Consider the following 241,170-nt stretch of genomic DNA (forward strand, 5'->3'; position numbering starts at 1 on the left):
ACTGCAAAAAAAAAGTCTTTCCCCAGGAAAATTCCTTAAAACAAGATACATAAAAACACAAGAAGTTTATAATGTTATTTACATATACATGTCATATTAAAGAAATTTTAAAGAAATTAATACTTTTATTCAGCAAGGATGCATTATATTGATCAAAATATATATTTTTTCAAAGTTTTTGTAGCAATGTACATTTCTTTTCTATTTCAGTAAATGTTATTCTTTTGAACTTTTCTTCCTCAAAGAATCCTGAAAATGTATCAGTTTCCACAAAAGCATTAAGCAGCACATTTTTTTAACATTGATCATACTTACAAATGTTTCTTGAGCACCAAATCATGTGACATTTGTAGTAACTGTGTAAAGTAGTAAAGTATCCCATCTACGTTTGTCAGATAACCAGCACTGCCTTCACTCAAGAAGAAACGAAACAACCGTCATTCTGTCCAGTTTGGACCTCAGTGTGAGAGATGATTCTGCACTGCCATCACAGCAAACAAGAATTGAAACTCCCCATTCCCTAATAAGAGTCACTGATTCAAGCTTACATATCAATAGACTGAAGATCCCCCTGTGCCATGCATATTGGAAATAATCTTGGCAATCTTCACATCCTCTCCGTTGAATTTTTTCTTGTTCTCAGATATAGCAGTCTGTCCAACAGCTTTATGGAACAAATATGTCATGATGCTCCAAACGGAGGGGCCGTAGTTACATCCTCATCAACAATACCACTTTTGTCTTCAGGACCCACAACAGCCTAAAGTCAATGGACACAAGCATGTAAAGCAGCTATTTCTGTAGGGTGTGTGTGTGTTGGATTGAGCTGGGGTGTTAAAAACATGCTCTTCCCTCTCAGTAGCTCTTGAGTCCCACTTGTACGTTCTCTCAAAAACCCTCACCCGTCACACAATGGTTGTTTGTCTCCAAAGTTCCCGCTTGAATCTGGAGGGATGTCCAGCTTGAATTGGACACAGTCTGCACATCTTAACACTGTGCTGGGTCTGTGAGGGCACCACTTCAGTAAACCAAAAGACACTGTCCCAAGTTCTCCCGCTGGAGGTAATACTGCGGTAGAGTGGAGTCAGTCAGTGGCCTCCACCAGTTATATAGGAATTTACTTAAAGGTAGGGTAGGTAATTTTTTGGAGAGGCTAGCAATAGCGAGCTAGCTTTGAAAGCATAAGATCCCACCCTCCCTTCAGAGCGTCTGCAGAGCGTCACGAGAGACGGCGTTGTAAACCCGCGCTGGATCAGGCCAATGAGGGTCTTCTGATCAGCGGGTGAAGGGCTCTGCGTGTTACAAGTCTTTCCTTTTTCGCAACATTCAAAATTAAATAAAATATATTTTTTCATATGTATTGACTCGTTATTTCATCTGACTCCATAAATGAAAAGGGTTTTAATGATATCTGGGTATCATTAAAAGTGAGCGAATGTTTGATTATTCTTTTTAAACTCTTTAATTATGTTTTACCTGTTCAGATTAGGAAACTATGCCGCTCAGAGTTCCTCGCATCTTATGCGGGTCTCACGTTCACAATCTCGCCAGTTTTGTCACCAAACAGAGGTTTTTGACTAATATCTCAGATGGTAACACAATCAAAGATACTTCTCTTTTTAGTCCCCTTGAATTGCATACACTTGAACTTAATTAAATCGTTTTACTTTAGTAGAGGTTTTGGCCCTATTATAGGCATGAGTTGACCAACTATACTTCCCTTATAATAGTTTAGATTGGCCAAGCCAGTGATTTCTCACGTACACTTATCTAATGTAACATTAAATTAAGACAAAGGTACTGTAGAATAGACGCAGCCAAATTTAGGTTGGTCAAGCAACGCGTTAGCTGCCCTAAACGGAAAACCCCGTCTCTACAAAACAAGTACACTTGAACTAGTGCCAAAGTATTAGCCGTCGCCAATCTGACGCAAACTTGCGGGAGCATACGAATCCAGTTAATCTACTTGGGAGAACAAATTTAGAGTCAATCACAATAAAATCAAACGTTTACAATTTATTGACCACGCAATGAAGCTATAATTTAAAATCCAATTCATGAGAATAAAATCATCAGTTAATCATATCATAACAACCATTCAGAAATCGAGGAATTTGTAGAAAGTATTACCTGGGAACGAAAATTACACACAGCGGTTGTAGTCAACCTACAGACTCCAAGAAACTTTTTGCTCATTTTCCTTACAAACCCAGATAATTCGATTTGCTTACCAAATGGTGGTGTCTGTCATTATAATTAGATTTGGTCCCCTAGTGAGGGGCTCACAACTGTGAGATCAGAATGGAGGATCTGGGGGAGGGAACACCTTTGAGGGACACATCACTTTTCTCATATTTTGTAACTTCTTTTAGCTTTTCATCATGGTTGGGAGAATGAGACCATTTTACCAGGCGCACTGAGACACTTTAAATAATACCAAACATGTATAGTTACTTTTTTTTTTTACACACATTTAACATGTCATGGTTTTTCAGTGTGTTTTTTCAGTGAGTTTCGGTGAGGAGGAGAAGGGCATAGCATGAAACGCGCTAATGACGTGTGATGTCTGCGCGAGCAGAGTGCGCGGATGTATGAAAATACATACGCTGACAGGCAAGTATAGGAAATGCAATGATTGGCTGAATAATTGGATGAACATTTTATGGTCCTATGCCTTCCATAGACAATATATAGCCTATATATATATATATATATATATATATATATATATATATATACAAATAAATACATTTAGACCACTTAACTTTGATATTGCTATCAGGATGTGAAGACACTTTCAACCAGCATAACAAAAAATAATTCTGGAACAAATCACATACCCTGCCTTTAATGGCTCATGGTTCTAGATAGATTGCACTCACAAAGAACAATGGAGAAGAAAATATTTTTACATATTACATTAAGTATTTTTTTTTTCAAATATTCTGCTAACCATTGGATGCATTTTTTAGATCAAAAATACAGCAGAAACAGTAATACTGTGAAATTTCATTTAAATTTAAAATCTAATAGTCTAATACATTTTAAAATGTAATTTATTCCTTTAATAGGAAAGCTGAATTTTCATCATAATTACTCCAGTCATGATCCTTCAGAAATTATTCCAACATTCTTATTTGTTTCTCACAAAACATTTTTTATTTGCAATGTTGGAAAACAGTTGTGCTGCCGTATGTTTTTGCGAAAATGTTTTTTTTCCCCAGAATGCTCAAAATAATAGCATTTATTGAAATAGAAGTCTTAACATTATAAATGTCTTTAATTTTGATCAATTTGAATACGTCCTAATCTTACTGACCCCAAATTGTCCTAAATTTACTATAGGAACTTGTTTTTATCACAAAAATCCCAGTGTGATTATGCACTATGGGCTTAGGTACTTTCAGAAGGTTTCAGCTGGGGGCCAGGTGGCAGAGGATTTTACCATGGAAAAGTAACCGCAGGTTTACGCCAAAACAATTACCCTTAATTAATTGTGGGTGTTGTCTAAACGCACATGGTAACACATTCCACTACTGCTGTCATGACTGCTGATTGTCTTATGCTGAGCTGGTGTCAGTAATTATGTTTAATATGTTCTTCACACTAGGAGTTTCACCCCATAGAAGCCATTATGTATATCATGTAGATCTACGCAATGTATACCTACTATATCATTTATCCATTTTGTGTTAAATTCACATCAATTTACTAGTGCTGGGCGTTTCTGACGTTATGGAGATACATATGGATTACAAAGCTAAGAGCAGCCTTAAAACAGGAGTAGCAAAACAGTATCAGACTCAAATATAAAATAGTACGACAGAAATGGTAAAACAGTATCAGACTCAAATATAAAATAGTACGACAGAAATGGTAAAACAGTATCAGACTCAAATATAAAATAGTACGACAGAAATGGTAAAACAGTATCAGACTCAAATATAAAATAGTAAGACAGAGATGGCAGTATCAGACTCAGATAAAAATGGAAAACCAGTATCAGACTCAAAAAACAGTAAATCAGATGTGGCAGGACAGGATCAGACTCAAATATATAATGGAAAGAACCAGGAGTGGCAAAACAGAATCAGACTCAATGGAAAATAATAAAACCCAACCAACCTTAATTATAAGCCATGGAAAACAAGTGCGTTTTTAGAAGTGACTTGAGAGATCACGGAAGGGGCTATCCTAATTTCTAATGGCAAATTGTTCCACAACCGTGGCCGACCACAGAAAATGCTCGATCTGTGCGTTTGAGTCTGGAATGTGGGACTAATTACAGGTTCTTATCGCTTGATCGCAGACGTCTAAAAGCAGTATATGGTTGCAGCAGTTCAGATAGATAGCTGGGGATTTGGTTACGTAGAGATTTATAAACAAATAAAACGATTTTAAAATCAATTCTGAAATGAATGGACAGCCAATGAAGGGACCTCAGAATTGGGGTGATATGGGCGCTTTTACGGCTATTAAAAAGGAATCTTGCAGAAGCATTTTGCACCGATTGAAGACGAGCAATTTGAGACTTTGAGAATCCCGCAGGAAAGTGAATATAAACGTGATGTAATAAAAGCATGAACAGCCATCTCTACCACAGGTTAGATCCGCAACTGAAGAGAAAGAAATTGCCTAACTTGATTAGGAAATTCCGATCAGAGATAACATCTCTAACGTAACATTAGGCTAATGTTAGCCTAAAATTAGAAAAGGTTAACGTTAGCTTCTACCTGCGTTGTACATCATGTCACTTAGCTTCATTAATGTATCTGTAAATAACCGAGATAACAAATGTTAGCAGTGTTGTGCTGAATGATTCATGTAAATACTGTAGCACCAAACTAAGGGAGAGGTAACTTACTCTTGGTAAAAAGGCTTGTCCTGGAAACGTATGCAACTTAGACCTATACATATTTAATTTGATCATGAACCATTAATTACATATTAAAGCACAACATTTTAGACAACTTTATACCAAAACAACTGGGGAACTTTGTGTTTTTTTTAGCAAAACATGTAGCATTTTCCCTTCTCTTCAACATAACTAAATATAGCGCCTGTCACCAAATGTTGACTGTTTGTCCGAGTGAGTGGAGGGGGCGTGGCTTAGCCATAGGTCAATTAGCAGCTTCATATGAACGCATCTTCTCACCTCAACTGTGACATTTCTTATAATTGTGTTTTTTAATATAATAAAAAGGGTAATTTTTAGTCACTAGCCAATGAATTGTGGGCCTAGTTCTCCTCTATGATTCAGCGTGCTTTGCAGCAAAATGAACATTTAATGAATGCTGAAAGCACTGCAGTGTATGCTTGTCCTGCAGAGAGTGCTTCTGTGTGAACATGTCAGTCAGTGTGCGTGTTTCTGTGTGACTCGCTGCAGTTCATAGCTGAAGACATTCCATCACTCTATGCGTTCTCAACACTACCCCAGTCTCCCTCGTGCGGGTAAAAATAGCCCCTCTCTCACACAAACACTAGAGCTGTGTGTTTGGGAATCTGGAGATCTGGGGTTGTAAACCAACAGGAAGTAGCTTCGTCGCCAGGCACTAAATGAGGGTTCTTTTTTACTAATTGTCACCATTATTTGGGAGAGATTGGAGGAATTTTCTTTCTTTTTTTTTAAGTTGCTCAAAAAGGCCCTTATGCGAGTACCGCCACTGACTACCACTAAGCATCCTGGGACAGATATTAGTGCCACAGCGCAAAGCTATTAATTTTATTAATCTGGTCTGTGTTCCTAACATTAAAAGTGGCCATCTACTGCATCAAAGCCCTCTCTTTCTCTCCTCACAATAACTCCTTACTGGCAGGCGTCACCGTCAGAGCCAGGACAGACATCAATCGTGTGGGGTGACGGGAGAATGTGGCATCATAAAATAATGTTTTTAACAGTTTAAAGATGTCCAAATACCCCCAAAACCAACCACTGAATTCCTTTGGATAGGAATTACAATACCCAAAAGAGTTAAGGATGTATGTACTGTACAGTATAGAGTGACGTCAAAACCTGGAAGAATAATTCACCAATTTGAGTAAAATGAGGATACTTGGAAGTTTTGCTCTATAACCTAAATCACACGTGCCCATATCGAAAACACAAATTTTGATGCTGTTGTGTTTCTTTTATAAAATGTATGTTTCTAATAAATTACTAGATACGATAAGAACGTTTGAGTGCAGTTTACGTTGTAGAAAAAAACTTCAAAGTATCATCAAGTTATGTTTTCCACATTTACATAAATTGAAAAACGCTATTATAAAAACCCATAGGAAAACCTTGAGGGAACCACCGGTGATTCTCTTGGGTTTTGATGTCACAGCTACAGCAGCTCTATTGGTGGCTATTCTAAGATTCTCAAGAATGTAAATAGGGCTTTAAGATCTCTAAAACATTTTACAGCATTTCAATGAAAACTAATAGTCACTCATCATCACAACTTTCTAATCGACAGCAGAGTATTGATTTTACCCTGATCACATTCCCACACAGAGCATCACTGGCCCTAGGGCTGGGTACCGAGTTCGGTACTTTTTAGGTACCGACCGAATTGCCTCGATACTACCGAGTATCGAAACATGTCTTGTTTTTCGGTACCAAGTTTCGCTACCTAAGTGGTTAATCTCGTCAACGTCAGTGAAACAATAAACATGCAGCATGATTGGCTGTGGCGGAAAAACACTAGTTTACGCGGCTGCCCTGAGATGTGCCTCGTCGCACGTGAGGCTGTAGTGTGTGTGTAAGCGTCCAACCCAGATAGATAAAAAAATATGTGGAAATGATCAAAAGTGTACCTAGGCTATGTACCCGACTCAATGCCATAAGCACACGATGCAATATTTTCGACAAGATAATTGCTGCCAAGACCGGTAACACGGTAAATCTGCACTTAAAAGCGCACAGAATACACTCGAGAGTAGAAAGTTTATCAGCCTTCGACTACAAGAACTGGAGCGCGTCACATATAAACCAAAACTCAGCGTATAGGATACTTGCCTCACAGACATGAGAAATAGTTCTATATATGTTCAAAATATGTCTACTTTTAAACGAACCAATTAGAAATAAATAGTTTGATTACCTAATCCATATAGGCGCGGGCGCGCGCGTTCACTACTGCAGGGATGACGAGTCAGCATCGCAAATTCGCAATAATCATCTTTGCAGCCAACACGTTTAGTAAACACTTGTTCATTAATAAACAATTAAAATATCTCCTTGCTATCGTTTCCCGACACATCCATAATCATTAGGCTACTTTTGCCAGTGCTTTGCGCAAGCTTCATGTGTGCTGAGCGCGAGGCATATATCCCGCACCCCAGTAGCCTATATTTAATTCAATTCACATTTATTTGTATAGCATTTTACACAAAACATATCGTTTCAAAGGAGATTTACAGAAAATGCATGTGTCTAAATTACAATTTAGAGTGATCTGTTATCAGGGGTGACTGTGTGTAATGCATTTCAATTAATTTTCATTCAGTTTCATTGTTAAACAATGCATTAAGTTAAGGCAGAAACAATGAGCTCATTGAAGTAAAGAATACATGTTGTTAAATTATTAGGAAACATAGAAAACTTTAGCATTGGTGCTTTTTTACAGACTCAAAATATGAGTGTAAAAAAGTCAACAAACTGAAAAAATAAAAGTTTTTTTTTTAGGTAATGTTATATTGATAAAATTGGTATCGAAAAAAGTATCGTTCAGGAACCGGTATCGAAGTCAAGGTATCGGTATCGGTATCGAAAATTTTGTTACGATACCCAGCCCTAACTGGCCCTGACTGTGACCATGTTTGCATGGTTAAAATAAGCTAAAATAGAACAAGAAAGGATGAATGACAGATTGACCCACTTTTAACAACACCTTGGCATTGCTCAGAGCAGATACAGCTTATGCAGCATTTTATGAGCCAAGAATGCTATGCATTATTCATGAATGAAAAAAAAACAGGTCAGTGTGGATTATTGTATAGTTATTACATTTACAAATCGACGATTTGCCTTCTCTCTCATTTATATATTCTGCTGATTATTTTAAAAACTGAATTTGAACAAACCTCTAACCCTTAAGGAATAAACTTTGGGGCAAATCAAATCTCTACTCATAGGTGTAAGAATTTCAGGAATAACGAAGCCTCACTGCATGTTATTTCCACAAACTCACAACCCATAGATATAAATAAATTCCTTTTGGGGCTTCAAAATGTCTCTGAGCAGCACTGACGGGAAACAGACTGACAGTGATGCAAAAAGCGTTCTCAGAAGTCATAACAATATGTTTATGCAATGCATGCTGGGAAAAGTGAATACCAGGACTGCCTGGCATCTGATCACACTCACCAAACTGATAAACACTTTAAATGCCTTACAGTCTCCTGAAAAGCCTTATCTGTCCAACACAAACTACAATACATGCTCCCTTTTTAGTCTGACATGAAAAAAAGATGCACATTAGTAACCCAAAATGGACATGTTACACTACCGTTCAAATGTCTGGGGTCTGTAAGATTTTTAAAAGTAATATTGTGTAAAAGTATTAAAAATAAATATAAAATAACTTTAAAATAACTTTTCTATTTTAATATATTTTATTTCTGTGATGGCTAAGCTGAATTTTCAGCATCATTACTCCAGTCTTCAGTGTCACGTGATCCTTCAGAAATTTACATTTATTCATTTAGCAGACATTTACATTCATTTACATTTATTCATATTAGAAATCATTCTAAAATGCTGATTTGGTGCTCAAGAATCATTTTTTTATATTATTATTATTAAAGTTGTGCAGCTTTATATTTTTGTGAAAACCATACTAAATTTTTTTCAAAGATTTTTTCTACGAATAGAAAGTTCAAAAGAAAAGCTTATATTTTTGAATGGTATGTAGGCCTATAACTTTCTCCATGTTTTAGAACCTTCACAAGATAAATAAAAAAATCTCCATCTATCTAAAGTTGTTACTGCCATCTAGTGGCACAATTTTAGAATTGAAAAGCAAAAGAAAAAAATCACATTTTCAGATCTGGCTGGTGTATGGCAAGCCGTTTTAGCTTAAATTGTACCCAGCTTTACTCGTCGCAATTGCATTTTTACTAGTAAGAATTCAATTGGAGAGCTCTCTAATTCAATTCTTACTAGTACAATTACAATAACAGAGCTCTCCAATTCAATTCTTACTAGTAAAAAAACTGATTAAAGATATAATTGCAGAGCTCTGCAATTGAATTAGAGAGCTCTGCAATTGCATTCTTACCAGTAACAACTGAATTAGAGAGCTCTCTAATTGTAATTGTTATTAGTCATAATTGGATTGTAGAGCTCTCTAATTGGAATTGTTAATAATAAGAATTGAATTAGAGAGCTCTGAAATTGTAATTAGTAATTATTTAATTAGAGAGCTCTCTAATTGTATTTTTACTAGCGAGAATTGAATTGTAGAGCTCTCTAATTGGATTCTTACTAGTAAGAACTGAATTATAGAGCTCTCTTAATCAGTTTTTACTAGTAATAATTGCATTAAAGAGCTCTCTAATTGGAATTGCTACTAGTAAGAATTGAATTGTAAAGCTTTCTATTTGAATTCTTACCAGTAAAAATGCAGTTACGTTGAGTAGCCTAAGGCTGGGTACAATTTAAGCTAAAACGGCTTGCCATACTGGTGTCGCCTCATTCTTTGCCTCTGTGAAGCTGTGACTGATAGAGAATAACAAAGGTTTCATACTTGTTGATGGGTGCTTCTGTGTGTCACTCAACCATCTTCTCTTAAGCTGGCCACGGCTTTGTAAACCAATGAATTTTTGTTTAAAATGAGAAAACTCTTGAAGAAGTTTTTCTGAGCGATGTCATGCACGCCATTTTCAATGAGAGATGGAGTGTAGGCTACCTGCATGTAGATATACCATTTTCCTTCAGGTCAGTCCTATGTTCGTAATAAAACATCCAATCTGTAATATCTTGTCCCTTTAATAGTGAAGGGGTTTTCAAGTGCCCTGACTCTGGACAGCGCAAGTCAGCGCATTTATTAGTTTAGCATCTTGCTCTTCCGTGTTCACCATAGATATAAACACTATTTATGTCTATGTTTATATCTATGCGTGTTCACAACAAGTTTCAGTCATTTCAATATAAAAGTCTTCACTACTAACTGACTCACTCATAAAGACAGACTTTGCCGCCATCTAACGGCGTAATAATGTGACTTATGTTGCATCACGATCAGAGACATTTTTTTGGCTTTATTGTATTGTGTAGTAGGCCTAACTGTTTTATAAAAGCAATAATATACTCCAGGCTAGCTCTTTATGGTAAATAAGTCACGGCTGAAGAAGTTGCAGGCACGACGCAAAGCCGAAACTTATTCTCGATACAGCACAGCCTCTCAACGTAGGCAATACCCATTTCTTACTTTATTTATTTATTTCATTGCTTACTTTTAAACCACTACATCAACAGCTTTCATCATATATGGGGGTGAGGGAACGGAAACTGTAGCCGTACCTCATCAAATATTCATACACACTGTTATTTTCAAGCGTGGTCTAGTTTTAGCATATCAGAGAAAAATGAAAATATCAGTGACTATGACAACACTATCCATTTAGTGAAGAAATTGCTATCTAGTTGTTTTATTTTGTGTGTTTTAGGTGACTTGAAACATACTTTTCTACACTTCCCCAGACAAGTGATTGTGGAAATATGTATGGGTCCAATCTATTGACCTTATAAATATGCAAATTGGAAATAACCGGGTTTAACAAATGCACAATTTGAAACCGAGGATTAATGTACCAAGGTTAAAATAGAGGAAAACATGGATAAAGATAACACATAACTTTTAACCAGAATGACACTATATATTTATGCTTTGTGAAATTGTGACAAGGCCATTCATGCATGTGAAACATTGTCAAGACAGCAGAAACCATTTAAACAGACAGCTGAAATTCCTCAGTTGAAATGCATAAATAATTATGTGATTTAAAGAGCATTCCTGAGATACCACAACACAAGCAATATCATTTAACAGGAAAGACCAACGCTACTTTTGCGTCATCGAAGGGTAACGCCCCCTTTTGGGGGAAAACAAAGGGATTCCTCTAAGAACAGAACTCGCTCTAGATCTGCAAAGTTTCTTGATAGCAAAAATGGCTAACAATAACAAACATAGACACTCTCTTTGCCGGCCGAGGACCGTGAGCGGTATTTAAAGAAGCTACTGGATACAAGGTTACAGAGGTGTCCCTTTGAAATGGTCGAAAACTGGATTAATGACCCCACGCAGTGGCCAAATATGGTCTATTCCGACATCTACACACTCATATTCAGTCATTAACACACTCACAGTATGACAAACTAGACGATGAGGCCATGTCACTTGGATCATATTTAACTTGTTTTAAGCTATTGACATAGTTTTGTTGTCGACTAGCTATACTAGCTAGCTGCTAGCAGCTACGTGATTAGCTCTCACTAGGCACGCTATGGCATGCCGTTTTAGCTTAAATTGTACCCAGCCCTACTCGTCGTAATTGCATTTTTACTAGTAAGAATTCAATTGGAGAGCTCTCTAATTCAATTCTTACTAGTACAATTACAATGCCCAGCTTCACTACTTCCTGAACTTCAGCCAGCTCCTTTGTTTCCTGTCTACCATTAATGGACAAACTGATTAATCCAGGTGTGCCTGATTATTGTTACTGAGGCCAGGCACACCTGGATTAATCAGTTTGTCCATTAATGGCAGACAGGAAACAAAGGAGCTGGCTGAAGTTCAGGAAGTAGTGCAGCTGGGCATAAAGCCCATTGGAGAGCTCTCTAATTCAATTTTTACTAGTAAGAATGCAATTGCAGAGCTCTTTAATTCAATTTTTACTAGTAAGAATGCAATTGCAGAGCTCTTTAATTCAATTCGAGAGCTCTCTAATTGAATTGTTACTAGTAAGAATTGAATTGTAAAGCTCTCTGCTTGAATTCTAACCAGTAAAAATGCAATTACGATGAGTAAGGCTGGGTACAATTTAAGCTAAAACGGCTTGCCATATTAGAGAGTTCTACAATTGAATTCTTACTAGTAACAAATACAATTAGAGAGCTCTACAAATTAATTTTTACTAGTCATATGTCTCCATTGACTTCCATTCATTTTTAATTACGGAGCTCTCTAATTTAATTCTTACTAGTAAAAAAAAACGAATTAAAGATATGTATAATTGCAGAGCTCTGTAATTGAATTAGAGAGCATTGCATTCTTACTAGTAACAACTGAATTAGAGAGCTCTCTAATTGTAATTGTTACTAGTCATAATTGGATTGAAGAGCTCTCTAATTCAATTACAGAGCTCTGTCAATGGAGACATATAGTAAAAATTAATTTGTAGAGCTCTCTAATTAGAATTGTTACTAGTAAGAACTGAATTATAGAGCTCTCTAATTGTAATTGCTACTAGTAAGAATTGATTTGTAAAGCTCTCTATTTGAATTCTTACTAGTAAAAATGCAGTTACGATGAGTAAGGCTGGGTACAGTTTAAGCTAAAACGGCTTGCCATACGCTAACGCTACCTTGGCTGTTAACTGATTTTACTGTTGAAATAGTGGCAGGCTAGGACTAAAGTGGACTTGGCTGGTTTCTGCTTGTGTCTAGAGTGTACGGAGCCCCTAAAGGGACGTGGTGGTGAAAAAAATTAGCGTTCCCTCGCAAAACTTTTGCGTTCCCCCGAGAAACTTTGCGTTCCCTCGCAAAGATATTTGCGTTCCCACGCAAAACCTGTTGTGAGCTCGGACAGACACTTCCTGTTTAATGTCCCGCTGGCAGTGCTTCAGAGCTCCGTACGTTACTGGAGCGTTTCATAGTGTTTGAACTTGGACTCAAATATAAAGAAATGCGGTCCGTGCTTAACTCAAGGAACTTCCCGGATCAATATTCTTGAGCTAAACGTTATTAAAACACAAACGACACCTATTTACAATCACTGTAACCTACAACGAGCTACAACCCAATTTTCCTCAAAACGAGCTTTATAATATAGGCCAGGGGTTTTCAAACTTTTTGTGTGTGTGGACCATTTGTAATCAAGAATTTTCACGGACCACCTCATAATACACATAATAAAATATATCTACACACAGTCCTTCCTGAATTAATCCGCACCTCTAAATAGGCTTACTAACATTAAAACTATAACTGGTCATCACATCAGTACAACAGCTTGTTAAAAGAAAGTTTACTGCACACAACGGCTGCCACAGATTTAATTTATTTATTTACTCAAGCGCCCGAGGGCATAATCAGGTTCATTTCAGGGATGCAAACCCGTATGGTCAAAAAAGAGAGAGGTAATCGAAGCCCTCGCCCCGCGGCAAATATCCAGATACTTACATTGCCGCCAACCCCTGGCATCCCCTGCCACCCCTATAGGCACAGATAGTAAAATGAAATTCAAATAAAGTTTTAACAAAAAAGGTTTTATAAAAAGATAAACCTCACATATTTCAGCCTTTAAATCATTTTTCACAAAAATAGTTTTTATAAAAAGATAAACCTCACATTTTCCGCCTTTAAATCATTTTTATAAAAAGAATGAGTCAAAAAACATGACATTTATATCGATGCACTTAAGCTTATCTTTTATTATTAGCTAATAGTAAAATTCGGTCCGATTTTCCCGTGCCGTCTGTCGTTGCTATGCGCGCTCTCCACAACTTAGTTGTGCTTAGTATCTAATAGATTTTCACCACCGAAAAACGCTTGCTGTAGCTCTGCTACAAGATTAATTTACGGAGAAGAGAAAAACACCCGTAGTGTTTGGGTGCACGTGCATTCTTACATTCTTCATTGACTGAGCTTTCAATGTTTACGGAAAGGATGAAGCTGATTTGTTTGTTTTTGTCACATGAACTGCGGTGCGTTTGCGGCATTAATAAAAGTTGAGGTGTTTTCATCTCGCTGCGCGCCTACATGAAATAATGAACTTGAGAGCGCAAAAGACACGATATATGAACGGCCCCTTGACGAGCTACCTCCAATCGAGCGACGTGTTGGAGACCCCAGTACAAGATACGCAGCAAGAAGAAACACTAGCGTTTCACGCTTGCGCGCATACTGCTGTTTTGGCGTGCAGTATTCTGATTTGCTTATTTCCTATTTACTTGTTTGGTGGAGGCAATCCAGAATTACTGTTGGTGAAATTATAATCAGACAAATATTTTATATAATGGCAAAATATTTGTCTCTGCCGCTTTCCTCTTCAGAGAACCTGTTGCTATCCACCGATCCATGTTGTGGTTCTAACGGCACTGAACTTGAACGTCACGGCCGAGCACCACTAGCCTATTTTAGTAATCCCACAATAACCTGACAATTTAATTTAAATTTTATATCAATATAGGCCTACATATTCTTTTTACTTTTTATTTTTTTTATGGGGATTCCTGGTAAAATGAAAGTAAAATATATTATTTTACATTTTAATTTGCCTTTCCACGGACCACCTCCAGTACCCTCACGGACCACTAGTGGTCCACGGACCACAGTTTGGGAACCATATAGGCTAAATGGATCTTTATGTGCAGGCGGCTGAGAGACAAGTGAAGGGACCATCTGCAAAGTGCAATATAACCCAACAAACGACTACAGCATCAACTCATAGTCAAAAATACAAAAATAGTCATTAACTTCAATGTTACAAACTGTAGTGCCACCCAATTCAGCTTACACATCAATGGTGACCCACTGGTCATACTACACTGCTTTTGCACATTTTATATTATGAAAAATATTCAATAACTCCACTGTAACACACCAAATTTAGTTCACACATCACTGCTCTAAAATTGGTTATACAACACTTTGTCTTCCAAATGCATAACTGTAAATGTAACTCTTTTATCCAAAAAGGGAATCTTTTATTCCCTGGGAATCGAACCTATGACCTTGGTATTGCATGCACCAACGCTCTACTGTTTGAGTTACAGGAAAGCTAGTATGGGAAGTAATTGCACATAAAAAATAAGTAGGCCTATTATTTACACAAAATTATATTGGTACTGTGCGCAGCTAGTTACAATCATAGCTTATGCATTATATTTGCTTACTGAATTTCGATGGCATTACACATAACAGTGTGAAGTTATTGATTTTATTTCATAAAAAAATCATAACAACTATGCTTTTTTAAAATCAAACTAAGTATTGTAGTATAACCAGCGGGAGAGTGGTGATGTGTGAACTGAATTTGGCCACAATGTCATAGTGAAGCTATAGAATATGTTTAATAATATAAAATGTGAAGATGGGTTTGGGATTTGAACTTTGCAGACGGCCCCTTATTTGGACTTGTCTCTCAATCGGCTGTTTAGAGATAAATTTATATTATGAGGAGAATTAGCACGTTGTCTATGTTCCTGTGATTGTAAATAGGTGTCGTTTGTGTTTTAACAACGTTTAGCTCAAGAATATTGATTGTAAAAAACTAGTTGGACATTTAGGCTGATTCAGCTGTTGCTACTGGAACGGTGGGTCCATTAAAACTCATTCAGTCATCAGTTATTGCTCTCAGTTTATTGTACTCAACATGTAGGAGTAGACATTTCTTAGATGGTAATTGTTGGTTTCTAAACATAAACATAGAAACAATTAATAGATTACAAACACATCTGCAGATCTTAAACCATACATCTGATATCAACTTTAACAATTCAAATGAATATAACACCAAAGAGAAACTATACATAACTAGAATTCAATATATCATATCAAACACAATCCTTTAAACAAACAATCAGAAAGAAACTTACATTGTCAACAACGCAACAATTCCACACAGACCATGTATGAATGGGGGAGACGGCTTCTTATATACAAGCAAACTGAGACTGAAGCATGATTAGTTAGTGGCAACAGGTGATCTTATCAGGACTCAATCAGATCTCAGCAGGATTTTCTACAGCCGCCCCCAAATATGTTAACATATTTGTATCTACAGGAAATTCATACAATTGGATGATCCGTATCAGTCAATTCAGAAAGAACAATTAGACGGCTGACAGGACGAATTAAAGATTTCCCTTTGCTGAAGATCTCAGCAACTCTCACTCTTCCATCAGGACTTGGCAAAATCTTACTAACAGTCCCGATAGGCCAGTGTCCACGCGGAAGCTGAGGGTCCACAATCATGACAATGGCAGAAGGAGCAATAGGATTACCATCACGTTCCCACTTTTGACGAGTCTGAAGACTTGGAAGATAATCTCGGACAAAACTGACCCAGAATCGATCCGCAAGACCTTGACTGTGTCTCCACTTTCTACGAGTAAGTAGTTCTGAATCTGCATACATCACTTGTGGAAGAGAGGCATCTCGCCGCCCCATCAGTAGGATATTTGGGGTGATTGGATCAGGGTCTGAAAGATTTGAAGACACATAGCCAAGAGGTTTTGAGTTTAGCAACTCCTCAATTTCAACGAGCACTGTATACAGAACTTCCTCTGAAACTACTTGTATTCCCAAGACTGCTCGTAATGCCGTCTTAACAGACCGTACCTCTCTCTCCCAAGTACCTCCAAAATGGGGGGAATATGGCGGATTAAATGAGAATTTAATTTGCTGTTGGGCAAGTATCTCCTGAAAGGAGGGACTAAGCTGCGAAAATGCCTCCCGGAGTTCTCTTTCTCCTCCCATGAAATTAGTCCCTTGATCAGATAATATTTCATGGGGCCTACCTCTACGGGCTACAAATCTTCGAAGGGCCATAAGGAAACTGTCAGTATCCATACTAGAAAGTAGTTCCAAATGAAGACATCGGGTCGTCTGGCATTTAAATATAATGCCCCACCTCTTCTCATGTCGGCGACCTACTTTGATGGTTAAAGGCCCGAAACAATCCATACCTGTCGACCAAAATGGAGGCTTATACAAGCGAAGTCTGGAAACGGGTAAATCAGCCATTCTGGGAACTGAAGGCACACCTTTCCACTTCCTACACTCAAAGCATGATCTCTGGATTTTCTTGATTAACTGTCGCCCTCTCAGAACCCAGTATTTCCGGCGAAGCTGGGCGAATACTCTTTGTGGTCCGGGATGATACAGAGTTGTATCATAGTTAGCAACCAAAAGTTTGGTTACATGATTCTTAGGATCTAAGACAATTGGGTAAATAGCTTCAAGATCCAAATCCTCGCTTTGACGAAGACGTCCACCCACTCTTATTAGCTCTGTAACGGGATCATACTCTGGTGCCAGACCAACTAAACGGCTGTGCGAAGGAACTCCATGACCATCTTTAGGCAGCTTATATTCCTCAGGGAAATCTTCCATCTGGGCTTGACGCAGGATATATACAGGTCCTTCTAAAAAAATTAGCATATTGTGATAAAGTTAATTATTTTCAATAATGTAATGATAAAAATTAAACTTTCATATATTTTAGATTCATTGCACACCAACTGAAATATTTCAGGTCTTTTATTGTTTTAATACTGATGATTTTGGCATACAGCTCATGAAAACCCAAAATTCCTGTCTCAAAAAATTAGCATATCATGAAAAGGGTCTCTAAACAAGCTATTAACCTAATCATCTGAATCAACTAATTAACTCTAAACACCTGCAAAAGATTCCTGAGGCTTTTAAAAACTCCCAGCCTGTTTCATTACTCAAAACCGCAATCATGGTTAAGACTGCCGACCTGACTGCTGTCCAGAAGGCCATCATTGACACCCTCAAGCAAGAGGGTAAGACAGAAAGAAATTTCTGAACAAATAGGCTGTTCCCAGAGTGCTGTATCAAGGCACCTCAGTGGGAAGTCTGTGGGAAGGAAAAAGTGTGGCAAAAAACGCTCCACAACGAGAAGAGGTGACCGGACCCTGAGGAAGATTGTGGAGAAGGACCGATTCCAGACCTTGGGGGACCTGCGGAAGCAGTGGACTGAGTCTGGAGTAGAAACATCCAGAGCCACCGTGCATAGGCGTGTGCAGGAAATGGGCTACAGGTGCTGCATTCCCCAGGTCAAGCCACTTTTGAACCAGAAACAGCGGCAGAAGCGCCTGACCTGGGCTACAGAGAAGCAGCACTGGACTGTTGCTCAGTTTTGCATGTCATTCGGAAATCAAGGTGCCAGAGTCTGGAGGAAGACTGGGGAGAAGGAAATGCCAAAATGCCAGAAGTCCAGTGTCAAGTACCCACAGTCAGTGATGGTCTGCGGTGCCATGTCAGCTGCTGGTGTTGGTCCACTGTGTTTTATCAAGGGCAGGGTCAATGCAGCTAGCTATCAGGAGATTTTGGAGCACTTCATGCTTCCATCTGCTGAAAAGCTTTATGGAGATGAAGATTTCATTTTTCAGCACGACCTGGCACCTGCTCACAGTGCCAAAACCACTGGTGTATGGTTTACTGACCATGGTATTACTGTGCTCAATTGGCCTGCCAACTCTCCTGACCTGAACCCCATAGAGAATCTGTGGGATATTGTGAAGAGAAAGTTGAGAGACGCAAGACCCAACTCTCTGGATGAGCTTAAGGCCGCTATCGAAGCATCCTGGGCCTCCATAACACCTCAGCAGTGCCACAGGCTGATTGCCTCCATGCCACGCCGCATTGAAGCAGTCATTTCTGCAAAAGGATTCCCGAACAAGTATTGACTATTGTGTGCATAACTAAACATAATTATTTGAAGGTTGACTTTTTTTTTTTTTTTGTATTAAAAACACTTCTTTTATTGGTCGGATGAAATATGCTAATTTTTTGAGACAGGAATTTTGGGTTTTCATGAGCTGTATGCCAAAATCATCAGTATTAAAACAATAAAATACCTGAAATATTTCAGTTGGTGTGCAATGAATCTAAAATATATGAAAGTTTAATTTTTATCATTACATTATGGAAAATAATGAACTTTATCACAATATGCTAATTTTTTGAGAAGGACCTGTACTTCTGCTTCAGTTTGAGAAGGTTTGATCTCAGCTCCCAAGTCCAACGAGAGGTTTTCAACAGTTGCTGCAATCAGCTCTGACCAGGTTTTAAACTGAGACTCACTAGACTTTGGAGAGTTAACTGGTGCTTGATTAAGCCCACAAAACAAAGGTTTTCTCAGCTCTGTCCCAACCTCCTCTGTCATTAAGGCTGGAGATTTTGGCCATTGCTGATGGGGCAAATAGAGAAAGGTAGGTCCTTGAAACCAAGAACTATTTGCAGACAATTCAGCAAGTCTCTTGCCTCGAGTGATGTCATCTGCTGGATTACTGGCAGTGTCAACATATCTCCACTGATCCGGTCTAGTATAATCAAGAATCTCCGTAATGCGGTTTGCCACGAAGATCTTGTACCGACAGGATTCGGACTGGATCCAGGTCAACACAGTTGTAGAATCAGACCAAAGTGTCACTTTTTGAACAGCCAAGGTAAGTTCCTTTTGCAACAGGTTAGCTAGCTGTGCCCCAGTCAGAGCAGCACACAGTTCCAAACGAGGAATAGAAATGGTCTTCTTTGGTGCTACCCTTGAACGAGCCATGACCAGAGATATAGAAATCTCACCAATTCCATTTCTCATATGCAAGTAGGCAACTGAACCATATGCCTTTTCGGATGCGTCGCAGAATATGTGAAGCTCTCGGATGACTGGATCTTCCCTGTGGGTTTTTTGACCATACCATCGAGGTACTTGGATCTTCACCAAATCTGGCAACTCTCCTTCCCATGCCATCCAGGCGGTTTTAATCCCCTCTGGGATATCTGGATTATCCCATCCTCTATTAGGTTTCATCCACAATTGTTGCAGAAGAACTTTAGCACGTGTCGTAAATGGAATAATGAAACCCAGAGGGTCGTACTGACGAGCAAGTACCCGATATACAACCCGCAATGTTAGGACAGGATACTCCACTAGACGGTGCTTGTAGCTCAAAGTATCCTGCAAGCAATGCCAACTGAGCCCAAGAGTACCCTCGCACGGATCGGTGCAATTATGACTTAACCACAAGTCAGTGCTTACTGAACGAGCTTCTGTTGGTAAGTGGTCAATCACAGAAATATGGTTACTGGCCCACTGCCGAATCTCAAAACCGCCTTCAGCCAAGGAAGAACGTAAGTTCATCAGCATCTCCTTAGCCTCTTTAGTAGTTGGAAAACTTTGTAGGCAATTATCCACATAAAAGGAATGCATGACAGAAGATTGCACATCTTGAAACTCAACAGGAAGGCTCTGAACACATTTCTGGAGCACATAGGTCGCACAACACGGACTACATGTAGCACCAAAAGGCAAAACCTGCCACTCGTAGACATCGGCTGAATCATTTCTTCTCATATTTCGCCACAAGAAGCATAGCAAAGGAGAATCAGAAGACAAGAGGCGGACTTGATGAAACATGGATTTGATGTCTCCACTTATAGCAACTTGATGTTCTCTAAACCGAAGTAAAACTCCAATCAAGGAAGGGCCCAGTACCGGTCCAGGTAACAAATAGGCATTCAAACTCTCACCTCGATACTGATGGGAACAATTAAATACCACACGATGTTTGCCATTATGTTCCACAAGATGGTGAGGAATGTACCAAGATTCATCTCTGAGGTCAATCTCATTTGGTTTCAGTTTCTTAACACATCCAGCTTCAATGAGTTTCTGAATCTCATGCTCATAGATAGCTGCATGATCAGGATCCTTGGCTAGTTGTCTCTCCATTCTACGCAAAGCTGGCATCACTGCCTCCTGAGATGCTTTAAGGAGAGGTGCATTCTTGACACGAAGTAAAGGAGTCGCATATCTTTTGATACCATTGATTTCTTCACGCTTTGTTTTCTGGTCTAGACACTGGATAGCATCCTTATCTTGCTTAGAACGCAGAGCATGCCTAGGATTCTGAGAAAAAGGAAGTACGTCAACTTGCCATAACTTCTCCACATCGTTATGCAATTGGTCCATTGAGCGAGAAGCTTGGAAGAAACACTGAGTCGGGGAATTTGTCTTTTCACCCAAAGAAGTAGGTCCTTGTAATGCCCACCCCAGTCGAGTATGCAAAGCTGCTGGACTTCCAGGTGGTCCAAAACGTACTCGCTCTTTGGGGCTAAGAAGGTGAGGATGATCAGCTCCCACTAGTAGCAAAGGTTTAACTTTCTGAAACTCCTCCAGAGGGAGGCCTCTTAGATGTTGGTAGCGTCGCTGTAAGATTTGCACAGGATAAGTCTGTTCGGGTAAATCAATCATTTGAGCAGTAAAGGCACCTTGTATCTGGTATTTACTTTGCTTATGAGAAGCTGGAGATATGGAAAAGGAAACTGTTGCACCTTCAATTTTCTCTGTGTCTTGCCGAATGGTTCGAAGAACCAATGATTCTGCCGCCCCATGAAGACCTAAACTCTCTGCTGCAGAAGACATCAGCATGGATCTTTCTGAACCATCATCTAGGATGGCATATGTCTCCAGAGTATTTCCTTTGTGGCTCAGAACTACCTTCACAATTTTCAGAAGAACAGAGTTAAGGCCACTTGCTCGGCTCAAATAGAATATCCTAGAGTCTGGTTTGCGAGCATTTACTTCATGCAATACTCCTAAGTGACGATCCTGACACAACGGACATTTTCCTCTTAAGTCACACTTGGATGATCTATGGGCCCAACCACATCTCCAACAACGATTGTTGTCAACAATCCATTTCCGTTTGGCTACCATATCAAAGCTCTGAAATTCAGGACAATGACTGAGATGATGATCCTTACTGCCACAGTATGCACATGATGGTTTAAGGCCCTCCTTCTTGCCCTGTCGCTGATTAATTTCATGGTTCGCAGTTTCAGTGTTACTTTGAGTGGGATAAACTTCTTGACTCACACCATGAATGAAAGTAGCTGTGTGGTATTGGCTCTTGGTAGGCCTTCCTTCTCTTACCTGGAACTTCTTCATACCTTGGTGTTGTTCAAACACTTGGGTTGCTAGATTCTGACAATCTGATTCCTCTTCTAACCAAACTGAGAAATTCACTAAGTCATAGGACTGGTCTGGTCGGGTTGTTTTGGCAAATCTTGCAAAACTAGCAACCTGATGTGCTGGAAGTTTACTGAGTAACTGATGGACATGGGATGCACATGATAACTCCTTTGCTCCTTCATGATCCCAGGATTCCCACAAGAGCTTGAACTCGTACAGAAAATGCGCCAAATCCAGCAGAATCGCCTGAACGTACAGCGGGCAAGTTCTTAATAGTAGCAATCTCTCGGAGCACCAGCTGGGGTTGTTGACCATATCTCTTCTGTAGAGCCTTTAAGGCCATGGTATAAGGCTGCGAATGATGGGCATAAGCTAAGGCAAGAAGTCGAGCTGCATCCAACTTCAAATGATCCAGAAGAATATGGTACTTATATTGCTCAGTTTCCTCTAAGGGTAACAAATTCTTCAGAGCCATATTCAGCATTGCAAACTCTTGGGGGTCATCACTCTTCAAATTTGGAAATGAAAGTCGCTCAATACGGGCTGACCTGGAAGGAAGTAGAGCTGACATAGCTGGGTGGGGCACATTCACTGCTGAATGAATAGACGTATGCTGATCAGGTACCATCATCTGAATTCCATTTGGGGAGAATGCAGTTATTTGATTCACATCTCTTTGCTGGCCCTGAGATGCTGATGCCGTAGTAATAACTCTTGGTGTCAAATGATTCTGTGGCAACATAATGGAAGGGTTATCTTGCTGACGTACAGCTGTTCTAGCTGTCTGCTGTTCTAAGGAAGTTTGATGTAAATGTCCAAGAGAAGTATAAGGAAATCCAACTGATAAATCTCTTGGAGGCAACGTGGCAACTCTAGGAGGAACCCAATTAAGTGGAGCATTTTGACTATGAGATGGATATAATACTGGATAAGGGATATCAGGTAGGTACGGTGGGTTTAACAAGCCTCCACTTGGGAAGTAGGTTGGCCAACTTGGAGGCATCCATGGATGACCAGGCATACAAAATGCATTTCCCTGCATTTGACCAGATGGCAATAAGCTTTGATCCCTTCCTACTTGTTGATCACTTGGATAGAAACTGGGATTCATTTGATGACTGACTGAAGATAGCCATGGAGGACCATTACGTTGTGGCTGGATTAGGCTGTCACCCCTTACAATGGGATCCATTAAAGGTTGTGACCTGAGGTTTTCTGGTAAAGGAATTGATGGCCTATTAGGTAGACATGGATCAGAAAGCTGCTGGTGTTGTCTCTCTGATGGCTCTCTAGTGGTCGCTAATGGGATGGTAGGCTGCGCATACTGTGCGGGGGGCAAAGTATTTTGTCCCTGAATCTTTGGTGGTGTAGAAAGCACATTGTCCGGCCTGGTTTGATGTTGTCGCATACATTCACTCAACTCATCCACAATAGAATCTCTAACATTCATCTCTTCTTGCTGCTTTGCTTGCATTGGGATATGAACTGGGGATGCTTGAATAGAACTGCATTCAGAGCTAGTAGAAAATGAAGAATGTCTTTTCCTTTGCAGATCTTTCATCATTTGTCCCACATCCAACAACATTCCTTTCATTTGTTTAATCTCCTCAGATAAAGACTTCACTTCATTTTGAGTTGCGGTAATGGAAGCTCCTTGTGAGGCAACGAAATGGCTCAAATCCTCTGGCTGATTTGACAATTTTCCAATTGGATGAATTGATGGATTTGACTGAGCCATCATATAATCTTGGTGCCATCTTGGAGGTTTTACGATCCTAGATGAACGTTTAGGTCTCACACAGTCATCCTCAGTCTCCATTCCAGCAGCCTCTCCGGCTCGAAGGACCATGTAAAAAACTAGTTGGACATTTAGGCTGATTCAGCTGTTGCTACTGGAACGGTGGGTCCATTAAAACTCATTCAGTCATCAGTTATTGCTCTCAGTTTATTGTACTCAACATGTAGGAGTAGACATTTCTTAGATGGTAATTGTTGGTTTCTAAACATAAACATAGAAACAATTAATAGATTACAAACACATCTGCAGATCTTAAACCATACATCTGATATCAACTTTAACAATTCAAATGAATATAACACCAAAGAGAAACTATACATAACTAGAATTCAATATATCATATCAAACACAATCCTTTAAACAAACAATCAGAAAGAAACTTACATTGTCAACAACGCAACAATTCCACACAGACCATGTATGAATGGGGGAGACGGCTTCTTATATACAAGCAAACTGAGACTGAAGCATGATTAGTTAGTGGCAACAGGTGATCTTATCAGGACTCAATCAGCCAATCAGATCTCAGCAGGATTTTCTACATTGATCCGGGAATTTCGAATAGCCTATTTGAATATTGCCAGCATTTCTTTATATTTGAGTCCATGTTCAAACACTATGAAACGCTCCATTAACGTACGGAGCTCTGAAGCACTCCCAGCGGAACATTAAACAGGAAGTGTCTGTCCGAGCTCACAACTGGGTTTGCGTGGGAACGCAAATATCTTTGCGAGGGAACGCAAAACTTTTGCGTGGGAACGCAAATAACTTCGCGAGGGAACGCAAATAACTTTGCGAGGGAACGCAAAAGTTTTGCGATGGAACGCAAAGTTTCTCGGGGGAACGCAAAAGTGTTGCGAGGGAACGCAAAAGATTTAAAAAAAAAAATTCTCCCATCCTAAATTTTTTTCCACCACCACGTCCCTTTAGGGGCTCCGTAAGAGTGCGAGGACTCTGAAAGTTGTAAAAAGGTTTACATCGTACGGCAAAATATGTATGCGTTGGTCTATATGATCCTAACAAATTAACGTTAACGTTATATCTCTATTCTGCGTTCACTTGCAAAACTTTTGAATTGCCCGAGAAAGTTTTACTCGGTCATAAAATTTCTACGAAAAATTGCCCCAGAGAAACTTTGGAGAATGAAATAAAGAGCTGGGAGGAAATATAGTTATGCAAGTAAACGCAAAAAACTATTATAGCCTAAGCTTTCCTGGCATCTCATCTTTTCCCATCACTTTAGGTTTGGTTAACATCTTTAATAGGCTATATCATTTCACAAGCTATCTTGAACGAACAGAGGCATAGTCTGAGATAATAGTGTATTTACCGGTGTTGAATTCTCGGAAGATGAAGAAAATCATTTCTTCACCAAAATACAAACCGCCACTATGGAACATCCCTCATGGCCTCATCGTCTAGTTTGTCATACTGTGAGTGTGTTAATGACAAAATAAAGGCAACATTTTTGTGATTCCACGAGATAGTGGTAGATGTCTGAATAGTCCATATTTGGCCACTGCGTGGGGTCATTAATCCAGTTTTCGACCATTTCAAAGGGACACCTCTGTAACCCCGTTTGTTTTCCTCCAAAAAGGGGCGTTACCCTTCGATGACGCAAAAGTAGCGTTGGTCTATTCTACTTTGTCATTCTTACTCACATCTTCATATACTCATGAACAGTAAGTAAACAAAAGTAAGTGAACAAAAAATCATACAGAATGAGAGCTGATTACAAATTAGATGAGATTATGGTTTCCCTGTACAGACTTGTATATGATTTCACCAAATGCCATGCAAAATTGTATGTTTGAGATCAACATTGGTATGGACACATGGTAATCAGACTAAGCTGTTTTGGCAAATAAAAAAATGCAGCATATGACTTCAAGAATGTGATTTGTAGGACATGATGAAGGTGAAACTTGAGGAATAAACAAAACCTTGTTTCATATGGGTTGAATGCCAGAAACTGTAAGAAAGCATCTGCTAACATCAATGTACAGTAGCTGTTAGAGCAGTGTAGTTTACATTCAGGTCCATTTTATGAGGACGACATGTTTGGCAGATAGATCCTTTCATTTATTCAGAGGTTGTTTGTTAGCTGAACCACACAAGCATGGGAACAGACGGACCTAAAAGGAAGATCTGAACACAGATCTGAATGGCCGTACAACCCACCAACAGGACAGCTGGAATGGAAGTACAATCTGAAAATGACTGTCCTGTTCTTGATACAAAAGATTTAGAATTATTACCTACTATGGTGTGGGGTGTGCAACAGACTGATGAATCAATGAATGAAATATGAATGAAATATCTTCAACAAATTAGAAAATATTATTACTGAAAGGAGATGAAGCAGATTAACATGCTCTTCTTACCTGATTATAGTATAGGCCTAACATTTGTTCACATGGTGAAAAATGGATATGGTGATTTTTTGACAGTATTTTCTGATTTAAGGAGTGACAAAAACCTTTAACCTAAAGTTACAATATGTATTTTTTTCGCCGCTAGGGGTCGCTAACCTCTTCCAATAACAAAGGCGTAGATTGATCACGCATAAGCGGAATTATGGAACTTGTCACTTGTGTTGAAAAAAAACTATTTCAAATTGTAATGTCTTTAACTTGTGTACACTAAATGATATATAAGATGTCTTACCCTCATGATTATTTTTTTTCTTCTTCGTTTCTCTTTAGTTTTATTTGTCATATAGCTATGCACTGATAGTTTGTATGTTCAGATGACATTGTACATATTATTATATTTTGTATTGTCATTTTTGTAATTCTGATAAAAAATTGTATTCCATGTTTGTCATTTCTGTATTGTTTGCAAGCATAATAAATAAAATAAAAAAACTTGTGTTGAAAACAACAACAACAAAAGAGGTTAGGCAGAATCATTGACAACCTCACCATTCACTTTCATTGCACTACCGCCAGACAATGAAATTGTACTTTTATTGTGTTTATATTTTGACACGACCATATATCATTAGCTAACGTGCATCATCTGAAGATAATAAAGCATGGCATTATCATGTAATATTGTCAAAACAAACCAATATCTTACAAAAAATCCATACCAGTTTAATGTGAAATATAATTCTTGAAATTATGTTGTGAATTCATTAGTTCGAAACTGTAAAGAGCGCCGCAAAGTATTGGGATTTACGAAACGCGAAAGCACTTGTCCTTCCTCGCTCCCTGTAGTTGCCGCTCTGACAGTGCGCTAGCTGCGCGGGTTTATGTTTCGTTGGAGCAGGCGGCTCAAATTCTCACAATAACATATTATAGATTCTCATCATTCAGATAGAAAAATGAGTTTATGGGTGGATAAATACAGACCAACGTCCTTGGCTAAACTGGACTACCACAAGGAGCAAGCAAACCATCTGAAAAACCTGGTAAAAAAGCAGAAACTTATTAGGTGTTCTTGCTGTTTATGTCCGACTCAAGTCACGCCAAATAGCTAAACGTGAATTATATTTGACCAACATGTACATCATTACGGTCTCTAGCTGAAGACATTTTTTAAAAACTGTTTCTTTTTACAATTGCAGAAACAAAACTGGTGATATAAACGTGAATATGCCTGATTTTGTTTATTTATATAATATAATGGTCTCTCGCGGTTTAATTCTACAGGTCCAGTGTGGTGATTTTCCACACTTGTTGGTTTATGGACCGCCTGGTGCTGGGAAGAAAACTCGGATCATGTGTCTGCTCAGAGAGTTGTACGGACCCGGGGTCGAGAAACTCCGGATTGAACACCAGTCCATCACGGTAATAAAAACACCAGATACTTTCAACACCTACTAAGTAACGTTATATAGTTTACTACAGTATTAACTGCTACTGTTTGTTTCTTGTAGACTCCATCTAAAAAAAAGCTTGAAATCAACACTATTGCCAGTAACTATCATCTAGAGGTGAATCCAAGGTAATAAAAAAGATTTACTCTGTATGTTTGGAGTCTTCACTTGCAGTTCCCTCATATCTGATCTGTTTTCCTCAGTGATGCTGGGAACAGTGACCGTGTGGTCATTCAGGAGCTGATAAAAACTGTCGCCCAGTCTCAGCAGATTCAGTCCAGTGCTCAGAGGGAGTTCAAAGGTTCGGCTTTGTTCTTTCATTGGGTTAGATCATTCATCTGAATCAGTTGAATAGCTAAGAGCAGTGTTTGGATGTGATAACCTTTTATAAGTGATCCCGTACACTTCTTACAGTAGTGGCAGTAATGAATCTATTCACAGTGGTGCTGCTGACTGAGGTTGACCGTCTCACTAAAGATGCCCAGCATGCCTTGCGGCGTACGATGGAGAAGTACATGTCCACTTGTCGACTGATCCTTTGCTGTAACTCCACCTCTAAAGTGATCTCCCCCATCAGGAGCAGGTGTCTGGCTGTGAGAGTCCCCCTGCCAAGTGTGGAAGAGGTGAGGTTGAAAGAAATTAATTATTTTAAGTTGATCAAAAGTGATAAAGATGTTTACAATGTTACTAAAGATTTCATTTTTTCTATATAAATGCTGTTGTAACTTTCTATTTATCAAAGAATCCTGGAACAATGTTTTACAGTTTTCAACAAAAATATTAAGCAGCACAACTGTTTTCAGTGTTGATAATAATAAGAAATGTTACTTGAGCATCAAATCATCATATTAGAATGATTTCTGAAGGATCATGTGACACTGAAGACTGGAGTAATGATGCTAAACATTCAGCTTTGCCATCACAGAAATAAATTACATAAAATAGATTAAAATAGAAAACATTTCTTGTAAATTGTCTGCATTTTTGACTATATATTTTAAATGAATTGTGTTTTCCCTTACATCTGAAAACAACCCAACCTTCTTCATCTTCTCAGGTGTGCAGTGTTCTGTCAGGCGTTTGCAGGAAGGAGGGCCTGCTGCTTCCTCCTGAACTGGCCAGACAGATCGCTGAGAAATCTGGCCGTAACCTCCGTAAAGCCCTGCTTATGTGTGAAGCCTGCAGAGTTCAACAGTGAGAGCCTTCGCTTCAACCAGAATAAAGAGACTGTTCTATTTACCAGTGATAAATAAAAAATTAATGATTGTATCTAACTTCCGAATGAATAAACAGAACTCACCTGAAGTGCAAGCCAAACATACAATTTATGTTCTCTGTTCTCAGGTATCCATTCTCCCCAGACCAGGACATCCCTGTGACAGACTGGGAGGTGTACCTCAGAGAGACCGCTAATGCTATAGTCAGCCAGCAGAGCCCTCAAAGGTCACAACATGCATAATTACAAGCAAAAAAAAAAAAAAAAAAAATCACCAGCTGTCTGCCAATGCTAATAACAGGACCTAAAAAGCGATAGATGTTAATAAATATCAACTTCTTGAGCATGACTTGCCAATGTCCTTTTTAGGGTTAAGAAAAAAATCATTAACTTCTTTGCTTTGGTGATTCTAGTTAATGTGAAATTGATATTTTTATTACATCATGATAACTTTTATTAATTAACTTAGGTTTACGTAGCCAGTTTTTTTTTAAGCAATATAATTGAGATGTTTCCAAATGGCTAAAAACTTGTTTTAATTTTGCAGACTTTTAGAGGTTCGGGCACGATTGTATGAACTTCTAACTCACTGCATCCCACCAGATGTCATCATGAAGGTACAGCTGCTTATTTTCAGCTTATTAAAAATGTTAGATACTGGGAAATCAAAGCTTGATTTGGTGTACAATCACAGCATCAACACTGTTCGCATTGGTATTCCAGGGCCTGGTGACAGAGTTGCTGAGTAACTGTGATGGACACCTGAAGGCCGAGGTGGTTCAGATGGCGGCGTACTATGAGCACAGACTGCAGCTAGGCAACAAAGCTATTTACCACCTGGAGGCCTTTGTAGCTAAATTCATGGCCATCTACAAGAAGTTTATGGAAGATGGACTTGACAACTTTATGTTCTGAACTATTCTAGCCTAAAATTAATAAGATATGTTGGATAACTGTTTGTTTTTCATAATAAAAGCTATTTAAATTGTTTTTGGACTTTTGTTTTTGCTATTTCCTGTACCTCTTTAGAGAACATGGAAATGTATGAAATAAGCAGAAAATTGACAACATAAAGCAGAAAATTGCACATATGAATATTACAAAGCTCCAGAGATTTTTGGATTGTACATATGACATTAAAGGCTTAGATGTTACAGAAAATTATAAAAGTGCATATTGAATAAGTGCATTTAAAATATTATTACAGGTAATATAAAAAGAAAATTAAAGATATCGGACTTAATTCCTTTGAAAACATTTATTTAATATACCTAACAATGTGTATGACATAATTTACCTATACTAACCATAGTCAGTTTCTCTTTAACATGCCTGACTGAATCTGAAACACTTTCCCTTTTTTACAACCCCCTGTGAAATAAGATACTGGCCCAAATAAGGCAAATATTTTACTTTTTTACAAATAAATAGTGGTTTTACATGATAATGTTGAAATTAAATAATTGGTCAGGCTCTTGTCGAGTTCAAAGCAGTGTTATGTAGGCTGTCATAAACCAACCATTAAAAGAAAATAAATTAAAAGTATAAGAGTCCACTGGAACCATTTCCCTTCATTTTTTGGTGGTTAATTTGTGCCTCTTTACTGCGTAGTAGATAATAAGGCACACTGTGATCAGCATGCAAGAGCTCACCAGGGAGAGAAAGCCAACGACAGGCTGCTTGGTGAGGATATAACGGCCAGAGCTGTGCACTGGAGCATGGGCACACTGTTGCTGAGGTGTGCCTGTGGCAGGGAAGCCATTGTGGTGGATGATGTTTTTGTAATGGGCCAGTGAAGATTTCAGAATGACCTCCTCCTGCACGTGACCATACATGCCAAAGCCTGGGTCCCGCTTGTCGCTGAATGCATATGCAAAATAGCCCTTTAGATTGACTCCATCTAGCGTGTATGCTGAAAGAACAAATCAGAGGTTAGAATGCGAGTGAAGTGAACTCCTGAACCTATGACGTAACTATAAAGCGAGGCCTTGTCAGTGTTTTGAGAATAGTAAACAAATATTTTTCCAAAGGTCAGATGAAGAGCGGCTCGCTAGTTTTCCTAAGGTCAGCAAACTGTTTCCCTAGTTTTCTGTTTAATAATTAAGCTGCTGCGTGTGGATGTGTGTGTACAGCCTGAGATTTGTGCCTCTAAATAGAAACAGCATAGATTTGAGTCATCAGAACTTATCCAAGTGGGTTACAGTACTAGGAAACTTAAAAAAAAACAATCTTGAAAAATTAGATGTTGAAAAATTCACATCTACGACGCCCTACAGATTTAAAAAAAGTCTGAAATATATAATCTCTAAAACGTGATAAAATGACAATGGATACAAATAATGTTTGATTACACTTAAAATACGTTTAATTGTTAATATATAATTATACCTGTGGGTTACACTTAATATCAATATAATTGATCAATATAATTGAAATATCAATATAATCGATAATTTATATAATTTGTTATGATTAATATAATTAATATTAATGATTCACATAATTATAATTTAATTATATTTTTATTAAAATGTGTATGAAATTTATGATAAAAACAAAATAGATTAGGAATTGCTAATTATTAGTATGAATATGCATTATTATATATTCTTTTTCTGTGCTTGTTTCTTTGATCAGTTACTTAATGTACAGTATTTTACAACATCATTTTAATTCAGTTAACAGTGAGACGGAGCTCTTGACAAAGCCTAAGAAATAAAATTCTGTATGAGCCACCCTAGTGAAAGCCAACACATTATACATTGTACAGTTTCTTACCTTTCAAGGCCTCATTAATGTAGTTGTATAGGTAGTAGACGCGCAAGCTATCCTTAAACCTTGCGGTGTCCTCTTGAACACCATTGGCCATCACATAAATGGGAACCCCTTTGTATCGGGAGTTAACCCAGTTCAGTGCCTTGCGAAGACCCCAGGGGACCACAGGAGAGTTGCGTCTTGGAGACATGATCCAGGTCACGTCAGATATCAACTGAACCTGCAACTTGTCCTTGAAGGTGTATTTGTCTTCCACTCCATCATATACCATTGAGGTAGTAAAATGGCTGATGGCGAAGAAATCGTAGGTTCCTTTTACAAGCAGTTGATCCTCTTTGCTGAACGTCGGTAAGTGGTAATTGAAGAGATCGATATTGTTTCGCTGTTGGAGCCAGCTACGCATCACTGCTGGGTAATCACCTCTACCGAAGATGGGCTCAGCAAACCAGCCGACTCGAAAGTCCAGGACTCGGTTTGCAGGCGCCACATCCTCCCTGCTGAATGAAAACGCAGGTTCGACCCAGTCCATATGAAGAACCAGCGATACCTTTCCACCATGGGCTTTGCGAAACTCGCTGTCGTAGACGTGCCAAGCTAACGCGTGCGCACGAAGAAGCTGGTGGCCCACGGTGTATTCGAGATCTTCATCGTTAGGCTCATTCAGAGTGATCCACAGCTTGACATGAGTTCCCAGTCGTTGGAAACACAACCTGGCGTAGTCTGCAAATGCCTGGACAGTCTCCTCGCTCTGCCAGCCCCCACCAGCATCCCTGGATGCCGGGAGGCTGGATAGTTTCCCTGTGTGGTGCCAAAGGGTCACAACAGGGGTTACGTTAACCTTATGTAGCTCACTAACAAAGCAATGGTAGTATCTTAGCAGTGTTTCGTTAGCATCAGACACCCGGCCTGTTGGGATGATGGAGGACCAGTTGAGGGAGAAGTGGAAGTGTGAGACTTTGATCCGGTGCACATCAGACACCTGCTGGAGGATACTGCCGTAGTCGGCGCAGTGGCGCGGCCTGTGCATAGGGGGCGCCTGCACACCAGGGACCTTTTTCAACTCTCCGTTACCAGAGATGTTCCAGATATAAACGCTAGGGTCAGCAAACTGGGTTGGTGTAGTGTCAACCTTCAAAACAGGATCGGACGACATTCAGATGATTTTAGATATAACATTTCAAAAGTGAAAATTGAATAAAACTAGGTTTTGAATGTATGCAAAAATTGTTTATCAATATTTGAAGTTTGAACAAAGGTCAAAGATTAAAGCTAGATGCATCATCTGATCAACACAGAATCTAAGTTCTACAAAAATGACCTTTGAATGGGACAAACAAGTACAACCAAGTTAGATTGATTTGTTGGCCTGCACTTTACATAGTAAGGACATTTTCTACTGTTTGATGAAATGTGTGCAGTTAGATGTAATCTGATTTTCTTTTTAATGTGCATTAATCAACATTTAAATAAATGTAAATGAACCCTGTCAAATGTAAATGTATATATATATGTGTGTGTGTGTATGTGAATAAATAGAAACATATAATATGAAATATTACTATAAAATATAAATATTAGATTTATACAATTTGTTTTAGTAACATTTCATATATACAGTGTATATAAATACGCACACATACTGTATATATATATATATATATATATATATATATATATATTAGTGCTGTTAAATTGATTAATCGCAATTAATCGCATCTAACATAAAAGCTTTTGTTTACATAATGTGTACATATATATGTGTGTGTGTATATATGTATATATATACACGTGATACTGTATATATATATATATAGTATATATATACTGTATATATTATACAAACCACCTTTTATGTTAGATGCGATTAATCGATTTTACAGCACTAATATATAATATGTAATCTAATTTAAAATAAATATATTTATTATTATAAATAAAGTTCAAATATAAAATATATATCATATACAGTATCAATAATAAAAGTTGTGTTTTTACAATGCATGCATGGCAAGCAACCAAGCTGTACCTGTATGGAATTGGCCGCCACTCCCCAGACAAAGTCACATGGAAAGACTCCCTGTGCAGGGCGGTTCTCAGGGAGCTGAGGGAAGCCATTCTTCTCTATTAGTTTGCTATAGAAAGTGGCAGATGTCTTCGGCTCTCTCTTCAGATCAGGAGTGTTGAAATCCACAAAGAATAGCCCCCGTCGTATTCCATATTCACGATACCACTCATACCCGTCCAGCAGAGACCAGGCTGTGTAGCCAATCACATTTACTCTATCAAAACGGATTGCTATAAAGAGGAGAAAATTATTGTTCATAATCAGTTACTGTGAATTGTTGAAAATAGCAGTGCTAAATGATAGTTGGAACACATTATAAATGCTTCTTTGACCATTAAAAGATATGATAATCTCAAAATGGCCGTATTCCTACAACATACTGACTGATATGTTCTATTATCATTAATTCTATGCTTATCATTTCATCAAACATCCTCAGTTCATATAGGCTACAGTATGTACCTTTCAGAGTCTCCATAATAAAGCGCTTCAGATAGTACATGTGCTTGGCATCCTTTGTTTTTGTGTTGCCACTTCCATACCAGCCACTCTCCACTACAAAGATGGGAGGATTGTTGTACTCGGCACGGACCCAGTACAGCAGCATCCTCAGACCTAGGTCTTCTGTCTGGCCGAAGCGCAGACTGTCATTGATCAGCTGAAAACTAAGAGCCGGTCCATGTGACAGGGCAAAGAAGTCCGCTGTCCCATTAACATACACGCTCTCAGCCTCCGTGAAGGACGGCAGTCTGTGGGTCAAATTGCGTTTCATGCAGGGTGGATAGTCTCCATCCACGAACAACGGACGGGCGAACCAGCCGAGCACGAAGTCCAGAGAACACTGGCAGGCTCTGCGGTTCTCCTGCCTGGTTCTGCTAGGCTTGATCCAGTGGGAGGCCAGAGCCATGGACACGAGCCCGCCCTGACGGGAACGATACCGGTCGTCATACAAGTGCCAGGCTGCAGCATGAGCCTAGACGGCAACACAGGCCGAAACAAAATACATGGCACATTATATTTGAAAAACATATATTGTGTACAGCACTTTGAACTACACAAATTGAACCAACATAATAATAAAAATGATCATAAAAATAAGCCTACTAGCCTATGAATAAAATAAAAAACATCACTTTTTTATAAATATATATATATATATATATATATATATATATATATATATATATATACACACCGGCCACTTTATTAGATACACCTGTTCAAATGCTCTACTATCTAATCAGCCAATCACATGGCAGCAATACATTTAGGCATGTAGAGATGGTCAAGGTAATCTGCTGAAGTTTAAACTGAGCATCAGAACGGGGAAGAAAGGTGATTTAAGTGACTTTGAACATGGCATGGTTGTTGTTGAGTATTTCAGAAACTGCTGATCTACTGGGATTTTCACACACAACCAACTCTAGAGTTTACAGAGAGTGGTCTGAAAAAGAGAAACTATCCAGTGAGTGGCAATTCTGTGGGTGCAAATGCCTTGATGATGCCAGAGGTCCGAGGAGAATGACCAGACTTCAGAGCCGAAAGAAATGTAACAGTAACTCAATGCACAACATGTCGAACCTACTAAGCTACTGAAGCTACAATTCAGTTGGGATCACCAAAATTGGACAATAAAAGATTGGAAAAACGTTGCTGGTCTGATGAGTTTTAAATTCTGCTGCAATATTTGGCATAAACAACATGAAAGCCTACTGTATCTATCCTGCCTTGTACGGTTCAGACTGGAGGCAGTGGTGTAATGCTGGGGAGGATTTTTCTTTTTTTGGCACACTTTGGGTCCCTTAGTACAATTGAGCATCGTTTAAACTCCACAGCCTACCTGAGTATTGTTTCTGACCATTTCCATCCTTTTATGACCTCATGTACACATCTTCTGATGGCTACTTCCAGTAATAACACGCCATGTCACAAAGCTCAAGTTATCTCAAACTGGTTTGTTGAACATGACAATGAGTTCACTACACTCAAAAGCTCTCCATACTCACCAGATCTCAACCCAATATAGAGCAATATCTCAGAGGAATATTTCCAGCACCTTTTTGAATCTATGCCACAAAGAATTAAGGCAGTTCTGAAGGCAAAAGGGGGTCCAAGGTGTACCTAATAAAGTGGCCGGTGAGTGTATATATAGTGTATAAACAAACAGACAGATACAATTATACAGATACATTTGTTAATTAAATAAATAAGCAACTAAAACATTTGAGTATGTGGCTCTAATTACCTTCAGAAGATTGTGTCCCACTCTGAAAGGCAAATCGGAGTCATTTTTGATACCAGGAGCCACAACCCCAGTTCCATATCCATGCCAGGCCACAACAAAAGGATTGTCAATGGTAATCCAAAATTTCACATCCGATCCAAATGTTTTAAAACAAAAATCTGCATATTCTCTGAATAGATCCACCATAACCGAATTGCTCCAGCCCCCAAAGAGGGTTTGCAAACTGTCTGGCAGGTCCCAATGATATAAAGTCACAACAGGCTGCACTTTCACATCCTTCAAACCTCGAATTAGACTTTTATAATAGTCCACACCTTTTTCATTGTAACTTTCTTTGGTGCCATTGGAGAAGATGCGTGGCCAGGACAGAGAAAACCGGTAGTGACTGACTCCAAGTTGCTGCAGGGCTCGAAGGTCCCCCTGGATGTTGTGATAACTGTCACTGCCCACGTCGCCTCGGGACACACGGGTCCCTCCGCGAGTAAAAGTGTCCCAGATAGACTTACCCTTCCCGCCTTTTTCCCAGGCTCCCTCAACTGAATATGCGGCGGTGCCAACAGCCCACATAAACTTCTCAGGGAAAATGTCATAAAGGAAGGCTTTGTCACCGGGATATGGCAGTTTGCTAAATCTATCCCATGTGTGCAGTCCTGCGCCTGGATCAGCTGCTGTCCACTGTAGTTGACTGAACAATGTGAGCGCCAAAACAATCCATCCAACTGTCATGGTGCCGGAAAACTGGACAACTTTCCTAATGTTAAACAAGTGAGTTCTGACTCTTACCTCGCTCCGAGTCGCTTGCAACTGCGGTATAATGCACCTGGCCCCATCTGGTCCCTTTTTTTTGTCCTCTCAGGAAATCTATCAATTATTACCCAGGCACTTGACGGGTAAATAGGTATCCAAGCGCTGCGCAATTCCAGCCTCCATAATAACACATTTCCTCCTGCTAGTGTATGATAGGGCAAATATGATTACAAAACGAAAAAAAAAAAACAATTTGATTTCTCCAGTGGCTCTAAATGACAACTGAATATCTTTTAGGACTGAAAAACCTGTATGAATGAACCATATATCACAGGAATACTGATCACCTAGTTATCCAGTAATCCAAATGGATTACTTAATGACTTACAACGACAAACCATTTATGAATTAAATACATACAGTACATTACATTAATGTTAACAGCCCAAACTTTGTAAAATATATAAACAGAATTGAAAACAATACTATACAGTCATTTTGAATTGGTCAATCCATTTTCCACAGTTCTGTTCTATATCATTTTGTTTGGGAAGCTTTTGTCCAGTTTAAACTGCATGTTGTGGAAGTTCTTCGAACAGGTGTTTTTATTAGCTAGACCTTGATTATGAAATAAAATAAATACTTTAGAATACATGAAAATACAATGTAATATGTACTAGGAAACAGATTTGTGCATTTTAATTGAATTACATGCGTAATATATCAGAATGCATATATGGAAAGTATCTCCATCTGGAAAGCTAATGGTAATGTGCACGATGCATGTCCGGAGCCAGAAAGAAAAATTGCCATTGTAATACATTAATGCCAATAATATGTTCACCGAGATTGTTTTATTCGTTTTAAACCAGCCATTGGGGCCTCTGAAGGGGCCATGTTCAAATTATCTGGGCTATTTGCCTGTCTGACTCAAGCGAAACATCAATATTACAGTAGCATTGACCGGCAATGTACATCATTTAATGAAATAGTGTATCACTTCGATAAGCATACAATTATTTTTATTGCAACTATATTTATTTTTATCCACACAATATTATTTTTATTTCTCAACACCTATCCTACCTTGTCGCATACTGTACATATGAGGGAAAATCAATGGTGTGAGTCTTGTTTGTCAGTTTTGAAAGGTTATAGTCAAATTTATTTGATCCCATATAGATAAATTATAGAGAAGATTGGCTTAGAAAGAGAAAACAGGAGAAGAAGGGGAAACAAATCCAAACAGTGCTTTGTATAATTTATTATGTAAATGTATAATACTTTAAGATGGAATAAAAACAATACACCCACTTAGCATTGAACTTGCATGAATATTAAAGAGTGATGGTTTTGCACTGTGCAGCAAACAAGTGATCCATACTTTAATTTATTTTATTATAAAATGAAAAGGTTTTTGACAAATAAAACAGAACAAAATCCTCAGCATAAGAAACGCACTTTAGACCGGTAATGCAAGCTAGATTGAACAGCTTCAACTATAGTGAACCTAGAATTTAAGACCTTTAGTAAACCTTTAGTTTAGTTATTTTTGTTTGCCTGAAGCATAACAGAGGGTTTTAAAATCCAGCTTTTATAACCCTCCACTTATTTAAACGCCTAGCAACATACATACCTCACAAATTATTATTGCTCTTCAAATCTCGACTCAGATAAAAGAAAGGCTAATCTGTAATCGGGTTGACAATGTCACCATTATAATTAAATAAAATATTTTTTATAAACATATATTCATAGTTTTATAAACATTTATTTATTCATTATTTAATATTTTTGTGATAAATATTTTTTTAAAGTGTAAATATTCAATGGTGTCTCTTAATTATTATGAGGTCATAAAAATTACATATATAGGCCTAATAATTATGCAATAATTTAAAACATGTTGAAATAAAATAGTAAATTTGTGTTACACTGCAGAAATAATCTTAATTTAATTCCATGTAAAAAAAAACAAAAAAACTTGCTATTTTAAAAATAAAGGTAGGTGAAGTTGCGTAACCTGCGTTGTCACTACTTGACTTTTCATATAAAATACTTTACCCAACTGCATTTTCAACTCATGCTAAATTAAATAATATATATAAGAGGGAAAGATGCCGATTCTTAGACATCATTACCTAATGCTAATGCATCATATTCGTATTGCTGAGCCACGCCCACACGTGATCGATGCTAATTAGGTCGCGCCAATTAAGGCGTGTGTTCAACAAGATCATAAATATTCAGTAACGCCTCTGCTAATGATTACGCCACAATGGAGGAGTATCTCATTCCACCTTACAACTATGGAGGATATCCTGGCTATTTCCCCTTTTATCCCGGCAACGCGAAATTTAAGCAGCAAAACTGGAATAAAAAGGGAAACAATTTGTATGTTGCGCCAGATGCCCCCGATTATTTTGACGTTTATAAACGCGCGCAGTTAAAAGCGATACTATCTCAGGTGAACCCGAATCTGACCCCGCGCCTCCGCAAGGCCAACACTAGAGAGTTCGGTGTGCAGGTAAACCCAAAGGTAGATGCCACTGTCCAATGCTCACTCGGCCCCAAAACGCTGTTTTATCGCGGCGATAAATGGGACTCACCGAGGACGCCGTCCATCAATCCACTGAAACTGAAACTGAGAGACACTCTGCCCAGCACACCTGTCAACTCCGTCCGCTTCTCCCGTCCCGTCGCCATCTACTCCCCCGTCTTTGACCGCAGGATTTTCTCCTTATCCACGACTGACGGTGACAGTAAGGACGATGGCGGCGATGAGAGCAGCAACAGTGAGACGGACGACGAGGAGAAGTGTAAACGGGATGAAACCACCCATAACGGATCACGGCAGGAGAAGTCGTTGATTCAGCGAAATAAACGGTCAAACTTTCAGGTATGTTAAGCGGAACGTTTAAGCATGGCAACCATATTTTCTCCTTAAAATACAATGGTTATTTTTCTGTGAAATTAGGTGACTTAGGCTTGTAATTAATACTACGTAACTTCGTCAGGTTTGGAATTATACAAATTAGTTCAAAGCTGATCGGAAGAAACTGCTTGTGACTGGTACTAGAATTCTAATGATATTTTTGCCTGGAAATACTTATTTTATTCAACCTAACTTGCAAAAGCGAATAAAATGCGGCTCTTCACTCTATTTAAAACGTTTTCTTTTACGACCCCCCTTTTCAACATGAATATGTAATGAGCAGTTTGATTGGTTGTCGGTTCCTTAAAGGGACAGTAAACCCAAATTTGTTATTACTTGCCCTCGAATTGTTCTTCCATTGAACAACTTCCATTGAAGAATGTGGTTAACCAAACTGGTACAGGTTTGAAACCACATGAGGGTAAGTAAATGACAATTTTCTCTTTTGGGTGTACTATCCCTTTAAAATTACGTATGTACATGGAGTTTTGGTAAACTTATTTATATTGAGTTCATTCTAACAATTTATTCTTTAGTTTCTGGAGCAGAAGTATGGATTTTATCACTGCAGTAAGTGCAACATTCGATGGGAAAGTGCATTTGTGTGGTGCATCTCGGGAACCTCCAAGGTAAAATGCAGTGACTTTAAAACATTTAAACTTAAGGTTTAAACCTAATTAAATGGCATCATTCCCACAGGTGTACTTCAAACAGCACTGCAGAAAGTGCCAGTTGGGACTGAATCCATTTAGGGTTGAATCAATTCAGTGCCAGGTATGAGTAGTTGATAGTAATTGTGTATTTATTTTGAAGCTGTTGGTGCAGTTTGACCGTGCTCTGTTTGACCTCTACCAGGTTTGCTGCAAGGCTCGCTGCTGCTGTGAACGAAAGCAGAGGCACATTGACCTGCGCCGTCCTCACCGTCAGGAACTGTGTGGCCGCTGCAAGGGCAAAGGCCTTTCCTGTGACACCATCTACAGTTTCAAGTACATAGTCTAAATGTTCAGGTGTATAATGAGTTTTAGAATCTGTATTGGTGGCCCGTTTGACATTGGGTGGGATGTATTGTATTTTTGTATTTGTATAAATGTGTAAGTTTATATAACCTAATAAAGTATTGCAGCATAATACGTGTTGTCTGTGTGTTTCTGCTTTGCGAAGGACACCCAAAAAATTAAATTGTGCTTTTCTTTCCAAACTTGTAAAAATATTTTTCTGCAGAACATGAGATTATGAAGAACTGTTTTTGTCCATGCAAAGGTTTCCAAAACACCACTACCATTGTATGGAAATTAAGATCTTGTTCCACAGATTTAATTATGGTAATGCATAATGGAATATTTTGCTTAAGATTATGCATGCATAAAACCCTAAGACTAAGTGTCACTGAAATGAATGTCTTTGCTTAAATTTGTAGCCATTGCAAAATCACTATTCTTGACTATGCAAACACCAGAATTTCCTAATTTCTCATTGAAACGAACAACCTGAAGAATCTCAACATGAAGAAAGCACAATTTATTTCACAGAAGCTTTAAGTATTTACATAGTGAAGAAAAGAAACAATTTTCTTGAAGTTTTGCAATCTGTCTAGGCATGCACGAGAGACTAATCTTCATGTGATGCCTCCCTTTTCCACTTTATACAAATAACATTTTAATAAAATACACTTTTAATAAATACAACTCGAAGTACAATGATGCATGCTTGGCAACTTGAAGTGACAAAGAACAATTTCAAAACCTAGGTTCAACACACTGATTTCTTAAATACAAATTTACCCTAAAGGTGAGCCTGTGTTTGGCGTAGCGCAGGATGTTGATTGAAAAACAGACAAACAATCTCTTATCAGCACTTGAAGTAGAATCAGGTTTAGCCGTAGCTTATCAGTTGTATGAACAAATCGCTGAATGTCAGCATGTTTGCGTGTCTTTGTGCAGGTGCGGAGGCTGATATTTAGCGGTATGTAAGTGTTGGACAGGTTCACAAAGACACAAGCTCTCAGCTTTAAACCGTTACGAGTATCATGACGACGACGACGACATACAAATAATATCCTTTGTCCCTCCTTCATTTGTGCGGCGTGTCCTGTTCGCTTTTAAAGACAATCTTGAACAGTTACAGTAGAAAGGCATCCGTTTCAATGATCCATCATTGCACATTCCCCATGTTAACAAACAAACCAAGCAGAAGTTCTCACTCCAGTGCTTCCTTTCCAAAAAGGCAGCATTTCTCAGTAGCAAAAAAAGATTTATTTTTCTCCTCATGATTTACGACATGAAACGTCAACATAGTGCAATAATTAAAAGATGCGTTTGAGTGACTCAATCCAAGGAATCTCGCAGGAGCAGCTCAGTTTCTCCGTTATTGCTGCACTTTTGAGGACCCGAGGACACGCTCACTCTCAGGAGCCCCTTCCTATTTAGTACAGTCAAGGATGCTCGTGCAAGTTTTCCTAAGAAGGGCACAACTTTATGTGTTAAACCCTCAAAAGGGTGGCAGCACTCCCAAACGTCACACTGGATTTGGCCTGGAGCGGGTGGCAGGAGTGGAGGATCATGGGATAAGGGATGGTGCAGGAGAGGTTGGGTGACTATGGAGGGATCCAGTGGTCGGGGGGTCCAGGCCAGGGCCGGTCTGGGGTGCCGCAGGCTTCCTGTCAGAGACTCAAACCGGACACGCTGGAGTCTAGGAGGCTGGATGAGAACACCTGGTACCCCTGAGCGCGACGGATCATGTCCCGGATCTCTCCATTGAGCTCCATGATCTTTGTGCAGACCTCGGACATGTCCTTGTTCGAGCCGACCAGTGCAAAGGTGCCAGTTTGGCCCAGAGTCTGGTGCCGGAAGTAGACGTTGAGGAGAGTCTGGATCTCGTCCTCTGAGCCACCGCCGAAAATGTCATTTGGCCACATTCGTCTAAAAAGGAGATAAAAATTATATAACAGTAATAACATTTTGATACCATTAATACGTCATGCTACTCAATTCCAATTTCAAGACCACAGTAAAAACTAACAAGCTTTTAAACACCAGTATAATTGTTAAAGAAAATTAAAACATTTTCAATAACTGAAATAAAAACTAACTTGGGTGGGGAAAACTAGCTAAACTAAATACATTTTCAATAACAACTAAAATAAAATAAAAATGCCACAAATACACTTAATTAACAGAGTTTTGTCTCTCTCTAGTGGTGTCATAGCTCACCTGCACTCTTGAGTGTAGCGGATGGCCATAGAGAACTCGTTGTTGTTCAAGCACTCCAGGATGGCCTGTACAGCCGCCTCTGAGCTGGGGAAGATGGGCTGGGAGCCGTGCCTCTGCCGGTCCTCTAGATCACCAGCTAATGAGGCTTCAGCTAGCCGCAGGCAATTCTTCAGATCGCTCAATTCCCGAGACATGTTCCAAAGCTACAGATTGAAAGCACATGATTAAGGGTACGTTTACACGACAGCGAAGTACTAAAAACAGAAAAGTTCTTCTTTGCGTTATTTGCTTAAAAACAATGTATTATGAATTCCAGGCCAGTAGTTGGCGATGTCATGACGTTACCATTTTCACAGATTTGCGTTTTTGTAGTTTACTCGGAGACAATAAACGTATAGTTTTTAAAAACTTGCACTTTGAAACCCCTTTTCAAAAGTTTGCATTTTCAGGCCCCCAAAACTCCATTGTCATGTACAATTTTTGTAGAAAATGGTTTAGTGTAAACCCCTAAGACAGGATGTTTTCAATTCATTTTTTTTTTAGTAAGCCAAACTAATTTACCTTTTGCTCAATCAATAAAGTTTTCTCTGAAGTCTCTCACAAGATGCCTTACATTGCATTACATTACATAAATTGTTTGTTTTGCTGGTCAATTCGACATGGACATCTTTCAGCATGGATGCAGAATTACATAACAGACTGTTTATGGTTACCGTTTTCATTGTAGATATATTCATTTATTTTGCAATCAAAAATACATATTGTGATCTTAATGTAGCAGCCTCCATGAGAATTATAATATATAAATAATTATAATTTAAATTCTACAAAGTTTGTTTAGATTTAAGTCAGGCTCATTTAAATAATGCGCACATTACAGAACATATTAGAATCGATTCTAATTGGAATAAAATCAATCAGATCATGACCATGAGGTGTCTCAGTGGGGTCATAGGTGCATTGTGTACCTCTGGCACAGAGCTGATGGTGTTCACTTGTCCTATAAGTTTACAATAGGACTGAAACAGCAGGAGGAGTTGGAAGTGAAGTTTGTACAGGCGCTGACACAACTCCAATTGCTGTGGACGATACGAATACATTAGTAACATGATATAATAAGGAAATCACATATGAACAGCCGCAAAGAGTAAATACACAACTCAAACTTCCATCACTGGGTGTGATTATATGCACAAAAATGCTCATAACAATAAAAAATGACTTTGTTTTATGAAAACCATGTTTACATTTTTAAATGATTCATTACTTCTACAGTCTTCAAAAACACTTTATATGATCTTAAAAGTATGCTTACTAAGTGTAAGTTTGGGTAATATCATGCATGTAAACACTCGCTGACCTAACCCTAACTGAACTGAATGCATGTACTAAACTATAAAGCTGTAAACACAGATCATTCACTCTAACAGATGAAAAAGAAAGAGAACTGTTCTTAGTTTCAAACTTACAGCCAGAGTTTCCATTTGCTGCAGAGCAAGCATGTCATAAAACAGGAAAGATTTGAGAAGGGAGAAACAGACAGCATTAATACCCAGCATGCAATCTGTGAGACTGAATATGTGTCACTGTGCTCAGAAATCCCAGATTAGTGCCTGTCGCATTCAACCCAACCCATATAAATCATGCAGAGGATGACAAGAAGAAGGCGCACCGAGTGACAAGAAGAGTAGTGAGGAAATAAAGCATTGCATACAATAACATTTAAAAGTTTGGGATCAGTAAGGTTTTTAAAAGAAATTAATGTTTCTATTTAGCAAGGATGCATTAAATTGACCAAAAGTGACATGTATAATGTTACAAAAGAACTTTGTATGCATCAAAGAATCCAGAAAAAAATGTATCATGGTTTCCACAAAAATATTAAGTATTGATAATAATAAGAAATGTTTCTCGAGTACCAAATCAAAATATTAGAATGATTTCTGAAGGATCATGTGACACTGAAGACTGGAGTAATGATGCTGAAAATTCAGCGTTGTGATCACAAGAATAAATTACATTTTAAGATATATTAAAATAGAAAACAGTTCTTTTAAATTGTAATATTTCAAAATATTACTGTTTTTACTGTATGCAGCCTTGGTTATCATGATATAATTATTTTAAAAATGTTAAAAAATCATAACGACCATTCCGTAACGTACAAATCTATTAGAGATTACTGTGTATATATTATGAATGTTGGTTTCATGTAAACAGTGGCATGATGGATGATCTCATTTTAAAGGGCACAGGCGGCAGTTTTCACCTTCTCCTCAGAGTCTCCAGGCTGACAGGTGATCACACCATCATCAGGATACCTCGGGAATGTGGACTTACAGTTCTGCAACCACTGTTGAAAGAGGAGAAAGTGGATGTGCTCAACTAAATTCAAAACAGCTGTCTCACAATTAAAAACATAAGTAGTTTTGTGCAAAACCCGACACCATGATGCAGTTCTGCGTGAGTTTAAGTAAATGTAAATTAATGGGATTTTTTTTTTTTGCGTGGTTCTTAATCCATCATGTGAAAATTGTAAGTCTGATCACTTAGAGAAGTATTGGCAAACCTCTACTGATTAAGTCGCATGATTCAAAGTCTCGTTCACATCTGTAGCATAAACTATTTCAGCAACTCAATTCAATCTAGCAGCTTCCAGTGATTCTGCATGAGCAGCCTGTTACGTTAGAATGACTTACTGAGACAGCGGCTTCCTCCCGGGTGTTATATGTGTCCAGATACTCCTGAAGCTCAAGAACACTGAACTTCATCTTTTCTAGAAGCCCATATGAAACAATCTACAAGAGGACAGATGATATAAAAGACAACATGGTATAAAAATACTTTCTGACTTGCAATTTAGAAGTTTATATACAAAATGATTCTCAATAATTTGTTAGGAGAGGTCCCCGAAGCACGGCTGGGGAGGAATATTCACTGACCGTTTCTGCGTCCACATACAGCGTGGGACAGTCTGAGCATAAGGCCAACATCTCTGATGATCGCACAAATTTTGACCCAATTCCCCTCAGGCCGTCTCCAAGGTAACAGGCAGCATCGCTGGTTAGGGAGCAGAACTTATTTTGGATGTTCTGTAGAGACAAAAAATTAATTTTAACAATGCAAATTGTTATAAATACTTCTGGGCTTCTAATTAACCAGTGTTTCCAGTTAATTATGTAGACTCTGGTGGCCTGTCACAACTAATCTGTCCCGCCACAGTTTCATAATAAACTGAAAATATTTTTACACTTCTCATGATAACATAAAAGGTCTGTACGATTGTGTTTTCCGCCAAAATAAAAGCTTGAGTGTTTAACTCTTGCAAGTGAAAAATGAAGACAAAAGTATTGAAAATTTTCTACAGTTAAGTAAAATAAATGCTTATTGTGAAAAATTACTTCTAATTTACATTTATTTTACAGTGTCAGTTGTATTACAATAGTAATATATTACTTTTGTTGGTATGGCAATAATGATAATATAAAGGCATTATTATTATTATTATTTTTTTTTAATTTCCTTTATTTAACCAGGTAAAAACTCATTGAGATTAAAAATCTCTTTTACAACAGAGACCTGGCCAAGATGCAACAAAAAACAAAGATATATTAATATATATATTAATATATTAATATATCCTAACTATATCCTAATAGTTTGGCTTCATATAAAAGCAGTCAGAACATAATGTGAACTGAGACACTATATCATGAACCATGAAATAAGAACAGAGGCCCCCCACTCATACAAAATCATGTGGGAAACACTGATTTAGTAATTCTGAATAGAAATGTTCAAACAGGATTGCTTTGTGTACTTATAATGGTGGCGTTACCTGAAACATTGTAGAGAAAATGTGGAAGGTGTAGACGGCGCAAGACCCATCTGTATCACACAACAGCTGGTTAATGTGACTCCGCCAGGCTTCTTCGGCGTCGTCACACACTGTGGGCTGAAATGCTGCCAAGATGGCAGAGAAAAATGGGGAGGGTGGAGGAGGAAAGCCCAGCTCATCCAGATCATCTCGGTCCTCCCCAAAATGGTAGCTGTGGAAATCAGAAGAAAGGATGTTACCCTTAAATAACCATTCCAGTTAGCGGTAGTCTAATGCTTTAAAACTGGAGTGAAGTGTATCAGTATTAACCTGGGCAGGGAGTTTGGGTTCTGGTTGATTCCAGCTCGGTTTTGTTCTGCAGGAAGGTCCAGATTTGTGCTAGAGCCGCAGTCAAACCTCATTGGCAGCTCATTCACACTGAATGGCAGGTCGTCCTCTTGGACATTTGACTCCTCGTCTTCTGGTAAAACCTGTGAAGATGTGAGAAGATCATTATTGATCTTCTCGCCTCAAAGTTTATGTTCTTAGTAAATCTAAATTAGTCAGTACAGAAGTCTCACAAACATGCCAGCAATAGTTTCAAACAGCATGTTGAAGCAGATGTCTAGCTTTGAGGTTTGGTGCTATTTGGGCTCGGTGAAGAAGCTTTAATGGGCTAAATGTAATTTTAAACATACACGCGGCATGATGTGGTCATCTGGTAGAGATGTTCCCAAGCAAGGTGTTGCAGCATTAAGGGAATTTGGGTCAGCTGATGTGGTGTCATAGGAAGTGGACAGAGAGTCTGTATGATTGGTGTCCTCTGAGGGGGAGAGGTTCATGGTCTGAAATCAGAAAATGCCCAGCTTTAGAAAAATACCATTAGGCTAAAACAAACAATAGGTAGTATGACTGACTGACTGACAGACTGACAGACTGACAGACTGACAGACAGACAGACAGACAGACAGACAGACAGACAGACAGACAGACTGACAGACTGACAGACAGACTGACAGACAGACTCACAGACAGACAGACAGACAGACAGACAGATAGATAGATAGATAGATAGATAGATAGATAGATAGATAGATAGATAGATAGATAGATAGATAGATAGATAGATAGATAGATAGATAGATAGATAGATAGATAGATAGATAGATAGATAGATAGATAGATAGATAGATAGCAAGCACATACTAGTTGAGAGTGGGAGAGGCTTTGGCTGGTGGAATTGGACTCTTCCTCAGAGGAGTCATCAGAGTCTTGCTGGGGGTCGTGTAGGCTGATGCAGGGGGTGATGTCAGAGTGCTGGCTCTCCTCCAGGAGCTCAGTCAAGTCTGTGCTGTCCAGAGAGCGTCTGCGCACTCCCCAGTTAAAGTTATCCATACTCTCGCCCTATTAAAACATACACACAGCACTGTTTCAGCAGCTATTCTTTCTAACACGAGCTGATGATGGGTGTGCACCACTCTGGCCCTCTTAGGACACAGAAAGTAGACATAACACACTTCTAATCAATCATGCAAAAATGAAGAACACGTGCAAACATACAGTAAATACAATAGAACAATATCTGGAAATATGAAACAATATCTCAAATACAATATCTGCCAGTACGTTTAAGGTTTCTGACTTTGCAAATGAAAAAAAAAAAAACCTAGTAATCTTCTTTGTAGTTTAGGGGAAACAAAGCCGAACAAAACACAAAATCCTGATTTTAAGGATTTTAGACCAGCAAGTTTCTCCATAAGCATTTGAAACAATCTGAATTTTAATGGTTTTCTAACAAAACAAAAACAATTAGTGAGGAATGATTTAATATGAATGAAAAAAAAATTGAAATGAGATGCTTCTAACATGCATTTCTATAGTATGTAATATGACATCCATGAATTGAACACATATAATAAAATCTTTATCTAATCTCTTTAGCAACAGCAGCCTGATAGATGTGAGTCTACATGACTGACACACATAATTCTCAATGTGAATCTGAGCAGGTATGGAAACAAGATCTCTGCCATTCTCTGTCACATGCTAACACAGCTGTTCTTACCTGCAGCTCCTATGGCAGCACAGGAGAGAAAGAGAGAAAGTGTTAGCTGCACAGTGAGAATGACCAGAGGAAAAGCAATGGGCACATTAGTCAGGCAGTCTCTTATCTGAGCAAAACTGAGAACATGAAAGAAATAACTGAAGCAAGAAAGTAGAAAGGAACTGGGTTTTTGTTAGTAGGGACGGGAATTCTAACTCTGAAATCAACATCTTTTAAGTTCTTAAGTCATTTATTATGTCTATATCTAAATAACTGAAATATATAAACTCTACACATTTTGAATGTAAATAATAATACGTAAATAAGATAAATAAATGATACCAGGTTTTCTACTGACCTCTCCATCTTCAAGCTCTACGTCCAGGAAGTCGAAGTCTCTGAAGACTCTGAACTGCTGCTCTGAGGTGGTATCATCCAGGGTGTCCTCCCGGGTCCCATCCTCAGAGGACACCTGACTGGGCTGATGCTCCATGAGGTCCAGATCACCACAGGATGAGAAGATCACCTGAGGCAAATAAACATTACAGTGGAGTCAGCGTAGAGTATGCAATGGTCCCATTACTAAGATGCCTTATAAGTCTTATAGTTTTATACTTCTTTTTTTAAAGCAGTAGATCCACGATAATTAGGGCTTTAATTAATATGAAATAAACACAGATGTAATCTATTATTCCTTCATTCTATAAGACCATAGTGATAAATGTCTTTCCTCATAATAATAAAATGGTTGTCTACATACAGTGTCTTCCCAGGAATGACAGTGACAGTGAGGACTTACAGACGGGTTCTTGGTGAGGCCAACTTCCTGTCCGCAGAGTGACAGAACGTTCACCAGCTTCTCTCTCGTTCGCTTCTGAGAAACAAAAGGAAATTACCAACTGAAAAAGCAGACTGATAGAATCATCAAGATTTTCATAGTATCACAGTAAACATTAAAAGACGATGTTCAGAACAGCCCAAAGTAATAAAAGTTCCCCTCCTTCATACCATGACACATATGAACAGCATGAAATGTTAGTCACCTGTGATGATTGTGGCCGTTTCCAGCTGACTGGGACCAGGACGGTGTTTGAGTTGGACCCTGAAGAGGTAGAGGACGTGCTACGGGTCACTGCGATCACGCGGGCTTTCCCATCTCTTCCTCCAGATCCCTGCAGGTCATCATATCTGCGGCCAATAACCGGTGTCTGGACACAAACACATGCATAAAATACATATGTTATTAAACCAGATATGTAACCCCCTACAAAAACATAAGCACACCAGCACAACAACAGGTCCTGAGCACATACACTCATAGACTTACACTACCCATGAGTCACAGCCTTCCTGTAGATAAAAAAGCATGTGTGGAAAAACAGCCTAATTGCTGGACTCCTTATCAGTGTGGAGTCACTCCATCTGGACAGGATATCACTGCTTCCATCAGGGTGGATAAGAGGCAAAAGCTCAATTCTAGGAACTGAGAGGGTTTCCTGTAGTTGCACATGAAGCCACAAGAGGCTCTTGGCTCTAAGGAGGTCTTTGTTATAACTGGAGAAAGCAGTTTTTCTGGTGGTTCCTGATTGGAATTGGAATCATGAATGGAAATGCAAACAGATAGCTTTCTCCAGCTATTACAGACTTCCTTGTTTTAGATCAGGGGCCGGTTTCATAAATCTAGAGTTTGACTATGGGTTAGATATATAGTAGATAGTCAGACTTCAGATAGACATCTCAATCAGACCGTCAGACTCTGACTATCTTAAGTAGGAGTACACTGCAATGCATTCTGGGTAAAATAAGACACTTTTCAAAACAAAAACATGGCGTATCGAGTAAGGGCATTCAACCCCTCAGTGCAGTTTACCCCAGCGGAAAACGTGTTTGTCTAATTTTTTTGGTCTAAATTAAGTCAATCTTTATTTTGTGAAACAGTCTAACTTGCATTAGACTAGTCTATGAGCAAATTTTAGACTTTTCTAACACTATAGACCCGTCTAAAATAGCTTTTGTGAAACCGGCCCCAGATGTCATATTAAATGTGAATGAATATAACCAGAAACTGTATATGACATTTAAAATTATTATTGGACATCCAAAGATTGTTTAAGCTTTACGTTATTTGACTTGTAACAAAATTCACATAAATAGCAGTCACCTTCCCTGAAGTTGCCCTAAAAGACCACTCCTTGTTCATTAGGTTTCAGAAGAAATCCTCAGAAACCCTCATTACATCCATCAACACATTAATCTGAGAGGTTATTGATCACAAATGCAATCAAAACACATCTCTCCAAATTTCTCCATCTGAAAGCGAGCTGAGAACTCGAGTGATTTCCCTATAGCCTAAAATGTACCAAAAAGAAAAGGAAAAGGGGCCGCGCCCTTTATGGTATCTGATAACAAATGCATGCTCAAAAGCAACAACATGGCCACACTTGAAGAGGTGATTGAGTCAGAGAACCTGTTGCGTGTAATTGCATTAAAAACTGATATTTTGTAAAGCATAAATGGTTTTGGTGCCTTCAGCAAACAAAACAAAAAACATGCATTTCAACAAATTAACGACAAAATATATTGTGGACACAATGTAAAGTACCTCGGATATGTCAAAATGGAATTCCAGTGTCTTTCCTGGCAGGGCTTTAGATGAGCCATCCCACATCATACGGCTAACCTCCAGGTGGGCTAGATCGCCATGGGCATAGGACGGCAGGGACAGACTGGCTGAGCGGGAAACGACCAGCTTCAAAATGTTCAGAGCTTCTTTCCAGTGAACCGTCTATAGAGGACACACACATATTGGTATGACAAAACAGATCAAAATTCTTTCAAATGACCAGATTAGTCCAACTTCAAGTGGTTTAGCAGAAAGGATCTCACCTGTACAAATTTCTCAATGGTCTTTAACACCTCTACATTGAAAGGTTTGACCTGAATTCCAACCAAATCCATGTGGCTTAGCAGACTGTAGATGATCTGCAGTAGGGGCTGTTGCATGCTGGGTAATCCTTTATCTAGCAACTATGAAGAGAGGTCAGCTGGTATTAAAACTGTGTTCTTCTCATACAGCATAAGCAACACCATATCTGCCATTTTGTAACTTATACTTGAGGATATTTAAGCCAGTCAGGACATCTCACCTCAGCCATATATGTCACAAGACTAAGCGTGATGTCAGAGAAAGCCTCGTGCAGGTAGCGGCAGACCACATTAACCCACGAGAAGGGGTCTCTGGTGTAGGAACGAGTCTTATACAGGGTCATTACATGAGCCAGGTGAGATAGTTTGGTGTTCTTGTCTTTCTCCTCTAGACACACCTAGAATACACATAAACAGTATAAACAGTCAAATACAGATGTTATTGTTTTTCAAAAATAAACATTATTAGTATGCACTGACGACTACTGACATAGCTCGTATATTTCCTTATTTTTATAATGTTTTTTTTTTTTTTACTTCATATTGAATGTATTTAAACATTTGGGAGCTCATATTATTTTTAGACTTGTATGATGTAATATTATTAATATTTAATTTTACGTAGCCAATTGTTTATCACATACACAGAATGTATTTTACACTTTGTTAATCAAAAATAAGACACCAGAAATATGCACACTAGCTGATATTGTATTTAAATACGTGATAGTTTTCTTGTTACAAGAAAACAAAAGAGTTATGAGTTGGGATATAATCCAGGATGACAAATCCAGGATGACATCCCTACTTGGTCTTCACATTCAGGTGTAAATACCAATGAAGTGAAGGGTGTGTTTTATAGTAGGAGTGTGTAAAGAAAAGGAGGTGGGGCAGACCTGTGCAATCCTCTCAGCACTTTCTTTACAAAACTGCGTAGGGCTACCGAAGTGTTGCAATAAGTGAGGCAGCAGACAAAGCACATTCAAAGGAAAACCTGAGAAGACAGAAAATAAAACATACAATTATATGTAAGATCAGAAAACTTGCTAAATATCACAAACAATCAATATTCAACAATAACACTCAAAATAGTCTAAACCCCTCACAAGATTTTAATACAAAAGTAAGCTTGGGTTTTAGGTTTAATCCCTACTGCATCAACACATCTTGTTTTGGGTAGGCTTAACACTAGTAGACCAATCGTAATGCATATGCAAATATGCAGTTTCATTTTGAATGCTGAAAATTCTAGGTTCTCTATTAAATTTTTTTGGCAGTACTAAAGCATAAAAAACCATGCTATGTTTGCGGAGATGTAGAAAACCTGCTCAGTTCAAATACTTGTTTCTCTGAAAAACAAAGGTACAGCAAGTTACTCTACTTTGGAGACATCCCACCTCTCCTGGAAGTTGCAGGAGTCTACCGAATATTGATTATACATGTTCTACTCGAACTAAAAACATTGCAAACGTATACATTAACTGATCAATTTATACTGTAAGGCTCGTCGCTTTCCATTGTTAATTACGTTTGTTTCTGTTGCGTGTCCTCAATCAGGTAACCCGCGTGAGCGTCAAGTATGGGGAGGAGGGGGTGGGGAAAAAACTCATATTTTGAATTTGGATTCATATATTCTATCTGATCCTTTTTAGGGACAATTTGGTATTGTGCTCAGTGGTTACAAATTTAGTGTCAGTAGTGTCAGCTCGTACACGTTAAGTCTGTGCCTTCACTGTGATTCATGCCATTAAGGAAAACAGCATTTTACAATGATGACAACTTAAACTTGTTAAACATTTAAAAAATTTACACACACACACTAATTGTTTGGACACAGACAAAGTCTAAAACCGACCGAAATAGGAGTAAAAAGCAATCATAAATACAGTTTGAAACTGCTTTCAAGTCATTTAGCCACATTAGACCTACAGTATATAAACAAGTTTTAAGAAAGTGCCAGTACAAGTATCCACTCTACTACCCACCTATAGCCTGCGATGTGTCCACCACTGGCACTCGTGAAACAGGCGTAAGCTGACAGAACAACTGAAGCGTAAGATCATTTGTAGCTGGAGAGGTGAATCCCTTTAGGAGCAGCTGTTGCAGTCCGGAAAAGCCACTCCACCTCAGCTGACCCTGGAGCTTCTCTAGTCTTTCCCTGTTCTCCTGCAGATCCAATGGAACCCGCGCCAGCAGTTTGTGAACCAGCCTCAATGACATCTGGTATTCAAATTCAAAGTCCGACTCCATGAGCGACACCGCCACCCAGAAGATGGTGGCGAGCAAGTTTGCTGGATGACTGGAGTGGGAGGGGTCGGTGATGACACTTGTGTCGGCACGGGTGGAGTTGGAGGACGTGCTGCGGGCCGATCGAGCGAGACACTGTTGGGTACAGGCTTGGATGCGGTCCAACGTGGCACTGCGAGGAGGGTTGGAGGACGAGTTTTCCCCGCTTTCGCCGAACTTTTTAGGGACGGAGTAACTGCGCTGGTGCCTGTTCCGGTCATTAGTCTCTTGGTGCAGGTTCAGCTGCCCTGTGCTCTTACGGTTTGGGTTGAGCTTCCCGCTCACCAGGAAGTCAGGCGATGAATCTCTGTTTGTAGAAGAGACATTGCAGGTATGTAAAGACAAATAGATGCTTTTTTCTCTGGATATATTGTTCTGTTTTCTGTTTTAATATATTTTAGAATGTAATTTGTTATTTTGTGATGTAATGTTATTTCTGTGATGGCAAAGCTGATTTTTTAGCATTCAATACTCCAGGTTTAGGAGTCACATGATCCTTCAGAAATCATTCTAATACAGTATGCTGATCAAAAAACATTTCTTCTTATTATTTTCAATGTTAAAAACATGTTAAAATATTTTTGTGGAAACCATGACACATTTTTTTCAGGATTCTTTGATTATAGAAAGTTAAAAAAAACAGCATTTATTTGAGACAATGTAAAGGTCTTATGTTTAATTTAATGCATCGTTGCTGAACAAAAGTCTTGTTTTTATTTTTTAAATCTTACTAATCCCAAACTTTTGAATGGTAGTGTAGTTATAAATTATTTTTACTAGGTTGAATTAGTAGGAAAGCATGTAGTACAGCATGAAATTCTAACCTTGTCAAAGCTGCCATAAGTTCACTGTTGTTCAGACATTCAGCTAAATTATCCACAACAGACTCCAGAGTAAGTAAAATCTCCATGACGTAACCCTGGAAAGCAAAATAACATTAAAAACAAGCAAAGAGATTGAAAAGCAAGAGCATACAGATATTTTTGACCAAATGCATTTATTGTATCGATGTTATTTAACACTCTGGTTGATGGATACACACCTGAACTTCATCGCCGTGCTCCCCCACAACCTCCACGAGGCGTGAGAGCAGGTCGGACACGGCGTGGGCAGAGAGGGGCTGTCTCAGGGCTCGGAAGATCTGGAACGAGCGTCCAGCGTAATGGCGTGAGGAGCTGCAGAGGGCCGTCTGCAAAGCAACGTCGCTCAGCTGATGCTCTAGGTGGAAATCTGACACATGACGAAGACGCTTATCAACCAAACACTGTGCCAATGTAATGTATAAGATATTTCATTCTGCCAATATGAAACATAAATGCACTAAAATGTTTGGTAATTACCTGATTTGGACTCCTTGAACACAGAGACCACATGCCGCAGGAAGTTGGTGAGCTGCTCTGCGCTCTTAGAGTTGGGATTCTTCGGCGTGATGTCTTCATGGCACCAAAGCGGTCCAAAAGCCCTGAGTAAGTACAGGACAGTACTCCATGCACTGTACCACCACCACCACCAAAATCACAAATACATGAACTACTACTCTCTAACTGCCTGATTTACTGACGCTGGAAAATCCCCAAAAGTTTTGCTGAAGAAAAAATTCTAAAAATATGTGGATACCATGTTTATCCAATTGCATGTGTGAGAATTTCAAATGTAAAATAATGATTTTTTAAAAAAATGATTAGTTAAGAATAATAATAAAAAATAATAAAAATAATAATTACATTTAAAAAGAAAAAAAAATTGTTCTTTGGCCACTAGGGGATGTGAGAGCTTTGTAATATTTGATTGTTGATGCACCATCCATTTTTGTCGTCATTCTGATTATCATTTTTATACGCATTCTGGATCAGCATCGAACTCCTCCTTTTTAATGGGAAAAAGACTGATTTGCGTTTTAATCTGTTTTCATCCACATATATTGAAACAACTGCTATACATCTATAATTACCACATACCTGGTGGTGAGGAACTCAATGAGCTTGTTAGTTTTCTCATCTGAATCTGTGGAGGACTCGTCCAGCTCCTCCAGGTCAGCTGTAATTTGTGGCAGGTTCCCAATGCTTCCTCCCAGACTCACACTGGAGGAGGTGGAGGATGAGCTTAGTCCAGAATCCGCCACAGGTGACGCTTGCCACTCTCGCAGGAAGTCGAATCCTCCTGTTCAGACGAGAGTGTGGTTTAGTGATGTAGTGCAAGCAGGTTATAAATAGTCCTGCAAGGCCCAGTTTCAAAGACAGGGCTTAGATCTTAGTTCAATTAGGGCATTTAAGTAGCTTTTATAAAAATGCCTTAGAAAAAACAGTCAGTGCAAGTTGCTTTCAGTTAAAACAGCTCAAACATTTTAGTCTGGGACTAGGCTTAAGCCTTGTCTGTTAAACCAGGGGCAAAACTGTAAATTCTTAATCATTTTTGTTTTCCTATTTCTTATTATTGTGTCTGTGGGCTGGTTTTAAAATTAGCCTTAGCTAATTTGCCTATCATGGTTTACAGACCTGTAGTCTTTGCTGTAGGTCTGTAAGATAAGCATATGAACCAAACTTATCTAAAAAATATCAAAAAAATGTGAGTTGTGTTCCCAGCTTTAATTTTTACACGTATGTTTATTCAGATATAAGTAAACAAGAAAACAAAAACATCAGTGACACGTAGGATGAAATATTAAATGCTAGAAAAACCTCAGTCATAATGCAAACTGGGACTTGGCATAGAGTCTAGCCTAATTACCTCCATCTCAGTCTCTTCTATACCAGGAAAGACAAACAGCTGCCAAAAATACTTTGAATTCTATGCCAAAGAAAGTAAAATCCTAACACTTGGGGTTTTCCTTAATAATAGTAACTTACTTCTTCATTGTAAATTCAAGCTGTTTCGGAAATGTAGGTGAATCTTATGCTCAGTAGTTCACACTAGCTATGTTTCCATCCACCTATTGAATTTTGGGATATCGCATTTAAAAAACACTATATGGGAATGACCAGATGCGCATAAATTCTAAAAATGCACATAAAAACAAAGATGGAAACACATTTACCGAACAAATTTCTCGATGCGCATCAAAAAAGATGCGACTTTGCGATGGGACGGCATAACTGGACCAACCAGCGGACCGATCTCATTGCACAGAATCTGAAATGCTTTTTGGTCATTTTGAAATGCCAAGGCAAAATCTGTCGTCAAAGTGGTTCGGTATGGTATAATTACCTCCCAGAACTGTCTTACATGACTGCCTTCCCAAACAGCAGTCATCCGCCTCAGAAAGCAAGTTAACATGATCGGCGATCGCATTTATTGCGTTTTGTATGCACGCTCTGAGGAGTAATATAATAACTACACAAACAACATTATTATATATAGTGGCTAGTCCAAATGCATCAACCAAATTTTTCTTAGTGATTTTAATCGCCAGTTTATCAGGAAACTATGATTTTGTTCTCTTGAGCACATGGGATGGAAACAGTGCTTTATTCGCAAATGTTTTATGCGATATTCCAATTTTATGCATAAGTTAATTTCACAACTTTGGATGGAAACATAACTAGTGACTCCTCTGTGCTGAAATTGGGAAATTGGAATTGGAATTGGTTTTGTGCAATGTTATAAAGAAACTGTCTGTGAATGTTTATTTCTGTTGGTGGTGTCTTTTTATGTCTTGTTGTATTTGAAGCATGGGACTCTGGGTTGATAACTGATTGTACCTGTGTAGTGATATTCAGGCTGGTAACTGGATTTAACAGTGAGGGTCTTGTTGTCACCGATCTCTCTGGTTAGTAACAGGACAGAGGCGATGACCTGGAAATTGTTGTTGCAGGAGAGGGCGATGAGGAGATGCAGGAGTAACCTCTTGCTGTGCTCAAACACCTCCGGCCTGTAATGATCCAAACCTGAGAGGACAGAGATACAAAGGTAAATGAACTGAACTGATTTGAGATGAATAGAACAGAAGCCAATGAAGTGGACAGGAATGAAACACATTCTGAACATGAACTATATGACTTTCAAAGGGTGTTCACACTGTTGCATAACGTGGATAACACAACATTCATACATACAGGCCATCGCTGTTGTGCTCTATATTTTTAGATGAAAAACAAAATATCACAGGAGTGCCTCTAGTCAAAAGACAAAGAGAAACACGTTGTTAGCTGGAGGTACTGATGACATCAAGAGTCTAAGAGAGATAAGCCATGAGAAGATGGCATTTTGCCAGCCCCCTCTTTCTTTCCTTCTCCTCCTCATTTTCCATTACAGACATTTTTCACATTGTTGTGTTGGTTATTCAGACAGACTGCTGGAGTGAATTATGGTGGAGAATGCGGGAACTATATAGACCAGACAAAAGATGTGCGTTCTCACAGCGAGAGACCCAGGCACAAACTCACACTCCTCCACTGAACACTGGATAAGGGGTTCCCCAACATTTTAATAACATTGAAAAGAAAGACCGAGAGATAAAAAGAGTGCTTACCTAGGAAGAGAGCGTGAAGAAGCAGCGGCAGGTGTAGGGCCCAGTCTTCTCTCACACTGTGGTCCACCACCATCTCCGTCATGAAGATCACAGCTATGTTGCACCTGTCAGAATACAGCAAGAACAGTTTTAAGGCCAAACCACACGGCACCGACAGACACAGATCAACGTCGAGAGTAACCAGATTACAGTACGTCACTTCTCAGATTCCAAGATCGACGGTCGACGATTCAACATGTTCAATCGGCAAAAAGGAGAGGGGTAGCAGGGGTAACACACTCATCCAACAAAACCCAACAAAGAGTTTGTTGCCGACTGGTAATGAAATTGCAGACTGGTATAGACAGATGATCTCTTCATTTGGCTTGCGTATAACCAGACAGAATACACAAAGGGGAGTTTTTAGCAGATATTCCTGCAATGCAATTCTGCTCATATTTTCAATAACTCATGATGTATATCTTCCTGTTCAGATGTCAGCGTGAGTCTGCACAGATCTGATTAACTTGACAGATGGTTTATAAAAATCTAAAACACGTTGATGTACCACCCTCTTATGCATGCCTGACCGCACATTCCTCCCTCCCGGGAAAAAAATCACTGAACGTCATAAGGATGCTGGTAAGTATCACTGTTGTCATGGTAACGGATGAGTTTTAAGGCATTGGGTAAATAAAATTCATCCGCTGGACATGAACAAAAGAGACTCTGTATAGATGACTTTATTGTATGAATCCATGTGTCTTTGTAAATGTTTTCCAAGTCATGTATGTGTGAGGCATTTTTGTAGAAGGGTTGTAAAAGTTCAAACACAAAAGGGACAAAATGACTTTGAACATTCAAGACCTTTCCTAAATCTTCTGTTCGAATAAGTCCGACTTCATGAAATTGCAAAGGAAGCAAAGAGTAGATTAAAAGTTTGGGCATTACCTGTGAAGAGGTCCACGTGGGGTGATGGTCTCGGGCAGGTAGTCCACGAGCGGGGCCCAACAGCCTCCATTTACGGGCATGGGAAGAGGCTGAGGTCTGTTACTCTCCAATACACTGATCAGCCAGGCGGCATATGGAGGCAGAGGGTCATCTGCAAACACACACAATTGGCATAAAAAAAAATCTAGACATCATCGTAAAACAGAGTGATCAGGACCCTAACATAAACAGGTAAACAAATCTAAAATAGTTTAGCACCACTATACAACATTTGACCACAGAATGCTTCGATTAGTTTCTGATTGGTCAATCTGATAGGCTTTAGTTTCCCATACAGTTATACTGTATATATTAAATCTATAGTTGAATAAACTGAATCTGAGTTTCTATAATCGAAATCAATCAGGAAAAATTTCTAAAATCCCTCCTGCAAATTTCTACATTCATGTAGTATAATATAATATTATTTTATCTTTATATTAATTTTAAAGAATTTTAATAATTCTAAATAAACTGACAATCTATCATTAAAAAAATTATGTAAAAATAATGAATTGATTTTAATTAATTAAAAATTTAATTAAATTAAAGAGAAATTTCAGTCTGTCAATTCATATGACCATCCGGTGTGAGGAGTAGTTTCAGAGCACATCATCCAGTCAGATAATCATTTCTCTCCATTAGAGTTGACATGTTGTCACCGTCCATCAGCTGTCATGACAGGTATGTAGAGAGGACAAAAGCTGTCGGCTCCCACACCCAAATCACAAATACATGTGCACAACCTTCTGACATGCAAATAGGTGAAAATACATACAGACAAAAGGATTCAATGTGACCTCAATTTCAGAACCGAATTCCTTAAAACGGAGGGTAAATGCTGTACTAAGCATGTATTTTTGGTAAATTCAGTATGTGCCAAATGGTAAGTCACATGTACAGATATCAGCTGTTAGATATCTACAGCTTTAAAATGAAGAGTGTAAATGTATCCTCAGCTACATGTGTCAGTGAGTGGATTGACAGCTGTGAACCATCTGTTGCTCTGTTCTTGTAATCTCTGGGATTACTGACAGTAACCTATAAAGTCTGGAGGTGCACAGAGGGCTTGTGAATCAAAAAGTCATCCATAACTACATCCATAATACAGGTCAGATGAAGAACTTACTCTTCTCCTCATCGTAAGAACCTCCCGAGCTGTTGCTGTAACGTGATTCCAGACGGTTATGAGCTCGTGCTGCGTTGCTCAACCTGAGTAAATGTATGCACAAATCACATGTTAGGGAACATAGAATGCACATGCATCCTAAAATGCATATTGACTTAACATGTACTCACTGGCTGTTTAACAAACTAGTAGCTACATTTTTTTTTCTAAATCTCAGTTGCATAAAGAAAGATGCACCTCTCTACATTCTCTCTGGTGATCTTTGCCTCATCTGTCTCCTGGAAGTTTTCTTGCCCGGCCACTATTGTATTACTGCTAGAAGTTGTGCCTTTACAAACAAACAAACAAACAAAAAAACAAAATTAATTTAACATTAAGTCAGAACCATGCGTTTGGTTATGAGATTCACAGCAGGGTTCGCCAATAAAGATGGCATAAAGCCACAGAACTGTCACTCCTCGACTGCTATTCACAACTAGTACTACATTTATGTTTAAACAAACCCTATTTGTTAATTTATAGAATGAATTATTTAATAATTGAATAGTGCATGCAATAATGTATAGATTATCGGCCATTGTTATAAAAGTTGCATAGCGTAGCAAGTAATTTCATATACACTAGTTTCAAAGTTGTTCTTAAAAATGTAAAGATTTAAAAATTTAATTAAAAATGTCACCAGACAAAGTAAAAATCAGGGTAACACTTTATTTTAAGGTGACGTAGTTTCACATTACTACATGAACTTACTATAGAAATAACAATAAATGAATGCAATTACGAGTAACTAACCCTAAACCAAACCTAACCGTAACTCTACAGCAGTGGTCTTCACTATTTTTTTCATGAGAGCCCCACTGATAGGACAAAGTCAGTAGGAGAGCAATTTTTACCGGAAAATATAAAAAGTTACATCCAGTCATAAATACCAAGTCTGCTTATCAATCTGTGACTGTCACCCCTGGACATACAATATGCAATGCAATAAATACAAAAGGTTGGGGATTTTTTTTTAATGATTTACCAGTCAAATTTGTAACTGAGACAAGATGATTTCCCTTAATGAGAAAAAAAGCAAGATTTCCAGAATATATTCATCCCAGAATGACATTAAGTTATTTTTTTCTACATTAGCGAGCTGGAAATACCACCATAACTGGCGACTTCGCAGAAACTGGATATGTTAACATGCACAACTTTTGTTTCAACCGGACTGAATTCATTCCGATTGATTAATCTGAATGTATTGTAGTTTACATGAACGCTAAACATCGTGATGTGATACATGATAGGGTTGATGTGCACGTTTATAAGGCAAAAGATTTAAATCGGAATAGATTTTTTGACATGCGCACACTGCACAAATATACAAAGTTTCCCCCTGTTGTCGCGTAATAACCATTCTCCTACATTGGTTCTTTATTTGTTTTAAACAGCAGACTTAATATTTATCAAATTCTGGTCATAATTTGGAGACTATGAACATATGAACCGTTGTGCCGTGCTGTTTGTATTTATCACGCAGTAAAAATGCCCAAAATCAGTCGTCTGTGGATGAGAATCTGAAACAAGGACTGGTGAGCCGTTGTCCTGCTTCACTTCACAGATGCTGAGTGAAAGGAGAATTATAGAATGAAAGGACACTCATTTATATGACACTTTATTCATCAGGAGAACAGCTAGTGCGTGCGTCATACGTCGTCCTTTCAGTTTCGTTCAACGATCAAGTGTTTACATGTTCTCTCGATAAACCACCCCTTTCAATCCGATCGAAATTATGTGTAATAGAGCTGACACTTTGAGTTTTTATTGGGTTATGTTATAGCTCTACTTGTTTGTAATGTATTTATGAAATATCTGCAGTGACTGCATGATCATATCATTTTATTATTTACCGCCATGCGAGCCACGAATTAAAGCTTGGTGAGCTGCATGAGGCTCGCAAGCCGCGCAATGAGTAACACTGCTCTACAGTAAGCACATGAAGTTAATTAATATAACTCAGTAGTTAATTAAGCAAGTACAATGTAACTATATCACCTTGAAATAAAGTGTAACCAAAATCAGTTCTACTGGCAGACATGAAACCCTATTGTTAAGTCCTGAAACCTGAGGATAACCAGTAGTAATGCGAAAATCAACTAGGTATTTCTAAGTGGGGGATCATATGTGCCTCACCTGAGGCCACAATCGAAGTCTTGTTGCTGGCAGCAAAGCGGTAGAACGGTGGGTTGTCACAGTGTAGAACCACTGGGTTTACCGGGTCTGTCTGCTGAAGCTCAAAGAGCAGCTCCTCCATGGTCTGAATGGTGTTATTCCGACACAGATATATCACCACTTTCTTAATCTAAAAACAGGTAGAGACAAATTTAGTCCATTATATAGATCTAATAAAATGACCATGTGGGCTAAGAGTGTCTGTATGTGTGTTTTCCTTACATATGGCAGCAGTGTGGTGTCGCTGCTGACTCCACATAAGCTTATGAGGAACTGCAGCGTTATTCTCAAGTTGTTACTCCACTTGTCATTGGACACAATAGCATTCCAGGCATTCTCCATCTCAGGACCTGGGACTTCATCTCCATACTGATAAAAAAAAACCAACAACAATAACATCTTAGTTGAATGTAGAACCTTTAAAGGGGCAATTTTGTACACTTTTAAAGCATTGAATTGTTTGTAAAGCAACAATTCTTGCATAATGAATAATCATCTCTTTGCACTCTAGGACAAACAACTGAGATATTAAAGAGATCTAATTTGTAACATTTCTTTCGTTTTGGGTCGAGCCATCACCACAACTGGTATTTAAGCAATAGCCGCAGCGCCTCTTACCTTTGCTGTCATGAACATGAGGTTGTTTAGGACCAGTGAGGTGGCCTGCAGAGACCCCCAGCCGTTGCCCTTGAGCCTGTGGGTGATTCCCAGGTTGTCGGCCTGCTCACGGACCTCTTCCTCCGGGGTGCTTGGGCTGGAGGTGGGGGGGAGAAGTCCTGTGTCCACCAGCTCTATGTTGTTCAGCCACGGCAACAGATAGGTCAGCATGATCTGTCTGCCGTTGGGGTGAGTGGTGGGGAACCTTTGGCTGACCTCTGCATGTGAGAAATGATTGTGGAGGAGAAAAAAAGCAGGCAGGTTTAGCGTTCAAGTTCAAAATTTGAGCTGCAGTACAATAACAGAGCACACCTGACAGAGGCCCATTCTTTTGCACGTAGGTGTTTATTTGCTTTTAGTAGGGCAACACTATGGTGACAGATCCAAACATGTGGCTGAGAGGTATTCCTTGTAAAGCATGAGAAAGTGTGTCACGCACACAGACACGCACACCTTACCTGAGAAGAGAGGCAGGGTGAGTTCAGGATACATGCAGGCCAGCTGGTTTGAGAGCTGGAAGAGGGAGACGCTGTATAGCGGTGGTAAAGGACCATGTGTGCCATACAGGATATTTCCTGTTTTCTGCCCCACAATCCTCTTTGAGTAAACAGACAACTTGGACTCCAGAACCTGAGCGACAAAGAAAATAGAAAATAATAGAAAATTCCACTGTATGTCATTGTTTCCCACAGAAATTTGGAGTATGAATTAACAGCTTCCATGGAGCTAGTAATTTATTTATTTTTGGAATAAAAACTTGTATAAAGATTACTTTCTAACATATGGAACAAAAAATAGATCTTTCACAAAAGAAAAAAAGCCAACACAAAAAAGACAAAAAAAAGGTTGGGTACCTGCATAAGCTGCATGGATATCTCGTAAATCTCTCTGCTTGTGTCAGATGACTTAAACAGCACCAGATTCAAAAGGGTCACAATGTCACATGGATAATTCCTGAAAAGTAAGAAAAAATACATATAAAAAAAAATTACGATGTAAAGTGACATCAAAATCTTGAAATTTCATGAAGGGTAACCATGGCAGTGATGAAGGTTCTGATTACCTGCTACCGCACACAGTAGCAATAGCTTTGAAGCATCCAGAAGCGAGCTGGTATGATCCAGTGAAGCAGCGATCCACAGCCCAGTTAAACAGATTCACCTGATCTGGGTTTAGTTCCAGGAGCAAGATAACAACCTCACAGCCAAGCCGATGCACCTGCAGTCCAAGCCAGTGATATAAACATGAGTGTTTAAATATGTGCTTTTCCCATAATCAAATCCCAATAAAAGTTTTTTTCATCCTGCTAGTCATTAAAGGGTTATTTCACTCAAAAATTTCAATTCTGTCATTAATTACTCACCCTAATGTCATTCCAAACCAATAAGACTTCCGTTCATCTTCGGAACACAAATGAGGATCTTTTTAATGAAACCAGAGAGCTTTCTGTCTCTCCATTGACAGCCTACGCAACTACCACTTTCAAGCCCCAGAAAGGTATTAAAGACATTAAAGTGATCCATGTAACTCCAGTGGTTTAATTGACGCGAGTGCTTTGTTTGCGACAAAAAAACAAAACATAATTTACGACTTTATTTACAAATTATTAATCTCCAACGTGCGTGTTCACTCAACAAAGTCTGCTCTCGCGTCAAAACAACATGCATGCTTTGTTGTGCTCTCGTGAACGTGCGAGCGCATACGTGTTGGATGGCATTGCGTAGACAGCGCGTAAGTCTGCTCCTGGTGTCCTGTCAACACAACATGCATGCTTCATGGGGTTCTTGTGAATGCATGTTGGAGAATTTTTTTTTACAAAAGTAAATAAAGTTGTAAATTATGTTATGTGGCTTCATAAAATTGAGGTTAAATCACTGGAGTCAGAAGGATTACTTTGAAGATGTCTTTCTACCGTTCTGGGGCTTGAAAGTGGTAGTTGCTTAGTTGTCAATAGAGACAGAAATCTCGCAGATTTCATTAAAAAGATCTTCATTTGTGTTCCGAAGATGAACGAAAGTCTTATGGGTTTAGAATGACACGAGGGTGAGTAATTGAAGTAACACTTTAAACTTTAATAGCAGGCCTAAGCAAATAAGATTACTCATTATTTGAATGGCTGACAACCCAGAACCAATAATGTCAATAAAGCAGAAAAGCATATAAAACATGATATGTTCTTAGGCCAATCTTGACAGGCTTGTTGGTTTAGTTATAATGACAAGTATTAAACCTGATGCAGGTATTAAAAGCAGCTATAACATTTTAGACAGGAAGCCTGTTCAGCATCAACAGGTTAAGACAAGGACTACCCAGCATACCCGGAGATCATGGCAGGCTAAGATATTGTCCAGCCACTTGTAGAGGTATCCGTCTGTAGAAAGGCCCACGTTATCGAACACAGGGCCACAACACAGTACCGCTGACATAGCCTGAGGACAAGCAGTGTACACACACAAACACAACATTACATCAAAGGAAATCCCATATCAGCACTCAGTGATTTGGATCATGTGGACAAACCACAGTTCCGACCCATTTGAACATGAATCGTCATCACGAGAGACTTTATACACAAGCTTCTTCTGTCTAAAAGCCCTGATCCATTATAACACAACAGAATTGGATTTTCACGCATTCTACAAAAAAGAAAAACAAAAAGATCAGAGCATCTGATACCTGCCAACTGTATGCCTGTTTGGACAAAGAGGGTACAGAGAGCTTGGGGAATTTTCTGTATACAGGTACTTATGTATATAGCTTACAGGTACTTTCCAGATTGGATTTCAAATTTTTCCACTTGATATAGTGGCGCTAACATGACTGTATCATTTCTTCCGTTCAGGAAACTGTGATGGCAAATTCTAAACAAGTCAAAACAATCTGTTCTCTTAAATTACGAGACATTTATAAATGCCAAATATGAGGAAATAAAGTCTTTTTTGCTAAAATGCCTTTATGGTGAACCTCTAAGAGACATCAATACCAGATTTTTTATCCAGGTTTACCTTCAAAGCGCAATACTGGTAGCGTGTGATCTGGTGGTTGCGGTCACTGTAGCGGTCCAGAGGTGTGAACATGACACTGAAGGGTCCGGCCCACTGGCTGAAGAGAATGAAGAGGTGATGTCTCAAGCTCTGCTGGGGGAACAATAACCGCCTGTTGTGGACTAAAGAGAAAAACACAAACGAGATTTGAGGATCTAACATGCTTCGATGTTTTGTTTTACAAACAAGAATTAATGGTACAGTGTAAAATGTGTTTGGACAGGCAAATCTACTTTTATTTAAAAAATACAGTAAAACAGTAATACAATTTAAGATTACCGTTTTCTGTTAATTTATTTTAAAATGTAATATATTCCTATGATGACAAGGCTGAATGAATTTTCAGCAGTCATTACTCCAGTGTCACGTGATCCTTTAGAAATCATTCTAATGTGTTGAGTTAGTTGTCAAGAAACATTTATTTTTATTATCAATGTTGAAAGCAGTTGTGCGCCTTAATAGTTTAGTGGAAACCATGATATATATATATTTCAGAATTCTTTGAATAGAAAGTTCAAAAGAGCAGCATTTATTTAAACTAGAAATCTTTTGCAACCGTACAAATGTCTTTACAATCACTTTTGATCAATTTAATGCTCCCTTGCTGAATAAAAGTATTACTTTCCTTCATTTGGTATCAAATAACAATAGTTTATATGTACAATGAGTATTGAATTAATTATAATTGTTTTAATACATTTTAATATTAAATTATAATACTATTATAATTTATAATACAATTGATTGAATTAAGGGTCTAATCATGTAGAAATAGCTCTTTAAAGAATAATCTGTGTACATTTGTCCATTTACTTTGTAAAGGTAAATAACTTGTAAAATAAACTGCTCTTTTAACAGGTAAAGACTGTCATAATTATTTATATAAAATGCTAATATTCATCCCATATTTGACACACTGAACAGCCCTGCATCACAAACAGCTTTTAATTTGTGAGCTGGCTGTGACGCAGGGCTTTTGATGGGCTTGCGTAGGCTACTTGTGTGTCAGACGGGATGTTGTGCTTTGCTGGTCTGAGGGTTTTCTTGGTCAGTCAGCGCGTATTAATCAGAGCCTGCACAGTTCTATTCATAGCTCTGATCCTGGGCCTTTAATAAGTGACTCACTCAGTGTTGGAGCCTATTGAGCCTTTGAAGGGGCGGTATGTTTGGATAACCTTAGACTCCGAGACCTGTGTGTCAATGGCTCTATTATATCAGCTAAAATATCTCACCTGCTCTAATTTGGTATACAGGAGTACACTTCGGACTATTCTGAGAATTCATTATACATTGGGAATGATCACTGAGATGCTAATGGAGAAGATAGTTCTGACTAAAATAATAATTTAGGGATATTCAAAGTATTTGCTCAATGTTTTTAATGTACAGACTTACTTGGAACACACTGGATGAGGTTGGCCACCATTCCACTGAAATGAGCTCTCATGTCTTTCAAAATGTCCAGCTCTTTGTCATTCTCTGCTTCTAAGAGCATCCGGGTCAGATCAACATACTCCAGGAAAAGGGCTCCTAGAGCCAGGGAATCTCGCTCCAACGCCCCATTAGTACTGCAGAGAAAAACAGAGTAAAACAGGTGCACAAAGGATTTTCACAAGACTTTCTCTTTCCTAATTCAACAGAGGTCAAAGATTCACTTTGTTTTGAAAGAAGATCAGTTTAAAAAGTTAAACCCAGGATTTGACTTCATAAGTCCACAAAACCAGTCAGTGGGATCAGTGGACAAGTTCACCTGTCACTGATGACCCCTGAGTCAGCAAGAAGCTCAAAGATACGCAGCAGCTGCAGCCGGAGCAGATCTCTCCGCTCTCTACGCTTCTTATTCTACAGAGACAGAAATACAGAAGGACACAGAAAGAGAGTTTATTTAATTCTAAAAATGTAAATACTACTGTACATGAGCACTGCCACTGCACTATAGACACAACAATACACAATGTTATCTATGGGGGTTTCCAAATTCAGCTGGATTTGGCCAGAGCTCTCACCTCAGGCCTCCTCTCCAGAGCTTCTTTCATTAGAGGATGGAGTTCTTCCACCAGCTCCCTAATCAAACACACATGTGAAACAGTCACGAGACACCCGCAGAATGAAAGCAGCATAAATATTTCCATAAACATGCTTTTGGCACAAACTCCTGAAGTAAATCAGTCTTTTTCCTGCAATAACTGTAATAAATGTTGCTATGAATTTATATCTGACAAAAAAAAAAAATCCATACCTCTAGGGGTTGACATTTCAAATTACATAAAATAACCTGTGCTGAGTGTTATTTTCTTATTTTATATACTATTATAGTATTTTTTAATGTTTTGAATCATTTTATATTTTCAGATTTCATTTGAATTTTTAGTAATTTTTTTACGTGCTTTTGTGGTTTCTATTAGTTTTTTATATTTCTTTTTAGCTTTATTTATTAATTATTTTAGTTTAGTTTTAATAAACTTAAACTGATTTATTTCAGTTAGTTGCCAAGGCAACTCATTTTATGTTTATGTATTTCATCTAATTTTTATATTTTATTTCAGCTTTTTTCCAATTACAGAAAATTATTTTAATAGTTTAAGTTAACAATGTGAACCACTAGTAGTCCTATAGAACCTGTAGACATGTGACCTCTTCTAAGTAACGGCACACGTCAGAATGGAATGACAGTCATCTCTGCTATTTTGTTTGGCATACAAATTACTTGCTCTTTTCATGCGCTGTTCTCAAACACCTTACATTTTTTACAGCTCCCTCAGTGTGTGTGGCAAATGTCCAGTGTAGCTGCCAGAATGCTTTGATAAATTTGCTGTAAAACTGCCTTGGTTTAGGATATAATCCAAACTCTGAAAATCATCTGTTTTTTGGAGTAGAATTATGCTAAAAAGCTCATTAAAAAAGAGGCATGTTTATTAAAAACAATACCTGAACACAAGGGAATTTGTTCGCCCAAAGCCGAGGACCAGAGACTCCGTGATCTCTAAACTTTCCGATCTCATGAGGGGAACCAGCTGTTTCAGGAGCCATGCCACTGATGGTGTGCCTATCACCTGATCAGAAAAGATACATGTACTACTCATGACATCACAGTTCTTTAATTTTACAAATCATCACTGTCCTACTATGGGCACAACGCACCTTGTTATCATACGTGACACTGCCATCAGGTGTGGTAGCCATAATCTCAGGGGTGGAGGCTCTCAGGTGACCCGGACTCATGATGCTGGGTTTGGCAACACCGAGGCACAATATCAGGTAATTCCTCCACAGCGTCACATAGCCATCGGCCGGTCCTGGCGTGCTGGTCTTTTTGGCGTAAACGGGACTGCTGCAAATGTGTACCACAGAAAGGGAAATTCTTGAAAGTCTGTTTTCCACCCCAGTATTCGTAAAAAAAGAAAATGACTATAAACCGGACGTTTCAAGAGTAAAGATGATCGAAAAACTCACTTTGGGTCAACAAGTGGCATCAGCAGCTGTAGGCGAGTGAAGGCGTAAGGCCAGGCATAGCTGAGTGCCGTTGGGCAGTGTTTGGGGAGGTGCTCTGGCCTAAGGAAGCTATAGAGGCAGAGCACCCAGGGATCCTTCACCGAATGGGCGAAGATCCACACGTGAGAGGGACTCTTTACATCATAGTGGCTGTTAACCAGGCGAGCGTTCCACTCTACCAGCCACTGCAGGTCCACGTGATGACTCATGGGCAGGGTGGCCTACACAGAACACAGATTTTAATAGCTGAACTTGAGCAAGTATGCATGAGTGTTATGACTTTAAAGACAGACATTTGGCAACTGAATTCTATAAAACTCTTGTGACACAAATAATTGATTTATGATTATTATGATATTATGCAAGTTGAGGTCTGAGAACGGCACACAAACAGAAACCCATCCGGAGGGTTAATAGGGAACGCTTACAGAGTCAGAGACAGCCACGTGGACGAAACTGTCCAGCACGCTGGGGGCCAGTTGGTCCATAACATCGATCATGGACTTATCGTCATCCTGAGAGCAGAATCACATGACAGTTACAAGGCTTGTGTTTAATAATGTTTAGGTTACACACTAACAGGTCTAGTACTGATTAGGATTGCATCTGATATCCACTGCATGTGAATGCATGTTTATGATTAGTTCAACTGGTCACATGACATCAAATTCAGTCAATAAGCTTAAGTTCAACCTAATGTTTGGTTATTATCTGTGTTTTAAATTATTTTCTGTGTTTTAAATTATTTTCAAGTATAAAACTAATTTCTCCAACAACGATAATTGCAAAAGAGTAACTCTTCTGTCTTTTCTTTTCTTTTCTATTCTATTCTTCATTTTTCTTTTTCCAAGTTATTGTACTCGGTTGTATTCTGTCCTATCTTACTCTTTTCTATCATGTTGTCTTCTATTCTATCGTATTCTATTTTATTATAATGTCTTTTTCAATTCTATATTATTCTATTCTATGCTATATTCCTCTTTTCTTTACTATTTTGTCTTTTTCTATTCTACCAGAATCTGTTCAAATATATTCGGTCTTTTTTATAATATCTTGTCTTTTTTCTATTCTGTTATCCTTTTCTTTACAATTCTGTCTTTTTTTGTTCTACTTTTTTCTGTTATATGCTATCTTTTTCTTTATAATTCTATTGTCTTTTTTTATTCTTTCAGATTCTATTATATTATATTCTGCCTTTTTCTATTATATCTTATTTTACTCTACCTTGTTCTACGTAATTCTGTTTAGTTTAGTTTGTGTTTCTGGCACAATACAGACCGAGCAGCCTGTCTCACCTCGGCTTGTCCGATGGCTGTAAACAGGCAGCGTATCTCTCGGAGGACGGACACAGCCAGTTTGCGAGTGCTGGTCTGGCAGGAGCACAGCAGCAGCAGGGCCAGACCCTCCACAGCGTGCAGCACCGTGGAGTGAGGACTGCGATCGGGCGCCAGTCTGGAGCTCCCGCTGCTTTGAGATCCCATCTAGGGTCAACAAATATACACATGATCATGCACACAGCTCCCAAAACCATTTACATTGGATAAGTGTGTATAGCCATTAAAGAGAAAAATTCATGCTGATACCTCAGCCGAGCGTTTTCCAGGCGTCTGTATCGCCAGCCTCCACTGTGTCAGGAAATGCAGCAGCAGTTTAACGGAAGAGTCCTGCAGGCCCTGCTGCGTGTCCTGCACCTCACGCAGCAGAAAGTTAGTGTACCCGAACAGCACGTCCTCTCGCCAGTCGGAGAAGTCCAGTAGCAGACTCTGCAGGGAATTCTGGGCAATGAGTCTGAGTTCATCATCCATGTGGACCGTCAGCCTGCAGAACGCAAAAAGAAAAACAATCAGTGACAATTACAGCTTCTCTTATGTTTTTAATGCACAGTGTATTGTTTATACAAAGGGTACATGGTGAAACTCACCTGGCCAAGAGATCGATGAGCTCAATTTTGGACATGCCATCTGGCAGGATACGTGGAATGGCCGCAACACACGTCCGGAATAAGTCAATCTTCGGTTTTCTCTCACCCCTGACCCAAGAGAAGGGATGAGGTAAGAAAAAGTAAACAATGAGAGAGACAGAGTAAACAGAAACACAAGGAAATGGAAAAAAGAAAATGTCAGACTGTCTAAACAGGGTGTGTGTGCTGAATGTGACTCATAGGTTGTCTGGCTGTGAGTGTTTCCTTCACCCACTCATGTTACGCTCTGAGATAAATAATAGGTGGTGACAGGTCAGAAAAAAATGTTTACGTGATCATGTCTTCGGGCTCCTTGTTGAGCATCTGGGCATTGGTGAGCATCATGCAGCGGCCCACCTCCTTATCCAAGTGCCTCAGGATGTTATCAATGGATTTCCTGACCTGGGAGTAATACAGTGCCATACCTGCAGGGAACAGTATAACCAACCCCGGCTATGAGAAACTGCAAAAAGAACAACAACGACAAACACAAACAGGCAGGTGTTTGTAATAGCTAAATGCCCTGACCTATCAGTTTTGCTTCCTCCTCAGTTAGAGTTTTGCTGAGGTAGGTTTTTTTCTTCTTCAGTGTATTCCCAGAAGGCAAAGTGGCCCCTGTGTTTGGCATGGGTGGTTCACCATCTTTCTGCTGAAGGTTATCGGCTATGACGAGGAACGCTCTCAGGGCGATGTTCATTCTCTAGACATACATAAGAAAATAAACAAAATATGCATTTCCTCATAGCAAGATCTCATCTCAGGCAGTCTATTGGGTTAAATGTGTTTGTATGGGTTCAAACACAATTCTATATTATAATTCTATAATTCTATGATTATTAATACATGGTATTAATAAGGAACTTTATACAAAAATCATTACAACATTTGAGGTAAACGTGTCTGTGTTTAAGCATTACCTCTGGGTTCAAACTGAAAGCTTTGGCTGATTTTCCAACACTCAGCAGATCACATATTATTTCTTTCATAGCAAAATCCAGTCTTTCCTAAATCCAGAAAAGAAACAAAGATTACATTACTCAGTGTTAAATGATAAGCCATCATTTCTGTCACAACAGTGTAAAATTGCAGGACCTGCAAATAAGCACAGGAAAAGATGTGCAATATTTTCTTTATGCGTATCAGACGTCTATAGGTGTGTGTGCGAGTAGTGTCAAACCTGGGCAATGAACTGAATTATCTTGACAAAGATGTTGAGGGGCATGTCTCTGGGAACGACGCTCCGTGAACCCTTAGGGAACAGTGTTGATATGATTGAGGTGAGGCGGCTGGAATGGATAAAAATATAAAAATGTCATTATTGGATGTCAATCAGAATCAACATTATCATTACTGTCAGTGCCATGCATTTAAAATGAAATTCTTATATTAAAATTTCTTATATTAGAAATATATTTCTTAAATCGTGTTTGTATGTTTTAGTTTTACAATATGCTATATACAATATGCATTTGCTACCTTTGTGTTGCAGTGTTGCTTTCACATTTGATTCGGATCATGTAGACCCACAGCAGCCGATAGAGAGATTCAAGTGCCACCCGGGCCATTTTGTGGTCTTTGTTCTGCAAGAAGAACACTTTGTTGTAATTTCCTTTTATGTTCCTGTGATGCATCTTATAAATTATGATCACCAAATGAGTGCATTTTTTATACTTATGTATAATTTCTATTAATTCCACGATTTTCACCAGTTTCTACCAGTTTGTTTTCCAATAACAATATCTAAACATTTTTAAAACAAGATCAATTTATTTGGAATATACAAAAATGTTAAGACTAATAATCATTTCAGAGAATATATCTTGAATGAAGTTTAGTTACTTTTTTCTTGTTATAGGCATAAATCTTGTCAATTGTAGTGAGGATTATGATGAAAAGAAAATTTAACAAATATTTTTTAACATAAGAAAGAAAGATTTCTTTTTTTATAAAATATTGATGTCATTGTTTTATTAAAAAATATTTATTTAATTTTTAATATTTTAATATAATATATATAAAAATATCTTATTTTAAGGATGTTTAGATATTTTTACTGGCAAGACAAACGTACAAATGATCCCCTCCCCTCCCAAAGTTTACCATCTTTTCTTCTTCTTTTTATTTTAAACCTGATCCATAATTCTTTCATGTTTGGTGTTTCTTAGCTTTACTGTTCAAATTGACTTTTGACCAAATGTGGGCACTGCAACAAACAGGATCTTTTTCCTGCAGGTCAAAACCTTAATTACATAACAAGTCAGCAGCTTTCAGAGTGCAGCAGACCTCTGCAAGTACAACATGACGACTGACTGAGAGATAACAGAAATCAGATAAAGCTGAAATCTCGATAGAGTGATCCAGGATCTTATTAAACCATTCTCACAGTTCTGCACATCATGGTTGTTGTTATTATGCACCTCCTTTCTGTTGTCCAGACCAATTTAATTAATTCTCTCATTCTTTCCACCTCTCTCACACCCACACACAGGTACATAGACTGAAGTGCTGAGCACAAAATGTACAATAAGATGTTACAGCTAATGATAAGGAAAATCCTTTACAACCAACAGGCCTTCCCTTCAAGCAAACAAAACATTCCTGCAATCTGCTGCCTTCCCTCTGCATTTCACACATTTTTAACAGCTATTTGCTTCTAACTGCTGCCACTTTAAATATTTGTGCACTTGACTGATGGGCTCCACTGGTTAAAAGAACTTGCAATCACATGATGCTAACACAACCCCCTTGCAGGACAAAAACTGCATTCCTTTTTGCATGTGATCTGCTGTTATTTGCTGACCTAAAAAGGCTGTATCAGACAAGCTTTGTAGATCTCAAATACTCACTTTCAGGTTGGACAAGCAGTTGTTGAGGAAGACGTGCCATCTGTTTAAAAAGATTTGCTTCTGGCTCACACACAGAAGACACGTTACCAAAGGATACAGAGCCTAAGAAAGAAAAGGAGCAAGTCAATGTTTACACTATACAGCATGTGCTTAACAAGAATTATGTAGTTCAATTACTGAGCAAAGACAGACACTCTAGAACAAAATATTCAAACTTTCTTTTCCCAAGACCCAATAAGACATTTTGTGTTTACTTGAGACACACAAAATACTGGTATAATACATTCCATGATATTATAAACCCTGGTAATCACAATTCCAATCAAAAATACCACAGTTCTTACATTTTTTACTACAAATGAAACTGTGGAAAATTAGTTAAAACTTTCATCAAAAAAAGTAATTTGCATATGGCATAAAACTAAACAAAGATTATAAAATATTCATAGCTTAAAGAAGATGTGTGTTTAATGTTTTAATAGCGTAAAATAATTGCAGCAATTGCCTGAGCATTTGCTTTTAGTAATTTAATTTAATGTAACATTAAAAAATTGCACATTAAATGGGTTGGGATCCAAACCTTAAGAAGCACTACTCTCAAAAATATTTTAGCACTTTAAGCACTTTCCTCTCTCCTGTCACAATAATTTTGCACTTGAGTTGTTTTCTTTAAGTTGGATTGTAAAATATTTATATGGCAAACAAATCAACTGAAATTTTTAACAAGGGTGTGAAAATGCACACACATCACACAGCTATTGTGTGCCATTGTGCAAAATCAAAAGTTGCTATGTTAAGTCGTGAAAGATATTTAGAGATGGAGTATTTGAAACATCACAGACAGCGAAAAAATGTCAGCTACGAGCCAATTAATGTAGATGCATCTCCCTCTATTGCTCTGGAGCATGAAAAAAGAGAGAGCAAAACTTGCCAGAGAGTGTTTCTTCCTGGATGATAGGTCTAAAGTTGTGTCGTAAAGGGTTTCCACAAAGTTCCTCAAACAGGGCACATTCACCTCGTTCTTCACTGTCTGAAGAGAAACATCACATCAAGTGTGAATAACAGTTTGGACAATATTCAAAATACACATATTTGGTAAACCTTTCTTACTCAAAGAAATTACAATTTAGCGACTGAATGAAAACAAACATTTAAATATTGCAAATATTTAAGTATTCAAATATTTAGTTTGGCAGTGCTTACTGCAGCAGATCTATCAGAGACGGCTGTACTTACTGCGGCTACTGGGACGAGAATCTCTACAAAGAGTCCAGCCATAGAATGTTTAATATCCTTATCTTTCACCTCCAAGAAATACTGAGCACACTCCTATAAACATACAACAGTATTTTAAGTCTTTTTGAATACTAAGAGAGAAAGAGAGATTATTTTTTTTTATAATTGTGTACATTGTTTGTCAAATAAAGTAGAACATTGAAGTAATTGTTGCATTGTGTACCTGCATAAACTGGAAAGACGCTTCGAAATCTTCCACTGGGTACATCTTAATGCGGAAGAACTTGACCCCCATAATTAGGCTGATAGTGCTTTGGACCACATATGGGCTCTGCTCTTTCTGCCTGAGCTCCTTCAACTCTGAGATGAACTTCTTCCTCACTGCAGGAAACCTGGGGAGATTGGGAAAGAGGGATTAATATTTATAAAAAATAATAAAACAATACAGCAGAATTTCGGTTTGAATCCCATCATTTTGCACTGTATATTTGTACATTTGTACACGGTATATATAGATATATACATAGACATATATATATATATATCTGTATAATATACCTTATGATAAATTGGTTAAAATGTTCCTCATTTGTAAGTTGTGTTGGATAAAATAATCTCCTAAATAAATACATATGAATGAATGCTGAAGCTGAAAAACGGCATACAAAAATGTGTCCTGTCCGAAAGCATCCAACTTATACTTTGGACAGATTGATAAAAACTCAATTTACAATTCACTCAACTAAAAAAAAAATATATATATATACTGACTTTTAAAGCCAATTGTTGTCTATTAATGCTTTACCTGTCTGTCTTTAAATTATCCTCCTTTGAGGGCTTTTCTCAGGATATTTGCGACAATTAATTAATTAGAACATCATTAAATTAATTTAGTTAAATAACGATGGGAAGCCCAAGTTTAAATCCCTTTCACCATTTCATCCACCAAATTCCAGGACTTCCAGGATGTTTCATGTACACATGTGTGTTAGGGAGTGTTTGTGAGTTTGTCCTGACAGAGAAAGAGATCTTCAGCCCTATATTTAGAAAGGCATCTGGAGGGGGGAACAGATCTCACTCTCTCTGCAAGTCTTAATGTTTGTTTTAGGTGAGCTACAAACTAACTGGCTACTTTCCCACTGAGAGAAATACAGAACATTAGAGTATTTGCATTGTACACACGGTTTGACTGAATTATGCTATTTATCTTGTACTGTATTGGGGTGATGAAGCACATACATGTCTAACATTTAATTTAACTTTTAACAGACTCATGTAGACACCAGAATTTCAAGACTTCCTTTTATACGTGCTGCCACAAATACATTTTTCACACTATTAAATATGGAAAGAGGCCATTACTGTCAGGCCTGGAGCTCTCATACTGATAAGGAGAAACTCCATCTCTGTGCGACACTGATGGAGCTCCCTGTGAACATGACGAGACGTCTCGTCTATCAGCATAATGGCCTCCCATTAGTGCTTCATCTAACACTAGACACTCTGTCGCAGGAAGAAGAATGCGGCCATCATTTTGAGCTCAAACCAGGTCGCTGGCTTCAACGGGAATCATGAAGCCATCCATTTAGAGTTTAAATTAGGTGGGAATTTTTATTGCAAATGGAAGTGGTTTTGATTCAGGATCAAGATTTTACATTGGACTTCAAAGTCTACATTAACAAACAAACATGTCCTTAATATCAGATGGTTTCACTGGTCCAAAATCCCACTCCACGTATCTAAATATGAAACATTAAATAAGCTCTTATTAGCTGATTTTGCTGCTTCATAAATTACCTGGACTGGGCCACGACACCGACAACCTCAGCATACAGATCAGCCACTATGTGCATGTTGGTCGTGTTGGGCCCAAGGTATCTGCAGGACAGAGAAATATCATAAATCTTCCTGTCCTTCTGTAGAATCCAGTCACACTTAACCACACATATATTTACAGCGAGTACGCATGATTTAGTGGAAATTTAAATGATGTAAGATGCTTATTAGGCAGATTTACTAATGCAAACACATGCAGGAAAATAATGGCTTATGGTGGATGGAGGAAATAACTTAAATGGATCATTACCCCTCTTTGTATTTGAAGTGTTTGAATGCCAGGTTAATGACTTCCTGAATGAGGCCATCCAGAAGAGGATGGAGAGGGATCTACAAAGAGAGAGAGCGACAGGATAAGTAAGGGGAAGAAACACTGTATAACGTAAATTAAATAATAAAACAAAATAAATGTATTTATCTATTAGTTTTATTTATTTCAAATAAGTTAAATTAAATAAAAAAATTTAAAGGGTTAAAAAAATTAATTTAAATGAAATAATATTTAATTACAAAGCAAAGTATTAATTATAAATATATAGTTGCATTTGTTTCGGGGCAGGTTGTCAGTTTACTGATAATTCAATCATAACCTACCTGTTTTAAAACCTCAATAAGCACAAGTGAGAATATGAAATCTATTGCCAAGTCTCTTCTTTCCATCAGATAATCTTTCTGCTGTTCATCGCTGAAAGAGAGAGGGAACGAGAAGAGAATTGAGTAAATTGCATTTTGATAATCACTGTAAGTCAAAAATATAAACATGCTTCTGAGGTCTGTGCCATGAGAACTTCTGAAATCCTCTATCCGTATTTGATTCTGAAGCACTGATGTATTCAAACCTAACTGCCAATAGAGTTCCACAGTCATGAGATCCCATTTCACTGCTGAGAAATGTCTGCTTTGCCTTTACCACTCAGGGCCCGAATTTTGGTGCAGGATTTGGTGCGCAAAATTTGCACACAAAAAAAAAAAAGATTTCCTGCAGGTTTCGAGCTTATAAGATGGGAAATTACGGCAAACGTTCATTCAGTTAGCTTATTGGTTGAATAAGCAAATGAATCCACACAGATTATCTGATCAAATTAGTCATTTGAAAACTTTCTGTGAGACATACTGTCACAAAATGCGAGAGTAATTCAGCACTACTGCGTCTTCTTTTAAAATGTGGTTCACATCCCCACAGCGTCTGTACATACGAGCTGCACGCTGCGATACAAGACCTTCGCTCACGTTTTGGGACAGAATTGTCACTTGCCCAATCGGGCCAGTGTAGCATTCAGTAGTACTCGCGCGCTCTCTGAGAGACGGTTTTCTGTGCGCTCATACCCAGAGCACACACACATAAAGCCGCCTCTTAAACAGCTCGTGAGAACCAAACTGAGTGCTTTTTTGCGGCTTATTGCGCTTAGACCGTTTCTAAACCTGCTACTGTCAGTGTCATTAATGTTAATCAAACAACAAAAGGATTTAATTTATACAATGCAACAATTGATTTATTTAATTTCTGTAGTAGCTATTACTGTACCTGAATACTGTTAGACTTACCTAAAAACCTTAAAGCATGCACTCTTTATTTCATTTGTATATTTATTTTATTGTATTTATTAGTGCTTCTGCTTGTAATTTGTTTTTTTTTGTTCAATTTGTAAATTAAATTCAAGGTTGAAATCAAGCTTCCTTGTTCTTAGTAAAATCATGCGCAACAAAATGACCCCACTGTAAAAACACAAATACATAGAGTGAGCATACATTTAGGTGAGATAAATGTAATTTAAAATAAATTATAAAAAAAAATGAAAATGGGACTGGAAAAGAAAATGGGACTTATTTCTAAAATACACTGTTAAAAAAACTATTATGAAAGTAGGCTTGCATAAAAAGGAAGAAAATCCACCAGACAATGCTAACCTTGTTAGCGCAACAGTTCAAAAACAGCCGATCATCACATTCCTTTGGATTAACATTGGATCCTATGGATCCCTTACATTTAATTTAATATTCAACAATTATTTTGATCTGCCTGCATTGACACTATTATACAAGAACTGAACTGAGCTGGACGATGACATCACGGTTTACTCCACAGCGGTTATATATATATAAATGAACTAAATTAATAACTTTTCTTTAAACAAAAATGAAACATCACTGAACTTACTTAAGTTGGACTGTGACGCTATTTTCTTCAGGAAACAAACATTTTTGCATTATTTTCCTGTTATCTATGTAAAGCTATGTAAATACAATCTGTATTGTAAAAAGCGCTATATAAATAAATGTGACTTGACTTTGGCTATAACTGGCCTAATATCGGATGAGCTGCTTCACAGTGCACTGCAGTACAGATTGTATTTCATTAGATGAAGGCAAGGCTTCTGATGACAGCCATTAATTACAAGTTCCCATCCACACTAGATCACACACGCATAAACACACAAATATATACTTACACAGAACACCATAAACACGCTTATGCAGCTGCAATCAGATTATATTGACACAGACCTCTGGAAATTAGACGAGCAGACGCGTGTGCTCTAGTTTTATCTAAAGTTTGAATTACAAACATTAAAATTTGCACATAAGGCAGTTTTTAAGTCAACTTTTTAATAACATTGTTTCTACCCCAGTTTGTTGGTGAAATATAAACATTTAAATGACAATAAACTGTAACTTGTTTTTATTCAAACATACATTAAATAATGAAGACATGGTTAAGAAAAATATAATGAATATGTAATAAAGTGCATATATTTTGCAAAATGCTCTTCTCTAGAGTTATTTCACTGTATTATAATATTGTCAGTCCAGAGCTAGTATCCACACAGCTGGCATGTTTATATGTTGTAGCTTATCCATGTTGTGTGCAGGAGATAGATTCTGAACACAGCACTAATTACACCTTTGTTTCAGTCACTGATTTCAGCTCTCTAAAATTGCGACCCGAAACCGAAAATAGCTGTTTCGGCTGAGGTTTTTCCCGGTAGCCGAAATTTTTGTGCATTCCAACAATTAAGCATCTATTTTTTCTACATATGAAAGGTACAACAGTTTGTTCACCAATACCCTATATGGGTATTATATTGTCTGAGGAGAGTTCACACACTCCTAATACCATTTCAGTTAATATTTTCAGAGAGTATAAAAATAGTTTAGAAATGTAACTTTAAATGTAGGCAAGGGAACTCACTTTTTGGACTTTGTGTTTGCACGTGGACGGTACTCATGGGACTCGTCTTCCAAACCGTTCTGTCTTTTATACCAGTCAAACAGTGTCCGCAGGATGGAGGGAAGACAATACTCAGCAAGAGAGCTCATAGTGCTGATCAGCTGTGGAGAAAAAAGGAAGTAATTTCAGTAAATGTTTCTGTTTTGTCACTGCATTAATGCAATGTGCAATGCAAAATGCAATGTGATTTAACTGAGGCTATACACGGAATGGAATATTAGCACACTGCGTACTGTATGTGAGTGAACAGTATACTGTACACCACCTATCTTATAAAAATAGCATGTGAAACAATATGCAGTTTCGATCAATTATGAACTGGAGTAATTTATGCAGGCAGAAAATTTGCATGTTGTGCACATCTCTTAATTAAAAACAGAGGGTAGCATGGTGTGCCTAACATTGCCTGAATGTGTACATATGAAAGAAACACAATGTATTGCAGTTAATTTGGCGCAGTCCGTTAATGACACAATTATGACATGGTCCCAAAACATGCCTGTTCTCTGCAACACACTCAAAAGTATGTAATTTTTCTTCACAAAAAGTGTACATACTTTTAGGGCATAGTACAAGTAAACGAATTGGGACGAAGTGAAAATGTTACTATGACGAAGTGAAATGTTACTATAGGTTGAATTCGGGTAATCAGAAAACAGCCAGAATTAAGATCCAGGGAGTGAATGTGTTCATACAGGCTGGGCTAAACCAAATAGAGGAAAGGAGTGGTGTCTGGGCAGAGTCGGCCTGGTATTCCCCCAACCACTGTAAGACGTTCAAGAACCCACACACATTCAGGCTACTTAAGAATTCAATACAGAAGGGTAAAGTCAGGACAGCACAGCATCAGCTACAGAGAATGCTATTCTTAGGGTCTGACTGATGATGACTCAAAAAAAATTGTCAATCAATAGAGAACGGCCGGAAACATTGGATGGTGTGGGAGCAGATCATTAATTCTTTGTTATTCTTTTTCAACATTACTTTATCATTTCTGATTGTGGAAAGAAAACAAAAATGTCTCAAAGCCCTAATTGTTTCATTGTCAGCGTGTGTCTGGTAAAGTAAAAGTCTTAAATGTTAGGAAGGATGTTGAAAATGTTACTTAATCTTACCTGATCAAACTGCGGGTCTTCTCCTCTTTGTAGAGATTTGGTAAGGGGCTTTTCCTGCAGAATATTAAAAAAAAAACTTAGGAGGCATAGATCATTAGTTGCAGATTCCCAGCTGGAAAACAATCTTGCTTTTGTAATGCATGAACTTGAAAAGCCCAGATTAAACATATAATCAAGACCTAGGGGTGGGCGATATGACTAAAATCTTATATCTGTCACAGTCTTAGGCTGTATGAAAGAACAATGCGAAAGCATTACAAATAAAGTAGTCTTTAATGAAAACACATGGAGAGTACAAAACAACGTAATACAATAGACAAGAACCGACAGGTGACTGAACACAACAGGGAGCTTAAAGGGGAACTCGGCAACTCTAGCTATTTCTTCGCGGATTTGCACTTTGGTTGTCGCATGTTTTCTCAACGAGCTCCCCCTACAGTTGTGGGGCGTATATTTCACTACAATGTCGTAAAAAAACTCACTTGCGGTCCCTCCTCCCCCTTTCTACCGCTGCTCATGTGCATTTGTTATTATCGGAGCCGGCCAACTTTATCGCGTGGAGCTACAGTATGTCTACCGAGGTGGGTAATACAACATACACATTGAGGGCGGCGTGTGTGTTTATGTAGAGTTGCCGTAAAGCAGTTTGTGTTTCTCACTCGTTCTCACTTCTCACGAGACTTCCTATTACCAACTTACCGGGACGTTAGTCCCCATGTTGCAAGGTTGGTTTTCCGCCTAGGAACGTTGGGGGGAGCGAGGGAAGTCACCCTTCTCACCAGAACAGGTTATTAAACCATTCAAATGATTTCTAAACGGTTTTATTAAGTTGAAATAGTTGCCGAATTCCCCTTTAAATACAAGATGAACACAACGACTGAAAGGTGTGAAACATTACTAATCAGACACTAATAAGGAGATAATCATTAACCAATGAAACCAGAACTAAACGTAGGGTAGACAAAACAGGAACAAACAGAACAGAAAAACAAAATAGAAGTCCATAGTCGTGACAGTACAGTACGGAAACAGGGTGTACGGAGTATCTGGTGAAGCAGAGAGGCCGACGAACCCGGGCAACATCCACGGCCCGGAAGCCCAAGGTGGAACTGCTGGCTCGCGGGTCTGAAGCAGAGACGGGTTCGGCAGACCGGGGCAACGATGGAGGGAGTGAGGACAACGGAGAAGTCAGAGGGACGGAGAACCGGGGTGGAGCTGACGGGCTGACTGGCCGAGGTGGATACATGGGCCTGGAGGCCTGAGGTGACGCTGGTAATCCTTACCATCGTGCCGAGCTGCACAGAGCTAGCAACAGGGACAGAGCCGAGGAGCTGAATGATAATAGTGGAACCAGCGGAGTACTGAAGTACTGGATGGAACCAGTGAAGGGGATGGGACCAGGAAGTTGGGCGGGAACACCGGAGCAAGAAAATTTCCGGATGGGACCGGGAGCACCCAGATAGCCGGACGGGACCGGGGGAAAAGGCGAAGACTCGAGGGTGAAACTGGATCCTTGGACCCTGGGCAGCTATCGTCGACTCCAGAAAGATCCAGGTTGCTTGCTATGGATCCTTCTCTGCCTGGTTGATGTAAACGGGGAGTCGCCCTGCTGTAGTAACCACAACCAGTATTCCAGCAGCGACCTCTGCTCACAGGTGACGAGACGACATAAGGCTGGTAAGTCTATATTTCTTGTTCTGCTGATTTTGAGGACCCCTACCAAGACCACATGGAATCTGCACCCGCAGACTTTTACAGACTTCAAACTACATTTACCAAGTACTACACAATGTTCAGCTGCCAATATAAATTTTGTACTTTCAGCTTTGTTGAACACATTATAAAATTAGAAAATATATATAAAAAATTGTCTTGCTGTGAGCATTATTAAAAGGCTTCAACAATCCTTGAAGACTCTTTTACAGATTCTTGACGCTAAAACAAAAGTAATCCTCTGAAATTCCTTCATTTGAACTAGACAGGACTAAACTTAATCTAAAGATGTCACATGGAGAACAGGCGTGGGAAAGTAGGCCAAAGAGCCAAGAGAACAACTTTTCTACTGGAGGTCAAATCAAGTGATTAACCCTATAACACGCAGACACGCTCGTGGACGCACACACACACGCTTTCAGACTGGCGAGGATTGACAGGGTCAAATGAAAGGGCAAAGGAGAGCAGAGATTCTACAAACAGGTTGAGGTCTAGGTCATGGCTTGTGTTCTGCTTCTAAAGTTACTGATTTCTAATATGGTTGAAATTTGTGCTTCCTAGATATTAATCTGATGTATAATAATAACAATATAACTCTGATTAAATTCGTCTGAAATAAGAATGTCACATACACCTAGGATGGCCTCAGGGGGAGTAAATAATCGGCTAATTTTCATTTTTCGGTGAACTATCCCTTTAAGGCAGTTGGACATTTTTGTGTGTAGGCCTGCGTTAAGGCGTGTATCCGAAGCCCATTTGCTTATCCGCCGCCGGCTCCGACTCGAAGCACGCACACAGAAAGCCACCTGGGGAACAGTGTCTCTTTTGTGGCTTATTGCGCTTTTAATATATAGTAGACTGCATTTCACAACAGTAGACTGCATTTACTAAACTGAATGTAAATTAATGTAAATGAGGTTAATACGTTTTTTGCAAGGTTTGATGACTTTGATTTCTCTGCCTCTCATGATATGATTTTAGAATCTCTTGTACAGAGTGGTAATGTGGACTGTAGTACAGCAATTGTTATTAATGAAAATGAGATTAGTCAGCAATTAAAGTGCCTTAAGACCAACAAAGCAGCAGGGCTTGATGATATTCACTTATGTACTTTGAAAGTCTGTGCTGTTCAGTTGTGCTCAGTTCTTCATGGGGAAATGTGCGTTGTAGTTTAAATAATTTGAGACCCATTGCTTTGACATCACATATAATGAAATGTTTTGAAAGGATTATCCTTGATCATCTGGGTAAACAGTCGTCAGTTTTTCAAGATCCATTACAATTTGGATATCGAAAAGGTGTGGGTGTAGATAATGCCATACTTTTTTATGTTGCATAATATTTATAATCATTTGGAAACAACTGCCAGTTCTGTTAGGATTATGTGTTTTGATTTTTCTAGTGCTTTTAATACAATTCAACCACATGTTTTAGCCGATAAATTGCTGCATTGTAACCTACATAGTACAACTATTATTTGGGAATTGGATTATCTACTATGTCGACACCAGTTTGTTAGGCTGTGTGACAAAATGTCTAACATTATTTTAACTAAAAGAGGAGCCCCCCAATGCACAGTTTTATCACCCTTTCTTTTTTCATTGTATAGTGCTGACTATAGACACACTCAGACATCTGGTTGTATACAAAAGTTTCCAGACGATACCGCCATTGTGGGTTTAATTAATCAAGGTAATGATGGGGACTGTAGAAGAGAGGTTGAATTACTTGTTACATGGTGTGATGAAAATGTCCTAAAATTGAATGTGGAATGTGATATTACCAGTGATAATTAAAGTTCAGATAATAGAGATTGGTCAGTCTAATAAATATATTGGTGTCCTTTTGGACAGTAAATTAAACTGGAAGAAGAATAGTGAGGCTATTTTTAAGAAGGCACAATCAAGACTATTCTTTTTTAGGAAGTTGAGTTCTATTGGTTTCAGTAGGAAGCTTCTTTATGTTTTTTATCAGGGAATCATGGTTAGTGTTTTGTTTTATGCAGTGCTCTGTTGGGGATGTAGTATCACTGTCGATGATAAAAATAGGATTAATAAATTGATTAGAAAGGCTGGCTCGGTTATTGGCCTTAATCCTGATTCACTTGAGGTCACTGTGGAGAAGAGAACAAGGGCAAAATTAAAAATTATTCTGTGTTACAAAGGTCATTTACTACACTTTAATGGACTTAAAAGCTAATTTAGTGGAAGATTAGAAATGCCTCAGTGTTCTACAGAGCGATTTAGAAGGCCTTTTATTCCTACTGCAGTTAGGTTTTTTAATGATTTCTGTATGTAGTATTTGTTGTTGTTGTTTTTAATGTTTATTTGTCTATTTGTGGTGTTTGTAATGTGCAATGGTGGCAAATGAGTTTCCCCTTGCAGGGATTAATGAAGTTTTCTAATTTAAAATTTCACAACACTCACTTATTTGGCTGTTTGGATGTTAAATTTAGACTTTTAGGATAGAAAGCGCACCGCTGTGAAGAAAAGGAAGGTGTGCTGGACAAAATGCGGCAGTGGCACAATAATTGCTTTACTTCGATTGTCTTGTTTTCATAATCGTTGGAAGCCAAAATCGAAAATCAATTATGATTAATCACACAGCCCTACTGTACATTACTGGAAGTTGACTGGAAAATGCACTTTCTGATAAAACTCAGCACCTCAACCATGACAGCATTTATCCGCTTAAAGCACAAACTGTTTGGGTGTGGTGTGCATTTAGAGATGGGGGTGCTGAGAGCTTTGACTGCTTCTCATACAGAGTAGGCGAAACCCATTCCTGTCCACTTAAATCCATGCTACAGCATAATGGAATTAAAATGATACAGGGAGACCAGGCAACCTGAGCCACTGCAGCAAAAACAGACACAGTATCTTACGGCTATTAGTGCAATTTGAAGATATATTGTGAAGTATTACTGTTCGATGCCTGCCAGCTAAAGCAATTACAAATGAAAGCCATAGCACGGTCATTAATATATTGTGTGCCAGGGCTGTTAGATATCTCTCCTCCACTTACTAACTGATTTATACAGCATACTGTATAATTCCTGTTTTTCCAGACTACTCAACATACCAGAGAATCAGCTAAAACAAGGTGTAAAAACCTCAAACCCAACTGTGAATTCTGGCAACTTCTTATAATATGGGCTAGATCAGGAGTATTCAATTAAAGAGGTATAGTCTCAATATTTCCTTCCCAGCGGAGGTCCGGACAATATTTATTGGGAACAGTTATCCAATTCCATCGTGGCAGCTGTAGTACTTTGTAAAAAAAATAAAAAATAACCCCCCCCCCCAGCTCTTAATGTGGTGCTTTAAGTTGTTAGAGAGGGAGAGAGAGAAGCAACGCGCACGGAGCAGAAAGGGCTTGAAAGAAGCACCTTTGTCTCTTGTTGAAAATATTATAGATAAAGTTCTGAAAGATCATTACCATAAACAACCCTGAGTGCTTGTTGCTTGTGGTTGTTTTAAAGCGCTGCTCACTTTAATCTGTAGAAAAGGTAAAATGGCGCAATTATGCCGCGTGGTCCACCACTTGAATAATACTGGACAAGATGTTATTTACTTGCATTTGAGGTCTTGTGTCTTAGATTATCTGCATGTAAAGGCTTTCAAAATTAGATCCCAGTAGATGTTAAACTTTGTCTTGTCTGAAAAATGTCGGATAAATATAAAAAAATAGTTCTCTTACCAGTGGTTCTGCCATGATGATGCGTATTTTGCGTTCAGACAGGGTGGTGAAGTTGGCGAATAGGCTTTTGAGGACATACTCGCCCGGTTTGCTCTCGGGGTCCACAGTAACCGGCATGGTGGCAACAGGACCTTTCCTCTCACCCGGAGCGCAGCTCACTTGGGGGAGGGGGCGCTTTCCTACGGGGGATGCTGGGAACGCACAAAAAATATAAGATTAGTTTATTATGGATCTTATTAGTACCTCAATTGTTGTGATAGTTATTATATGTATGACTCGGTGCGCAGTGCACAAGCTCTGACATGTGTGGTGCCGGTGAAAATAGTTTAATTCCAGCTTGGGTCATTTTCTGATCCCACACAGAGGCAAAAGTGTCTGACCAATCAAATGCTTTGAAATGGAATGGTCTCATCAGATTAGTAAATTAAAAAAACGTGACAGATATACAGTATTGACAGGAATGAAAAATTGAGAGTGGTGCTGTCAAAGGCCTGAGACTATGGCTTGAGAGCACCATCTCACAGTCAGCCAGGGCTAGAGCAGCTGGTGTTTTCATTTTTGGCAAGACCATGTCATCACTCCCAAAGGAGGGAGGGGGTCAGCCGGCTGGCCGGGGCCGGGGGAGCCCACGTCATGTGGCTGCAGGGGCTTCTAGCATGTGCTCCTCTTAGAATAGACCCCTGCAACATCACAAGTCACGAGCAGCAAAACGCATGGCAAAATATAATCTTCCAAACAGCAATATGAGCAGTTTAAAGAGACTTGCAGTAACTTAAAATTAGGCAATTACCTAAAATGATGTTTGCATAAGCGGTTTTATTAAGAGTTAGAGATTAAGGCTGTTAAAAGACTTTTAAAGGGGTATCTCATGCACATGCTTTTGCTCATTTAAAACTAAAGTCTATGTAAAAACACTGATGTATGGCTAATGCTGCTGCAATAACAACAAACAAGCAGCATCAAAGAAGACACAAAATCAGTATTACACTTTTTCTTCTTTAATCTTAAATGTCATCTAGATTTTTCATTTTTTTGAAGAATAAGTGAATAATGTACATGCAAAAGTTGTTGCACAACAACACAATATTACAGTATTGTAGATGTCAAATCGTTGCTACTGAATGCAGTTGTCGTTTCTATGATATTCTGGTGTTAATACATATATGTACATATATAGTTCTGAGAAATACAACCTTTGATATGCTCCAAAAAAGTAATGCACTGCAATAAGTAACATCAAGCTGATGTTTTGTGAACTAAATTTCCTCTCGCAGACCTCAGTACCTGAATAGTTTAAACTTCACACCATGTTAATGGGAGTTCATGACCTGACAACAGGGTTTCACAGCTCAGGTCAACGGTAGAACATTTGAATGACAGCTAAATCAGAATGCTAAATGACATGAGATTCAAACTAGACAGAAAACCCCAATATTTAGCAGCTGTTCAATCATTATCAAACCATACTAAAACAGAAGTCAGTTGCAGATGTATTCATTTTTGATCTGAAATTGCTACATATGGTTGGCTTGACAGTCATCTGGAGAAAGAATTAACGTCAACTTTATATATGGACAAACAGCGGATATCAGTTGACACCTCCGAAGTTGTTGTCGAGCCTGAGCAGTTCAAACTGAACGAGGAGGGGAGCTGCTGGAAAGGAATTGTAAAATATTTTGTTCACTACTTTAGCCTTGAACACACTACAAGGAATCCACAGAATGCAACCTCCTTACAGCAAGTGTAGAAAACAAGAACAACACCCACGCACCCACAGACCTTTCGCTCAGTGGCACCTACCAAGGCCCTTGATGAAGCTGATGACGCTGGCCCGACTCCACCGCACAGGAGAAAGCTCCATGGTGCGGCCACGTTAGTTCCAGTAATCCGACACAAAACTAGCCCTTTACCACCACCAGAGCTCCATACTTCCCATTTGTCTTCCCGTCCTGTCTTTGTGGACCTGCACCATGCTGGGCAGCCTATCAAACAGCCATGAATTTGGGATATCTGGGCTTTGCTCTTGGAGTTATGGGAGTTGGAGAACGCAAGTTCAAGGAACACACCCTTCCTGTGTATAGTTCTTCATAGACTTTTGAGAGAAGCAAGCCCTAACTGAGGAGAAGGTCAAGCTGGAATTTTAGCAAAGCCAAGGGAGAGAGTGAGAGAGCGAAATAGAGAGAGGGTGGGAGGGGACTATTTGGTGCTATATTTAACCTCAGCACTGACACACACAATTCTAACACATTCATTCCATTTTACTGGGAACATGCATGAATGATCATGAAAAATGCATACATACAAGATTTAATAATTATAAATAGCATTACATTCTTAAAAAGCATTGCAATGCCCTTTATGACATCATAATCGGTGATATGATTACATCATAATACCCATTATGATATGTATTGTGACATTATAATTCCCATTATGAGATCATAATGCCATTTATGATGGCATCACTGGATTTCAGTGAAATTCATTGCAACACATTGCAGTGAAATCCAGTGAAATCCAGTCGATATCACAATGTTTCCAGTGAAATCCATTGATGCCATTCTAATGCTATCCTAACACTGGATTTCACAGGAATGCAGCAAATGTTATCATAATGCAATTATGACATCATCATCACTGGATTTCACTGGAAACACTGTGACATCACCGGATTCACTCCAATGTGTCACAATGAATTCCAGTTATAATGTCATAATTGCATTGTGATGTCATTCACTGCATTACAGTGAAGTCTAGTGATGATGTCATAAATTGCATTATGATGGCATCACTGGATTTCACTGCATTATGATATCATTCATGCCATTCCATGAAATCTAGTGATGATGTCATAAATTGCATTATAATATTGTTCACTGGATTTCACTGCATTGTAATGGCATTCACTGCATTCCAGTAAAATTAAGTGAGATCCAGTAATGATGCTACAATGGACATTATGATAACATAACTTCCAGTAAAAGCATCATGATGTCCATTATAACAGCATCATTGGGTGGATGTTATGACATAATTGTTTACCCCAAATGCGGACATTCCCAGATTTAGAGGGACACATTTAGCAAAGGAAACACAGTTGCAGAAACTACAGCAAAGTATATAAGCATAAAAATTTTGAATCAGTGCAAGGCAAACCCAGACACACTACTTTTTGTATATTGATGAAAGCGATTGCTCGGAAATACAATATGATGCAGTAATCGCTCTCACTCTTGATAATGAGTGTGCATTAAAAGGAAGGAGTAAACAGCACTTTATTTATCAATATAATCATAGACTCCCTCTCTCCATACAGTATATCTATTTTTCTTTATCTAGCCTTGATTATTTGTTGCTCCAGCTCATCCCAATAATCAGTTTGTACACAAGCAGCAGGTTGACCTTACATAAATAAGGGTTGATCTGACAGAAAAGATAGGGCATCTGGAAAGCGTAACAAGTAAAAGGGAAAGAAAGTGGTGGTTTAGGGAGAAAGAGAGCATGCAGAAAAAGAGATCAGGGGGACTGGAAAGAGATTTGAGTGGATTTGCTTGAGTGAGTCAACAGACTGTTATCAGGCCACCTGTTCTACTTCACAGGGATCGAGCTGCACGTCTAAAACACATGGGAACAAATTAACAGCCACTGTACAGCAACACAGCTCCTTTGTACAAGAATAAGGCATCTTTATCACCTTTAGCTGAAAGTTTTACCACTGTTGGTGATGCAAGTAAGAGATCCATCTAAAACAAACACACTCGCAGCACTGAACAGTGAAATAACATCTCAGACTGTTTGTATTAGAAGTAGGGCCGCAACAACTAATATATAAAATAAGTTTAATAATCAATGAATCAAATAAACAGATGAATCAATGATTAAAATAGTTGATAAAGCTCTAGGTCCATTTAATCTAAACTACTAACTAGTATATGAAATTATTCGGGTACATTACGTTCTCCATTTCTCGGCTCACTTATATAAAACAATAACACTTTTACAAAACACACCCCATTTTCCACTCAGCCTTTGTATAAGATGAGTGATTTGATGATTTCTTACATCATCAGAGATTTATGATGTCACAGTCACCATCATCATTTTCATTTACATCATCTGTGAATAACCTTGACATTGTGCACTCACACACAGTGATGTTTGTACACTGAGAGGTACTGACACGCTCAAACACTGCACATGATAAAAAAAAACAACAGCACAAATCCTCCTGATCCCGTCACGAGCCCCTTTGGTCTGCAGTCATTACATAACGCAACCTCTCAATCCAAAAATTATTGAACCGGACACACGCACATCATAAATTTACAAGTAACATCCTAAGTGCATCTACAAGTGTGTATACTGGACAACTAAAGTCAATAATCTCATTCAAAAACAGGATGTAAACATCCCAGAAAGAACTGAACAATTTAAGTCTCCTGATAAAGTTGACATGAAACAGATGGGGTTTAAATCTCATCACTAAGGGATATAAAACTTGTCTTCAGCAGATCATAAACAACTCTCTCCTACAGAAGGGTCAGCACACAAATGCAGCTGCATCTCACGAGGATGTAGAACATTGCGTGTGTGTGCTGAGTTGGTACTCACTGCTGCCCCATGATTTCAGCAGAGACTTGATGCTGATCTCAAAAAAGCCTGAATCCTGCTGGCTGGCCATGGCTGGTTAGCAGGCTCAGTCGCTGTAGCGACACAGAGATGAGAGTCCAGGCAAAGAAAGCTGGTGGAGTGATGCAGAGAGAGAGAGAAAGGCCGCTTTACAGCGCCATACGCTGCAGCACTGCCTTTCCCTACGTGTCCTGTGTCAGCTCTGAGCACCAACTGTTCTCTCTCCTCTCCTCTCTCTTTCCTGCCCCCTCCCTCCATCAAACTCCCTCATCAGCCGCTCTCTCTCTCTCTCGCTCTGCATTAAGAGGATTGGCTCCCAGAGAGAATGAAAGAGAGAGAGAGAGAGAGAGAGAGAGAGAGAGAGAGAGAGAGAGAGAGAGAGAAAAAGAGAGAGAGAGAGAGAGAGAGAGAGAGAGAGAGAGAGAGAGAGAGAGAGAGAGAGAGCTGCTGTTTGTGTTGTCCAGTCTCCCTTAAAGGACATTAAGAAAAAGGGAGGGGGAGGGGATTTTTGGTTTGTTTGTTTACCGCAGTATTCCCTGAGCAGATCGGTACAACCGTACCACAACGCTCTTGTTTACCATCCTGACAATTTACTAAAATGTAAATGTGTTCTCTGTAGGATGACACTGCAGAGATTGCAAGTTTATTTGCTGATATGTTCATTCTCAATGTCTTTCAGCAAATCAGCTTACAGTGTATCTGGCTGCAATAAAAACAACACACACTTATCTATTGCATACAGTATTTTAATATTAGAATATTAATAATAATTACTTTAATTTTATATGCACAATTACATTTTATAACAGGTGGTGGAGGTGGAGAGCAACAGCCTGTCACTCACAGATCATGTGATCCTGTGTGTTCCCAGTGCACGAGAAGATGACAAGTGGGTGTATGGGAATGGGATTACATCGTCACACCATCTGCTGGCTGACATGCAGAACTGCAGCAATACAATGGAAGATCATGCAAGGCGCATGCGCTGTGAATTCTAAAGCAAACATGTGGTTGAATACTGCACTGCTGAGCATTTCATTTCTACTCATGTTGAAGGTGTAACAGTTCACATGATGACATCATTGTCTTCTCTGTCTGTTAGGCTTTGTAAAATTCCCATGATAGTGATGTCACCACTGGGCAATGCCTCAGGACAAAGGGCAATATGCTTCAAAATCTTAAAATCAAAACTAGTCAACATTATACACCAGAATCTAATTGATTCACACCTTTTGCTTTTCACATTTATAAGAAGAAAAGAGAGAGACAAAGAAGAGGGAGGGGACTAGAGCTGTATTCGAACCTGTAGAGCTGGTCTGATCATTTCTAAACATTCTGTGTAGGAACAGCAAATGTTCGGCCAGAGATTCCTCAGCAATGGCTTCAATGTACACATTAACAAGTGTACAGCTGTACTTAAAAGAATATAGAGAAAATAATTTGTATAAGGGATAATTGAGGTATATAAATGGATTTTCAGTCAGGATTTAGACCGTACATAATACTGAGACCGCTCTCATCAGAGTCACAAATGATTTGCTCTTATCATCCGATCGTGGTTGTATCTCTCTATGAGTGTTACTCAATCTTAGTGCCACATTTGATACCATTGACATCAACATTCTTTTAAATAGACTTTTTTAAATTATGTTGTTTGTAGCAGTAAATGAAGTTTGTAGCAGTAAATGAAGAGATGTCTTATCGATCAAAAGTTCAGTATGGCATACCACAAGGCTTAGTACTAGGACCGTTGCTGTTCATTCTGTACATGCTACCTTTAGGAGATATCATTAGGAAGCATAGCATTAGTTTTCACTTTTATGCTGATGATACTCAGCTCTATATTTCCTTACGCCCTGACGAAACTTACCAATTCACAAAATTATCGGAATGCATAGCTGATATGAAAAACTGGATGACTAGTAATTACCTACTACTTAATTCTGAAAAAAACAGAGATTCTAATAACTGGACAAAAAACTTCCTCACATACTAACCTAGAATACTGTCTAACACTTGATGGCTGCTCTGTCAAGTCCTCGTCGTCGGTTAGGAACCTGGGTTTGCTCTTTGATACCAATCTTTCATTTGAAAGTCACGGGTCTAGTATCTATAAAACCGCATTTTCCATCATAAAATATATCTAAATTACGTCATATGCTCTCAATGACAAATGCAGAACAATTAGTTCATGCGTTCATGACATCAAGGCTAGATTATTGTAATGCTATTATGGGTGGTTGCCCTGCAAGCTTAATAAACAAACTACAGCTGGTTCAAAATGCAGCTGCTAGAGTTCTTACTAGAACCAGGAAGTACGACCATATTAGCCCGGTTCTATCAACACTGCATTGGCTCCCTATTAAACATCATATACATTTTTAAATATTGCTGATTACTTACAAAGCACTAAATGGTTTAGCTCCCCAGTACTTGAGCGAGCTCTTAACGCATTATTCTCCTTCACGTCTATTGCGATCTAAAAGTTCCGGCCAGTTGATAATACCTAGAATATCAAGATCGACTGCTGGCGGTAGATCCTTTTCCTATTTAGCACCAAAACTTTGGAACAGTCTTCCTAACATTGTCCGGGAAGCAGACAGACTTGGTCAGTTTAAATCTAGATTAAAAAACATCTCTTCAACCTGGCATATGCATAGAACACAATACATTCCTATTAATCAAATTAGTTAAATGATTATTAGGCTGCATAAATTAGGTCAGCCGGGACCGGGAACACTTCCTATAACACCTCATGTACTCGCTACATCATAAAAAGAATGGCATCTACTCTAATTTTAGTGTTGTTCTTTCTGTTTATTCCAAGGTTTACTGTAATTAGCTGGATCCAGGCCAGATTATCCAAATTATCCAGATCAGATGGTGGACCTGTGCCTAGACACGACCACAACGCATCCCTGAAGTGTCAGCAGAGCTTGTGTCCACTAGACTCTCTCCTGTGAAGGCCTCATCGACACGAAAGCCATCAGCACTGATCCTCAACAAACTCGTCCCCATACGCGCGTGATGACTCCGATCTTCGACCAGATGAACTGCATAATCTAATGTTCCGATCCAATCTGACTTCTGACCTGTAATGCTGCCTGAATCATAATTATACACTGTTCGTTCATTGGCCAGAGGAGAACTGGCCCCTGACTGAGTCTGGTTTCTACCAAGGTGTTTTTCTCCATTCTGTCCCTGATGGAGTTTTGGTTCCTTGCCACTGTCGCCTTTTTCACCTTTCTTCGCCTTTTCCGCCATTGGCTTTTGGCTTGCTTAGTTGGGGACATTTAATTTTATATTTAACAATATTATTACAACATTATTTTCCTGTTATCTCTGTAAAGCTGCTTTGAAACAATCTGCATTGTACACTACATAAATAAGGGTGACTTAATGGAACATTCCTGGATTCATTTTTATTTCAGATTTTTTTTTTGACCCAGAACATTCCATTAAATTTAAATATTTAAATAGAGCAAGTGCTTAATACACACATACTGTACATATACATGCAGTACTGTTCAAACTTAAAGTACTTAAAGGCTGATTTGGAGCTCAAGAAACTTTTCTTATTATCAAAGTTGAAACTGCGATTCATATTTTTTGAAGGATTCTTCCAAATGTTTTTACTGTCCCTTTTGATCAATTTAACTCATCCTTGCCGAATAAAAATATCAATTTCTTTAAAAAAAAAAGAACCCCCAGTTCTGGACGGTAGTGTATGATTAGCAGAATTCAACAAAAGCATCTTATTTACAAAACATGCTCTTGGAATTGAATAAGCAAAGCACTGTGTTGTGTTAATGGTTGATACACACCAGTAAAGGAATGTGATGCTAATATCTCAGAGGTTCCCTCACAGCAGAGAGAACATAAGTGTTTTGGAAGAATGAAAGTAAATAGTTTCCATGTGAAAGCAGTTACCAAACATGTTCTCCTCTATGCCCTTAATCTTTCCAGAAATTCTTGTTGTTTTTCTTCTTTTGTTGTCTTTTGCCCTGCCTATATCAAGACGTTCACAGAAACAATCAAAAAAAAAAAAAAACCCTAACCCTAAATATGAGTAATATTAAAGCTTAACTTAGCAATCATACAGTATGTTTACATCAAATGAAAAATTTTGGAAGGAGCGGTGTGCTGTATATGACAACTTGATTGACAGAGCATGTAATTACTGCAGTGTATTCTAGCTTTCAGCTAAAGGACTGGAAGAAGATCATTCACATTCTGTCACATCCGAATAAATGTGAAACAGGGTAACTGATCTGTATTCTGTGAGATTTGTTACAAAATTAGGCAATAGTATGCATTATATTATGAAATTAAGCAACCCAATGAGGGAGATTAAATATGCATATTGTGTAAATAGCTTTAAATTGCTTAAAAAATGTATGCTTTATTTTAGTGCTACTCATTGCATGACAGCTGCAGCTCGCTTAATATGCAGAGAGCCGTAAAAACGTCCCATTCCTGACAAAGCTCTGGTAAACACTGCTAGTATTTATTAACAGTAAAGTGGTGAAACAAATCAGTGCAAAATGAATTGTGTTTGCACTGAAAAAGTTTGGTAATGTGCTGTTTGCGGTGGCTTGAATTGAGGAGTGTCTGGGTCTCTTGAGAGTTTTACTGCTACTGTGGACTGTGGAGTCGTCCCAGCTGACACTGAGCTCTCCCAGCTGCCCCGGGCACATCTCCACAGCAGCTGGGGTCACACCCACCACTTCCACCACACAGAAACGCTCTCACGGTTTCATCTGGTGAGCTGCTTCAAACAAATCACTTAACAGTACAGCTTACTGTCCAACTGTAAAAAATAAATGATCACAAAATAAAACTTTTAAAGTGTTTTCCGTTTACATTTTTTCTGGAATACGTTTTAATGGTATAATTAAAGGATTAGTTCACATAAAAACAAATTTTTTTTTTATCAATTACTGACCCATATGTTATTTCATCCAAACCCGTAAAACGTTTGTTCATCTTCGAAACACAAATGAACATTTTGCAAATTAAATCTGAGAGATTTCTGTCCCTCCAGTGAGCAACTACCACTTTGTAGGTTCAAAAAGTTCATAAAACTAATACATATGAATCGAGCAGTTTAGAGCAAATTTTCTGAGACTTGACCGGTTTATGTTGAACAGATTGAGTTTAGGCCTTTATTCACATATATATACTAATCTGCAAACGAACAGAAGATCAACCATACTTGCCTCATTGGTTCTTGCACATCAAGCAAGCATGCTTGAGCTTCTGCTTACCATAGTGTTGTTTATAAATGATTATATATGAATAAAAGTCTAGATTAAATCTGTTTTTCATTATATATGAGCGATTCTCTTCAGAAAATTTTGACTAAACCGCTCAATTCATATGGATTAGCTTTATGATCTATTTATGAACTTTTTGAAGCATCATAGTAGTTGCATGGACTGTCAATGGACGGACAGAAATCTCTCACATTTCATTTACAATATGTTCATTTGTGTTTCAAAGATGAACAAACGTTTAATGGGTTTGGAACGACATAAGTGTGAGTAATTGATGACAGAATTTTCATTTTTGGTTGAAGTTTCCCTTTAAATTGAAATAATCAAAACTGCAAAAATCTATTTAATTCATAAAACTTTAAAAATGTTTTAATTTATTAAAATTTTAACAATAATAGTGCCCAATAAAATGTTTTTTAATTCTGTCTCTGTTTTTTTCTGATTAAATACAAATGTATTATCAAAAACAGTGGTAATCAAATGCATGCTTAAAACTTTATCAATTTAATTAATCTTTTAAAATGTAATAAAATTAAATTTGAACAATTCCTTTCATTTTTGGGCAGAGGTTTACTGTTGGCAGAATCCACTCAGGACAATTATGTAAGTCCATGTCTGCAGGTACAAGCTGAAATCAACACAGCTGCTTAAAATAGATTTTATTAATAATGAAGAGCAATTAAATGCTGAGGCAGGTGTTTATTAAGCTGCGTTACTCATATTAGGCATCAACTGATGACGTTCAAAGCACACTGTTCAGGTTTTTATTCTGTTACAAGAGCTTCACAGCAGTCGAGCTTGGATTATCTTTACAAGAAACCCCGAGAATTCCAAGCATTCGGAGCGCCAGGCGGCCTCTGCCAGCTGTTAAGACTCTGGCACAGGGATCACTGACTCATAACTACTCACTGACCAGGATCCTGTTAATATGATCGTAGTTCAGTGTCAGTACTGGCGAGCACACTGGCTTCTAAAACCCATGATCTAATTGGGCTGTTTCCAATAAAAGTCAATGACGGGTCAAGATGCTAAAATTAAATAAGGAAAACCGAGAGAGACTCTTTCAAATATTACTTGGGGACATTCTTCAAAACAAATCTTTGGGTTTAGATCAACATGAGGGTGAATACATGAAATTTACATTAATTGCTGTACAGGATTCAGGATTCAGGATACTTAACCAATCTAACCAAAAGGTCTCTTCAGACAACCATCAGTGAGGCTTCTGTGAGGGTTCACAGTCTTTCAGGCATCCAACACACCTGTTCAGTACAGCTCTGAAAAACCAATCATGGGAGACACATGCACCCGCTCAGCAGAAACCCCTAATATACTCCCTTTTTAGCCTTGGAGAGGAAAGGACAAGAGAATACAGCACCAGATAAAACACAAGACATCATTATCACACTTCACACCACAGATCAAACCCTTTGAAACAACTAATGCCGAGTTCAGACTGCACGATTTTCAAAATAATCGGGTCACTGTTGTTTTCACACTGCATGACTATCTGGGGTAACATTCAGTTGCTGCTGTGTTCACACTGCACAATGGATCGGCGACAGGAGGTTTCACGCTGCATGAATTTACAAAAGAAAGAATCGCCGACAACTTCTGCCTGGTCCGCAAACTACGTTTCACAACCAAACAAACGCGAGAAGTGATATGGAAATAACGGAAGATCAGCATGCGTGAGACCGGAGTTCTCGCGCAACACTGAATTTGTTATTAAAAATGATAGCCTACAAGAAGATTGCGATCCACATTGTCTGTGCCCTGATTTGCAGCGAAAATGAGAAAAATAAACAGTTTATGCAGGAGGAAATGGTTGGGAAGACGAGGGGAGCAAGGACTGTGTTTTGCAAAGAGAGTTGGGGGTAAATAAATAATTTTGCAAATGTCCTGCTGTTGCTGCTGGTCATGCAAATGTTTGTGCTTTGTTTCTGTTTGATATAATTGTAAATATAGGCCTATCTATTAAAATACTGATGTTCTGGTCTATAACTCCTCCCTGAACATCCTGCTGTCCTGTATCTTGCTCTCTCATTGGCTGTCGGTCATCGCCGATGTAGTTTTCAGTCAGAACACTTTTCACACAGCAGGATTGTGAATCGCTGACAGGTCCAGATATTTAGCATGCCAAATATCTCACGGGCGTCGGCGACTCGTCGGCGATTCTCTCAGATCGCGTCTTTGCTCATTCCCACTGCGTGATTGTCACTCGCGTGAACGAGCACCGATTTGCCTGTGATTTCGGGCATTTGTCTGCGATTTCTCAAAACCTGTCGGCGAGCCAAAATCGGGGCTAAAATCGTGCAATCTGAACTCGGCATAAATTGTTTATTGTACTACTAAACCTATTCACTTTCCCTCCAAAGTCTCTCTCTCCTCTCTCACTCTGGTTCTTTGTTTTAAAGGGATAATTCACCCAAAAATATTTTTTTTGACATCACTTACTCACCCTCAAGTTGTTCCAAACCTGTATGTGTTTCTTTTTTCTGTTGAACACAAAATAAGATATTTTGAAGAATGTTAGTAATTAAACAGTTGATGGTATGATAGTATTCCCTACTATGGAAGTCAATGGCTACAGTCAACTGTTTGATTACAACATTCTTTAAAATATCTTTTGTTTTGAGCAGAAGAAAGAAACTCATACAGGTTTGGAATTACTTGAGGGTGAGTAAGTTTTTATCTTTTTTCTTTTGTTTTATGTTTCAAATATATATTGTTCTTTTGAACTCTCTATTCATCAAAGAATCCTGAAAAGTAATAGGCCTAATGGTTTCTACAAAAATATAAGCAGCACAATTCTTTACAACATTGATATTAAGAAATGTTTCTTGAGCACCAAATCAGCATATTAGAATGATTTCTGAAGAATCATTAAAAGATAATAAAATGGAAACCAGTTACTCTAACTGTAAAAAACTTATGTTGCCATTACTTAGCCTATTTGTCATATTTTTACAATGTTTTTTAAATTGTAATAAAATTTCACAATATTACTCTTTTTAATATTGTTTGTATTTTTGATTAACTAAATGAAGCCCTGGAGAACATGAAAGACTTTTTTTTTTAAAACACCAAACTTTTGAATTGTAATGTGTCACTATTTTTCTCTCTGTTGTCTACAACCAATGTTTTGGATACTGCCCTCATAAAAAACACAATCAGTGGCAAAACATTCACTAACGTCTCAAACATTCTGGACCTACAAACCACATCTGCATCATTACTTAAACAACAGCATTTTGAAAAGAAAAAGATCTGACCAAATATTTTTTAAAAATCCAATGTGTCTACATAAAAATTTGAATTTAACATTTCCCAAGAAGTGTGAACAAAATCACTTTAACTTAGACAAACACATTTGTTTCTTTGTGATATTTTTCTTTGCCTTTTCCTCTTTGCATAAGGACCATCCCAGTTGTGGTTCTGGATGATTTGAGATGCTGGCTTAACTGAGGTCTAATTAAAACCCCAAATGATCTCTTTCCTGATGCTGATGCTATCTTTCATCATTAACATCCACCCTTCCCCCTATTCCATCATCGCTCATGTAGGCACGGTTGACTCGCAAAATTCAGGTCGCAACTGAAGCCATGGTCTTGTCAACCCTTGGGAATCTCTTTTTCTTTGTCTCTAACTACAAATCAAACTCCACAATGAAACGGGGTGGAGGTAACATTTTATGGCTTCTCAAAACCTGACTCTATAACATGAAAAGAAAATTAAATATGATACCACCACAACCAGCCACAAGTTTCAACGAAATTTCCCGCCCACTCAATGATCTCTAGCTGAAGGCTACCAGAAAGTCTTACAACACAGTCCCTACATGACATCATAGCGTTGTGTCACAAAGTTTCACACGATGTGCTACACCACTGAGAAAAATAGCAGGCTATCAACTGGCTGACTAAGAAAAAATATCAGAAACACAAGTCCTGTGTGTGAGGTATAGATGGCAGTCTACGCCTTGGTTGGACATAAAAGACAAATTTAATTAAATCGCACACTATGAAGGATGACTTGCGTGTCATAACACATCAAGACATTAAAGACAGCGGTACTACCAAAGCAAAACCTGAGCAGTACCTTCTTTGATGATGGTGGGTCTTTTTCTCGGCTGGATCTTCCTAAACTTCCCTTTAAAGTCTGCTGGAGTGAACATATCCATGGAGAGACCCGCCATCTGGACCAAAACAATCCCATCCTGGCACTGAGTTTCACATGGGTTCGGTTTACCATTCACCACAACTCCGGCGCTGTTGACAACATCCACTGACATATCCGACGCGGATGACAAAGAGAGGGACTGCTTTCACCTGCTCAGGATCAGCATGGATACGGATCTCCAGAGAAGTTCCTCTCAGTTCTGTCTGACTCTTCTTCTTTCCTCTGTCCTGGGTACATGAGCTTTAAAGGGGATGAGTGCTAATGCTCCCTGTCTGCTCTCACAGGTCCAGGCTGTTCAGCCAGTTCCAGAAGCACGCCTGAATGGGGCAGGTGTTGAATTACTCAAGACGGACACGCCTCTTTTGTGTGAGAGAGGGTGGAGAATTCGAAAGGAGGAGAGATAGGGCAAGTGAAAAGTGTTTATTTTAGAGTGCTTTAAAAACACTGCCATTTGGGAATAGAAAGCCACCTATTAAAATGACTTGCTTCTGGTTTATATTAACTGTTTTATGTTTTGCATCCGAGGTGTTTTCAAAGTGGTCGTCAAGGCATCATGTCCCCCGAGTTTGAATCCCAGATGCTATTTGCTCACAAAACAAACATCATTTATATGTTGTTTTTTTATAAAGTCAGAGGGAATAGACAAATGTGGAGTCCTAGGGTGAGGGTGTGTATTTGGACCGCCTTTTAATGACATTAAGCTAACAAATAGCCGCACTGTTCACTGACCTGCAGGCGTTGCTGGTTTTATGGAGTAAACTTTTTGAAGGCCAACATGGAACAACTACCTTACTCTGTCTCTCTTTCCAAGTGACCCTGGCTGAAAGTGCTGATTAAAAAGAGGGAAAAAGAAACAGAGTGACTGACCACTCCTTCGAGAGAACACAAAACAGCCCTTTTCTTCAATAAACAACATTTTGATGCAAATCCAAAAAGGGTCAGCGTCTCTTCCCAAGGGCCGTCTCAGCCGTCTCAGATCTACAGAACTGAGGGCTACTCTGTCTTAACGCCTGCAAAAAATATAGTGCTTTTTTTAAGGAAATAAAGTCAAGCAAAGACTGGCTGTATGAACAGCTTGCTAATAATTTCTAAGTCACAACTTGTATAAAACTCAGATTTCCTATCAACCCCCTAGAAACGCCCAAGCAACAATTAGTACACCACAGAAACTATGGCAATGTGCTGGTAATCGCACAAGTGTTAAGGAGGCAAATTTTGCATGTACAAACAATCATATTTTTCAGAAAATAAAAAAATCTTGTTTTCAAGTTACAAATTAAAAAAGTGCTCCATGAAAAACAGCATTTTTCAAAGCTAAATGACAATCTGAATGTACAATGACGTGACCTGGACGCATCCAAATGTTTGTTTGAATTTATGAACTCTAAAAACACACATAAACTCACATTAAGGGCCCGTTCACACAGAAGTCAATAATCAGTCCCTCTGTAGTCAATAATTTTATCCCTTAAAACTCATCTTTGATCACCAAAAGTACATATTTAAATGTTTTTTCCTGTGAAAAAAAATTATTCGTGCCTAAAAATAGCTTGAATGCAACTCTATCCTCTTGCTTCATTTAGTATACGTGGAGCCATGAATATGCTAATTAGCCCCGTCTCCACTCACGCCAGTTCACAGATTCTCTCAGCCAACTTACTGAGGTAAAAGCTGCACAATGGTGTCACTCTTTACAACGTTAAGGACATAATGGTAATTAATATGATTAGCCTTTTGCTTGACTATGTTATCAAACAGCTAATAATGTGTTGCTAATGTTACACAAACCATGTTCCCGTTCGCCATCTCAGTCTGCCTTCTAACAATCATCAGAAATGCTTTCAACAATTCAGAACGTCAGTGGAGAAAGGCATAGTTCATCATAACATCGTAATATACATCATACACCCGCTATATTGCTAAATCTACCCGATTTTTCATATCAACAAAAAAATATACCGGGATAACCTGGCATCTCTCGAGACTCCTCTGCTAGTTTTTAATGATATGCTAAAGCCCGCCAGCACGATGATGTGATTGGTTACAAGGTAGTTTGTGACGTCAGAAACATCGGCGATTTCAAACTGTTTTTGAGTCTTTTTTTCACTGCAGTTTTCAGGAGAAAATACTCAGCAATGGTGTTGAGTTATGCATTTGCACATGGTTTGTCTTAAAGCACATACAAAAAAACACCCCATAGCCATATAAACAACATTAAAAACTTGATTTTCCCCACAGGAGGACTGTGGAAAGGGGGCAAAAAGCAAGGTTATTAAAAGTTGAACTGATTTTTTGTTTTGTTTTTAGGACGCTGTGTCATGTGCGAGGCGCTACAAAAGACGCAAAACGCGAGCTCAACGGTTTTACACGTCCGTCTAGCGCGTTTACATAGAAAAACAATGGAAAAGTAGCGCATTGGAATGAATAAATGCGTTCTGAATGGTCCCAAAGGCCATGCAAGCATGACAGCTCATCATCCCATCCTTTAAAAATGTGTCATCTTTATATAACAGATAAAAATACAAAGAACCCTGCAAATACCACTGGCCTACCCGAAAATAGCCCACTTAATTGGTGCAGCCTAATTACTGGAGATAACCTAGAACTCCAGACTGTGCGCACACACAATCGTGATCACCACATCAAGGCAGGGTTTGTTTTTATGTAATCACCAGTGATCTTCAGATATCACATTCCTCAGATGGCAGTTAGGACTGGACTGCCAGGAGAGTGACGCCACATGGACATGCTGTCCGGAAAGAAAGGCATTCTCAGACACTGTCAAGTGACTTCATGAAGTGAAATGTCAATATTTACACATTTCGACAAGTTCGGCAAATGATTTTGAGGCGTCCACTGGCTCTTCATCTCAAGGGCACTTTGAAATGCTCTTTTATTGATCTCCTTCTCAACCATTTATGCATTAGTATAGTCATGTTTCAAAAGCTCTTCAGTTAAAAAGCCCTATAAAGACAAGTGGAACTGTGATTTCGAAACTGCGAAAATGGCATGAAAGCTTGGTGGAAGATCTAAAGAGAGTCAGAAACACAACACAGAGATTTTTTAAGAGGTGTTTTAGATTCAACGGTGAAAACTAGAAAAGAGGAGCGGATGTAGCAAGTTCTCATTACAAACATTTCTATCATGAATTGTGAGGGAAATGAAGTGTGAGGCTGCCCTCTAGAGTTTAGTGGACGTACAGTTCATGAGTTTATCTCAAACTAGTTTTATGAGAAGCTTAAAATATGCTATCCAAATAACTTCAACCAAAGCTAATGTTAGGAATCTACATTTCAGCAAAAGTATATTCTCCCTTCTACATTATAATTGTATTTATAATGACACATTTTAAAGTAATTAATAAAATGTACTCAAACATTCAAATGTTTTTCTTCAGTTTTCAGTGTCACATGATCTTCAGAAATCAAAAGTGGTGCTTTGAAGGAAATTTCTTATTATTATCAACGTTGAAAAGTCGTGTTGCTTAATATTTTTGTGCAAACTGATACATTACATTTTTCATGATTCTTTAATGAATAGCTGTTCAAAAAAACATTTATTTGAAATATATATTTTTTTGTAACATTATAAATATCTTTACTGACACGTTTGATCAGTATAATACATTCTTGCTGATTAAAAGTATTTTTTTAAATGATAATGTACACCAATAATTATTTTATGGCATAAAGTATGTAAAAGCATTAAAATTGTATATGCATACTTTATTTTAGGCCAAACTTAAAAATGTAACACTCAACAGTGTCCCTTTAAGCGTTCATCCCTTCAAGGGATCCCTGTACGCTTTCAATACAATAAAAGATGTCTCTAAAAAAGTATTACGGTAACAGTTTAGAACTTTACACTTGACAATAAGGTTTCATTTGTTAACATTAGTTCATTCATTAGCTAAAATAATCTCATAACGACTAATGAGCAATATATTTTTACAGCAATTATTAAATGTTAGTTGATAAAAATACAAGTGTACATTTTTCCATCCATCCATCATTCTCCAAATCTCTTATCCTCTGTAGGTTCAGATGTGTAGTGTTTATGTCAATTCACATTACATTAATGTAAACAGATACAACTTTCAATAATAAATAAAAAGATTAGTATATTAAATTAATTTTGAAATCATCTATAATAATTTGTTTATTTAGAACTATTGTAAGTACAGGTTAACATCAATAAATGAAACATTATAAAGTGTTACTGAAATTGAATATTTTTATAAATAAAAGTGATTTTTGTCATAGCTCTGTTTTTGGGTTACTGTGTAGATCGCAGAAAGTCATAAACGCTAGTTACAGAGTACATCACTCTGATCGAAGAAAGCATCACAAGAGACAAAGAGATCAATTATTTGAGGAAAAGTGATGTGGAAAAAGATGGAGATAGAGGTGAAAGAGCAATGCAGTGTTGCTATGGCTGTCTTTTTTTGCAGCTAATCCCCAGTTAATAATTCATGACGAGCTTTGAAAAACAGCCAGTGAGAGGAGATAGAAACAGCAGGTGAAACAGTGAACAACTCTTGACTAAAAATTGGTTACCAAAGCAAAACCAAATGCATTCATCTCGGTTTCTAAAACTACCTGTCAGAAGCTGTTATATAAAATCCTGTAAGCGCCCACTAACCTACACACAATAACCAAGACCATCTCTGTTTGATTACAGAATGTCAAGTGGGCAGTACATCACACATTCAGTCGAGTCTCTCAGTAACAGTAAAATGTGTGCCCTTGTATGCACTAGTATGGACCGAATGTAAAACAATTAGATCTGCACTTCCTAAAGAAAATACCAGTGCTTGCAAAAGCAGCAATCACAATTATTTATGCAAACATCAAGATGATGTCATCTCTGTTGTTTAGATTTTGAACGACAACACTCTACCAATTCATTAGAAGGATAGTTCACTCTACAATGAAAATTAAGCCATCCTTTACTCACCCTGGTGTTGTTGTAATGCCATATGCCCTTCTTTCTTTTTTGGCGCATTTTTATTAAACTTGATTTCCCAAAACTTGTGTGCTTTTTCTGGGTGAGACGGAGTGAACTGTGGCACCAATAGAGATGAACCATATATTGTCGTAGCCGTGTGTTTATTAGTCATGTTTAATCAATCAAAGCGTTTCAATCATCTGTTTATTCAGCTACAGTGATATAATATGATGCTCTAGGGATTTTCTGGAATGACTGCGGGGCATATTTGGAGTTTCTGCATGAAAGCACCCTCTGGCTTTCAGATGGAGCAGAATTTAATACAGATTACAGAGCCGTGCTCTGTAAAAAAAAAAAAAATCACAGCCTTTGCAAAATCATGTGCGGTTATTAATAATAATAACAAATAAAAAAAATAACCTTGATGCTGGTCACTATTCACTGCCATAATATTGATGAGCACGAGCGAGCGGGTGTAAGGTTGTGAACTCAAAAACAAGGAGAGCTGGATCCAAATGTTCTGAGTTTTATTCAAAATGATATCCAAATAAGTTTTATTGACAAAAATAAACAAACAAATCAAACACAAAGAACAGACAAACAAATCAAACACAAAGACCAGACAACCATGAACAGAATGAGTACACCAAACATAACATACATGTAGGAACAAGACTAGACAAACACAAGAAACACTGGGGTATAAATACACAAAGACTAACAGGCTAACAAGGGACAGGTGTAGATGATAAGTAGTCATGGAAACAAATGAGGTAGACACTAGGCTTGTTTGAGATGTGAGAGTAGGTGAGGGGAGGAGTGAAAAAGGTGCAGTCAAGACGGACAGTTCTATCCGAGCCGTCTACGGAGAGCCTGGCCACTCCCCTATTAAGTCCAATTGTACCGAATTTTGGCTGTAGTTCCACCAGAGTTCCACTTGGGGCGATTGCCCTGAGTGAAAAATGAATGGGAGTCTATGGAGGGCTAAATTTGTCTCTTTCACCCGATTGCCGTTGAGAAATCTCAGATTTGATTGTAGGTTTTGCAAGTTCAACATGGGTTATAGGTCGACAGTTGAATGAACGAGTACTTATGTCCTTTCGATTTCTTACAGGTCGAGTTGTTGTTGCCCATTACACGCTAGCATTCTGTTAATGAATGCTGATTGGTCAGTGAAGGACTGATTACGACCAGAGATACCGCTTGATGGCATCCTGGCATCCGAAGCGGGACCAGAATGTGTGTGTGTATTTTCGGCGTGGTCTTTTAAAACAACAAAACAAACACTCTTCTAGCACGTGCATTTACCTGTGTCAGCTGTGTTGTTGATGCCTCGAGAGAAAAGAAAGTGCAGAGCGCGAAAGCACCAAAGTGATTGAAGGATTACCGTAAAGCAGTATCTTTGGTCGTGGTGTGTATAACGTCATTGACATTTTAACATACTTTTTAAAGCAAATAAGTGACTCTAAAAAATCTAACACCCGGCAATGTGTAATTTCTTTGCATCTCCTTTCGAATGCAACATTCAAATTACTAGACAAAAAATTATATCCTGAGAAAAGGATTTTGAGGGGTATAGCTCCATTGACCTCCATTCATTCTTTACTCGTCCTGTGAGCGCCCTCATATGGAACCAGAGTGGAACTGCAACCAGTTCAGAAGCCGGAAGTTTACTGAGAGTGGAAGTTCTCCCGTTATTAGACATTCTCTGGTTCTATCTTCTCATAGTGGATCAGACACCAACGAGATCAAAGGAAGATATAGCGGGATTCACATTCATGCGCTGTGTTGCTAATAAACTGGATGTAATTTAAGTTTGGTTGCTTTCATATGAAAATAAATATGATGAACAAGACACCCAAAGTTATTCAATTCCAATTGAAAGATGTTTATCAATCATTTTTACATTTATACAGACATTTTTTTATATTTTTATAGAAATATGACAATCACATAACCAGCGAGATTGCACTGTCAGAGAGTTTGGAAATGTTCATACATAATGCACATTTTTAACGAATTAATGCACATAAAAACCTGATATCAGAATTTTAAAATCAAAATGTTTGAAAGACAAAAATTTTACACGGTTGTTTAAACCAAAACCCATTAAGCTGTCATCAGCAAGTCGTTTCCAATCGTGCTTTTGATCTGACTGCAGAATCCGACACGGCCGCCTCGCCGTCGCAAGAGTTTTTGACATACGTCAGTATGACATCAGAGCAAGTCGGACCACACTCGGACACATTTCTAACCGGGATGTAGTGATCACCGGTGATCGGTTCTGCACAGATTTTACTCATCGCAAACGAGCCTAATGTAACAAGGGAAAACAGGAACTAAACACAGGAAGTGAACACAGAAACAAATGGAACAGAAAATACACTTCAACATAAAAGTCCTTTTCACAACAAGGGACCACAAGACTGAGATCGTGACAGCGGGACTTTTCTCTTTTTTTTTTTTTTCTCCTTTTGTGGTCCAAAAAAGAAAGGAGGGGCAATCGGGTGAGCAAATGGCAATCGGGTGAGCAAATGGCAATTGGGTGAGCAAATGATGGCTTAATTTTCATTTTAGGGTAAACTGTCCTTTTAAGTCAATGGGAAATTTGAAAATATAAATTTTAGGGTTCTATCCCTTTAAGTCAATGGGAAATTTGAAGATAGAAAATAAAAATACAAAGCACACTTAAGCCTAAAATGATCTAAAATCTGCAGATATTACAAATTCTGATTCAGAGAGCATGTCTTTGTCATGAGTGCCCAAACACATCTGGATAATGTGGATGCTAAAATATGTCCTTTAATATTTCATTATGCAAATAATATGGTTTCCAGCCACTGTGAAAATAAAACCAAAGTTATCTTCACTAACTGCAGATCAGGATATGACAGACAAAACAAATCGCAACACAGTGCAACCTAACATCCAATGAACTATTTGACAGACCTATGCAAGCTATTCCGCATATTGAATCAGCATTTGTATAACACATTATTAGAATGATTAACAAAACATTTCAAGCTTCACAAATGGTTTCAGCAACTGAATGTAAATATTTACAAAGCCTCAAGTAAACACACATGGTTCAGAGCAATGAAGATGCCTGTCCGCTTTTGTCTGAACTACATGTAATGAATAAAGCACAGATACATAAGCTGTTCCTGCCTAGTGAAAACAGACTCAAAAAAGGATCAAAACAACAACTGGAAAGAAAATATAAGCTTCGAAAGTCAGTGAGTCCACTATAAAACACTATTTCGTGTATACTTTTATTTAATATTATGTAATAGGCATTTACAAGTTCGCATCACTGTCACAAATTTGCTTATTTGATTAGTGACAAAATAGAGAAAAACAATGTTAAGTCATCTTTTCTTTGTTCAGTATTTTTTATATATATTTATTTATATATTTTTATTATATTTTGAATCCCTGATGTACAATAGGGACTTTTGGACCCCACAAGTTTCACATAACGAGTAGTCTACGTGTGCTTTGTTGTATTAGCTACTCAGAACTTAGGCTAGATACAATACATAAACAGTAATATGAATACTGTAATTAAATAATGACAAAAAAAAGTCACGACTCACCCTGTTTAGACAAAGGAGGATGCGATTGTTGCCATGCAGAATACAAAATCATCCAATTTCCTAAAGGTAAAATTAATATCAGTGATGCTTGATAGGGATGGTCCGTATCAGAAGTAGATGCGTCTCACAAGCGCGTGAGCTGCCTAGAATAAACCACTTTAAATATATATATTTATATATATTTAAGTCACGCACAGAATTTCAGTGTATCGTAGGCGCGTTCGACAAAAGCTGCACGCGCCCGTGATGCCCAAAATGCTGTCTATGTAGGCAGCACACTCGATTTTGCGCACAGCCACTATTACATTGTTGTCATAATCACGCAGACATCGATCTCCATTACAGCTATAATTATATTACATTAATTCCGCTTCGTGAACCCAGAACACCGATGGCAACCATTTAGACACCATAAATTAGTTCTAATTATGCATGGGACAGTTTGAAGCCAAATCTGTTGTGTTGTGTTTGTGTTATCAACAGACAAACAAACAAAATCTGTGCTGGTGGTCTGGCCTTCCTCACGGCTTCTCCGTCAATTTGAAGCGGTTTCACAAATAAAAGCTCACTAGAATGGACACGGGATTACATATAACACCCTAAAATCATCGAGCAAAAAACATCATACCTTGTATGTTTGTGTTTAGCAGTTCATAGGTTCATATCTTTATCCAAGCGTCGTCGCTGAATTCTGGTATTTTCACTTCATTAGTCTCGCGTCTTCTCGCATCGGCTGACAGAACAAGACGGCCGCTGAGGATGGCAAAACTCCGCCCATAGCGACCAATCAGATTGCATATATTTACCGAAGAGACAAATGGAGATCGCAGATTGGCTGAGGCGGACGTTCGTCTGTGTCCTTCCATGCTTTAGGTTCTGGAGCGCCTGGAAAGATGCTGCTGGAGACTGACAGGTGCACAGTCTCAAACAACCCAGTTAAAAGACATCAAAAGCAATATTTTTTATGGAGTTTACCTTTAAAAGAGCACAATTTCATTCAAACTGACTGGAAATGTTCTCTTCCAATGCAATCTAAAAATGTTATAAAACTTATCAGAACGTATGTCTGTCCTACCTGTAAATGTTCACAGCATAAGCAAATATACACTTTCTGTCACACGTTTTAAATAATTATGATTTTTAAAAATACATGTTTTTGATGAAGTCTCACCTAGACTGCATTTATTTGATCAAAGAAACAGTAAAACATTTCAAAATGTAAATATATATGCTAATCAGTTATTGTCAATAATTATTGGTGCTCAATTACTAATTAATCAAGGTTGAGAACAGTTTTTTGCTGCTTAATATTTTTCTGGAAACCATGACACATTTTTTCAGGATTCTTTGATGAATAGAAAGTTCAATGAACAACATTTATTTGTCAAAATAAATCTTTCAAAACATTATAAATGTCACTTTTGAATTTCTCTCTCTTTTTTTATTCGCACACCCCACATTTTTGAATGATAGTGCATTGTGGTTTAAACAAAAATATTAAGCAGCAACAATGGTTATCAACACTGATAATAATAGATGTTTCCTGAGCACCAAATTAGCATATTAGAATGATTTCCGAAGGATCATGTGACACTGAATAATGGAGTAATGATGCTGAAAATACAGTTTTGCATTATCACAGGAATAATTCAAATAGAAAATAAAGAAACGTAGTCTTGGTGAGCATACGAGACTTCTTAAAAAATATAGATATAAAAAGCGTAATTATTCCAAACTTTTTATAGTGCAATCCATGCAGTTTTATGTAAAATTGCACAAACACAAGACTGTGAGAATGAAAGATCACTCATTTGTGGGGTATACAGTCTTTTATGATAAATTATAAACAATCAACAGGGGTTTGTAAAAGAGTTTAAAAACTCTGTTATACAATGATTGAAGAAGCTAAGGAAATCCTTGACACTGGTCAGATTGTCAATTTTATATTGCTTGACACATTCCACGAGACTTCGGACTATGAACATATTTACAACTTTGAATGTTTGCATGTATCTTGCGATGCGTAGAAAAATCAAACTTATAAATAGTCTTCATGAGTATAAAAAATAAAATGCTTTTGCATCGTCGTTAAAAAAATGACAAAGAACAAACAAAAACAATGCATGTTATATTATCTTATACAGGTGAATGAAATGCACCTCTTTATCTTGATTGCATGCTTCTGTTCAGTAAACAGTCATCTAACTTGGTTGCCCAAGACAACTTTGAGGCATTTCCCTTTAATGAGTCTTTTCTGTGAAATGGCAAAGCAAGTATAAATCCTTTTGCTGTACATTACAAATAAGCTCTTGAATTCAATCTCAAAATCCATCACATTTTCAAACATCTCCATAGAAAATGTACAAATTTTTCCTTCATAGAAATTTGATCTCTCAAAGATGTGCTCTGCAGTAAATACTGTTAGTCTTCTGCATTGGTTTAGTAGTCATTGCTTTTCTTCTTTAAAAGCTTTTGAGACAAACAACAAGCCCAGCTCAAGGGCTAACGGGCCTGACATGGCGTTTAGGGTGAAAATGTTCGTTGGAGGGGTTCGAGGCTCTAGCTGATGTGTTCAAAAATGCTTCTCCTAATGGAGTAAACATTAAAAATAGAGTCATGTGTCTAAAAAGAGCACTCCATATTGGAACAAAAACCGCAGGAATCAACAGTGCCATCCTTTGACTAAAATTGTTCCAAGAAAGACCGTCAATCTCCTTTCTGAACATAGATAATGATTATGATAGCCCAACACTATGATTACTTTTACTCACTGGCTATTTCACCCATATTGGTTATCCATGTCAGCCAGAGACAGTCGTGGTAAGGAAATTTTTGCAGGGTATTCTGCATTTCGAGAAGGGTCCATATAGATGGTGGAGCTGGTGAGACTCTTGCGGTCTTTCTTTGACGCGGAGCGTCGCTGCCAGCGGCAAAGGAGAAGCTCCACCTGCTCTCTGAAGAAGCTGGTGGTCAGGGTGTAGAGGATGGGGTTAAGGGCACTGTTGATAGGAAGAATGAAGATAACCACCCAGGAGTTTATCGTCCCTGCAGAGATAAACGTAAGACATTGATGTCAACAACAGCAGAACTCATTGTACTGATCATCTTAAAGGGATAGTTCACCCAAGAATGAAGATTCTGTCAGTATTTACTCTCCCTCATGTTGTTCCAACCCCGTAAGACTTTCGTTCATCTTCGGAACACGAATTAAGATATTTTTGATGAAATCTGAGAGCTGGATCACTCCTCGATAGGCTTCTAAGGGATTGAAACTTGTTCCCTGAAAAGTTATTAAAGACATCGTTAAAATAGTCCAAGTGACTTCAGTGGCTCAATCTTAAGTTTATCAAACGACGAGAATAATTTTTGTGCAAAGTAAACAAAAATAACGACTTTATTTCAACTATTTATTTCCTTCTCTGTGGGCCTCGAGTCAGTTCACTAGTGTAACAGCGTAAGCTTCTGTGTTGTACGTCACACGCATCACCCACATGACCAGCGCCGACCAATAGTGAGCCTACGTGTGACGTAGCTCTACGCAATCACACTAAGTTAAAGTAACACTATGTAGTTTTTCAACCTTCATAATATATTTCCAAGACCCTTGTGATGGTCCATCGACTTACAATAGGTTAAATGACACGTCTGCCATAGCCTAACGTGGTCTGTATCGCTTTTACTGGCACTATGTAACTTCGGGTTTCAGGTAGTAACCGGAGCACAAAAAGAACTACAAATTTCGACTGCTTTACGGCATACATAGTTTTTCTTCGTTTGTGATGTCTTTCATAAAACCATACATCATACTCTACCTTGTCTGTGGCCATTGTTGATTCCAAAGCTGGTGCTGGATAAACAGCGAGCGTGCGCATGCGACAGTAGGCTGCGGTAGCCTAAATTATTTACAACAGCGGTAATGGACAATTCCGCTTCCAACCTGTAGGGCGACCGCAGAGGAAAAGTCACTTGGTGTTGCTTTAACTGACTAGAGGCCCACAGAGAAGGAAATTAATAGTTGAAATAAAGTCGTTATTTTTGGGGGGTTTTGAGCACAAAAACTATTCTCGTCGCTTGATAAACTTAAGATTGAGCCACTGTAGTCACTTGGACTATTTTAACGATGTCTTTAATAACGTTTCGGGGCTGGCAAGTTTCAATCCATTAGAAGCCTATGGAGGAGTGATCCAGCTCTCAGATTTAATCAAAAATATCTTTATTCGTGTTCTGAAGACGAACGAAGGTCTTACGGGGTTGGAACAACATGCGAGTAATTACTGACAGAATTTTCCTTTTTGGGTGAACTAACCCTTTAAATTGAGGATTTGTGACACACTTGGCTAGAGGTAACTGGGTCATTTTCATGAAACAGTGGCTTTTTTGCATGAAAGAAAAAAACCAAGGATAATTAAACTTTTTATCATTTTATTTGAGAAGGTTACTGTTTTGTTTTTTACTGTTTAACTTTTATTTAAAATGTATTCATTTATTTAATGTATATGTAAATGTCAGGCCTAAAATATCAGGGCTAAAAAAAATGTGGCTATAACCTGGCAAAAATACCAATAGTTATTTATCATTACATCCACCTTATTTTCTTTCGAAACATCCAATTCATTAGCGCTATAAAAGAATGCAAAGGGCCATAAGCGGTAACACTATTTGCGCTACAAATCAGTATATAATTACAACAATACATTAAAATAATATGGTAAGAAATGCCAGTTTGCAGCATCAAGTAGCATAACAAGCTGTTTTGCACAGCTAAAAATAACTGGAAGCACATGAGACTGGAAGCCTTGACACATTCAAATAATAAATGGCTGCTCTCTCGCTCTTTAAAAATAAAGTGGATAAGTAACCAGAGAGCTACTTTATTTTAAACCCATCACAGTAAGTTTGGAACTTGACATCTTTATTTGAATATATGACTCATATTAGTTAATTCTTGTTGCATCACCCAGTTTTTGTGTGCCTTATTATAAATATGCCTAACTGAAGACATTTCTCTTTTAAAATATATTTTGTCAACTTCCTTACATTCAAAATGTTATAGGGTTGAAGATTCATGCAAAAATGAGAAACATGCTTCTGTTTTAACCATGTGGTAAAAAAAAATGGTGCTGCAAAAATCTACAACATACCTGGAATCTCAACTTTTAGAAGAGAGAGTGTTTTGACCAAAAATATGGGTATCCAGCAGAGGGCGTCAGAGAACACAATAAAGAAAAAGCGGTTGGCCACAGCCACATCTTTGTGCAGCCGACTGCGCACATCTGTGGCATTGATGCCAGTTTTATAAATGGAACAGAACATACTGGAGTAAGATACGACAATCACCAAGAACGCCACCAGATTAAGACCTGTGAATACAGAAGACATTTTGTTCAGTACATGCACATAAGGACTGACATACTAGGAAAGTAATAACCAGGACTGTCTGTAGATACAGAATTTAAAAATTACAGGGTGACCAGACATCCCCATTTCCCAGAAAAGTTACGGTTTCATAATTTAAAGAGTAAATTTCACAGTGGCCTTCTGCAGTACCTACCATCTCTGGTGGTTTAGTATCCTTAAAAAAATAGTAAATAAAATAAAAGATGTGTATTACAATAACAACCACAAACATTTTTATGGAAGCTTTAAAAAAAACAAATCCACCGCATGCATTTTCCTTCTCGACACACCCCAAGTGAGTTTTTTGCTAGGAATTTTATTAAATTAGAAATTAAACATTTTCCGTAGCCTACAGTAAATCATGGTAAATCGGACACTGCAGATCATCCCCTTTGCTGGTTTGGGTTTTAAAAAGAAAAGAAAAGGTCACCCCCGCTTAAATTTAGTATATTGAAGAATATTATGTATATATATATATATGTATATATATGTATATATATATAAATAATTACAAATACTTAATACATGAAAACAATTGAACACATTATCAAAAATCTAATCAGTGAAGAGATCTCGAACCTAGAAATATCCCCGTGGAGTATCCTTTGGCTGTTGGTTTCTCCAGTCTATCAGAGTGCAGAGGGAAACAAACTCCATTTCGCCCATAATAGTTCCCAAACAGGTCTTCATTTAGCAGGGGAACAGCTGCTATGACAAATCCCAGAATCCAGATGAAGGCCAGAACCAGCACTGTCTGCAGCTTTTCTGGGCGCAGGTGGCTAAAAGGGAAAACGATGACTAGGAATTTCTCTAGTGTCAAGTAGGTGAGGAGGAGGACAGATACTTCAGAGGAGAGCATGGCAAGAAAGCCAATTGTTCGGCATTCCACGCTGTCCATCCAGATAAGAGCGTTCCGGTTATATTCGCCACGAAATTTCACATCGAATATCCCCAGGAAGAAGAGATAGACTCCCATCAGACAGTCAGCAACTAGAAAACATTAAAGCAAAAAAAAAAAAAAAAATTCTTACCAATGACATGGATATTTAAGCACGATGTCATACAGTACTTATTTTTACTTATATTTTCATAAATGAAAAAATGTCTCGGGTTACTCAACTGTAAGCCTGTTCCCTGAAAAAGCAAGAACAAGATGCGGTGTACTCATACGCATTGGAAAAACATCTCTGTTTGACCGGTTGTGAAGCATGTGATCAAACACGCCAAGAAAGAGGCTTAAAAAAACCTCTGATGATTTATGTCATTGAATGTTTCCCTGATGAACGAGTCTTCGAAGAAGGGAGAAGGGGAGAGAGGGAGAAGGGGAGAGAGCGTCGCTCAGGCTCTCCCCCTCAGCCAACGGACACAATTCTTTTCTATAAATTTGTGCGCTTAGGGGTCTCTTGTTCCAGTGGCCAGTCCAGTTGTAACCTGGCCAGTGCACGAGTCACCACCTCGAGTAACTCTTGCGCTTCATCATCGTGGGAGGAGGCGGCACTCTCGAAATCATCTCGCCTGAAACGAGATGCAACGTCCTCGGCCCGAAAAAAAATCGCTAATGAGTATGAGTACGCAGCATCGAGAGTAGCTCTTGAAAGGGAAAGGTAGGCTTCTGCAAATAAACAACACGAAATCGGTTTCAATAAGTGACAGCCAGTGGAAAATGGGCTCCCCCTGCTGAGACTTGGTTACTTCCTCACCCAAGTTCTTCAGTTTTGTCCTCATTTCATAACTTTAGAATGAAAGACAACATCTGCACTGATTATAAGATTGCTATTCCTGGGTTCATCAGTTCTAGTTGCAGACTAATTAAATTGATTTAAAACAATAGTGTCTAGCTCCTGCTGCATCAATTTGTGCAGTGGATGTTAATATCAACAGCGCAAATTCTGTTCCTCATTACCAATATAAAAACAAGACACAGTGTTACCAGAAGTGGTATAAAGTTGCTTGCAGGTTTATTTGAGGAATTTCCTCCCAGAGGAGGTGATATATTTGACAGCTGCTCATTTCCTGGTTGTCCCACAAGTCAGACAGTAAATTTAAGAATACTCCAGCTGTCTTAAAAGCTTTTGAGAAAAGGGAATGCGTTTTGGGAATAATGTATGAACGCATCATTCTTCCTTACAGTTCGATGGCAGCATGGCAAAGGTGAGCAGAGAGATGCTATTAAAGTCAGTGAACAGCTGAAGGTAAAGGTCAAGCTCCTTTTCCCACCCTGACTATAATCTAGACACACTGCTATAGCTGAGATTAACAGTCCAAGTACAGAAGATAAGGACACTGAACTCAACTGAAAATGTCACCGGCTAATAAAAACCCTCCATGATATATATATAAATAAATAAAATTATGAATTAAGTGATAGAATTATTTGTGAATAAAAAAATATCAATGATTGCTATTATATATATAGTGGGAAATATATATATAATAAGTATATACAGTGGGTAAAATAATTATTTGACCCCCTGCTGATCGCCAACTTACAAAGAAATGAAGGGTATATAATTTATGGTAGATTTATTTAAACGGATAGAGACAGAATATCAACCAAAAAATTCAGAAAAAAAAACATTATATAAAGGTTATACATTGATTTGCATTTCAGTAAGTGAAATAAGTATTTAGTAAAGCAGAGGAAAACACCAGCCCCACTCTACATCCAGAGACGAGTCCTCAGCCACCGACGACCGGCACGATGGAGATACGAGAGCCCAACCGCAGACCATGGACTTCAGCCTGCTGCGATCGGCGAGTCTGAGCTTAAAGACAGGACGGAAGGAGTCGTCGCCCTGGAGCCTGAACCACAAGTTGTGTCTGACCAGGTGCGCAAGCCCGCAACATATTGTGCGGCCAAGGGAGCGTTTGTGGAGTACGAGGGCTGGGAGGAAAGCCCCAACCACAAACTCACAGTGGTGTTCGAATGAAGAGCTTTAAAGTCTGGACCTTCAAGACTTATTAACCAAACAATTGGTTTTCCCCATCATTCTAATGATGATTAGGAAAAGCCTTCAGATATTAAGAGATGACAGCCAAAACTCATTAAGAGCCTGGTGAACTGTTAAGGAGTAAGAAATAAACAATTTCAATATAAGAAAATGTTAAGTTACAGTAGTTTAACTTCCCATGGCACTTTGAAGCAGACAATTCTGTCGACGCTTCCAGCCTCTGGTGATCTTCACGTGGCGGTAAAAATGGTACCACATGATATTTACGTTTTATTATGTTTTATAATCCATTTATTCACTTTTTGAGCATAGACCTGAAAAATAGTAAATCTTGAATGATTTAGAGCACAGATTTAAGTTGCCAGATTATTGCTGGTGAAAAAAAGTTTTTAAAAAAAGTGAACTTAAAAGTGAAGTTTATTGCTGCACAAAAATACTATTTAAAATTTTTTAAATGAAATATACATTTTCAAAAACATGTTTTACTCTAAAACCGCAAGAAAATCAAAGCCTTGAATCTAAACAATTTGTTTTCCAAATTTGAGCTTGATACAGGTTTCAGTAAGATTTTGTTTGGGCACAGTACCAAAGGTTTTCACTAGATAAAATTCATCTCCCATTAATTTCCAATGTAGTCATTTTTAAACACGAGGACCATTTAACCTTTTCAGGTTAAATCTTTACATTTCAGGACCATTTAACCTTTTCAAATCATGTCCATGAGTTTTTTTTTTTCTTTCACATAGCAAGTGCCAAAACCTTTACCAAGTTTCGTACCATTACGATGAAGTGAAAAAAAAAGGGGGGGGGGGGGGAAGGAACATTTTCCTGTCAAAAATGACAGAAGAGCACCAGAGGGTTATATAATATACATCAAAAATCCTATGTAAACAAGTAACGGTTACCTAGGCTATTACTTTATTGCAGTTATGTTATCAAAAAACTTTGCATGTGTGGATGATGGGCAAGATACCACAAAAGACCATTTTTCAAAAATAAATATTAAATCTCACGAGGGAGCATTCCCTGGGATGTTCACGCTTAAACCCCCCCAATGTTTAAACCAAAACTACCTTTGTTATATACAGTATTATAATAATTTGTTATAATTTTACCTTTTTTGAAATCAAGGTAGCTTGCGGACTTAATTTTAGCAAAATATGGTTCAGCCAAAAAAAAGACACATGGCTAGTAATATTATCTCACCAAGTTTCACATCAAATTGTGAATACACAGGAAAATCTTAAAATCACAATTCTCAATCAATTACAAACTGTATCCCTATTGGATCCATGTCAGTAAAACTGCAAATATAGACAAATAAACCCATCAGGCCTCTATCAGTCTGGACAAAAATACATCTGTCACAGATTTACTGAAGTATTAGTAGATTGTTATTGTTCAGTACATCAGGAAGTGATCGGACTGTGGAACAGTCTGTAAATTCTCTTTTTAAATAAGTAAAAAAATGCTAGCATTTGAAGACAAACAAACTGTCACTCTCTTAATAGGATTATAGATGCATGCATAATCGTTCGGGAATGAACAATCAAACACGCTCAAGAATATATATACAGACACAAAAGCAAATCAAATCATAATAGGCTTTACTGTCAGCTTCCATTATTCAGATAAAATCCTTTACCTATTGTTACCCTTGTTTTTTCTGCTAATACCCCCATTCATGAAGGCCTTAGCATTACTGGGTATATTTACTGGCCAGGAAAATCCTTTTTTGTTGTTGCCATTGTAGAATGTATAGCCAAACTTTTTTGGAGCAATTTCAACTCGGGTCGTGTGTGTGTGTGTGTGTTTGTGTGTACACTTCATTATATTTAATTACAATAAATTACTTTTTTATCAAATATATGAAGTGTTCAGTACAAAGATCAGATTAATCAATAATGAAGTTAGTTTTTATTCTTTCTTTTTTTAGAATAATAATAATAAATGCACACAATGTATTTATTAATTCAATATTAAAAATCATTTTTAGCACTACTCACAACACAGGACTTTGATGCAGGCTGCATGCAGGTTGTTCTCCGCTCTAATGAAGGAGCGCATTCCGATGACAAAGAGATTCCCAAAGCAGGTAATGAAGGCCATCACCCAGACGGACACCCGCAGAACCAGGCTGGCTAACAGGTCTTCAACTGATGAAATCCCATCGGTGTTAGGTTTACATTTCCGGACATGTGGGGCATAGGAACAGTACTGAAAATCCTTAAAATATCTAGAAAAAACAGATATGAACAAACAATAGATTACAAACTGAGCATCCTGCTAATGTAGATTATTACACGGACCACACAATGAGAGGTACGTACATGTGGGACAGGTTTCCCATGGGAAGAAACATCTTGGTGGTTATCTCAGGAATTTCAATGCCCTCCAGACTTCTGTTAAGCACAAATGAATGTTGTTTTTCATCCGACACCTACTAATAGGGTCTTAAAAGCCATTCTTTTCTAGCGCAGAGCATGCAATGCTGATACTTACAGAGACTCCAGTTGGACTAGGTGATCGAAGTGACTGGCATGAATATGGAGAGCAGGATTATGGGATATGTTCCTGCAAACATTAAATGGAATATGTCAGCCAAAAATGATTATTCTGATTATTTACTAATCACATTTCAAATCCATTTCTATTTAAACCGAATTTTTCCTCTTGCCAGCAACAACAGTGGATAGTTACCTGGAGTCGTCAAGCTCCATAAATGACATGAAACACTCATAAGCTTTATTTCAAGTCTTCTGAAGTCCATAAATTATTTTTATATCGACAGTGTCAACACACCATTCCTGAATGCAGATGTAGGCTACAGACAAGCTCAAATTCAAGTCTGTAAAAAGCTAGCACATGACTTCAAAGGCTCTGAATACAGACTACTTTTGTGGTGCTTTTTTCAGCCACCAAATTAAGACTTTTTTATTCCATGGAAGAAATAGAAGCACAAAGTTTTGGAAGGACATGAGGGTGAGTGTAAAATTACAGAATTTTTCCTCTTTGGCTAAAATATCCCTATAAAAATTGTATTTTGTCCTATTGTATCAACCATGGCGCTATTTATTGCACTGCGTGCACCAACCAATTCAACATTTTTTAAATAAACAATGTGACTGATATAATAACTCACAGTTTCTGCAGATATTTTAAACTCTTGAAAGTGTTTTTAGGAAGGTCGGAAAGTCTGTTGCAAGACAAATCTCTAAAAAATAAGAAGGAGAAACAAACAACAATCAGATGAATGAAATCCACGTGCATACAAAGACATAACAATTATGATTTAAGTGCATTAGACATTCAAATGATGTGCTGCAGTACTCACAGTTCAACCAAAGATCCAAGAGAATGAAACGTGCTTTCAGGAAGGATCTTGATTTTATTGTCATGCAGTGATCTGGGCATATCAAAATGAGAAAACAACATAATGTTACTTTTAAATTAGACTAAACTTCAAAATTTTCACTTGTGTGGAAAGCCTCAAAGAACAGTCACTGCCCCGTGAAACAGCCAGACGATAATGAAATCCTACTGCTTTCTGCTGCATTTCCAGCTTATTTTTTCAGCAAGGGCATCCTGACCCTGTTTGCAAAGATACCACCTCTCCCTCAATCTCATTTAGGATATGTCTGACACTTCCCTACATCTATTACAAAAGAGAAGGTCTTAATAATAAACTAATAGAGCCTTGAGAAAACATCTAGAATGGGTTTAGTTGTCAGAGACTTAATAAGGACTCCGAATAAGTCATCACACTGTTCCTAGAAGACATTCTGCTTTCATTTGCAACAGTTTTAAGAGGAAAGCAGTACCAAGATTACAAGGGAGTCAAATTTACAGCTCTGAGAAACTGGGATTAGATTCCTCTATTTTTATACTCCAAATGTGATCAACCACAAATGAGTCAGCCCATAGATAAACGTCCCGAGGTATTGATTAACTTGTAAGAAAATGATGGGAGTTAGATTTCTTTTTCCCCAAGTAACATCATCAGTTGCATCAAACTATGTTACTTTGCCCAAAGCAAAATGAGAAGGAGAATAGAAAGTCTGTTTTTAAAAAATGTCTAATTATCAATAATGCCTCATTAGACAATGTGCAGCATGTATCTTTGAAATGGAGACCTTTCAACATATTCTTCACAACTCATTCTCAATCTGTGGTAGAATTGTGAGGATTGCAAAATTTGCTCTGGTAAACTGCACAATTCAAAGACACACCAGTCTTGAGTCCCACGGAGGAGCTTAAGAAGGATAAAAGGAGGAGGGATGACAGTGGAAAGGAGAGAGGACAAGGCCTGGGACATTTTGTTTCTTTTTATCACTAAAAGTTTATGCTGAACTCATTTCTTCACTGAACTGACAACTGTTACAATTACATTTATGTAAATCAAACAAAATATATCAAGTCAAATACTTTTTTTTAACAACATTAGTTGTTAAGTTGTTAATCTGACAATACAATTTAAATAGAAATGGTGTAATAAAATAAAATTGTATCGAATAAAAAAAGGCAATGCATGCCTGACCTGTATGATGGATTTTTAAAAGTGGTCCCAGACTATTGTATCCCACAGTATATGGCATATAATAAATGTCCCACTGTTTTTAAACTCGTAATAAGATTTCAACACGTGCTTGACATCATTCCACAAGGGCATTAAGCTTTGTTCGCTTGTTAGAAACGCGTGCATGCAGACACTCACATCCTAATGACTAAGAACAAGCATTTCCCTTTAGATAATAAACTGGGAATAAAAAAAAAACATGACTGGCATCATGAACTAAAACGAAACATCTGTACCACATTCAATTAAACTGACTATTAAATCAAATTTTATTACCATTATAAATTGAGATGCTGGCATCAACGTACACCTAGCCATCACGTACACGAGGAAAAACCAACTATGACTGAGGGTAAAAGCACGAAAAACACTTACAGCACTGTGAGCTCGGTGCATGTCATCAGAGTGGAAGAATTCAGCAACTCGACGTGGTTCTCAGCAAAGTCCCTGCGAGGAAAGACAGGCCAAGGAAAAGAAAAGAAAGAAAAATAGCTGTAAATTTAAAAAATACATATAAATCCTAAATTCTAGAACGGAATAGGAAACCGACTGCGAAAACTCATCCCACTGCTTTGCCTGCAACATCAAAAATACATTTGATCAAGAGCCGTAGGTGCATGACAACTACATGAATAATAAGCTTGCCCCATGCTGAAACCGTTCATTCAGTGAGTGCCTTGATCAGAGGACATGACTGACTTTGATAGTGCCACTGATAGTCTTTCTCTCAGAACGGTCCGGCTGGACTTGCAGATGGCAAATTGTCATTCAGCATCGAGAGTATTGCAGTATGAGTGAAACTGCTCGCATAAGTAACATCAAAAAACACAGTCCCCCTGTTGATGTCCATTGTCCGTCTCTTTCCATCCTGACTATAATTACCAGAGTGAATTGCTCACAGAAAAGCTGTATATGAGTCCAAAGTGCTCATTATGAAGGGAAAGATGCTCGAAAATACACCGACGACACATTTGGCAAAGACAAAGGCACTTTGAGAGAAGTTAACTCAAGATGTGTGACAGTCAATGGAGATGTTGTCAGACCTTTGACTAAACGGCACAAGCAGCTTAATCGTGCCTATAAGCACCCACTTAAACAGGAAGAGAGTGTCTCATGGACATGTCAAGCGACAAAACAAAAATCTGTTTTGCTCGCACTAACCTGGAAAACCGACAGATCCAGAGATTATTTCATCCTCAAAAGCACTCGCCGTATCACCCGGTACCTCGTAAACATGACTTTGTTTCCAAGTAGACTGATAATAAACGTTGTGTTCCCTTACTCCAGGAAGTTCCTTAAAATCAGCCAATCAGATTAAAGCTAGCCAGAAAATGCTTTCCAGTTTTGTGTCCAGTCAGTGGCCTGTGGGCCAGTCCGTGGGCGTCCTTTCTGAGAATAATCATGTTTGTAGGTTATTATTGACTATAAAACTTCAGAGCACACATCTTTAAAGGTTTTCCAGTAAGTGAGTGTGGTCTTTACTGCAAGGTTCAGCTGAGCAAAGCAACTTATTACAGCAGCGCAAGTTATATAGAGAGGTTTAACTTGGACAGCTGTGGAATGCTGATATGATTTATGCCGAGTGAGATTTGCTAAATTCAAACCTAGCTATTATAGCAAATACAAAAGAGGATTATGATAGGGTATCAATTGTCCAGAGACCATCAGGTAAGTGTTACGGACTCTCTCTCTCTCTGTTAACCTCAGAATGACCTATTCAAAAAAAGCAAAGAGCCTGATGACTAATATACTAATGGAGATGTGGTTATAAACACACATTAACAGACATGTACAGTCACTTACACAACTGAAAGTAGAAAAAAAAACCTTCCCAGAGTACCAAAACCTTACAGAGAAGTCAGTTTGATGATACGTTGAAGCCACTTGGATAAAAAAATAAATACTTTCTTTATACAATCTTCAATGCAAATGTTCACACACACAGTATCATGTAGTATCATGCAGCAACACTGGTACACTAACAAATATCCTGTTAATTTTACGGTTAAAAAAACCTGACAGCTGTGGTTGCCAGAAATTCACTTTAAAAATACTTTGTGATTATATATATAATGTTTCCAGTTTTACAGAATGCCAATATATTTTACAGCACATTTCATTAAGTGATATAATATAACTACCAATTGTATGTCAAAGCAAATTTATCTAGGTCTCGCATAAATCATATATGTGAATTGCTAAATTATAATACCACATTATTATTTGGCTAAACATTAGCCATTTATTAACAAATGAACAATTTTTCAAAATGATAGATGTGGGATAAACTGTGCCAGATGATTTGGGGTAAGCTGTGCCAATGGCTGAACTGGCCAAAATTAGTTACCGAGTTCTGAAACTGAGATGATTAAGGATTTCTGGCACAAAATGATTAAAGATTTTTCCAGAACATTTATATAGAATCATGAAGAAGCCACTTCAGCCTGGGAAAACTGAACAGAGGGAGGAATATTTCCATGCAACCTTGATTACTGGAATGTTGAATATTTTTTTATAATCAAGAATTAACTTTTTTTTATAATTAACTTTTTTTTAACACACACACACACACACACGCACACACACACAATTTATTCCTGGCTAATTTAAAATTTAAAAAAAGGTTTTAAACTTTTTATTTTACCTCATCTCATTTCTCCTTGGACAGCTACTGGTACAGATTACTCCACTACTGAATTTAGAGAGAAACATCTAAAACACAATCCACTATTGTGTGCATGTAGGAGGTGAAAAATGGGTCAATAAAATGAAGTACTCACAGCCAGCTGAGCAAGGGCATGTGCTGACAGAGACTCGAGTTGGGCAGCCACATCAAGGACGTGTTCACCATAGATCTGCGATTAAGCACAAAAATTATAAACCACCACCTAAAATGGCAACTCAGCCTCGATCTGCAGACTGTCACAGCAAGAGCCTTGAAGATCTTTATTGTAGAATTCAAACAAACCCCCTGCAGCACATCAAGGTGGGACTGAATTAGTTTCAGAGGAAAAACAATCAAGGCTTTCTACCAGACTATCTTTGTACTATTAGACGACAGGTGTTCTCCGTTTCACCAGCATAATTAGCTGAAAATTGTCTTTAAATTAGTTTTTGTAAAATGAGTCCTTAATTATCAACCAGCTAAGAAATTAATTTTAACCTCTGAAAGGACTTCATGCATATATTCAAAAACACCAGAAAATTAGAAATTAACATTAAACATGCGTTTTAGCCAATCATGCTAATTTAGAGAACAGGTTCATCTGTACTCAAATGCAAAATTAATAGAGTGCTTGTTATGCAGTGTGTACTTGTATAAGTAATTTACAAGGTAGTATTTATTTATTAATAAATTGGGCTCAAAAAGTAATTATCTGTAAATACAGACTCCCGCAAGCTAAGCTTTTGCATGCAATGGCTAAACTTAAACAGAGCCCGGCAGCTGGAAAACGTTCAAGAGATGTACTACTGTTATTTCAGATATTATCTAGGAATCACAGAGCAAAGTGAATTGGCTGGAGAAACATTCTTGGCTAGTGTATTGTCTCTTCTGGGATGACTTCAGATATACATCTTCATTCATGAAAGGTAATCTCACGAGGTACTTTTCTTTTGAGTGATGCTTAATATCTGTTTTGGATTTTCTGTTATTAGTTAGCGGTCCATGAGAAAAAACAGGTTTTCATTAAGATGGAGGAACATAAATGAAACATTTCTTTAAAATATCTTGCTACAGGGCGGCAGTGATTCGATTATGCTGGGCAAGCCAAAACTGGCAAATAATGTGAAATTGTCCCATATGTTGCTTCTCAGAGCTATAATGGACAAAAAACAAAAAAAGATAATTATGGGGGAAAATCACTAGGAATTAATTGCGGTCTCTGACAGCACAGTTTATTTGCACACACAGAGTTGTTTTATAGCCTGGCTCACTATGAGAATTATGCAAATGATCATGTAATGGCAAAAACATGGCAACAAAGTCTGTGCAATTTACATGCCCCGGGTTTTTAGTTTAGAAATACTGTGAAAAAGTGGCCTACAGTAAATATTAACCTTTTACTTTGAAGTTCAAATTAAACTCACACCTTAAAGTATAATTTGCAGAAGATGATTGAAAATCAATAAGTATACTGTTTAGATTGGCGGTATGGTTCTGTTCTGATCAGGAACATCCATACAGCCTTACATTGATAAATTAAGAGTAGGGACTGCAGGGAAAATAACAGAACCAACATAAATGTATTACGGATATCATTAAAGTTCTTAATGACAATCGATTAATGTACCAACATAAATGAAAGTCTAATTTATCAAGCTAAATAATTTGGCCAAGTCCTGACTGTGGGCAAGAGGAGGAGCTGGGGAAGGATGGGGGAAATTAACTCCTAAACAATACGATAAAGCTGCTGATAATAATAATAGTTAATGGTGGCTTATGGATGCTGTGATAGACCTCGTATTCCTATCGGTAGACATTGATCAGCTGAGAGTCAGCTGATGCGAGCTTGACTGACATGACCTGCTAGAACCAACACTACTCTTGATATTTATAGAGTTAATTAATTTAATTTGGTAAGTGTTAATAAATTGTAAATACGAATTAAATACATTTTCACATATCCACTTTTCGGTTATCAGTTGTTAAACACACAAAATCTACAAAGAATTGTGGCAAAACAAGATACAATTATTAATATATTTGATTTATTGAGTAGTTCTTTACATTAAAAGGAGAAAAATATGATTCTAAATATGATTTTACCAGTGCTGATGCACACCTGGAGAATATTTAATTAATAGTATTATGTCAATAAAATAAAAATAAATCCATGTACAGTAAAAATCTATTTTTGTATTTATTATGATGAAAGATTTTTTGTTTTTAGAAAAAGGTCTATAGCACCAATTGTGTGAATTATGTAGAACAACCCCAGCACAGGTTTTGTCAGAGAGTGTCTAACTAGGACACACACACATTATGTAGAACAACCCCAGCACAGGTTTTGTAAGAGTGTCTAACTAGGACACACACACACAAACAAACAAACAAAAAGTGGGTAAAAAAAAAGTAATCGGAGGTGAACACGGATAATACCAAGAGGAAAATAATAAAATATAAAAGAAATCTTTTCGTGAGGAGAGGGTAAAAAAAAAATGTAAGAAAAAGTATTATGATGGTAAATAATTTCCTTCTACTCTAGTTGGTTTTGGCACAGAAGTTATCACAAAGCAGGCATGAAAGCCATAGGATATTAATGACATTAGCCTTAGGGTAACCCACAAGTTGAAATCCAAAAGTATTCAATTTCTTTGGGTACAGACAGTTCTGTATCACGGTGATCTAAAAGTTGTCCCAGCAATGTTTTGTTGCAATAAGAAAATTGGCTATGTTACAAGGTTAGTGATCCCTAGATCCCTTTCTTTGTTTCTTGAAAGACGTCGTGACATTTCCTTGACAAGACATTTCCTTGGGCATACTTGTTACCAACAAGCAAATAAACTCAGATGTGTCTTTGACATATCAAATTATTAGGGGAATTGATTTAGTTCACAGTGACTGGCAAATTCTAAACCGAGAAAAAGTAGTAAATGTAAAAGATTATATATATATATATATATATATATATATATATATATATTCAACCTCCAAAAACAACATGCTATAGTTTTCAAATTTACTTGACTGGTCAGACACAATTATATCAGACACAGGGACAAACTTTTATAAAAAGATAATAAATGCCGGGGCAGGGCAGCACCCTCTCTGCGGCATCGGTGCGTAGTGAGGTACGGTGGAGTTACCCCTCATGAGATAAGTTCAGGCTGGTTTAGGGCGTCAAGATCTCGTACTGATATAATCCACATGCCGCCACGCGGAATGGACCCTGAGGAGGTTTCACGGGACGAATTTCGCGGCATTCCTTGGTTCATGCGCTGCTATACGGTGACGTAAGTATCCCCGGTTCAGACTGTTTAGTTATAGTCTAGCATCTCCGGATGCTGCATCTCCGGATGCAATAGTATAGATGGATAATATAACCAGAGATGACCCCGGCCCGTACTTACCTTCACCTGCAACGTGAAGACGCTCTAAACCAGCCTGAACTTATACACATATAAGTTTGTCCCTGTTTCTGATACAATTGTGTCATTTTTCTGATACATGTGTAGTCATTTTATATATGATATACTGTACATAAATATACAAAACTTGACATCTTCCTTAGAGAGATAACAATGACAAGCTGATTAAACTAAATGCCAGACTTGAGAAACACCATGAAATATTTTTAAACTGCAAGATACTCACAGAAATGTCAGCGACCTCAAACCGATGAACGCATCACGGGTGACGCTTTTAAGTGGATTGTGATCCAAGACTCTGAGGAAAAAATAATAATACAAGAACTGAAGGGTATTTTACGAATTGTTAACCACAGGAATACATTTTTATAATGTCAGATTTTAACTTGTGTGTGTTTTTGTTTTTTTCATGACAGAAAGTACTATCTTGTTTGCACATCTTTTGTCAGTGACTGTCCTTGTTCTAGTGCTGCATAAATGTGGGCAGCCTGTGTGTGTGCTGCCGACTGTGCCAACAAGCCACCCAAGTCATTCTCTGCTTCTTTTTGCTAAATCATATTCAGAGCCATATTCTACTAACTCAGAGCTATTACGCCAAGTTTAATTAAAGGTGCAATGTGTAAAAATTGAGTATCTATTAACATAAATGCAATATGAAATGCATAACTATGTTTTCAGTGGTGTATAAAGAACTTACTTAATAAACCGTAATGTTTTTATTACCTTAGAATGAGACATTTATATCTACATAACCACGGGCACCCCCTTCTATGAAGGTCGGCATATTGTGACGTCATGTTTCTACCGTAGCCGAACGCGAACAAACAGCGTTACAGAGCGCGTTTCGTCACTACCTTGAAAGAGAAGCAGCAGAAAGCTAGAAGCTAGCCATAAACACCGTGAGTAGTGATGCCCGTTTCACACATACTCCGTTTGCAGTGCGTATGCGGTGCGTATTATTTTACTTCCCCATGTTAACTGGTTAGAGCTTTCACACTGCACGCGGAATGCGGTCCGGGGATCCGTTGCAGGTGCAGTGCGTATACAGCAGTGCTGAGATCGTTTCCGCACCGAGTCTATTTTTGCTGTGCTGCACCGCACTGAATTAAAGTGGCAGCGCACTGTTCACATTAAAATAGACATAGATTGACAAGAAACTGTAATTATTTCATCATATAGGCATAATTACAGTTAATGTGTTCTATAGTTACTAAATTACAGGGTCAAGAAAAACAAAAAAAGTATGATTATAGTGTCAAAAGTTGCAAAATGCCATCATATTTGATTTTTTCCCCCTAAAAAAATACATGACATATTTTGGGGACGGGATCGGGGGAAACTACATGTAAAACAAAGAATCATGATTAAAATTAATTTTCATACTGTTTCAATGTCTTCCCATACAGAAATGTAATATATGTCAATATAAGTAAATCATAATGTCAGTGCCCATGTATGTCTGCTGCCTATATGAGAATATATGCAAAATTCATATATATAAAACAGACATATTTGAAACATATTTCAAAATATAGCAAAAATGGCCGTTTTCATGTAAGTGCCATATATTTTCCCATATATGCACGTAAATGTTAAATATATGTAAGATGCATATATGTACTTATTCCAATGCGTCAGTATCACATGCATACGTTTACATACATTTATTAAATATGTGGGGAACAAATAAGTATGTCACATATTTATACATAAAGTTTGTCCATATATGCGAGAAACCAATACTATAGCCTACTGTAAGCAGATATATGGTATCATATGGATGAACTCAAATATTTTCTTCACATGTTTGGACACAAATGTTCATATATGTTGCAGGCATATATTGTGTTCTCAGATAAGTCAAATAAATGTAGCCTATAGATATATGTCATGCTATTTAAAATATAAGTAGATATATGGCCATATATAACATTTTTGTATGGGTTAAACAATGTCAAATTTAACGTTTGGATTTAAAATCAAAATTACTTAGGGGTATTTTTTTGATTTTGTGGCACACAGAAACTGCGGATCAGTAGCGCACTGCAAACGCAGCATATGTGAAAGCACTATAGCGCATGCTGCTCCTGTACCGTATACGCACCGCAACACGCACCGCATACGCACTGCACACGGAGTATGTGTGAAACGGGCGTTACTTTTCCCTTGTCAGTGGTGTAAAATATGTAGTTGGATTGTTTCATGTAACTTAGTTCTTCTCCCTCGCTGTGTTATGGCTTTGCTATGTGGGGAGAGATGTGCTGGTTACGTTCGTGAGACAGCTGATGGGTTCATGCGGACTCAAATATTTTCTTCACATGTTTGGACACAAATGTTCATATATGTTGCAGGCATATATTGTGTTCTCAGATAAGTCAAATAAATGACGATATTTTTGTCCCGTTTTAGCCACCGTAGCTTCTTCGAAAGGGAGGGGTGAGCAGTGGGCTGATCCCTTAGTGCAACTCGCAACCGAACCACTAGATGTCGGTAAAAATCACACACTGCACCTTTAATTAAGATTTTTTTTTTTTAAGGAGACAGTGCCTCGCCGGAAATTTAAATGAGAAAAAATCAAAGTACACAAAATATAAACAAATATTGCAAAATATGGTATGAAATGTCTATGAAGTGTCAAAAGCCAAAGAATAACAGAAAAAGTTCAAGAAAATTAGTTATTCAAAATTAAACGTAAACTAAAACATAATACAAAGAAATACATATAAACATATATAAAATAGAAATTTAAAAATGATGAATGTCATTACATTTTTATATTACATTTTGTGATTGATATTTGATGCAAAAGATCAAGAGCAAACAATTTTCCCTTTTGTAAATCATTAAATGTGTTGTGATGCATACTCACAGCCAGTCTAATTTGTGCAGATCTCTGAATACACCCGGGCCTAAATAGGTTATGTGGTTTTGGCTCAGAAACCTGCATAAAAGACCATGTTTAATTAGGGACACAGAAATTGATAAAGACCTCCATTCGCTGTCAAGGTTAGGCATTAAATTGTCCAAAGGATCGATTTACGGATATAAAAATAATAAATGTCCCTATTAGGAATCCAAATGAATACGAGCACTGCAAAACTAATCTCTGCCTCACACACACTGAGCTTCATCTGAGATTTTTTCAAATGAACTAAAGGAAGATTCTTGGAACAGTAAAAGGTAAAATGTAAAAGATTGTAATTCCTACAAAATGCTTTAAGAAAAATTGATAGGTCATTTATCATCCAGACCCACTAGACTGACTTTCCCTAATGAAATATGGTGTTATACATCATCATCCTCCAAGGGTTAGGCTTGTCCTTCATCCTGCTGTTTATGGGAGCAAGGAGATCTCAGAGCTGCTGTGAAAGAAAGACAATTACTATATGCTAGTCGCAAAGACTGTTCAAACCACCTTAAAAAAAAATAGCCTGCACCCACATGGCCCCGCATACGAAAAGATCTACAGCCCAAAGAAGCCATTGTGCTCTGCATTATTGAACACATGCTGTAATCTTGTGAAAGGATGCACACTGTTCAATATTCAATCTAATTTCTCATTTCCAGGTCTGAACACCTCTTGTATGACCACACAATCTCTTACTGGCTTTTAATGAAGGAGCAGTTGCTCATAAAAGTTAAAAAATGAAATTGCAGAAAAAACAAAACAGAAATATTATTCATAATCTTTTTAAAAAGGTAAATGAAAGGTAAGAAAGAGTACTCACAATTTTTCTAGAGTGAATAGTCCACTGAAGGCATGGCTTGAGACCGTCTGAATTGTGTTGTTCTGAAGAAACCTGTTCAAAAAGAAAGTCAGAACAAATAAGTGCTGAAAATGTTTATGGATATTATTCAGCTGTGTTAATTTGGACGTCTGACACCATAAAAGGCTAGATATTCAGCTGAAGTCTTTCACGTCTAAAAAGTAATTTTAACCATAACTCAGCGTTTCCATTACTTATCATAATATACTTTTCATGCTGTTCACTATTGCCACGTTTGGTTTTGGTTCACATTTAATTTAAGTTTTTTTGTTTTTGTTTGCCTCAGCCCTGTTTCATGTTCCTGTCATGTGATCTTGCCACATGCTTCCCTTTTCTACTTGTTATGATCTCATTGGTTCATTGTTTAATTGTTCACAGGTGTCCCTTGTTTAGTCATTAGTATCTGTGCATAAATAGCCCTCATGTTCCCATTGTCTTTTGTTTAGTTTTATTTCCTGTTACTGGTCATTACCTGTCATAAGTTTCCTTTCGTCAGGCTCTTGATGATTAAAGTACAGTCATCTACATTTTTTTTGAAGGAAAAAAAGGCCATAAAGTACTAGAACATTAACTGAAAGTCACTAATAATAATTGTGTATGCCTACATGTGTGAGACAGAAAGCAAGCAGCATTTACATTTATCTCTACCTATTTACTTACAGGGATGAACCATAATCTGATAATACATTTGAGAAAAGAGACACAAACCATCTTTGGCAATCAGCACCATACCCACATGTTATTTGTTTATTTATTTCATTAATACAGAACTACAGTACATCTGAGGTGATTTTTGGTGATCTTGAAAATAATCTGAAATATGAAAAGAGTTTTTTAAGCCAAACAAGGCTATAAAGTATTAGACCGTAATGTTACTCATAATTGTGTACGTGTATGAGACCGAAAGCAAGCAGGATTTACTTGTGCCTTTTCTTACAGGGATGGACAATAATCGCATAATGAAGAGAAAGAGACACAAATGCGCTTCTGCATTAAAGCAGAAGTGCAGTACATCTTAAGTGATCTTAAAAATATTTAAAAACTGATTTTCAAGACCCCCACAAGCCCCTGATGTTTTGGCCTTCATCCCAAAGAGCTAATTAATTGGGCAACAGCTGAACGGGATGATCAATCAAGGGAAAAAATAGGCGCACACAGGCGAACAGTCTCAGAACAAAAACACAATGAAACAGCCAAAATAGAATAACTGAATATAACCATTACTCTGTGAGGTAGGAGGGAAAATTATCTCTACCTGGGGCTTTAGTGAGCAAGACATTTTGTGGTTTCTAAGTTGTTCTAAGTTTCAAAAATTCATTTTTGTTGGATCCATGAGCCAGAAATTTTACTGAAAATGTAACGGTACATTTTTAAGAGTCTTTAAAGTTTATTTTTTATGCCGATTTCTGACCAATACATATGAATATGATGTCAAGTCTCTTGGATCTTGTCATTTTAAATATATTTAATAAAGCAAACAGACCAAATTTCAGATAATCAAATATCAGCCTAAACAAAAGGAAGGAATGTGAATTTTTGGTGCAAACGTAAGCATTATTACTGGACTAACATAATGTGATGGCCTTAAGAGGAAAGATTAAAAAATAAATAAATAAACTCTGTTGGCAATGAACGGCAAATGTTGCCCTGATATTTTTATGACATCTGGCAAAATTCAACTAAAGTTATGCCAGTCTTGACTGAACTGATTTGTCTCTGGAGAGAACTACAACTGCCTTTCTTTATTTTAAACAGAATTTATAGTACATTCATATAAACAGGTTTGAATAAAAGCTCCAAGATTTTGAATATGATTTAGTAAATAGCCTCTCTTCCAAATCCTATTATTTATATTTGGAAGAATGATGATAATCTCATCTGGCACTTTGAGGGTGCAGAAGAGCTTAAAAATGAATGTGCAATTCAAATATCAAAAGCATGCTCTAAATTCAGAAGATTCCTCCAAACTGTGAGGGACATGTTGACCCCGTGAGAGTTGCAGAGCTCTGAAGCTCTTACCTGCAAACATTATCAGCCATCACCACGGCCTCCCAAATTCAAAAGAAAATTTAGTGGTGAGAAGCAGTAAAGCATTCACGGACATGCTAGGAAGAACTGTGCGCATAACTGAGAAAGAATGAGCTTTCTCTGCACTCACGATATTAAAACAAATGTATCTGGACAATGTAGGGGTGTTTGATAGGTTGGTGGAACATCTTCATAGTCAATGCGATGTATCACATGTGGACAACTGCGTAACCTAATGACTTTGTACATCAATACATCAATGACTTCATACATTTGTTTGATGCCACTTGGTTTGATATTTTTATATATAATACAGTAATATTCATACAACCCTCTTTTGGCATTAAAAACCGTCAGACATGCAGCGAAAAAATTGCGATGGACAGTTATTTTTGTGGCTGACCTGCATATGAATTTGTAGGAGTTTTCCTTTCAGATGCAAAATTTATGGGTTGAGAGATTTTAAATAAATCATGCAAGGTTAAAAAAGGTTTGTGGTAGTAAGTTTACTGGTATTTTTGTGCCATTATTTAATGCCAAAATTCTTGCCTTAACCCATTTTGTGCTTTAGATGGCAGTGATAGTTGCGCTGCTCTTGGTAGATTGCATTGATCATACTGTAAATGAGCTGCCTGGGTCTGTGTTCTTTAATTTGAATATTGCCATTAGATCACCCAAAAAACTTTCCACTCCCATCAGAACTTTTATGAGATTGTAGTCTCATGCTAATTTGTCCAGTTTACTAAATCTGGCCCTGAAATCTCTTAAAAATCCCTTGAATTTGCACAAGCATCATAATATTGATTGGATCACAAAACCCTAATATATATATATATATATATATATATATATATATATATATAAAAGATATTAAGACCAATAGGCCAAAACTGCTGTAAAATGCTAAACACAGAGGACCTCTTTCAATATAAGTGCTTAACATTCTACAGATGGTCCCAATAGCCCATCACTGTCCCTTTTAGTTTTATGGCCTTCTAAAAAATGCATTAGTCTGTGGCTTTAGTAGTATTTCATCCTCATCACCACATGTGAATGGCAGTTTTTTTCCATCATCACTCAAAAATATGACGTGTAAGTTAAACTGTGCTTTATGACAGGGTTTCAAGTGTGAGTCATACCCGATGTTGAACCTCTGCTAAATAGTTTAAATAAGTTTATTCAGCTGTTTATTATTTTACGCATAGTATCTTTGGTCTGTCATCTTTCAGATACTTATGAATCATACTTTTCCAATATCAAGTGAAAAAAAACAGGATTTTCCAAACAAAGTTATGAAGTTCTGCACACATATTAATGTGCGTTTGGAATTATGCGGTTCAAGATATGCCAAAACAAAACATTTCAGTGACACAGTACTATCAAACTAAAGATTCTGAATTGATAGACTGTCCCAAAAATTAACGGTTTTCTTCTGCCTGGCAGAGATCAAAATTATTTATTTATTTTACTGTCTGGCTGCAGTACTCAATTCTCACTCAATTAATTTTCGCTCGCTTGATATCTTAGATCTAACCACGGGACTCGCCTCTGCGGGGCAAAAAATGAAGCCTTATATTCTGTAGATGCCCTCTGCCGGCCCATAGATAGGGTGGATATAAAGTCTGTTCTCAGTTCTAGGCATAGTCTATAGCCAGTGGTGTCTTCTCTTTATTTCTGATAGGGCACAATTAATCAGAACCCAAACTGCCTACAAAAACATCTCGTCCTCAACTAATCATTCATATAAAAAAAAGAAAGAAAAGAAAACAGCCACATTGATGGGTGCATATCTCACACAGTGCATATTTTCTCACAAAGAATAACAAATGCATAATTCTCATGGTGAAGTGTACTACAAGATAAGATAAATCATTAACATCTAAAAAAACAAGGCGAAATAAACAGTGCATGTTCACAATAGCCAATAAAAAGCAGTAGGATTAAATCCGCTTAACACACCATCAACATCCATTTGAAAAGTATGCACGGAAATCCATTATATGCAAACTTGGAAGTGACTTTCCAGTCGAGATATAGCAGCCCATTAAACCAATTAAATTTCAACTGAAACTCTGTATCTGATGACTGGAATTTAAATTTTCAAAGTTTCTCTCATATTGAGAACTAAAGAAGTTTTTAACCAAGCATTGTAATATATAAAATGTGTAAAAGCTTTCATTTTCTAAAGTAACACTGATTTAAGTTTTTCTTCTGTGCCAGCGGTTTGTCTTGCTCTCCAGTAAAATACCTAAACACCCTTCAAATTTACCTAAGAAGCAAAACTGCAAGAAAATAAATTCAGAAAACATAAACTCCGCCAGTATAATGGTATTGCTCATTAGCTCAGAACAATCTGAATTATGAATGAAGATTTAGGCCTGAGCAGTAGATTCTGTAGACAGGAGGAAGGCTTTCTTGCTGCACTGGCCAATGGCCTAAAATACCTTTAAAGTGTTTTATCGATGGCCAGCAGATCGGTGAGATATTGCTCTCATCTCCCTCAGAGAACCAGGGTTTGAGGCGTGACCTAAAGTTCTCAGGGCTGAGATATCTTGGTTCATCGGAGAGTGGAAATTTAACAGCATCAATAAATTTAGCCGTCAACGGGAACTGGCGATACACAGCAAAAATAAAACTGTAGAATGACTCAGAAGACATTGGCTGAAAACTTTAAGCAAATGCATTGGCAATGCGCATTTTTACAATTGATTAACTGATACTCACAGTCTCTGTAGTTGTGTATATTTGGAGAAGATGTGATCATCCAAAATCCTAATCCTATTGTTCTTCAGAGACCTGTACAATTATAAAGCATTGCATTACATTTAACACCACATTACTATCAGAACATACACAGGCATAGTAAATCTAAAAAATATAAAATTATGTCATCATTTACTTGACTAAAAATGTTGTTCAAAACAGTTTTTATATTCCATGCCATTTCCTAGTCATATGATATTTTTGTGTAGATCAATTTGTAAGTTATTAGTTATTGAAAATCCTATCTCCACTCCATCCTCTCATAACTCATTTACGGACTCTGGTTCATGGACTACTTTTCATTTTGAGCTTATTTGAACCTGCAGTACTTTGTTTGTATAGCCAAGAAAGAAAGAAAACTGGACTGTAACAGTTGGGTTGCAGAAACGAGGATGAAATAAAAGCTGGATTCAAGTGCAGTGGTCCAATTTTTTTAAACACAAAGAAACTAAACACACTGGCAAAACCCATACACTGATAAGAACAGACAAAGAACTGAACAAAACACATAGGCCCAGTCCCAATGTGCATACTATCCACCCTAAATAGTATTGAAAATTACTAATGTCACATACTATTTAGGATGGATAGTATGCTAATTGCGACTGATTAGTTTGGTCTATTTAAGCTATGGCCCAAAGAAATCAACATCAGCTGTAAGCTAATCAATCAGTAACCAAGGGGACAAATCAAGAGCGGGAACAGAAAACAGAGCAAAACCAACTCATAGTAACACAAATAGAGATAACACATATCAGAATGTTGACATTGACATTTTTATTATCTCCTTTCGTGTGCACAGAAAAAAACGCACAGGTTTCGAAAGATATGAGGGTCATTTGAAAGTAAATGATGAACAGAATTGTCATTTTTCGAATAAATTCTCCCTATGTGTAGTTTTTTAGGTATTTTATTCTCTAAAATCAATATTTTTATTCATATGTCCTCAATGGTGTACAAATACCTCTGCCAATTATCTGACTTATCCTCGTAAACGAAGAATTTATTATCTTTACATACATGTGACGGGTAGGTCCTAGGAGGCTTCCATGTAGTTCCGCCATCTTGAAAAACTATAATAGCTATAATAAGTACTAGGCCAACGAGTTTCCACAAAGCGTTTTCGTTCAGAGCCAGCGTCACGTGACTGAAAGCAGCAGAAACGGAGGAGCAGAGCAGTGAAAGGCGCTTGTCACGGCCCTGGCAAGTCAGTCAGTAAGTCATACTGTAACATTCGTTTGTTCGTTGTTTCAAGTTGCAGTTTGTTTGAAATAACAAACATGTTCAAAGGAAAACTCGACGAAGTGCTATTAGAAGACATCCTGTCATAGCTTTTTGGTACACAACAGCTACCGTAGATGCAACACGCATATGAAAAAGCGAGGCGCTGGTGAACACAATTCATTTGAATGCAAAATACAATTTCACCGCTAGATGGGAGAAATTCCTACACAATGTCCCTTTAAGGAGTCTTTTCATTTCACAAAGATGAAACAATGTGGATAAATGATTGGATACAACTTTAGTGATCACTGATATTCATTATCTAACATTCCTTCATTTTCCATAAACATCCCCAGAATCCAAAAGATCATCTCCAGAATCCTTATTCCAAAAGATCATCTCCAGAATCCTTATTCCAAAAGATCATCTCCAGAATCCTTATTCCAAAAGATCATCTCCAGAATCCTTATTCCAAAAGATCACCTCCAGAATCCTTATTCCAAAAGATCATCTCCAGAATCCTTATTCCAAAAATCATAAATTATCTTTATATTCCTCTTCCACCCTGTATATCTCAATATCTTCAAAGTCCCTATCACAATAAAAGTATCAAAAGCCCAACTAGAACTCATGTAGAACAACAGAAACATAATAACCAAACAAAACAAAACCCCACCTTTCAGGCAGTGTACGTCATTTTTCTTTCTTTTGATAATTGTTCAGTGCAAATAAGCTCTTTATCTTGTTAAGCTTTAGAATGCAGTGCTTTAATGTCTCACTGATGTACAGTGAGCTACAGATTAATAACCTCTAGTGATGTACTTACAACCAAGTCACATTGGAGGAGAAGACGGGTACGACATGCAGGTTCTTGTCCACACATTCCACCTCTGTCTTAATGCAATCACATCTCTCTGGGTATTGCTTCAGAACTGTAAAAGATCAACATAAACACGCATAATAAACTCAGTTATTAAAGTAAATCTAGTACATAAAGCTGTAAAAATATTTTATATTTTTTATCCTTTTTGTCCTATTTCTAGTCATTGATCTCTCTTTCTGTCCCCTCACCCTCTTTTAAATATTACCTTTTTTTTCAACCCAAAATGTTCAGATATTTAAAGGGGCACTATTGCTCATTTATGCTCATTTACACATTCATAATGTTGTTAATGGGGTCTACTAGAATATGGTAACATCATTTAATGTTTAAATAATTATTTATTATAATTTACATTGTTGCAGCACCTGTTTTCACCCTCTGCCTAAACACTGTTTTAGTTTTGGATTCTTTAAAGCCCGACTTCCGAAAAGCACAATCTACCCTGATTGGTCAGCCGGCCCCAGTCTGTTTTGATTTGTCTACCGCTTAGAGTTATGGTTATGGTTATGCCCCTAACCATAACCAGCGAGAATCAGCTTCAAAGGCTTCCCGAGGAACTGTAAACACTACTGTAACTACGCAAACTGTGGCATCAGTTTTGCCAAATCAGTTCAAGCCTGAGTTCTCCCCAGTCAAGAAGAACAAGCTGATCAACCCGAACCACCTTGGCAAACACTACATGTGCCAGGGTGGAAAAAACACCTTCTTTTGGACATTGTGACTAACTATAGTGACGACAAACGCAACTCAACTAGGTGCCAGTTGCATGAACATAGCCACTAACTTATGAAATAGTCTGACCAATAGGCAATTAGTTAGTGTTAATCAGTTTTACTTTTAGGATTCAAATAAGACCAATCTACCTTTTTATGTAACCGATTTAAAAAAATTATGACCTGTCTTGAAGAACAAATTACTGCTAATTTCTGTGGTTACAGTATGTTTAAGTATGGGGTAGGATTAAGGGATGTAGAAAATGGTCATGTAGAATGTAGTGCTTTATAAGTACTAATAAATATCCAATATGCTAGTAATATGCTAGTTAATAAGCAACTTGTTAATAGTGAATATCGGTTCACTACTTTGAAGTGTTTCCAAAAGCATAATAGGACCCCTACAAGATATACATTTTGTATAACATTTCACATGATTTAGTGATTATTATTTCAACTAAATTTCATTAAGCTTGTAGAAGACTAAGCTTGTAGTTCTCCAAAAGAACTTCAAAATGAAAAAAAAAACATCCTCAGGCAAGGAATGCATAAAAATAGCATAAATATCATCTAGTTATACAGTATGAGTGACACTTTGTGTTCATTTATTAAATATGTAAAACAATGTTTAAATTGTATTTAATCTACAGTCTTCAAATTCATAACAATTTCAGGGGGAAAAAAGAAGAAAAGAAAAAGTAAGGATAAATGAAAACCTTAAGACCAAACATCTGCAAACCAGTACTGTCCGCAAACGCAGAAGCAGTAAGTAATAGTTTTACTATGGTCCATGCCCACTTACCTGCCTTTCAGCAAATCAGTATTGGGACGATTACGAGGCAAGTGTCACCAAATTAATATTCATGATCCATATTCATAAAAGTTTATAATGTTCCCCCGTCCCCATTTTTCAGGTCATTACGAAGCTCCTGGTAACTACAAAAATTTCAAGGCCAACAGACTTTGAAAGCAAATAAATTTCCAACCAGATGCTTCTACAAGATCTTACAACTGATTTATGACGCATTACAGTAACACACAGCCTATAGCATTTCTGGCTTTAAAAGCAACTTTTAGTCTATTGAAGGCTATAAATTCATCAAATAAACTCTGGGGAAAAAAAAAGATTTGGAAAATCTGAGTCTGGCCCTCACATGAAAATTGCAGCAGAGTTTTAGACTAGATTTTTTGGATAAGCCTCAAGATAACATCATTTATCCTAATCTATGTATTCCTATCTCTTCCAGAGGAAATCAGATCAAGACCGGGACACATACAGCAGTCATTAGGAAGGTCCTGTGGCTCTGCCTTTTTTATGGTGCGATCAAAAATATCCGCCCATCCGCTGTTGTCCCCTGCAAAAAGAAAAAGCAAGTCTTTGTATGAGAAAGTCACTGTAAAAAATATAAAAATTACACTTTAAAGATATAAATGACCTAAGAAAAATATCAGGATTTCTCCTTGCAGAAAAACTGATAACATCAATATTGAATAAACATCAGCTCCTAATGTATTTCAAACTGTTAACATAAAATTCAGTCCCAGTTGTAAGTCTGAACCTTACAATTCTAGCCTATTTTAAATGGATGAAATGCTTTAGAACTGAAAATGACATTAAAGTGAAAAAGACAAATAGATCGCAGTGTTGTATAGACCTCACCGCAGTGTTCCTCATCTGCTCCGTTTTTGCAGTCTCTGTGGCCATTACACTGAAGGACCTGGGGCAAACACACACTCATGTTCCCACAAGGGAACTGGCCAAGAGGGCAACCTTCTGTCACCACCCTGCTAGCCATCATGGATGCTGCTGGCGGCAATGAGAAGAGGAGGGAAGGAGGAAGAGAAGGAAAAGTTAAAAAGTTCAAAAAGGAAAAGCTCTTTAAATCACTGCAGTACTTTCCATCAGGGCAAAGTAGATGACTGGAAGCTCTCCAGCAGTGTTAGATGGGAAGCGCAAGCCAATGGGGATGAATGTGCACCAAGACACAGTTCGATTAAATTTGGCAAAATATATCAAGAGTGTATCTTTTGCATATTTATTTTACCATCCTAACAATGCATGATTCCGGCTACAGATGCTGCAGCAAATACAATGACGTGAAAAGCACTCACACACAGTGCATGACGAAATATACAGCAATATACAGAAATATACAGCAAAAATACAGCAATACAATGCTGTATTTTGTAATCGGAAAATATGACGTTTACGAAGACGGGGTTCCCTATGGCACGCAATTATTATTCTTTCCATCTGACATGACAAGGAGAGGTGTCAGGCCAGAATATACAAACGAAAAGTTCTGCACGAAGGCTTTTTTCGCAATAAAAAAATAACTCTCTGACAGCTTAATTTTGCATAATAAATTTCTGTTTGTGTTTTTTTCTTATTGGCTCTCACTAACACTCATCACAAAGTGGATTTGTTATAAATTATGAGGGTGTGTGGCTCTCCCAACACAGAGCTTTATCATAATGAAACATTGCCTTGTTTCTAACAGCCTCGTATACAAGAAATACGCTGTTCTGTTCAAGGCTATTTGTCACACTGTCTGTATGTCACATTGGGCATTAGTGAATAATAAGATTTAACTAGCCACTGAAATGACAAATGATATGTATATGCAGCTAAGAAAATATATATTTTATATTATTGGTTTATACAACAACCAGTGACAGGTATAGCTGGTTAGTCTAGTCTAAACAGCTTCTGCATAAAAATGACCACTATACTGAAACATGGGGTATTCCATACCATACCGTTTTCACATGCAGACACTCTTATAGTGCACTGAGTGTATTGATATTCACTTTGATGATAAAAAAGTTTAAAATAACTGGGTTCTTTTCTTGAACCAGAAGCTTACTGCTCCAGTCTGCCCACTTTTTTATCATTTAGAAAACTGTATATAAATGCTTAGAGCACAGGCTTCCACACATAAATTAAGAAAAGAAATAAGCTTCAAGCACATACTGTAAATAAAAAGTCTTCATCAAGCAACCTCAAGTCAGGAAGAGTAGCCTATGATGGCACAGGTGCAGAGTGCTGGTAATGAAAAACAACTTCTCATGGAACAATATTTTTATAGTGTTGTTTTAGAGGTGTTTTAAAGTAATAACGCCAGCTGCCAGGGCTCAATAGAAACCTTTCTGTCCACCAACCAGATTGGGCCAGTACTCAGACTTCATTTGAATTTTATGATTCTAATTTTAAATGTATATTTGTACATGTATTCTGCATTGTAACTATTTTAAGATAGTTATTTTTTCCACACATATATTTTCAACTCATATGTTACACTTTCTTTCTTACACTATCCTCATATACGTTAGCCATGTAGATACTTAAATAATGGTAGCTGACAAGTTAAAAAAGTTAATAAGCACATTTAGCAAACCAAATGTCTGATAGTTTGCAGAGGATAAATGCACAAGATCAAAGATCAAGTATACTGTCCTTATTGTTGAGCTCTGAATGCAAAACGCAGAGGAATAGAGACATCACATCCAGTCAAAATCTAAGTATTATCTTATCTTTTGTTAGTTTGTTTTTCTAATTTTAGTAGAATCATTCTTTTTTTACTGGCTGTCTGTGCATGAAGTCTGTGACCAAGAACTAAAAAGACTTGGAATTTTCTATCAAATATGACAATATGTCTATCAAACAGTGACAATATGATCATGTGCGTGTGTGTGTGTGTATGGGTGTGCTTGCGTGTGTGCGTACGTGCATACGTGCGTGCGTGTGTGTGTTCCTGGTTTTCCCTGGGGACCCGGGAAACAAGCTTATAAAACATACAGAATGATATCTTTTGAAAATCTAAAATAGCAGAAGATTTTCTGTGATGGATGTGTTTAGGAGTAGGGTTAGTGTAGGGAGATATACAGTTTTTACAGTATAAAAACCATTATGCCTAATTAACTTTAACAGTTGTTAGTTTCATTTAAAACATCCTTCTTCACTTTACCTAAAAAACAACTACATGAACGTAAGTTAACTGAGTTGTCTCAACAAAAAATGAGTATTATCAGCTTTACTTAAAAAGTGTTTGTTCAGTCAACTTAACATTGCTGAGTGAAACGCACAAATTAATAAAACAATATAGCCTGGACCTTTGCATGCACCGTAGCTTACACTGAGCAACGGAAGACAGAAGGTATGAATATTTTATTAACATTCACCATCCTGATAAAAACTGCCTAAAAAAAATAATGTATGTGTCCACAGAGTTTTATTATTTTTAAGTTAGCAATTTATTTTGGCTATACTAATCTGTTGCACATAGGCTAAGTGTTCTTTCTTTAGTATTTTTTCATTTTCATCAATTATGCTAACTATCTCAAGACAGACTGCAAAATAACAATGTCAACCAGATTGCAATTGCTGAAGTACTACAGATTAGCGAACTGCCTTTTTTTGGTCACAGTAATCATTTCCCATCCACTTATTCCGATTCTCCCTGCAGTTTTTAAACATGGAGTGCACAAAAACAATGCTGTTTTGTCTTCAGATGTCAAGTAATACAAGTTATTAAAGTAATTTTTAAAAAAAATCTTAAATCTCTACATTATTGCTGAGTTCACTCGAATCATCAGCATCCCACTGATTCAGACATTTATGTAAAAACTGGACAGTTACACAAGCAAACTGGCCAGCATCTACCAGAGAAAATGAGTTGCAGGACGAAACAATTGTAAACTAATGGCTCTCATTGTCCAGATTTGTGATCTGTTTATGATATGATGCTTGTGAATATTATCCACTTTAGCATGGTGATTTGTAATTTTGTCTCTTTTTAATTTCTTCTACAGAACAGTACCATCTCAACTCGGAGAGCCTGCATTCTTTCTGTGCATCTTAATGAAGACTATGAATGAAGGAGTATACAGTAAGTGTTCTCAGGCATTCTTTTGAACGGTTACAATAAATAATACCCCCAATAAAATCACTAGACAATACAATAAAGTAATCACATATGGATACAGAATTCTCAGAATCTTTGCTTTTACTAGATGTATTCCTAAGTGACGTTACGTTACATTTGCATTTGTTGGTGCAATTAAAATGATTGAACTGTTTTAATGTTGTTTTGTGCATTTTAGGACACAGACTTTGAGAATGCTAAGAGAGATATGGCTAATAAAATAATTTTACATCAAACCTGAAAATGAAGAAGTTTGTGACCACATATGTGAACAATTGCACATTGCAAGATTTTGGGTGGAACTTTTGCTGTTGAACAGAATTTGGTTGTTTTATTGTTTTAAAAGGTGCAGTATGTTATTTCTAGGGCTGGGTAAAAAATATCGATTTCTCGATTTTAATCGATTCTAATTTTTACAAACCGATATCGATTCTTAAATCCCAGGAATCGATTAGTCATCCTGTTTTCAGTTGATGAATGAATGGAACATTGTAGCGCGCATCCCATCCAATAAACGCAATAATCTTTGTGCTTTGTTACTATTGATATGAAACAAAGTCTCAGATTTCAAATTACGTCCATTTTCTTACGAAATTCAAAAACATAAATACCGTTTTGGCGCTGTGGCGTGAGATCGCTCTGGCGCAGCTCAAGAGAAGCAGCAGCGCGGAGCGCACATGATCTCCTCTTCTGCCTTAATAATACCAGTTACAGCGTGAAATAAACATGAATGAGCATCTGAAAGTGTGTTAAAAGATAGAGTATAACTTATCGAAATCCTTGTTGTCACATGGAATCGCTCAATCATTGTTTCAACCGAGGAAAGACGTCAGTGAAACAGCTTGTAAACAATGTCATGTAACGTCATATTTACCTCAGAAGAACCATATCCAGTGACCATGAACTCGTTAGTCAGCTAGACAGATTAACTCTAGAGAGGAGCATTTTGCTAAATATATGCACCATATTACATATGCATTTTATGTTATTTTATAATTATTTTATGTTTTTCAATATTTAATGCATGTTTGAATAAATCTGGCAAGTTTTTATGACAGCCACCATTTAAATATTTATATTTCATATAACTTTATTATTAGAAAAATAAATAAAAGTGTAATTGTTTGTATACAAATCAGTAAATCTTTACCTTTAATATTAGGCTATAGTAGGCTAATGAAACAATTTTAATGATACAACTGACTCCCATAGTTTACAGCATTGGTTAAGAGATTTGTTTTCCTTGAGAAAATTTGCCATGTGTTGTACCTGATATCCAAAATAATCAATATTGAATCGAATCGAAATCAAATCGAATTGCAAGCTTGTGAATCGAAATCGAATCGAATTGTGAAATTTGTGTCAATACCCAGCCCTAGTTATTTCTCAAAGTTGTTGCTGAACATTGTTGATATTTGAAATCAACTCAAACAAACACACCCCTCTCTTCATTGCTCCGCCTCCAAAGCTCAGCCACCAATCCTAACCGCCCTGCTCCGAGTCAGTCTCGAACCCGATCGCTGTCATCCGAGGCGGGTGGACTCACAAGGACGCTAAACAGTAAACACCGCATTATCAGCCTGCACAACTCTCTCTAGCTGGCCTCCATTACACCTGCAATGCAAGAGTAGATGTCTATTTATCCTAGCAGTAGCACAACAAAATAATGCTTCACGAAAAATAAAGCACAGATAAACAAACGACAAGGAAGCACATAAAATTAACATACATACACAAACAAGATACAAGTAAATACAAACAATAGTTCGTTTTTAGCTGTCAACAGCACAGCAGCTCCAGACAAACAATGACACTGTCACTCACATATTCTGCTAATAAAAAAAGTTTCCGCAGGCCTTCCCACTTAGCTCTCCAGCGCTGGAAAACTTTTCTAATATTACGGGGGTCCTAAAGCTCTTTCCTGATCATAACCCTCCTTTTTCCAGGGATATTCAGCTTTTCTCTTTTGTAATTTCTCTCATCTCTCTTTCTACAGTCTTTCTTCAAATCTCCCTCTTGCTCCTTCTCTCTCCTCCACCATCATACCCCCTCTAATGCTGATTGGCTACACGTTTGTTGTCGTGTCTGGTTGTGTCCGTCTGACCAACTTTTAAACATTTTTCAAATATCGCTTATCCCACCTTTAAGATCTGTGAAATTTAAATTGTTAGTGGTTGATAAAAAAAAATTGGGCCAGATTTATTGTTACCTTTATTGATGGCGCAAAAAATATGCTTGTCGTCATTCAAAAGTTTTAGACTACACTTGTAGAGCAAATTTATTAAAATAGATTAAATCAATAAATGTGTTCACCTCAAGAAATAAACTTTTATAAATTTAACATTATTAAGAAAATTGAACATAAATATTATGTAACAGTAACATTTACTTAAAGACATTTTGTCAGCTTTACTTGAATTTCTTTTGTTCATTCAACTAAATTGTAATTTGTCCAAATTACTCAATATAGTTGCGTGGAACCACTTGAAACTGCTTTTTTTAAGTGAATTCAACTATTCATTTTTTTTAAGTGTATGGAATGTTTCCATAAACCATAGTAATCCAATGTGTGTGTGTGTGTGTGTGTGTGTGTGTGTGTGTGTGTATTTTATATTCATTATTATTACATATTTTCAATACATTTTTTAATACTTTTATACTCACGTAGTTGTAGGGGGTTTTATACTTATGTAGTTATGTACACTCAGAGCAACTTGTTCAAACAAACAAATTAGCTATTTTTCGACACCAATACTAATCAGGATAATCGCTGCTAATTCATTTAAGAGCCATGTCCAGATCAAGAATGTTAAATAAGGACAACCAACTGGTTGACTAATGGGCATCCATCCCAGCCAACATTTCCATTGGGCCTCATGTGGGTTTTTGATGGGCTGTCACTTGGGCCCTGGGGCAACCCAGATGGGGCCCAAAGAAAATCTGCTCCACATGTGCCCTATGTATGTTAGCCCATACACATGATGGGTCCATAATGGCTCTAAGTGGGGCCCATTTTCATTATATGGGCTCACTTGGGTCCCAAATGGGTGTTAATAATGGGGCCAAAGTGGGCTTCACACAAAAACCTCATAGGACCCACATTGGTGATCACATTGGACCCATTGTGTTTTTTGTGGGACAGTGGGTGAAAATTGGGCCCCATTCATTATTTTTTTTAAAGATTCCAATGGGTCAAATAATGAGTAAAATTTTAAATTCACTTTTCAAACCACTCCAAATCTGTTAAGATGTGTTTTTTTAAATAAACCTGTACCTGACAAAACAACAAATTCCTAAAATAAGCTGATTTTATGTGGTTCTCATATATTTTAAATTACATTATAAAATAGTTCAATTGTAAAGCAAAAGACTTCAACCAAGAATTTGTAAATTATGTTGTTGTTTTTTATTGAACTTCAAAATAATGGGTATATTGAATGATGTATATCAAAATGAATACATCAACACCCCTAAAGCTTCACAGTTGTTAACCCTTCCTGAGGTCGACAATTCATTCGGTAACGTTAGGCAGTTTTGATATGTTCTTTCCCCATTTGCGTAAGCAATCTTCTTTCACTTGTTTCTGTACTCTTGCAGAAGATGCGTCCTCTACCTTATTACAGTGAAAACATTTATAGTATGCTATAATGTATAAAGTACTTGGGCTTAATTATCACTTTTATGCAGACGATACTCAGATTTATATTCACCCTAAGCCTGGTCAAAATTTGGATGTTCCTTTTTTAATATATTGTATTTATGAGATAAAAACATGGATGTCCCAAAAAAGACTGAGGTCTTGCTCATTGGCACCTCTCATCAGCTTCGTAAAGCTGGCTCACTAATTTTAAACATAGATGGCTCTGATTTGGAGGCACAAACTAAATAAAAAAACTTAGGAGTTATATTAGATTCTAGTCTGTCCTTTGACTCTCATGTGCAGTATACTGTTAAGAACTCCTTTTTTCATCTCAGATACATTGCAAGATGCTCTACGTTATCCCTCTCTGAGACTAAAAAGGCTTATTAATACCTCTGTTATTTCCCTCATTTACTACTGCAATGCACTTCTTGCTGGGGTTCCTAAAACAACACTTAAACTACAATGTGTACAGAATTCTGCTGCTAGGATCCTGACTGGAGTAGGGAGAAATGAGCATATTACACTGATTTTAAAGTCTTTGCACTGGCTCCCGGTCAGGTTCCGAGTTGATTTTAAAATCCTTATGCTCACATACAAGGCACTGCATGATCTGGCCCCTCAGTATCTGTCTGTGCTTTTAACTTTTTACACACCCAAGCGTAATTTACACTCCTCACAAGCTGCAGTCCCATAGACTTGGTTGCGTACTATAGGGGACAGGGTTTTCCATCCTACGCTCCTAGACTTTGGAATGCATTCCCTCCAAATATCAGAGATGCACAGACTTTAAGTATTTTTAAATCTCATTTAAAAACTCATTTTTTAAATTAGCTTTTACCTGATTTTTTTCCCCCTCTCCTGTGTGTGTTGTATTTTCATTTGCTTGTTCTATGTAAAGCGCCTTGAGAAGCTGCTTTAAAGGCGCTATATAAAAATACAGTTATTATTAATATTATATTTCTGAGAAGTACATAAAAAGTAAACTGTAAGTAGCCTACACTTTCTCATTTTAGTTTACAAGAAGTACAGGTGAATCTCGAAAAATTAGAATATCGTGTAACAGTTCATGTATTTCAGTAATTCAAATTAAAAGCTGAAACTAATATATTTAGTATATATAACTATATACATATGCATGATTATACTTTTCAGAGGGCCGACATTTCTGTATTTAAAATCCTTTTTTTATTGATATTCTGAGATTTGGAATATGGGGTTTTCATAAGCTGTAAGCCATAATCATCAAAATTATAACTTTTGCACGATATTCTAATTTTTTGAGTTTCACCTGTATACTAATAGCACACTTGAAACTTCTCTTTCGTAAGTAGTTAACAGGGCTTACATGACTTACTTTCTTCCATAAAAGAACATACGCCTTCTAAAGCCCTAGCTTTATGTGAGGAAAAGACCAGAAATTGAGTAATTCCATCCCAACACAAATATTTTTTTTTATTTGTGAGCTCCGGCAGGGGTAGAGATAACAGTGAGTAAAAACGTTCTCACACAAAGATATAATTTTGCCTTCAGAAGAATGAGTAGGAGAGGAGTATAAATTACTATTATGGGGCAATTTTGTTTCTTTATTTGTTCATTTTGGAGACTGGACAGTCCTTGTATGGAAAAAAAAAACTATGGAAAAAATTATTTGGTGTTCCATGTAAAAAAAAAAACAACAACAAAGGTTTTGAACAGCATGAGTAAATAATGAGTAAATAATGACATAATAGTGAGTAAAAAAATGACATAATGCACTAATTATGACCTGTTCCCCATAATGGCATACTCAAGGCATTGAGCTAGTATATGCCACAAATATGTCACCTTCTCATTTATCTCTCTCGTCTGTACACAACAAAGCGGCTCTAATCCCAGTAACCGGACCAGGTGGCCCAACAAAGCCAGCAAATCTGGTTTTCATGATCTCATTAGCAGCCGTCCAGAAAAGGCGTCTTTTATGGCGTCTCTGGATATGTTTGGAGTTGGGATTCAAGCAAAAAAAAAAAATCTGATCCTTCAAACCAGGGGAACAAATAAAACCTTTAAAAGGTGTATTGAATAGAGAAAGAAACAACAGGGGACAACTTCATGTTTCTGACACATTTCATCGACTGGACTTCTAAGTTTGTGGCAGGGATCTTTATTTCACGAGCCTCTTTATGCTACATGGAAAAACACATTCTCAGTCTGGAAATGTAATCATTTGTTCTGCAAAAACCCAGATGCACATTTTACATCTTCATGGAGATTGAAACATGTTGTTGGTTAAGAGGGAGCTAAAAATAGCTAGTTAAACATTCCTAATTAACACAATTTTCCAGAGGAAGTGCCGCAAAGGGATTAAACATACTGTATATCAGCACCAATTTATATTTCTGTAAACGAAATTGTGCTCTAAATAACTGCTTTATTCCAAATTCCTGTTTATATTATCATTTATTCAGACCAGTGAATCATCCACTGATGTCATAAAATCCACCCAACAATGCTGTTTAGAGCAGGGGTTCCCAAAGTAGGGGTCGCGACCCCCCGGGGGGTCGTGAGACAGCGAGGGGGGGTCGGGAGATGATTTCCAGAAGTGTAATTGACAGAATTACTAAAAAATATTTTGCTACCTAAAAGTTAAAGATTTTTAATAAAACTCAAGAGATGGCGGATGTGTGGAATTTCATGATTTATGAGTGACATTAGTCTAGTAGAATTTTTAAAAAAATATTTGGCTACCTAAAGGTTAAAGATTTTTTTGTGTCACACAAGCATGCATGTCTATTTCCCTCATATTAAATATAAAACGCATGTGGACTGATATTTTTCCAATGTCCGGACTCCTTTATTAACGGAGTAGGCCTATATAAACACACGTTTCAATATATTTGTATGAAATGCATTTTCTGAGAATTTATATTTCAAGTTTTTACTTCAAATGTCAAAATGAGCGCTCTTTGGTCCATCAGTGCTTGAGTCACCATATATCGCAAAACATTTGGAATGGGTCAAACATAATTCTGACCACTTATTAAGTTTTGTTTTAAGTAAATTTCGTTTTGTATAAATTGTATCTTCATTTTAATCAATGTTTTCATCAACAAATTGACTGGATTAATAAATAAAAAGCAAATATAGTAGACAATACAATTAGGACACGGAGGTGCCGGCGCATGAACTGGAGCGCGTCTCATAAATGAACCGAAAACTGACAGAAAACACTAGTTTATTAATAAACAATTCAAATGTTTAATGCACAATCCTTACTTTGGTCGGTTCTTTGTGGCAAGCTGTATACGTGCGTTGAGATGCGGAATAGGAAATATAAAAATGCTGTCATTATAAAAGGTTTCTAGTGTCAATGTATTGCTTGTTTTTCTGTTTACATTTCATGTTGTGACACTTCTCTTCTCTCGAACATAATGCTGGTACGTCAGAGCGACCAAAGCATCAACAAGCTTTAACAAGCGTCAACAAGCTTCAATAAGCTTCCCCGTACTTTTTGACAAGCGTCCTCGACAGGGCGGCCAGAGCTTCTTTGCCACTCAAGTCGGCGGCTGTGTGAACGTACAGTTATGCTTCTAGCACGGACTTTTGGGACTTAGTTTTGAACTGGTGTCAAGGCGCAATGAATGAAATCTACAAATGGTAATTAAATAGAACCCCTAGGTGAAATGAACGAGGGAGAGGATCACAACATGTGAATTCATCCACTCCCGAAATACTTAAAAGTAGTGGCTGGTGAACTGGAAGAATAGAGTAAACATTAAAGTTCCTTACACAATGTGTATCTGATATTAATAAAACGTGTCGAATTATAATGGAAAGGATTATTATTACCTCTTCCATAAACATCAGTGTGTATTTTACAAACTCTAAATGTATTGTTTTTTTTAGTACTTTTGTAAATTTAGGGGGCGGCCGCGCCCCCCCCTGTTGCAACGTCTATCCACCCGTCTCATTAGGTGATGTTAATATTTAATATAAAATAATATAATGGTTGTTTTGACTGTTGTGTTATTTTGTGTTGTAAGTATCCCTATTAGTGCGTGTGCACAGTTTCACGCAATGTTTGTATACTTTAACCAACGGATAGAGGGGTCACGAATCACTCGCACCTTTATTTTGGGGGTCTTGGGCTGAAAGGTTTGGGAACCCCTGGTTTAGAGCAAGGGGTCTAGGTTTCACTGGTTGATTAGCACAGTCCTGCTGTCCCCTGATCTTTATAGACCTCCTTGGTTCAAGGTAAAAGAAGAATCTACTATGAAAAAAGTTGGACCTATATGACATACACCTTGCTTTATGGGACACAAACAAACCGTAGGCAAGACAATCTCTGCCATTTTTTGAAAGACTCATTCATCTGAAAAGCTTTACATTTTATTTGAAACATTATATTTGTGTACAAGCATCCAATAATAAACATAATGAAAACATTTCCTCAGGCAACTCATCTCACCAAGTGGAAATAAAGTAATTAAGTGACTTAGTAAGGGCTTTACACTGCAAAAAATAATTTTCTAAATCAGTATTATCTGTCTACATTTACTTGAGAAGCCAAACTTAACACAATAAGACAGGCTTTCAGTGTGTACACACACACAAATATATATATATATATATATATATATACACACATATATCTACACACAAAATCTAACAAAAATCTTTTTTTTATTAAGTAATTGAGTGCAGCGTTAGTTCAGGAAGGCCACGTAGGCATAGACTGCTATCAGCTGATGGGGTCAGCTGTCAAATCGCTCCAACCACTACCATTCTCCTATGAGGATATATATACACGTGTCATCACTGCTCGGTATGCATGCTCAAACTGCTCGCAACCTCCCGCCCTCACCACTAGGGGTGGGCGGATCGATCCTGAAGTATCGATACTATCGATACTGACGTGGTATCGAAAAGGATCAATCCTCACATGAAAATATCGATCCAAATGTGTGTGTTTTTTACCAGTAATTTTTATTAATTTAGCACGCAATTCAGTGCGTGAAATAAGCTTCTAAGTGGAAAAATAAGCGAATGTTAGCGGATAATTGTGTAGGATAGAACTTCTTCTCCTAGTCATCTGGATACAAGACGACACCAATCAATCACAGAGAGCTTCCGATGCTGGTGCTTTGCTGAGCTCACAGGCCCAGTGCGTTTGGGAAACGCAGTTTGGGACTGTTGATCTGGAGTTATTTCGCAATAAACAAACCACAAGTGTACATAACGGTTCAAAATGTTGATGTCAGTAAGATTTTTTTTAATGAAATTAATATTTTTATTCAACAAGGATCGATGCATTAAATTGATCAAAGGGCTTCAAACTGTTAAAAAAAATCTACTTCATATAAATGCTGTTCTTTCAACTTTGTTCATCAAATAATTCATCATAAAATGTATCATGGTTTCCTCAAAAATATGAAACTGTTTCCAACATTGATAATAATAAGAAATGTTTCCTGAGCAGCAAATCAGCATTAATTATCATCATGACTGAAGTAATGATGCCGAAAATTCAGCTTTGATCACATGAATAAATTACAGTTTACTATGACATAGAAAACAGGTAGCCTGTTAAATTGTAATATTACAGTTTTTACTGTATTTTTGATCAAATAAATGCAGAAGAGAATTAAAAATCTTACAGACCCCAAACTTTTGAACAGTAGGCTAGTGTACAATAGTACATTTACTATAATTAGGGTAGTTTAGTAAAAGTCACTGACTAATTACAGGCGAGTTGAGAGCACAAATCACAAAATATTTAGTAGTCTTGAAAACGTATTCAGATTTAGCATATTAATGATAATTCTGATATTAATGATGCATTCACCTCATAAATCATGACACACTGCTCTAGCACAGGAAAGTGCATACAAGTTCAAGTACATGCTTTTAAAATGAAAAAGTATTGGTATCGGTATCGATATCGGCGATACTGGCCCTGTATTTACTTGGCATCGGATCGATACCGAAATTTGCAGTATCGCCCACCCCTACTCACCACTATAAGTATCAATCATATTACTGTGCACCAGTTGCTGTCGTCTTCTTTTGTTTCAGATTACCAAGGCTTTCAAGTCCTAACTCTCACGGACATCATTGCTGAGAGACACTCATCCTCATAGCCCAGCTACAGTATAGACGTCCTGGGATTTACTGCCACGTCTACACATTAACACTGTTTTGCTAAAGTGTCTTAATCATCTGTATATCACTTAAGGTTCTATGGGGGGTTAATGCTTAAGCTCTGTATGCCGTTAATCATGGAGCAAAAAACCCCATAAGGAACCATACCGCCAAAGAAAAATTATGTTTAATAAACTCAAGTAACTTGCCAAAGTGGTCCTGTCTGAACCATATTAATGTAATGTCCTGGAATTATTGTTATAAAATTATACTATTGACATGCAAACTCATTTATTGAATCAGCATTCAAAAAATTAGCTTGACAATTTTTTTAATTCGGTTGGCAGTCTTAGAAAAACACATTAGTAATTTATGCTAATAGAGGATAAGCACAAAAGATAATGCTACAGCAACAAATTCAAAAGAACACTTCTGAGAAAGCATTAGAGAAGAAGAGAGCATGATGTCACAGATAAGGAAACCAAGTGTAACAATTGGCACAACAGAGCAGAACGGTGCTCTCTAAACTGTGGAAATGTTTTAGATTTGCATTTAGTTTTTTGTTTCATGCAATTGAGGTTTGTAGCTCTCGGGTTCACATGAAACATTGGGGTGCTAACTAATATGTGCCTCTTACATCTGGAAAGAGGCTTCCTCCCATGACAGTGGCAAAAGGATTTAAGGCAATGTTGCTATAGCAACCATACTGGGTGACAGAATAAGATACTGCCAACCAGTATCTTTATTCTCTGCCCATAGCTACAATACCTGAAATGCATACTGTGCATCTTCAAATCCAAAGAAATACACTAAATTCAAAGCCAGGCTACAAAAAAACTACATACCAGAAATGTGGGGGAAAAGGGTAATAGGCTAAGTGAAAATTGAAGTACAATACAGGACAGCCCCATGACTGCAGATATAGCGAAAGAGACTGGGTTCCAGGCAGTCCATGGTGGCAGGTGCACATTTGTTAACACAACTCTCTCAATTTGTTTATGTATAGTATAACCGGCCAAGTCATTACCCAAACACCTCAAAATCAAATCAAAAACACAAGAACATTGTATACCCTACCTATAATCAGGAGTTTAATAGAGTAAAGTCATGTGGAAAGAAAACTGTTGAAGTTGATAGAGCCATAACTGAGCCTTTATGTTCATCTAATTAGACAATTAATGAAAAAGGGCTCCTGTGCGACTTAATTCGCATTCAATCTTCTGGCTACAGTGCAGGTTTTTGACACTGGCCTTTTGAAATGCAACTGTAACACAACTCTCCATCACTTTTAGCTGAGAATGTGAGGAGATAAATATGGAAATGAAATGCAGATGCTGCCATGAGAATAAATGTGTTGATCTACTCTTAGAGAGGAATTAATCTTCTGTCCTCTTAGAGAGGCATTCAAGTCAGGTCAGTTGTTGAAAACACGATGCGTGTGCAGTGAGAGTGTTCCCTGATGGATATGGCAAATCCTGGACATTTATTAAGTGCAATCTTTAAAATTAGTTTTTAATCTCAAATGAACCACATACACTTGGGTAGATGACATATTTAAAAGTGCGGTAAGTGATTTCTGAGAAACGCTGCTGAAAAATTAAACACCACCTAACCCTAAACAGCAATTAAAGCTCTTACTGGGCATGCTAAACTTCCAGGCAGGAGTGTTGAGGCAAGTTGGAGCTAAACTCTATAGGACAGTGGCCCTCCAGGACCGAGTTTGGACACCCCTGACCTAAACAAACAATTTTGTGAACATTTGCAAGATGTGTCTTCTGTGTGTGTGTGTGTGTGTGTGTGTGTGTGTGTGTGTGTGTGTGTGTGTGTGTGTGTGTGTGTGTGTGTGTGTGTGTGTGTGTGTCTGTGTGTGTGTGTGTGTGTGTGTGTGTGTGTGTGTGTGTGTGTGTGTGTGTGTGTGTGTGTAAATAGGAGAAAAAAACTAAGTGGAGTGGTTGAGATGTATTACCAAAGAGAAAAGGGTCAGAGAAAGATCAAAAAAAGCTTTCCAGCACTAGAGAGCGGGAAGGCCTGAAAGCGTCTTATAGATATATTGTCCACAGCAATTTATTTTGTTTGCCGAACGACTGACAAGTGACAATGGCACAACCCAATGGGCTTGAATTTCTGTATAAATGACTCATAAATAAATTTTTATATTTGTAAATGGACTACTGGCACTACTTCCGCATTCTTCTTTTTACTGCTCGAGAGTTTCCAGTAACAGCGTTCAGCGCACCTGCATACAGACAGTTACTCATGAGAATGCAGATTATTACTACATTTTATGGCTGTCAATTGATTAAAACACTGAATCATGTTCTCTGCATTAACATGAATTATCTTGAACCTGCTGAAATGTTTCTATAAATATATTTTCTTTCCAAAGGGGCATTCTGAATAATAAATAAATATATTTCATTATTAATCTGCAGCAGTCCAGTGCACGTCTTCTCATTAACAGTGATTTTTCTCTTCATACCTGTTGAGTTTCCATTTTTAAATCAATTTGATTGCTTGTGTGACCTGGTGCTCTTTTGGTGCTAATTAATCTTAAACAGTATAGCGTTGACAGCGCTCCTACTTTGAATATTAATTAAGAAAAACATGTAAATTACATATTGACAATGAAAAATGGCACAAAATAGTGATTAAAAGAATTAATAGGCTACAAATAAAGGTTTGTACTGATCTTATTCATCAGGTCTCACAAATGTTCAGCTTCTGAAAATGTCTAGATTTTTAAATCATGAAGACACTCATTTTGGCGTTTAGTCAATAGGTGACTAGAGCACATTGAAAATATACATAACTGGAAATAAATGAGTTAAACTATGTGGCAAGCGTGTGGGAACGGAGCGATTGCGAATGAGCGTCACACCTGCTTTGAGTCTCATGGAAAGAGATCTGGAAGAATAAAAGGTGTAGTGACGACAGTGCAAGACGAGAGAGAACCAGGCCTGGACTTTACCTTGTGTTTTGTTTATGTATGTGAGACAGTCATCCGTGAGGGGCTGCTGCTTTACTTTCATTTCGTGTTTATTTATTTTATGATTAAAGTTTCGTTGAACGTTTCCAGGTCCCGCCTCCTTCTTCCCTGAACTACTAACATCGTTACATACTATTTCAAAAAGGAAGTGCACCACGAAGCTCAGTGCAAGTAGTCCATTGTCCCGCTGAACTGAATGTGACCACCATGGTTTTCCACATAATTCACCCTGAAGTTCATTCTGCTTGTGATTCCAAATGAAAGCTATTTAAACAGACTGCACGTCTATCCCTCACAGCACCATTTTCATTCTTGTTGAATAAAACATGGCCTCTACCATGACTCTTCTGGTGGTTTGGAATGGTGTTTTGTCTATTTCTGACTCAAGCAACTGATATAAGATCCCTCTCCACCATGGCACTCAGATCCACTGTATTGTTGGCCTGTGACACCTTATTTCACCTCATGAAAGCCATTGACTCTACTTATCCGAGAGAGGGGTATGACTCCATATGGTTCTGTTAAGAAACAGATAAATGCTCATTTTAATTCTTTATTAACCCTCATGCTTTGTTAGGGTTCTGAGAGACCTTTTTAGTAGTTCAAAAAACATACTTAAAAACACAATTCCAACTTAATCCTTTAAACATAAACCAGGAAAAAAGAAAGTTATTAAATATATGTGAGGATAGGAAACTCCAGATATAAAAAGATGAATAAATGCAAATATGTTTTAGATGAAATTTTCTCATAATTGTAGTATTTCACTCCAGCCGACTGTTGGATTTGTTTTGTCAGTAAATATATATTTTGAATTAGTTTTGTTTTTTATCTTACCATACTGGCAAAATTTAGTGAGGTTTATCCTTAAAAACAAGAAAAACTATTTAAATAGAGAAAACAATTTATTATTGTCTATCATTTTGCATCTAAAATTTATTTATTTTACTGGCAAATGTGACCACAAAAAATATATTTTAAAAAAATTATTTTTCTAAAGAGGTCAAACTGGGCCTTAACAAGCAATATTACTAACATCTTGGAAAGCAGTTACATTTTTAAAAAAATAAATAATTTGACATACAGTAATCCAAGGTTAGAATTTAAGTAAAATAAGACCAGGGACTTTAAGTCAAATATACATATTAAATGAATTGAAGGGGAAATAAGAGGTTAATTTTGTACATATTTTTCACATACACATCACTGTCTCTGGGACCTCAAACAAAGACAGTAAAGTCAATCTCAAAGGTTTAAATAACAGCAGAAATAAGAGTCAACAACCCATACCAATTTAAGTACATGTGAACTCTTTAAATATGGTTCTTAAACTAAAATGTTTATTTATAGAGTGGACATTAAACATTTATAGATGTGGAAATGAAAAGGGAATAAAATATTAGAATAAGCTATAATAAATTATAGTAACAGAAATTAAAGTCAGTTACTAATTAAGACTGAAAATCAATGTCATTTATAGGCTATGCTACTATACTAAAATTACCCCAATAGCGCACAGTTCTCCAAGCACTGGTCCCTTTGCTTTTTTTTCATCCTTTTTTACATCCACTTAAAATTTTCACAGATATCCACCGCTTATTGTTTCTTTAAGGATTGGGATTATGAGCAATGCAACTTTTTATTCAAAACCATTAGTGTCTGACAACATGGGGACCGCAGTGCGCACAGGCTGAAACCTGATTCAATCGAGGCTTTGTGTAAAGAAGCACCAGAGTGACTGACTAACTGCGAAGAACCTATGAAACGTTGTGTTTTGTAGATAAGCAGCGAGAAAAGCCACCACGTTATGTTTTAACTGACAGAAGTTCGTGAAGCCAAATAAAGCGTGTAGTTAAACAAGCAAAATATTGTCATGCCACAGAACAGAGTGTACCGCGAGAGGGGTCAAAAGTTCCTGAGGTCTGACACTAGGTTTACTTCTTTTCAGTGAACTACTTTGTCTTAAACATTGGCGGTAGCATAATACATTGCTGATTATGTGTAGCCTAGATTATTTTTATCGCATTCTTTACACTCCATTCAGTAATCAAACATACAGCCCCTTCGAATAAATCATCAGAACATCATGCAGGCTTAAAATAATGACTCGCATATGCAAGAGGTTAGCAGATAACATGGACGAAAGAGTAAAAGTTTGCAGGAATTAAAGAAGACTGTTGTGAGAAAGACTACCATGTAGCTTAAATTTAACAATTCGCATCCAAACGAAACCGGTTATGAAGTACCAACAGATCTTACCTTCGGTTTCCACCCTGGAGTTTTGAATGAAAATGAAAATGACGCTTAATTCCAAAAGAGTGTTTGAAGGATATTTGAAGGATTTCATGCTGAAGCCTCACAGCGGTCCTCCAAAAACATTCCCGACCGGACAGACTTTTCCCAAATCGCACTATTTCCAAAGGAAGATGAGCGTTTATCGCTTTCGTGTGGACGAACGGTAGAGCATCGCTCGGTTGGTCCAGCAGTTTCTGTCACCTGCTCCCGCGGACTGCGAGACTTGATGAGCTGAGCTCGACATTATTCATTGAGTATTTCGTCACTGCCGCGTGGTTAGGGACTATAAACACTTAAGTAGTAGCCTAAATGTCTTTCTTTTTTTCTTTTTTTACACTTTTGTGAGAACGCCTATTCATATTCCTGTGATCAATAATGAAAGATATGAACAATATGGGGAACACTTGTACACATCACTACAGTCACACGAAACCAGTCAAATTGAGTGAAAATGAATTACATTCATAAATGGTTCAACTTTGCTATTGTAAGGTGTGTTAAACCCTTAATTCTTCATTGGCACACTCAGAAGGAAAATATGTTCCTCATTCCCCATAGAAATAGAATAAGTGTCTTATTTTCTCTCCTGCCCTGTGTGTCATTGTTTTCAGCACAACATATTTGTCATAGCATGAATGTAAAAAAAAAAACTTCTTTTTTAATTATACTTGCCATTATACTTCAACAATAATAGACTAGTTTAAAAAAAATCTTGCAAAAAGGGCACTTATCTAGTCAGAGGCCATGGTGCTTGCACGTGTCAGGAAATTACTGACTTCCAGTTTATTGTCTGTCGTGCAGTATCAAGTATCAGGTGATCTTTCATTATAAAGCTAATATTAGTTAGCAACATTTTACCGTAAATCTTGCAAAACGGGCTCTTAGTCAGAGGCCAAAGATTTTATATTTATGAAATGGAAACCCTTAAAGAGGTTGTTCCACATTATTAAGCAAGTCAGTTCTCATGTAACACAGGGAGGAAGAAAGATAATTTACCATTTTATTTACAAAATATGAATCTCCAAAGCACTTTCACGCAACAACGTCTGCGCTTGTGTCAACACAACACGCATGCGTCGTGGTGCTCTCGTGAATGAGTGTTGAAGATTATTCAGTTTAAAAAGTCTTACGGGTTTGGAATGACATGAGGGTAATTAATGACAGAATTTTCATTTTTGAGAGAACAATGAGCAATAGAAGTTTTATGTTTTCAGTTGAAAATGGTGTCGTGTAAACGCCCACTAATTTAATAGCCTAACTAATGATTTTTACAACGGAAATGAATCAATCAAAAACTTAAAGGGATAGTTCACCCAAAAATGAAAATTCAGTCAGTATTTATTCACCCTCATGTTGTTCCATCCCCGTAAGACCTTCGCTCATCTTCGGAACACGAATTAAGATATGTTTGATGAAATCTGAGAGCTGGATCACTCCTCCATACTAGTCCATAGGCTTCTTGAGGGGATTGAAACTTGCCAGCCTCGAAAAGTTATTAAACAATCATTACCTATTATAGCTGTGAAGCTGCTTTGAAACAACCTGCATTGTATAAAGTGTTATATAAATGAAGGTGACATGACTTGACTTGATTTTCCATGTGTCACTCATTTTTATGTTATCTTTTGCATTTGCAAACAAAAACAAAAAGGAACATCTTGCTGAAACCAGCCTGGTGGTAATTGGTTTCCCAGCCTGGGGCCAGTTGCATAAACCACTAAGACTAGTCTATCAAGATCTATCAAAAAAAAAAAATTCTTAAGACTGTTAATAACTTTTTTTGAGTCAGTAACATAAAAATGTAGATTTGCCTAATTTGATACCGAAAAGTCTGACTGCTAGTGGGTCATACTAGATCTTAAGAAACTGTTTTAACATTATGGCTATATGTTTATGCAACTGGGCTGGTCAAAAACATAACATTTCAGCACTGTACAAAACCACTGGGTTACATATTAGGTTTTAATGTTATTTTTAGTTGCAGTTCCCAAGGCAACGTTTTACATTGTAACGTTGAGTCGTCTGTAGTCAAGATTTACTCTTCATTTATTTTTACATGTTGGAGAAGGGAGGCTGTGGTTACAAAAGATGATTTAGCTTGTGCCAGAGTTCATTTATGCACACTGGGGTCACTGAGCCTTTGTGAGAAGAGAAGCTGGCTACCACTAAAGGTCAATCGATTGATCCCATGCACTGGTGGAGTGCAAGTCTGAAAACAAACTGGAGTGCAGTCTAGGCTCTTAGTGATGGAACTGCCTGCCAATGTTATCATTAAAGAATGGGTTTTGGTACTCTTTCAAATGAAATAGTGACTAGACACATGAATTTTATATAACTCAATCAAAAACTGACACGACCAGAACTGAGAACCAAGAACAAAGATGGCAGTATTCAAGGCACCAGCCAATCCAAAGATGAATGTGAATGTTAATGGAATCAAAAAACTTTCACAGGTATTACAGACCTAAAAATATTGTAGCCTCATCAGTAGATTGATGCTCACAGGTTTAATTACATTTAAGCTTTTGATGGAATTAGTTAATGGTATTATTTGGCTTCATATTTTATTTGCTTGACACAGCATCCTTTGTGACATCAGCATAAATAAAAAAAACCTTTAACATAACTTCACCATCTACTGCATGCTGATGGGGTTTTGAACTATTTTATGCATTTTCAATAGCATGAAAAAAATGCTATATATGTCAGAAAACACGATTACAGTGGGATTTAAAAAGTATTCAGTTCCTAAAAAAGATAAATCACTAAAAATGAAAGTTCTATCCTCATCAGTGCTGGGTAGGAATTGATTACATGTAATCTGGATTACGCAATCAGATTCCAAAAATTAAGTACTTGTAATTAGATTATATTACATTTTAAAATACTCCTAATAAGACTTTTCTATTGATATGATTACATGTTATTCTCACAATGTTCCAAAATGTATTGATTCTCCCACTACTACTTTTTTATCTTGTAAATTTTTGTTTCTGTAAAAGCCTATTGCTTATATACATTCAGAAGGTCTTCATGGTTTGTGGAATTGCACACACAGACCAGTCAGTCATGTGCCGATCACTTAAAAATGTCACTGCATTTGATCTCTGAATTTACAGGAATCTTTTTAAGAAGTATTTTCTCAACATTGCATATCTTGTCAGCTCCTAACAAACACTTACCTTATCACCTTATCACAGTCATTTAACCACATATTACTGTCTTTGGAAGGCTTTTGTCTTTCAAACACATTAAAATGTACAAATTCACGTTGTTTCATATTTATATGCAATGCAGGGATTCCCCAACTTTTTTGTCAGCTGAACCTCTTTAAACTAATATATTTACCTGAAGTAAGCCCTTAGATTTTAAATTAAGTAAGGTCATTCAAAAAAGTTCAGTTCTCTGATGTCGGTTAATGGTCATGAAATGCAGGCGAACAAATATTTATTTAATATTTTTTAGGAAATGTTTTATCTTGTTTTACTTTTTTAATTGTTTATAATAATAAAAAATTTTGACTTAACGACGTTTCATTAAACTCACAAACTCTAACAGTTCCCATCATGAAACCCAGTCTTGGAAACCCTGATGTATAATGTAATATTTAATAATGCACTTTGTGTTGTTGATATAACAAAGAATGGAATTGTCGCAACTTGGCTGTGTACAAACGCACGAAGATGAAGAAATCGGGTTAAAAAGTCTTTAATAATCCACATTGAAGGTAATCCAAAAAGGCAGGCAAATGAAATACAACCATATTATAAACGATACCGGACAACAGAAACACCGGAACTTAAATACAAGAGACAAACAAGATAATTAATCACACACACCTGAACAGAATGACTAATCAAATTAACATCCATGACAACAAACTAACGGTGTAAACTGAAAACAAATGTGATGTGTGACAGGAATATATAATATATAGATCTTTATATCAATATGGTACAAGGTCAATTCAATGTTATAAACCGGTTAGGTCAAAAGTAATCCAAAAGTAAATCAAAAAAGTAGTCAGAATACATTACCTAAAATGAGTAATCTAGATTACATTACTAACTATTTTTTTCATGTAATTGGGAATCAGTAACTGACAATGAGTCAGTAATGTACCAGCACTAGACATCATGCAGTCTATTGGAATGTAGTGTGGGTAAATGAAGACAAGTATTTACATTTTTGGTACAAGTATGCTTTTTAGAAAGTTATTTTATTTTGCATTCCTTATTTATCTTTTGTGCATTTCTGAATCTTAAAAGTAAAGGTATTTACAGTATGATAGGATAAAGTATAAAAGAACACAATAACACCAATGACAAATCTTTATTACAAATCTTTAAAATATCAGTTTACATTTCTAAACCTACATTTATTTATCAATTCACTTCTATAACTAAATCAAATCAATATTTGGTGTGACCAGCCTTTGTGTTTAAAACAGCTTTTTTCATTGGTACACTATCGCATAGTTTTTCAGGTAGCTTTGCAGGCTTCAAAAGGAATGTTTGGAAATGTAAATAATATTTACTACTGACACACTACAGCAAAATAAATAACTGGCTTAAAAACATTTTTGGGGGTGAAAATACTAACATGCACACTTTTGAGACTTTTGCACAGTACTAAATATATATTGAAATGACTATTTCATGTAAATTCTTTATATAAAAAAACAATACATGGATTCTAAATCTCAATATTTGCTAAATATAAATACTTTAAAAAGTTAATTAAAAAAATTAATTCAGAGAATATCAACTTCTAATTAAACAGACTCGTGAAAAACAAGTATACTAGATACATATCCATATTTTCATACTTTCAACATTGCTCTTTTTGTGTTTTTGGAGTAGTCCGACATGCCAACTTCTAGCTCAGTCAATGATGCGAGTTTGATCGTGCCACCTTTAACTATACCCATACCAAATATTCTGATTCTATGGAGAAGAGAATAAAATTCTTCATCTTCATTTTTATTTAAAGTTTTATTGTTTGTTTTTAAAGCACTTAATGGGCTCGCCCCAACCTATATCACCGACCTTGTACAGCCATACTCAGTTCAAAGGTCACTGAGATCCTCAAACAAAGGGCTCCTGCTTGTGCCGCGCTCACGGCTTAAACAGAGGGGTGACAGAGCTTTTGCAGTTCTCCACTTTTGTGGAACCAGCTCCCCCCGGATATTAGATCTGCCCCCTCCATTGCTGTAAATCCAGCTTAAAAACTCATTTTTATTCCATGGCTTTCCTTGTTCCCTAACCTGGCACTCCTGTTAGTTCTTTGTATTTCTGTGTTGTGCGCCCTGATATTGAACGTTTTCTTTTTATTCATGTTTTATATAATTATGAATTTTTTTTTTGTTGTTGTCTTTTTAGTTATTCATTGTGCAGCACTTTGGTCAGTTTTGTGCTGTGTGTAAATGTGCTTTATAAATTAAAATTACTTCCTGAAACATGCTTTTTATTTAGGTGTTTTTAAGGCAATACATTCACCATATTTAGAGTGATCTTTGTTGTCCTTCTTTCTCTCTTTTACTCCTGAATATTAAAGAAGGATGAAAACAACAGAATTTGAAGTCACCTCAGCATCTTTGTAACTCTTATTAGCATTTAAACCGAAAGAAGCAAATTAACTTTAAAAGTGGACTGGGAAAACAAAGCATCTGTAATGGATTATTGCCATGCACATTCGGAAAAAAAAAATATTCATGAGCAGCTGGAACTCAAAGTCTGATAAAAAAAAAGAGGGAGAGAAATGATGGGTAAAAGAGTGAGAGATGGAGCATTGTGTGGTGGATGAAATTTCTTGTGAAATGTCTGTGTGAACGTGTACAATCACCCCCTTTCCATCTTTTCATTGTACTTAACGGACATTGTTCATTGCTTCGGATTCAAGCTCTGTTTGAATGAATCACTGCGACAGAGTCATTCTCAATCGTGCAAATCGCTGATCTGGCAGAATTGTTGGTGGAAATAACCAGTGGAGAATCTTTGAGCCCCGTAAAGCACAGATCCAGAAGTGGTTATTTCTGTTATCTCTACTCTCAATAGAAATAAAAGGCTTTACTCATATCCCCTACACTCATTATCTGGCAGCCTGCCTTAGAGAACAGCAGAAAGTTGTTGTCTCTGAAGTCCATCCGCTGTCGTTACTCATCCAATTAAACGAGGAAGTTGTATGTCTGGGGGACTTCTACTCGCTTCCTCTCAGCTTAATCCTTGTGTTAAATCTTTACAGTCAAATAGACAACGCCACAAGAAAGCCCTTTTTAGGTCTACTTCATTGGTCAATCATTTGGTACTCTTTGTGCTCTTTAAGTACACTCAGATAGTTCCACCCAAGAAAATTAATTTTTGCAGTAACCACACGATCATTCACTCACTTTCATGTTGTTCCAACCCTGCATAGTTTCAAAAATCAAAAAGGATTGGAATGACATGAGGGTGATTAAATTATGACAGAATTTTAATTTTTGATCGAACCATGCTTTTTTTTTTTGTTTTGTTTTTTTGGAAAATGTATTTCATTTTAAAGAATTTCAGTCAGCTTCGCATGGCTTTAGAGGATCAGTGAACAGTCAACTCAGCACTTGTAAGGCAAAATAAAATAAAATAAAAACATCTCACACAAAAAAATAATAATACAGATTTATACTAAAATATAATGTAATGCATACATTTAAGTGTCATTTTTGTCTCTGCAATGTATCAGTAAAAGTAATAATAATAAAAAATTGAATCATTGCTACATCTTTCAGGTTTCAAAATGTTCTTTCACGGGCTAAAAAGATCTGTAGTTCAATAGTTCAGAAAGCCTCAAGATGACAACACTAGCACGACTAGTTTTTTTTTTTAAATGTGCACTGTGGGACACTGCCTAGAATGCAGAATTCATCAAGCAAAAGCAAAATATTTCTAAAAATGTTGACAATATCTTCTACATCTAACTGACTATTTCAACTGAGACAGCCAGAGTGTCCTCTGCTAATGCAAAAGCAAGAATTCAGTCATTCAATCTGTCATACAAGGAGTTGCAATGTAACCTGCATATTTGGCACAATGCAAAAAAATAAGATTTTTTTTGTCTGTCTCTCCTTTTCCAGGATAAGACCACACTCCCCTGAGCCTTTATTAGAATTGAAGCACCTGAGGTTGTCACTGTTCTTTCAAGAATTATATGTACAATATATGCACTGAATCCTGTGCATCTGCTAAAGGTTTTGCAGAAGCAGCAGACTATTTCAATCGCCATCTGTCTTGGAGGCAAGCGGTCTCAGCGCCATTCAGTCTTCTGGTCACAAATCAATCGAATGAGAGTGAATGCAATTTAATATCACATTAGAGGGTTTGTGGTAGTCACCATCACAAAAAGTCCAGATTGGAAAAGCTAATGATGCGAAAACAAGTCATAAGCTTTTAGCTTTATCATGATCAGAAATCAGCATATATGTTGAAAGCCTGTATAGATGTTTGGCGGCAGTTTTGCTCTCATTAGGAGATTGTGGATATAAACTGTGGTATTCAAGGCAGACAAAAGGGGACCGGTACAAATGGAAAAGTGCAGTGCCGCCAGCAAGTGCACTGCATTGAACTCCTGCTGGCTCTCTGTATGGCCTTAGCTGGGAAAAGATCAGGACAAGGAAAAAGGTGAGAATCAGATTTTTTGTTCTTTTCAACAGACAGAGAGTGCCAGTTAAAAGGCCATTCAAGAAGCTTGCAAGTCAAAATGCAACTATTTTTTAGATATGCTAATTTTGCACCTTTAAAATGTCACGCGTAAAGTTGAAGGAAAATATTTTTTACATAATTTAACAAGCACAATGGTTTGCAGAGAAATGCTACGTTCACGTGTACGCCACCACTCGGAGCGACAAAACAAACTTAAAGGGGGCCATGATATGGATTTATTTTATTATCTTAATGTAGTACATCGATATTACTTAGGCCTACCACATGAAGATAAGGAGAAATGACTGGCAGGACGATGTCGGAGGATATGGTGCGTAACAGATCCTGAGTGTCATTGACATATCTTATTGTAAAATGTATGGTTGTGAATTGGAAAGCGAAAGTAAAAAGCAAGTGTGCATTCAAAAGCGATTTCAATACCCCACATATTGATAGTGGCTCCCTGCATGCCCGCAAATTATATACAATATAATAACCCAACTATATAATTTCGAGAGAATGCAAAAGCATTGAAATATATTTTTTATTCCCATCTCATATTTTTTTTTCCCATCACCATGTCCCTTTTAGGGGCTCCGTGGAATGCGTCATTTCCTGAACATGGGCTAGTATTCGGCTTCGGGCACATCCCTGTTTATACCGTAACTATTTGTCGAAGTCATTTGCTAAAGTATTTGTCCATGTTACACATCACAGACCCTACAATATCAAAATGAGCCGTTTTGGAGCTTGATTAATGAAATGCTTTGTTTATAATGAGAAGGGCGTTTTAAGCTATGAAACTTGCAGGAAGTTTCAACTGTACAAAGACCTTTTATAAAGGGGAGAGCGGGGCACAACCTAACGCGGGGCTAGTTGTAACACCCTAGTTTGAAATACTCCCATACATGCTATGACGAGACATAGTGTATTTACTAGTTGCCATATCAAAACTATATAGTATATAGAGAAAAAATTGCGCCAAAATTCAGAAATCTTCGGAAGATATCACTGAAAACTTATTTAACCATAGCAAAAGTAAATTACTTATGTTCGTTTTTCATCTCTTTTTTGGTGTTTATTTTAAATTAGACAAAGCTGATATTATTTTAATCTCCAATATGTTATTTAACAGTTGATATGGTTCTATAATGCTGATCTAACGAGCAGAAGACACTAGTAGGGTTTAAATCCCAGTTGTACAGGTGGGGCATGTTGTCACACTGCATTACAATGTGCCCCTATTAGATGATGCTCTTTTCTTTACTTTTATTAATTCTATTGAGAAAAGGTGAATAAAGAGTGAGAGTGAAAGTTCAGAAATGATTAATTATTATTATGTTTGAAACTATGTTGTATAGAAAGCTGTTTTTCCGGTGTGTTTGTTGTCAAACCAAAAAAATATTTAATTTTTAATTATTAAAAAATATTATTATTTTATATGAAAAAGTCAATACTTGTATTTTATTGAGAAAATATTTTAGTTTGTCTAGTATATTTTTTTTGATTAGATCAGATTTTAAACTGTCATATGGTCATGTTACAATGTACCCCTCCTATGGGGCATGTTGTCACATTTCACTTCCATACTCTCGGGGGTAAATCAAGAAAAGTATACACGGTATTAATAAAACAAAACCCCTTAATTGTACTAGACGTGTGAAATTAATGTGGGAAAAAATAAATACTCTGAACCCTAAGTAGATTTACACAAACTGAGAAAGTCAAAAAGTGTTAGGTTGTGCCCCGCTCTCTCCTAGTATACAGTATGTAAAAAGATCAAGGCAAATTTAATTTCTCATGTCATGACCCATTTAATTATTAGTGGTATCATTTCAAATTAATGTAACACCAGGTAACTTTTCAACCTTCATAATATATTTCCAAGTCTCTTGTGATGGTACATCGACTTACAATAGGTTGAATGACACGTCTGCCATAACCTGACGGGGTCTGTAGCGTTTTTAATCGTACTTTTAAACTTCGGGTTTCGGGTAGTAACCGGCGAACAAAGAGAACTACAAAACTCGACTGCTTTACGGCATATACGTCACTTCCACCACCACCGCCACTTCCTTAAAATCGCAGGGCTGTCAAGTGTCACGCATTGAGCGTGACAGTCACTTATTTCGGTCTTTTGTCACGCTCTCCCGCCACACATTGTATTTCTCACGCTGAAAAACTATTTGTAATATATTTAATATGCCGCAGCGCCCAAAACTCGGGCCGCGCCGCTCACACTGTGGAACAGGCATGAATTCAAGCGCGTCTCCTCTGGTGTTGTTCGTCTGGGGTTGTTAGCCAATCAGAAAATAGCACTATTGTATCTGGGTAACATTTAACGCAACAACCAATGACACCCCGTAGTCTGGGGTGTTTTTTTGTCTGCCTGACTATGTTACGGAAGCTATCTTATCCTGCGTTTATCTTCATGAATCAGGTAATGATTATTTGTCTTGCCTCAAGCTATAATGCAAATCGATTTGTAAAATTTGCAGATTTATTTATGGTAGCTTGATATTATAATATTGACGATATATGGTTATTATCTACCACTCAAACATTGCATTGAAGTATCATATAGATTCAGTAAAACGGTAACCAAGACTAGGCTACTATAATGACACTGGCTTGTAAACGTGATCATCGCGATCATTTGTCGTTAGAAAAAAAATAAAACCCATGAAATTATATTCATTTGACATGCTGAAATATATGCCACTGTACCTGGGATGAAGACATTTCACACGCGACGCAAGCAGAACATCTGCATGTGACCTCCTCCTACAGTGTTCAGGGCTATCATGGTTGTCAATAAATGCACAATGACACAGTTTACGACAGTAGTAGAGGACAATACTGTTTCCCAACTGTAGGGGGACCCCGAGAGCAAAAGTTACCTGGTGTTACTTTAAATGACTTAGAATTTTGTGACGGCCCGGAGCTGACTCAAAAAATTGTATATGCTGGGTGTTCATACAGTAATATTTCATTTTATTCTAAATTAAAAGCATTTATAATTAAGTTAGTTTTGTCATTCTACTTGTCTGTTTCATGCTGGCTGTGCATTATCATATTTCATGTGAAAACATAAAAGTGCATTTCGCAAACTGCTGATGAAATCGGCTGCTTGTCAGTTCCCTTCACACAAACTTGCTCCTTTGCTTCATTGAGAAGCAAGAGCGTTTGCACTCTGTATATTTGTGTATACACTTATACACTCTGTACACACTTATATTTCCGGACATATCTGTAAATATTCACTGAAAATAAATCACAAAAGTGGTTTGTTTGTTTGTTTAAAAATCTCATGCTGTAAATATGGAGTGGCAAGGGTCCTCCACACAAGGGTAAAAGGCTCACCAGGAAGGGAAAACGTATTTATACAAATACTTTAGCTAAAATAATGTATTAAATAATGTCTAAGTTATTACTTGTAAAAAAAAAATCACTTTAGAAAAGTTTGTACTATTGTGATAATAAAACAAATTTTTTATGATATGATTAACATCATATTTTTAAATATGATGGTTTCATTATAAATATGGTGATTTATCTTTTTAAGTGGACACCCCATTTGATAAATGATAATTACCATCTGAATCTAACCATGTCATGTCAACAAATGAAAAAGTCAGCCAGCTATTTCTTATGGTTATTATTGTGCTTTTATAGCCCCAACAGCAGGGGCCCATTTTACCCCAAATACCATACTTTTAGTTTTACATATCCTGCCGTTATTGAAAAACTGTTGCTTACCTTGAACAAAAATCATTAACAAGACCTTTGTCTCAAAATATAGACAATCATTGTATCGATTCTGATTTGCTACATAAATCTACAATATTTTAAAAAACATTAAATATTAGATCAAATTAGTGCAAAATCAACTTTGCGTTGCTGTACGGATCAGCCAAATTTCCATGTGCATCATCAAAAGCGGTTGTTAACTAAAGTGCTGAGCTGATCTTTTGTGCGATCTAGTGGTTTAAAAGAGAATAGAGTCAAATGTGCCTTTTAACCCGGTGCGCCACACGCAAGAGTTTGCGTTACATATGTTTTGGCAACTTTTGAGGCTTACCTTAAAGCAGCTTTGTCCATATGCTCTCAGAATATGTATTCGCCACAAGTCGTGTTGTGGCGATTTTGTTCTGCTGTGACTTGTTTTCTTTGTGCAATCCGTGGTTTTTCAATCAAATTCCTTCCACATTTAGATGCTAATAGCCTTGATGACAACCAGCACATATTTATCCACTATTCATCCTCTATCACAACTCTTATTCCATTTCTTTTTTATGTGTCATCAGTGTGTGAGTGAGTGTGTGTGTGTGTGTGTGTGTGTGTGTGTGTGTGTGTGTGTGTGTGTGTGTGTGTGTGTGTGTGTGTGTGTGTGTGTGTGTGTGAGAGTGTGTGTGTGTGTGTGTGTGTGTGTGTGTGTGTGTGTGTGTGTGTGTGTGTGTGTGTGTGTGTTTCAATAAACTTGTCAGGATTTCGCCAGGCTCTAGTATATAGTCTAGTCAGTATAGACCCCTTCAAAAGGGGTCCAGTCACACATGTTCCTAATCACCTTGCCAATTACCACCAAATAAGAGCACACACTTCTTACTCCCTCATTGTATGGTCTCCAATGTGGACGACGAGTCAAAACCTAAAAGGCTCTTACCTGTTCTCCAGCGACAATTACCTCTTTGAGTCTAACTCGACTCCATCTCCAGTGTCTCCCCCGAGTTCTCTTCAGATCCTTGACGTACCTGCTCCTCGTACCTCTCCCCGGCTCCTGAAATACACTGATCTCTGCTCTGGGAAGTGTGTGCTCAGATATCAGTCTATCTACTCCTGTGCTTCCATCCTCAAGTAACCTGGTAAAAGAGAAAAGACTCTGGTATTCATTTGCCATTACCTGCAAAAGTCTCTATAGCTGCATTACTTGCCTGTTTAATCTCATTATCCATGTGCAATAAAATACCATCAACATTTTTAAGTGAGCAGATTTAAATGATTGATTCCCTTGTTTTTTATTTGATTATGCTGTTCACAATAATTCATAAGATTGTAGCTCTTTCCCTCACTAAAAGCGTTGTGTATAAATATGTAGTATTTGTTAACAACAGTGCGGAATCAAGTCACAACACAGCGTCTGTGTGTATGGGAGCATTTCCATTATGTTGTGGGATTCTGTTGTTTTCTGCTGCTTGATTCCGTTGTGTTGCAGCGATTCTATTATGTTGTGACTTGTTTCCTTTATGTTGCGGTGATTCTGTTGTGTTTTCATTGTATTTACTTTTATTCTGTTGTTTTGTTGGGATGCGGTTCTGCTGTGGGTTATTTCTGTTCTGTTGTAACGTGTTTCTTTTGTGGTGATTCTTTTCTGTTGTGACTTGTTTCTGTTGTGACTTCTGTTGTGGCAAATCTGTTCTGTTGTGTCTTGTTTCCTTTGTGTTGTGGTGATTGTGTTGTGACTTGATTCCACTGTATTGGTGATTCGTCTGTGTCGTGGCTCGTTTCCATTGTGTTGTGGCGATTTTTTTCTGCTGTGACTTGATTTCCTTGTGCCTTCCTTGGTTTTTAAATCAAATCCCTTCCACATTTGACTGCTAATAGCCTTAATGACAGCCAGCACATATATTTATCCACTTCTCATCCTCTATTACAACTCTTATTCCATTTCTTTTTTATGTGTCATCAGTTGGTCCTGCATTAACTTTCTGTAAATATGTGCTAAATGATTTATAGGAGGCAGCTTATGTTTAATAATATTAAGCAAATATTTTTCAACATTTATTGGAGTTCTTTGAATTATGTTCCAATGTTTATTAATTGTGGCAGTTTTGTAAATGCCTAAAGAAATCATTAGACCTCAATGTATATCTGTCACATAATTGAAAAAAAGACCTTATAATTTCACCATCCAAAAGTTGATTAATTAAACCACTTATTGGTTATTTTAAAGTACTATCTTTGCTTCTAAGAACAAGTTAAATTTTACCACCTGGATTAGACATTCATCCATTTTATTAGGTAGTCAGAATCAGAAAGAGCTTTATTCACCAAATATGCTCTCGCACACACAAGGAATTTATCCTCTGTGACAGAAACCTCCAGTACTTACAGAAACATAATATCTGTAAAAGATAAAATAGAATAATGTATACTGAAACTCTCAATCCAACTCTCCCTGCTGAAAAAGAAAACAAAAACAAATGACCCACATGCTGATATCTTCTGCTGGTCCGGCTTAGCATATTGATGGATGGTTAAGTTAGCTCAGAGGACAGGTAGAGACACCAGCATGCCGACATTCAAAAAGATTTATTTAGTAATTTATTTCCAAAAGTTCTGGCAGTGACGTGCTTTTCCTCAACTCTGCAGCTGTTCAATTTTGATTATGTACATACTGTGTCTGCACTAAGCATCCAAACCTTAAACCATGCACGTATAGTAAACATATTTTTTTCTGAAACAAACAGCCAGAATGAAGCTGGCAGCGAACTTAAACAGTTTTTACAGATCCATTGTCATTGATTCAGTCAGGTCTAGAGAACACGTTGCATTGCATTATTAGCTCTTCATCTGTCCAACTCAAAAATTTCCATTTAAAGGGGACCTATTATGCCCCTTTTCACAAGATGTAAAATAAGTCTCTGATGTCCCCAGAGTGTGTATGTGAAGTTTTAGCTCAAAATACCCAACAGATAATTTTCCACAGCATGTTTAAATTGTCACTTTTTGAGGCTCAGAAAAACGCACCATTTTAGTGTGCATCCCTTTAAATGCAAATGAGCAGCTGCTGCCGGCCCAGAGGGCGGAGCCTCAAGAGCTCGCAGGACGTGTGTCAGGACAATCTCTCATCTCACGGAATGATAATATCAAAACATAAACTCTCAGTAGCCGTGTTCATTTCGATGGCCACAGAGCCAGATAATATATGCTGTATGGAGACTGAACAGGTATAGTCTAGTTTAATTACGGTTATAACATGTTTTTCCATCTTTCTTTTATCCACTAGTAGTACAAGCATGTTGTAGCGGACCGCGTCCGAATGTTGTAAAAATATACTGAGTTAAATGAAGTTTATTGTACATCACACAAAAGATGAAGCGTCAATTTCACTCTAGAAAATCACTGTAAGAGCTGAATAAACACTCTAATGTTATAAGAAGTCTGCATTAAAGTATTATCCATAAACTCTCTCTCTCTCCCTTACCAACATACACAGCGAAGAACAAAAAACACTAGTTACAACTAACAGTAAACAAATATTATACACACCTTTTCAGGGGGTGCTTAATAAACTGGTAAACTGTATATCCGTAAAACAACTCCTATGAACTCTAATAAAGTGCACGCTCTCACTTTCATTACTGCCATGATCAATAATGTTAGGTCTATCACTCCAGTAAATAAACAGAGCTATGTGGATTAATACATCCAGCTACACACACAACACCGACAACGCTTCAGACATTCTCGTCAGTGCAAAAATGGCGGATGTGTACAACTCTCAACTCGGTGTGAAGTCGATCAGGATGGTTCTATGTTAGAACGGCAGTGTCTGTCAACACTCGTGGGCGGGGCCTGTGGCTTTAGTGGCGTCACTAAAGCCACATTCTGAAAACCGGTCGTTGGGAGACACTGCTTATGATTTATGGGGATTTTAAAAAAAGGAGTGGGTGGATTTTTATTACTGCTGGGTGGTTGTGTACACACACTGCCATCACACATTTATGTCCAAACACCATGCAAAAGTGAATTTTGCATAATAGGTCCCCTTTAAGTCTTGTAATGAGATGTTCAACTTTGTCATTCCTGAAGCTTTTTATGGACTTCATTAAATGCTATTTATTATCATCATGTCTTAATGAAGTGCATTAGCCTACGCATTAGGCCTGCTTCACAGAACCTGTGAATTCAAACACTGTTGTTTTGCATTTTTGATCAGGCGCATCCTGATCTTTAACTTGTGCCGTGTTTAAGCACAGAGGGTAATAAGCCAATGCCCAGATGAAAAGCTGTTAACCCATCCTACATCTCAGCCAACTTACGAATTGGCTCGTGAAATGTGCCACATACGCGAGTGTGCCAATGTAATTAAAAACTTCATCTGTAAACTGAACACAATGCTCAACAAACCATTCAGGAAAGAGGAATATGAATATACAGCACACAAATATCATTTTAGTTTAAGGATTTTGCATATAACTGATATCGATTATTCTCCCCATTAACAGCTGATTAAAATGGCTGAGAAAGCATGACTAAATTGAAATCTCTACCATAAAATCCCAAAGAAGCTTCGAGCCATGAGCCAGAATGCTCTTCCGCTTACCGCAGAACAATACTTGAGCAAGTTAGTTTTTTTTTTTTTTTTTACCATTACTTTTAGTGCAGAGATGAATGTCTCACTTGCCATAAAGGCCAAACTTAATTTACTCTTGTGCGGGTTAGTCAGAGTGGCTGACAGCAGGAACATTTGTGCATTTGTTCTAATAGGATGGAAACTCTTCAAAAATATTACCTACTAAGTGACATGTAAATCACGCAGACTGAGAAACAATAGCAAGGAGGGAAGTGAATCAAAGCCGAACAATTGCTTTGGTGTCAAGCCTCCAATTTATAGGACAGAACAGGATGAGATTCCATCGCCAACCAAGGCCAAAAATCAATGAAATTGTTGACATCAGAGGTATGAGGATTGTAAGCCATGCAAGTCTCAATGACTTTTTTTTATTTGTTCTTTTAAGATGCATGCACATACAAAGTCAGCAGAGAATCTGTCAGTTTTAGATGGATTTAATGCCCGTGTCTGATTTTGGACACTCTGAAGTAAATGTACTTTACAGATTTTGTAATTTGTTCCCACTTCAGCTTTTGGGAGCAAATCGAATCACTGTTGTAGAGATAACATTACCTAGATTTAATAATAGCATAAATCCTGTGAAGTAGTGCTTTTTATTCTAGTAATTTTTGTAAATTATAGTTATTTAAATAAGTGGATCAAGAAAGGCAAGAGTACATTAGCACGGCGCACTAAATTAACTGATAACATCCCTACATTGGTCACGGTTTAAATAGAGCACTGCAATATCTTTGAAAAAAACTTCTAGAGCAAGTATTTATTTTAAATGTATTAGTCCAAAAAAATTTATAATTATGAAACATTCTATGCATTCCACTTCTATCATTTTTAACAAGACATATGTAAGACTGGAGAAACTGAAGAACTGGAAAAGAGGTCTACTCTCTGATCATTCCATTCACCCATCCTGAATTCACCCATCCTGAATTCACCCAAAAATATAGGATTTAATATGAACAATTATCATACAGTATTATTCATATTATCCCCTCCAAATTCCTACCCTATGCCTCAATGTGGCGGAGGGGTGGCACTGGGTGTCTGTCTACGATGCACAGCGGGGACTCAACCCCCCCAGAAGCATTAGCCAGTCGGGCCCAGCAAAATAGGGAGGTTCCGGTCCTAGAGGCCCAGCAAGCTATGGACTGGACAAAAGAGAAACTCAAGCTACTACAACAACGAACACGAGCCCCAGTACCCAGCACGTCCGTTCGCCCGCTCTCCGGCGGTGGGGCGACCCGGCCACGGGCGAGGGGCTGCTAAGAATCACAGGTAGAAGACCGCCCTCTAGAAACCGACCACGGAACAACAACACCAAATTCTACATAGGCACCTACAACGCCAGGACAATATCCCAGGAAACAGATCTGTCTACGAATCATCCCCGAGAAAGACAACATCCAGTGCGACATCCTGGCCCTGTGCGAGACTCGACCCCATGCACATTCGATGGGAAGATGGGTCGACGGTGGCACTGGGAGCCGGCAAAGGGAACAGGACGGTCGGTGGCGTTGGCTTCATCGTCTCCAGATGATGGGCGACGTCCATCGACCTGGGCGACGTGACCAACCCACGAGTCGGTGTGCTTACCCTGGCGCTGACTAAAAACACGACCATCCGCATCGTGCAGGTATACGCGCCGACCACAGCAGCCGAGGACGACGAGATCGAGCAGTTCTACGAGGACGTCGAAGCAGCCATCATACAACATCCTGATGGGCGACTTCAATGCCGAGGTGGGGCGAGGGCTCGACAAAAAGAAGTTTGTTGGCCCCTGCGGTAGCGGCAACCGGAACAACAGGGGCGAGCAGCTGGCAGGCATGGCCGAGTCCAGTCGCCTCTACATCGGCAAAGGGTTGTTCCAGAAGCGCCTCGGCCGTCGCTGGACATGGCTGTTGCCAAACGGCACTACGAAAAACGAAATCGACTACATCCTCTGCAGCCACCGCCGCCTCCTCCAAGAAGTCTTTGTCATCGGCAAATTGTTCTGTACAGGCAGCGACCACCGACTGCTGCGTGCCAAACTGACTATCGACTCCAGGGTGGAGAAGCGCGCACTGGCAGCCAGCAAACAAGCACAACGGCAGATAGCCATTGACCCGATCGTCTTCCGGCACTATGTCGACAGTACCGACTGGGCGCAGACTGATGAGGACATCACGAGCGGCTGGGACCAGTTCACAGAAAGGCTGCGAAAGGCGCACGATGTTGCTATAAAGCCACGCACAAAAGATCAGATCAGCCGAATATCGGACAACACCAAAGCCTCCCTTCTGAATAGGCGGCAAACAAGATTGGACGCCGCAGACCATGTGGAATACGGTCTGCTGTGCAAACTGGTCAGGGTGCGGCTCAAAACCAACCTGGAGCAGTACAAGCGCAGCCACCTGCTAGTGGCAGCCGAGCAGAAAAGGAGTATGAAGAAGCACAGACGGCTGATGCAGCTAAAGTGGGTTCAGGTGCCGGCATTAAAGACATCAGACGGACGGACGACAAGAACCCGGCTGGGCATCGAGGCTGAGTGTAGCCGTTTCTACACGGACCTGTTTGCCAGCAAGACGCCAGTCGACCCGCCCGCGAACAGCTGAGCAATTATCGGCCCATCTGGCTCCTGCCGACCGCGTACAAGGTCTTCACCAGGGTGCTGTACAACCGACTAGCCAGGCAGTTGGACGAACATACGTTGGACGTATGTGGCCCTTTTGCAGGAGATGAACAGTGGATGCGCCATCAACATCACCCTGTTCGACCGGCCACTGTACATCCCCATCGCCAGAGGCGTCAAGCAGGGCGATCCAATCTCGCCCAAGCTGTTCACGGCGTGTCTGGAGCACGTCTTTCGACAACTCGACTGGGACAATAAGGGCATTAACGTTAACGGCAAGTGGCTCAGCCATCTGAGCTTCGCCGACGACATCGTCATAATCGGCGAGTCAGCAGCCGACGTGCAGCTACGACTCGACCAGCTCGACCAGGCCGGCGCAGCGGTTGGACTGAAAATGAACCTGGCCAAGACAAAGTGGATGCGCATCCACATCGGCCCAGGGGTTATTTTTTGAGAATGCAAGACACACACAAACACATGCCTATCTTCATAATTCTTGACTTCTAAAATTTTTTGAATTCGACCCAAATCCAAAATTTCACTTGCACTGCACTGCAATGTATCTGCAATGTATTTTTTTCATGATTAATATTGCATTGCAAAATAATGTGCGCTGGTCAACTAGTCTTTAAGTTAAGAAACCCCTAGAAAACAGTAAAAAAACATTTGTACATTTAAGATAGTTCTACTTAATTTGTTATTCCAATATACAAATATGATAGCCTACTTGATAAAAAGAAAAGAAAAAAGGGCTTTTATTTGAGCCGTGCTGTCTTTGCATTTGAACATTGCACATTTTAAACAGGACACGCATTAGCTGAATAAACGTTAGCCAATACAAACATACTTATAGAAAATAGTTGACAATGAATAGACAGGAGTCCTGTCACAGGACCAATAATAGCAAAACGAATCACTTATTCTAAGAAGGATAACAAGTAGCCTATATGTTAGAAGAATCTGACATAGGGCTGTGTTAATAGTAAAACGTCCGTCATTTAAAGAATTTTAAAAACACGGGATGGATAATAAAAAATGCTTTCTGGCATTTTGACAGGAAAAAAACCACAACCAAGAACAAAAAAGTTCGTCAATTTTCATTTTACAATTATCATCTCTCTCTGTGCGTGCGGTCTGTGTTTGTGAGAGAGAGAGCTCGCGCAGGCACCGATACAACGGTTTCTTATCCACAAGTAACGCGCTAGTTTTCATACAAAATTATTATGTAACATAATTAGGTACTTTAGTTATTATAACACAATAGCGTAACGCATGCAGGCTACGTTTCTCAACACTGAGAATGAATAAATAAACGCCTGTTTGCAGACTCGCGCTTATCAGTAAATTAATCCACAAATCATAGCACTTTCATAATCAGTAAGCCATAGCGCTTTTAATTTTATTTAGATTTACTGTTCATCAATACTTAAGCTTTTTATAATTTGCATGGCTGTATGATGTCTTCATCTTATCTGAGTGACATGAATGACGGAGTATTTTAAGATAACCCATGCGATTGCGATCACTCCGTGTGATAATAGAATCCAGATTAAGTTAACTCAATACAATACTTCAACTTTCCACATCCACCCCAGCCCGTTTACCTTCAGGAGTCAGAAGTACTATGACTACTGTAGCCTACTGTCCTCGCTCATGAACTCAGTCAGAGGCGGCCGCGGGAGTGGAAGCGGGATCGAGCGGGATTTTTTATTGCTGTTGATTTTCAGTCTCTTTTTAATGATAGGCCTTACGCATCTGTCAATCATACCCGCTTGCTATTTGGGGAATGAACCCAGCGCTATGATTGGTCGAACTCCGCTTCTTTTGCTGTTGCTTTTTTCTTCTTTTTTCGCAGACACGTCTGTACGCCGGAAATCCGGCGTGGCGCCGGAGCGCTATCAGGCCTGTCGGCCAGAAGGAGATTGAGCAGGTCGACAGCGACACGGGGCCGAGACCTGGTCACTGACTGCGGCCAACAGGCAGAAGCTGGCAGTGACGGTGGATGGTCTGCGTCAAGAGGACGGACCACATCAGCAATGAGCTAGTGAGGAAGAATAGCAAGGTCAAGGATGCTGTCAACCAGGCCGAACAGGCCAAGAAGCGATGGGCCGGACACGTGGCTAGGAGTTCGGACGGGCTATGGACTCGGACCATGACCGAATGGCTGCCACTCAACATTAAAAGACCGCTCGGCCGACCCGCAACCCGATGGTGGGACTCGCTCAGAAAAAACATCGGCAGAGACTGGATGGGTCTGGCCAGGGACAGAAAAGCCTGGCGAAGTTGTTTTGGCCTGCGTCGAAAGACCGAAATACAGGCCGATTGAAAAGATTGAAAGATTATACATGTTTGTTATCATTTGAAAGGTCTCAGTGCGACTGGTCTCATTCCCACTGAAGTAAACCAAAAAGGTAATACGGTGTGGAGAGTTTAGAGATCTTGTTCACTGCTGTGGGTGTGCCCCCATGTAAATCAACTTCTGTCCCCAGTAGGTCTGGGACGGTGATTAATGCACTGTGAACTCATGTTTACATTTGAAAAGAGGTTTCTGCCTTGGCCTGAGTATTAGGGAGATGCTGAAGAAGACTTGTGGCGATTTGTAATTTAATAAATTTTTAATAAATTTTATTTGTAATGCACTTTTCATTTGCGAACAAATCTCAAAGTGCTACAGCAAACCTATTTCAAAAGTAAAAACAGGGGCAAGAAAAGGAAAACGTAAAAACAGTTAAGTTCAGCATTAGTTGTAGCTATTTTTAAATAGAAAAGTCTTTAAGCCTTTTTTAAAATGGTCAACTGACTGTGGAACCCTCAGGTGGTCTGGCAATGAGTTCCACAGTTGTGGGGCAACAGAGGAGAAAGCACGGTCTCCCATGGTCCGGAGCTTGGTTCTGGGTGGACAGAGAAAATTACCATTTTGTGAGCGGAGGTTTCTGGGTGATGTTTGCTGGGTGAGAAGTTCCTTGAGGTATAGTGGTGCATTGCCATAGATGCATTGGTGGGTGAGGAGAGTGATTTTGTAGTGAATCCTGGCGGAGATGGGAAGCCAGTGAAGTGCTTGAAGGATGGGTGTTATGTGTTCATATTTACGCACTCTCATCAGGATCCTAGCAGCACTGTTCTGTATGTGTTGGAGTTTCTGCAGACTCTTGCTAGAGATCCCATAGAGAAGTGCGTTGCAGTAGTCCAGCCTGGAGGAGACAAAGGCATGGACAAGTTTTGTGGCGTCGGAAAGGGTGAGTGTGGGACGGAGTTTGGCAATATTCCTGTATATATATAATGTAACGCCCGTGATGCTGAGTGTATGCAAGCACTCCGCATCATGCATTTTATAATGTCAGGTTCTAGGGGTGGGAATCTCGAGGCACCTCACGATTCGATTCGATTACGATTCAGAGGCCTGCGATACGATTCTAAAGCGATTATCGATTATCTGAATCTTTTTGTGTGTGTGTGTGTGAATATAAATACTTTGCTTTAAAAGTACAAAGTAATGACCCATAAAGAATTAAAGTACAATATATTTTAATAAAATTGCAAAGAACCAACAGGAAAATAAATGTGTGCTTGAACTAGCAGCATGAGCATACTTGTAGTAAATTAATAATATAACAACGACAGGTGTTCTGACGATTCATGCTACCCATTGAGATGTGCTACTTACTGGTTATGCACATGTGCAGACTCATTTTTCTTCTGCTTACCACGCCCATAAATCTATGCATCCTTGCTGTGGAGACTTGTAGGAAACTTTGACAGGTCAAAGATGAATATTTGATGATAATTTTTACTTTTCACACCCGATTTAAAAATAAAAACAGTACATTATACTGTACTCTTAACTTCGAATTTTATTATAATTTTATTTCATATAATAATATAATTTTTACTTGTTATATCAAATGTGATAATTGCTAGTTCATTTAAAATATCAAAATATGCCCCCCCATACACTTACCCTGATTAAAATGAAATAACAATGTCATAATATTGTGAGATGTATACCATTATGGAAACAATAGAGAATGAATCAACATTATCTGTGATCGATTCGCGTTTGGGTGGCATTTTTCGACAAGGCAGCAGAAATCGTCTGAACACCGATACAGCCCAGAGCCATAGAGAGACACGGCTCTGCAACAGCCGAGTGTTTTTCCTCCTCTGGGTGGAAACGTGTCATTTGGCTTCTCATATTTGTCGTGTTGCCGAAATATTTTAGTTTTATTCTACAAAGCTTACAACTAGTGTGGCTCTTGTCCAGCTCCTTTCCCCCTTCAACTTCATGGAAGCCAAAATATTTCCACACGTCGTCAGCTTTTAACGAGGAGGGTGTTTGGATTTCGCGCTCAGCCATCGCGTCTCTGTTATGTGTACACGCCACAGACAGACGGTCTTGGCACTGCACTTCCGCGCTTCAGAGTTCCGTCTTTTGCGTTCCGTCAATATTACGTCATTATAAATAGGCTACATATCTAAAAAAAAAAAAAAAAAAAAATTTATTTGAAAATCGATTTTTGACATTTGTGAATCGATTCAGAATCGTCCACGTCCGTATCGCGATGCATCTAAGAATCGATTTTTTCCCCCACCCCTATCAGGTTCGCATCTACTCTATTTATTCCAGAGCATTTGATGTTTTGTATTTATTTATCTTTGAACTGATTATGAAATTGGCATGATACATTTACCTGACATAAATTGTTACATTTGATTTTATTCTGACTGACTCTAAAATTGTTTTCCCAATAGATTAAATGGATTTGTATGTTACCGCAAGTTTTGCGTCAGATTAATGACGACTGATATTTGACACTAATTCAAGTGTACTGACAAGAAGTGAATTTCCGTTTATGGCAGCAAAAGTGCTGCTTGACTAATCTAAATCTGGGTGTCTTACCTCTGTTTTAATTTAATGTTACTTTAGATAAGTGTAAATGGGAAACCACGGCATGGCCAATCCAAAGCTATTATAACTGGGCGTTCACAATGCCGGCGGCGAGAGCGTCAAAGTGGCCGTAAGTCATTCATTTTCAATGAGAGCCGGCGACGAGCTCCGGCGAGAGCGGCACGCACCGCGGCGAGGAGAGGTTGAAATCTGGTCAACTTTATGGTAATGAGCGATGATGCGGTTCGGCGGCAACCAGCGGCAATGAATCGGAATGTAGAAGTGCTCCGTTTGAGAGGATTCCAGAGAACGCAGTCTGTAAACTTTGGTTCCGACCACATTAGTTCCCAAGCAAAATAGAAGAGAGGTTGATCATTTGAATTTAATAAGAAGGCGCGCAACACTATTTATAGGCAAGATAATCACGCTAATACACTTTATTTCTGCAGGAATGTAAATTAGAATATAACTTAACCATGAACACAAAAGTCACACCACACACATGGCTTTTAATTGGTTTATTTCGTTAGCAAACATGTCACTGTAATTGTTAAGTTCTTTCCATCGATCAATTTTCTGCAAAAATAACGATCGACATGCTTGTTTGCTAAGCGGCCCCTTTAAATTAAGTTTAAAAAAAGACCAAGCATTCGATCTACGTCAGAGCATCAGAGTGTCCATGAATCTTTCCACGGCGTCGCTGGCAGGGCGGCGAGAGCGAATTTTGCCGCTCTCGCCGGCGGCGGTGTGAACGCACAGTAAGAGGAGTAAAGTTGGTTGAATTATATCTGAAGTAGTGGCCATACCTCCACTGAAGTAAACGTTACATTAAATTCAAGTGTATGCAATTCCATGGGGCTATATCAAAGTATCTTTGATGGTGTAAGCGTGAATGCGACCGATCTCAGGTATATAGCAATTACCTCTGTTTGGTGACCGAAGCTGGCGAGCTTGTGATCATGAGACCCATGTTAAACAAGGCATGAGGACCTCTGAGCGACACAGCTTCTTAATATGAATGTGTAAAATATAAGGAAAGACAGTAACGCCCAGAGACCTTCACCCGTTCTATCGGAAACCCCATTGGGCTGATTTAGGCTGGCTTACACATGGTCATTTAGCCCATTTAAAAGCCAAATGTGACTTTGTACAGCATTAATCTTAGGCATTGAACTCAAATAAAAACACATGGCAAGATTTATATGATAGGACCGATTCAATTAAGTGAAGCTAAAACAGCTGAATCCTACGGCTTTCTATTCATGCGAGTATTTGTTCTACTCTCCTTGGAAAATTATAGTATTATGTAAAAGCTTAAAAACAGGGAAAACCCCAAGGAGCCATTTGAGTTAAATCACCAAGCATCTCAGCAAGAGTGCAGTTCTGGGAGTTTTTCCTTGTAATAACTTTTGTCATCTCTCTTTCAACCAGCTCTCTTGCTGTGAGTCACTTTACACATATATCGGTAAGCTCAAATCCTGATTGACACCCAGAACACATGCTGTTTTTCTTTAAGTTTCGTTGAGCTTCTATCCCTGGCTCCACTGAACCACCATATAAAATAAGAAACGATCAGGGTTTGCTAGAAGAACAGAAATGCTAATACATACATTTAAATCCACAAGGTGGATGCATGTATACATAGCAGTGGGTACAACAATGTTCAACAATATTCTAGTTTTAAAAGAAAAAGAGACAGTCAAACTTCAGTAAAGTTAATGGAGACTAACTGCTTCTTAAGAACACAGTGTTGCCAACCGAATCCTATCAAATGCTGCCAAGGTATCAGAGCAAAACCTTCTGTCTTCAGGGGAGTCACAATGGTTTAAATTTCCCTTCTTCAGAGGAACGCATAGGCTATCCCTTGACAATTTAGAAGCATATTTCACAAAACACCCACAGATGGCCCATGCATTAAACAGACCTCCTCACAAGAACATTGTTGAGGTTGGTGGGAATATGAATAAATAATAATAAGAAGAATAAGTCGATGAAAGATAGATCCAGGAATGAAATTCAAAATATATAAATTATACATGACTCAATCTAATATTTGACACTTATTTTCTGCAGCATTAGGTTTTTACAGCTTAAAGGCCCATTTTCACTAAGGACGATAATGATAAAGATATAGTTCTAAAAAATATAATATAGTTATAATTATAATTATTGTTCTTGGTGTAAACATGCCTTAAGACATGTTTATCAAACTTTAGTACAAAACTTTTTCTAGTGTTTTATCGGTAACACTTCACAATAAGGTTCCATTTGTTAATATTAGTTGACCCTATTTGTTAATATAAACAATATAAAAAATGTTTTTGGGGTGTGATGACCAGGGGTGGTGATGGCGCAGTGGATAAGACACATGCCTTTGATGGGAGAGACCTGGGTTCGAATCCACTGTGAGACCACAATGTGTCCCTGAACAAGACATTTAACCCCTAGTTGCTCCAGAGGCGTGCAACCTCTGAAATATAGCAATTGTAAGTCGCTTTGGATAAAAGTGTCAGCTAAATGTAAATGTAAAAATTCGAAAGCATTTATTAATCTTAGTTGATGATGATTTCAACATTTTCAAATAAACGTATTAAAAATAAAAGTAGAAAAGAAAAATGAAACGTTGTTCTAAACCTGTATGAATTTCTTTTTCTTCTGCCGTACACAAAAGAAAACCTTTTGAAGAATATGGGTAGCCAAAAAGTTGATGGGCCCCACTGACTTCCATGGTATGGAAAATAAATAATATGGAAGTCAATGGGGCCCATCAACTTTTTGGTTACGGGCATTTTTCAAAATATCTTCTTTTGTTTTCAGAAGAAGAAAGATATTCATACAGGTTTGGAACAACTTGATGAGTAAATGATGACAGAGTTTTCATTTTTGGGTGAACTATCTCTTTATCAAATATTTATACTGTAACAAATGTATAGCTCATTGTTAGATAATGTTAGTTAATGCATTAACCAAGGTTAATTCGGTTTGTGCGCTGCCTTTGGTCCCTGCCTAGACCGTAGACTCCGGTCCCTAGATTTTGAACCAGCTCCTGTCTTCAGTCTAGAGCTTGTTAGTAGTCCAGGAGGAAAATACATAATGTTTTTTACAATAATAAATTTGATCCCACTTCTAAAGAGAAAAAAATATACAGAAATAATGAATGTGCCTTGTAGGTATTTAAGCAGTTAACTGCAAGGTTATCTATTCCTTCTTGTTCTCCCTAATTTCCAAAGGGGCTTTGAAAGTTCCCTAAATTATTCTCTTCATTGTTCAACTATTGCTGTTCTTTTTCATTGCGCAGTCTTTCTGCTGTCAATACACTGGCACTGAAAGAAAATTAGGACTATCTTTATGTTGAGAAATTCACCATGACCAGCCAAATTTTTGAGCTATGTCGTCTCATTCAGCCAAAGTGTAAAGTTCAGTATTACAGTATTAAGCTTTAACATGCTTGAGTAGGCTCTGGGAAACAAATCCATGTTAATAAAAAGTGTGGCCAGATGGACATCATGCCGGACAAAATGTAAGATTATTTGCTACTCAAACAACAGCTCAAACCCTTGGCCGTACATTTGACCCTACAAGTAACTACAAGTAAATAGTTTTTTTTTTTTTAAGAGTTCTTAAGTTAAATACTGGAAAATCAAAAATATCAAAATTGTCAAAAAGAAAAGCAAGGGCAACCAAACTGGTGTCTATTCCAAGTATTCAGAAAGAGGAAGTTAATAAAGTAGACTGTTGACAGCACAGAATTAGAAGCATTTCTTTATACCCAGAATGGCGAGGGGAGAAGGTCCTGTGTAATTTGTTTGATGTTTAAATATTTTCTCCTCATTTTAATATGTAGAGACAACTAAAAGAAAAGCAGATTTTTCCTCAAATGTTTCCTCAAATTTTCCTCTCAGAGCAAAAAGTTTGGGGGAGGAATATCTGCTTGTAACAACCAGTAAAACAAAAAGTTTTACAAACCATTATATATGAATTTCTGTTTGGTGGTACTAGCACAACTTACACAGCTCAGCTTTAACTGAAAAACAACTTGCTTTCATATTTAAAGCCAATGCGAAACAAAGCATAAAAGCACAAAACAAAATCCCAAGATGCATAATTGTCAAAACGGTATCTGTAACATATCAAATGAGACCACTCTCCAAACCATTCGTGGAATATTGTGTCCCTGGCACCCTGTTTATGCATTGCAGCATGCTTAGAACGTTTTGTACTGTTACAGTAATATCATCCTTAAGAGAAGGTCACTGTTTCTTTCTGCTTTCTGTCCCAGCAAGCAATATCCATCATTTCACAGTCTAGGTTAACTATATACCCAATATAGTCCGGCTATGAGTAACCCACTTCTATAGCCAAAATAACCTTGTCGTTTTTGCCAAAAGAACTTGCGAGATGTATATGATACCATCATGTAAGCAAAGTCAAGCGTGATTACAAGGTGTTTGGTTTCATTTTAATATGTTATCTAATTGATGATACATTTGTGTTTTACAGTAGTCTAAATGGTATTTAATCACTCCGCCTACACACCCGCATAGAGACTTTTGCTTGATGTACAAATAGATTTAACTCTGAATAAGAGAGTAAACAAGTTAAGCTGCTTAAATTTCAATAATCAAAAACAATCTGTATAATACCATAGTAGAATGCATCCGAATGCATTTAACTTATCTAAAACAACAACTTCTATTCATAACAGCATCACCACTATCATTATGAATGACAGTAAAACAATTTTTTTTTAAGTCAATATAAAACCATACCATAGCAACCCGGTTTACTTCTGTAAAATATATTTCTGAGTTTCTAAACAGAATGTTTCAACAAGAAAAAATTAATTTGATTGTAATTTTTAACTAAATATGGGGTTTATTTTGATTTCATATTGCCTTTAAATTTTCTAGAGTATCAAATGATTAAAAAAATACGCACGCACTCGCTCCATTAGCTCGGTCTACAGCTCCTCTGGTTTTTTCAAATGAGTGTGGTCTCCTCAGATTAAGCTCTGTAAGACAGCGCTGGTAGACGGCCACGAGGTTGATGTTCCAGTGTTTGTGGAAGGAGATTGGGCTCTGCCGTGCCAGAAGTTCTTTCACATAATCAACCTGTCGGGCCTGTGGTCAGAGAAGAGACCATGGATTATACCAGCGGTTTCACACAGCTCAGCATACAGATGGAACCTAATTTATAAAAACGCAACTGTGAACCTGTACACCATTTATAAATTGTTCAGTGTAGCATTTGAGAAACGATTATACGTTCACAATTACATGTAAAACTTTTCTTGTCTTTTCCGGCCATTGATATTTCTGTTTTTCTAAATATAATTTTCAAAACTCCCAAGCCTTTTAAAGGGATAGTTCAACCAGAAATGAACATTCTGTCATCATTTGATTATTCTGTCATCATTTGATTATCCTCATATTGTTTGAAACCCATATGGCTTCTTTCTTATGTGGAACACAAAAGAGGTAACTTGCAGAAAAATGTCCTATCTGCTTTTTTCCACACACTGAAAGTGAATGGTGGTGATGACACTACAGTTCAAAATGGGGGCAGTGCATCTATCATATGGCTTCAAAAGACTTGGAATATAGTGCACAAGAGTAATGGACCACTTTTATAATGCTTTTTTGTCCTTTTTGATATTGACGGCCCCTAGTCCCTATTTACTTTCATTGTATAAAAGAGCAGTGTGAACATTCTTCAAAACTTTTCCTTCCAGTAAAAAAAATGGGTTTAGGGCTTGGAACAGCATGACAATGACCAACTGATTACATAATTTATAGGTAAACTATTCCTTTAATTACAATCAAATCAAATAGATGGCATATATTAATTTTATAAATGAGGCTCCAGGGAGTATAAACTAAGCGGTACAAGGAGATAATAAACCTGTCTGCACCCTCAATTCTGCGGTGAAATATACACAAGATTGCTCTCCAGATTTGCAGCAACAGTTCCAGCTTATTTGTTGCTCTGCTTGGGTGCCAAAGTATGGCAACAATGAAAACAGAATCGCAGACAGCCGCAGCCACCTGCCAAAATGTTCTGCACCCCCACTCTATTGAACACCATCCTGTAAGAATATAGAAACTTTACTCTATGGAACACGTTCTACTGGACATCATTCAGTTCACACAGGAATTGATTCTGAACTGCCTAATGATTTAGGACAGCTAACAAAGTGAAAAGTTAAAATGTCCAATTCTCAAGTGAAAGTGAGTCATACTCACCTGTGTGACATTCATGACAACATTGTGTCTTTCACAAAGTATACCTACATTGCAATGGGAAGTCACTGTCTGCTAATTTGAATGCTACAAGTAAATAAATAAAAACACCTGAGGACAGTTACTAAGCACCAAACTGTTAGGACGCAATGATAGCATGATTAAACCGGTAGTATGCCACTACCAACACCATGGTACTAGGCTACGTGTTTGCTAAAGGGGTCTGATCAGTGTTGCTAAGTGGTTGCTTACTGACAAATAATAAGAAAAAAAAAGTATAAGCAATAGTAATATCTGAGCAGACTGTATCTGTAAAGCATGACGCAATTTTCATCATTAGGAGGGTCCGTGCTGCTGGTCCGAGTGCAGCCCAATTTTTGCGACCGCGCGAACAGTGTGCGTACAACAGCGCATGTGCGAGTGGCTAGAGCGCTTTGAAAACACACTAGATAGTGTGCACACACGCAACGCGTATTTCCACGCTCACAGCCAAAGTAGTGTACTTGGAACGTGGAAAATAAAGTATACCCAGGCCTTAAATCACCCTCCACCACACGTGATGTAGCTGTAGCCACCCCTGTTAAGACCATAGCCGTAACGCGCTCCATCGCTCACAGCTTCATTTGGATCATAACAGCCCTGCAGTCTGGGTAGACTGGAAGACATGGGTTATTCGTGCATTATGTGACTCAAATCCATGGGGTCATTTTACCAAAGAGGTGCCATCTTCCTCATAAACATAACCTGACATTAAAAATGAACATCTGGTGCTGTGGTAAAGATGGTCTTAGCCGTGGCTAGGTAGGCAGCAAGAAAAATAAAAACCCTGAAGTCTCTTAAAGGTGATTCAATTTTCCTGTCAGGGCACGCTCCAAAATAGTGTAACAGGGTCCATCCACCAAAATTCCAAAACAGGAAAAACAAGGTACAAACAAAAGTAAAGGAAAAAATAACATAAAATAATATTTACATGAGAAACATCAAACACGTTGGCTACTGGCCCGACTATCACCCTTCTCTTCTCCCTTTTGTCCAAACAATCAGACTCTTTATAGTTGAGGCTCCTCCCCTTAAATTCAAACCCACCAATGGCAAGGCTGTCTCAAATACAATCTACATAGCTTATTTATGAGCTCATATTTAACATCAACATTCAAACATGAATATTAGCATCTTCTTTATCAAGCTCCATTTTCATCATGAAAACCAACGAGAATCTTAAAAGACATGCATTCAATGTAATAACATTCTCAATACTTGAACTCCTCCTCCTTTGGGAAGGTATAAGTCAGGCTTCCTGTTCGCAAGCCCCTCCTATTAGGAAGTTCCAGGAAGAAGGTAAGACAAAGAGATTCACCATTAACAAACAGATCATTATTTGAATAATTTACATTCACCTTTTCTTATTTACAGGTAGTGATGGCGAGATGAAGCTTCATAAAGCATTGAAGCGTTCCATCCAATTGGTTCACTCATGTACCGAAGCTTCATGGTGCTTCATTTGCTCTATTGTGTCATCAAGTGGACAATAAATGTAAAACGTGCAGTGTGATTATAATGACAACGCATGGTTCCATCGCAAAAAAAAGAAGCTTGAATAGATCGCCAACAAACTCGCAAAGTCCCAAGTCCACAAAATGTGAGGAGGGATCCATTGCATTTTGCTGGCCCTTATATTTCAAAAAAACCCGCCAAACCGCGAACCACTTCCTGAAGCAGTCACGTGGTACAGGCGGCTCGCGAGGCTTCAAACGTCACCACATACGTCACCGACACAAGCCTCGATACGCGCTTCACAGAAATCATCCCGGATTACTCGACACGCTTCGAAGCCTCGATACGGGACGACACATCACTATTTACAGGCACAAACATGAGTCGCAATGAAATGTGCACCTTCCATTCGACACATGTGTGAGACAAAACGGTGAATAAAATTATCTTTAACACAAAACCCATGGTTTGGTTCTTTGAATTTAAAGTTACATGCCTCACTTTATCACAGGTGCCAACTTTTTTATGTGTTTACAGACATTTTTCTGAACATATTAACAAAAGCCAGTAACTTTATAATATATATATTATTATTTTTACCTATCCACCTTTTTTGGCCTGTCCTCAGCTCGGTTTCCAACTCTTGTTGCTATATTGGCAGATACGCACAGTTGGATGAAAGCACAATACATTAAAATAAAAGCAATACATTTAAGTTGACTACTTTTAAAAAAGTGTTATAATTTGTAAGTTATCCATTAACCCTGTTTGTATCTTTTTTTTATTTAAAGTGATGAGAACTATTTCATAAATTAAAAGTAATCCTTTCATGAACTCTGTAATGACAAGTCTTTTTAACTTTTACTACATTATGTAATGTTGTCTTATACTTGTCAGTAGGGACGGTCTTAAAACATCAACATAGTTAACAACTGAATATAACAAGTAATAGTTATAGCACAAAATTGAATACGTGAATAATAATAGCATTAAATTCTCTTACTGAGAGCCAACTTTCACGCCCTTGCATACATAACTACTAATGTCAATTTAGACTGTAAAAATGGTCAACCTTCCTGAAAACATTCAAATGTAATACTTTAACCTGAGATGGCACAATGCAATTTACACTAACTACCTGTAATATAAATAATATAAACTTGTGACATGCTGTATCTTTTTATTTATTTTCTTTGTTTATTTGCTTATTTATGTTTAAGTATCTAATATGTGCATTTACATTTATTCATTTAGCTGACGCTTTTATCCAAAGCGACTTACAATTGCTATATATGTCAGAGGTCGCACGCCTCTGGAGCAACTAGGGGTTAAGTGTCTTGCTCAGGGACACATTGGTGTCTCACAGTGGATTCCAACCCGGGTCTCACAACAGAGGCATGTCTCTTATCCACTGCGCCATCACCACCCAGAACATAAGAGTTTGTCAATTTTTTATGGTGTATTAAAGGTTTTGATAAATCTGTTTGTCTTGTTGGAAAGAATATTCACTTTTTACTTCTTTTTTTAAAGGTGACGCCTGGATATTTACAATCCTTTAAATGGCACGAAATGCCCTGACTTTCCCCTCTTACTGAGGATGTATTAAAGGAGCTGGAATATCTATGGGTGTAATTTGTAAGCACATTTAACAAAGACTTCACAGCCATGTGAATTCCAGTCCAAATTTTGCTCAGATTTTAGCATCGTGACCTTATGTGCTTTAGAGTATTTTTGTGTGGGCGTAATTGATTTTCATGTTTGTGCCAGACTGCCGGATTATAATTCTATGGATGGTATGTGAGATAAGACTTCTTTTAGATTATACATTGCATACTTTAGATGGATTAAGATGCATACACTTAATGGGAAATGCACTAAAGTTCTGTTTTGTTTAATAATAAGTCCACTCAAAGTCAGGTCTGAGGATAAATTTTCACCAGGTGTAAAGAAATGGCATGCCCCTGATCATTGTGTCGTCATCTACTATGAGTTACCAAGGTGCTTGTGTTACTGCACCGTTAGCAAACCTCCTCGGGATGACAAATGTTTTTGCAGTGCCCAGTAAATACAAATGTAACAAGTTTGTAACTCATCTAGACAAGACTCTGAACTGTTGCCTTTTCACCTTTCTTCGCCTTTGTCGCCATTGGCTTTTGGCTTGCTTAGTTGGGGACATTTAATTTTGTATTTAATAATAAAAAAAATTCCTGTTATCTCTGTAAAGCTGCTTTGAAACAATCTCTATTGTAAAAAGCGCTATATAAATAAAGGTGACTTGACTGTGTTCCTGCAATATGTTGCTCTAAATGAGATGAATTGATTGCAACTCAACTCTTATTTGTCTTTATGTTCTGTCCAAGAACCTGTTTCACTGCAGAAACCTGCATCTGGTTCAGTAATCACCAGGTGACACAGTAATCATCTGAAATGTAGGGAGGGGGGCTCTTTTAAACTTTATGGCTCATCATGAATATTAATTAGATGACATAACATTCACTAATAAATAACAGTTAAGATTAGCATTAATAACAGGTGCTATCCACCTTGTCTTTCAACGCGGAAGGTGTTTTCTGTAAACGTGCGAGACTTATTTATTAGCCGCTATTGGGAAATAACAAGAAGAATATATAGAAATGCAGTAAACTGTAAGACTATTTACGCTACATAATTAATACAATACATTAACATAATATGGTAAGAAGAAATGCAAGGTTGCAATATCAAGCAGCATAACAATTGTTTTGTACAGCTAAAAATAACTGGATGCCAGACACATTAAAATTACAAATGATCGCACCCACGCTTACCTTAAAAAATACGTTGGATAGAGTATTGGAGTGCAGAGTGCAGGGATGAAGTAAAAAACTGGAAGACTAATTCACCAGTGGTTCCCTAAAGATTTTCTTATGGGTTTTTAAAATGGGGTTTTTCAATTTAATTCTACAACGTAAATTACACACACTCACACCCCAAATTTTCTAACCAATACTATGGGGAGGGGGCACAACCTGAGATGGCACAATGCAATTTACACTGACTATCACCTGTAATATAAATAACAAACTTGTGACATGCTGTATATTTTTTATTTATATTTTGATTGTATAGTTGAGGAGGGATGAGGGAGAGATCAGGAAAGGACCACGAGGTGGGACTCAAACTTGTCGGAGCGAGGCCGACAAGACTATCAGCTCTGGCCACTGGCCTGTAATAATCATAAGCTTGGCACACAGCTTTAACTAACTCTGAGACTTCGATGACCCTCTTAGAGCTTTAACCAGGCATGAACAACAAACAACAGCAACTATACAAATATCATCCAATGACTTCTCTTCAGGTCCATCAGAAGTAGTGGGAAACATCTGTGAGAACAGATTGGGAAAATACCTGTGCCAGATTCAAAGCCTTGAGTTGTTCACGGTGCAACATGTCTCTTCCATTCCTTCACTAAACTGGAATTTTCCTGATTCTGAGGCCCTAATGTTCCAAACACTTTCGGGATAAAATTGCAGAGGAATGCATTGGAACACAAAGGAAGTCAGTCATCAAATCAATACAGGAGCATCCAACTGTCACCGTTCCGCTACCGGGACGCCTAAGTTTACTTCACTATATTACAATTAAATGCTAATCTAATCATGATAAACATTGTTGGAAAGGTCTAAGACTCCTAAATAGATATTTTAGAACTGTTTTTTGTTACAAATTATGTAGGAACAGTAATAGATGAATTTATGACAAGAGTTCACCTCAATAAATCTACATCATAACAGGAGTTCTGACCTTTGTCACAAAAAGTCGACGCACACACTTTTAATAATTGAAACTTTGGTTTTCATGCTAAAGTTTTGTAATAAAACAAACTAGTATTTGTCAATAAAAAAAATTATAAAATATTATCCTCTAAAATATATATTTTTTATCACATTTTTTATTACATTACATATTTTAGTAGTTATCATAAATAAGGTATAATTTGAAAGCTTACATACTCAGAATTCATCTTGTGAAAACTGTTTTGAAATTGGACCTTGCGTTACCATAGAAACGGTACTCTAAATTCATTTTATTGGGCTCCTCCCCTTTTGGGCATCATCATGTTTCATAATTTATGATCAAAACCTTTTCTAATCTTGACAAAACACATATTGTCAGAATATTGTCAGTTCTCTCTCTCTCTCTCTCTCTCTTTCAGTAACATGCACCCTGTCACAAGCGCATCAGTCAGTCATCTGTAAAGTGTTTATACATTTATAAATAAATCAGGGAGTCAGGGAGCTGACTATCGCGCGAAATGTAAAAGGCTGAATAACATGGCCTGGCCATGTTACGGAATCTATCTGGTCCTCCATTTATCTTCATGAATCAAGTAGCCTAATGCTAGTAGAGTAGCGAATTACCAATCTGGTAGCTACACTAACATGCTAGTTTACGATGGTTATAATAAATAATCTTTCAGGATAACTAATGTCTGCAGGCTGATATGTTTGTGTATTTATTTTTCTGGTGAAAGTGTCTTGCCTCAGGCTATAATGCAAATCGATTTTCAAATTTGCAGATTCATCTATGGTAGCTTGATATTATAATATTGACGATATATGGCTATTACCTACCACACAAACATTGAATTAGCATATCCGTTATGTAAAACAGTAGACAATAGGCTACTATAATGACGCTGTCTTGTAAACATGAGCTACGCGATCTTTTGACGTTTTTTAAAAATAAAACCCATGAAATTATATTCATATGACATGCTGAAATATATCCCAATGTACCTGGGATGAACACATTTCACACGCAGCGCTGGCAGTCTGCCCGCGAGAACTCAAGACGCTATCGGTTTGTCAACAAATGCACACGTGTATCGCCTGGTGTAACCATGACAGATTTTATGACAGTAGTAGAAGACAATACTGTTTCCCAACTGTAGGGGGACCCCGAGAGCAAAAACCGCAAAAACGACGGTGTTGCTTTAATGTTAGGAGAGAATGCATAAAATTAAATTCAATGGAATATGTCACCCGGTGGCTCTTTTTGGTATTACGCCTAAAAAAAATTTCATGGGAACTCATGGGATTTTTGTGATATCAGCTTCAAATTTGGAACACAACGTGGTTAGATATATGGCTTTGATTTTATAGCAAAAAATTTTTTTGTAAAATATATATTTATATAAAAGAAAAAATATTAAGTACAGTATATCTGATTTACTGTAGATTTAAACTTCCATAACTTTTTCATACTTTCATTTTTTGAAGTGCTTTCACTTCAGCAATAATCTGCTGAGTGGTTTCTTCAAAACAAGACCAAACTAGGTCTATATTCCAAAGAATTCTTGAATTATAACCATTTATGTTTGAATAGTGCATTTTAATGTCCATTCTCAAAAAGGGGGCTGACAGTTAAAGGGTTAAAGGTTTTCCACTGTTGGTTGAAAATGTGCCCGTGGACTGTGCTGTTAGATAGGCATAATCTTACATTCCTGTGGTCCATTACAGGGTTTGAAAGAACCACTAGGATTATATTCAGTGTGGTTTATAAATCACTAAACTTATGGCCAAAGATATGCAAGACAAGAGACAAATTTGCCTGGATGTACGATTTTCACCCAAGAACTCAGGAGTGAGCTGGAGCAGAAGATTCCTTTTGCTCGGGTTCAGGAGGTTAATTACTACTTTCTGACACGGAAGATGAGTAAAAGAGTGGTATAACAAAGCGAAAGAGGGAAAGAGAGGTGGCACAAAAGCTTTGCAGCACCCATGAAAGAGAAGCTCTCCTATGGCAGTCGAATGAAAAGGCCAGCTAGACACAGGCTGAGAGATGGGGAGAGGACAGGAGGAGGACAGAACAAAACATACTGAAAAAAGCTCCGGAACACCGACTCTCTATATCTGTGGGAGTAATGTCTGTTCAGAACATTACCACACAACAGCTGACTGAGCTCTCCTCTACACACACACACACACACACACTCAAGAGAAGACTGCTCACTCCCCCAGATGTTTAGCTCCTCATTCTGGTGCAGAGACAAAGACACAGGAAGACAAAGAGGGGTGGTGAAGTCTCATTTAGGGGACAGGTGTTGAGAGTATCCTCAGCTCTTTCTTCATTTCAGTTCCTGGAGAATGACACTGGATATATAAGGTTATTGAGACTTGGCTGCTAGCTTGAGGGGCCTGGGGAGTTTGTAATGAAAGAAGAATGTCTCGAGGCTGACGGTGCGGCCAGGTATATTGTGCGTTTAAATTAGCACCGTTAAAAATTAAGAATGTCCCACTGTTTGAGAGTCGAGTAACATGATGAATTGGAAATTATTAAAATGACTGTCTTGAATTACAAAGCAAGTTTAAATATCTAGCAAGTTTAAATATGTAAGTCTGTCTATCGGAAGAAGGGCTATCTGTTAGCAGTAAACTTGTTGTTTAGAAGTCCATTAGCAACTGTGCGTAAACAGACTGGAAGCAACCGATGCCCCATTCATTCACTTGCTGCAGTCAAGTCATGAATAAAAGAAATTATCTGCCTTGACAAAGTTTGACGTCGGACTGTTTTCCATGCACATTTTGCACATCACAGAAAATCTGCAAAGACAAGAGGGAATAATCAGTCCATTTAAATGTTTCATTTCAGAGACCTTGCACTTTTCTATGGGTTTGTTCTCCACAGGTGGAGACGATATGAGCCATGTTCTTAGAGGATACAAAGACATTATGAAAATGCAAAAATGTTTATCTGTTTTTTTCAAATCCCACTTGTAATGGTTCTTTTCACAGACATATCCCTTGTATGAGCTCAGACTCAGTTGGACAAGTTGATGCTTGTCTGAGTACGGTAAATGATTACACACCTTATATTGAGGAGTGGCTGCATGTTCCTCAGAGAACACTGATCCTGTTGTCAGCCCAAAATAAAAAAATGAAGAGATAAACCCCTCTGTGTTAGGGACTCCCCAAGTGGATTGTGGGTATACAGTGCTGGTCAGAACTTGAATTTGCCCCCTTGGTAAATATGATCAAGGATGGCTGTTAAAAAAATCTGCATTGTTAATCCTTTTGGTATTTTATTTTTTTAAATTAGTGAAAATATAACCTTTCATTGAAGTAAAATAATTGAGGGGGGGGTCACATTATGAAATAAAGGTTTTTCTCCAAACCACATTGGGAACAATCATTTACCTCCTTTTATTAAATACTTTTTGCAACCCCCTTTTCCCAAGATAACAGCTCGGAGTCTTCTCCTATAATGCCTGATGAGTTTGGAGAACACCTGACAAGAGATCAGAGTCCATTCCTCCATACAGAATCTCTCCAGATCCTTCAGATTCCCAGATACATGTCGGCGCTTCTTCTCTTCAGTTCAGCCCACTCATTTACTCTAGGGTTCAGGTCTGGGGACTGGGATGGCCATTGCACATGCTTGGTTTTGTGCTCAGTGACCGAATTTTGTTTTGATTTAGATGTTTGTTTTTGGATCACTGTCCTGTTGGAAGATCCAAACATGGCCCGTCATACGATTTCTAGCAGAGGTTGCCAGGTTTAGATTTTTTATCTGTTGGTATTTGATAGAATCCATGATGCCACATATCTGAACAAGATATCCAGGACCTCTGGCAGAAAATTAGGCCCACGGCATTAAAGATACAGCAGAGTATTTCATTTTACACATGGAGTTGGCTACTTTATCCCTGTAAGAATCCACGTTTTTGTTTCATCTGACCATAATTTTTAAGGATTAACAATGCAGATTTATTTTTTACAGCCATCTTTGATCATATTTACCAAGGGGGCAAATAATTCTGACCAGCACTGTATATGGGTCTGCGATGTCACTGTAGTATTCCAAAGATGCAGCATATTTTCCCCATCTCTGTTTAACTAAAGGAACTTCAAAGACACATTTGTGAATACGGTTTTAGACAGAATTACATTGACTTGAGACTATAACATCCATCTAAAAGAGTAGTAAGATAAGCAATAAATCATATAAAAATAATAAATTAAAGATATCCTGCTGCAAATATGCATATTTGCACTGATATTTATGATCTTTTTAACCACAAACAAATGTTGTAGCATTTAATGCTGCCTCGAGACTGTTTATAAAGTCAAACCCTAAACATACCGGTAATCATGCAAATCAGTGCAATTATAGCTGACCAGCTGCAAAATTAAAATTGTCCTGGAATATAAAACAGCTTTTATACCTGTCCTATTATACAGTAGAGAGAGACCAGAGGGAGAGGCTGGGAGAGGGTTGAAATGTTTGAAAGTACAATGTTTCTGCAAAGCCACGATGGAAATATGTTGGGCTACAATCAATAAAATGAATTCACTGTCGGGCCAGGGCTTTAAACGGGCCGTCTGGCCCGTAGCACTGGGCCCAAAATCTGCTGCGTTTCCACTGTCGGGCCAGAAGCTCTGCAGCGCTTCACTAAAATACACCCGTAACATGCCTCTCTGGAACAACATCACATTAACCCATCTTTTCACCAACAAATAGAAGTTTTATCAGAAAACTAATCAGAAAGAAATCACTGGGAACAGCAATATCTCAAAAACAAAAATTATAAAAGTGACCGTTTGCTGGCATTTTTGAGGTTTACTTGAATATTTAAAACCCAAGTATTGATGTTTTACCACAGGTTTACAATAAAAAGTGATGCATTGATCATAATGAATTAATTGTGTGTGGATGTGGATTCTGATAACCGTATAAGGTAAAAAAAAAAAAAAAAGATTTGGCGTGCATATCTTTTGCATCGCGTATTATATGGTTAACAGAATCCACATCGGATCACAAACAGAAGGCATTCAAACATGAAACTGAGTTTTGAGGTAAATTATTTAAAAAGTCTTTAATGATGTCATCCGGCGCTGCCGTCTCCAGACTCAGGTAAACCTCGCCCATAGATAAACCCCGCCTCTGTTCGTAACCACACCTCTAGCCCGAGCTGGCCCGCTTGGGACCGACCCAGGTATTCAGCGGGTCAGAAAACCCTGGCCGTTGGCCCAGAGAGGAAGCCCCGACGATCAAGCCCCGGAAGTGACAGTGGAAACGCGACTGGCCCTGACACTAGCACGCTTTTGTCCCGACAGTTTAAACGCAGCAATAGCCTGGTGTGTGTATGTGTGTGTGTAATGTGTGGGCTGAGACGGAAAGCATCTGATGGCTGTAATTATTCCCTTTTATTATTGTCTATCTGTAATTCTCCTGAAGCATGGACTGAAGGGCTCTTTACGTTCTGCTGAACCACATACGCGTTGCTTTTTAATCAAGACCGAATGATCTAGAATGATCTAAAACACAATGTTGCTCATTATCCAGGCCCGGAGTGGGCAATCGGAGAATTCCCGGTGGGCCGCTTCACTTTTGGGCCGGTCGAGGAATTTTTATTTATTTTTTTTTTTTTTTACATTTGTCACGTTAGTCTATCTTCTCTTAAATTAGGCTACACAGCCTAGAAATCTAGGTCTAAGAAAAGAAAACTTCTAAGAAAACATTGCAGCAAAGTGTGGTCTAGCAACTCTCCACTGGCATTCGAGCTGAGTTGTGATGGTTCCGCGTGATTGCCATAGGTGATTTGAATTCCCTGCTACTTGAAAACAAAGAAGATGCTGCTGGCGAACAGCGGTCTTTCGAATCGGCTTTGGCCGCGACTCAAGTGATGTTCTCTTAACTCCAAATCATCTAAAGTCATTCTTAAAAATGGAAGATGTGTTCGGAGTTTTGACGACAGGAAACGGCAAAAGTTTAATACATCAACTAGCTCCTGGTGGAAAAACGCATGGGACTCACTCAGCCACAGCCGTTCGTTGCTCTGGTTGGTTGTAGCGCTATCCTATTGCATGCTGAGGGAATTTGAAAGACAACCATTTATCCCGCCCCTCGGATTGAGGTATGCCAATTGGGAGCTCCCAGACCTGACATCTTGATGCATGTCTGGCTTGCCAGGCTAGGCTATACACATTACGCATTCTGACACCGCTGTGCGCAGCCTATGCAAGGGTTGTACCATGTGACGGAGTTCGCCCCTATATATGGGGATTCATAGACTTTGCAAATATTATGCAAATATTGATAACAAGCTTGATCTGTGTATGCAGTATAATGACCTTTTAATTATTTTTTTTGTAGCTTCTGAGCAGCAGATAAGCCAGTCCCCCGCTGAAAATGGGGAGGCCATGACTACAGGCAAAGAGTATAGAAGAACAAGAGGCGAAACTCAATAGAACATTCCATTGCAAAACCAGCGCCCAGCAGCAGCGCTACGCTTCCGCCATTTTGGGGTGAAAGCGACTCGGAAGTCCACTAGTGTTGATGTGTCGTTCGCGAACAAGCCGCTCTAAAAGCAGATTCTTTGAAAAGAGCCGGACTTCCCATCACTATCCACTAGTGTTTTGCTGTCGCTATGGCAATATCAGCTGCTTTGTAATTTTTTTTTAATGTAGCCTACATTAAAGATTAAATCCAAACTGAATGATGACAACACAGAATAATGTACACTCACTAGACTAGTGATCATCAAATCCCTTTTAACAGTTTATTTCACAGACTTAGACAAGTTTTCTACTTTTTTCCCACAAAACCTTTAGTATTAGCATTACAAGCACTGAATTAATACCAACATATAACAGTAAGTAAAGGACATGCTATATCAGATAATTGGGAATGTTGGACAATATTTATATATAACAGCAATAGAATAGCTTTACAGTCAAATGTTTTTTTTGTTTGTTTTTTTGCAGTAGCTACTATATTATATTAATGATCGTTAAAGCAAGTCTATGCAAACAAAAAAACAAAGCCACTATCCATCGTGTTCTATAAGATCATCATGTTTGTAGCATGATCCAGGGGATTACCCATACAGAAATGTAATGTCAATAAGTAAATTACATATATAGCCTAATGTCAGTGCCCATGTATCTCTGCTGCCTATATGAGAATATATGCAAAATTCATATAAAACAGACATGTATATGAAACAATAATTGCCATTTTCATGTAAGTGCCATATATTTTCCTGTGCACACAAATGTTAATTTAAATATATGTAGTCTAAGATGCATATATGTATGCATATATGTACTTATTTCAATTGGATCAGTATCACATCCATGTAAGTTTACATACATTTATTAAATATGTGGGAAACAAATATGTATGTCACATATTTATACTTAATGTTGTCCATATATGCGAAAAATACTATACTCTGTAATATATGCAGATATTATCATACAGTAGATTAACTCAAATATTTTCTTCAAATGTTTGGACACATAAATGTTCATATATGTTGCAGGCAAAGGCTATATTGTGTTCTTAGATAAGTCAAATATATGTATAGACGTTGTTTGTGTGTCATGCTATTTAAAATAACATATGGCCATACATCACATTTTTGTATGGGTAAAAAGTACAAAATATATTTCAGGCCTAGTGGAGTTGGTAACTAATAATAGTAATAAATGTGTAAAGTTGCATCAAATGGAAATACTCAAAGCAAGAAAAAAACTACCTCAAATGTGTATTTAATGATTGGATTAACTGTTATCTGTGCAGATGTCCAGTAACTCCAGTAGGAATTTTCACCCCAAAATGGCGGCCGCGCTACCGAAGCGCCACCTAGTGGCTGTTTCCAAAAAAGCATCAGAGTTTCGCCTCTTGTTCTTATACTCTTTGCTACAGGGACAGGTAGAGAGGATACCAGAGTAAACAATATGAATTAAAGTCATTTAATGTAAGAAAGACTAGTATGATTTTGTTAATTTATCAACATATCCTTGTGGAATAGTGGAATATTTTTGTTAATGTAACGGGTACCGTGGCGTCGGCACCAGTGGGGGACAGATTCCATTCTCCTGTAACACAGGAGAGAAACGAGGAGACAGTGTGTCACGTTCAAGCTCTCCGGAGTAATTTATTCACAATGTGTTCATTAAACAAATCTCTGTTTCTCAGAGTCACATTATGCTTCACATATCACATTTTCAATGTCCTCATAACATTATAATGACTTTCAAATTTGTTCATGTCAATTCACAATCTGCAATAAAATAAACTTCTCAATTTCACATTCATGTTTACTGACTCTGTGTTTTTTTATATTTCACACTATTCATCAAAAAAGAAATACAAAAACCATAGCAAAATAATTCAAATACTCCTCTTAAATGATTAATCATTTCTATTAACAATATTTTACCAGTATCACATTAATACGATGCTGCAAATCACTCTCAGAATTAATACTTCAAATATAACTTTAAACCTTATTTAACACATTTACCATTATCAATCGATCTTCAAAACACATATATAGTAGGTTAAACAATACCCATTAACCTTTAAAGCTTATAAAATACCTTCATGTGCATTTGTATAAGGAAAAATGTATATTTTTAACTGACGCGCTCACAAACGTTACATGTGCGTTTTCAGTAGGCCGCTAATCGGTCGAGCTTTTCTCTCTCGCTTAAATCAAACTCAAAAACAACCTCTGACGAACATCACTTCTCTAAAACAATTCACTTATATTCTAAACACATTTCAGCATGGTTAAATTCAACTTTAAAGTTTTTTTTATACATTTACCCACCTGTAACAACGGAGAGAAACGAGGAGACAGTGTCACGTTCAAGCTCTCTGGAGTAATAAAAAACTCACGACTCGCACAGCTTAACACCCATCGCTCGACTCTGCCCCTAACGGTCAGGAGTAGCATTACACACTCCTCTCTTTTTCTTTTAAAAGGAATCACATTAGAATAAAACCCTTCTGAATGTTTCTTTTCCCAAAATAACACAATAACATATTCAAAATGAAACCAATAATTTTGAGTATATTTAAAAGTACAATTACAATACTTTTGTGATCGTCACATTAACTTCTCAGCTTAAGTTAATTATTTAACCTTTACATTATTTGTTGAACCATGGTATTAATAAAAAATACAAAATAGTAAGAGCTGAACTGTTGCTTTTATTCTTCACCACCATGGAAAAAGTGGACCGGTCTTAGGCCTGAAACTCCCGTGCTGAAAAGTTGCCCCACTTCGGCCCTGTCATTATATAATTTTAATAAAAGCGAAGTTAGATAAAAGAAACGGTCATACATGACAAGCAAAGGTTTCCCAATTTTGAAATGGCATTTAATGTATCTTCATATGGATGGCAGTGATGAAGCTGAGGTGAAGTGTGTCATTTCTACATTACAATAATAAACTTATAGAAGAAAAAAATTAAATTATAATTATTTTTAGTTTATGATGTGAACTAAATTCAGTAACGCATGTTATCAATCCACTTTTATATTAGACTTCATTATTACATGTAGAAAAGAACATTGACCAAAATAAATAGATGCTGTACGACTACTGATCATATTAGTTTATGTTACATTGTGTTACTTAAAAAGCACAGACTTCACCTTTCAAGTTTGGTTAGTGATGATCCAGTGATGGTCTGTCTTTCTTTTTTTTAAGGAACAGCTGACTACTCCCACCTCTATCTCCATGAAATCTTTAACAGTTTTAACAGCAACAAAGATGTCCTCATTTTGCACAGGGTTTCCATATGAAGAACATAACAGATTATTCAAGCAATTCAGTAGCCTGGTTTCCATTACAGATTTGAACAAAACTTTTGCGATTTTTCTAAATGTCCATAAAAAATTTCGTTGACCGATGTTATACGACTCAAATTTTTACTAGAATTTTTTTCCTCTCGTGATAAGTCATTCCAAAAATCATGGCAACGGATGTTGGTTGGTTTACGTATTTCACAGCCACCGCACTAGGCATTATTTTTAATCGAAGGAGACGTAGGCACGTTTTCCAAGCATTAATGGCAAAGAAAGCCCCTTACACTTGTGAGTGGAACATATGAGGGTGTTTCTGGGTATTTCTCCCTCCTATCTGCTTCCTTTGAGGCATTGATAAATTGTGGCATTTCTTTATTGTTTTGAATCAAGTATTTTTCTCGTCTTCTGTCCAAATATACCATGCCATCTTTAAAGAATGCTTGACTTAAAGGACGAGTTCGGTATTTTACACTTAAAGCCCCGTTTTAAGATAATTTCTGATGAAATAGAACGGTTAAGATTGAAATTTGAACACATGCTGCTGTCCCGAGAATTTTCGGTTTCTTTGCTAGCACCCCCCACCTCCACAATGGTTTCATAGGTTCACTGGAAGAATCATTCATAAAACGCATTAAACTTTAGTTTACAAAGACATGAGTGGTCTGGGGTGTTCACTGATATGCTCACACAAAATTCTCGGGACAGCAGCATTTGTCCACATTTCAATCTTAACCGTTCTATTTCATCAGAAACGATCTTAAAACAGGGCTTTAAGTGTAAAATACCGAACTTGTCCTTTAAGTACGCCAGGTGACCGGTTTCCATTGCAGTTTTGCAAGATATTCCTTTCAAATTGCTTGAAAAACCACCTCATGTGAGCGTAAAAACTTTTTTGCGACATATGGGAGTTTTGGCGAAATTGACATGTTTCCATTGAGCGTATTTTCAATTCGCTTCAATTTGCGCAATTTGAAGGGTAATAGAATTGCAGCTAGTTTCTGCTACCATCAAAGCCTGTTCATTACAGTATTTGGATTAAAACCAGAGTACCTCCTGTTCCTAATTGAAGACGTAGTAGGTTTTCCACTGAGTTATTACAGGATGTCTGCATGTCAGCTCTGAGAGGACATTTTGTGAATGTGGCTCAATTTAAGGAATATGAACTCATAGGCCTTTGATTATCATCATTCAACCCCAGAAAGAACAGCAAATGCGAGAAACCACAAGCAGGAATTTGGTGTTCACTTTTGAAGGCTGTCATTTATTAGGGTATTACAGCAGGGAAAGAGTGATGGTAACGACAACTGACTGAGAGATGTTAATCCTGCTTGACTTTCTCCTGGAAGTCTGAACAGAACAGGTTGTCATAGTTTCATTTTTTCATATGGCTGAGAGCTTGTATAAATCTCTGAACCAAATTTGTAGGAGGTGTGTTAGTGTTTATAGAACTTACTTACACAGGAGGACTAGTAGGTGTTGATGGTCGTAGCGTTGTCTCCTGTGGAGCACAACTCCTTCACCGCAATAAAAGCCGGAGCCCTCCCTTCCTGACAAATGTAGAGGGCACTTTGAAACATCAATAAGTGGAGCAATGTATGACTTCTACTCTATCAAGGAATCAATTACTATTAAACGAGTTGAACTAAAGAGACAAGGTATGATTAAAACACACAAGTGCAAAGAACAAAGCAACTTAGAGATCACAGAAAGAGAGTGTATTTTATAAACCAAAAAAAAAATCACCCACAAATTAACAATCTGCAATCATTTCTTCAACCTCGTGTCATTGGAGTTTCTTTTGTGGAACATAAAAGCAGTCATTTAGCATAATGTTGACATTTTTCTTTTCTGAATGAATAAAAATAGTGCACAACGACTCATGCACTACATTCAAAGTCTTCTGAAGCCAAATACATCAGGTTTGATGTCAGTTATATCAAACGGCACTGGTTTTTGTGTGCATCTTAACCAGTCATGATACGAATTAAAATAAAAGATTTATCGGATAATGAGTAAAACGCACTGTAAAATGGCACATAGACTACTGTTATGGTACTTTTGTAGCTACTTCCATTGTATGGAAAAGAACAGCTTGAACATTCTGCTAAACATCTCTTTTTGTGGACTACGGAAGAGAAAAAGTCATACAGGTTTGGAACATGGTTTTGTAAATGACAGAATTTTAATTTATGAGTGGACTATCCCCTTTAGAACAAGACCGATGCCAGTCAGTAAGACCAGAGGGTTTTGAGCAGACTATTAGAGAGTACTACATCAATAGAGATCACAAAAGTAGCACTGGGAGTTCTCTCTGGAACATACGTCTCGTTTTTATCAGCAAGAGAGAGAGAGAAGTGATGGCAAGAGAAAAGGTGTGAGAGAGAGAGTCTTTCAATGTCACACAATTCAAAGCCCTTCCTTTAATGTTGACAGTTCCTCCATAAAAATATCAATGAGAATATACACAGATATTCCCAGAGGCAGATGGCAAATTATTTCAACATGAGATGCCAGACACCTTGAATTAAGATGTGACATTGGAGGAGGTATGGAGAATGTGAATTAAATAAGCTGAAAAGAGCAGAGATGATAGATCTGAAGAGGGGGAAATAAGTCTATTATCTGTGTCTGGGTCACTTTGGGGGGAAAAAAATATTTTGTTGAGATGCTTTCAGAAAGATTTCTAGCTGATGCATTAGAGCAACTTCCATTACAAATTCATATTTATTACAAACAAAAAAGTAAGCACTTCCATTGCAAAATAATGAATATTTAACAAACAATCAAAAAAGATAGAGTGCTACTGCCATATGTAGAAGAACTCCAATTACATGTAAATATTTTGTGATATTTTTCACCTCACGTTGAAGGTCAATTGTGAAATCCAATTTGGGTGGCTCATAATTCACACATTCTGCGGTTCTGAGACACCAGACACAATAATATCTGTATTAAAAGTCTAAAGTAGCAGCTCGCTGCAGAGGTACGCAAGAAGCACGGAGATGAAATCTGACCGCTTAGCCCGGGGTAGCTGAGGGCCCAGCCAGCCGTGAGGTCAGGGTAACTGAAGCTGTAGGGGTCCTCTGAGAAAGCATAGTGGTGGATAATTGTTGGTTCATCATCATGGAAGGGTCTGCCCAGAAACCACTCCTATGGAGAAAAAAAACACTTGGATAAAAAAAACAAGAGGCATTGGATTAATCTTCCAAGCCCTGTTTCAGGCTGCTCTTTAATTTCTTATAATTACTTTAAGTTTGCAGGAGATGGTTTTGTTTTGTGTTGACATATCTACAGTTTTCTCCAGTGATTGTTTATGTAGTAGCACTTTTAAAAGATCGTATATGGTTGCTTTTAAAAAGGATAGTTCACCCAAAAATGAAAATTCTGTCAGTTACACTAGTAAACTGACTCGAGGCCCACAGAGAAGGAAATGAATAGTTGAAATAAAGTCGTTATTTTTTTTATTTATATTTTGCGCACAAAAAGTATTCTCGTCGTTTGATAAACTTAAGATTGAGCCGTAGTCACTTGCACTATTTTAACAGTGTCTTTAATAACTTTTCAGGGAAAAAGTTTCAATCCCTTAAGTAGCCTATGGAGGAGTGATCCAGATCTCAGATTTTATCAAAAAATATCTTAATTCGTGTTCAGAAGATGAACGAAGGTCTTACGGGGTTGGAACAACATGAGGGTGAGTAATTACTGACAGAATCTTCATTTTTGGGTGAACTGTCCCTTTAAGATTAAATTCATATGGCCTAAATAACATTATCCAAGAGATTGTGGCACAACACTTTGTTTTCAGGTCAGTGGCATTGAGAGTCAAGAATATATTACAGGTGAAATTTCACACAATCAAGAAACGATTTATAAGAGAATTGCTCCCTGAGGGCTCCCTCACAGCTGCTGATGATTGGATGCCTGAAATTCAAGTGGCATAGAGCATTTCAAGTGCTGTGTGTCCTCAGTGGCTGAGAAAGTAAATACGGGCAAAAATGTTCAGTTGCTTACTACTTGAAATTTTGAGTGTCCACCCTTATGAAAAGAAAATATATTTCCTATATATGAATGATCAATATATTAAATGGTTTAACAGTATATTTGAAAATATATTGTGTTAATATATGGAATACATAAGGAATTGACGGTTTTCATATATTGAAAAATATGTGACAAGAATGCCTGTGATTTTATATTCAGTAATACATTTCATGATATATAGATGTATATGTGATCAGATATGGTACTGCAGGGGTAATATATTGCAGATATATTTACTCATGCAGCATTAACACACATATATGGAGAAATATATAATGTAATATATTTCTTGCATTTATTAATTATTTGCATTATAAATGTTGCATATTTTAAAGCTAGTTAACAAAAGCACACCTGCATGTACTAAAGTATTTAGCCAAGAGACTATTACTGTGCTCAGTGTGCTGAGGAGTGCAGCCATTACTTTAAGACTAGTCAAGTCAAATATATTTATATAGCGCTTTTCACAATACAGATTGTATCAAAGCAGCTTCACAGTATCAATCAAAACAACTTAATGTTTGTTTATTACTGGAAAAAAAAAGACATCCAAGTTTGGTAGAGCTAATCAATGGTATGATTGGTTAATTAATTTGAATATCCCCAACTGAGCAAGCCAAAGGCAACAGTGGCAAGGAACCGAAAAACTCCATCCAGTGACCTAATGGTGTCCTAACACCCCATCAAATGACCCAATGGAGAAAAAAAAACCTTGGGAGAACCCAGGCTCAGTCGGGGGCCAGTTCTCCTCTGGCGTTTATGAACTAGAGGCCGAATTTACAGTAACTGTAAGATAAAAATTTATATGAATGCCTGGCTAAATAGATGCGTCTTCAGTCTAGTTTTAAACTGGGAGAGAGAGTCTGAGCTACGAACAATATCAGGAAGGCTATTCCAGAGCTTCGGAGCTAAATGTGAAAATGCTCTTCCTCCTTTGGTGGATCTGGATATCCTAGGAATGCCCAGAAGCCTCGAATCTAGTGATCTTAAAGAGCGCGATGGATTGTAAGGCGATACAAGATCCGTTAAATAGACTGGAGCTAAACCATTTAGAGCTTTATAAGTCAAAAGCAATATCTTGTATTTAATACGGAACTTTATAGGTAACCAATGAAGTGATGATAAAATCGGTGTTATATGATCATATTTTCTTGATCTAGTTAGAACTCTAGCGGCTGCATTTTGGACTAACTGTAGCTTGTTTATTGAGGATGCAGGACAACCAGCTAATAAAGCATTACAGTAATCTAGTCTCGAGGTCATGAATGCATGAACTAACTTTTCTGCATCAGAGACTGATAGCATATTACGTAGCTTAGCAATGTTTCTAAGGTGGAAAAAGGCTGTTTTTGTAACATATGAAATATGCTTTTCAAAAGACAGGTTGCGGTCTAGTATAACACCCAGGTCTTTTACTGTAGCGGATAAAGTAACAGGGCATCCTACTATGTTAAAGTCGTGCTGTGAAGGGTTTTGTGGACGGTTTTTAGAACCGATAAGTATTACCTCTGTCTTGTCTGGATTTAATAAAAGAAAATTACGCGTCATCCAATCTTTTATATCATTAACACAATCTGTCAATTTGGATAATTTAGCGTATTCACCTGGCCGTGATGAAATATATATTTGAGTGTCATCAGCATAACAATGGAAACTAATTCCATGTTTCCTTAGAATATTACCAAGTGGCAGCATATATATTGAGAATAATAAAGGGCCTAACACAGATCCCTGCGGCACTCCATAGTTTGACGAAGTTATAATAGATTTTTCTCCATTTAAGTAGACGAAATGGTAGCGGTCAGATAAGTATGACCTGAACCAGCTTAATGCTTGTCCTTGAACACCAGTGTAATTTTGTAGTCGATCTAAGAGTATTGTGTGATCTATAGTATCGAACGCAGCACTAAGATCAAGTAAAACTAGTACTGAGATACAGCCTTGGTCCGAAGCTAAAAGAAAATCATTTGTGATTCTAACAAGCGCAGTTTCAGTGCTATGATGTGGCCTGAATCCAGACTGAAACTTTTCATAGATGTCGTTTTCTTGCAAGAAAGAGCAGAGTTGAGCAGACACAACTTTTTCTAATATTTTTGACATAAATGGAAGATTCGAAATGGGTCTGTAATTTGCTAGGTTATTTGGATCTAATTGTGGTTTCTTATTAAGAGGTTTTATAACTGCCAGCTTGAACGTTCTTGGAACATGACCTAAAGATAAAGATGAGTTAATAATATTGAGAAGAGGCTCTTCCACTACAGGTAACACTTCGTTCAGTAGTTCAGTTGGTATAGGATCTAATAAACATGTTGTTTTTGATGAAGTGATAAGTTTATTTAACTCTTTTTGTTCTATGGTTGTAAAGCATTGTAATTGTTCTTGCGGGGTGATCATTGCGGCTGAATTATAAGGCGCGAGCAGAGATCGAACTTTTACGATTTTGATTCTGATGCTTTCAATTTTCTCGGTGAAGAAGTTCATGAAATCATTACTACTAAACTGTAACAAGGTATTTTGTTCAGACGACGTCTGTTTATTTGTTAGTCTAGCCACGGTATTAAATTAAAACCTTGGATTATTTCGGTTGTTTTCTATTAATTTGCTGAGGTGCTCCGCCCTGGTCGTTTTAAGGGCCTTTTTATAACGTGACATACCGTCTTTCCATGCGATTCTAAAGACCTCTAAATTAGTTTTTTTCCATTTACGCTCTAAATTACGGGTTTCTCTCTTTAAAACATACGTAGTATTATTGTACCATGGTGCTATACTTTTTTCTCTGACCTTTTTTAATCTAATGGGTGCAACAATATCCAATGTTCTAGAGAGAATGGAGCTCATAGTGCTAGTTAGTTCGTCTAGTTCATCTGTTTGTTTGGGTTCAGGCAGCAGCTGGGACAGATCAGATAAGCTATTTGAGAAATGATCTATGGTGGATGGACGAATTGTTCTACCTGGTCGATTAACGTGGCGCAGCATGACATATTACAGCAGTGCGTAAAATGCAATTTACCAAGTAGTGGTCAGTGACATCATCACTTTGCGGTACAATATCTATATCGGTTGGATCGGTTCCATATGATATAATTAAATCGAGTGTATGATTAAGACGATGAGTTGGTCCGGTGACGTTTTGCTTGACCCCGAAGGAGTTTAATTAATCTGTAAACGCAACCCCTAACGCATCATTTAAATGATCTACGTGTATGTTAAAATCTCCAACAATTAATGCTTTATCGACGTTGACCAAAAGATCTGATAGAAAGTCAGCAAACTCTTTTAGGAAATTGGCGTAAGGCCCTGGAGGTCTATATACGGTAGCCAATGCTAGAGATAATGTGGTTTTTTTTCTTGCATCTAAGAGCGTAACATTTAGCACAAGCACTTCAAACGAATTAAACCTATGACGAGTTTTCTGAGTAACATTAAGGGTATCTCTGTAAATTGTTGCAACACCGCCGCCACGACTGATCAGACGGGGCTCATGCTTATAACAGTATCCTGGCGGAGTAGACTCATTTAGACCGAAATAATCATTTAGTTTAAGCCAGGTTTCAGTAAGGCACAGAACATTGAAATTATTATCTGTGACCATTTCATTTACAATAACCGCCTTAGGTGTGAGCGATCTAATGTTTAGGAGACCTAGTTTTAGAAATTGTTTTTGTTCACTACTAGCGAGATTTTTTGTTTTAATAACAATTAGATTTTTTCTAGATCCCGCAGTAGATTTATTATTTGATCTTAGTAAATGAGGAATAGACACAGTTTCTATGCAATGTTCTACACTAGTATTAATATCAATTAAATTGGTGCAGTAGAGACTGTGATTTGGATTTTTGGTTACTAGTCAAACGGTATTTAACATCTTGGAGATGTTATCCGACAGAAGATCTGCCCAGATTCTACTTGGGTGTAAGCCATCAGCGCGGAAGAGCCTTGGTCGCTCCCAAAACAGATTCCAATTATTTACAAAAATCAGTTTCTGCTGATTGCACCATGACAATAACCATTCATTTAGCGCGAATAATCTACTGAACTTTTCATGCCCTCGTCGGTACGTAGGAAGCGGTCCAGACACAATAATCGATGTTTCAGGCGATGTGCTGCGTACCGTATCGATAAGGCTCCTGAAGTCTTTCTTCAGAACCTCCGTCTGTCGCAGCCTAATGTCGTTAGCTCCCACATGCAGCACAACAGCTCCGACGCGCTCGTCACCGTTCAAGATCTCAGTTACCCGCGCAGTGATATCGACTATCGACTATCATTTCTATATTTGCCAATCATCAACCACAGGCTTTACTCTTCAGCACAATGTTAACCCCAAAAACTCAGACATACCAGGGGCCTGTACCATGATGGTAGTTGAACAAACTCAGGGTTGCAGGATTAGTTTCGAGTTGACAAAACCAAACTAATCCAACCAGGCTTTGTTGGTACCATGATGCTGATCATCAACTTTCTCTGTCAACTCAGGCTTTGATCTTGATTTTAGGAGTTTAGGTGTGACATCAGTAGCAAACAGCCAATCACAAGCTGAGAAAGAGTGAAACTGAGATTAATTTCCCGCAAGAATAGCAGGACCATTCACTTCTCTCTTCTGCAGGATATTACGAGATTGAAAACTATTAAGAATTTAAACAAATTTACACTGCAAGAAGAAAATAGCTGTCTATGAAAGAGGACTACTAAAAAAAGTTTTGCCATATCAGTGCAAGTAAAAGTTGTGAAGTTAGTTTATACAGTTGATAAAGGTATAGAGAGAATTGAACATTTAAGCTCACATGTAGTCATTTTATAGCTTAATCTGTTGATTATAAAGCATATTTGTCGCCTTTTTTCGCCTTTATTCACCATTGGCTTTTGGCTTGCTTAGTTGGGGACATTTAACATTTAATTTTGAATTTTACAATACTATTACAACTTTACTTTCCTGTTATCTCTGCTGTTTATAAGCTGCTTTGAAACAATTTGTATTGTAAAAAGCGCTATATAAATAAAGGTGATGACATGACTATTTATATTACCGTTATATATTTATTAATTTAAACTGTGCATAAAAATAATTGATAAACTAAAATTGTACGTGCGATCGATTAATAATTACATAAATAATATCTAAATCATACAAAAATTTTATTCTAAATAAGCATTACTAAAAGCCAGACGATTTTGTCTTTAAAAATCATTTGCTATGTAGTGACCTTTAATTTGGTGTAGAAACAGGTGGAGTGCCTTTATTGCATCAGACATGTGTCACTTTGCTCACAGCTGATTGGTCCAAGTTCAGTTTGCAACCTCTTACCTGGAACATAACCTGCCCCGGACCAGGGGCCTATACCATGAAGCCGGTTTAGGTGCCTAGCCAGCTATGTTTCAGTTTAGTTTGCGTCAACCCTGGGTTTTAGGGACCATGAAAGTGGTTTGGCTTTTAGCAGTGTATATCGCCATAGTAACTTATGCTCCACGGCTAACCTGGTCCGGGGCAGGTTATGTTCAAGATAAGAGGTTGCAAACTGAACTTGGACCAATCAGCTGTGAGCAAAGTGACACATGTCGTCTGCGATAAAGTCACTCCACCTGTTTCTACTCCAAATTAAAGGTCACTACATAGCAAATTATTTTTAAAGACAAAATCGTCAGGTTTTTAGTGATGCTTATTTAGAATAATAAATTTGTATGATTTAGATATTATTTATGTAATTATTATACCCTTTATCAATCACACATGTACAATTTTAGTTCATCAATTATTATTACGCAGTTTAAATGAATAAATATGTAAAGGTAATATATATACGCTTTAGCATCAATAGATGAGGCTATAAAATGACTACATGTGAGCTTAAATGTTCAATTCTCTCTATACCTTTATCAGCTGTATAAAATAACTTCACAACTTTTACTTGCACTGATATACAGTAGCGAGACTTTTTCTTTTAGTTGTCCTCTTCCATAGACAGCTGTTTACTTCTTGCTGTGTAAATTTGTTTACATTCTTATTATTTTAATAATTCTATTTAATAAGTGAATTGCGCTGCTTCTCTCGCGAGAAATTAATCTCAGTTTCACTCTCTCAACATGTGATTGGCTGTTCACTACTGATGTCACACTTAAACTCCTAAACTCAGGATCAAAGCCTGGGTTGACAGAGAAAGTTGATGATCAGCATCATGGTACCAACAAAGCCTGGTTGGATTGGTTTGGTTTTGTCAACTCTAAACTAATCCTGTAACCCTGAGTTTGTTCAACTACCCTCATGGTACAGGCCTCAGGTTAGTGGAACGTTAGTTACTATGGCGATGAACACTGCTAAAAGCCAAACCACTTTCCAGGGTTGGCACGAACTAAGCTAAAACATACCTGGCTAGCCACCTAAACCGGCTTCATGGTATAGGCCCCAGAAAACCTTTTAAAGTCCAAAATAATAGAACCTTAAACACTAACACATTCCCCCACAGATGTGTGAGAACATACATTCACATTTATATGGGAACATGTCTGTGTGCAATATATGTAAAGGATAAAACTTTGTGAATATTAAATGTAATGCTATTTTTATCTTAATTTATAAATATTTTATATGTATTAATATATAGCCATACATGGTCAATGCATATATTAGAGTAAATAAGCACTAGTTTCCCATAAATGGAAATGTATTATGTAATATATCGCATTGTATTTTGCACTGCAGTATATTCCCATATAATTTTGTTCTGCAAGTGCAGTCTCAGTGACATGATTTATTATCAGAACCTCAACCAATGATATGCTCTGTTAGTTTTCCTGATCCATAAACAACAATTGTAGCTGTAAGAATGCCACAGTGAACCAGGCATGAAGTCTTGGTATTGTACGTTTGCAATAGCTTAAAGGATTAGTTCACCTCAAAATGAAAATTTCCTAATAATTTACTCACCCCATTGCCATCCAAGATATCCATGTCTTTCTTTCCTCAGTGGAAGAGAAATTAAGTTTGAGGAAAACATTTCTGGATTTTTCTTTGAATAATGTACTTCATTGGTAGCCAACGTTGTGAAGTCCAAATCAATGCAGTTTCAAAGGGTTTCAAAGGTCACAACTTTGGCTACCAATGAAGTACATTATTCAAAGAAAAATCCATAAATGTTTTCCTCAAAACTTCCATCAAAACTTAATTTCTCTTCCACTGAGGAAAGAAAGACATGGATATCTTGGATGGCATAGGGGTGAGTAAATTATTAGGAAATTCTCTTTTTGAGGTTAACTAATCCTCTAAGTCTGCCACTCACCTTTCTTGGGTTGAATTTGCGCAGCAACTGCATAAGGTTGTGCAAATTCACGTTGGTCCATTCTTTTAAAAAACACAATCCACGAAGATTTTTGGCAGTACTGCGAGGCAAGGCTGAAAATAAAGAACAACATACGACTGCATAAAATGGGATTAAGACAACCTTGTGAATAAACACATAATTCTGACATCAAGAGGTGGAGTACATTTTGTGTTGTGTTTGTTTTTGCGTTTGACCGTGGCAGTGCCGGAAGAATGCTCTAGTTTCTAACATAATCTGACAGCTTGTGCAGAAGCACAACATATAATGAACTCTGCAAAAAACAGCAAAAATTAAAGGGTTTATGCACAATGTTATATATTAACTCAATGCATTCTGATTGACTGTTGATATTGATTAAAGGGATAGTTCACCCAAAAAGGAAATTTCTGTCATTAATTACTGGCCCTTGTGTGGTTCCAAACCCGTACAACCTTCGTTCATCTTCTGAACAAACATTAAGATATTTTTGATGGAATTGGAGAGCTGTCTGAATTTTCAGAGTCTCCTAAGCTGATCATGTCGTAAACAGTTTAGTGCTTCCGGTTTCTACGTCAGAACGCCGGCTCAGTATTGACCCGCTTCTGCTCACGTGAACAGACGTAGAAACCAGACACACTGCACTGTGTTTACTACAGGATCAGCGTAGGAGACTGACACAGAAGAGAAGACATTGTTGAATAAAGTACTTTTTGTTTGTTTTTTGCACACAAAAAGTATTCTCATAACTTCACAACATTAAGGTTGAACCACTGTAGTCACATGGACTATTTTAACAATGTCTTGCAATGTTTAGAAACCTCTCGGATTTCATTAAAAATATCTTAATTTGTGTTATGAAGATGAACGAAGGTCTTATGGATTTGGAACGACGATTTGGAACGACATGAGGTTGAGTGATGACAGAAATTTAATTTTTGGGTGAACCAACCCTTTAAGGAACAAGGTGTCCTCATGCAAGTACTGAGTGACAGAATTACCATTGAAAGCTGGTAACTGCAACAGATCCATGTAACAGTTGATATGCATGAATTCAGTCAATCCAATTTTAAAGGAAAACATCATGCAAAAATGAACATTCTGTAGAAATGGAAAAACAAGATGGTTTGGAATTACATAGAGATGATAAATTGTGATTATTTTTTTGGCAAAACTTTTCCTTTTAAACCTCATGTCAACCAGATTGATGCTAGTCTGGTTAAAACCAGACCCTTCTCAGTTGTAACTTGAGTTAAAGTCTGGGGAAGGTTCATTCACAGTTCACTTCCAAAGGGGCGTCATCAACGGACGACGCTCAAATGCCTCTGGGCACAATTGGATAGACCTCAAACAAATCAGATCGATTGTCATCTTGTAAAGCCCCCCTCAACGTTTGTGATTGGTGCCTCGATTTGGAAAGATTGGAAATGAGCTTGAATGGGCTCTTCGCCAGACTAACTTGCAGAGCAAATCTAAATTTGCCGGAGGTTCGTTTGGGTTTTCCCAGGCTAGATTGATGCAGTTCTACAATTGCAATTTTAAAATATTAAATTTAAATATTTTACACTTTAAATATTACACTTAATATTGATATTTTCTTTAGCTCCAAATGGCATCATGAGGAGCTATTTTTCAATTCAGGAGTTTACACACTGTACTTTTTCTTGTATGTTAATGCATCTAGCAGCAAAACAGTAGCTTGGCATGAGAATTATGACCACAGGCTCTTCTAAATTTTTTGAACTTCAAATCTAACTTTACAGAGAAAGGTCAAGGACTGCAGATACCGAATAGGAAGAGGTAGGAGTTATGGAGTGCCGGAGCAGGGCCGGCCCGTGGCATAGGCAGACTAGGCAAATGCTAGGGACGCCACTCAATAGGGACGCCAAAATGAGTGAATTTTTTTTTTTTTTTTACTAATACTAATTTAAAAACATTAATTCAAAATACTACAAAATAAACCAAAAAAACTCCACAAAAACTTAACTAAGTCCCCCGTCTCCGGTCCGGCGCATCAATCTTCCCCCGCCCAGCGAGTGCCTGAAGTGCGTCAGAAACAGAGCGTGCGCAATCAGTTTACTGTTGGTAATTTGTTGTGTAGCGTCGCCCCTCGCTGCATCCAATGTACACAGCATTTCTTTCGTTTGAAGGCACTTAACACACTCAAGCACCCCGTAGAAACGGGCCTGGCAGCTCGCGCCAGGTCTAGACATGGTGAAAGTTACCTGATTGTGACGGACGGCCAAATTTACATGACATATTTTAGATTAGCATTATAGTCCGCAATAGATACAGTGCCAAACGGAAGAGAAGAGGATAAAATGGGATAAAGACAGAGGATGAATGAACAGTTTATCTAATTGCATAGTAGTAAGATATATAATTTAATGGCAGTTATTTTTACCTTAAACTTTAAGCTAACAATTGTTCTGAGTTCTCCAGAGGCCCCAGACAGTGTGATTTGTAACAATCACGTCAATTTTTTTAGACGCATTCACTATCACTTTTATTAATAAATGTTTTACTCTACAGTTTTGACGGGGATATGGCATTTTTTAAATTTATTTGCCAAAATTATTAATGATATTTATATAGGCTACAGGTTTATTAAAAGCAGCAACGTTTTATGTTAAATTAACATTAAAGACATTTCGCAGTTTCATTCATGGTGAAAACATGAAACGTGCCATAGTTTAGTGGAAGATTGCTGCCATCAACTGCAAAACAAACACTTTTGCTAGCGCTCAATGAATAGTTTGTGCATGAATGACATTTGGACGATGACATCACTGTTTTATCCAGAGCGGCTATATATAGCCTACTGAACAAATTTATAAACGCAACAAAACTGCCTTGAAATAATCTATATTGTAAAAAGCGCTATAAATGGGACTTGACTTGAATGCTAGGTGTAATGCTCTTGCTATTTGTGTTTAGGCTGTAGTGTGTGTGTGTGTATATATATATATATATATATATATATATATATGATAAATAATCATGAACACAATGACAGGGCGAAATGGGCTGTGATGCATGGGGCACCAGGTAAAATCTTGCCTAGGGCAGCAAATTGGCCAGGGCCAGCCCTGTGCCGAAGGGTATTCGCATGAACCAGATGTGCTTAGAAAACTGAAACAGTAACTTGTTTAGATGAAGCATGCAATAGCAGAGAGTTTGAGGTTATTCTGAATGTGCTGGAAAATTGAGCAGATGGAAGATCAAGACGACAACATTTGTGATGTGGACAAGGACGCTTAGATTGATTGACAGAAGAAAATTAAACACCGCACATGATACAGTTTTAAAAACAACCATTTTGTTCTATTATAGGAAAGCTTTCAAACGTGTATCTTTAATGTTACATTTTCAGACTAGGCTGTTAACTCCCTCTGACAAATCAGTTTGCATGCACAAAAACAACCTTTTTTAAAGCATATCGGGATTCTTGACAATTTTCTAATCCCATACGAAAAGTTAAGTTAAGTGTGTAATTTCCACAGTCCTAGCATAACCAAAGGAGTAATAGCTTTCATTTACTAATGCCAATTAGCACACCAAACCATTTCCATATTAGGGGCGTTCTGTATGACGTCACTGCTCTTTTCTTTCTCTTGTCTGAGAGCATGCACTGCAAGATCTTCAAATAAACCAAAGTGTGCCATTATCAAAACCCAACTAAATCATTTTTTAATGAAGCATTATTTAAAAACAGGTTTCCTGCGCATTTTTTAGCAACTCAAGTTTTTTAACAGGGAAATCAACCAACAGATCTGTTACTTATAGCGGTCTCTCAAAATTAAGGTGCGATAGGAGAAAGTATTTTAACATCAAATTTCACAAACAACTATTAGCACATACAAACTTTGTTAAAGTTGAAATCTACTTTCTTGGGGCCTGGAGTTAATGAAAAACACCGAAATGTCATTGTAACATACACTGTAGATGATGCCTTAAATTTTCAAGTACAAACAACTTGGATGTTTCTTTTCAACTTAAACAATAAGTTGAATCTTGTCTAAAGGCAGGCATACACTGTGCGAATTTCGTCCGATTTTAAGCCGAATTCTGACTCGTGCGACTCTTTTTCGGGTCGGGCCGATTTTCAGCTTTGTCGTGCGTCGTTTGTCGTGCAGTGTTCGTGCAGTATACAAGGGGAAACGAGAGGCGATTAACCTCTCCCGATCGGCAATCGGATGGTCGGATGAATTTCTGGCATGTCAGAAATTTTGGTCCCTCCTCGTGACTATATCGCACAGTTGAAGCAGAACTACGAACCGATTGCCCTAAACTCAGTGTTTTATCCCTCAATGCGCCTGCGCGAAAACAGATTTTAACCATTTCAATCTGCAGAAATAAAAACGAAAAGAGGGAACTTTTTTAAGTTCTGTAGTTCAAACTAGCTACAAATTACTGTTGCTTACCTCCAGTTTGTCCAGTTATTACCCACGTCTTCCAAGCTGCGATGTAGCACCGTGCCTCTTTCATTAATTTGTTAAACAATGTTTTTGAAATAAACCTGTTTTTAATTTTCTTTGATGACTAATTATTGCAGTGTTCGGACATATTATAGACTGTTAATATAATTATATGCCTATAATTCATTGTAGCCTAATCGATCTAAATGTTTAGACAATTTTCTAAAACATTTAGATCGATTAGGCTACAATGAATTATAGCTGGGTTGGTAGACGATATCATGTAGCCAGAGATATTGTCAAAACAAGCATCAGTTATCAATAATTTCACAGCGCATTGCGGCGATGTGCTGTGAAATTATTGCATGGCAAATTAATTATAATAGCATATCAATTTAATAATAAAATTAGCCTTCCCTAATTCAACAATACTAATAATAATTTAATACATAAATTGGAAGTGCTAAATCATCTTGATATTGATAACTGATGCTTGTTTTGACAATATCTCTGGATACATGATATCGTCTACCAACCCAGCACGGGGGTTTATCGCACATATTTCACACGTATAGTGTGAGCAGTCAAGTCGCAGCTCGACGTTCGGACCGTATAGTGTGAGCACATGAATCCTGAGCTTTGGCTTTATATCGCATGCGATCTACTCGTTCAGTGTGAGTAGATACCTTGCTGAAATCGCACCGACATCGCACAGTGTATGCCCGCCTTAACTTATAAAAGTTTGTAAATCATTTTATAAAATATTTTTTCCTTTTACAGTGTAGTGAACCTTTAAAGGTTTCCTGACTGCTGCACTTTTGAAGGAGGGAAAAGTAGCAGACTGCCCAAACTTCAGCGCTATACTGCCAATAGTGAGGAACTGGATGATGATTATGACAATGAGGTGAAAAGAAATCCGGCCTTCTGAATTCAGGCAGTAAAAATGCTTCTAATGCCAGGTCACAGCCAGTCAGCGGGTCTATCCTTGCCTCAGCACAGCACACGGTGGTTAATAAGCAAGGCTGATGTGTCAGGCAGAGCGATGCTCGGGAAACCTTTTCCACATGGCATAGCCTATAAGGAGTCCTGCCCATTAACGGGAGGTCAGGATACCATCTGGAGCGTTCTTACCTTCCTGCTCAACAGCCCCAATCCTTCCCGCCACCCCCACTGTGAAAGTGGTCTTAATGAGCCTGAAAACCACAAGTCTCTCAACTTTCAAAATCAGCCAAAACTCATGAGGAAGATGGGCTCTAGTAAAAGTGAAAAAGAGAAGAGGTGATTAGGGCCCATCTGGAATGACTCACAGAAGGTGAAATTCAGAAACTTTTGCTTAAGAATTGGGATGCAGAGAATTCAGATAACCAATTAGCAGTGAGACATTCAATATTCCAAATATAAAATATACATCAGCGAGAAACTGAAGATAAAACGTAAGAGACTGAGAAACAGATGGCATGATGAAACAAAGAAAAAATCCTCACCTGAGGAAATGAAAGGAATATTCCAAATTCCTTTTCTAGGCTCTGGCTACAACATGCTCATTTTCAACATGCACTTTTTGCCAAACTTGTAGCAATAATATAATTGTGGCGAGAAGGTCGAGGGCCGGTGTCGTGATTACTGATGAGCGACACCTGCGCGACGCACCTGTCTCGATCTCCACTGTCGTCGCACCTCCTTTTATGCTTCCACGACACGTAAATGCATTGGGAACACTGCACATTCTATTTGAAATAAAAACATGAAGAAAAATGTATCAAATGTGTTATTACTTTATAGAAAGTGAAGAAAGGGGAATATTAGGCTGTAAAAAAAATAGCAGTGTGTGCATTTTTCTTAACAAAGTAAAACATTCACAGTATACACTGAAAAATGCTTGAAGATTTAGCTTTCTTCACTGAACTAATATTTAGTTGTATAACCATGGTTTCTGAGAACTGCTACACATCTGTGTTGCATGGAGTCGACCAACTTCTGGCACCTGTTGTTCACAGGGATTCCAGCCCAGAACGATTGCACTACATAACAAAAAATTTTTTGGTTTTGCTTCAAAAACAGCATTTTTGATGTCACCCCACAAGTTTTCTATTGGATTAAGGTCCGGGGATTGGGCTGGCCACTCCATAACGTTAATCTTGTTGGTTTTGGAAACAAGATGCTGTTCACTTACTGGTGTGTTTGGGGTCGTTGTCTATTTGAAACATTTCAAGGGCATTTCCTCTTTGGCATAAGGCAACATGACCTCTGTACGTATTTTTATGTACTCAAACTGATCCATGATACGTGGTATGCGATAAATAGGCCCAACACCAGTATGAGAAACATGCCCATATCATGTACTTGTGCCACCATGCTTAACTGTCTTCACAGTGTACTTTTGTTTGAATTCAGTGTTTGTGGGTCGTCTGACAAACTGTCCCTAGACCCAAAAAGAAAAATCTTGCTTTCATCAGTCCACAAAATATTGCGCCATTTCTCTTTAGTCCAGTCAATGTGTTCTTTGACAAATTGTACGCTCTTCAGCACATGTCGTTTTTTCAATAATGGGACTTCGGGGGGGCTTCTTCTAATTGTTACAGTACTCACAGGTAACTTTAGATCTACTTTGATCACCCTGGAGCTGATCATTGGCTGAGTCTTTGCCATTTTGACTATTCTTCGATCATTTGAATGGTAGTTTTTGGTTTTCTTCCACGTCTTTCTGGTTTTGGTTGGCATTTTATAGCATTTGATATGATTTTAGCTGAGCAGCCTATCATTTTCTGCACTTGTTTTTCCCTCTCCAATCAACTTTTTGATCAAAGTGCGCTGTTCTTCTGAACAATGTATGGAACGGCCCATTTTACTCAGGTTTTTAGAGAGAAATGCACAATAACATGTACAGTTACAGTATTGCCTTCATCCTTAAAAAAGAGCCACTTGTTTGACACCATTTTTTTCACAAAATGAATAACCTCACTAATTGAACTCCACACTGCTATTATTTTGAACACATCCCTTTCAATTAATGTTTCAATTCCACAGAATCAGCAGCATGACTGTCATGGCTGTTGGGTCTGTTGTTTTTCTATTACTCTACTACACCTAGTAAATTATTTGCGATGTATAAATATAATTTCTACCAAAAACAGTGATTGATCTGGTTAGTGATGTTGGACTGCTATTATTTTGAAAACAACTGTATCTATCATCGCCTTTTAATTCTAATTCAAAATGCATTATAGCCCTACTGAATATTATAGTCATACGTATAAAGACAAACCCTTTTTAATTTTAAGCAAGACTTTGTTAAGCCAACATTCAATCACTGTCTTGGTTTAATAATAATGCATTACATTTATACAGTGCTTTTCTCTTCACTCAAAGCACTTTACATAGTCACCTTTATTTATATAGCGCCTTTTACAATACAGATTGTATCAAAGCAGCTTCACAGTGATAACATGAAAATAATACAACAAAGTTTGTTTCTAGAAGAAAATTGCGTCATTGTCCACTTGAAGTAAGGCAGATCAATAATATTGTTGAATATTAAATGCCCCCAACTAAGCAAGCCAAAAGCCAAGACAACAGTGACAAGAATGGAGAAAAAAAAACTTGGGAGAACCCAGGCTCAGTCGGGGGCCAGTTCTCTTCTGGCCAACGAACAAACAGTGTATGATTATGATTCAGGCAGCATTGCAGGTCAGAAGTTAGATTGGATCAGAACATTCACAATATTTATCCAGATCCATCTAGTTGGAGGTCGGAGTCATCACGTAGAAGGGAGGAATCTCCTCAACCACCACCAATGTGCAGCATCACCTGGATGATGAGACGGCAGACATATTGCGCCAGAACGCCCACCACACACCAGCTTACTGGTGGAGAGGAGACAGTGATGAAGCCAATCAGTATATGGGGATGATTGAGGCCATGATGGACAGAGGCCAATGGGCAAATTTGGCCAGGATGCTGGGGTTACACCCCTACTCTTTCGAAGGAAGATTTTATATGACCGAAGGACAGTGCTTTTTGACAGTATAGTGTCCACATCACTCTACTGGGGCGTTAAGGACCATAGACTGTAAAAAAAAAAAGCACGACGCCCATTCGCTCTCTTCCATTGGCGAGAAGTGAAGCCACCATTGTCCCGATATGGCGCTGACATCTTGGGTCTTGAGTCTGCGCAGTTGCGATTTCGGGAACAGACATGCGCAGCAGTGATCCAGAAGTAAAGCCGCGAAATCAACGTCCCCGCTCTGGTCCCGCCCTCACTCTCGCTGAATCAATCGTAAGCACGCGCCTCCGCTGCAGAACAAACCATTATGTCGGTGTGAAATAATTAATTATAGAAATTTAGATATTAAATTTAAAGCTCCAATCTCCTCAGTCCTCCAAAGATCCCGAAACAAAGTCCGTTGTTGCTTCAGTGACTACTTTGCTCAGAAAACCTGTCAATCACAGCTGTCAATCATGTACGCCACAGCGCCGTTTTTATAGCATCACATAACTAACTAAAAACAAATTTATTTTAAAAACAAACATTTGAAATTACATCAGCGTGATGAAAACTACAGTAAATGACAGAAACTATCTTTGGAAAAAAGATATGTGAAGTGTAATTTAATTGTTTAGTTAGTCTCACGTCCCGTTGAATAACACGGGGAGGCGGGGTTTATGAGCTATATAGGACCGGTCACCGGGGGGCGAACGAGACGTTTTGGCTTCCCTTTCAGGGCTTGTGCGGCACGCTTACCCATACAGACCACAGGGTGAGCGCCCCCTGCTGGCCTCACTAACATCTCTTCCAGCAGCAAGCAACCTCGTTTTCTCAGGAGGTCTCCCATCCAGGTACTGACCAGGCTCAGCCCTGCTTAGCTTCAGTGGGCAACCAGTTTTGGGCTAGTTGGTGATATGGCTGGTTTACTTTTATAGACTTTAATTTCCATAATTGCGACATGAGGGGACAGATATTGTGTACGTATGCTATGCACACATTTGTTTTTCCACCATAGTAGGACATTTCCATCGAATTATATTGTTTTATAATGAGCTAAAGACCACAAATGGATTGAGAAAGCTGTATTTTTAGATATGTATCAGAATAATCTTTAGTGAAGTTACTTGTATTACAATATAATAAAAAATAATCTGTATTCAGCCCTAAGAGAACTGAGTGTAACTGGTGTTGTGTTGTTGTAGAGTGTAAATAATAAGGGCGCTTTTTTTCATGGCAAATTTAATGACTCTAAAACATTACCAAGATTTCAGGTGTGGGCATACAAAGTTGCATTAATATGCACAATCTTTTTACGGTGACCGAGAGGGCTCAACGTGCTGCAACTGGAGAAAACAAATGCAAAGAGAAAAACACCAACAAATTAAGAAAACATCTTTATCAGTTTGACAACACATGTGCTGCAAATACTCACAACACAACCAAATACAGAAACACGCTGCAAATAGCACGGAGATGTTTCAAGGGGACTACAACAAGTGATGAACCTGGCTGGGCCCGCCAGTGGTTTTGTCAATGACCGAGTCGATGCATTGAGTATTTGCAATGCGTTTCTGAATTTGGTTGCATTGTGAGTATTTGCACCACGTGTAGTCAAACTGATTTATCTGCTGGTGTTTTTTCTATTTGCATGTGTTTTCTTCACTTGCAGCGCGTGGTGCTCTAAACGTACAATCTGACTTTTTCTAAGACAACAGTGCCATCACGTGGGGGAAATTCAGCATCAGGACATGCACACATTTATTTGTGCATATAGTCTTCCTTAAAACTACCTGTTTTAGGGTCCGAGCCTGATGGAGAAGTTCTGTTCTTCTTTTATCAGCCCTGTAGGTAAAAGTTTATCTGTCTCTGTATCACAAATACCACATCCTGCCGTTCTTCCATATAAAGAGAAAAAGCAATTGGGAGAGAAATATATGAGCCATAATTAGATCTCAAATAATCTCCTTGATATTGCAAGACTCAATCCCTTCCCTCCAAAAAAAAAATTCAAAATGAAGATATTTTTGTATATGTTCTGTGTTAATGCACATGTTGACATCACACCATAGGTGCATGTAATTTTGATTAATTGTAAACATGTTGATTTTACATTTAATGGCGACTGAAAAATAAACAGAAGGATTAAGCCACACTGTGCAACTAACCAGTAAATTGGTCAAACTTGTGAGGATCACTTTCTGTGATCAGTGGAAATATAAACTGTTAATGTTTTATGCAATGTTACTGTAATAATGTATACACAATTCTGTAAATGTTTTATGCAAATGAGCCATTGCATATATATCTTTTAGTTTTAAATGACACATGTAGATCAGCTGTCTGCAAGGGCTGCTGTTATGAGATATGAATGTGCTCTGCTGGACATGGTGGCCCTGAGTTTGAGCCAAGAAGCGAATCTCAGGATTCCCAATCACAGATTTTTTTTTTTTAACCCTATGATAAATATTTGAAACATTCAGTTTATTTGACCATTTTAACAATAATTCCTGGTAAAATTACATAGGTAGTTATTTCCATGTAACCTTACCAAAACATTGCTAGTTGATTTGCTGGAAGACAAGAACAGCAAATACATACCTTGTAAATTAAAGTATGCTATACGCTATTAATATTAATTTTGCTTGGAGCAAATGTTGGACAAAGTACACAACTTCCTTACTTGAGTGAAAGTACAGATACTACTGGTCAAATATTACTCTGTTACAAGCAAAGGTCACCCAAATGGCTGTTCCCTCAAATAGTGCCCTATTTAAATTTTTTGGCTTTTATTAAAAAGCCCAAAAAACAATACTCAAGTAAAGTAATACTCAGGTAAAGTAGCATTATTAAAATAATACTCAAGTAAAGTACAGATAGCCAAAAAGTGTAGCCTACTCAAGTACAGTACTCAAGTAAATGTACTTTGTTACTGTCCACCTCTGCATTTCACTCCTGTTTGAAACTAAACCAAGCATTTTCTGTTTGTGTTGCAAATATTACAGCTATGTCATTTAATAGCTGACACTTGTAACTAATTTTAATCACATTTTGAACGCACTGGCTTGAAAGAACTCCAAGATACAGACAGAAATGTCAAAAAATATTACAACCATCCCTGGTCTCACCCTATTCAAAGATTCAGGTGGGGAAATCCTCTCTGGATCTGAGACTATCAATGACATAGTTCAAACATAAATTAAATTAATTGTATATGCACTACGCAGAAATACAACATGAAGAGGTTTTTCTTACTTCCGAACTTCTGGCGTTAAAAGTATCGCAAGGAGGTACTGAAAAAGAACGAACGTCTAATGTTAATCATCAACAAATAGGTCCAGTGTTTCGCCTACAATGTATTCAGCAGCGGCGCAGCGCCGCCGCTGGATTTTCAGCGCCGCTGCAAAATCTTTCCATGATCAGCAATATCGTACTCGGTTACTAACGTAACCTCGGTTCTCTCTAGAGAGGGAACGAGTACTGTGTAATATGTTACGCTATGGGGAAAACCTCTTTTCCACGAGATATTGAAGCCAAAAATTATCCTTTAATTTTGATTAATGTAAAACGCTGTGCGGCAGCGTGCAGACATAGGCAAGACGGCTCGCGCGCCTATTGGCTGCCCTGCGGCCACAGCAGCAAGCCTATCGAGAGAGGCCCTGCGTGACGTGACATCCAATGGGGGTGCTTCGCGCCCATTTCGTCGCGTCCCGCCAGAATAGGCGTGGCCTTGGCCTATAAATACGCTCGACAGGCTGATACAAACTGGTTTTCAACGCTGAATCGAACCAGCGCTGTTGTATGCACGGCAAGATACGCTGTACTCGTTCCCTCTCTAGAGAGAACCGAGGTAACGTTAGTAACCGAGTACGTTCTCTTACGAGAGTATCTCTCGTACTGCGTAATATCTTACGCTATGGGGAACACAATGTAAGACGCCGTGCGTACTGGGATCCGACACCAAAGTCCCAAGGGCAGTAGCCCGGGGCTCATATAGTGCATAATCACCGTAGACTCACAGAGAGTCGGAGAAGAGAGGCTACCAGCATCATTCCCCACGAAATAGCATCCCATAGGAGCTAGTTATGTCAACAGTATATCCCGCAGACAGGGTGAACGCGTTCAGCCTGAACTGGGCAAAAATACGGGCTATTCAGCACCCATGGAGCTGTTCCATCGATCAGTGAGCGATACTCAATCAAAACTCAGCATTCTGCGCCGGCGCAGCGGGACAGATAGTACTGAATTCTAGACCGACAGCAGCTTGGCCTGTAAGGCGGGAACTTCTAGGTTATAGAACCTTATAAATGTAGACGGCGAGGCCCAGCCCGCCGCCATACAGATATCATGCAAGGAAATCCCACTAGACCACGCCCACGAAGAGGCCACGCCTCTCGTGGAGTGCGCTCTGACACCCAAAGGACACTGCAGGCCCTTAGAAGTGTAAGCCAGCGCTATGGCATCGACTATCCATCTGGATAGGCTCTGTTTTGATGCGGCCAGTCCCTTGGAGCGTCCGCCAAACAAAACAAAGAGCTGCTCGGTCTGCCTGAAGACAGACGAGCGGGACACATAAGCCCTCAGCGGCCTGACGGGGCAAAGGAGATTAGCATCCGCTTCCTCATTGTTCACCGGGAGGGCGCACAGGGAAATAACCTGGGCCCTGAACGGTGTGTTGAGGGATTTTGGCACGTACCCGTGCCTTGGTTTGAGTATGACTTTTGAGTCATTAGGCCCAAACTCAATACAGGACGCGCTTACTGAAAGCGCTTGCAAGTCCCCCACGCGCTTCATTGAAGAAAGAGCCACAAGAAATACCGTTTTGAAAGACAGGTGCTTCATGTCTGACAAATGGATTGGCTCGAATGGGGCACCTTTCAGGGCTTCCAGAACCGTAGAAAGGTCCCACATAGGGACTGAGGGAGGTCTGGAAGGATTCAGCCTCCGAGCTCCCCTGAGGAATCGCACGACGAGGTCGTTCTTCCCCATTGACTGGCCAGACATCGGTTTTGCAAACGCCGCTATGGCCGCCACGTATACTTTGAGCGTGGACGGGGTTCTACCCTTATCCAGCAGCTCCTGAAGGAAGGAGAGCACTTCCGTAACCCCGCAGTCTACGGGTGAAAAGCCCTGAGCTTGACACCAGGTAGAGAACACAGACCATTTCGAGGAGTAGAGCCGTCTAGTAGACGGGGCCCTAGCCTGCGTGATCGTGTTTAACACTCCCTCCGGGAGGTTAGCGGGTACCCGTTGATGGCCCACACATGTAGGGACCATAACTCCGGGCGAGGATGCCAAATCGAGCCCTTTGCCTGAGAGAGGAGGTCTCTCCTCACCGGTATCGGCCACGGGGCAGTGCTGGCCAGCTGCATCAGGACTGGGAACCAGGTTTGGTTCGTCCATAGCGGAGCCACAAGCAGCACTGGGCATCCATTTTCCCTGATTCGTTCCAGCACTTGAGGCAGGAGCGAGACGGGGGGAAAAGCATAGAGGGGGCGTCGGGGCCATACGTGGGCCAGCGCGTCCCTGCTCTTGGAGAAAAAGTTCGGACAGTGAGCGTTTTCCTGGGACGCGAACAGGTCCACCTGCGCTCTGCCGAATGTCTCCCACAGCAGTTGGATCGTCTGCGGGTGCAGCGACCATTCCCCTGCTGGGACATTGCTTCTGGACAGTCTGTCTGGTCCCAGATTCAGGTGACCAGGCACATGCGCTGCTTTCAGTGAAAGCAGGTTGTGCTGAGCCCAGCCCAGGGAAGCGTTTCGTCAGCCTGTAAAGGCTTCGGGACCTGACGCCGCCCTGGTGATTTATGTACTGACATGTTGTCCGACCGGACTAAGACGTGGCGGCCTTTTATCTGGGGACAAAAACGCCTTAGCGCGTTGTCTACTGCCAGCATTTCTAGACAGTTTATGTGTAGGAGCTTCTCCCGTTCTGACCACTGGCCAAAGAACGGTCTGCCCTCGAGCAGCGCTCCCCACCCCGAGGTGGAGGCGTCCGTGGACACCACCATCACACTCGAGGGAGTCCCCAGACTCACACCTGACTGGTACCAGTCGGCTTTTTTCAAGGTTTCAGAGCCGAGACGCATTTCCTGTCGACCCTGAGGCGAAACAGACCAGCGGCCCAAGCCCCGGGCGGAACTCGTGCTTTCAGCCATAACTGCAGTGGGCGCATGCGAAGCAGGCCCAGCTGAAGTACTGAAGATGCTGAGGCCATGAGGCCCAGCATTTTCTGAAACCGTTTGAGCTGGACTATAGAGCCGCGGCGGAAGGATTTCACGGCGCGCTGAATGTTCAGTCCTCGCTCCGGCGACAGACGTGCTGTCATAGACAGCGAGTCCATCACTGTTCCCAGAAAGGAGATTTTCTGGCTGGTAGACAGCGAACTCTTCGCCCAATTGACTGTGAGACCCAAATTCTCGAGATGCTCGAGCAATGCGGTCTTGTGTTCTATAAGCTCTGATCGCGATCGAGCTAGAATCAACCAGTCGTCCAAGCAGTTCAAAATTCGCATGCCCTGAAGTCTCGGGGGTGCGAGAGCCGCGTCCATGCACTTCGTGAATATACGGGGTGCTGGAGACAGGCCGAACGGTAGGACTGTGTATTGATATGCCTGGCCCTCGAAGGCGAATCTCAAGAATCGCCTGTGACGTGACGCAATCTGTATTTGGAAATAGGCGTCTTTCAGATCTATTGACATGAACCAGTCTCCCTGGCGCACGTGCGCGAGGATTTTGCTGGTTGTCAGCATTTTGAACTTGCGTTTCAGAAGCGCTTTGTTCAATTGTTGCAGATCTAGAATGGGTCTGAGACCCCCGTCTTTTTTCGGTACCAGAAAATATCTGCTGTATTGTCTGCCCTTCGCTCTGAGCCTGAGATAAAGGTTCTATGGCCCCTTTGCTCAGTAGTTTCGCTATTTCGGTTCGAAGTAGATGAGATACTTCATTGTCCACCGTGGTTTCGACACGCGCCGTGCAACGGCGGGGACGTCGAGCGAACTGTAGCGAATAGCCTCTCTTTATAGTGTTCAACACCGATTCTGATACCCCGGGAAGCATTGCCCATGCATTCGCGTGGATAGCTAGAGGCAGAATGATATCCGGGCTCTGGCCGCGGCACAGCGGCGGCTGCAGAGCTTCGGTGTCCTGAGACATGAACACTGTGTTTAAAGTGCGCGAGGCGGGGGGCGCGCCGATCACGGCGGGCAGCCTGTTCGCACTCGCTTTCTCTATGACAAATTGTGGAGAGAGAACGAGCGGGACAAACCCCGTAGGGTTCAGCGTGTCTGTGAGTGAATGTGGGCGCGGGACAGCGGGCACATTTACTGCACTGAAAACACCGTCGGCTTGCGCTGAATGAATATGTGTTGGTTTCGTTTTTACAGAAACCGTGGGACACGCACTGTGTAGTGTTTGTGGGCACTGTGTCGTGGGCACATTCACTACGTTTGCACAATCGACAAGAGTCGATTTTATTTGTGCTAGCCCTGAACTGTGGCGGGCTGTGTCTGTGTGTTGGAATGGGCACTGTGACGTGGGCATTCTTACAACACTCATAACACCATCGGCTATGGCCGGGACACCAGAAAATACACTCTTTATTGGATTTATCTGGGTCGCCGTAAAAATGGCGTTAATGTGCAGGCAAGCAGGCTGTGGTACCGGCTTGTTTACTGCGAAATACACTGGAACAGTCACATTGTTTGGAACTGAAGGAGCGAGAGGTTTCGGTGGAGTCTGGCCGCGGCGAGACTTAAACACCGTGGGTCTTAGCTGACTGTATGTGTGTTGGTTTCGTTTTACAGAAAACGTGGCACATGCAGTGTGTAGTGTTTGTGGGCACTGGGTTGTGGGCACATTCACTACATTTAATGCACAATTGACATGAGTCGATTTCATATGTGCGAGCCCTGCACTGTGGCGGGCTGTGTTTGTGTGTAGAAATGAACACTGGGCTGTGGGCATTTTTATTACACTCAAAGCACCATCGGCTGTGGCCGGAATACCAGACAATACATTGCTTATATGATTTTTCTGGGTCGCCGTGGAAACAGCATTTGTGTGCAGGCAAGCGGGCCATGGTACCGGCTTGTTTACTGCAAAATACACTGGAACAGTCACATTTTCTTGGAACTGAACGAGCGAAAAGTATCAGTGCAAGTCTGGCCGCGGCGAGACTAAATTTTATCTGCTGCAAGAGCTGGGATCGAACACGGGACTCCCGTGCGATGGCTGTAGGTTTCGCCACTGAACCACAGGGGGAAACGACAAAAGCCTAAAATAGCTCGAGCAGATAATAGAGCGTCATCACAGTTTTGTGTGTGTTGGCGTTTGTTTGCATGCGTGCGTGTTATACAACAGGCTCATTGCTGCAATATTGACATTTTCAGCCGCTCAAAGAGGAACTGAGAAATGTTTGAGAAATGGAGATTGGTCCGGCCTCGGCGGGACTAAAAATACACTCTATCCTCATTTCGCCGATGACGCATGCCCACGGGGGGCGGGGTAGCTTTCTTATAACGTAAAGAAAGCTAGCCGCGGTTTAATGCTGGCCCGTTTCCCTGACGACTCGCGGGCAGAAGGGGGAGATCCACAGAGCTCGCCCAATCCTCACTGTCCGACGCGGGGATATAGCAGCTGGCCTCCTCTACAGATGCAGCTATCTCGTTGTCATTAATGGCGGAAGCGGCGGCGCGCGGCGGCCGTTGTCCGTCAGTGAGCGACTCGATTGAAGCTGGTGAAGCTGGCGGGCGAACCGGCGAGCTTTCACGGCTGGAGAAGGATCGGGGACCCGCTGAGTACGGCGCTTTGCGGCGCGGCACTACAGCGGGCGGGAGTCTCACTCACCATGGCAATAGCTGGCCTCCTCTACCGATGCAGCTATCTTGTCGTCACTAATGGCGGAAGCGGCGGCGCGCGGCGGCCGTTGTCCGTCAGTGAGCGACTCGATTGAAGCTGGTGAAGCTGGCGGGCGAACCGGCGAGCTTTCACGGGCTGGAGAAGGCTCGAGGACCCGCTGAATACGGCGCTTTGCGGCGCGGCACTACAGCGGGCGGGAGTGCAGACTCGGAGAGAAAATGCCAGGCAAGTCCTCAGAGTCACCATGGCAATAGTTCCACAGGAACGAAGTGTCTTCAAAAAGACGCTTGCTCTTTTAGAACAGATACAAAACAGAGATAGAGTGTGAGTCGCAGCGGCGAACACACACTCAGCAGTGAAAAGGATATGAACGCCGGAAAGCGTAGCAGGTACGGCGGCTGAAGGCGGCGAGGTGTAGGCCAGCGACTTCAGGCTCGAAGGCTCGTCCCGCAGAAGGCTTACAATCAGACGGCGCGGCTTCTCACTCCGGATCCAGCGATGCAGTAGTGCTTCGCTGAAGAGTTGAAAATCAGTTTGTATCAGCCTGTCGAGCGTATTTATAGGCCAAGGCCACGCCTATTCTGGCGGGACGCGACGAAATGGGCGCGAAGCACCCCCATTGGATGTCACGTCACGCAGGGCCTCTCTCGATAGGCTTGCTGCTGTTGCCGCAGGGCAGCCAATAGGCGCGCGAGCCGTCTTGCCTATGTCTGCACGCTGCCGCACAGCGTTTTACATTAATCAAAATTAAAGGATAATTTTTGGCTTCAATATCTCGTGGAAAAGAGGTTTTCCCCATAGCGTAAGATATTACGCAGTACGAGAGATACTCTCGTAAGAGAACACGACATTCACTTCATTCACTTACACACCTAAAAACACTGTCATGGCGACTGGTGGCGCTGCATGCGGTGGCTCTGCTCTGAATCCCCTTGTTAACAAGGAGGAAAGAGCCACATATGGAAATATTTTATATTAGACTAATGTCACGTTGCCATAAGGGGCCGTTCACATAGCACGTTTTTTGCGCGTGCAAATTCATTATTTCAAATGCCTCCGGCGCCCTCGTTTTTTCAAGCGCGCCTCTGTTCATGGTTGCATAGCAACGACAGACGCCACGGGAGAGCAAGCGCTTGTGGAAAGGAGAAAGCGGTACGAACTGCGCTCTCCATGAAGACGAGAAAGTAGGCCTATCACCTACTGCTCATAGTCCTGATAGTTAACGTTAAATCATATTTAATTTGTCAGATGAGTCTACTAAAGTTGTTGGTGTCCTTCAGAAATCATTCTAATATGATAATACGTGATGATCTTTTTTTTTTTTAAGATTCTTTGATTAATAAAAAGTTAAAAAGAACATCATGTAATAATATTTCACTATATTAGGCTACTGTTTTTTCTGTATTTTTGATTAAATAAATGTAGGCTAGATGAGCATAAGACTTCTTGCAAAAACAAAAAATACCCACACAATATCATTCAATTACCAAAGAGCCTTAGAGATCTTCTATAAAAAGCCCAGACAAATTAAGTGCTCACAGATTGGATGTGGCCTTTCCCATTAAGATAAAATTTTCAATAAATTGTAAATAATCTTTTTCTGGGTTTTGCCGTTTCATTTTTCCCCTAAACAAGTTCTACCAATCTGAAAATGAACACAAAAGAAAACATGAACAATCCTGTCTAAAATAATAAAATGAAGGTTCTGTTTGTGACTGCAGTTCAAGGTACGTGCTGCAATAATCATGCCTTGAATCAGTTGATGGTATGTCATATTTGTTTTTCTCAAAAAGGTCAATTTCTATCCACAAAACTTGCCAGAAGTCATGGTTTAAGGGGTTATTTTTAAAAAAAAATCTTCCAGGGTGCATGCCCCCGGACCCCACCACGCGCGGCTTGGTAACAACCTCGGGCACATAACAGCACCGCTGCTGGAAAAATTTCTAGGGGAAACACTGAGGTCTTTAAAAAGGCACTGTTATGTTTGTTTTATTTTTTAATTAGGTTAACGTATTTCGTTTGTTATTAGTTGTAACAATATGACAGGCGTGTCTGTTTGCAGTTTCGACAGAAACGCTTTCATTTGGCTAACAGAGGCCATGCAGCGTTGTTTATGTTGAGAATAATAGGCTACTGACTCACCAGGTAGAGCAGAAAGAAGTAGAAAAAGGCTAGGCTATATGACACTGTGCCTAGCAGTGTATTCAGACATAGCTTTGTGGGGCTTTAGCGTGCTAACGCCTTCGTGGATATTATTCTGGAGAAAGATGGGGAAAAAAATACGAATAAAACGTTGAGGTGGGTGGTACGGATCAACTGGGGATCATGTAATCTTGGGACGCGCGCGTGCACGCATTAGTTATAGCCTATGGTTATAGCCTACCGGGATTTCCAGCAGATGTTAAACGGCGACAGATGCATGCCATATTTCACAGATCACCGATTAAAACAAATATTTCAGCGGTTAGGCTATACGCTGGTATGCGAACAAAGCACTTTGTTTTTGCAGTGTAGACTATAGCCTATTCCTGCGTATTTGATGCAATTTCAAAGAAGTTTAACGTAGCCTACTTTAGTGTCAAGATCAGAAACCACGCATAGCATATGTTAACGTAGGGCATTCGGATTTATTGAATGAACAGACTTGTCAGCGCACTTCAGAAGACGTGTACGAATTTTCTTCTCAACATTAGAATATAATATTTTCTTTAGTGTGTTGTCATGAGTTCTAATCACAAATAACAACAGATGTAACGTTAGTAGATTAAGTTAAAGTGGCTGCTACCTAAAAGAAACATATTGCAAAGTCATTTACATTTTTTCAACAAGTTGCATTTATTGATCTATATATAGCCTAATTTAATTTTGGATCTATTGTTTTTATATTAAAAAACGGCTTATTTTACTCTGCTGATTATATTCAGATCTCTTGTTTGTAGGCTACAACCAGCTCTGACGCCACCCTATCCTTTTCCCTGGACATAAAGCAGCTTATAGGGTCATGATGTTAATTATCTCATGAACTTGTAACATTTTCAACAGATTTATAAAATAAAAAATAAATAAACTCATTTTGACTCTTCTTTTTTCAGAACAATTCTGTATGTAATACTGCATCTTCTTTGAATCATATAATCATTTAAATGAAGTGAATTTTATAAATTATTATGTAGTAATATTATACTGTACATTATGCGCAATAGGAGCACGAACTTGAATGTTGATTAGATTGTCTAATGTCTTGTATTGGACATGTAGAGAACACTTTGTCTTCAGTGATTAAAGTCCTGTGAAAAACACTGAGTGGCAACCACAAATTGTGTTACTGAAATAAGCAAAACATATGATATAAAGATGATGCATTATTACAAATATATACTGATATTCTCTATGGATAATATTCACATAGGCCTACACCACTAACCTCTTAATCATTTGTCACCTCACATGAATACCATGCCCCTCTCTAAAACAACAATTAGAATAGGAAATGCTTTATTGTTTGCTTTTTTGCTGACCTCCTTAACAAAAAAAATATGACACAATGGTCTATCAGTTTTATAAATAAATTGTAATAGGTGTGGGCCTCTTTTTTATGTAACATAAATTTGAATTATTCCAGTTCTTTTCATTTGACTTATACCATGAATCTCATTAACATATTCTCTTTACTTGTTATTCATCACATGTGCTTTCATTGTTGTCGTCTGCAAACCATTAGGAACAGATTAAAAGGTCTATAAATTAAGTGTCATTATTGTAACTGGTGTCATTGTTGTTAGGCCATATACTCCCACAGCAAATTGATGCAATTAAAGTTAGATAATTCAAAAACTTTGCAGGATAACCAATATCCTGATAGCTGCTCAAGAAAGGAACAGTAGGCTATATTATATAAAGAGAAGATGAATATTTCACAATGAAGGGTAATGGTGTGTTAAATTGGTCATACTATAAAAAGGTAATACAACTGTGACATTATTTACTAATATAACATGATTACATTAGATGGAGAGCAGCAGGCATGAAGGCCAAACTGGCCAATGGGTATAAGAAACATTTATACATTGCAAAACAAGTAACTGTTCCTCATTAACATGTAACTTATTCTATAGTTTGTTCTTCCTTCCTTAGATTGAATGTTCAGAATGTGGAAGGTGGGACCGTGTGGTCAGACCTTCCACAGTTGGCAAATACAGCTGTCCTGCATGCATGTACATTTGCCTTGCTGGGTAATTCACTGGATCCATATATGGCTTATCAATTTTACCACTCTTTAGGAACATTAATGGAGTGTACTGTATGCTTTGCAACATTAAAAGAAATAAATAATAAATAAATAAATACTTGACATGTCCCTTTAACCACAGTCTCGCTGCGCAATTTAAATTAAGCCACAAATTGGCATCATAACAATAATCTGCGAATACACACGCACTGCAAAGACACAATGTAAATAGTATAATTTATTTAATCGCTCGCAGTGCTTGTTCAAATAGGGCTGCGTTCCCTATCAAGCATAAGATATGGCTCACGATGCGTTTGGAAAACGAAGCCCTGAATCGGGAGTTATCTCACAATAAACACATTGAAAGTGTACACAACAATTCAAAATGTTGAATTGTCTCTAGCAAGAGCTGTGCTTCGCCTGTGCTTTACCTCAATATATTCAATAAGTCAATATCTGCCTAGGAAACCGCCTAGTCTAAATCTGCATTGCTATTTGTACTTGTCGTGAATACGCAGGCCACAAGAAGTAATTAGGTTTTTATTTTTATTTTATTTTTCAAAACAAAGGGAAAACTGCAGGCGGCCAATACAAACCAGCACAGATTCGGCTACATAAAAAGGAGCTTAAATTATTAATATTATTATTAAATGTCATCTTGTTGTGTTGTTGGGTGCCAAAATCAATGAAAAATGAATATGCTGTATCTGGAATTTTTATTTCTAGAAAATATTCACATCATTAAAATTGCACCGTAATGTCACTCTTTACATTGTCGTCTTCTTGGCGCTGGCCAGGCAGAACTGCGGTTCCGTCCGTTAAAATTTACTTTTTGCAAATAACTTGCAAACTAACGTTAGGGAAGCGGCCAGAGGGATTTTTCTGCAACCACCTAAGCCCTCAAAAAAACGTCACCATGTTTACCAACTGAAAAAGGGTCTGTAGACTGTGGCAAGGGAAAACAAATGTCCGTTCATGTAAGAACATGTAAGTTCAAGAAACATGTAAGTGCATGCTTTTAAAAGTAAACAGTATCAGCGATACTGGCCAGGCTGTTTACTTACAGGATCAATGCCAAATTTTGCTGTGTTGACTATCACTTGAAGTAATTGACACAAGGAGTGCAGAGACAAACCCTCCAATAGTGTAGTTCAAAACGGGATTGGCCATCCCATTCTTGCTAATTGTATGCATAGGTTCTGTGGAACAGCTCCCTTTATTCCCTGCAGTTATAATGAAAAGAACTGTGACATTTTCTAAATTCCTGACGTTAAACCACAATGAGTTTATTATGCCATTTCTAGGGCAAATGTTAGATAGAACTGAGATAGAACAGGTAGTTCAGTTTAATTAGGCTACAATTTTAACTTGTCATCTTGTTGTCATCTTGTTTAAATTTCACCTGTTTAAATTTTATTAACCCTTACAGTTCTGCATAATTAAGGGCGTGACCACTTGAGTGATGTTGTAGCAGATTTAAAGTCTCTGGTTCAGGTCTCAAAGTCGAAATTCCAGATCTCAGCAGAATTAACTTTATTGAACAATTCAACAAAGTGAGATGCCAGCTGCCCATCTAAAGTTACCATTGCCAGACTTCATGTCTTATTCCTTTTTCTTATCGATAGATACCCAATGGGCATACTCATCTCTTCTTTTTTGCCCCTCCTCGTTTTATCGCCACCATTAAAAACATCTCTCCCTAGGCCTTAGACCATCTTCTATTGGTGGAACATCACAAACATCGTATGGTGCGTTCTATTATTTATCCGTGTCAGAGTTCCAACTAGGAAGACAGACGTTGCCTAGCAACACGCACCAACAAACTCCCTTTCCTCGGATTTCCCAGCTCGGAAGTGGGACAACCGTGAGGACACCGAGCAAGAATTTCGATGCAGAATCCAAAATGGCTGCGATCTGTGTGACTTGTATGAATTGTTTTTGGACCGCTTTGGTTGTTTAAATGACGATTTTAATCACTTGTATTACTGCAATACCTTACTGCGTCCGTATCACTGCCTGTGGGTATGGGAATCGGTCTTGTTGTGAGTGCAATATTGAATGAAGCCTTGTTTCAAACGGGTGTTGCTAGCATCGCTAACAGAAGATAAATTAAAACATTAAATAAAGTGAAAATTTTTGAAGTTCAAATTGCTGCGTTTTGGTAACTCGGCCAGCACTACCATATCAACAGCTTTCTGGGTGGCGTCCATGTTTTTTCTCCGACTCGTACATGCAAAACATACCAGAACGCTTGAAGTGTGGAAGTGACATCATATCCGAGGGCCGAGTCGGTTTCGTTGACAATAATAGAACGCAGGGTTATGTAACATGTTTTCTTCCAGTGCTTCCCAACACACTCTGAAAAATGCTGGGTTTTTTTAACCCAAATTTGGGTCAAATATGGACAAACCCAACTGTTGGGTTAAAAAGTAATTAAAAAATTTAACCCAACGGCTGGGTTTGTCCACATTTGACCCAAATTTGGGTTAAAACAACCCTGCATTTTTTAGAGTGCACCTGCATCCCTCCTACCGGTTTTCGGGTACTTTTCCATTCTCTTATCCCTGTGACCTAGTTTCTGCTTGGCATTTAAGCATTCAGACTTTTACATGAGACAAAGGAAATTCTCCAACAGTGACAGCTGGATTGCCGCTGCTGTCACTACTAGACTGTCTGCTGTTAGCCGTCACGTTACTACCTCGGCTAATTCCAGCTGAACTTGCCATCTCTGCCGTGTTTATTCTTTTTTTTGGGATTATTTCATAAAATTTAATACACGCATTACTTAGGCGACGCCTTTGGATTCCGTCGTTGTCGACTTTCGAGAGAACAACCAGCACTGAATTTCAGTTGGATTCATCTGTGAACATGCAATAATGGATGTCTGACAATGGATGTATGATGTTCTAGCGCATTTACTTGAACTTCTTAAATAATATCTATGTTTTGACCCATTTGAGAGGCGGACAAAATCAGAATTTAAAATGCACTGAATAAAGCTCTCTATGAACTTGACGTGTGATGCCAGATCACACACACACACATGCTCAGAGTAATATTGTAAGTTACTGCATAATAAATGTTTTAACTAGCAGAATAGT

General features: G+C 38.2%; 6 protein-coding genes across 23 annotated transcripts; 2 read left to right on the top strand and 4 right to left on the bottom strand.

Annotated features, from left to right (window-relative positions):
• The first annotated feature begins 26,947 nt into the window (after positions 1-26,947).
• rfc3 (replication factor C (activator 1) 3) lies at positions 26,948-29,759 on the top strand. The gene is made up of 9 exons (XM_077242245.1): positions 26,948-27,145; positions 27,387-27,524; positions 27,614-27,681; positions 27,757-27,854; positions 27,995-28,176; positions 28,611-28,747; positions 28,898-28,996; positions 29,317-29,386; positions 29,493-29,759. Exons 1-9 carry the CDS (start codon positions 27,059-27,061, stop codon positions 29,682-29,684), a joined length of 1,071 nt encoding a protein of 356 aa, XP_077098360.1. The 5' UTR covers positions 26,948-27,058; the 3' UTR covers positions 29,685-29,759.
• Positions 29,760-30,012: 253 nt separating this feature from the next.
• Positions 30,013-36,784, bottom strand: kl (klotho). The gene is made up of 6 exons (XM_077242246.1): positions 36,638-36,784; positions 35,855-36,539; positions 34,072-34,582; positions 33,571-33,839; positions 31,548-32,673; positions 30,013-30,681 (listed from the first exon to the last, which is right to left on the bottom strand). The coding sequence occupies exons 1-6, from the start codon at positions 36,682-36,684 to the stop codon at positions 30,341-30,343; spliced, it is 2,979 nt and encodes a 992-aa protein (XP_077098361.1). The 5' UTR covers positions 36,685-36,784; the 3' UTR covers positions 30,013-30,340.
• Positions 36,785-38,855: 2,071 nt separating this feature from the next.
• On the top strand, positions 38,856-40,664 carry zar1l (zygote arrest 1-like). Its single transcript, XM_077242247.1, has 4 exons — positions 38,856-39,500; positions 40,073-40,165; positions 40,236-40,310; positions 40,392-40,664. The coding sequence occupies exons 1-4, from the start codon at positions 38,880-38,882 to the stop codon at positions 40,533-40,535; spliced, it is 933 nt and encodes a 310-aa protein (XP_077098362.1). The 5' UTR covers positions 38,856-38,879; the 3' UTR covers positions 40,536-40,664.
• Positions 40,665-41,039: 375 nt separating this feature from the next.
• On the bottom strand, positions 41,040-110,801 carry fryb (furry homolog b (Drosophila)). 16 transcript variants are annotated; one of them, XM_077242257.1, is made up of 63 exons: positions 110,686-110,801; positions 110,058-110,117; positions 87,428-87,618; positions 82,016-82,069; positions 80,862-81,001; positions 78,266-78,356; positions 77,922-78,001; positions 77,633-77,713; positions 76,059-76,227; positions 75,836-75,928; positions 75,531-75,629; positions 74,600-74,701; positions 73,230-73,333; positions 72,931-73,039; positions 72,671-72,757; positions 72,282-72,453; positions 72,046-72,178; positions 71,715-71,822; positions 71,377-71,611; positions 71,089-71,274; positions 70,222-70,308; positions 69,755-70,014; positions 69,443-69,632; positions 69,230-69,354; positions 68,308-68,365; positions 68,052-68,143; positions 67,697-67,869; positions 66,263-66,423; positions 65,576-65,686; positions 64,321-64,475; positions 64,112-64,211; positions 63,716-63,887; positions 63,219-63,475; positions 62,823-62,969; positions 62,562-62,730; positions 60,621-60,711; positions 60,384-60,466; positions 59,216-59,366; positions 58,286-58,389; positions 57,516-57,701; positions 55,776-55,977; positions 55,158-55,309; positions 54,860-55,047; positions 54,642-54,736; positions 53,517-54,124; positions 52,428-52,525; positions 51,753-51,929; positions 51,493-51,633; positions 51,209-51,391; positions 49,650-49,814; positions 49,406-49,480; positions 48,965-49,132; positions 47,769-47,966; positions 47,261-47,407; positions 46,893-47,053; positions 46,584-46,794; positions 45,688-45,837; positions 45,445-45,543; positions 45,015-45,098; positions 44,215-44,232; positions 43,714-43,824; positions 42,746-42,948; positions 41,040-42,454 (listed from the first exon to the last, which is right to left on the bottom strand). In XM_077242257.1, exons 2-63 carry the CDS (start codon positions 110,107-110,109, stop codon positions 42,196-42,198), a joined length of 9,051 nt encoding a protein of 3,016 aa, XP_077098372.1. In that variant the 5' UTR covers positions 110,110-110,117; positions 110,686-110,801; the 3' UTR covers positions 41,040-42,195. The 16 variants fall into 16 exon arrangements, 13 of the variants coding, with proteins under 13 accessions (XP_077098372.1, XP_077098374.1, XP_077098364.1 ...); XM_077242259.1 differs by lacking the exon at positions 110,058-110,117; XM_077242249.1 differs by lacking the exons at positions 110,058-110,117; positions 110,686-110,801 and adding an exon at positions 101,434-101,833 and having other exon boundaries at positions 69,443-69,629.
• Positions 110,802-112,565: 1,764 nt separating this feature from the next.
• On the bottom strand, positions 112,566-160,730 carry rxfp2a (relaxin family peptide receptor 2a). 3 transcript variants are annotated; one of them, XM_077242280.1, is made up of 19 exons: positions 160,380-160,730; positions 142,110-142,253; positions 141,727-141,804; positions 139,680-139,785; positions 137,591-137,662; positions 132,800-132,871; positions 131,941-132,012; positions 129,298-129,369; positions 125,762-125,836; positions 123,357-123,428; positions 121,740-121,811; positions 121,548-121,619; positions 120,908-120,979; positions 120,736-120,807; positions 120,412-120,641; positions 116,034-116,444; positions 115,199-115,417; positions 112,829-113,102; positions 112,566-112,644 (listed from the first exon to the last, which is right to left on the bottom strand). In XM_077242280.1, exons 1-18 carry the CDS (start codon positions 160,465-160,467, stop codon positions 112,837-112,839), a joined length of 2,265 nt encoding a protein of 754 aa, XP_077098395.1. In that variant the 5' UTR covers positions 160,468-160,730; the 3' UTR covers positions 112,566-112,644; positions 112,829-112,836. The 3 variants fall into 3 exon arrangements, with proteins under 3 accessions (XP_077098395.1, XP_077098394.1, XP_077098396.1); XM_077242279.1 differs by lacking the exon at positions 112,566-112,644 and having other exon boundaries at positions 112,697-113,102; XM_077242281.1 differs by lacking the exons at positions 112,566-112,644; positions 139,680-139,785; positions 141,727-141,804; positions 142,110-142,253; positions 160,380-160,730 and adding an exon at positions 137,905-137,994 and having other exon boundaries at positions 112,697-113,102.
• A 27,775-nt stretch (positions 160,731-188,505) lies between these two features.
• Positions 188,506-220,249, bottom strand: b3glctb (beta 3-glucosyltransferase b). Its single transcript, XM_077243900.1, is given in 15 exon segments — positions 188,506-188,511; positions 188,899-189,054; positions 189,932-190,019; positions 190,718-190,831; positions 193,632-193,755; positions 197,279-197,348; positions 199,471-199,553; positions 205,177-205,203; positions 205,206-205,224; positions 208,113-208,176; positions 208,253-208,404; positions 216,567-216,638; positions 216,640-216,679; positions 216,803-216,879; positions 220,148-220,249. Coding segments are annotated over 15 exon segments (1,194 nt in total).
• Positions 220,250-241,170: the final 20,921 nt, after the last annotated feature.

Source organism: Siphateles boraxobius, unplaced genomic scaffold, assembly GCF_051911475.1.
Source record: "Siphateles boraxobius isolate OS27281-9 unplaced genomic scaffold, OSU_SipBor_1 25, whole genome shotgun sequence".
In the NCBI taxonomy this organism is placed as follows: domain Eukaryota; kingdom Metazoa; phylum Chordata; class Actinopteri; order Cypriniformes; family Leuciscidae; genus Siphateles; species Siphateles boraxobius.

Excerpts from the sequence above, each read along its gene's own strand:
- zar1l (XM_077242247.1), top strand. The coding sequence starts at position 38,880 with ATGGAGGAGTATCTCATTCCACCTTACAACTATGGAGGATATCCTGGC. Across the intron at positions 40,166-40,235 it reads GCATCTCGGGAACCTCCAAG|GTGTACTTCAAACAGCACTG; the intron begins GTAAAATGCAGT and ends TCATTCCCACAG. Across the intron at positions 40,311-40,391 it reads TTGAATCAATTCAGTGCCAG|GTTTGCTGCAAGGCTCGCTG; the intron begins GTATGAGTAGTT and ends GACCTCTACCAG.
- kl (XM_077242246.1), bottom strand. The coding sequence starts at position 36,684 with ATGGGGCCAGGTGCATTATACCGCAGTTGCAAGCGACTCGGAGCGAG. Across the intron at positions 36,540-36,637 it reads TGCAAGCGACTCGGAGCGAG|TCAACTACAGTGGACAGCAG; the intron begins GTAAGAGTCAGA and ends CACATTGTTCAG. Across the intron at positions 30,682-31,547 it reads CATTAATGAGGCCTTGAAAG|CATACACGCTAGATGGAGTC; the intron begins GTAAGAAACTGT and ends TTGTTCTTTCAG.
- fryb (XM_077242248.1), bottom strand. The coding sequence starts at position 101,626 with ATGTCAGTGGATGTTGTCAACAGCGCCGGAGTTGTGGTGAATGGTAAA. Across the intron at positions 59,367-60,383 it reads TTCTTACGATGAGGAGAAGA|ATGACCCTCTGCCTCCATAT; the intron begins GTAAGTTCTTCA and ends GTGTGTTTGCAG. Across the intron at positions 45,838-46,583 it reads TTTTCTCTACAATGTTTCAG|AACATCCAAAATAAGTTCTG; the intron begins GTAACGCCACCA and ends TTGTCTCTACAG.
- rfc3 (XM_077242245.1), top strand. The coding sequence starts at position 27,059 with ATGAGTTTATGGGTGGATAAATACAGACCAACGTCCTTGGCTAAACTG. Across the intron at positions 27,146-27,386 it reads CAAACCATCTGAAAAACCTG|GTCCAGTGTGGTGATTTTCC; the intron begins GTAAAAAAGCAG and ends TTAATTCTACAG. Across the intron at positions 27,525-27,613 it reads TTGAACACCAGTCCATCACG|ACTCCATCTAAAAAAAAGCT; the intron begins GTAATAAAAACA and ends TGTTTCTTGTAG.
- rxfp2a (XM_077242280.1), bottom strand. The coding sequence starts at position 160,467 with ATGAAATCCTTCAAATATCCTTCAAACACTCTTTTGGAATTAAGCGTC. Across the intron at positions 141,805-142,109 it reads AGCAGATGAGGAACACTGCG|GGGACAACAGCGGATGGGCG; the intron begins GTGAGGTCTATA and ends TTCTTTTTGCAG. Across the intron at positions 125,837-129,297 it reads TTGAGGTCGCTGACATTTCT|ATCTATGGTGAACACGTCCT; the intron begins GTGAGTATCTTG and ends GCTTAATCGCAG.